This window comes from Stegostoma tigrinum, chromosome 26 (genome assembly GCF_030684315.1).
Source record: "Stegostoma tigrinum isolate sSteTig4 chromosome 26, sSteTig4.hap1, whole genome shotgun sequence".
NCBI lineage: Eukaryota > Metazoa > Chordata > Chondrichthyes > Orectolobiformes > Stegostomatidae > Stegostoma > Stegostoma tigrinum.
Window position 1 is genome coordinate 29,801,254 of NC_081379.1, and position 288,358 is coordinate 30,089,611.

The window sequence follows — 288,358 nt, forward strand, 5'->3', positions numbered from 1 at the left end:
GGGTGGATGTTCGCAGGTGAAGGGATGGCTAGAAAATGGAAAGCAGTCAAAAAATGGGATAATGAGAGTCCAGAGACAGTATGTTCCAGTTAGGTTGAAGGACAAGGCTGGTAGTTGTAGGGAATGCTGGATGGCTGGAGAAGCTGAGGCTTTGGTCAAGAAAAAGAAGGAAGCATATGAGCAGCAGGGATCGGATGAATCCTGAGAAGAGTGTAAAGGCAGTAGGAATATATTTAAGAGGGAAATCAGGAGGGCAGAAAGTGGAAATGAAATAGCTTTGGCAAAAAGTGTTAAGAATCCAGAAGGATTTTGTAAATATATAAAGGACAAAAGGGTAACTAGGTAGAAAATAGAGCCCCTTAAAGATCAACAAGGCCACCTGTGTGTGGACCCACAGGAGATCAGTGAGATACTAAATGAGTATTTTGCATCAGTGTTAACTGTGGAGAAGGATATGGAAGATGTAGAACGTGGGAAATAAATAATGACGCCTTAAAAGTGTCCATATTATAGAGGAGGAGGAGGTGCTAGATGTCTTAAAGTGCAGAAAGGTGGATAAATCCAGAGGACCTGATCAGGTGTGCCCTAGGACTCTGAGGAAAGTGGGGGAAGAGATTGCTGTCCTTGCAAATTTTTGAGAAGATTTGTAGCTCTGCTTACGGCCAAGGTTGTAGACGTGCTCGCTTAGCCAGTGGGTTTGGTTGAAACGTCATTGCACTGACGATGTTACCGAGCAGGGTGACAAACCATTTGCAACCAAACCCACTGGCTTGGCGAGCAACCTTTTAACTCAGAGGATTGTGTATGTATGGAATAAGCTGCCAGAGGAAGTGGTGGAGGCTGGTACGATTAAAGCATTTAAAAGACATTTGGATTGGTGTTTGAATACGAAAGGTTTAGAGGGATATGGGCCAAATGCTGGCAAATGGGACTAGATTTATATAGAATATCTGGTCAGCATGGATGAGTTGGACTGAAGGGTCTGTTTTCATGCTGTATATCTTTAAGACTCTCTGACTGCCAATTCTACATCCAAGATAAAGCAGTATTGAGCTGATATTAGTATTGATACCTTCTCCATCATTAAGTGAGTACCAGGAACTTGTCTGCCATCAAATCTGATAAGGGACTTTTCAGAAAGTACTTAGCACAGGCCATATTGAGCTGCAAAATTTACAGGGCAGTGTGATCAATATGGTACCATTAATCTGACAGACAGCCATACTCTTGTTCTGGAAGGTCTATGTTCTATGAAATACACAAACTTAATGATTGACATAAAATCAAAAAATACTGGAAATATTTCAGAGGTCAGGCAGCATCTGTGGAAACTTAGTTCGTGTTTGAGGTCAACAACTTTTCATCGCAACTGAAGAAAGAAACAGCGTTTTTAAGATGATTGAAGTGATGAAGGGATAGGAAGAACAAAAGGCAAGCTCAGTGATATAGTTTCAGGCAATTAGATTAACTGACAAAGAATTTGATCATGCAAAACGCAATGACTGTGGTAATGGGTATTGTAAAGAAACAAATGTGGCATCTGAATGAGACATGAACGCTATCTAAGGACAGCATGAAGGGATAAAGAAAAACACCATCAAAAATACAAAACATGTAGAACAAGAGGGAGGCCCAGGTGAAAGATGAGCTGCAGTTCCTCGAGCTTTTTATTGAGTTGCACTGGAACATTGAAATTAACCACTGACAGGAAAGTTAGATTAGAAGCAAGGTAGAAAATTAACCCGAGAGGTGACAGGAAGCTTGGGATCATGATTGTGAACTGAACGGAGATGTACCACAAAGCAGTCACCAAGTCTACCTTTGATCTCCCCATTGTCAAGGGGACCTCAGTGTGAAGAGAGATTATAGCACATTAAACCGAATAAGTGTATTGTTGTTTCACTTGGAGAGAGGGTAATGGATGATGAGAACAAAGTAAGTAAGGCTCACGTATAGCAACTCCTGCAAATTGCAATAGGAGGGGTATGAGAATGGCTGAAGAGTGGACCTGGGCCATCTTGGATGGAACACTACTTTAAGAACGATGATAGGGGAGGGGAAGATGTGCTTGGCAATATCACACCAAAACTGGGGAAAGCAGGAAGATGATTTGATGAATATGGAGGTTGGTTGGGTAAAGGTGAGCACAGGCGAAACTGGTTCTGGGAGTGACAGCAGAAAAGCATGAAATGGACTGGACACGGTGGAGACCCTGTCCACCAGGCTGCCTGGGAATCCTCAGCTGCAGGAAAAGGAAGACACATCTAACAGGGAGGCAATTGCCTAGTAGTATTATCAACTGTTAATCAAAACCCAAACATTCCGGGTTTGAATCCCACCATGGCAGATAGAATTTGAATTCGATAAAAATTATCTGGAATTAGGAGTCTAGTGATGACTGTGAATCCATTGTCAATTGTCAGAAAAACCGACCTGGTTCACTAATGTCCTTTAGGGAAGGAAACTGCTATCCTTACCTGGTCTGGCCTGCATGTGACTCCAGACCCTCAGCAATGTGTTTGACGCTCTAGGCAATTAGGGATGGTCAATAAATGCTGTCTAAAAGGTGCCTTCATCTGTGAATGATTAAAGAAGGAAAGAAAAGGGCTCATGTGGAAGATTACATAATCGGAACAGATGAGACTAAGATAGAGAAACAAAGAATGGAACAGAGCCCTGACTTGAAGTAAGGTGTGAGGAGGTCTTGTCAACTTAGCTGCACAAGCCTGTCAGTATGTAGTGATATTGTTTATCTCCAGAAATGGAGACGGAGAAGACAAGAAAGGGAAGAGCCAACTTTGGGCCAGGTAGAAGTACAAAAATCCGATGAAGTTTTCCATTTTGCAATAGGAGCAGGAATCAGCAATGTAAAAGAAAAAGAGATGGGGGTGAGGGCCCAAGTAGGACTGGAATAATGAATTTTCCATGCATCTCATGAACTGGCAAGCATACTTCAGACCCATGGCAACGTTTTACATAGAGCAAGTGAATGAAGTTGAAGGAGAAGTTGTTCAGACTGAGAACAAGCTTAGCCAAGTCGAGAGTGCGATGATGGATGGATGGGGATTATATTGATGTATTGTACTGGCTTACTAAAAATCTTCATAGTTCCCCATTGAAGAAACATGTACGTGAAAAACATTAATGTCTAGTTGTTATTTCATGGTAACATACCAGTGGTTATAATAACATATAAATATTGTTGACACTCTTGCTCAGACAATTTAATGAAACATCTAGTGCCCCTGTGCCCTATAGAATATCTAAGACAAGCCCTTACTTGTGAATTCACATCAGCCTCAGGCACCAAATTGATTTTAGTGGCATTTGCTGTGCCTTTAAGTGGTCTGGCAAGTCGTCATTTTTAAACAGAAGTTGACTACCCTGTACCTAACAATAACAAAACTAATGAGTCTAACGTAGGTAACAAGGTGTGGCTCTGGATGAACACAGCAGGCCTAAGATGCTGCTTAACCTGTTGCGTTCATCCAGCTCCATACCTTGTTATCTTGGATTCTCCAGCTTCTGCAGTTCCTATTATCTCTAATGAGTCTAACATAATTGATAGTGATCTGGTAGACAAAATACACAGAATACTAACTGTGACTGAACAATCGATTCAATAACTATTCCGATACCAATATGAGGGCAATTCTTACCTAAGCTAGGAAAGTAAAATTACTCAATGATGTATACTTCTGAAAAATGCAGAGATTGTTTCAAAGATTATGATAAGAAAATTCAGTGGACTCAACATTTTAACTCTTCTTTCTCTCCACAGTTGCTGCCAGACCCGCTGAATTTTTCCAGCAATTTCTGTTTTTGTCTCCAAGACTATTTTGGTCTTGCAATTGTTTTGCTCGTCTTACTCCTTTCACACATTTATCTGACTATATGCAGTGGGAGCCGGTAAAATTTTGACCCCCATAAATGAGTGATTTGGGAATGGTGAAAGGGTAAAAATAATTAAATCTCTAAATCCCACCATCACAAATGTTAAATTTAAAATGACAAAGTTAAGGGGAGCCAAGCAATCAACCTGCACTCACGAGACAGATTTCTAACCATTAACATGCTTAGAGAGATTGCATACCTTTTTTTTAGCAACAGATTTATTTTGAAATTCATGGCAGCTCGAAATCTGGGATTCCCGGCTCTAGGGTGGTGCGGTGACTCAGTGGTTAGCACAGCTACTTCACAGTGCCAGGGACTGGGATTCAAGTCTACCCAGCAACTGGCTGTGTTCAGTTTGCACATTCTCCTCATGTCTGCATGTGGTTCCTCCCACTTTCCAAAGATGTGCAGACTTGGTGGATTAGCCAGGGGAACTGTAGGGTTACAGGGCTGGGGTGGATTTGGAGGTGGGATACTCTTCAGAGAGTTGGTGTGGACTCGATAGGCTAAATGAGCAGCCTATGATATGAAGCTGATCTTTTTCCAGTCAGTAATTACAGCAACTGGGACATGGGAAAGAGTCTCAGTAAAATGAGGGAAATGTTTAGAAACATTGAAAATAGGTGCGGGAGTAGGCTATTCAGCACTTCATATCTGCACCACCGCTCAATAGGATCATTGTTGATCATGCAATTTCAGTATCCTACTCCCGCTTTCTCTCCATACCCCCTGATCCCTTTAGCCACAAGAGCCATGTCCAACCCCCTCTTAAATGTACCTAACAAATTGGCCCCAACAGCTTCCAGTGGGACAGAATTCCATAGTTGCAATAAGATGACATTAAGGGTATGAGGGCCCCTGGGGGATGGGTATATGGCGAGGCAGTGTGATGGGTGACAGCCTGAGAGCCTAAAATCTTCTAAACTTACTGGGACTAAGTCTCAGAGAGCTGAGGCAGGCTTTTATACAACCTGTCTTAACTCCTGGCTGATTCCATGTGTTCCTAGCATTGCTTCTGGGACTGCCAAACCTAATTTCATCCTAAATTTTCACAACAGAAGTGACCCACCTCAGTAACCAAATTCCACCTCTGGACATTTCCATTCTGCATCTTGTACTTCAAAATGTGAGCATTGGGTACACTGTTAGAATGGAGGGGATTTTATTCACATACATTGTTTTCATACTGCAAAATCATAATCCTGGCATTACTATGTACAGGATGTTTCTATTACAGAGGATTACTCAGAACCCCCCTTGTTGTAACTGAGACTGGGCTGTAGAATTATATTTAAAATCACACAAAGATTATGCCAAATAATAAATTGCATGGATTAATGTATTAGGAAATAAAAAGAAGCAAAAAAAAATGTAGATCCCTCTGTGAACTTAGAAACCCCAAATGAATTACCTTCTGTTGCTTTTGAAACTCAATCTGTCACTCATAATGAATAGCTCTTAGGGAATTGTCAAACCCTAACTCGACTAAAGGTGCTGCACCAATGCTATACCACCTGGCCTGTAAATCACAATTACAGTCATTTCTAACAAGTTAAAAAGTTGAGGGTTTTGAGAAATTTTAGGTTGCATTAGTTATCCAGACCTTACTCACCTTTCAAGAGTACTTAAAGCTATTCTGTAAAATTCACAATTCCCACAGTAAAGGTTAAGACTCTTGCAACAGACAAAGTGGAGTCTGTTTGAATTCAATATTATGTTCAAATGGCCGTCCTGTGTAAGTCACACCCAGCCCCCTTTCCCCTACCATCAAAAACTGGATCTGTCAAAAATGCGGGTGGGCTTACTGATTATGGATCCATGAAAATCCAGCACTGTGTGACTTTTTAATTGCCAATTAAGATTGCCAGTTTAGACTACTTGTACCAGTGAACTATCAACCTATCGAGATAACAAGCTGTGGAACTGGATGAACATAGCAGGCCAAGCAGCATCTTTGGAGCAGGAAAGCTGACGTCTCGGGCCTAGACTGGGGTTCCAGTCATCTGCAGTTCCTATTATCTCTGATACCATATCAACCTATCAAATTGTATGGCACTCAGTTCATAGTAGCTGTATTGTAAACATTGAAAATTGTAATTTAAAAAAATGTGTTTCTTCATCATAGTAAATGGAAATGTTTAAAGCTGCTCATATCAGAATGTTGCATTGTTACTTCGATTCCTAAAAGAATCAACAGTATGTTATTGTATAGCTCACTGGTCTGGATTCTGCTGCTGGTGGTGATGCAATACTGCTGAATGCTAACTGAAAGAAAAGGTGACCAGAAGAATGGAGCAATCTCTGCTTTTCTTTGCTCCTTTGCAACAGTTTAAATCAGACACCAGGTCAAGCATATTATGGCAGCAAGTAGAAAATTACACTGAAGAATTCCCAAACAGCAAAACTGGCACTTAATATCCTTGACACTTTTTCATTTACTTTTTTACAAAGCTTACTGTAGGATTATGATTGGATTGAGATAGAAACAAAGATAACAAAATTAACCTGTTTTTAATCAAGAAAACATTGTTTAAACAGTGGATTTTTTTAATTTGTGGAGAAATTTAACATTCTTCAAATATAAAATTAGCTCACCAGGGCTGGTAAGGGTATTAAGCAATAAGTATGATTATGTAGGCAGTATTTATAAATTGTTTTTGAATGTAAGTTAATGTTTAGGAAGTACGCTAGAGTTTTACAAAAGCCAAAACGTTGTTTAGAACAGTACTGTAGTCTCACTTTTTAAAAATCACTTAATGGATATAAGCAGTGCTCATAATATCAACATTTATGTCCCATCCCTAACTTACCTTCAGCAAGTCACTCAGCTGAGCCATTTCAGAGGGCAGTTAAGAGTCAGCCACATTGCTGTGGGTCTGAAATCAAATGTAGGCCAAACCAGGTAAGGATAGTTGGTTTCCTTCCCTATGGAACATTAGTGAACCAGATATTGTATGTCAATCTGTAGCGATTACATGGTCATTTTTAGGCTAGTGTTTAATTTCAGACTTCTATTGAATTCAAATTTCACCATCTGAACCTGTATTCCCAGATTAATAGCCTGGAATGCCAGATTACTAGTGAAATAACAGTGCCACCACACCACCATTTATGAATCTTTATAGTACTGTCACACAAACATGTTAGTAAAATCTAACAGTCAATATATCTTATTTGCTGATACAGACTGCAAATAAATGTGGTAGAACACTTCAGGAAAGCATGCCTCCAATCAATTTTGTGGGCCCTGTGCATGGCAATGTAAGCAAAAAGAACAAATTATGAAAATTGTTTCTTTTACATGAGATCAGTTCAGAATTCACTTTAGATGGCTGGGAGAAGGAAATTAGCCACTTGGTTAATTACAGTCGAAGAGGTCCACCTCCATGTCAGATGGCCAAAAGCTCAGGTCATCTAGACTTTAGTGGAAGAGCAGTAGCAAATGCATTTATGTAGCATTGCTCAAGATTCCTGCTTCAGGACTTAAATCTGAGGCCATGATAAATAAGGAAGATATTAGACCAAACTTTAGATATTGAGTTTGGCTTGAGCAGTGACTCAAAAAAGGAGAGCAAGATCGAGGTGGAGAGTGTTGAGTGTTGCCTTATTCCACAGTGTTATAAATGCCAAATTTTAGATGAGAAGTTCTAAATGAGGCTGAGTCAGCCTTTTTAGTTAGACTTAAAAGGTCTCAATAAACTACTTGTAGCAGAGGAGGACAATTCTCCCAGTGCCTTGGTTGACATTTATTACTCAGACAGCACCATTACAGACTGATGAACCTGTCTCTCAGGTCATTGTTAATCCAGAAACAATGCTGTGCACAAATGAAATATTGTATTTGTGTAAATCAACAAGTAACTACACTACAAGATAAAATTCTGAACAGTGAAGAGATTTTGGACATAGAAATCATGAAAGGCACCATTTCAATGCAAGTTCTTTCATCTGATTTGCAGAAAAAAAACATAAAATTAAATCATAGCAGCATATTAAACTGATTAACTGAAGGCTGTGGAACGTAGGGGTTATATATTGTAGAGATGAGCAGTTGTTTCTCTGACTGGATTGAAGTAAATATTGGTGGCATCAAGGCCTGATCATATGGTTACATGTTTTAATATATGTCCAAATGTCTGGAGCTCAAGAACAGGTTTGTAATTTCAGATTGTTTAGATAATACTCAACTTGGAATTAGAGTAAACAGTGAGGAATACAGTAGCAATCTTCAGAAAAACAGACAGATTGGTGAAGTGGGTAGACCCATGGGGTAATTTAGAAGAGAGATGTCAAGTGATTCATTTTGACAGGATGAATGACGAGAAGTTGTGTAAGAGAAATGGTATAACTTTAAAGGGAATGCACATGAAGAACCAAAGAAACCTGGGGGCTTACAGTGGACAAATCATTGACAACAACAGGACATATGATAAGATAAAACCCACACGATCCACAGCTTTAGAAAAAGATAAGGTTCGGAGCTGGATGAACGCAGCCGGCCAGGCAGCATCAAAGAAGCAGAAAAGCTGACATTTCAGGCCTGGACGCTTCTTCTTCAAAAGAATTGTCCACATGCTGCGCAATAGCTGTTGTGTAGCAAGTCTAGAGAAGCTGCTCACAATTATGAGAGTTTCTGACATAACTAATGAGGGAGAACTATTTCAATTGACAGGATGGTTGTTACCCAGAAGAGATATTAGGATAATAAGGGAAAGAATTGGGTGTTTGGCAGTGGGATGCGTAGAATCTGTTTACATGATGAGTTGTGATATTTGAATGTATTGTAGAAAAGGATTCAAAAGCAACTTGCAAAAAGGTTAATAATGAAGTCTGCCATAACAGCCACTCATTACGATGATGTCATATCAACTTGTGGGCAGAACAGCTCAGGATCCTTAAGGAGTGAGGCCTGATATACGTTCTTATTCCAAGGGTGGTCCAAGGGTGGTCAAGCAACAATGGGCCCAAAATTGCACATTCTAAGTGGACTCATAGCCAGACAAATTGGGTTTGACAGAAAATTCTTCAAACTAAACTAAACAGCAGCCAGCACCTTTTGGCTACAGAGAACGGTGAAAACCAAGATCGAAGAGGTCACAAAGGTTCAGGGGATCTAGCTACAACCAGCCCCAGAGCTGTGTATTGAAGAAGTAGTGATCAGACTCTCTGGCACCTTAACTTCCAGCCAGTGCCTGAGGATATGCATTTTACAACCCCTCCCCCCCCACCACACCCCCCTGCCCCCGGCACAGCAACACTGAAAGGTGTTGGTGTAACCCCATTGGATGCTTTGAACCCCACTCATGACCCCATTGGCCAAAGACCACAGAACATTTGGGAAGGTCCGGGGCAAGGGGAATAAAAACATACACCTGGAAGACACTATCTCAGTGAGGATTCTCAGCAAAGACTCACAGAAAAACTTATAGTAGAAAACTGTGAGGCAACCCAAGAAGACCCAGGAGGCTTGGGGACCGCTTTGCAGAACACCTCCGCTCAGTTCGCAACAAACAACTGCACCTCCCAGTCGCAAACCATTTCCACTCCCCCTCCCATTCTCTTGATGACATGTCCATCATGGGCCTCCTGCACTGCCACAATGATGCCACCCGAAGGTTGCAGGAACAGCAACTCATATTCCGCCTGGGAACCCTGCAGCCATATGGTATCAATGTGGACTTCACCAGTTTCAAAATCTCCCCTTCCCCCACTGCATCCCTCAACCAGCCCAGTTCATCCCCTCCCCCCACTGCACCACACAACCAGCCCAGCTCTTCCCCTCTACCCACTGCATCCCAAAACCAGTCCAACCTGTCTCTGCCTCCCTAACCGGTTCTTCCTCTCACCCATCCCTTCCTCCCACCCCAAGCCGCACCCCCAGCTACCTACTAACCTCATCCCACCTCCTTGACCTGTCCGTCTTCCCTGGACTGACCTATCCCCTCCCTACCTCCCCACCTACACCCTCTCCACCTATCTTCTTTACTCTCCATCTTCGGTCCGCCTCCCCCTCTCTCCCTATTTATTCCAGTTCCCTCCCCCCATCCCCCTCTCTGATGAAGGGTCTAGGCCCGAAACGTCAGCTTTTGTGCTCCTGAGATGCTGCTTGGCCTGCTGTGTTCATCCAGCCTCACATTTTATTATCTAAGACCCAGGAGAAGTTCTGCCCTGATCTGTGAGTCCCATCTTTGTGGAAGAGGTCCCCACCTACCTCAGAGGAGAAGAAGGTTCTAACAGCCCTGTTCAAGCAAGTAGATCATTGAGGGCAATATCCTTTCTCAGATTGATAGAACTCGATAAATATTCTGGGAATTTGAGAAGTGTTCACATGGTGTTTTCAATAAGGAATTGTTTGTTAATAAAAGCAAGTTGAATCGCAAATCAATTTTTTTGTCCCTTTGTCCATCTCATCTACAGCTAAAGTGTTTTTAATACATAAACTGATCAAGTGTCCAAAGCATTGGCAACACGAGTCTCTGTAACAATGTAACAATCATAACAATGTAGCTAGTTACTAACTTGCAATAAATTATGTTTCTTAATAACAACAAAAAACCCTTCTAGTTTGATCAGGTAGTCATTTCCCTCGACCAAACTAGGCAAAGCAGGTCCTTAAAGAGGATAGTGACAGAAGCCTTCATTATACAACGTTGAGAGCTGGCATACCCGTATAACAGATATGAACTGGAAAAGGAAAACTTCATAGGGCTGTGGGATCTGTCTTCCAAAACTTACTTTTGCGTGATGCACAGAATGAACTCCATATATGTGTTATGATAGTATTTGGTTAGGCCACTCCCACCCTCACCAGCTTCTCAGGCAAGTCTCGAGAATATCTGGCATCAGATTTTTAATTGCACTCATGTTGAGATTTAAAACTGAAGTGAGGGCATCTGAAAGATGTCTGTTTAACTCCTGTGTAACATTATTCTTTTACTCACCCTTCCAACTGACCCATAAATAAGCACACTGTGTTTGACTAAGATCATTTTTAAAAATTACGTATGAAACAGGAATCCCTCAACTCTATAGCCTTTGGAAGTTTCGCAAAAAAAATGGTTAAACTCATGATCTTCCATTGAGCAGTAAAACATGACCACCAATGAACCCGGATACATTTTCAATACTGCAATCATGTTTGAATGGTTTGGTATATTTTCCTGGATTTATTTATCTTATATCATTGTTGGCAGAGTGAAGCTAATTAAAATACATATGTTATGAGGAAATAATTTCAGGTGAATGTTTTCATGTGTGATTACCCACAGCTTAATTTCAGGCAAAAGAAATTTAATATGAGCTCTCTAATGCTGCTGATTAGCATTTTAATGATTTTACATTCAGCATATGTACTTCAAAAGTATATTGGATTGTTTCATTTAGAAAATTTAGTAAGAGTGACTATGAAGACATCAGCGTTTCAGGTTTAGTTGTTAACCCACATGATAAGTGATGAGTATGTTATTCCTGCTGAACAACAAGTAGACTTCTTTTTGACGAGCCTTTCAAACCCATGTATTGGATGGGTATTTCTGACCTGAGGCAACAAGGCAGGTTTTATTAAATGTATTAACATATTTAGAATGATGTGCCAGTGATGTGCCACACAAAGTCTTCTTTGTCCTTTCCCTCCCACCACACTTGGTGCACTACACACTGAGCAACAACTGTTATGTAGAAAGTCTAGAAAGCTGCTCACAATTACGAGAGTTTCTGACAAAGTTAATAAGGGAGAACTATTTCAATTGACAGGATGGTTAGTAACCAGAAGAGACAGTAAGGATAATGAGAGAAAGACCTGTGTGGTTGGGCGTGGGATGAGTAGAATGTGTTTATATGATGGGTTGTGATATTTTGTGTGTACTGTAGAAAGGGACTCAAAAGCAACTTTCAAAAGTGCATTTTTTATATTGTTATGTATGGGTCTGAAAGGGTTAACAATGAGGTCTTCCATAAACATCATCCATTATGATGATGTCATATCAATTTGCCCCAGTAGCTATAACTGGGGCAGAGGGACCTTGCCCCACAGTGGAAGATGTTGACTTTGGAGTTTTGACGTCAGATACATTTCTGGCTGTAGGGCCCTGACATGCTGAGTTCTGCATTGATGCTGGTTCACCTTCCTTGCCACAAACTCCTTGTTGGTGGCAAACAGGGTGAAAGATGAAGGCCCTCTGTGATGCCCAGGCAGGAGAGCTCCAAGAGCCCTGTATGTATCTGATGGGGTGCTGCTGGCTCCACCCAGTCTCCGTATGAGGAATGGACACCTTCAGGGTCCTTCATCTCCCAGGCACCTTGCCATCAGTCTCCAGAGTGATGGAGTCTGGATCTCGTGTGCATGTCCTGCAGTCACTGAGTATGCTCAACTTGGTTCTCTATGCCAGCTGCCTTAGAAATGAGGCCATACCCTTGCATGCCAAAGGCAGCAGGGCATAAATAATGTTGCTCGACTCCGTCAACCTCTGGGTCAGTTTCTCCAGTGCCAGCAAACCAGCCTGCTCTTCCTGCATTTGCCTGTGCATTTGAATGAAGTTATAAATGGCCAACACAGTGGGATCTGTGCGTGACTGGGACTGAGCAAATGCCTGGTCTCTGAGCAGTTCTCTGAGTGCCTACAACCTGGTGTGTTTCTATTTGACCAGCCATGAGGATGATATCATGTGTGGCCACTCTCCGCATGGTAGAGACTGTGTGGTTGCTCCTGGTTGCTGCAGGACATAAAGGTAGAATAGGTGTGAAATAGGGATAGACGTTTGGGCACGTTACAAATACATTCACAGTGATGGGAATGGAAAAGCAGCATGATACCAGACAATAAACCTTCTTTGGTTGCAGGAACATGGAGGTCATCATTGATATCACCACATGGGCAGTCTCTATCTTTGCCCACTTCGCTCCTCATGAGGAATGAGGAGACGAATGTTGGGCATCTTAACTTCCTGATTGTGGGCTGCTTTCTCCTGGAATGAAACAAAGGGAGAGAATGAGTAGGATGAAGATGGCTGGCACACCTGGTGATGCTGATGCAGATAGGGAAAATGTAGTAAGGGGTCCTAATAAGTGAGCAGGCTGCACAGAGGCATGCAAGATTAAGACTTGGGGATTGGGGGTGTGGTTAATGTGGTGAGAACATGGGTGGAAAGATGCTGCATACAATAGTGAGAGTGGTAGACACTGAGCCCTGGGGAGAGATGGGTGCAGTAGCAGAGTTAGAATGAGTACGTTTTAACAGAGAGAAGATTAACCCCACAGAATGCAAAGGGTCATTAAACTTCATGTGGCATTGTAGCCATTCCTCCAGATAGGGCAAAAATACTGCTGTAAATGTTGCACAAAGCTGATAGGGTCTCATGATGTGATCTCCTTTGGTGCCTCTGCATAAAGAGTATGGCCCTCATCTCCACCACTCAGTCCAACAGGACCTCCAGATCCCTATCTGGAAAGCAGCGTATTGACTTCCCTTTCTCAGCCATTTCTGAGGCAATTCCTCAAAAGACATAAACAATGAAGTCTTCAGACATAGGAACTATGATGTTTAAAATACATGGAAATAATGCTCTCTTCACACACAGAAACAGTTCACTCTTCAAAACAGGAACAGTGTACTCTTCGCACACAGAAACAGTGCACTCTTCATACACAGGAACAGTGCAGGCTTCATACACAGAAACAGTGTACTCTTCACACAGAAACAGTGCACTGTTCACTCATGCAAACAGTAAAATCTTCATTCACCAAAAAAGTGCACTCTTCACATGCAAGAACAGTGTACACTTCACAAACAAGAACAATGTTGTCTTAATACACAGGAACAGTGTACTAATCAAACACAGGAACAGTGCACTCTTCACACATAGAAACAGTGCACTGTTCATACACAGAAACAATGCAATCTTTACACACAAAAAACAGTACACTCTTCACACTCAGAAACATTATGCTCTTCACATACAGGAACAGGGCAGTCTTGACACACTGGAAAATGGCAGTCTTCACACACAGGAACAGTGTACTCTTCACACACCGAAAGAGTGTAAGCTTCGCAAACAGAAACAGTGTGCTCTTCACAAACAGAAACACTGTACACCCCACACAGAGGAACAGTGCTCTCTTCACACACAGGAACAGTGCTCGCTTCACACTCAGGTACAGTGCAGCCTTCACACACAGGAACAGTGGAGTCTTCTAACACAGAAAGAGTTCTCATTACACACAGAAATAGTCCAATCTTCACACACAGTAACAATGTAATCTTCACACACAGGAGCAGTATAATCTTCACACACAGGAACAGTGGAGTCTTCTAACACAGAAAGAGTTCTCATTACACACAGAAAGTGTCCAATCTTCACACACAGGAGCAGTATAATCTTCACACACAGGAACAGTGCACTCTTCACACACAGGAACATTGCAGTCATCAGAGACAGAAACAATGCAGTCTTCACACACAGAAACATTGGACTCTTCACACACAGAAACAGTGCACTCTTCACACACAGGAACATTGCAATCATCACAGACAGAAGCAGTGCAGTCTTCACACACAGAAACAATAAAATCTTCACACTCAGAAACATGCACTCTTCACACATATGAACAGTGTACACTTCATAAAGAGGAAGAGTGTACTCTTAACACATGGGAACAGTGTACTCATCACACACAGGAGCAGTATACTCTTCACAACCAAAAAGAGATCACTCTTCATATCATAAGCATTGTACTCCTCACACACAGAAAGTGTGTAATCTTCACAAACAGAATCAGTGTATACTTCACCCAGAGGAACAGTGCTCTCTTCACACTCAGACATAGTACATGCTTCACACTCAGAAGCACTGCACTCCTCACACACAGGAACAGCGCTCGCTTATTACACCTAAGTAGTGCAAACCTCATACACAGAAACAGTACACACTTCACACACAGGAACAGTGCAGTCTTCACACACATAAACAGTGCACTCTTCACATGCACAAACAGTAAAATTTTCACTCACAGAAACAGTGCATTCTTCACATACAAGAACAGTATACACGTCACAAACAGGAACAGTGTACTCATCAAACACAGGAATGGTGCATTCTTCACACACAGGAGCAGTGTACTCTTCACACCCAAGAAGAGTGCACACTTCACTCTCATAAACATTGTACTCTTCACACGCAGGAACAGTGCACACTTCACACGCAGGAACAGTGCAGTCCTCGGACACAGAAACAGTGCACACTTCACACGCAGGAACAGTGCAGTCCTCGGACACAGAAACAGTGCACACTTCACACACAGGAACAGTGAAGTCATCCCAGACAGAAACTGCATTCCTTGGACACAGAAACAGTATATATTCACAACTCCTCACACAAAGTAACAATGCTTTCTTCACTTACAGGAATAGTGTACACTTCACACACAGGAACAGTGAACTCTTCACACACGGGAACATTGCACTCTTCACACACAGGAACAGTGCAGTCTTCGCACTGAGAAACAGTGCACTCATCACACTCAGAAAAAGTACACTCTTCACACACAGAAATAGTGCATTTTTCACACACAGAAACAGTGCACTCTTCACACACAGGAACAAGGCACTCTTCACACACAGAAACACTGCACTCTTCACACACAGAAACAGTGCACTCTTCACACACAGAAACACTGCACTCATCACACACAGAAGCACTGCACTCTTCACACACAGGAACAGTGCAGTCTTCAACATATGGGAATGGTGCACTCTTCAAAAAGGTGGAATCGTGAAGTCTTCAGGAAGAGGTATCATGAAGTCTTCATTTCACAATAATTATGAAATCTTCAAACACAGAAAACGTGAAAGCAGCTCTTGACCTGGTAAGTTATGATGCTTCTCTGGGTATCCTATGTGTCCTGTCCATAGTGAGTACTTCCACCATTGCTGAGTGCACAAGAATGTACCACAGATGTGCAGTGCATATAAAATCAGATACACTGCATAGAATGGTGTGTGGAAACTGTCCCAAGCTCATAGTTAATAAAAAGTCTCCTTGAAATTCTCTGAAATTGACCTTTAGCCAATTTCTAGTAAAATTCAGACTATATGTGTTCCATTGTCTGGAGAAAGGGAAAGAAAAACTGCAAATATTGAGTAACTCAGATAAATAGAAAATACTGGAAGCGTAGAGTTTAGACTCTGATGAAATGTTTTGTTTTTTCCCTTTCACAGCTGATACCAATCTTTCCCAACATGTGTACATTTTCACATTTATGTCTGTTGCACATGAAAAAGCATAATTTAATTCCTTTGGTCTGATATTTTCTAGGTAATTGCAGGTTTCTTAGAAGTGGATTCCAGAAGCAGTCTTCAAAGATTAAGGCTGGAATGGATGAGAAATGCAGATTAAAAATGAGCTGCAACAAATAACACAAATTACCAGAGAACTGGTAATAACCATTATCCTGAATAAGATCATAAGACAGGCAGTTGATAGTCCCTCAGAATGACATGCTAACTTTTGAGATCCAGAAGGAACTTGACAAGTGATATGACTCTTTACTCCCAGTCTGGTTTTTTGAAAGTTCAGGGATTAGATGAAATACCTGTTCATGTGCTGTGCCGGTTTCTTTGCGTTTCATTAGTACCTAGCAATAAACTACCTCCAAACTGGAAACCATTCCAGGGGTAGTTTAGGTCAAGTCAAGATGAAAAGGCCAGATAGATTCAAGATGAAAGCAAAAGGGAGCCCTCTTGTGGCACAGCAGTAGTGTCCCTACCCCTGGATTAGGAGGTCTAGGTTCAAATCCCACCTGCTCCTGACGTGTATAATAACATCTCTGAGCAGGTTGATAAGAAAAATAGGTTGGAAAAAAAATGAAAGAAGGATTGTAATGCCATGCTTCACATATCTTAAGCATCCTGTAAGAAATTATTACTTCCACCTATGCAGAGGGCTACCAGCAGTAGGCATAATGTTACAGCTACAGCTTAATAATCAAGGCTATTAGAATGATATTTACTTTATTGTCAATACAAGGACTGCAAACCATCACTAACACAATGATCATTTGTGGATGTGAGTTTGCTCGCTGAGCTGGAAGATTAGTTTTCAGATGTTTCGTCCCCATTCTAGGTAACATCATCAGTGACCCTCCGGTGAAGCACTGGTGTTATGTCCCGCTTTCTATTTATCTGTTTAGGTTTCCTTGGGTTGGTAATGTCATTTCCTGCATTGGTAATGTCATTTCCTGTTCTTTTTCTCAGTCGATGGTAGATGGGCTCCAAATCAATGTGTTTGTTGATGGAGTTCCGGTTGGAATGCCATGCTTCTAGGAATTCTCGTGCGTGTCTCTGTTTGGCTTGTCCTAGGATGGATGTGTTGTCCCAATCAAAGTGGTGTCCTTCCTCATCTGTATGTGAGGATACAAGTGATAGTGGGTCATGTCGTTTTGTGGCTAGTTGATGTTCATGTATCCTGGTGGCTAGCTTTCTGCGTGTTTGTCCAATGTAGTGTTTGTCACAGTTCTTGCAAGGTATTTTGTAGATGACATTTGTTTTGTTTGTTGTCTGTATAGGGTCTTTTTGACAACAAACAGACAACAAACAAAACAAATATCATCTACAAAATACCTTGCAAGAACTGTGACAAACACTACATTGGACAAACTGGCAGAAAGCTAGCCACCAGGATACATGAACATCAACTAGCCACAAAACGACATGACCCACTATCACTCGTATCCTCACATACAGATGAGGAAGGACACCACTTTGATTGGGACAACACATCCATCCTAGGACAAGCCAAACAGAGACACACATGAGAATTCCTAGAAGCATGGCATTCCAACCGGAACTCCATCAACAAACACATTGATTTGGAGCCCATCTACCATTGTCTGAGAAAAAGAACAGGAAATGACATCACCAACACAGGAAATGACATTACCAACCCAAGGAAACCTAACCAGACAAATAGAAAGCAGGACATAACACCAGCGCTTCATCGGAGGCTCACTGATGATGTTACCTAGAATGGGGACGAAACGTCTGAAAACTAACCTTCCAGATCAGCGAGCAAACTCACATTCAGAAACTCAACCTGAGCTACAAATCTTCTCAAAACTCGCTAACAATGATCATTAATCTTTCAAACAGTGCAGACTGGTTTGAAGTTTTTTTTTAATTTATTCATTTGTGGGATGTGGGCAACACTGGCTGGCCAGCATTTATTGCGCATCCATAACTGCCCTTCAGAAGGTGGTGGTCAGCTTCCTTCTTGAGCCATTGCAGTCCACCTGCTGTGAGTTGACCCATAATGCCTTTAGGGAGGGAATTCCAGGATCTGGACCCAGTAACTGTGAAGGAACAGCGATTATAGTTGCAAGTCAGGACGGTGAGTGGCTTGGAATGGAGCTTGAAAGTGGTGGTGTTCCCATGTATCTGCTGCTCTTGTTCGTCTAAGTAGGCACCCAGTGTTGTGTCTGGAGGAATGTGCAGCAATGCCATAACACAAAGGGAGGGTCTGAGTTTAATGGAAGTGGAGAGAAGAGCAGTTATTGATGGTGTAGGGGAGGTGGTGTGATGTTCCCAGTGAGTGACCGGGAAGCGCAGACGGGCAGCAAGTTTCTGGTTTCCCCCCGGTATGATAATTGGATGCTCTGGTTGCTCTATCACCTGCCTGCAATGTAAGCCACAATCAAAATCAGCAGCAAAGACATTTACAGAACCATAAGGACCACTTTGATACATCTGAGCAGCACTGAAGTTCCAGAGCAGAATACCCTTTTTATTATTTCAAAGTACTTCTGTCAATTCCTTCCTGAAATGACTTATTAACCTCAGTCACCCAGTGGTTTACTCCACACATTCTCTATCCTCTGCATAAATTAATCACATGGGTTTCTAAACCCACCTTTCCCCCTCTTTTGATCTTCAACCCATGTCTCCCCTCATTCTCCAAGTCTTGGTGCAATGTTTAAATACCCAATGGATATTTGAGGATTGTATCTGTTGACATTCCTGGCCTAACTAACTCTTTCATTCTCAAGTCAAACACATTCATCCTCTGAGGAAGGGTCACCGGACCCGTGACGTTCACTCGGATTTCTCTCAACAGATGCTGCCAGATCTGCTGAGTTTTTCTAGAAAACTCTCTTTATGTTTGATCTTCTCTAATGTTAAAAGCATAGTTTCCGGCTTTGTGCCAAGTACTTGTTTTGCCCAGCAATTCCTAATTTCCAAAGCTCAACTCTCTCTAAGAATTAAATATTTCAGGGCATTAAACTTCTGTGGATGTGGTGGTTTAGTTTCATACAATCTTGGCAGAACCACATAGCAATGATGGCTGAAAGGGTCAACATAGGGGAAAAAAAACACTGTTTTGCCTATTTACTAAACAATAATTTATCAAAGAAGGAGATAATTTATGGAATGATTTTTATTGTCACGTGCGCTTTAAAGTGAGAAAAACAGTAAAACATACTGAAATGCTTTTCCATTGTTGCCATGATCTGGCACCATTTTGAATGTATTTAAGGGAAGACCCAAAAAAAATGCAGTTTAAGGAGTGTCCATCAATCCTGCACCAGCTCATCAGCAATAATACTGCCAACCCTCCTGCACCAGCTTGCTGCCATCTACATTGGACCAAACCCATGTTAAAGTCGCCAGTCTTCAGACTCCATCTTTCTCAGCTAGGCTGATTCTTATATTTCAAAATATTTTAGCATATAAAGTAATTTCTTGGAAAATGATGGTATTTCAAATATATTTTTGATATAAGTTTCATGAGTGACAGTGAAGCTCTAATGCAGTGCAGTACAGTATATCTTATGGGGATTCACTATACATGTTGCAGCATCAGTGAGATATTGCAAATAAATAGTAGAATTTGCTCAAACTAAGTAATGTAAACTTTACAAGATGGTGCCTGCACCAGGGATTTACGTCATAATTGTTGTATAGTTTTAACGAGCTAAGCCTTAAAACTTCACCCCAAGGTTATTACTCTTTAATGCTTTGACTGACTGCCACCTTGTGGTCATTGCTGATGGCTTGAAGAAAACAATGCCAGCCTTTCCAAATTTGTACTGAAATTGTTTTAATTGAAAGAAGAGAATTTAAAACCGAAACTGCACGAAAATGCAGTTTTCTTTTTACATGAAAACCCATTAAAAAATTGCATAAATAAAATAAAAATAAAAGGATAATAAAGAAAGCAAATCAAGCACATAGATTTATTTCTGAATAGATAAAATTGAAAGGTGGAGAATTCTACAAGCTGGAATGGAGATTTCTGGTTGCTGTATTATAAAAAACATTTGGATACGTTGGAGAGAGCACAAAAAAGAGAGATAAGGATGATATCTGAAGTCAAAGTTTATACCTGTTGGATAGGTATGAGCAGGCTAGAAAAGAGAAGGCAGAAGAATGATCTGGAAGAGGCCTTTAAAAATCTGAAAGTTTTGACAGTGGTCAGAGAGAGTGTTTCCACTTCTGACAAAGAGGAAAACTAGAGGTCTTCAAAGCATTACATCACCAGGAAATCAAATATGAACTTCAGAAGCAAACAGAGGGGGAATGCTGGAGAAACTAAGCAGGTGTGGCAGTATCTGTGAATCGTGAAACAGAATTCTGTTTCGAGCCTAATATGCCCATTCAGAACCATAAGATGTTGGAAAACAGGTTTTTTTATACTTTTGACAGAGACAAAGGAGAAGCAGGAGGGAAGATAATGGCTTGAAGGCACTGTGCTGAAGACAAAGGGTGGAGAAAAAAAGAGATGCAAAAAGTGTATAAATTTAAGTGTGAAAGGGAGAAAATTTAACAAACTGTGAAGTCAACCACACACAAACGCAATACTGCTGTGGGGAGAGGGGGGCTTAGAGAGACTATTGAGAAGAAATATAGAACAGACATAAAGTGGTCAGTTTCTGAAGTTACTGAATTCAATGTTGAGATCTTGAAGCTGTAAAATGACTTAGTGGAAAATGAGATATTCTTCCTTTAGCTTGTGCTGTACTTTGTTGGAAGATTGCAACAAGTCCAGGGTAGAAATATGAGCAAGGCAGTTTATTGAAATGGCAAGCAATAGGAAGGTCAGGCTCATGTCCTGCAAAGTGGCTACCTAGTCATTCAATAATTCACAAGAAATATTTTGATACAGAAGGTGGTGAGAATGTGCATCTTTCTTCCAAGGATGATTAAATGAAGTTTGATGAGAGTAAAGTGCCAGCATGGACGAGGTGGGAGCAAATGGCTGGTCTCTGATCTATATATTTTATGTAATTCCTTCCTCAAATTAATTGGAATGCATTGTTTTCTCTTTTAGAAGATCATTAGTCTGTGAAATTCTCTTGCTTAAACAGCAGGATGGCAGGGTCACTGAATGCTTTGAAGGCTAAGTTAGATAGAATTTTGATTGATGACTGAGTCAACATGTATAGAGGGCGCATTCAGGAAAGTGAAGTTGAAGTACAATCAGATCAGCCATGATCATATCAAACAGCAGAGGACATTCAAGGGGCCAAGTGGCCTACACATGATCCTTATTCATTTGTCCTTATGCATGTTCATAATTAATTCTTATGCTGAACCGTACAGCACACGGCCCTTACTGAATATCACATAAACAACAGCAAGCACTGAATTGTGGAAGAGCACAACCAGACAGAGTGACCGCTTTTATAAATTAAACATAAACAATCTCGGTTGTACCGAAATCGAATTTCAGTATTACTTAGTGAAAACGTGTTTAATGTCCTGAACAGATGGATTGAGATCATTTTTTTCAACCTCCAATGATTTAAAAGAGAAATGTCATTCATATGGACTGAATGCTACCAAAAACAATGAATTAAAAATTGGATCACTGGTTGCCACTGATTTTGAAAGCAGTCAACTGTACCATTTACTAGTCCATTCTATTTCTGCTAGTGTTGGGGATTCAGAGAAGTGCTGACAGACATTTTGTCCTGCCCTGTAATATTGCTCCCTTAATTTCACATCCTGTAGCACAAATCACCAACAAACTATCTAACTAGACACAGACATATTTAAAACAATCAATAAGAATTAGAAGTTCCAATGATGAGCATATTTTGTAGAAACTCAAATCAATTTCAGAGTTTTGAAGCTAAATCAACAACAAATGTTAGTCAAAGTAGTCCCAAATTGCAGGCAGTGCCCAATACTTTTACAAACTTTGCATGTATTTAGTTTGCAAACTAATTCAGAAGACTGTCTTCACCTAGTTTGCAACATAAATTTGAATCCACTCTCACTCTCGCCACAAAGTTTTAACTATTTATTTTCCCCTTTTCGCTTCTCTTGCCTGTTGAAATCATTAGGTCTGTGCTGAAGTGTAGGTGGGTAGTGTGAAGTGTGCAGTGAAGTATACTTCCACTGGTGCCTATTAACTCAGATGATTCCCGGATTGGAGGGATTGTCTTACGAGTAAAGGTTAAACAGAATGGGACTCCAGTCACTGGAGTTTAGAAGAATGAGAAGTGATCTCATTTGGACAAATCAGATTCATAAAGGGCTTGCCAGGTAAATGCTGAGAGGATGTTTCCCCTCTTGGGAGAGTCTAGGACCAGAGAGTGTAGTCTCAGAATGAAGAGGTGCCAATTTAAATCTGAGTTGAGGATGAATTTCTTCTTTCAGAAATTTGTGAGTCTTTGGATCTCATTGCCAGAGAGAGCTATGGGGGCCAGGTCCTTCTGTATATTTCAGGCTGAGATGGATAGATTGCAAATCAATAGGGGAATCAAGGGTTCTGGGAAAAACACAGGAAAGTGGACATGAGGAGAGCCATATGAGTCACCATCATCTTCAATGATGGTGCAGGCTCGAAGGGCCGAATTACCTGCCCCTGTTCCTATTCCTTATGGTCTATGAAACAAAATAGTCCATTGCTGGTTCCTCACCAGTATGGACATGGCAGTGAATGCAATCTATCCTATCTGATATATACACCCTCTAGATAATCAACAACCTGTTCTGGAGATTCCTATTCATAACCTGGGATCCTGGATGACCTTACCCCTCTTGCCACTATTTTGGACAGGATGAGCTAGTAAGTCAATTCCAGCCTTGGGCAACTGTCTGGAGTTTGTACACTTCCCCCATGCTGTGCAGGTTTTATCTGAGTACTCCGGTTTCCTCCCATAGTCCAAAGATGAGCAGATTAAGTGGATTGGCCATGCTAAATTGCCAAATGTGTCCAGGGAAATGCAAGCTAGTGGGTTAATCATGGGAAGTGCAAGGTTGCAGGAATAGGGTAGGGGCTGGGTGGGATGCATTTTGGAGGGTCAGTATGGACTCAATGGGCCATATGGCCTGCTTCCAGACTGGATGGATTCTATGGTTCTACTAAGATGTGTTTGCGTCTAGAGTTGAATATAGACTGTCCTGCTTTATCGCTTCATATGGCTCAACTACTCATCAGCTGCTGAGGGATTTCCAGAGGTAAATTTCCATTCCTGAGTGATCTAACCCTAATTCTCAGGGATATTGCTGCTTCCTGAAATTTTCCTGTTACTTTCCACATGTTTACCAAGTACAATAAGAATATGTGCATTCCATGAATTAAAATTATTAAGTTGAATGAGTTAAATAAGTGAAAAAGGAATTCACTTAAGTATTTGGACCCTGCTTCTGTTAACCCACTGCATTTAGTTAGTTTGAGAGAAAAATAATTTACATTAAGTGCTGATTATTCACAGGAGCATTTATATTACTAAAAGCAACACATGAAACTATTTGAAACCAAGCATCAAGTAAGTATATTACTCTGCTAATTCACTAGTTATTTTGATAGTCAACATTGTTCCCTACTTCATAGCAAATACTATTCATTTACAAGAATGCAAACAAAATCCCATTTTTATGCAGAACAGCAAAGTACCGCTGATGCTGGAAATCTAAAATCGAAACAGGAAATGCTGGAAATACTCAGGTCAGGCAGGAGCTGTGGAGAGAGAAACAAGGATAAACATTGCAGTACAATTAACTGTCATTAGAATTGGGAAAACTTAGAAATCTAACACAGTAAGCAAGTGAAATACAGGAGATAAAATGAACAAAAGGAAAGACCTTCAATAGAGAGGAAAACAGGAGAAATTAAGTAACAGATTTTGTTCTTCCCAATCTCCAACCTCTATTAACCACCACTTCCCTACAGCATCTCTTCTGTATAAATCTATGACTCTATGATTCTATGATAACAACAGAGTTGACAATACAGGGCAGAAGGAGTGACAATGGAATTTAAAGGAAATGAAGGTGTATTCAGAGCAAGTCAGATTAGAAAAATGATAAAACATTGCTGTCTGAAAGCAAGAAAATAAAAGGACCTACCAAAAGAGTGACATCAAAACCAGCCCAAGGACAGGAAACAATTAGAGGATGAACAACATACAAGGACCACTGGTGTTGTTCTATCTAATAAAAGTCCTCAAGTTCTTATGTGGCACAATGCTCTCACAGACCACCATCATCTATCCCTTAACCTTGATGCAGATTCCAGTTTCTGGAGCAGAGATTCTGCAGGTCTTGCAGCATTCTGTGTCGGGATTGTATGGGTACAAAGTCCCAGAAATGACCTGCATGGAAACCCAATGCCCCTATGTCCCTTGTTAGTCCCAGTGGTGGGAGGAGTTTCACTGCAGCCTCCAAGGATGGACTTAGAGACAATCACTATCTGCGGAGCTGTACAAAACGGAAATGTAGAGAAATGAATAGTGAATTGGTCTTATCAGACACCCATTCTGACTTTCATGTCAAGAATTCTCTCTGGTGGGTGGGAGAATGTGAAATTGCACATCAATGAGGTGAGATTAGATACTAATGGAATACTAATGTATTGTAAATACATATTGTAATGTAATGTATTTGTAAATAGCCCTGTGATCACTCACTAAAGAGAATCTTGAGTCACTATTCCAAATTTAGTTGCAGAAGCAAATATCTTTTCCGGGCAGCAAAGAAATCATTTCTGCCAATGTCAGCACATTTTGCCAATTGATTTGCAATTGTCAATGTCATTCAGAGGTTTGGAAGATAATGCTCAAATTTTTTTTCCAAATAACTGACAGACACTTCTATGCAATAAAATCCATCAACTTGACCACAATTCCGTAGAGGCATAGAGACATACAGCACAGAAACAGACCCTGTGGCCCAACTCGTCCATGCTGACCACGGTCCCCAAACTAAACTAAGTCCATTTATCTATGTTTGGCCCAAATCCCTCTAAAACTTTCCTATCCAAGCACCTGTCCTAATGTCTTTTAAAGGTTGTAATTGTATTTGCCTCTATCACATCCTCTGGCAGCTCATTCCATATATGCACCATCCTCTACATGAAGAGTTGCCCCACAGGTCCCTTTTAAATCTTTCCCCTCTCACCTTAAACCCTCTAGTTTTAATAGACTTGTAAGGTCATAGCTAATGTGCTGCCCTCCCATTTGTACAAAAATGGAGCATTTTAACTGGGCAGATTATTACATATTCAAACTCAATCCTCGATTTAACTTAAGTAATTGACACATTGTTCATTGCAATAGCAAAGTGCCTGATCATATGCATCACCAAGCTAAAGATTTCACATTCATTTTCAAGGGATTCATTACCTCAGTAATTTCAAGATACTTTTACCTCCTAATTATCTGAGTATTTCTTTGTGGACAGGTTTAAATCTGTTTTCTCACATTTGCAGCCAATTTTTCATCATTTTCATATTCTCAGCTTCCTTCTCTACATCCGTGCACTTGCAGCCCCTTCCTACATTCCCTGTGGCCACTACTTCCCTCTCCTTGCAAAACCCTCCTTAAGCACCCCTTCTTGCTTTTCTTGCATACCCGTTTCCAATTTTCTTTGCAGTTCCTTCTTCTGTCTCTCCCACTCTGCCCTAACACTGAATGTATTTGGCACACAGATCTTCCCCACCACCCCCTACACATGGCACACCCTCCCTCCACCCGACACTTGCTGTGACTGAAGAAGCAAGAAAAAGACAGAAACTGTGATTGGAGGAGCAGCTCTTTAATACAAAATGACATTGATTTTTACAATGTAAGTTTCTATGGCAAGCCCCCTCTCCCGCTCATAATCTCCAAAAGGACAACCCCAAATATTAACTAGATATTTACAGGAAAGAAGAATAAGATTCTGTTTTACCCCTTCAAGTTATAATAAAGTTCACCACTCAGTAGCTTGTTGAAGAACTTGTTATATAAACTGGATCATTTTGAGGTTATATTGCAGCACTGACCTGAGAAAAATGAACAGTTGACACAATTAACTCTTGTAAAGATAGTTCATCATCTGTACTTTGCGTGGCAATAATGGCAATAATAACTCAATCTGAAATGCATAATCTGCATCTCAAAGGTAAATATTTAATGTTTCAGAGCACAGAAGAAAGATATAGATAACAGAAGTCTCAAAACATGAATAAGATTTGGTTATAAATTGATAAAGAATCCAGAAGATCCAACAGATCCCATGAGCAACTCTTAAACCCAGCTTCACTTGACATTACAGTATTCCACCATTTTCATACTGGTGGGTTTTAGTGCATTCCTCAGTCACAGTGGGATCATGTTCCAGAATTGTGTGTTAATTTACAACCAGAATCACAGTGCTGCATCATGAAGTTAGGCAATCCTAGGATTTGGGTTTAAGCTTGGCTGGCTTAGCGTTTCTCTCAGTTATTCATGCAAAACTGAATCATAACTGAATCAGCTCATCTGAAATGTATAACACAGATTCTTGAGATTGTTGTGTTACCTATCAAATGCTTTCCTGTCTTCTCATTTCGATGATACATGGACAACATTCAGTAAATTATTCAAATTCGAGCAGGCCAAACATTTTTAAGAAGCAAACTAACTTGATTTGTATTAGCTACATCAGCAGATTTTGTGTACTTTCTTACAAATTTTCAACCAGGATATACCAATTTCATGTAAATGCAAATTGGCTTTCAAGCTTTTGGAACACACTAACTGAATATCTTGCCAATATTATAATATTAAGAATGTAATGCATTAGCTATAAATGTGGGAAATGCTTTTTTCTTTAAACATTGCACAATATTTACACAATGAAACATAAGGAGTTCAATGCTATCATGGTTTCAAATAGAATGTATTTATTATAACATCAATGATGTTTAAAATAAATCACACAAATCAAACGCATAACACAGGTCGCGGTAACCCAGCCAATGATCCCCAGGGAACTTTATAATGCTTTAATTGTTTATTCTCTGGTTTACCTTGTTTTGAAACAACTATTCTGCTCACTACTGCTGCGTTAGTAGGCAAATCCTTGATCAGAATTCACTGCTGGTACTTACAGCTGTAAGTAAATATTAATTAACAGGAACATTGAGTGAAAACTTTGTGGCGCTGAATTTTCCAGATCCTGATTACACCCAAATTTGCAGTGGCTTTCCCTAGTTAACCTGTTCACAGGTGCAATTACACATCTCTGGAGCACAAAGGACTTGAACCAGAGCCTCCAAACTCAGGGGCAGGGGCACTACCAATGCTCCACAAAAGCTGTCAAATTTGCAGTGACTTCTACAAGGTCTTGTCAAAGAGAATATAGGCCCAAAATTCCTGCCCAACAGCAAAGGACAAAAGTTGAGAAGATCAAGTATAAATTAGGCATAATGGCAAATGAGCATCTGTCCTCTGTCATTGGATCTCACTTTAAGCCTCTGCTGTTCCAGTTCCATTAATAAAGAGAACAGCTTGCAAAACCAATTCAAAAAGCCATTCCAGCTATTTAATCCCTTGAAACACATGGAACATGGTTCACGAGTCCAAATAACATTGGGTGCATGAAGACTCAGAGCAGTTACATTAAATATGCATGGGTCTCAGTAAGACCCCAAAATCATTTTGATCCTTTCTTCAAAAAGTTAACATACAAATGTTTCCAAACACTAAAAATTGACCATGGACGACATGTATTTCCTTGTAGTGAAATAATGCCCAATTTCATGGCAGTGCAAAACAGGACAAAATCAGGTCAACCCAAACCACAGGATTGAAATTACAATACAACAATATCTATTACTGTTCCTCTGTTGGCAATGAAACAAATCTAATAAAAAGCAGCAAAATTCTCTCAAACTAAGCAATATCACAAACTGGTATTGCTGTTATTGTTGCACTTCCAACAAAGAAAGTTGCAGTGTCTGAAAATGTCTCAGAAACATTGCAAACGTGAGTTGCCAGGCCCTGTACTGATGGGCATAAGACTTTCTCTTTCCCTCACCATCCACAAATAAAAGACAAAACTCGGAAATCATTCCCAATTTCTGTTGGATCCTAAGATGTTCCTTCATAATTTGGCTAAATCACCACATTTTTCTCCACAGTGATGCCACAGCTCCTCCCCAAATTCGCATTATTCCACTAGAGCTACTACAATGCTTTTACTTGGTGCCACAAAAGCCGTTAACATCCCTGAGGCATATTAAAGCCAAGGACTAATGTGGTTCTACCAAAATGCAATACATCCTTCCCTGTAACAAAATCTTATTCTCCACATCTAGTATTATTAATTACTAAAATGCAAAATTTTGTCTCAATTGTGTCATTTTTCAGCACAATTTGTCCATATGCACTACAATGTATCACAATTAGCTCAACTCCAGTTTCTGCAATATTTAGCACCAGTTTTAAAAACATTGCTGTAAAGGCAGTTCTTGTACAGAAATCTGCTAACAGCCTCAGGGTGGGTTTTCAGAAATGTCATTCACAGGATATTGACATTGCTACTTTCTTTGCCTAAATCAGTAGCTCCCAAAACTGCACCCATCATGACCCCATTTTCATGCTCAAGGGTTGACATGACCCCATCCCTGTGACAGCAGGTGAGGGAGGGGGAGTGAGACCTGTAAAGTAGCAGGGAAGAAACCTGCGAGAGTTTTAATATAAAAATCTTCCCATTTCAGGCCAGGATTTGGGCCATTAGGCTGCAATAATTTGTGATTTAAAAAGGTCTCACAACTTTTAGCATTTGGTTGAAGTTCCATGACAGCTGTTGCTGGTTTGAAGATCGTGATCCCAAACATTTGGCTGATGACCTCACTAGGAGGTCACCCCCCCCCCACCTCCAGTTTATGAAGCCCTGCCTTAAATGTACCTGAACATGTGTTAGTGGGCCATTTTCTCCATCAGTTGCTTTTCAGACATTGAAGGGACTCCTCTAGTGCTGTTAAGAACACAAAGAATTTTGACAGCGGCAATAACCATATATTTCTATGTCAGTGTAGTGTGTTCCTCAGACAGGAAATTAACAGTGGTTCTTTGCTGGCTGTAAACTCTCTAACCAAAGAAAACATCAGACACCCTGCTCTCAAAGATCCACCAGTTATTAGTGTGTTGCAAGTTATCCAGAAGATACCATCATGCTGCATGAGGAGCAGTGGGGAGAAGAGCTACTTGGTTCCTCCCCATGACTTCCAAAATCCACGAAGGCACCAATCTTCACTCACCAACTTTCCAAGGCAACACGGTTGACAACACTCTTGCCCATGTATCAGAGTAGAAATTCCCGATAAAATTCCATTTCTTAAATTTTTTCAAGTTTTTTTTAGAGCCATTACAACCTTAAATTATCAATATTCTGCATGTTGTGTTTTGCTCAGTTGAATTGAAAGTTATGTTTTGAGGAAAACCTGTGGTAGTTAGAAAATCGTGGGCTCCACGGTTCAACAACGCTGCAAGCCAGCACCTTCCTGAAGACAGATAGGGATGGGCAACAATGCTGGCCTTGCCAGTGATGCCCACATCCCACAAAAGAATAAGAAAAATGTGCATTTCCGATCAACCCACACTCATTGTTAGACTTGGCCTTAGATTATTCCAAAATTAATCCTGTTGTTCACAGAAAGAAAACAGAGATAGTTCAGGAACTTTGAGGTAGTAAGAACTGCTGATGCTGGAGTCGGAGATAACATGGTGTGGAGCTGTGGAACACAGCAGGCCCCTGGCAGCATCAAAGGAGCAAGAAAGTTGATGTTTCGGGTCAGGGCCCTTCGTTGGAAATGGGGGAGCAGAAGGGGATTCTCAAATAAATTGGGAGATGGGGGGAGGTGGATAGAAGATGGATAAAGGATAAGACAGGGTGAGAGGAGATAGACAGGACAAAGAGGCGGGGCTAGAGCCAGTGAAGATGAATGTAGGTGGGGAGGGAGGGATATGTCAGTTCAGGGAGGAAGGGCAGGTCAGGGGGGCAGAATGAGGTTAGTGGTTAGGGGATGGGGGTGGGGCTTGAGGTGGGAGGAATGGTTAGGGAGGCGGGGACTAGCTGTGATGGTTTTGGCATGTGGTCGGGGGAGGGGAGATTTTGAAGCTTGTGAAGTCCACATTGAGACCATTGGGCTGCAGGATTCCCAAGCGGGGAATTATTATTATTCTGCTCATTATTATTAACCACACTCGGTCCTGAAGACAGTTTAATAAAAGAAATCCAAAGGGCACCCAAAAACTGTTCATTTCAATTTGAAATAGCAAGGGGTAGAGCTGGATGAACACAGCAGGCAGGTAGCATCAGAGGAGCAGGAAATCTTACGTTTCAGGTGTGGACCCTTCTTCAGAAATGGGGCAGGGGAAGGGGGCTCTGAAATAAATAGAGGGGGTGGTTTGGTGATAGCAGGTAGATAGTGGTGGGTGCAACTGCAGATGCTGGAGAATCCAAGTGTGAAGCTGGATGAACTCAGCAGGCCAAGCAGCATCTCAGGAGCACAAAAGCTGACGTTTCGGGGTGGGGATTGGTCAGTGAGAAGGGAAGAGCAGACAGGTGGGAGAGAAAACAGACAGATCAAGGAGGTGGGCATGAGGCTAGTAAAGATGGTTGCACATAGGTGGTGGTGGGTGTTGAACTTTGCGGTGGAAACAAAGAATGAAACTAAAAGAAATATTCAACTTAATGGTTATTGACCTCTGGAAAGTTTGTTAGTTTAGTTATACAATGCAATCTCAATATGAATGCTTGACTGAGCTCCAACTCCCCCACTAATGTACTAAGCTCAGTGTTGTTTCTACAGCTGTGAAGAGGACTGTGAGCTTTGGTTGATGGTTTTATGTGCGGTTAAAAACATTAAAGTGTTTTGAAGAGGTTTTTTTTAGTGGCTGTTTGTTTATTTCAAAGATTTTGGAGCACTTAAGAAGGACTTTCCGGGAAGTTTGAGTAGCTGTATAATTAAAAGATGGTGTATTGAATTTTTAGGGTGGGTAATTCTTTTCAAGTGAAGTTGGCCTGTCATTATTTGATTGCTCACGAGTTCTATCCATAATGAATACTGGGTGAGTACAGATTGGAATTAACAAGAGTCATTTGATGGACATGAACGTTATGGGAGAGTATGAGGTCACGGAAGGCACATGGGAGTTTCGATGGGGCTTTGGGGGAACATGAGTGAGGAACAGGGGTTCCATACACTCAATTATTGATTTAACCTCTGTTCTAGTGAATAAATGTGGGTCTTTTCACCTCTGACCTTTGGCACCTACCTGTCTCTATTCCCATTTCAGGCATGTTTGCCGAGGTGGTGGCTCTGACTCTAGTTTGTTCGTTGTCATCTTCCCATAAAAATGGTCAGAAATCACACAACATCAGGTGATAGTCTAACAGGTTTATTGGAAAACACAAGCTTTCGGAGCCTCGCTCCTTCTTCAGGTGTTACTGCGAGAGGTAGCATTAGACACAGAATTTATAAGTAAAAGATCAAAGGGTCACATGCTGATGAGGATGGACTAAGCAAACCTAAGATGTTGTTAAATCTTTAATTGGTTAGAAGGTTTTAACTGATGAATATGGACATGTAAATCTCTGAATTTCTTTCAAGTCACTGCCTTGAAAGAACTAAAGGTTTTATCAGCATAACAAAGAGTGACGTTTTAGGTCAGACAACCCATGTTAGGTGTGCGGCCTTGTTTAGATTCTGTTTGTGTCTTGGTTTGGAATCAAACTGGTTTTATTTCTAAAGTAGGAAAACTATAAATGCACATACACTCACTCTCTCTCTTGCCCCTCTCTCACACACACGCTCTCTGCCTCTCCTCCCCCACAAATCTTTTTCTCTCTCTCTCTCTCCCTCTCCCATACACACGTAAATCTGTGGGGTGAATTTGTATTCGCAGATACATTCTATGTTGCTCACAATTTATAGACAGTCAGTCAATGTGGCACGTTATATATTCCTACTTGACAAATATAACCAATCTGACTTCAAACCAAAACATAAACAGATTCTAAACATGACCTCACACCTAACAAGCATTGTCTGACCTAAAATGTCAACCTCTTCTTCACACTGATAAAACCTGATCACAACAAAATGTCCTAAATCAGAATTGTTTGCTCGTTATCTAAATTCAGTGTGTCAATCGCACAAAAGTAATGGTAAGCCATATTATCTTCACTGACAGTTCTTTGGAAAAACAAAATTTGAACATTGCTGTAAAAATATGCATTTTGTGAAGTTTTTCATCTTAATAATTTGGCAGAATACCAATTCATGGGGAAAGCCTTATGATTGTACTACACGCGGGATCAATGGTGGTTAGTTGGTAAGTGGATTTTAACTGGTGGAAGCTTCGCCCCTGAATTGGTACTCTTGCAAACTGTCCTGACGAGCTGGGAAAAATGCTTTAACAAAGTTAATTTGTCCATTTTCAGTATAAAAAAGAAACCAACCGAAAGAAGGAGATATTTATTTTTATCCACAAAATGAGTGCAGAAAAAACATTTCAAATATATTTTACTCACATAATCATGGGCTTTTAATAAAAATAAACAAATTTGTGGTGAAAATGTTATTTTCACAGCTTCATTGCAGTCAGACCCCACTGCACAGTTTGACCACTTTTTGTCAAACACTGCAAGGATAGATATTGAACACAATTAGACTGGAACACGACCAGTGCATTTTCCATTTCCTGCCTATGTGCACTGATGTGGGCGCTCACGTTCCCTGCTGTACGACATTCGCCGAGAGGACTTTGGCAGACCTTGGAAGAAAAACGCACACAAACGCCGACCTTTCTAACCAGAGAGAGAGAGAGAAAACAAGAAGATGGCGGCGATGTGGCCTGCTCGGGTGTGGAAATCTCCGGGGCTGTTAGCACGAAGTTCGGTGGCACTGACTTTCAGCAGGTAATGCGGGGCTTTGTAAGCAGTACCTCTCTGTCCCTGTGCTCCACAATGTTACTGAGCTCCCAGTGCTGACAGGAATGATCTTTCTCTGTGAGGGATGGCTATCGCGTGTTTAATAGATATCTCATTCAAAGACAACACCACGATTCTCTTTCAAAATGCTGCCTAATTGAATTCCCTGATGATTTACACAGATGCCATGGCCCTGACTCCAACATTACTCAACATTTTGTTTTTAGCCCACGAATAATAACTTCAGTGTGTATTGGAGTATTTGAATTATACACCCCTCACTCTTCTAAATAAATGTTTCCAAATGAGTGGGATTCCTTACTTATTTTAATTTTAGTTCAGAACCAGATTTTAACTAAATTCATACGTGCAATTTTTTTTTGTTAAAATTGTGGTGAACAAACCATGAAAAATTGACCCCTTTCTGGTGAGATGTTCAAAACAAAATGTTTTCTGTTCAAGGAGCTTGATCATTTTGTCTCTCACTGAGGGAGCATTCATGCTGTAACTGTGGTATTTGTGTGTAAGGTTTGCTTCACAGTGCCATCAATTGTAGTGTAAATGCAAATTAAAACTGAAAGAACTGTAAATGATGTAAATCAGAGACAAAAACAAAAATTGCTGGAAAAGCTCAGCAGGTCTGGCAGCATCTGTGGAGAGAAATCAGAGTTAATGTTTCAGGTCCGGTGACCCTTCCTATGTAGTGTAAATGTGACCTGAATCCAAAAGCATGGCTCAAACTAACACAGGAACAATTATAGAGTCAGAATCCATAGCTAAAGCAGGTGAACTAGTTTGGGCCATGACCCAGTTTTATATTTAGGGGAACCTGTTTTCAAATTCACACTGACATCACAGGCTGGAGGAAATGGAAAATAAATATACTATTAAAGTGTATGGTAGTGGATGAATGTCAAAGGACAGACACTTCAACTGATTTCTGAAGAAGGGTCCCAACCCGAAATGTCAACTTTCCTGCTCCTCTGATGCTATCTGGCCTGCCGTGCTTCTCCAGCTCCACACTGTTATCTCTACTTTGCCTTGGGTATGAGATCCTGACCTGACACCTAAGTACAGCCCAGTCAAGGGAAAAATAGAGTTAATGTTTCGGGTCCAGTGACTCTTTTTTTCCTTCACAGATGCTGCCAGACCTGCTGAGCTTCTCCAGTGACTTTGTTTTTGTTCCTGATTTACAGCATCCGCAGTTTTTTTCGGTTTTTACAATCTAGTCAAGTAGTGTAAGGTTTCTGAAAGATTCGGAAACTGACTGAATAATAAGTCAGTCCAGTGCAAAGCTGCATATTAAATGTCCTCAACGAATCCATTAAACTATGTTATATGTTGGGCTTCTTCAGATGCTTCAATTGAAACAAGATCTTGTGTGAAGAGTGATCCAGGATTGCATAGCCATTTACTTTTGAGGCAACACATAGGGTTTAATCATTTCTATTTGAATCATTTAATATGAGGTGAAGTGAGAGACAGCACTTGATAGTTGCATTGAGAATCAGTGGGAATTGAGGGGAAACTTACTGCTGGTTGGCGTCATATGTTCAACTAAGAAGGATTGTTGTGGTTTTGGAGCCCTGTCATCCCAGTGCCAGGACGTTGCTGCAGGAGTCCCTCAGGGCAGTGTCTTAGGCCGAACCATCTTCAGCTGCTCCATCAATGGCCTTCCCTCCATTACACGATCTTGGCTAATGACTGCAAAACGGTCAGCGCCACGCCTCAGATACTGAAACAGTCCATATACAGTAAGACATGGACAATGTTCTGGTTTTGGGTTATAAGTAGCAAGTGATATTTGTGTCATATAAATAGCAGGCAAAGATCATCTCAAGCATAAGTGGATCGAATCAGGTTCCCTTGATAACCAGTGGCATTCCATCTGTCAAGATCCTGGGGTTACAAATGACCAGAAACCAAACTGACAAACCATATAAATACCAGTGGATACAAGAACAGTTCAGATGCTGGGAATTCTGAAATGAGCAACACATCTCCTGATTCCCCAAAGACAGTCTACCATCTATAAGGCACAAACCAGGAGTGTGACGGAATACTTCCTACATGGGTGTGCAGTCATAATAATACTCAAGAAGCTTGACACCATCTAAGACAAAATAGTCAACTTGATCAGCTCTCCATTGTCTTTAGCTGTCCAGGATAATGTTGATTCAGGGTTGAAAGTTTCTACCTTGGGCTTCATGTAATTCACTAGCCGATTTTTTTTCAGACTTGTAGTCGCATGAGGTACTAAAATCCAGAGTGTATTTGTTTTTTTCTGTTTTCTTTACCATGGCTGTGCATCACTATTAAGGCATTGTGACACAAAGTGTGGTGCAGTTTGGTGGGTAAGTTGTTGCCATTTTGAATGATTGATAGCAAGCCCCACCCAGTCATTAATGTCAAAGCTGCTGCATTTAAAGGAGAGCCTCAGATTTTCTTTGAAACATTTTCTTTGTCTTCTCCCGGAATGGTGGCCAACTGAGAGTTGAGAAAATAGGACATGGTGGAAAGAGACATTTTTTCAGCCTTCTGGGCACAGTGTCTAGTACATCATTGTTGATGTTTGCAAGAGATTGACCCGAATGCTTGTGGAGTTGGCTTCAGACAGGACACCAATGTTTGTTTGATTGTTTTTCTGATAGAGTGCATCCTAGGATCCTAATGCATTGGTTGTAATTTTACCTGGATTCTGTAGATATACCATACGACTAGAATACTGTAAGTGTGACAGTTTTCAAAGATGGAGGGAGGCAAAAAGCCGCATAACATTTATTGTTTTAAAATATATTAGAATCAAACATTGTGCAAGTAATAGCAGAACATTAGATAAGGCTTTACAAATCAATCAGTCACCTTGGCTATATGAAGGAGAAGTTGTGTCTTTTTAAGGATATTTTTAAGGAAGTTTCAAGTGGATAGAGGGGAACCAGTAGAGCTGATCTATTTGGATTATGGAAAGCATTTGAAAATTACTCCACAAAAGGCAGAATCATAAGTCAAGAGCCCATCGTGTTGGAGGTAGTATTTTGGCATTAATAGGCATGAAATGGTAAGTGGGGGTTAGGAGTTCTTTTTTCAGGTTGGCCACTTATGACCATTTTGGAGAGGAGAACTAAGGAACAGTGACATTTAAATGGAGAAAAGCTGCAACACAAAGGGACTTCGAATTACATGTGCACACAACACAAAAAGCTGTCATGCTGGTGCAGCAGGTAATCAGAAAGGGCCATTGGCCCTTACTTCAAGTGGATTGGAGTATGAGATCGTACTGCAACTTTATAAGGTGTTATTGAGACCACATCTGAAGTACTGTCAGCAGTTTTGGTCCCCTTATCGAAGAAAAATTATTTCATTGGAAACTGCTCACAGAAGGTTCACTCAGATGATCCCTGGTATGGAGGGATTGTTTTATGAGCAAAGGTTAAACAGGTTGGGATTCTACTCATTGGAATTTAGAGGAATGGGAGGTGATCTCCTTGAATGAAGAAAGAAATGCTTCACTCATGGAATGAGGGTGTCTTTGGGTAGGCATCGTTTATTGCCTGTCCCTTACTGCCCAGAGGACAGTTCAGAGTCAGCCACACATTGCTATGGATCTGGAGTTATATGTAGGTCAGACTAGGTAGGCAGTTTCCTTCCCGAAAGGACGTTAGTGAACCAGGTGGGTTTTTCTGTCAATCCACGATGGATTCACAGTTATCATTAGATTCTTAATTATAGGTACTTATTGAATTCAAGTTCCACTATCTGCCGTGGCAGGATTCAAACCTGGGTCCCCGGAATGTTACCTGGGTGTTTGGATTAACAGTAAATCTTTAGAACATAAATGAATCTGCTTCAAATTCTTAATTTTTATGAGTAAATATAACCCAAGTATTGGGATTTGGAATTTGGATAGAATAAGCGAAAAATGGTCAGTGAATACCATTTGTGATTTTTTTAAAATAATTTGAATGAAGGAGTGGAAGGGTGGATTAGTAAGTTCGCGGACAATACGAAGGTGGGTCGAGTTGTGGATAGTGCAGAGGGCTGTTCTAGGTTACAAAGGGACATTGATAGGATGCAGAGCTGGGCTGAGAAGTGGCAAATGGAGTTTAACCCTGAAAAGTGTGAGGTGATTCATTTTGGAAGGACAAACTTGAAAGCAGAATACAGGGTTAATGGAAAGATTATTGGCAGTGTGGAGGAGCAGAGGGACCTTGAGGTTCATGTCCACAGTTCCCTGAAAGCTGCCACCCTGGTGGATAGAGTTGTTAAGAAGATGTATGGTGTGTCAGCTTTCATTAATAGAGGGATTGAGTTCAAGAGCCGTGAAGTTATGCGCCAGCTGTACAAAAGCCTAGTTCGGTCACATCTAGAGTATTGTGTCCTGTTCTGGTCACCTCATTACAGGAAAGATATGGAAATGTTGGAAAAGGTGCAGAGGAAATTTACCAGGATGTTGCCTAGAATGGAGGGGCGGTCTTACGAGGAAAGGTTCAGAGAGCTGGGGCTTTTCTCTTTAGAATGATGAAGGATGAGAGGGACTTGATAGAGATGTACAAAATGATCAGAGGTATAGATAGAATAGACAGCCAAAGACTTTTTCCTAGGGTGGAGGTAGCTATCAGGAGGGGGCATTGTTTTAAAGTGAGTGGAGGTAGATATAGTAGAGATGTCAGAGGTAGATTCTTTACTCCGAGAGTGGTCGGGATGTGGAATGCATTGCCAGAGAGGGTAGTGGAGTCAGCCTTGTTAGGGGCATAATGGATGATAGTATAAGGTAGAGGTGGAGGTTAGGTAGACCTTAGGATTAGGGTAAAAGTTCGGCACGACATTGTGGGCTGAAGGGCCTGTACTGTGCTGTACTGTTCTATGTTCTATGTTTCACACCCCCCCCCCCCGCGCCAGCAAGTGGATCCGGATACTCAGCCCAGGTCTCAATACAGTGCAGGCATATGGTGACAATAAGTCATCCGTGCCTAGGACTCCTGTTGACTTGTTGTCATACAGTCTTTTATTGTCAGACAGTGATTGTTATTTTGTGGAAGGTTGAGTTGAAACAGAACTGCAGTTGGATCTCTTCGATATGGTGGCCTTTTGCAAGAGCTAACTGCCCAGATATTTGAAACGTTCAATATATTCCAGAGTCTGTCCTTCAGTGTATATGGGAGGTACAATATCTGACAGACTGGTTTGGATGTATGAGTATTTTGGCAAAGTTCAAGCACAGTTCAAATTCCTTGTAAGCAGAGTAGAAGAGATCATTTGTAACTTGCAAACCTTTTGCAGAGAGAACAGTGACACTGCATCACCAGCCTACTGTAAGTCACATATGTCTATGGTGGCCAGTTTAATTTTGGCACAGAAGCAACTGAGGTAAAACAGTCTTCTATTTAGGCTGTATTTAATACTCACATCAGAGGCACTTTATCTCTTAGGTGAATACCATTGTCAGGTAGATTGTAAATAGTACGGGGGCTCTCACACGACCTTGCTTGATGGTGGTCTGAATTTTGAAGCCATTTGTTTCAATTCTTCCACAAGATAGCTTCAGTGATGTCATTGCTAAGGCAATGTATGATTGTGACAGAGTTTCTTGGACATCCAGATCTCTGGACCATGATCCACAGAGCCTTATGATTTATAAAATTAAATGCTTTGGTCAGGTCAACAAATCCGATGAAGTGTTCTTGATATTCTCTTGACTTTTTCTTCTGGATTAGTCTGGAAACAAAGGCCATGTCAAAGGTTCCTACTGATAGGCTAAAGCCACATGTGTCTCTGGCAGGATTTCTTCAGCTACAGGAAGCAGGCAATTCAGAAGTATGTGATAGGATTTCTCTACCTATTGACAACAGGGAAATATCTTGAAAGTATCCACACTGTCATTTATTTCCTTTTCCGGAGGTAGTTCCAATTGTCACATTCCTGAAGACAGGGGAAGGCTTTGTCCTCTCAAATCTGCAGGATGAGTGCATCAAGATTGGCAGCCCATGTCAAGTCTCCTTAGATGGCACCTTCCCAAACTGCAATTTCCACCACCTCGAAATACAAGGGCAGTAGATGCACGGGAAGAACATGATCTCTAAGTTCGCCTCCAAGCACTCAATTGATAACATCAGTGAGTGTCCTCATCTTATTAAGAAGGCAACTCATTACCACAATCACCTTTTTAATTAGGGGTTGGCAGCAAATACTGGCCCAGGTAGCAACACCAACATTCCATGAAAGAATTTTTTAAATATTCAGAGGATGGTTAATATCGGTTGCATCAATGACTTCCATGACAGACTAAGCTGATAAACATGTAGATCATTTACAGCAGTAAACAATGCTTAAGAATTTTGTGTTTGGGAAATTCAGTTCATGTAAGACTTAAATGATCAACTTTCTAGTTTAGCTTTTTTCAGTGACAATCCTTTGAAGATATTTCAGAAAAATAATAGTCCTTCTGCTTACAGCTTTGAAATTATATAGCGGCTCCTGTCTACAGTGTTCATTCAATCAACATAAAAACATTACTAGCTAGTTTATTGAAAATGTGTAATCGTTATACCCTTCAAGCCATTTTAAATACAGGGCTGAATCTTAACTTCCAAAAATGAGCATAATGGGTTCATGTCAGTCGTCAAAATGTAGAAAGTCTGGAACGGGAAACGAACCCATCCTGAAGCTGCCTCCTTCAAATATTGATGGAAGTGAGACAAGAGTTTGACAACCAGTTTGTGTATCAGAACTGCGTGGTCTTTTAATGATTATAATAAAGTAGTCTGAAATAATGGGAACTGCAGATGCTGGAGATCAGAGATAATGGGAACTGCAGATGTTAGAGCCTGCTGTGTTCATCCAGCTTCACACTTTGTTATCTATAATAAAGTAGTCTGTTCATTTTAACAGCCATTCTATTCTTTAACAGGCATTGGTGAAGTCCTCAACTTAAAGGAGATTAGAAGGGCTGATGTAATAGCCATTATAGAGACACGGTTGCAATGTGACCAAGGCTAACTAAGTAGACAAGGGTATTTGATATATCAGATGAACAGGGAGAAAGACAAAGGATGCAAGGTAACTCTGTTACTAAATTATGAGATCGTATAGTCATGAGAAATCATCTTTACTAAAATGAGCAAGAGTAGAATAAGTATGGATGGAAGTAGGAGATAAGAAATAACTAGAGGAAGAAGTCAACATGGGAGTAGTTTATGGGCCCCTTAACAACAGCTACACTACAAGACGAGTATATTTGAAGAAATAGTAGGTTTTGTAAGAAACAAACTGCAATAATTGTGAGCAGTTCTGTTCTTCATAGGTAACGTCCTCTTCATTTTGAGGGATATCAGGAGGAGAAGCAGAAGAAAAATCTTTATGTAGCTTAGACAAATAAAATTGGCAAAGATAGCCTGGAGGATGAATCCAGAGAGTGTATTTAGGCTAGGGTCTCAAAACAATCTTGATACACTGGAACCCACCAGTGAACAGTCTGTTTTAGCCCTGGTCTTATGCAATTAGAGATTAATTAATGATCACATAGCAAAGGGTCCTCTAGTTAAGTGATCATAACACAACAATGAGAAGTCTGAGTCTAAAACTAGTGGCTTAAGCTGATATAAAAGCAATTAGATGGGGATGACAACCAAGTTAGTTGAAGTAGAATAGGTTAAATGATATGACAGTGGAGAAGCAGAGGCAAGCATTTAAGGAGATATTCCACAAATCTGAACAAAAGTCTATTCAACTGAGAACAACTTGTGGCTAACTAAGGAAGATAAAAAAAAAATCAAAAATGTAAAATTGTGTGAAGAATAGTGGCGCCCCAGAGATTGGAAAACATTTGAAACTGCCAAAGGATAGTTTAAAAAAAAATTAGAATGAGAAAAAAATTCTTAGCAGTACATATAGAAACGGGCTACTAAAGTTTTTACAAGTATTTAAAAAGATGATATAAACTTTAATTTCTTAGGGGATGAGACTTTAAAATTATTAATGCCATACAAGGAACTAGCGGAAACTTGAAACAAGTATTCTGTATCTGTATTTTACAAGGTACAAAAATCATCTAAGAATTTTATAAAATCAGTGGAGTAAAAGGGAGGGAGGAACTTAAAATAATCACTAAAACTAAGAAAAAGTATAGGGTAGACTCTGGGCTGGCAAGGCCCCTGGATCTGCTGGCCTGCATCTGAGGGTCTTAAACAAAGTGGCTGTGGAGATAGAGAATGCTTTCATTGTTGCCAAATGACATTCCCAAAATTCTGGAAATGTCCCTATTAATTGGAAAACCACAAGTGTAACATCACCATTTAAGAATAGAGGGAGCAGGAAGGTAGAAACTTTGGCCAGTTAATCCAAATGCTAAAACTGACTGTTAAGGAATAGTTGCTAGATGTTGACAAATCATCATCCAGTCAAGCAGTGGCACCATGGTTTTATGAAAGGGAATTGGTGTTTTCCTAAATTATTAGAACTCTTTGAGGCTGTAACAGATGAGATGCATACAAGAATCCAGTAGGTGTAGCGTATTTCTAAAAAAAAATTCCATAAGGTGCCACGTAAAGGGTTTTTGTTCACAAGATTAAAAATTCAGGTATTGGGAGTAATAGATTAGGATCAACAGAGAATTGGTTAACTAAGGGAAACAGAGAGTTGCATAATGGCAAATTAAAACTAGTGGGTGCCACATGGATCAGTGCTGGACCTCAACTATTTACAAGCTATATTAATTATTTGTTGAGGGAACCACGCATAATGAAACCAATTTGTTGACGATACAGAGATAGGAAGGAAACCAAATTGTGAAAAATACACGAAAAGGATAGATAGGTTAAGTGAGGATATTAACATTTAGCAGCTAAAGTATAATGTGGAGAGATGTGCGGTTGTCCGTTTTGGCAGAAAGAATATGAAAATAGAATACTATTTAAATGGAGAGACACCGTAGAATGTTGTGTTCAGAGGGATGAAAGTGTGTTTGTAGATGAATAACAGTAAGTTCCCCGCAGTCAATAATTGGGAAGGAGAATAGAATGTTGGCCTTTATTGCAGAGGGTGTAGTGTAAAAGGTGCGAACTCTTGCTGCAACTGTACAGGCTATTGGTGAGATCACACCTGGAATCCTACATGCAGTTTTGGCTTGATTTATGAAGATAAACACATGCATTGGAAGCAGTTCAGAGAATGTTCACAAAGCAGCCAAAGTAATTGTTGCAAGTAGGAAAATGGTGTTAAAATTGGATCAGTTGTTGCAAAGGAAGGACCTCTCTTGAGCCTGTTGGGGTAGAGTAAGGAAGGGTTTTATTCAAGCATAGGCAAGGGAAAAGGTCTCAGTTACCGAAGAGCTTTAGCAACTGTATAATGTTTGCAGCACGTATCATTAATACTGTTACTCCCCTGCAAAATAATTTCACATTTTCATGACTCATCAGCCAGCTTGCATCACTTGACAGCTTTGTTTAACATCTCTGTGCTGCGTCCAACAAAAATATATAACCCCTATTAACCCATAAACACGAATGATCTGATTGAATAGTCGGTTGATTTTTGACAAGAGCCTCTGATGAAGCTACACTGGTTGAATTAGCTTGTGGCCTATTGACATAACGTAATTGTTTCTATAATTTGGGCAACTTTGGACCGATTTCTGGTAGTAATCAACTATTAGCTATTTCTTTCTGACCTTCACTAAGTAAAGCTGCATGAGAAGAAGGCAGTTTCTGATCATGCTGTAAGTAGTTTTGAGGGAGGTATCTTAAAATCCCATGCTTTTAAAGCTGTTAAATATAGCCCAAAGACAAGCAACCACTAATTTTTGCCAAAAGGATAGTCTACTGTTGCTAAAATAACTGTTTGTAATGTAAGGATAAAGCAAATGCTTTTATCTTAATTTCCTAACATTAATTTAACTCTCAGAAGAACACAGTACTGAATGTATTTCAGAGCACACATGTTGTTTGTCCGTCAGTCGACGGACTAATGATTCCTCTAACTGTGCGTAACGTTTGGCAGAGATTAATGTTAGATTAGTAACTGAAGTATAAATTCAGCGTTACTTAAGCCAAAGTTCCAAAAAATTTATGTACCTTTCATTGCATTTATCATTGTATTCATTGCATTTATTGCAAATACACTCTTTGAACTCATCCTCCAGGCTATCTTTGCCAATTTCATTTGTCTAATCTACAAAAAGATTCTTCTTGTTTCTCCCCCGATATTGCATTATCTGAATAGATTTTTAAGAAAACTCAATTGAGGCAAATCTGTGGAGACTTTGCACTGCATTGTGAACTGTTCCAACATTTTCACCAGAGGATAGGTACAATGAGAATGCCTTTGGATCACTGAGTTTAGATGCATCACACCAAGGATATTAATCAACCTTTAATCAGTTTAACTGCACTATCTTATTCAAACTGGACAACTAACCTCCAAGTCGCAATTTATTTGTTCTCATCTCTCCAAGTATTTACTTTGATTGCAATCCTGATATTGTTGAGATTTCTGAAAAGAGCAATGCAGAATTTAGTTCACTTTGAATTTTGTCAAGGAAAATGTGGTTAAAAAGAGTGCCGTTTTTGTTTAATTCAACCAAAGTAATGTTGCACAATCAACTGAATAAATAGTATGTGAATGCTGCTGCACTGACCCTTCCTATCCTGATCCTGGCCACCACATGTAAAAGTGAGCGAGGTGGAGAGAAGATTGAATCTGTCTGATCTTTTACTTGCTGTTTGTATGCATGTAATTTTCCGGGGGCCTGAACAAACACAGTCAGTTAAGATCACATGTCAAGAATGGAACAATGAGCTCCCTGAAATTGTGAAAACAAATTTAACTTTCATCCAAGATAACAAAGTGTGGAGCTGGATGAACACAGCAGGCCAAGCAGCATCTCAGGAGTGCAAAAACTGATGTTTCGGGCCTAGACCCTTCATCAGAGAGGGCATAGACCCTTCATCAACATCTCTGATGAAGGGTCTAGGCCCGAAACATCAGCTTTTGTGCTCCTGAGATGCTGCTTGGCCTGCTGTGTTCATCCAGCTCCACACTTTGTTATCTTGGATTCTACAGCATCTGCAGTTCCCATTATCACTTAACTTACATCCAAGATTTTAATGGCCAGAAGACAATCATACAGCTAACTTGTGAGAGCCCTATTTGCATGCATTAATGTCTTGTTATTACTTATTCTGAGTGATTCCAAAGCCAATGGATTAGATTTAAATTCTGCAGTGATGCTACAACCAATTCCAAATGGTGGTGGGATTAAACCATTTACTTTAGTATCTCCTTCCTCATTGATGGAGGAGCCCAACACATCAGTGCCAAAGGTATGGCTGAAGCATTTACAGCAATCTTTAGCCAGCAGTGCTAAGCGGATGATCCTTTTCTGACTCCTCCAGTGGTTTCCAGCATCATCAGTTTTCAAACAATTCCATTCACTCCATGTAGTATCAAGAAATGGTTGGAGGCACTGGATACTGCAAAAGGCAGTATCGGTAACCCTGACAACATTTCGGTAAACGTATTGATGACGTGCTTCCAAACTTGCAGTTCCTATAACCAGGCTGTTTCAGTACAACTACAACAATGGCATCTATCCAACAATGTGAAAAATTGCACAGGTATAGCCTGTACACTAAAAGCAAGACAAATCCAAATCACCACCACATCAGTCTACTCTCGATCATCAGTAAAGTGATGGAAGGTGTCATCAACATTCTCTCAAACAACACCTTGGAATCATACCTGGCACATAGAAGGATGGTTGTGTTTGTTGAAGGATAGTCATCACAGCTCCAGGATATTTCTGCAGGAGTTCCTCAGAGTAGTGTCCGAGGCCCAACAGTCTTCAGCTACTTCATCAACAACGTTACAACCATCCTCAGTACAGAAGCAGGAATGTTCGGCGATGATTGCACAATGTTTGCGACTCCTCAGATACTGAGGCAGTCCATGTTCAAATGCAACAAGATCTGGACAATATCCAAACTTGTGCCAACAAGTGGCAAGTAACTTTCATGCTACCAGGCAATGATTGTCTCTAATTGGAAATGATCTAATCACTACCCCTTGACATTCAGTGGCATTACCATCACTGAATTTCCCCACTGTCAACATCCTTGGGGTTAGCATTGACTAGAAACTGAACTGGAATTGCCACATAAAAACAGTGGCTACAAGAGCAGGTCAGAAGCTAGGAATCCTGCGGCAAGTCACTCATCTCCTAACTTGCCAAAGCCAGGCCATCATCTACAATACTGGAATACTCCCCACTTGCCTGGATGGGTGCAGCACCAACAACACTCAAGAAGATTGACACCACCCAAGACAAAGCAACCTGCTTGATTGGCACCACACCCACAAACAATGACTCCTTCCATCACTGACGCTCAGTAGCAGCAGTGTGTATAATCTACAAGGTGCGCTGTAGAAATTCACCAAAAATCCTTAGCCGACTACTTTCAAACGTCCAACTACTTCCATCTAGAAGGCCAAGGGCAGCAGATACATGGGAACACCACTACCTGCAAGTTCCACTCCAAGCCGCTCACCACTTGGAGATACATTGCTAGTCTGTCAGTGACAAGGGGTTAAAATCCCAGAGCTCGCTACAGTATTGAGTGTTGCTACACCTACTGGATATCAGCAGTTCAAGCAAGCAGCTCACTGCCACCTTCTCAAGGGCAACAAACGCTGCCCTGGCCGTCAAAGCCCAGCCCCTCTTAATGCATTTAAAAAAAACTCACCTCATTCACATACGGTTTGCTATTTTCCAAGACAGTGGAGAGAAACTAGATAGTGACAATTCCTAACATAAAAGCCTGAGCAGGTACCTGGTGGCTGCAGCTCGCCAGTGCCATCGTCCACATTGGTCAGCATTCCCTAACACCTCAGGGCACACTCCATGGGTTGCAACCGCCCTCACCCTCTACGTGGAGGTAAGCATTGGCAAAGGATAAGCTTCACCTCATAATCACGGCACACTTGGGACTCAATTATAGTATAGTTCAGCCCTTCACTATTGCGCTTTGGAGCTCATGGGCATCCTACATTACAGTGCTGCTGGTTTGTTTTCAGGCACAGGTTCCCTCCCCTCCCTGTCATGCACCACACCAGGGTGTATCTCAGGGCTCCTGACTTGCTTTCTTTGTGATCCCTTTGCACTCAATTGGACGCTCTCAGTCTCGGTCAGGACAAGTATTGAGGTGTCCCGAATGAGCGAATGAGTTGGAAGTGCAAAGGGCAGGTAAGGGTTGGGGGCAGAACCATTGAGACAGTGAGAACTGTTGAAGGAAGGAGCTATGCACAGTAGTGAGAGTGATAGACCATAAGACTTGATGGGAAGTGGGAGTGATGGCAGAGTTAGAGTCAGTGTTAGGTAGCAGAAGGTCATTAACCTGCTTGAGGCATTGCAGCATTTTCCTTTGGACCACAAACATTGGCTACTTCACACCAGGCTGGCAGCATTTGAAATGATATGCAGCTGGGATTTAAAGATGATGCCAATTTTTGGGAAAAGTCAGACCTTTCTTTCTACAGCTGAACACTAGAAATGATTCTATCACCCTGTAGTGTTGGGAGCAGCATGCTTTTTGTCTGAAGTATTTTCCACTTCAGTGCAGGGCAGAAGTAACCATTAATTATTCTTCTCTGTTTCCATTATAAACACACATGAACTTCTCTGTGCTTTCTTTCAGAGCAAATAGCAAAGGAGAGGAACAGGACAAAGGATGGTTTAGGTCGTTATTTGTTCACAAAGTTAATCAGAGAAAAGATGCTCACTCCAATCTACTTTCCAAAAAGGAGACCAGCAGCTTGTATAAAATGCAGTGTAAGTGCAAACCACTCAGACCAGAACTTTGTCACTACATTAAAAGTCAGCTAATTGTCTAACTCAAACTGAATTTTTTTTTTAAATGTTTGTCTTAGTTCATAATGTGAAGCCAGAATGTCTGGACGCGTACAACAATTTATCGTAAGTTCTTTACATCTTAACAGTCACGTGATTGTATTTATACAGTGGCTCTGGTCTCTAAAGCAAGTATAATGCAATATTTTGTGTGTTACTCAGATGAATTCCTCCATACCACCTCGTTTCCTAGGGTTGCTGATTTTCTTATTTTTATCAGATTAGAACTTTAAACGTAAAGTCCATTTTTTTTTGTCAAGTAATACTTCCAACATCTTTGGAGTACATAAAAAAACCTCAGAAATAGTTAAAAGAAAGATCCCTAATGCTGGAGCTTGTTATGATCAGATGATAAATTGCCACTGACCAGATCCAGTTATTCGCATGTAAATTCATTTACCTTATTCTACTCGCAGAATCTCGAATCCAGTTCTTTGTCATGTAGAGAAGCTGAATTCAGTAAGGTAATAGATTGTCAAATACCTCTAATCTGATTTATATTAATAGAGTCATGCAGCACAGAGGCAGACCCTTCAGTCCAACTAATCTGTGCCGACCAGACAATCTGACTCAAGGGGAGGCGATGACCTAGTGGTATTATCGCTGCACTGTTAATCCAAAAACCCAGATCACATTTTGGGGACCTGGGTTCAAATCTCGCCATGGCAGATGGTGGAACTTAAATTCAATAAAATATCTGGAATTAAGAATCTAATGATGACCATGAATCTGTTGTCCATTGTTGAAAAAACCCGTCTGGTTCAGTAATGTCCTTTAGGGAAGGAAACTGCCATCCTTACCTGGTCTGACCTACACGTGACTCCAGACCCACAGCAATATGGTTGACTCTGAACTGCCCTCTGGGAAATTAGGAATGGGCAACGAATGCTGCCTAGCCAGCGACACCCTCATCCCGTGAAAGAATAAAAAAAAACTTTGGTTCATATCCCTTGAAACTTTTCCAATTTATATACCCATCCAGATGCCTTTTAAATGATGTAATCATACCTACATCCACTATCTTCTCTGGAAGCTCATTCCGTACATGCACCATCTTTTGCATAAAAATTTTACCTCTCAGAACTCTTCCAAATCTTTCCACTCTCTCCTTAAACCTATGCCTTCCAGTTTTGGACTCCCCCACTCTAAGAAAAAGACCTTGGCTATTCACCCTATCTATGCCCTTCAAGATTTTATAAACCTCTATAAAGCCACCCCTCAGCCTCCGACAGGAATAAAAACCCCGGCCTATTAGGCCTACAGTTCAAATCTTTCAGTCCCCTGACAGCATCCTTTAAATAGGCATTCGATTAGAAACAAAATTACAACAGTTATCCAACTATAAGGGCCCAATCTGGATATGGCACTTAACAGAAAAAGGAAGTACATCTTTTTATTTAAATTTCAGTAATACTATTCATTGTGATATTCATAAAGTAGAAAGATAAATAAAGCCTTCAATCAGTCAAATATAGTTTAATATCAACTTGTCATGTGTATGCATGTGGTTAGTTCTATTTGTTTTTTAAATGTAATATCTTGTATTTTAGACTCCCGTTATAGGAATGTTTACATATAACTACTAATTGTGTTCCACTTATAAAAATACTTAAAATATTTTATGCCCCACCAACACATTTCCACCTTATCCCTGTCCCATTAACATGTGTTTGGTTTTTTTTGTATGCTGTCACTGCAGATATTTTGTAGTTGATCTCCAAATGCAAATCATGACGACGAAACCATATTTCATGCCCACGTATAGTTGTTTTTCTGAGCCATTGAAGTCCTTGTAATGATGTCGATGCCACAATCACAGGTAGTAGGGAACTCTGAGGACTTCATCCAGTGAAGATGAAGCAAAGATCTAGTATAAAGTGTGGGCCGTTTTCTTTTGCCCACAGTACTTTTTTAACAACTGAAACAAGTTGCTGGAAAAGCTTAGCAGGTCTAGCATCATCTGTGAAGGAAAAGCAGAGTTAATATTTCAGATCCAGTGATTATTTAGTACTTTTTTAACAGCTGTTTTATAGTATTTATAGTCGCTTTTGAAACTGCTACAGGGGTCTTTAAGAATCACTCACATATTGTGAAACTGAGGACACATGTTGTAGTGGTAAGTAAAGAACATTAGAAAAGCAGTTGGAACTTTACCACGTTTTTAGAAGATAGCCCACAAATGATTAATTTACACAACCTGTTTTGCTGGGAATTACCCAATCATTGGGTTGCTAGGCTATTGTCCCAGCAGTTCCCAGTGACCTTTGCCTTTCCTCTGTGTGCTTGGGGTGTGCACATTTTGTCTAATTTCTTTTACTGGAATCATTCCAGCAGGTTCACACAGGTAAATTTTTGTGGCTTCTTCGGAGTGATTAGCAGAGAAAGGAATACCAGTGTTCTGTAGAAACTCACTGTGCACCGGACACGATCATCTTGAGGATTTTTTTATGAGTAGTATACATGATTCAGCAAAGAAAGGCATTATAAATCGTGTGGAGGCTTGTCTGTTTGCAGTTGCATAAGTTACCTTGATGTCAGCTTCTTGTGCTTCAGGATGTGCTTACTTATGTCAAAGAAACTTTACCATGTACCTTACCAAACTTCAGTAACTTGATCTGTTGCTTCACGCAAAATAAAATGTAGTATGATTTCTTCACAGTCATGTGCTCTGAACTTTGTGCACAGAGCACCTAAGTCATAACACCCTGGCAAATTATTTATGAATAAATCTTTGCATTAAAAGCTTGCCAGCGTTCACTTGGTTTCATTTTCTCCTCAACTTTTGGGCAATCATATAGGGTGCTGTCCCTGTTTCAGTACTTTCCCAACACTGTGTCATTTTGAAATTTGGAAATTGTCGCAACCTCTCAATGAGAAGTGTGGGAGCAGGAGCCTGTTTGAATGGGAATACAACTGCTCTAACGTGCTCAGGACTCCACCTTAGCCATTGCTACCCCAGTAGTTAACTCATAATCCTACTTGGGGTCCTGAGGTCCACTTTATGAAGTCCTGCTCTATTTTTGCAACTGTCAGACTGATTGATGATAGAACCGGAGCCTTATCCATTTTGAAACAAGCATATGGGATTACATACTGTTTAGAACTAACGTTGTCATTTTTGTAAAAGGCTAAAATATTAGGTTGTTGCTGTTTGTGTTTGGTTCCACTCAAGGATCCATTTGATGTGTCTAGATCTAGATTGTTTGTCTTTTGATGAAAAAAACGCCTTTGTTAATGACCACAGGGAACAAATATTGCAAAAGCTACACAATGATCCTGACTACCCGTGTGAGATCGTAGGGAGCTGGAATACTTTGTATGGTGAACAAGATCAAGCAGGTAAGTCCATCATTTAGCCCTAAATCGAATTGTTCTGTATTTAATATTTCCTCATCTTTCCCTCTGACTTTTAATAGCTCCAACTATTTATTGTCTTTCTTCAGTTGTTATCACTCTTGGCCTCACTGTGGTAGATCCATTCAAGCCTGAGCCTGCCTTTGTGAAATAGATGCCAGTTACAGCAACCGACCAATTTCCATTTCAGCTGAAGTTAAAGACATGTTGGTGTGGAGTCAGTGTTTCCACTCACCTCCAACAAACAACCTTCCTTCTCTGTCACCGTATTTTTACATTTCTTTACCTTGTTGAAAATTTTGCTCATTGTTCCCTGAAACGTTCCTGTTTGCCCTGTTTTCTTTTTATCTTCAGACTAAATAAGACTTTTAAAACTTCAGAAATACCTGAGCTGTGAGTCTACAGTGGGTCATTAACTTTCATGTGCTGTTAGTAAGTGCTGAACAGCGCTGTGAGGTATGTACACCGCATGGACTGTAGACATTCAAGAAGGCAACTTACCTCCACCTTCTTGAGTCTAATAGGGAAGGGCAACAAAAGTTATTGATGATGTACGTAACCTGTGAAAGGATAAATGACATGTCATCAGATAATAAATTACCAGTTGCCAACTGTAATTGAAATTGTATTGGCATGATAAACTGCTAAAAATTGCATTATATGAATTAGAAACTTAAAATGCTGGAAATATTCAGCAGGTTAGATTGAGCGAAGTAGTGTTAACCCAAATACTCAAAACATTTGCCTGAATTTTCCTGCTCTGTTTGGAAGGGATGGGGCCAAGAAAATAAGGGGGAGTCACAGTGAGATGTTCAGGAGCATTCCCTTGGGAAATGGGTTAGCTGCTTGCTCCAAGGAGACGGACAGCTAGTTGGCAAGGTTAAGATCACAGTCAGCGGACATTTTGCAATATCACCACCATTGTGCCAACTGGGAGGCCAGCAATCCCAATGAAGCAGGCCAGAGGGCATCTGAGCTGAAGGCTATATGCTATGAAGAGAGGACTGCATTAACAAAATACTCCAATCCCAGCAGATCGCCTCCATTCTAAATTACCTGTCAATAACTACCCTGGCATTTTAATTAATCATGTGCACGCCAGCAAAAGCTTTCCCTGAGGTCCCCAGACAGTGCCCTCATTTCCCTGACCGGCATTTCAGGATTGGGTGCTGCTGGCAATGTGACCCCCATCGCCTGCTTTGATGAGATAACTGGTCAGAATGACTGGCCTGGAGCCTGTAAAGGACCCAATCAATGGCCCATGGACTCTAAAAGGGGCCAATAACTGGACCAGAGAGACCATGCTGAGGGCATGGAGAGACAGCGTTGAGGGGGGGTGTGTGCTGTGCTCGATTCGGCGTGGGGTTGGGGGTGACTGGGACCAATAACTGCTTCTGAGGAGCCTCCTATGATTCCAACACCAGCGTGCCAAAGCCCATGGGAAACTTCTATCTGTTAATGCTGTGGACCTGTCTGCATGGATGCTGCCTAACCAACTAGCATTTTCTGAGCATATTTCAAATTTTCAGCACTATTTTTGCCTTTTATAATATATTTTTATTCCTGGCAGGCATTTTTTGTCAATTCCCAATTGCCTTTGAGAAGGTACTGATGAGCAGCTTGAAATGCTTCAGTGTGTCTGGTAGTACCCATGATGCTGTTAGGGAGGGAGCTCGAGAACTTGGATGCTGAAGGAATAGCAATCTATTTCTAAGTCAGGGTGGGGAACAGCTTGCAAGTGGTGGGGTGGCCAAACTTCTACTCCCCTTTCCTCTTCATACTGGTAATTGTTGGTTTGGAAGGCACCTTGGTGAGTAGCCGCAGTGCATCTTGTAGATGTGGACTGGTGGTGAAGGGAGTGAAGGTATAAGGTGGTGGATGTGGTACCACTCAAGCGGGCGGCTTTGTCCAAGATGGTATCAAACTTCTAGGGTGCTGCTTGAGCTTCTTTCATCCAGGCAAGTGGGGAGCATTCCATTACACTTCTGATTTTTATGCCTAGTATGTAATTACTAGACTTTGGAGAGTCAGGAGTTGTTACTCATTGGAGGATTCCCAGGCTTTGAGCTTCTCTTGTGGCCACAATATTGATAAGGCTTGTGCAGTTACATTTTTGGTTTATGGTGGCTTCCAGGCTGTTGATAGTGAGGGAATAACTAATGCTAATGCTGTTGAACGTCAATAGGAGATGTTTACACTATCCTTTGGTGACGATCACTACCTGGCACTTTGTTGGATTGAATTTTACTTGTCACTGTTAGCCAAGTTACGTGTTGTCTCTGTCTTGCTTTGTGCTGATGCAGCTTGCGTCATTATCTCAAAAGATGCAATTGGTGCTGAACATTACTCAGTCATTGGCAGGCACCCCTCACTTCTGACATTATGATGGAGAGAATATCATTGATAAAACAACTGACAATAGTTGAATCTAGAGCATTGCTGTGAGGAACTCCTGCAATAATGGCTTCTGTTCCTGACGTGGTCTCCTGCACTCATTGAACCAGAGTTGGCCCGCTAATGGAAATGGCAGACTGAGGAAAATGTTGAGCTATGAGATTACATTCAGATTGCATTCAGTTCTGCTGTTGGTTATGACCTGCAGTGTCTAAAAGATGCCCAGTTTTGAACTGCCAGATCAGTGTTGTATATATCACACTTAGTGCAAAGGTGCTGTCATGCAATATGATGGCATCCTCAGTGTGAAGCTTCTGCAAGGTCTCTGCTTACTAGATTAATACCAAGAATGAATGGATTGCCTTATGAGGGAAGGCTGGACAGGCTCGGCCTGTATACACTAGAGTTCAGAAGTGTCAGAGGAGACTTAATTGAAACACATAAGGTTCTAACAGGACTTGACTGAGAGGATGTCTAAAAGATGTTTCCTCTTTTGGGAGAATCATTTATGACAGAGTTGATGGAAAAATATCTATCAGAGTGTATCAGTTTTTGGAGTTCCCTTCCTGAATATTTTCAAGGCAGAGGCAGATAGATTCTTAACTACTCAGAGGTGACAGATTATGAGCAATAAACAGGAATATACAGTTGGATCATCCATGATCTTGTAAAATCGTAGAGCAGGATAAAAGGGCTGAGTGGCTTACTCTTGTTCCTTGTTCATATGTGCGCTGGTTACTACCTCCAATACTGACATAGTATTCTGCATCAGCAACAGAGATGTTGCAGAGGACAAATTTCATTAGATATTCCTCTTTCACAGGCTGTGTCTCCGAGTGCCACGGGCCCTATCTGTAAATCTGTCCTTCAGGACACATTCAGTAGTTGTGCTACTGAGTTGCAATTGGTGATGGGACATGAAGTTCATGCCCTTGCCATCCGTACAGTTTCTTTGAAATGGTGCTCAACATAGAGGAGTACTGATTCATCAGTTGAGGAAGGATTTAGCTGAGAATTCATAGGCGGTTTCATCACCACTGTTTTACCTAATACCACAAGATATCAGGTGAGTAGTCAATGTAGAGGACTCCCAAGGTCATTCCCTCCAGGCTGTATAACGGGGTGCTCCCGCCTCCAGTCAATCTGTCCTGCTGATGAGGTAGGACATTCTTATTAGGGGTGGAGATCCAGGCTAGTGTGATATTAGTTCTAAGGTATGATGTGGTCAGCAAGACTGTGTCAGGCTGCTCCTCGACTAGACTGTCATAAAAGGCATGGTGAACCAGTTTTTTATGACATTCTGGTCACTTTATGATACCCATTATGAATATAAATTGTTTTATTCTGACTGCATTTAATTAACTGAATTTAAATTCTCCAGTTGCCATGGTGGGATTTGAACTCAGTTTTTCACATTGGTAGTCCAGACCTCTGGATTACTAGTTCAGTGACATGAGCAGTTTGCTACTGTTCCTTAGCAAAGATTCATTGTTGTGAAGGAAGTCCTCAAAATGCCCGTGGCATATAATTTATTACTGAGTATTACCAATTCTTTTCTTTCGTACTGTAACACCTTTTTTTTGTGTACACGGCAAATTTGTCATTTTTATTTTGCACAGTGCATTTGTGGCGGTTTTCTGGTGGTTATCCTGCTTTGACAGATGCTATGGAGAAGCTATTACAGAATAAGGTAATAGATAAAAGCCAATCCCTAAGTCATCCAGCCTCACACAGTTAAATTTAGTTTCATTTTAGACAGCCAACATTACTCTGTACACGTGCTTATATTTTTCTAATCAGTGGTGTATAATGAGCAACTGGGTATTTGGAAAAAGGTTGGGTTCAGACAAAAGTACTTATGCTAATTTGACCTGTGTTTTGTGTGTTTTCACTGACTGTAAGATATGCTAATGTAAAGGTTTAAAAATTACTGCCATTTTTAAACCAATTTCAGACGACCAGTTATCCTACTGCTAAGGACAGCTTTGTCCTCCTGCACTCACTACATCAATTGATACGAGTAAGAATTCCTTCGTCCTCCAGCATTTCACCTTCACGAGTGTGCTCAGCTTGCTTCCTGGTGCCCTGTCCTAATGTAGCAGGCACATCTGCTTCTGGTCTACAATGGCTTCTCCTCAGGCACGTCCCATGTTTCGCCATTGGCCACATCTCCTCCTTTGCATAGTGTCCCATTTGCGATGACATCCATTAGGTATAGGTTCAGTCACCGTTTGTATATTGACACATATTTCTGTATTGCTATCCACCACTGTTTCGTCCAACTGCTTGTAGCATGGATGAACATTCCATAGCTAAATACCAACAAGATTGGAGGTCATTTAAGAAGACCACACACTCGGGTCTTTGACTGCTCACTCAGACTTCATTATTGATGCCTGTTTCATTCTTACCTGAACTTCAAATTCCATATCTCAGCCACCAAAATGTATTGATTACTATCTTCTCATCGCCAACCACCACACTTTCCCCCCTCTCCCTGCCCCCTACCCTGCCACCACCCTCTCCTCAGCTACTATTCATCACTAAGATTCTCATCTATAAAATCATCTCTGTTGGGCTTAACCATTCCAGTGCTTCCCCAGTAAATCTTGGTCTCCTTGTGTACACTTGTCCTTTTCAACTTTCATTTGATTGCCCCAACATTCAAATCCACTCCCTCATTCAGGTTTCTCGTCAGCGGCCTTATCTTGCACCATCCTCTGGAATCCTGCTTTAAGTGCCAGCACAAGTCTGTTGATTACCTGAATCGCTGATCTGGATTCTACAGGAGCCCCATCTTACCGCCTACCTCACCAGCCCTCCTCAAACCCTGACTGCTATCATGCAGTGATTTAATGCAGGATGCAGTATTAATTGATTTTGAGGCGAGTCTTGCACCTCTGTCTCACAAGGAAGTCCTGCCTGAGAACACTGCCTGCCCCATTTGGAGTGGTCGACAGCCCTATAGTCACAGCATCGCCAATAGGGAGCAGTGGCCTCTACTGGGGGTACAGGCAGTCCCACCTCTGCAGGGTCCAGACAACCTGCAGTTTGACTTGCTGTCACAGCCTGCCCTGCCTGCCCCACCATCCCCATTGTGGCGAAAATTCCCTACAGGTAATAAGATGAGGCTTTTAAATGGCAGTGAATGCACTACTAGGGGCCTCAATGGGTCCAAAGGTAAGTGAGCCTCCCGGCACCTTCCCCACACCCCATGAGATGTCGGGCAGTTCAGGTTAGGTGGTAGAAAGGTCACCTGTGTGCATTGTCAAACCTGCCAGTGCACTGGTGTGTAATCTATTCTATTGTCCTATTACAGCCACTCTGGCCACTAACACCACGGTACGTTCCCTAAAACTCACTGTCTTGTTACCTCTTCCAAAATTCTGTGGTTACCCCATCCTCCAATCAGCTTTCATAACTTGATTACTAGCCACCCACTATCCCAGAGGACTGCACTCACATGTGAGCGAGATGGCCAGCAGTGGAAGGTCACCACACTTCAGATGAGGAGTGAGGTTGACAATGTGGTACCTGCATGGTAACCTCAGCCAGTGCAGGAATTGAATCCACACTATTGGTAACACACTGCATCACAAACCAGTTATCCAGCCAACTGAGCTAACAGCCCCCAGCTACTAGCACCACTTAGTGTCTCAATTCACTTTGCTGAACTGCTTTGGGATGTTTTATTAAGTTGGAATTGGTACACAAATAAAAACAAGATGCTGTTATGTAAGGCTACTTTTTTTTAATCAATTTACTGGAAAAGTTGAGATTGTCTCTCAGATAATTCCCATTTGAAAATCTGATTGTTAGTGGCCAATATTATGAGTTTGGATGATTGTTTTCCATATGTTTCAGGAATATTTGGAATATCGAAAGGAGAGGAGCAAGATGTTGCTGTCTCGTAAAAACCAGCTACTGTTGGAGTTCAGTTTTTGGAATGAACCAGTACCAAGACCAGGACCTAATATTTATGAACTTAGGACATATTTTTTAAAGGTACATCACTCTAAGGGGGGATGTACTGTTCAGTATCTCATTAATAGTAGCACTATATTTAAAGCATAGGAAATGGATAGCTGCTGCAGAGAATTGTCATATGTCTGTCATGTTCTGTGCCTGTGAATTTCCTGAATGCCTGGCCACCAACTGAATATCACAAACTGCCTGAAAATGAACCTGTATCCTTCGACTGAAATTTTACGCAAATAACACATTGTGGAGCAATTTATGTGACATTCCAATTTTGTTAGAGGTACACTATTAAATTGCAAGTTTGAGATGGAATTTCAGTCTGGTTATGGGGCTAAGTTGGTTGCTTCCTTGTAAAGCAATGTTTGCTTTCTCCATCACAGTCTGTATCTAATAACACAGACATCTGAATGTTAGTCTCTGCTTGTCTCACTATGTATTACACTGACTTGAGGTGACTCATGCCTTTTTCTTTTGTCTCCTTTCTGTTTGAGAAGTAGCTCTGCACTCAGTTTCTCCTACTGAAAGAAATCAGTATGTGGGGAACTTGGAAACAGTTTCTCCTGACTACTGTCTCATGTCAGAGGCTTTAAAAGGCAAATCGGAGATGCTGCTGTGTATTGCCAAGAAATATTGCCAAGAAATATTAGTGTTAGGGCTTAGAAGGAGGGTGAGGGGCAATTCTTCTTTGACAACAAATCATTACCTCATTTTGAAATTGCAAGTAGAATAATGTATGATACATGCTTGATACCCTTGTGTACTTTGATCATTGATACACTTTGTATACACAAAGCAGACCATCAAACTGGCAAAAAAAATCAGTGCATTTATTAGAGGTTTGACAAGTGGAATGTACATGCTGTTTCTTGACTGTAAGTTACAGTGTACCTTTTTAATTATGGGGATGGAGGTGGAACTCAGAACATTAGTTGCTTAAAGTGATTTAAGTCATTTGTTTTAATTCAGCAATAATCAGTTGTTAAATGAATCTAACACTAACTGTGATTTATTTTCTCCTCGCTTTTAGCCGGGCACCATGATTGAATGGGGAAACAACTGGTAAGTAACTGTTTATAGATTTACTAAACTTGAATGGATTCTAAGTGTTATTTGACATTACTGGAATATGGGAGGCATGAGTGAAATTTGAAAAATCTAGTTGCAACACCAGCAAAACTAATGCAAACGTCAGTCTTAGGCCTGAACAATCAGTTTGGTGACATTAAAAAATTGAACAATTTTTCTGTTCATCAAAGTGATTTTTAAACAAGTCATCTTTGAAGATTGGTAAAATTAAATCTTGAAATGATGGCATCACTGCAAAGGCTAACATTTCTCATCTATCCCTTATTATCTTTGAGAAAGTGTTGGTGAGCCATCTTCTGGAACAGCTGCCATCACTAGTGATACAGATATGCTGCTGTTAAGTAAGGTGTTCCAGGATTTTGATCCAGCAACAACGAAGGAATGACAACAGAATTCAGGATAGTGTGTGACTTGACGTGGATTTTATAATATTCCCATGCACCTGCTGCCATTCCCATTCTAGGTGGTGGAGGTTATAGGTTTGGAAGGAGCAGTCAAAGATGTCTTGGTGAGTCGCTACCTTTTATCTTGAATACGATACACATTTTTCCACACTGGTGTGAATAATTAAATTGGAGGACATAAAAAATGGTAGACACCAGAATCTAAATAAGAAAAAAAAAGGAAGGGAAAGCTCAGTAAGGTTAAGTGATATTCTATCAGATGAAATAGAATCTCCTTTCTGGACGAAATGAGTTTAGATTAATGGTCACTGACCTGAAAGGTTAATCCTTGCTTCTCTCCACAAATACTGCCCGATCCACAAAATATTAATGCAATTCTTGTTCTAAGTTATAAGGCACCAGTCAATCTGGCTAGTTTATCGTGGTTAGTGTTGAGCTTCTTGGGTTCTGTCTGAAATGCACTGAACCACACGAGTAGGAAGTACCCAAGAATACACCAGTCTTGTGCTTTTTCAGACGGTAGAAAGGCTTTGGAGTATCAGGGAGTGAGTTACTTGCTGCAAAATTCCCAGCCTTTCACCTACTCAGGCCAAAGTATTTATGGAGCTGGTCCAGTTAAGTTCCCAGTCAATGGTAACAGTGGAGCACAATATTCATGTTCAGTGGATTCAACAATAGTAATGCTGTTGGATATTACTATCTGGGTGGTTAGACTCGCTTGTGTTTGGAGGTGGTCATTGCCTGCCACTTGTGCGGTGCAAATGTTAGTTGTCGGCTAATCAGCCCAAATCTGAATGTGGTTCACATCTGTCTGCATGTGAGTGTGGGTTATGACATAATCACAAAAAGAACATTGTGCGCTCAAGAGCTAGCATTTCCATTAATGATGGTGGGAAGATTTCTAATGAAGCACCCAAAGACGGTTGGACTCTAAGATGCTATCCTGAGGAACTCTGCATTCTGGAGCAGGGAAGATTAGCCACCAGCAACCCCAGATTCAACGGACAATGGCAGACAATGGAGAGCGTTCCCCAAGATTCCCACTGATTTCAGTTTTACTACAGCTGTTTACCACACTGGGCCAAATGCTGCATTGATGTTAAGGACTTGCAGCCTACCTCCAAAATTCAACATTTTCATCAATGTCTTCAGCCAAGCAGTGATGTCATCTGGAACTGGTGAAACCCAAACAGAATGTGAGTGAGTTATTACATCTTGGTAACAATTTGATGACACCAAGCATAATTTTTGCTGATGATTAAGAGGAGGGGCTGATGGGGCAGTAATAGCTTGGCTGAATTTCTTCTGCTTTTTGTCAATAGAGCACATATGGACAATTTACCTCATTGTCAGGGGAGTGCCAGTGTTGTAGATGCACTGGAGTAGCTTGGCTAGGGTGCACCCAGTTTTGAAATACAAGTCTTCAATATTACAACTAGAATGTTGTCAAACCTACAGCTTTTGCTGAATCATGTGCCTTCAGTCATTATTTGATATCACGTGGAGTGACTTGAATTGACTGAAAGTTGGTATCTGCATTGCATTGCTTCTAGATGAAGATGTTTCAAGCAAGTATTCAAACACAGTTCAATTTTAAGTGAATATGCAAACACAATTGTCTTGCCTTCTAAACGCATGCTTTGAGCAATGCCATCATTGAGGTTAGGAATAGTTGTGGAGCCTCTTCCTCCAATTAGTTGTTTGATTGTTCACAACCATTCTCCTCAGGATGAGCAAGGACTGCCAAGATTTGGTTTGATTCATTATTTGGGATTACTTAGGATTTATACATAGTTGGGGCGGCACGGTAGCTCAGTGGTTAGCACTGCAGACTCGCAGCGGCAAGGACCCGGGTTCGATTCCAGCCTCGGGTGACTGTCTGTGTGGAGTTTGCATATTCTCCCCGTGTCTGCATGGGCTTCCTCCGGGTGCTCTGGTTTCCTCCCACAGTCCAAAGATGTGCGGGCTAGGTGGATTGGCCATGCTAAATTGCCCGTAGTGTTCAGGGGTATGTGGGTTATTGAGGGATGGGATGGGTCTGGGTGGGATGCTTCAAAGGGTGGTGTGGACTTGTTGGGCCGAAGGGCCTGTTTCCACACTGTAGGGAATCTTTTAAAAAAAAAACCAGTGCTAATGTTGCAGCCCTGATTTGTAGCTTCACCAAACTGTTGCTTCATTATTAAATATCCCTGATGCTGCAATTGCCATGCTCTTCTAATCTCCTCATTATGTTAAAGTTGGTCCTCTGGCTTAAGAGTAGTCATAGAATGAGGACTATGCCAGGTTTTGAGGTTGTAGATTGTGTGGAATACAGTTCTTCTGATGGTCTGTAGTACCTTTATATTTATTTCACTTAGTGTTGTGGTACTGTTACACAAGAAGTTGATTAGCTCAGTTGGCTGAATAACTGGTTTGCGATGTTGAGTGATGCCACCAGCTTGTATCTAATCCCGACACTGGTTGAGGTTACCATGAAGACTCTCCTCCTCAACCTCGTTCCTTTCCCAAGATATGGTAACCCTCGGGTTAAACTGCCACCAGTTATCTTTCTCCAATGAAGTAGCAGCCTTATGCTCTGTTAGGACTATGGTTACTCTACAGTTACACAGTGCAATGTGTGTTATGTTCAGCGTAAAGATTTCCACAAAGATTGTGCGCTGGACCATTATTTTCAATAATGTCACAGATGGATGCTTTCGGACCAGATAGATTGGTAAAGATGATGTTAAGCAGGACTTGCCCTCATTTTGGTTCTCTCATCACATCTAGTAGGCCCATTCTGGCATTCTGAGCCTGTGCTTGGAGTTTAGAAGGTTTGGGGAAATCTCATTGAAACTTACAGAATAGTGAGAGGCCTGGATAGAGTGGACGTGGAGAACATGTTCCTGCTTATAGGAGAGTGTAGGACTCGGGAGCACCGGCTCAGAGTGAAGGGACGACCCTTAGAACTGAGATAAGGAAGAATTTCTTCAGACATGATAAATCTGTGGAAATCGTTACCATAGAGGGCTGTGGAAGCCAAGTTATTGAGTGTATTTAAGACAGAGATAGATGGGTTCTTGATTACGAAGAGGGAGAAGGCAGATGAATGGGGTTGAGAAACATATCAGCCATGATCAAACAGTAGAGCAGACCCGATGGGCTGAATGGCCTAAGTCTATTCCAATATCGATGGTCTTGTATGTCCTCCAGGTAAATTAGAATAGTGTTGTTACTGAGCTACTCTTGATTATTAATATTCAAGTTCACCAACCAGAGGACATTTAGTGCTCAATAGTGTTCAAAATGGATGAGCTCTGATTCATCAGCTGAATGAAGGGTTTCCTTGCCCATGAGTCATCGTAGGCTGTAGAGTCAATGTTGAAGCCAACCAGGGTCAATCCTTCTTGGTGATAGACCATTGTGCCAACGTTAGTGCAAAAGAACATTGCCAGGGATATGTGGTAGAGGAATTAGGCTTCTGTCTGAAATATGACTGTGAAAGTATGACCATGTCAGACTATTCCTTGATCAGTTTGTGGCACAGCCCACCTATGCCCCAAACCCCCAGCTGTCATTGAGATGGATATTGTAGTACTGAGTGGGAGTGTTGGAAATATGCTTGGGTCAAGACCAGTTGTTCTGTTCATTGTTTGTTTTTAATCAAACTGAAAGTGTTATGATATACCTTCGAGGCAGTTGGGACTCAAACTCAGCTCTTCTGACCCAGAGGTAGGGACACTAGCACTGCATCCCAACAGTCCCGTTCAGCTTTATTCTTCTTAGACTTTCTGCGATTGTTTTATACGATAGATTGATACGCTCAGATATTTCAGAGGCGAGTTAAGGGTTATCTGCATCGCACTTGATGCGGAGTCATGTGTAGACCAGACTAGATGGGGATGACAGTCTTTCTTCCCTGAAGGACGTGAGGGAACCATGTGATATTTTATGATAATCCATCAGGCTCATGGTCACGAAACTGAAACTTGTCAAGGTGATGAGGGTCTGCACTGCCAGCAGGATAGCTTGCAAGAGCTCCATGCTGCAGTTTTGTCAGTCAGACACTTCTCAGTGGTTGGCTCTTCCCAGTGTGACGGGCAGGGGTGTATGTCTCCCTGCCATGAGTTCCATTAAACAGCAGGATGGACAAGGAGCTGGTGACTGTGGCAGGTACAGCAGCAACCCAAATCCTAGGATCACCTCTAGATCCTAGGCTAGAGGTGAGTGGTAATAGGAGGCATGGGGAGGTTGATAGCAAGGCTAGGTAGATCTCAGTAAAACCTCTTCCTGATACCAGGCCTTTCAATCAGTTATTGAACCTGAATGTTGAGACCCCCTGCTCACCCTGGGTTAATAACAGCGGTAGCAAGATGGAGCTGATAATCAGGCCCTAATTATCACTTTTAAGGCCTCAATTGGCAGTAGGCCTGTGAGACGATCAAGGGGTCTCCATGCCCAGGAATTAATTGGAAGTGGGATGGTAGGGGAATCCGTACCCACCCCTTCCTGCCACCAAAACTATCTCAGGGCACAAAATTTCACCCACAACTATGGACATTAGCATTTATTTCAGATTTAATTGTTAACCCATTTAAGTTATGATTTCCAGCTGCCCTGTTGGAATTGGAATTCAAGTTTCCTAATCATTGACCATACCCCACGTTTCTCTGCTAGCAACATAACCACTATTCCTGGGGTTGTCTGCAGGTAATCCCCCCAGTGTATCCATCAATTCTCAATGTTCATCAAATTTCAAGCTGCTTTCAGTCAGTGTCACTCAGTTTATACAGTTGTTTGAACTTACACTACTGCACTACAATTCTTAAATCAGTTTTTTAAAAATGTCCACAAACACTGGGAGAGGAAACATTTTTAGGTTCTTGAAGGAAAAGGAAACTTTGTATGTTTTCACTTCAGTTTTAGAATGATGAAATCTCTGATCTTAAATTGAGGTTGTAGACATACTCGCCGAGCCGGTGGGTTCGGTTGCAAATGTTTCATCACCCTGCTATGTAACGTTGTCAGTGCGCCTCCGGTGAAGCATTGATGTTCTGTCCTGCCTGTTATTTATATGCCTCGGTTTATTGGGGTGTTTGGTACCACTTCCAGTTCTGTTTCTCAGTAGTTTGTACACCGGGTCGAATTCAATGTGTTTGTGGATGGACTTTTGGTTAGGCTACCAGGCCTCCAGGAATTCCTTTGCATGTCACTGTTTGGTTTGTGCAATTATTGAAGTGTTGTCCCTTTTGAATTCGTGTCCCGCTTTGTCTGTGTATAGGGAGACAAGTGAAAATTGGTTGTGTCTCTTGGTGAATAGTTGGCATTCATGTATCCACACAGCCAATTTTCTTCTGGTTTGGCCTATGTGCCTATGTGGTGTTTCTCTCAGTCCTTGCATTGTGTTTTGTATATTACCTCAGTTTTGCTGGTTTTGGGTATAGGATCCTTTACCCTCATCAGTAGCTGTTGAAGGGTGGCTGTTGGATTGTGGGCTACCCTGACACCTAGGGTAGGGGTCTAAGTAGTCTTATTGTCATCTGTGAAATGCCCTTGATGTACAGTAGGGTGATCAGAGAGTCTGATCGTGTTGTGTTTTCCTGTTGTGGTAACTACAGATTGTGCTTTTCAGGTAGACTCCGCTTAGGAGCTCCTGTTCTGCTTAGTCTGGGTTGCTGCAATGTGTTGTGGCTCGTTTTAATAGTTCCCTGATGCAGCTTCGTTTCTTGGCATTGGAGTGGTTGCTTGTGTATTTGAGTATTTGGTCTGTATGTGTGGTCTTTCTATACACGCTAGTCTGGAGTTCCCTGTTGTTTTTGTGTTCTACCATTGTGCCTAGGAAGGGTAGTCATTGTTCTCTTCTTCTTTTGTAAACTTCATCCCAGTGGGGATGTTGCTTATAGAAGAACACCACCGACACATAAACAACATCCACAAGCCGAGTTACAAATCTTCTCAAACTCTGATCTTACATTTATACACGTAACTGTGTGTATAATAATATAAATTTTTATTATCCCACTGTAACCTATTGCAAAATGTATAAACTCATTTAATAAATCTATTTTTACATCTCCATAAGGTCTGTTCTGCCATTCAGTGAGTTCATGGCTGATCTGAAACCTTCAACTTTGCTTTCCTGCCTTTCCCCGTATTCCTTGATTCCCTTATTGATTAAAAATCTGTTTATCTCAGCCTGGAATACACTTAAAAATCCATCCCAGACAGCCGTCTGTAGTAAAGAATTCCACTGATTCATCCCTACCTCTGTCTTACATGTGAGAGCCCTTCTTCTCAGATCATGCCCTTTGGTCCCACACTGTCCATGAGGGGAAAACGACCTGTCTGCATCAACCTTGTCCCTGCCCCTAAGAATCCTGAATGTTTTACTTGTCATTCTTCTAAATTCCAATGAGTACAGGCCTGACCTACTCAATCCCTCCTCATAAGACAGTCCCTCCTGCGAAAAGAATGTGTTGCTTCATGTCCTATAACTCTATGGATCATTTATGGATGTGAGTTTGCACGCTGAGCTGGAAGGTTCGTTTTCAGACGTTTCGTCACCATTCTAGGTAACATCATCAGTGAGCCTCCGACGAAGCGCTGGTGTTATGTCCCGCTTCATGGTTCATTTATATATTTATATACACAGAGCTTTTGTTTGTTGATTAAACACAGCATGTGTTGTATGGCTGTAATGAAAGAAAATTGAACCACACCATGCAAGTATATTTTCAGAGAACTTGGGGAGTAACCAAGCTCGGAACACACAATACCTCTTCAGCCAATATTTCATGAAACATGTTGAGGCTGGAAATCTTTCAAATAATCTTTTGTATCTCTTCTCAAAACCAATCATTGTTCTTTTTCTAGAATTAGAGGATTTCCAATGGTGTTGATCATCGATTCAGTATTTGTCAATTACAATAAATCTCTGTCCCTCAGCCACACCAAGTAAATAAATAGTTTCTTTTTGTTGTGCACTCATCCCTGTGATGTATTTGCAGAGTCTGTGTAGTATAATAATTGTCAATTGAAATTGCTATATTGGCTCACTAGGAGGTAGAGTTAAGTTAGTGGACACAATGAAAATAGCCTTTTGCATTATATCCTTGCAGAGTCTGATTTGAAACAGTGGGGCTGAAGATCCAGAAGGAATTCCATCAGTTTCCTGCCAGAGTTCCAGCCAGATCTGGTGTTTTTCTTAAGGAGCATGCCATGTTTTTGCTGCTGGGCAAATAGACAAATAATCCCCATGGTATTCACAATTTCTGCAAAGTACTTCCTCTGGGGATGATAGCTGTTCAATAGAAAAATGCAACTTTTGGGACAAGAAAGTAAGTAGTAGTCACAAAGAAAATCATACTGGAAAAGAAATAGTACAGGAGTTGAGAGCGACAAAGGTAGACAAACAGGAGGCTGGAAGAACACAACAAGCTAGGCAGCGTCTGAAGGAAAGTAGAAGAGGGTATCACCTGGAACATTGAATTCCCCTTTCCTCCAGATGCTGTCTAGCTTGTTGCTGGAGAAACTCAGCTGGTCTGGCAGCATCTTTGGACAGAAAGCAGAGTCAACTGAGTTCAGAGGAAAGGTCACTGGTCTCGGAATGTTAACTGTTTTCTCTCCACAGATTCTGCCAGACATGCCAAGTTTCTCCAGCAATTTCTGATTTTTGTTTTGAGAACAATAAAGTGACTGATCTGACTCTGTTGAAAATGAAGAAATCAAATTAACTCAAAACTGAAGTTAATACTCAGCCCTTAAAGCAGCACTTTAACAAAAAGCACATCTTAAAGAAAGTTGAAATGACAATGTCATTGCCAAGGTTAATGATGTATGCCGGCCGTTGTGGGCCCATTGATCACAGAGTGTTCCCTCTAAGCTTTGTGGCCTTGCAGCCCCTCCGAGTTTCTGCACTCGCTGTCTGAGATGGCCAATGTGCTGATGTATTGATTGTTGGTTTCAGAAGACAATTCAGTACATGGATCTCCAACATCTGCACATAACAGTGGTCACTACGCCGTCCTTTTCCTTCTGAGACACCTGAATGTAGATACAACCACAGAAACCAGGCAGGTAGTCAGTCAGGTAAAGAAACCACCCACTGCCTGGAGCTGTTTGTGGCCACCATTGGCAGGCCTAGAACCAGATTCACGGGCAGCTCGGCCATTTTGCACCAGTTGGCCATAGATTAGGAGGGTGAGGCTGAATTCCAGGCAAAAACTGAGGAGGAGCCCCTTCCATATGGTTAAAAAGGGACTGTACTACAGCACACGCCAGGCAAACATGCAACATGGACATCTGAAGGCCACAAAAAGTACATACAGCCTGGAAGTCCACTTGAACTGTCTATGGCACAGGAATTCTGTGTGTGACACCCTCCACATCAGTCAAGTCCTGAAAGGTCAAGGGGAGGGCTCCTGCATAGAGAGCTCTTGCTGGGGGTCCCCTACCATCTCCAGACATAAGGATATGACATCAGTGAAGGGTATACAGCTCCAGCCTGTACAGGAAACCCTTCCATACGATGTGAGGTAACACAGAACACAGCCCTGTTTATCTTGAAGGGGGTGATGCTGACCTACTCAGTACTAAAAACAAGAAGTATACATTCTTGCAGTTCATTAACATGATATGAAACAATATTACACTTGTAGGTCAAAAAGAAGGAAATTAAAGTTTTTAAAAAGGTCCGATTTTATTGCAATGTCTAGTCTGTGCAGCACTGATGAAATTAAAACAAAGAAACCCTTTGTTGGTTCGGTGACTCATTGTTGCCGCACAGCACCAGGGACCCAGGTTCGATTCTGAGTATATAAAGTTTGCACATTCTCCCCATGTCTGTGTGGGTTTCCATCAAGTGCTCTGGTTTCCTCCCACAGTCCAGACATGTATAGGTTAGGTGGATTTTCCATGGGAAATGCAGGACTGCAGAGATAGGGTGGTCTGGCCAAAACGCTCTTCAGAGGGTCAGTGTAAACTTGATGGGCCAAATGGCTTCCACAGTGCAGGAATTCTATGATATTCAAAATTCTCTCATTGCCAAAAGTGGAACAAATAGTCTGTTAATTTGAAAATCTGTGCTGTTTGTGTGTTATTTTTCAACAGGCAGAGATTTGCTGATTGCCAGGCTCCCATCAGCTGATTTATTGAACAAATCAGAGCATCAGCTGAGTCAGTGGCCTTCTCTAAGCTGGCTTGTGTGTCTGTTTAAAGTTTCAAGTCACGCCACAAAGTCACACACGTACCGTCTCCAGACCCATTTGCCAGCTTTCCGGACCAAGTGCAGGAGTGGAAGGGAAAGGGAGGAATGAGTGACAGCAAAGCAGCTGGAACTGAATGTAACATGTCAAGCAGCTGGCTAGATAGTGGAGCTCAGACAGTTTTTTTTCTACGTGCATGGTGCTGCAGAGACTGAGCTGGGCCAAAGTACAGTCCTGCCGGGAAAGGTCACTTGAGAGTGTCTTTAAAGTTCTCTGTGAAGTTTAAATTCCTGCGAGTGTTTATGAGTGAGTCAGCTGCCAAAATGATGGAAACAAAAGCCACAAAAATTCTAAACCTGTCTGGCCTGCCTGTAGTCATGATCCTCCACAGCCATTGGAACAATCATGCCAGGCAAGGCCTTGGCAACAACCAATGAGGTGGTGCAAACAATTCTGTATAGTCATGTGACCAAAACTAGCCAATGAGTTTGTGTAACTGTAATATTTGTACAGCCATGTGATCAATGTTGATCAAAGAGATTTCCAGAAAAAAGGACATACCCTAATCACATTGGTTTGATAATATTCAAAAGTTCTCCGGTGACACTGTTGGGTAGTTCAGTGTGATATGGTTCTCCCACTCATTAGCGTGTTCTCAATCTCCAAGTGTCTCTCATACAGTGAATTATTTGGTGTACTCCATTAAGAGTACCACATGTTCAGGCTTATGTGAAATTAAAGATCTCTGTCTAAGAATAGCAGCAAACTTCTGTAAGCCCTCCTTCCTCTCATCGCCTTCAAAATCTGCCTTAAAACCTACTTCTTAGGTGGCATTTCTATGTCTCCAAAATTCCTTTGACTCGCTCCACCCCAGTTGTGGAACAATTGGCAGCATACTTGTGCTAATTCTGAAGAAGGGTACTGGATTCAAAATGTTGACTATTTCTCTCTCCACAGGTACTACTAGAGATGCTGACTTTATCCAGTGGTTTCTGTTTTTGTTTGAGATTTCCAGCATCTGCAGTTCTTTGATTTTATATTGTATTAAATGTCTGGATGAGTGCCACAATCAGGAAGCTCAACACTTTCCATTCAAATCAGCTTGCTAGATTGACACCTTTCCACTATCATAAAACATTCACTCTTCATGTGTCATGACGGCACTGCCTGTTAGATGTACTGCTGCGACTCACTGTGATTGCACAGTAAAGTACCTTTATTATCAAGAAGGACAAGGACCACAGACAAGTGGAAACAGCTCCACCTGCAGGTTACCCTCCAAGTCACGGTACCCTGATTTGGAGTTACAGCGCCGTTCCTTCATTGTCATGGGATCAGAATTCCAAAACGTCTTGCCATCAGTGCTGTGGGAATACTGGACCACATGGACTGCAGCAGTTCAAGAAGGCTGGTCCTTACCACATCCTGAAGAGAGCTACTAGGGATGTCCACCAATGACTTTCACGTCCTGTGAATGAATATTATTGAAATTACATTGAAAATGTTCAATCACGTATAATTTATTGAGCAGAGAATTTTGATTCCCATCTTCCTTCCTCAACCAAAACCAGAGCATCCACAAGCCAATCTTCAACAACTTAAAAATAAAGCACGAGAAAGATGCATCAGTGCAACAGCCTTTGTTTTAATAATATCAGTCTCCTATTTCAGCATCCTCTTTGAATCTCCACCATGATTTTGCATCTCTGTAACAATAGTCCAGAATAAAGATTTTATTGTGTTTTTTTTTTCCAGTTAAATTTATGTTCACGAACTTTCCTTCTCCAGTTTAGCTTGAAATACTCCTTTTTTAACCCAGTGTGCCACCCTGTGGAGTCCTATTGGAAACAGCCTTCAGTCACAAATACACCCATTGTCCATAATGCCCTGTTTACTGGCACTAGTCAATTTTGGATTTAACATGCCCCTTTCCCCTGGATCTCAATAACCTGTCATTCTAGTCTGCCATATGAGATATTGTTAAAATCCTTGCAGACTATGTGGTTTGATCTTCTCTCATGTTTCATCCCAGCCCATCCTTTATGCATTTGGCATTACTGTTTGTTTCTGTACTTTTTCCAATATTTTTGTGATTTTTGCTTCAAGGTGCCCAACTTTTAATACTACTGCAAATGTAGTTTTACCAATGCATATACTTCATTAGCACAATCTCTGGAAACTTTGTTCTCTACTGTCTGGCTTTATATTTAGTTGTACATTAACTACCTTACGACTTTGTCCAGACATTTGAAATGATTCATTTGCAATTCCTGTCTAAATCACAATATTTTGCACTGGAGCAGGAAGAGAGAATACATAGTAAGTGTTATGTAAAACATTGTGAATAAAGATTAATTGAAAACAAGTAATAAGAAACATCATCCCCTTTTCTTCACAATTAGAAATGCCAATAAATAGCCCATAGAAAATAGGATGGGAAGTAGGCTATTCAGCCCTTTGTGTCTGCTGAGCCATTCAGTATGATTATGATTGATCCTTCATCTCAGTGCCATGTTCCCACTTTCTACCCCTGCCCGTTAATCCCATTAGCCCCAAGAACTATATCTAACCTCTTCTTGAAAATATTCAATTTCTTGGCCTCAACAAGTTTGCCACTCTCTTTCACTTTCTCCTCCTCTCAGCCCTAAATGCTTTATTCTGTACCCTTAGATGGTGACCCCTGGTTCTAGACTCCACCACCATCGGGAATGTCCTTCCTGCATTTACTTCGTCTAGTACGTAGCCCGGACAATAGGTATTGCAACTTTAGTGTGTGTTAAAACTATTTAAATCTTCTGAATGTCCTTAGGGCGCGAGCCATTCGATTCCGTCAAGAAAACAACGAAGCTGTTGGAGGATTCTTTTCACTGGTTGGTGACCTATACGTGGTGCATCACCTTTGGGGTAGGTTGAATAAAATGATGTTTCCCAAAAATCTTTGAGAGTTCAGGGTAAATTTTAAATCTGCCACCCAAGCGTGGAGCTGGAGTTGTGAATCAGTTGAAAAAGCATCAAATTCTTTTAAGACCTCAGCAATAAATTGAAAACTATCCATCCTTATGGATTGTTCATGCTCTGATTGAACCAAATGTTTAATTTCTCAACATCCTTTCCATCAAATGAATCTGGCCCTAATTAGTGCAATTAATGATTTTGACTGTTTGGATTGTGGAGAATTATATTTGTCACACAAACTGACTTAAATGATTAAAATATTACAAGATTTATAGACATGATAGGATGCATGGTGCTTTATTTGTTCATTGCAAAACCTTGGAATATTGTAATAAATTCATTGAATGATCTTCTTCAATGCTACATCATTTATCATATCATGTCTTTCCTTCTTGAGAATACATCCAATTCCCTTTTGAAAGTTAGTAGTGAACCTGCTTCCAACACCATTTTAGTTGGTGCATTTCATATTTTAAGAATTTGCCTTGTTAAAACAAAAACTCTCCTTATCTCCCTCCAGTTCTTCTGGCTATTACCTTCAACCTGTATCTGCTGGTTGCCAACAGTTGATGAAAACAGTTTGTCCTTCCTCAGCCAACTAAAACCCATCATAATTGACACGTAATAAAAATACTTAATCTGATTTTTCTGTTTATGTCCCCAATCAACTCTAGCTTACAAAGACCTTGCATCCAGACAGGAAACACGGGATGCAGCCTGGCAAAAGCCTGGATGGGATGAGTGTGTCTATTATACAGGTAACCTAGAGTCTATCGACTAAGCATTGAGAACTTCCACAATAAATGCAAAAACAATTGAAAGTCTCAATAAAGTGGCAGCAGAGCTTTCTAACAACATGAAGATGAAATAGCGAGAATAAAAGAAATCCATTGAGATATCATAGTTAAAATAGCCAAAAGCCTGCTTTCAATTAAGCACCTTGTATTTAAAAAAGTATTCCCACAGCATACAGTTACTGTTAAACACATATGTAAATCTGTCAACTAGAACCAGAAATACATATGCAATTTTTTTTTGAGAAGGTGACTACACAGGTAGATGAGAGTAAACCGGTTGATGTGGTGTATATGGATTTCAGCAAGGGGTTCAATAAGGTTCCCCACAGTAGGCTATTGTATAAAATGCAGAGGAATGGAATTGTGGGAGATATAGCAGTTTAGATCGGAAATTGACTTGCTGAAAGAAGACAGAGGGTGGTAGTTGATGGGAAATGTTCATCCTGGAGACCAGTTACTAGTGGTGTACCGCAAGGGTCGGTGTTGGGTCCACTGCTGTTTGTCATTTTTATAAATGACCTGGATGAGGGCGTAGAAGAATGGGTTAGTAAATTTGCAGACGACACTAAGGTCGGTGGAGTTGTGGATAGTGACGAAGGATGCTGTAGGTTGCAGAGAGACATAGATAAGCTGCAGAGCTGGGCTGAGAGGTGGCAAATGGAGTTTAATGCAGACAAGTGTGAGGTGATGCACTTTGGTAGGAGTAACCGGAAGGCAAAGTACTGGGCTATTGGTAAGATTCTTAGTAGTGTAGATGAGCAGAGAGACCTCGGTGTCCATGTACGCAGATCATTAAAAGTTGCCACCCAGGTTGACAGGGCTGTTAAGAAGGCATACAGTGTTTTAGCTTTTATTAATAGAGGGATCGAGTTCCGGAATCAAGAGGTTATGCTGCAGCTGTACAAAACTCTGGTGCGGCCGCACTTGGAATATTGCATACAGTTCTGGTCACCACATTATAAGAAGCGTGTGGAAGCTTTGGAAAGGGTGCAGAGGAGATTTACTAGGATGTTGCCTGATATGGACGGAAGGTCTTACGAGGAAAGGCTGAGGGACTGGAGGCCGTTTTCGTTAGAAGAAGGTTGAGATGTGACTTAATTGAAACATATAAAATAATCAGAGGGTTAGATAGGGTGGATAGGGAGAGCTTTTTTCCTAGGATGGTGATGGCGAGCACGAGGGGGCATAGCTTTAAATTGAGGGGTGAAAGATATAGGACAGATGTCAGAGGTAGATTGTTTACTCAGAGAGTAGTATGGGAATGGAACGCTTTGCCTGCAACGGTTGTAGATTTGCCAACTTTAGGTACATTTAAGTCGTCATTGGATGAGCATATGGACGTACATGGAATAGTGTAGGTTAGATGGGCTTCAGATCGGTATGACAGATCGGCACAACATAGAGGGCCGAAGGGCCTGTACTGTGCTGTAATGTTCTATGTTCTACGTTTCTAGCTATGCTGCTGTATGTTATTGCCCTGTACAATCTGGTGCAGTACTTTCAAATAGAACAAGCCGTTTTTTCTTGTAAGATTGCCTGGATGGAGGAGGAATAATTGCTGCAATTCTGCAGAGTTTCTGTTCTAACGGTGCTTCATTCCATTTGAATAATACACTGAGCAATGATGGACAACAGTTCTGCTCCAACCTAAATGTGCAGTAAAGTTATTCTTGAATAAAGGTGTCATCAAAGTTCGTCTAAATAACTGTCATGATTCATGTTTTTGACCTCAGTTACATTTAATCCACATATAAAACAACAACTAGAAAGAAAAGATTTTGAATTCATAGAACCTACTGTGTGGAAACAGGCCCTTCGGCCCAACAAGTCCACACCAATCCTGAGAGCATCCCACCCAGATCTATCCCCCTATAACCCACCTAATCTACACATTCCTGAACACTCTGGGCAATATAGCATGGCCAATCCACCTAGCCTGCACATCTTTGGCCTGTGGGAGGAAACTGGAGCAAACCCGGGGAGAACATGCAAATTCCACACAGTCACCCGAGGGTGGAATCGAACCGAGGTTCCTGGTGCTGAGAGACAGCAGTGCTAACCACTGCGCCATTGTGCAATTGTCAGTAAACATCACCTCTTCTGACATTTTTGATTGAGAGAACCTCATTCACGAAGCCACTGACTGTAATTGGGCCTAGGACACTAATTTGACCACCTCAGAGGACAGAGATAATTGATCTCCACAACCATAACCGTCATGCTTTGTTTCTTGTTTGACTCTAAACAACTGTTTTCCTCCCAGTTTCAGTTTTACTGATCCTTATCCCCTATCCCATATGAAGTCTTGCTGACATATTACTAACCATCAAGATCATGTTCCACAAATCTACCATTTTCATCTTTCTGTCTAAGGCCTTCTTTGAGATGCCTGCAGTGATTGCATTATGTCCCATAGTTCCAGCCTTGAACTTCTTCCTTTGACTCCATTCTCTTGTGCCTGTCCTTCTTCCTTCAGCATACTCTTCCTTTGTCTAGGCCTCATATTCTGGAATTCGCTCTACTTCCATTTACTTTAAGGTCCTGGAAGAAAACAACATATTTGTAAATAAGGGAGATAACAAAGGTGTAGAGCTGGATGAACACAGGCCAAGCAGCAGCAGCAGAGGAGCAGGAAGGCTGACATTTCGGGCCTAGACCCAGGCCCGAAATGTCAGCTTTCCTGCTCCTCTGTTGCTGCTTAGCCTGCTGTGTTCATCCAGCTCTTCACCTCACTATCTCTCAGATTCTCCAGTATTTGCAGTTCTAACTATCTCTGAAACATATGTATTAAGGCAGGTATATTTACAATCCATTTAAAAGGCATCTGGATGGCTATACGAAGAGGATGGGTTTAGAGGAATATCGGTTAAATGCTGACTAGGGACTAGGTCAGATTGGGAATGTCTGGTCGGCACTGATGATTCAGACTGAAGGGGTCTGTTTCCATGCTGTATGACCTATGACCGTATATATCTTGACAATATTCTGAGGCTCCTTACAAGAGTTTAATCCGACAGGTGATTGATGCCAGGCCATAGGATGGAGTATTAGAAGGGTTGACTGATAACTTGTCTACGATTTCAGATTTAATGAAGAGGGTCTTAAAGGAGGAGAATGTTAGGGCAGGAATTCCAGACGACTGAAGACAAAGGGAGTTTTGAGGAGAAGGCTAAGACTTCAGACTTCTTCTGTTGGAAGAAGATACAGACAAAGGGAATAGAGAGGGCATGGAGGAATGTGAATTGAGGATGGTCACTTTTTAAATTTGAGTTTTTGCTGCACCCTAACCAAAATTTATCCTCTTGTTTGGTCACCATCTTTTGGTTGCATCTTGTCCTTCGGTTCATTATTTAATCTGCTTCCTTACTGCCCTTTGAAGGACATCTGGGTGATTTTCTACGTTAAGAGATCAATATAAATGCAAGTTATTGATGTTATATCTGATGTGTTTTGCGATGACAAGCCAAGTAAACCTCATTTATCTGTGATTAAAGCCTTAACGCAAATTATACAAGAGTTTATTTCATTTAACATGGTCCAATTACATTGAATGACAAAAAATAAGTGACATATTGACTATTTTATAAATAGTTAATGCCATTCCTGTGTCTCACTTTTTACAGTTCCCTTGATCCGCTACATGGAATCTAGGATTATGATGCCACTCAAAATCTCCACTTTACAATGATGATCTCAGTGGTTTTCTTGGATATATTCGAATTGGACAAGAATCCTCCACAGATTGAATATAATCCTCAGTGTTTTTCTCAAATGTTAGCCTTCAACTAAAATGTAACCATCCTCATGGAAATATTGGTGTTTTCTAGATGTATAGTAGCAGGCTGCACTTTAACCATCATTTACAGAATCAAAAAATAGTTTGTCATTTGAGAATATTCCAATTCTGTTGTCAGTAATTATAATGCCGGATTAATTCCACTTTTTCTAACATTCTGATGTGTCAATTTTCAGGTGCTTATATTGATACAAAGATAGACCACCGCTCAGTCAAAGCACAAATGATATTTTCTGTTCACGTTTTGCAATATGCGGCCATTTATCACTTTAAATGGGACAATATTGCTGTTTTATACATGCCTGTAGATTCTGTTAATGCTTAATAACAGGGAAGCTGGTTCACTTGAAAGCTACTGAATGATATTAAAATAATTTAAAATGTTCCAGTAACTCAACATGGGTATGTTTGGAATACATTGTAGTTTGTGTTGTCAAGTATCTACAACAAGTAACTCTCACTTTCGCTAATTCCTTGAAATGTTCCCTTTTTTAGTGGATGTTTTATATAAGTTGTATTTCCCATTAGATAAAATGATAATTAATGACTAATCAATATAAATTGTCATAAGTTGACCAATGAAAATTAAGGGCACAAATCGGCTGATGTTAAAAACAAGATTTGGTGCTGCAATAAAATTGAGACTTATTTTTAAAGAAAATTACATTTCAATGGAAGCTGCTTATGTGATGCTGTATTCTGCATATTTTATAATCCAGACTGGGAGATGATTTACTGCATCAGATGCTCAGTAGATCATGAATTACTTCATAATCCGTTTACAGTTGAGGTCTTGACAATGTGGTGTTGATTTTTTTGTGATTGATGTTTGTGATGTATTTTTAAAGAAAGTGTACAAATTTTAATTCTAAAACTTATTAAAATTTACATTTTTGAGATCTTTTGTAATCTTGAACTTGTTTGAATTATGGATAAATCACTTTTATTTGGAAAAAGTGGGAGACAATTCCGTTTCTTTGCAAATTTTCCAACCATTTTGTAATATGTAAAACATGCACTACATTGTAATGGTAGACAAAAGCTTGGAGTCTGAATGCCAGTTTCAGCTAATTTTTACACCACACTTACTTCAGTAAACATTTCTGTCCATTACAGCATATTTTACAATACAGAAGTAGGGCATTTATTCCAAAAGGTTACTTCTATTGTTTGTGCTCCACTTATGTCTTTTCCTATCTTATGACCTCTAATCTAATCAACATGTCCTTCTATTCCTTTGTTCCACCTTATGCCTACCCAGCTTTTAAGTGTATCCATGTTATTTACTTCATCACTCATGCAGCAGCAGTTCCACATTCTCACTACTCTCAGGACAGACACAGAATTTCTTACTGGGTTTATTAGGGAGTGTTATACACTTAAGACCAGCAGTTTTAGAGTCGACCCTGATCCCTACAAATAGAAACATTTTCTCCACCTTTACCCAATTGAACCTGTACAGAATTTTAGACATCACTAAAGAGACGCTGTCTGGTCAGTCTTTTATAAGTAGATGGCACATTTGTTTTTATGCACTTTAAAATGAATTTGATTCTCATAATTTTACAGAATATTGGCTCTGGAGAATAGAAAACTCTCCATTTCCAACTCCCAGCAAATATTTCTGGATCAGGACCAGTGAAATTAGATCAAGACTAGCGTTCGTCTTCTGTGTCACAGGCCCAACCTCAGAATAGCATCTTTCACTTGTGTGGTATTTTTCCATTTCCAATTTTGCTGCATTGTTACATTTCTGTCACTTGCCACTTCTCCTAAAATTCTTAATTCTCCCTTACATGAAAACTGGCAGCATTTTAATTTTTCACCAAAATCAAGAATGGGGGGGCATTCTAATTGCATTCAGTGCTATCTTGACTTGATATTAAAAAATGCACATTTTTAGCAGGAGATTAGTGTTTCTGTCATTGATCCAGAGGTGCTAAAAGTGATTCCTGTAACCGGAAAAGTTGCCCAGTTGAGATTAGCTGCTCAACACAGAACGGGTACCCAAAACTGGAACTTTTTGTTTTTGTGTTACTAGGTGACCTCTGCAATCTAACAGCTCAGAACAAAATAGTGCCTAATATTGTCCACGTATGGTGATGTACTGTCTATTCTGGAGATGATGCAAGCTGTTAGTCTTTTATTTTCAAGATATTTCTGGCTTGTTTCACTTGTTTCTTTTTAATTCATTGATTTTGTTTCCTTCTTTCTAGTTAATTATGTGAACTCACTGCTGGGATGAACACATTAAAATGCCATTGAGCAAATCACACGGACGTTTAAGCAATGCTTTGGTTGCAGGAAACTGTACCTGCATCGACCACTTTCTCTGGAGATTTGTTTTACAAACAAACCACTCTCTCTGTAAAAACAAAGTTGCCCCTCATGTCCTTTTTAAATCTTTCTCCTTTCACAGTAAAAATATGCCCCCAGTCTTAAAGTCCTCCATCCTAGGGAAAAGACACTTGCCAACCACCTTCTCTATACTCCTTGTGATTTCAAAAACCTCTATAAGGTCACCCCTCAATGTCCTATGCCCGAACGAAAAAGTTCAAGTCCAGTCAGCCTCTTACTATAACATAAAAACTCCATTCCTGGATGACAGAAGTTGCTGGATTCCAGCTTTGCAGGACGGTCCCACACAGCCCTGACCTTAGAAGGCCTGGTTTTGGACTGCACCATGAGCAAGGGCAGGAGCAGACTGAATGGGCTGCTTGCTGGGCAGAAACAAGCTGTCTGATAGAGTGATACTGCTGGGTGGATGAATAAGGACATCTCTGCAGAGGTCAGCAGGGACTTGCAGCACAGAGCCACTGTCACTCCATTGGGACAATACTGCAGAAATCTTAGCAATCTGCTGAAGCACAAATTGCCAAGGTGCCATGAGAGTCTGCAAGCTCCTTTGAACACCGGTATCTGCAGCCATCAGGACAGCAGCTACTGTTTGTGGCAACAAGCTGTGTCTGTAGGACTTAATTCTGAAATTCCAATGCAGCCAATTCAGTCATTGGTTGGCTTGTGCATATGCTGACTAGAAACTGTGACGTCAGATATTGCATGACACTCGGCTCCATGAGAATTGTAATGGCGTTATGCACCAATTCCATGCTGGAAAAGAGAGGCTGTAAGATCTGCACACAGTCCTGTGCCAAGTTAGTGCCAAATTCCTCCATGTCCCTCAACTGCAAAGCAGATTCGCCTGTTAACGTAACAAATTTCTACATGCTTGCCTATTGGCCACATGCTATATCCTACTCCAAAGTTCTGATGCGAGTTCTCTGCAGCAGAATACACCTGAACTCCTCCAGTGATGAATTAGGTGCCTTCTATGTCTGCAGGCCACTCGTGCTCGGGGTGCAGATAGATGAACAGCCATCATCTATTTGAAAAGCAGGGCAGGTTCATTGAGCCAAATGATCTATTCCCACTCCGAACCAGCAACACCCACATCCCATTACTGAATAAATGAAAAAAAGACTTGGGCCTGTGATTTGACCCAGTCCTAGTAATGGACAGTGCAGCAATGACGCAAGTCCTACATGCCAGCAACCATATTAGTGACTTGCAGCAGCAACAGGCTGGGAAACAGCAGGAGGAAGGAAAACACACTCAAAACCCACTCAGAGTGCACAGGTAGGCAATGGATGGTTACATTGGAAAACAGTATCAGTCTTCCAATCAGGAGCCACCAGGCCTCTTCCCATTCTGGAAAGATCAATTTTTTTTTGTTGTGAAAGTGTAGTATTCAACTATTTACCCAGGAAAGGTAAAAGTGTTCACATTAACAATCACAGCCAAGTCCAGTACATCAGAAAACCCTGGCATAATTTCAAGCAAGTTGCTTTAACAGACCACTGATAAGTCTTATGTATAAATGCACAAATAATTTAGTTCTATAATGTAGTTGGAGGCTGGTGAAAACCAGTATAAAAATGGTAATACTTGGAAAATGAAAATACTGGTCATACCGTAGCACTGTTGCGATGTATACAAGTTAGATGTTGCAAGTTTGGCTGGTTTTTCCTTCTGGGCGGAGGGTGATTACTGATTGATTTGAAAACAAGTTCTTCAACCAAAAAAACTTTGAGAATTCCGCCTACACTTCATCCACCCTGGTGAGCCAAGTTTCCCTGACCCCATGGTGGTGTGCTGCAGGATGAGAAAAAAGAATAGACCCGAGCCAGGATGGGTCTCCACACATTTCTGTCTTGGAGTGCAGTCTTTCCCAGGCTGATTACGAAGTGGGCCCAATGTGTTTACTTTGTTAAGGCCCGATTCGGGATGACCTTGAGGCCTCTCCGTCAATATGCTGGCAGGACAGTGCTAGAACTATGCCAAAAGATGGATCATTGGAGATACATAGAAACACAGAAAATGGGACTAGGAGTAGGTGCTATCAGCCTCTTCCACTATTCAAAATGATCATGGCCGATCACCAACTTAATACCCTGTTCTCACTTACTCCGCAGACCTTCTAATCCCTTTAGCCCTAAAAACTATATCTCACTCTTCCTTGAGAAAATTCAATGTTTTGGCCTCAACTCTTTCCTGTGGCAGAGAATTCCACAGGCTCCTGACTGACTGGGTGAAAAAATTTCTCCTTATCTCACTCTTAGAAGGCCTACCCAATATCTTTAAAGTGTGAACCCTGGTTCTAGACTATCTGCTCATCAGGAACATGCTTCCTGCATTTACCCTTTCTCGCCCTGTTCAAATTTTATGTTTCTATGAGATCCCTTCTCATTTTTTGTAAATGCCAGTGAATATAGTCCTGACCTATTCTGTCTCTCTTCATATGTCAGTCCTACTGTCACAGGAATCAGGCCAGTAAACCTTTGTTGTACTCTCTCCACAACCAGTGCATCCTTAGGGAATGGAGCCAGTGTGACTAAGCATCCAGAATTTTATGGAACGTCCTAAAATTCCATCTGTTGTCATAAACTATTTCCTCCCAGATGTCATTCATCCCATCTTCTGTGAAAGTAGTCTCCTCCCAGAAAGTGAAACCAAACAAAAACACTAATAAATGGAAATGACTGGACTGGTTATACCAAAAGGTCCATTTTGAAGGCTGTAAAATGAGCAGTATTTGCAAATCTTGCTGTTTTTATATTCTTTAACTTCTGTAGTGTGGCGCCACCAGCCTGGAACACACACAAACATCATCACAGCCAGTACCGACCTGGGGGATGGGTTTATCCAGCGCTCCAACTCACTATATTCCTGATTTTATAATTGGCTATTGATGTACAGGCCAGCAGCAGAAAGAGGTGCCCTTACCATTCACCTGTCTCAGCAACATTACCTTCCACTCCTCCCCCGAGAAGATCCAAAGCTGCTGCCTCATCTTGACGAGGTCCTGAAGCAGCTGCTCACTCAACTCGCAAGTGAATGTAAAATTCACAGTCATGTAAATGCATGCATGTTTATATATAACAGATAGGAGGCCAGGTCCAGCAACATAACAGCGTCAATCTAGCTGGTAGCAGAAGTGCAAGCTCGGGACTTGTATTTAGTCTGAGTGTTGCCAGGAGAGAAAAAAATCGTTTTTAGAAAATGAACCAACTGGTCCTTAATTTTGAAGTTTACGTCCCATTTGCCAATTTTACTACTTGATCCTTCTGGCAGGGTCTGAAATTGAGTTCTTAATTTTCACCCATTAACTCTGTCAAGACCCTTAATAGGCGTCAGCTGCAATGCTGTGTACAATTCTGGGCGCCACTATAGGTTGGGTGTGAACACATTAGAGGGAGCAGAGAAGATTTACAAGAATCGTTCTAGGGACAGTAGCGTCCATTATGAGGATAGATTAACCAAATTGGAAGCGTTCATCTTGGTGAGAAAAAGGCTAAGAAGAAATCTGATACAGATTTCCTAAATCATGTATAGGCTTGATAGAGTAAATAGGGAGAAACCGTTCCCTGTTGCAGAAGGATAAAGAACCAGAAGGCATAGATTTAAAATAACTTGCAAAAAGAGTAAATGTGATGAGGGAAAAAAACGTTTCAGCGAGTGGTGAAATGCACTGCTTGAAAGTGTGGTGGACGCAGATTCAGCCGATGCATTCAACAGGCTCTTGGAAGATTATTCAGACAGAGATAACGTTCTAGAGTGTGGAAAAAAAACCAGGAAATTGGCAATATGTAATGACGTCCATTTGAAGAGCTGGTACAGAATCGATGGATCGAATGGTTTCCTTTCACACAGTGGCTCTTTTGTTCCTAATCAGATGCTATCTGCACTGGGACTGTTGCCTGTATCTCCTCATTTTTATGTAAAATTTGCAGTTCCCCGCAGTGTTTAACTATTCAGAAATGCTTTTCCATTCTAAACTGGAACAAAGGCAGGGAAGAGCAAAGTTCCAGGTCCAAGGGTCTATACCGTACCGATCAGCTTCCTAGGGTACATTTGCAGCGTCCACTTTAAGAACATTGGGTGAACTGTTTGGCAGGTTTGCTGCTGATTGAGTTGGACAGGGATTGATATGATATGGTTACGCAACGCACAACTGGGTCTTGAACTGCAAGCAGCACTTTACTTGTTGACCGCATAGTTGCATTAAGCGATACCTTTGTTCACGAGAGAGCGTTTCGGAAGTGGGTCATGTTGCCCAAGTAACAAGGTTTCCTATCCCTATGGTTACCTGGTCCCGGGCTGAAACAGACACAACATTCCCGGTATCTGGGCTCGTGGTTTGATTTCCGCCTCTGCAGAATATCATTCTTCTTTCACGTTTTTACATAGCCCATTAAACGAAATGGCACATTCTTTCGGAGACTATTACAGTAACATGCTCAAAGACAAACTGATGTAAGTCAAACGGGATTTTATTTCTTTGGAGGAAAGTTGTTGAAGAGGTTCCTTTACGATTAAGAAGTCGAGGTAGAATACTGCGTCATTTTGGATTTGCAACATTTTTTTATCCTCACCTATTGTGTCTGTGAATTGCAGCAGAAATGTATAACGGCAGGAGAATTCTAGTACTGTGTCATTGGCGATAGAAGGCAGCTAGAATGGTCAATTGCAGCAGGTCTTAGCAAACTGGATAAAACATGCAGGTACCTTTCAATGAGAAGGAAGTATAGGACTTCAGTTATGTTGTAAGTCTGTATAAACTGAGGTGGTTCTCAGAGCAGAGATGGAATTTTTTAGCAGAGTTGCCCAAATCATAAAGGGTTTTGTAAAGTAACGATCACCTGTTTTCACAGTAGAAGGGTGAGGAGAGGGATTTCAGGTCCTTTGTAACTGCTGTGATCTGAAATACACGGCATTGTCTGACAGTACGGTGGAAGCAGATAAAATAATCACTTTCAAAAGGAATGCAATAATAATTGAGGGGTGGAATCTTTGGATTTTAGGGAATAGAGACTGAACAGAGAGCTTTCAAAGAGCTGCCATGGATATGATCGGGTGGAATGGCCTCCTATATTGTATGGTCGTAAGATTCTCTAAAACGTTGGGTCTGATTTTGTGCTTATTTTTGACCTATTTTCCATCTTCTGTATCTTTCCCTGTATCTGGTAATTTTAACATTTAGGGGAATTTGATAAATATGTACAATTTATGATTCAGTGTTTAAGCTGTAGCCTAGAATTGAATTTTACAGGTTGGTTAGCTCTGTTGGATGAACAGCTGGTTTGCAACACTGAGTTGGATACCAACAGTATGAGTTTGATTCATGCACTGGCTGAGGCCCACGAAAGACTCTCCTTCTCAACTTGTCCTTCCCCTGAGGTGTAGTGACCCTCGGGTCAAACCATCATTGCCCGTAATGTTCAGGGATGTGTAGATTAGGTGGGTTATAGGCGGATGGATCTGGGTGGGATGCGCTGAGGGTCGGTTTGGGCTTGTTGGGCCGAATGGCCTGTTTCCACACTGAAGGGATTCTATGACTCTATGAACTTCTACGAACTTTAATGAGATAACAGCCTGATGGTTTGGCAGGAACAATAGTAACTTCACTTTTATACAGAATTGTAAATGTTTTGAATGATTTACCCACTGAAACATTATTTACTGATAAGGATTAATAGATTGAACTGCGGTGGTTTTACTGAATGTACCTTGTTGTTTCATCATTATTCATTCAAGAAATGTGTGTATTACCGGCAAGACCAGCACTTATCACCCATTACTAACTGCCCTCAAGAAGATGTTGCTGTGCTGCCTTCTTGGACCACTGGAGTCTAATCTGGTGCAAGTACAGCAACAGTGCCCATAGAGGAAGTTCCAGCATTTGAACCAGTGATTAATGTTTTTTAAAGTTAATGGAACTGATTTTTTTTCTGCTTACCTGCTAGTTCTGAAAATGGGAGCTGATTCCATTTTAATGGATGTGAGGACCCAGGCTGACACTGCTAGTTTAAGAATCTACCAATTAAGGACACTTCTAAGGACTGTCAGCCCAATAAAACGGCTGGTAGCTTAGCAGCCCCACCACTAGCAGTGGCCAGGGAGGCCATGGTGTCAGGCTGAGGATTCCCTAGTGGAGTGATGCCGTTTGAAGAGAGAATTGTTAGGCATTAGTGTTGTTGTGGGGGTGACTATTATCACACTGGCTGTTTGGGGCTGCAGGGGTAGGTGGTCATGTTGGGAGAGGGGAGGTGATGTTCTTTTGTGGACTCCTCAAGGAACCTTCTCCATGAGTGTGTCAGGAGGCCCTTATGTTGATGTACCTGTCTCCCAATCAATGGCAGGTCCTTCCAATCTGGCCTTAGTTTGTGTAGAGATAAGTGTGCAAAGCACCCCCTCCCTCATCATCCTTCCAGTTCTCTCAACTGCCTCATTGGCAATAAGATGAGAACACCAAGTTGGCTGTACTGTCTGTGCATAAACCAGGTAAATAGCCAAGAGATCTGTGGCTGAAGAAATGTTGTTGGTAACGCTACCCACAAAGGTAGTATGTATTATACCCTATCAACATGCACATACAAAAGGTTGATCATGAATTCTAGAAAACCCGAAAATGCTTTTACCTGTTTGAGGTAACTTTGATTGATGTGGTGTCAATGGGTGTTGTCTCATTGTTGTTCTCCAATGTGGTCATCAGAGGGTAACAATGAAAGTAATTTTCTCACTGGTCTGTCTATGCCTGACTAAGGTAATGCTTTGTGAAAACAAAGTGGAGACTGTGTACACAATATTTTTTACTGAACATTGTTTCAAGTGAAAATTACAGCTAGGCGAATGACAGTACAAGAACGATGACAACATTAAATTGGCTAGCTGATTACTCAAACCCTACAGGATGCATTTAACCAACGTCATTAGACAATGATGATCCAGCCTTTAAATCCTCATTAAACAGGCCAATATTCTTGTCCTTACTTTAATCTTCAAAAATTCCTGTCAAAACTATCTGTAGCTCTGCTTGATCTTAAGGGACAGTATTGTATAAGTTCACTTTTTGTTGGTTGATTATGATGATGAGTTACTGAAGCTGGATTGTTTTTTTTCAATTGAACCCATCTGGCTCACTAATATCCTTCAGGGAAGAAATTTGCCATCTTCACCTGGCCTGGCTGAGATGTGACTCCAGACCCACAACACTGGTCGTCCCTCAGCTGCCCTCTGAAATGGCCTCGCAAGCCACTCAGTTGTATCAATCACGGTAAAGTCTCAACAAAGAAATGAAACTAGATGGACCACATGGCATGAACCCAGGCACTGGATAAGACAACGCAATAAACAGCTCTGTCAACCCTTGAAAGCCCTCCTTACTAACATGTGGGAACTTGTACTACAATTTGGAGAGCTGCCTGACAGACTGGTTAAGCAACAGCCTGACATAGTTATACTCACTGCATGATACCTTACAGACAATGTCTCCGATACCACCATCACCATCCCTGGATATGTCCTGCGCCACTGGCAGGACAGACCCAGCAGAGCTGGTGGCACAGTGGTATACAGTCAGGATAGAGATGTCCTGCAAGTCGTCAGCATTGTCTCCAGATCCTGTAAAGTCATATAGCATCAGGTGAAACATGGTCGAGGAAACCTCCTGCTGATTACCTACCAATTTCCCTCTGCTGATGAATTGGCACTCCTCCATGTTGAACGACACTTGGAAAAAGCACTGAGGACGGCAAGGGCACAAAATGTACTCTGGGTGGGGAATTTCAGTGTCCATCACCAAGAGTGGCTTGGTAGCAGCATCGCTGATTGAGCTGGTGGGGTCCTAAAGGACATAGCCGCTAGACTGAGTCTATACTAGACCTCATCTTTACCAATCAATTGGCTACAGATGCATCTGACCATGACAGTATTGGTAAGAGTGACCATCGGACAGTCCTTGTGAGACAAAGTCCTGCCTTCATATTGAGAATACCCTCCATTGTGTTGTCTGTCCCTGTGTGAAATGGAACAGACTTCAAACAGACCTAGCAAGCCAAGACTCGCCTTTCATGAGGTGCTGTGGGCCAACAACAACAGCAGAATTGTACCCTGGCACAATCTGCAACATCATGGCCCAGCATATCCCCCACTCAACCATTACCGTCAAGCCAGGGGATCCATCCTGGCAGGGTGCAGGAGGGCATCCAGGAGCAGCACCATGCATACCTGAAGATGAGGTATCAACCTGGTGATGCCACCAAACAGATTACCTTTGTGCCAAACAGCATAAGCAGCAAGTGATAGTCAGAGCTAAACAAGCCCATAACCAATGGATCAAATCTAAGCTCTGCGGTTTCATCACATCCAGTTGTGAATGGTGTTGGGCAAGTAAACAACTCATTGAAGGAGGAAGCTCCACAAATATCCCTATCCTCAATGATGGAAGAGCCTAACGCATCAGTGCAAAAGACCAGGCCGAAGCATTTGCAGCAATCTGATCCATCTCGGCTTCCTCTGGTGATCCCCCAGCATTACAGTTACCAGTCTTCAGTCAAGCCGATTCAGTCCACATGATGTCAAAAAATGGTTGGAGACACTGGGTACTGCAGAGGCTATGGACCCTGACAATATTCCAGCAATAGTACAGAAGACTTATGCTCCAGAACCTGCTGCTCCCCTAATCAAGCTGTTCCAGTACAGTTACAACACTGGTATCTATCCAACAATGTGGAAAATTACCCAGATGTGTCCTGTACACAAAACAAATCCAGCTCAGCCAATTACCACCCCATCAGTCTAGTCACACCCATCAGTAGAACAATGGAAGGTGTCATGAGTAGTGCTTTCAAGCAGCACCTGCTCAGTCATGTCCAGTTTGGGTTCCACTAGGGTCACTCAGCTCCTGACTTCACTACAGCTTCAGTACAAACATGGACATAAGAATTGAATTCCAGAGGTGAACTGAGAGTGACAGTCCTTGACATCAAGGCTGCATTCAGCTGGTGTAGTCATACTTGGCACAGATACAACTTGCAGAAGCTCCTCAGCAGTGTCCAAGTCCCAACCACCTTCAACTGCTTCATCAATGACCTTCTGTCCAACACAAGGTCAGAAGTGGGGATGTTCACTGATCGCACTGTGTTCAGCAACACCTCAGTTACTGAAGCAGTCCATGTTCAATGCAACAAGATCTGGAAATTTCCAGGCTTGGGAAGAAAAGTGGCGAGCAACATTCTCGCCACAAAAATATAGGCATTGGCTGTCTCTGTCTCTTATCAGAGACAATCTAACTACTGGCCTTCAACATGTGTTACCTTGCTGAATCCCATGGTATCAACATCCTTGGGGTTACCAATGACCAGAAACTGAATGGGACGTACCACATAAACACTGGCGACAAGAGCAGGACTGAGGCTAGAAATACTGTGATAACTCAACTCACCTGACTCCCCAAAGCTTTTGCATTATCTACGAGACACAAGTCAGGAGCATGATGGAATGTTCCCCACTTGTCTAGATAGATGCAGCTCCAATATCACCCAAGAAGTGTGACACCATTCAAGCAAAGCAGCTCACTTTATTGGCAGCACATCAACAAGCAGTGACTGTGTCCACCACCAATGCTCAGTAGCAACAGTGTACTAGCTACAAGATGCACTGCAGAAATTCACCAAAAATCCTTAGACTACACCTTCTAAATGCATAACCATTTCCATTGGAAGGACAAGGGCAGCAGATGCATTGGAACACCACCAACTGCAAATTCCCACAAAACCTCCAACATGGAATCATATTGCCATTCCTTTCACTGTTGCTGGATCAAAATCCTGGAATTCAAGTGGCATTGTAGGTCTACCCACAGACCATGGACTGCAGCACTCCAAGGAGATAACTCACCATTACCTGCTCAAGGGCAAATAGAGATGGGAAGTAAATGGTGGCCAGCAGTGATACCAACAATCCATGAGTGAAATAACAAAATATTAATGATGCAGCTTGCAGGTCAGCCACGTTACCATGCGGAGGCAGCATATTGCCCTATTGATATTATCTGAAAAACTTAAGACCATCTGGCAAAGGAGCAGGCGTTGGTCATTTTGTCCATCAGGTCTGTATGACCATTCAGTAAGTTCTTGGCTGATCTGATAATCTTCAACTTTATTTTCCCACATTTTCCCGATCGCCTTTGATTGCGTTACCAATGAAAAGTCTGCTGCCTCAGCCTTGTATATACTTAATGACCTAGCCCCCCTCACCCACTGTGGTTAAGAATACCACAGGTTCACAGCCCTTTGAGAAAAGAAATTTCTCCTCGTGTGTCCTAACTAGGTGACTTCTTTCTCTGAGATTCTGACCAGTGATTCTACACAAGGGGAAACAAGCTGTCTTCGTGTCATCTCGCCACTTGCCTTTCCAACTGTTTTGTGTCTTCTGCAAACTTGGTGAATGTGCATTCAGTTCCCACATCTAAGTAATTAACATATTATGACCAGAATTTAAGATTTCCAGAATTTAAAGTTTCTTGTAAGTTTATTAACTGTGCATCTCCTTTCTCTGTAGCTACTTCCCTTTAATGCCATTTGAATGGAGCCCATTAGTTCTAAAGGCTTATCAGCTTTTAAACCCGTTAGTTTCCCTCGCGGTTGTTTTCTAATAGTTGTTACATTTGTTTCCTTCCCCCTTTTCCCATTGGCTATTTCTTTTTTTTTCAAATGTCTGTTTCGAATGTGCCTTCTACTGTGAGGAATGATGCAAAATATTTATCAGCTCCCCTGCAATTTACTGCTTCCCCATTATTGTTTCCTAGCCTCATTTGCTAAGGGTCCTGTGTTCTTTTTTTTCCTTTTTATATATTTAGAGAAACCGATGGTTTTGATAACTTCGGGCTCACAATTTCACCCTGTACTGGGTAGTTAGCTCTTCATTCCCACAATAATCAACTTGTTGAGTTTGCTGTTTATTACAAATTATTTGCACTTGTGCTGAGGCTCTACATTTATTATTACTGGGCTCGTATACTCAAAATTATTTCACTTGCAATCCGTGCATATAGCCAAAAACGAGCTTTACATCACAACAACTCAGACCACATTAAAACTCAAATATGAGGAACAGCTACGTCATCTTCTGAAACATTAACTTAAAATAACTTCATCAAATACTTTGGAAATATCTGTATTTGAACACATTTATGGTAGTTGCACATGTCTGAATCATCACAGAATCCCTAGAGCATGGGAACAGACCCTTCAGCCCAAGTCCACACCAGCCCTCAGAACATTCCACCGAGACCCGTTCCCCCTATGACCCACCTAATCTAGGCATCCCTGAACACTACGGGCAATTTAGCATGGCCAATCCACCTAACCTGCAGATTTTTGGACAGTGGGAGGAAACCCACACAGACACAGGGAGAATGTGCAAAGTCCACACAGACAGTCACCCGAGGGTGGAATTGAACACATCCCGAGTGCTGTGAGGCAGCAGTGCTGACCACTGAGCCACAGTGCTACCCTCAGTTTTTTTTAAAAACTATTTCTGCTGATAGACATAGCATTATAAAAGATGGTTTGTCTGCTTTCTTGGAAGCTGTATCTGCACATGACTTTTGAGGGCTGCTCTAAGTTATTTTTTGGGTTTGGTTAAATATGACTTACCATTGCAGTTGCAAAGTTCTGTCAGTCCATAAGGATAGCCTTTTTGAAAGAAGATGAGAAGCTTTTCAAAGCAGAGGATGGACACCAAGAAAGGCAATGTTGTTTTGAGAAACAGGATTTTATGCAGGCAGTCATGCAGAAAAATTCCTCAAAAAGAGAAGATTTAATCCATGCACTGTCAAACAGAATACAGAGCGCTGTTCTGTTTAATGTGATCTGACTACCCATTGATTTGGATAGCATTGCCTGTTCTTTATTTAGTATTGTTACATGACTATAGTTTAGACTAAGTGACAGTTCTTATTGCTGTATGCATTTCATCTTAATATAGCAGCTCATGGTTTGAATGAAACTTCATCTCATCTGTTGTTAACCTTGGCTGATTTTTGAGAGATTGAAGAAACATATGTGTAAAATGACTGAATATCTGATCCTGATTGTATTGGAATAGCGTTGTTAAATCCCCAGGTTACTATTATTTCAGTGTTGTACTAATGAACCAGTATGTATGGACTAAAAGTAAGAAAATCAGGCTGCTCACAACAGTGATTAATACTACTGCGCTCTCAAAGATATCAATGTTGTTCACAACTGAATCTGTGATAGTTCTGTAAATCCAGCAGGCCTGTGACCAGTGCAAGGTTTTACTAGAACCATGGCAGTATCTATTTAATTCTATGCAAATTATCTCTCCATTGCCAGATAGAACTATTTTCACCAGTCCTCTGTCCAATTTGTTGATATTTTTAGTAACTTGATAGGTGTGGAGCAGGTTTATCTGGTAGTAGTGTCATTCTAATTCTGTTCAAATAAAAATCTCATGCCTTATTTTTAAATGTGCTGTTTGCAAGTTACTTCAGAAGGTTGTTGGAATTAGTATATATCAATGTTTATGAATCTGCATGGAAGCCCAAGTCTTATTCATTAAAGGATAATTTCAATAAAGAATTTACTGTACATATTAAATGCAGGACATTTATTTACTTGCTTATTAGTGGGATGGCATGGTGGCTCAGTGGATAGCACTGCTGCCTTACAGCACCAGGGACTGGGGTTTAGTTCCAGCACGGGGGCAACTGTCTGTGTGGAGTTTGCACATTCTCCCCATGTCTGCATGGGCTTGCTCTGGTTTCCTCCCACAGTCCAAACATGTGCAGGTTAGATGGATTAACTATGCTAAATTGCCTATAGCATCCAGGAATGTGCAGGCTAAGTGGATTAACCATGGAAAATGCAGGTTACAGGGATAGGATAGGGGCTTGGGGGTGCTGTTTGGAGGATCAGTGTGTCCTTGATGGGCCGAACAGCCTGCTTCTACACTAGTGGAGATTCTAAGTCATAAAGTTGAAGAATAATACAATAGATATCCTAAACGCAAAGGAAGTTGAATGTAGATTTCATAGAGGTATACAAGGTCATGCAGGTTTGCAATAAGGTAGACAAAGAAAAGCTGGTCCTATTAGCTGATGGTATATGGATAAGGGAACACTGAGATAAGGTTATGGGCAAAAGATAACTGAGGATGAGAAGGTGAAATTTACCTGTGGACGGTAATGGCCTGAAACTTACTGCCTATGATGGTGGTGATCAGTGATTTCAAAAGGAAACTATATAGGTACTTGAGAGACATTAGTTTGCAGGGCCACTGGGTCAAAATAAATGACTGAAACTAACAAGATTGCTGTACAGAGATCCAGCAAGGCCACAGTGGACCAAATTGGTGACCTTGGTACTGCAGTGACTCTGTAACCGATTCAGGAGAGAACAAATGCATAGCAATCTCCAAGATAGTCATAGAAACTGTCATGCCAGGAAACAAGTGAATTTTAGGCCAAAAATTTTAGAAAGGGGGTTGTCAAGTCTTATTAAATAAATTGAATGCAAAGAAGTGGTTTGACAGGTGCGTGATTGTGCCACCATGAATATGAGATTGGCTAAATTTGAAAATATTGTGCTGCCTCTGTCATTTATGGAAAACATGGTACCATTTCCATATTCTTGCTGCAAGTAGTCAAGTAAAAAGCATATCTGAAGGGTGATGGTTTAATACAGCAAAATAAATCAAATATTCTATTGATTACTTTGAAATTTCTCCATGTTGTGTATAATTCTGTAAAGTGAAGTTGAGGATGGGAAGAGTAATGATATATACAAACTGAGTAGTTACTTCTCTTGTTTTATCAAAGCCAAATGCCGATCCAAGACGAGGTCCCCTTAAACAGTACCGTGGTGTTACTGGACAAAAGACGAGAACTAGCGGAGGTGGAAGCAGCTCTTGCTGCTCAAAAGGAGGTAAAAGAAACTGACAAGGCAAAGACTAAACCAGTGTTTAGAATCTAAAAGAATATGCAGAGACATGATATTAAAAATCTCCTTTCACTTCAATTTTAACCCCAAAATACCTGCCTCTCTTTAAATTGAATTCCTTTACAAATTAGTAAATGCTGCTCAATACTTGTAGTTATTTCTCCAATATTTGCGATCTGAAATCTATTTTAATACAGCATCTTTCACTTAGCTGCAATGTCATTTTCACTGTTAGAGGTTATCTTCCAATCTACTCCATTTGGAAATTAAACCTTTGAACATTTAGAGTTTATGATAACCTGAGCACTTAGAATTAAATTGAGTTTAATTTCTAACAGCAGATTGTGAAGCTGATTTCTGAACAGCTACATATTCATTTTTGGATGGTACCAATTTCTCTTGTTTACCTAGAATCAACATCATTCAACAGAAGTTAAAGACACTAGTGTTTCGAGATTGGAGTTAAAATAACATAATTTAGACAAGAATATATTTCCAGGATTATAGTTATAGATTCATAGAAATATCAAGAAAGCAACTAAAACTGGTGCAAGGAAGCATGAACAGAACAGAAGCAATTGTCTTGAAGTTAAATGGCAAATTTAGGAGGCAGAATAACACTTGTAGCATCCAAAGGAAAGGAAATGTAATTATTGGATTTTTGAAAACAATTGTCCTTGTGATGTGAGCATTACCAACAAGGCCAATGTTTAACAGCCATCCCTGATTCTCCTTGAGATGCTAGTAGTGATTCACCTTCTTGAACCACTGCAACCCAATTAATTAATTCGGTGAGCATGACACTGTCAGAGTGTTGCTTGTGGGACAAGTCTATCACTGTTTGTCCACGCGTTCAGATGTTAATGAGGAAGACTTTACAATGTTGATTGCACAAATTGTAATGTGATTCGAACAATATGGCTCAAATCACACATTTCTCTTTTTAAAGTTTAAACATTTTTCTCCCTTTCTCCAAAGTCATCCTTTCTTAACAAACGTGACTGAAGGTCCTTAGGTCACTTGTGTATTTTCCTTTTGTTTTAGTAGTGTTGGTTGAGAGAGAAATATTGAACTGTAAATCTTGTAGCACTCCTACATTTCTTTCACATCTGTTTGAATGATAGAAGTATTGCAGTAGCCATGCAGTTAACTTATTGCTTCACTAAAAAGGTCAGCAACTGTAATATTGTGTAATTCTTTGCACCCAACACCTCATTTTCACCATGGACGTCCAGTCCCTGTACACCTGTATTCCTCATGCAGATGGCCTCAAGGCCCTCCGCTTCTTCCTGTCCCGCAGGCCCGACCAGTCCCCCTCTACCGACACCGTCATCCGCCTAGCCGAGCTCGTCCTCACCCTCAACAACTTCTCTTTCGATTCCTCCCACTTCCTACAGACCAAGGGGGTGGCCATGGGCACCCGCATGGGCCCCAGCTATGCCTGCCTGTTTGTAGGTTACATGAAACAGTCCCTCTTCCGCACCTACACAGGCCCCAAACCCCACCTCTTCCTCCGTTACATTGACTGTATCGGCGCCGCCTCTTGCTCCCCAGAGGAACTCGAACAGTTCATCCACTTCACCAACACCTTCCACCCCAACCTCAAGTTCACCTGGGCCATCTCCAGCACATCCCTCACCTTCCTAGACTCCTCAGTCCCCATCTCAGGCAACCAGCTAGTAACTGATGTCCATTTCAAGCCCACCGACTCCCACAGCTACCTAGAATACTCCTCCCACCCACCCTCCTGCAAAAATTCCATCCCCTATTCCCAATTCCTCCGGCCCCGCCGCATCTGATCCCAGGATGAGGCATTCCACTCCCGCACATCCCAGATGTCCAAGTTCTTCAAGGACTCCAACTTTCCCCCCGCAGTGGTCGAGAACGCCCTTGACTGCGTCTCCCGCAACACATCCCTCACACCCCGCCCCCGCCACAACCGCCCTAAGAGGATCCCCCTCGTTCTCACACACCACCCCACCAACCTCCGGATACAACGCATCATCCTCCGACACTTCCGCCATTTACAATCCGACCCCACCACCCAAGACATTTTTCCATCCCTACCCTTGTCTGCCTTCTGGAAAGACCACTCTGTCCGTGACTCCCTTGTTCGCTCCAACGAACTCCAACTTCCCCTGCAACCGCAGGAAATGCCACACGTGCCCCCACACCACCTCCCTCACCCCTATCCCAGGCCCCAAGATGACTTTCCACATTAAGCAGAGGTTCACCTGCACATCTGCCAATGTGGTATACTGTATCCATTGTACCCGCTGTGGCTTCCTCTACATTGGGGAAACCAAGCGGAGGCTTGGGGACTGCTTTGCAGAACACCTCCGCTCGGTTCGCCATAAACAACTGCACCTCCCAGTCACGAACCGTTTTAACTCCCCCTCCCATTCTTCAGACGACATGTCCATCATGGGCCTCCTGCAGTGCCACAAGGATGCCACCCAAAGGTTGCAGGAACAGCAACTCCTATTCCGCTTGGGAACCCTGCAGCCCAATGGTATCAATGTGGACTTCACCAACTTCAAAATCTCCCCTTCCCCCACCGCATCCCAAAACCAGCCCAGTTCGTCCCCTCCCCCCACTGCATCGCACAACCAGCCCAGCCTGTCTCTGCCTCCCTAACCTGTTCTTCCTTTCACCCATCCCTTCCTCCCACCTCGAGCCGCACCTCCATTTCCTACCTACTAACCTCATCCCACCTCCTTGACCTGTCCGTCTTCCCTGGACTGACCTATCCCCTCCCTACCTCCCCACCTATACTCTCCTCTCCACCTATCTTTTTTTCTCTCCATCTTCGGTCCACCTCCCCCTCTCTCCCTATTCATTCCAGAACCCTCTCCCCATCCCCCTCTCTGATGAAGGGTCTAGGCCCGAAACGTCAGCTTTTGTGCTCCTGAGATGCTGCTTGGCCTGCTGTGTTCATCCAGCTCCACACTCTCCAGCACCTGCAGTTCCCATTATCTCTATAGCCAAGCTATGCATTCATCCTCCTGATGGCCTCCAACCTTGGCTTATTTGCCTGATCATACTCCTGTGAAGTAATATTTTCCTACCTTAAACTTTTTATATAGATGCAAGTAGTTGTTATTGTAATTTCAGTGACTAACTGCCTCACACTTCAAGTACTTCCCCCCACTTTAATATTCTTTAAAGATTAGGCTTTCCGTATTTTGTAATCATAAATCTTATAGATCCTGATTTGGTCAGGCTGTGATACCTGGAATTGCTATGTCAACTCATGGCACCCAGGTGGAATGATTACCAATGACTACGTGTGATGTGTTTCCCCAGTGAGATGCCAATTTGGACCCTATGGTCACGGACAAAGGTTTAGCTAAAGTCAAGCAATTATCCATAGTTGGGATTGAAGTGAGAATGTCAGTGAACATACTTTGTACCAACTGTTGAGTGAATTACTAGCACAATACACTTGCACTGTAATTTGAACATAGCTAATAGAAACGGTAATACGTAGTTTGAGTAAAAGGGAAATTTGTAATTCCTGAAGTAATCGGAACTTAACTAGTCACAACTTTCAGTAACATCTGATGATCTGTAAGAAACTTCTACATTTTTTTAAGATAATATTTCTCTTGGCAGGAGTCCAAAGTGAAAATGAAACTGATCGAGCAGAGAAGAGAGGAATTAAACAAAAAGGAAGAAGAACTGAAAAAATCATTTGCAAAATTTGATAAGTTCTTGAGGGTAAACATGAAGCATAGATTATCCTGTTGGCTGATTCTGAAAGTCAAATGGAAAAATGTCCATATATTGAATACTAGTTCTTATTCTGTAACTCTTCTCACTTATTCAGGTTTAACTCTTCAGCTGTGTTAAGGGACTGGCCTGCTCCAAGTATAATAGAGCCCAGTATTTAGATAAATCATCTAGAAATTGTGTGGTGTCTAAAGTAGCAGCATTTCATTCTGTATGTGTTGCAGTCAACGGGATGTTGAAGAAGAGGCTGCAATGTACTCTGTGCTTCTGGGGCTAAGGATAAAGGCTGCAAAGTTGATGGCATGAATGCTAACCACAACACCAAGATGCATGAAACTGTCTAAAGAGAGGGAGTGGCAGGTAGAAAGATTGTAGGCAGAGGGGATTTCATATTTATAAGGCCGAGTGGCATCTTCTGCAGTCGCACTTCGGAATTCAGAAGGTTTTAATGTCTACTTGGAGCAATGGTACGGAGTGTCTCACAGCAACTGGGAAGAGCTTGGAAAAGAAGTGGGGTGAAAGGAATGGTTGTGGGTGATTCAGTTATCATGTGTCCATTGTTAGGACCAATGACACACAAACGAACAAGAAGAAGTGGCACAGTGGCTCAGCGATTAGCACTGCTGCCTCAAAGGGCCAGGAACCCAGGTTCAATTCCACCCTTGGGTGACTGTGTGTGGAGTTTTCACATTCTCTCTGTGTCTACATGGGTTTCCTCTGGGTGCTGTGGTTTCCTCCCACAGTCCAAAGATGAGCCGGCTAGGTGGATTGACTATGCTAAATTTCTCATAGTGTTCAGGGATGTGTAGGTTAGGCGGATGGGTCTGGGTGGGATGCTCTGAGGGTTTGGTGTGGGCCTGTTAGAACATAGGGATTCAATGATCTAAGAAAGCATTAGTAAAGGATTATGAGCAGGTACAAAATAGCGAATTAGGTTCCCATTGATGGTAATCTCTGGATTACTACTTCAGCCATTTGCTGATTGGCAGAGAAATTACTAGATCAGGAAGGAGCATGTTACATGGGATGAAATGAATAATTTCAAAAATAGAAATGGTGAAATGGCACAAATATTGACTTTACCTCTGCATTTACTGGGAAGATAACTGGTTACAGTATTAGAAAAATAGATTTCAAAATACTTAAGGTAGAAAGGCGAGAACCTTTACGGATTAGGAAGGATAAAATTTCTTATCTAAACAAGCACGTTAAAAGAAATAAGGGAGGTGACTGTATATGCACTATTAAGTATTTACAAAACTTCCATTAGAAAATGAAAAGGTTTGGAGGACTGATAGATGGTTAATGTTATTGTAATTAAAAAGGAAAATGTCACATGTCCAAGAACCATAGATCAGTTGGCTCACCATTGGTGGTAGAAAAGATACTGGAGTTTAAACTCAAAGATGTAATAGGAAAACACCTGCAAACCCAAAACATTAGGGCAAGATCACGCTTAATTATCTTTGTCCAACTCTTTGAAGAAATAGCATTTAAAATAAGGGTAGTGTAATGTTTTTGGATTTTCAAAGCGTCTTCCAAGAAGCAATATGAGTAGACCTCATGATGGTCAAATCATATGGAGTCCAGGATACGGAGCAGTATCCTTATTAAACTGTCCACAAAAATGAAAACAGCTGTGATCAAATTGCTTTGCAGACTGGTAGGAGGTAGAAAGGAGTGTTCCATTGGGATTGACTAATAGGATGACTGTTTTCAAATATTTATGGAAAGAGGAAACAGGAATTCAGAAATACAACTTCCAAAAATGTGCTGGTAATGTCAAATTTGGAGATATTCTTAATACCAAGAAAGGCTGTGTCAAATGCAAAAAATATTAAATTTTACAGACTCAAGAGTGCAGTTAGAAAATTAATTTACACAGAAATAAATGTGAGATGGTACATTTTGGGAAGAGAAATGGGAGGCAACATAATCAATGAAAATAAAGAGATCCAGGGATACCGATAAACAAATCATTAAATTCAGCAACACAAGTTAAAGGCATTTTTAAAAAAAATCAAACTGTATGGATCAATACGGAGATGGCTTGAAAACTTTGCACAGTTTTGGTCTACCTATTTCAAAAAAGATATACAAACACAGGTAAAGGGGCAAACTATAATAATATTGACCAGAACCAAAAGACTATAACTCTCAGGAAGAACTGAACAGTCCATCTCGTGCACCTCTAGAGAAGTGACGTTTGAGAATAACATTACAGTTGTCTTCATAATTATGAAGGGGGTTGATCTGTGTGGATGCAGAATACCTTTCCACTTTCTCAACAATCCAAAACAAAAAGCATCACTAACAAAATCATTAAAAAAAACCCTCCAATTTCATTCAGACTGTGGATAGAATGTGGAACTTGCTACTTCCCAGAGTCATTGACATGTAGAACATAGATGCATTTAAGGGCAAGCTCAACAACGTGTGACAAACAAAGGAAGATTAGTCTGTCATAAAGGGCCTCCCAAGCTCTATGACAAAAGATCTGAGTTTCAAAGACAATGCAATATGTGTTTTTGGTGAGACTGTCATGAGACATTTCTGAGTCAAAGGTCTGACTGCATTTGTGAATATGGTGTACTTAATTTTCATGTGTCCACTTTCATTTTGCAAGCGATATGTTGCTCTGATAAAACTGTCTGCGAACATGCAGTTAGACCATCAAGGGGATTTTAAAAAAAAACTTATTTTCTCATTTTAATTGAAGGAGTAATGTAGAAATGATTCCAACAAGGGCTAAGACCAGGAGTCAAAATTATTTTTCTTTATCAGTGGATCCTCTTGAGATTTTCTCAAGGGCTGGTTTTTGGGGGCTACTTCTTTATCTGTAGTAACTTGCTAATTAATTAGTTGAAGCTGTCACATAATAAAATTAACTTCTGTATTTGTGTTGACATTACACATGTACAGAATTGGAATAATTCATTGATATCCTCAGTTATCAACCCCATTAATGTAGGAGCCATTACTCGCAAGCTCACTCTTCACCCACCATCATGAATCCTCCAATGCAGCCACCTTCTACCCCTCAACCGCACTTGCAGCCTCCTTCTCCCTGCCCCAAGTCTCTTGTAGCCTCTTTCACCTCAGATATCCTTCCACTGCTCTCTTCCCCTCGCCAATCCCAGCAACCCTGAAATTCTGGCGATATGCCTTGCATATCAGCCAAAGGCAGCTTCCCTGTTCCTGGACCCAGCCCTCACCCAAAAATCCCAGTCCCAGCCCCAGCTTGCTCATCCCCAGACCTTGGCCATTGGCTCCCGGGGTGTCTTCCCCAGTGAATCCTCAAAGCTGGCGTTGACATGCCCAACAGCTCACTGCTCCTCCAATCATAGGCTGGCTCTCACCCAGGTTTGTTGCTGATAGGTTCATTGAACCTATAGGGAGCAAGCGAGAGACAGAGCCAGTCTGTGAATGAAGGAGTGCTCTTTGCATATCCTCCAATTCAATATAAAGGGGTGTCTTTTCTTTGTGATCTCTGTCAGTGGATTTTTATGGCTGGTTTAGATATTTTTAGTGGCGGATCTGCTTGCTGCCTCTGAGTATTTAGAACTTTGGTCAATTCCAATCCTGGACTATTCATTAGATTTGAATTAGAGATGCAATTTAAAGAGTTTGCAGGAAAAGATGAGCTATTCAAAATAAATACACTGATTGTAATGAGGTCAGCCAGGTGGACCTAATAAGAGTGTGAGTTCCCTGATTGGACCAGATTAACAGCCCCAATCAGGGAGCTCTGGTGACAGATTAAAAACAAGAGTGTCAAAGGTTCTGCAGGCTCTGAGGGAGCTGGACTAGTGTCAAGTGTAAATAAGGGGGTGACTTGGTAATGGGACACTGGCCTCTGTAGAGTTATTTCAGTAGTAATTTGTGTGGTACTTATTTTTTTCTCTTCTTCCTCCAAAGGAAAATGATGCCAAGCAAAGTAGAGCAAGGAGTAAAATAAGTATCGAAACTGAACTAACAAAGCAAAAAGAGAAGGATATTAGTCGATTAAATAATGAACTAGATGACCTTATCATTAAGAGAAACAGACTCAAAAAGAAAGTGGAGTCATATGCTGTTTATCCAAAATTCTTGGAGAAAGTAATCAAAATGTCAAAGGAGGTAATTGTGACAAGTATATATTGTTTAAACTTTGTTTATGTAAATGCATATGTGACACGAGTAAACTATTTTGACAAGGTACCTAATATATATGACAATAACTTGCACTTTTTTTTGTACATGTAATGAATTAAAACATCCCAAAATGCTTGACAGAGGCAAAAATAATCATATGTAGTAGTTCTGCGAGTAGGTTCAAACATGGACAAAGGAGCAGAATTCCACACGTGAGTTGAGAATGACAGCCCTCGATATCAAGGCTGCATTCAAACAAGTGTGGCATCAAGGAACCCTAGCAAAACTGGAATCGATGCGTATCGGGGGTTAAACGCTCCAGTGGTTGGAGTCGTACCTGACACGCAGGAAGATGGTTGTGGTTGTGGGAAGTCAATCATCTCAGATCAATATAACTTTTCATTTAAGTTTTCTCAAACTGTTTGTAACTGAACCAATTGTTTCTGATTGTGTGCTCCTGTTTAAGTTTCAGGATATCAGAATGGTGAACATTCGTTTTGAAACATTGTTTGTTACACATAATCTTCTACTTACAAAGTACCACGAAGATCAAGAAATCATTAAGACACTTAAATCGAATCATAATAACATCATGAAGGAAAAGGAGAATGAAATTATGATGTATCACAATGCCCTCGCTGCATTAACACATCAATTAGAAGCAGCCAAAGCTAAAACTATAAAAGGGGTAGGTGTTTTCTAGCTGGCAACAGCCAATTGCCCAGACTCAGCATTTTAAACATGATTCAATTTTCTCATAGACATTCTCTGGTTTAGACAACTTGGCTCAATAAGATTTCAAAAACCTGATTAGCTAAAGCAAGACAGACGCATGCAGATCTTCAGTCTCTTATTAGAAGAGATTGCATTGTTTTAATTCTAATTAGCATAGCATCATAGAAAATAGGAGTAAACCATTTGGACCATCAATCTGGCTCTGCCATTCAGCATGAATCATGTCTGTTCCTGTGTCTCCACACCAGACTCCCTTGACACCTTTAGCCCATATAAATCTGTTTCTTGAATATATTCAGTGACCTGCTCTCCACAGCTTTCTATTACGGAGAATTCAACAGGTTCACCATACTCTCCATGAAGAAATTTTTCATCATCTTAGTCCAAAATAGCACGTCATGTATCTGGAAATGGTGATCCATTGTTCTGGACCCCTATACCCCACCCCGATCTAGACAAACATTATCCCTGCACCCAGTCTATCCAGCCGTCCTCAGTTTTTTTTACATTTTTAATGAGATCACCAATGAGAATGGGCCCAGCTGACCCGGTGTCTCCTCAGCTTTAAACTTACCATCCTAGGAACTGCCAGTGAACCTCTGTTCCACTTCTTCGATGGAAAGTTTTTTTTTTGGGTAGGATGAAATTTTGACACAGTACTCCAGGTGTGAAAGCTCACATTATATGTGGGTAAATGTGAGAATAATGAATGGTGAGGCATGTTTATTTGCAGGTTACTGCACAATTTGGATCAATATTATTTCAAAGGTATTTAGCCAGAATAACATTTTAAATAACCAATAACTTTTTCTTGGAATCATAATTAACCCCCACAGTGATTTTAAAAAAATTAAGTAATTTAGTTGTCTAATTTTACAGGAATCTGTATGGGCACATATTCAAAACACAGCAGCCAAAAGAACTCTTGTCTTGGGTATGACAAAAATGGCAATTTTTAACCTTTATATGCATGTAAGAAAAGCAGAAATGAAACTTGGCACTTTAGCGGAGGACACAGATATTCAGCTTCAGGCGGTAAGTTCACACACACATTGTATTTATCTATTCAATTTCAGACTTTTCTCCATAATATTTTGGAAGACAAAACTATTTGATTTTTCTCTCCAGTTTTTGTTTGCCCTCTTGCATGTGATGCTGATTTATGCTGTTGTAGAATTCTGTCCTTGTTGTCAATACTGGGGTATCTTAGTTAAGTCAATCAACATCCTTTGTTTCAGAGTATTCTGTCTCTCAACAGGTTATATTTACTCCTCGGGCCCAACCAAGTAGGTGCATAACAATGAAGATTTTGTGGTGTAATGGTAGTGTCCCGCTTCTGGGTCAGAGGGGCCAAGTTCAAGTCTCACCTGCCCTGGTATTGTTTTAAGACACACCCAAAGAGATTAATTAAAATAACTAGAAAGGGGGGAAAAAGTAGACACTTTTGATGTGATCTGGTGGCACAGTAGTAGTGTCCCTATTTCTCACCCAAGAGGCCTGGGTTCAAGTCAGTTGTGACCAAGTAGGGTTACTGACCCCACACTTGTTCGGAGTCAAACCAGTGGAGCAGTGTGGGAAAGATGCAGCTTCCAAATGGACCATCTCAACTTGGCATCCTCTTGAAGTTCCTGGCCCAACCCGGAGGGTTTTTACTTACAGAGCATTGGCAGATGCATGAAAATAAGTGGATGCTGCTGGGGCAGGTAGGAGACCTCAAGGGCACCACCGACACCTTAAAACTGATTTGAGACACAGGCTGGCTTTTTGTTTGCCTGTAAGATCGGAGTTGAAATCCATCTGGATGTGCATTTAGGGCCGTGAAAGTAACCTTTTTGAAGAATCCTATAGTTGTAACTATACAAACAAAAAAATTATTTTGGGAATTATACTACAAGTTTTAAAAATAAAATCACTCACTATTTGAATAAGTAAATGCTTTCTTCTTGAGCATAAAAATTATTTGGCTGATTAAACAATAACCAAATATGTATCCATTTATCTCAATATTGGAACAAAAGGCCTGCTGTACATAATTAGAACATAGAACATTACAGCACAGTACAGGCCCTTTGTTGGTCAGACTCAACAGGCTACCAAATTATACTTTAGATCTTACAGTAATGTCATTTTTGGTCAATTAAATATAACTCTACATAAAAAAGTGAGAAGGATAAAATTATATATTTTGAGATCCTATCATTACAAAAAGTGGGGAGAAAGGGATGAAAGAGAATAAAAGCATACCTAATAACACATTTTAAAAATCGAGTATTATGATTTTGCCCAGTGACCCATAAATACTGACTCTCCCCCCCCCCCCCCCCCCTCCCTTACCAAGGAGTATCTGTGCTAATTTAAGGTCACTTCATTTAGATGCAAAGAGCCAATTTAAATCATCAGAAATTTGAAGGGTTCAACATAGTATATGTGCATTGGGTGGTTCAGGAATACATGTGACAGTTAGAGATCACCTAGGAGTTGACACACTGGTTAAGTTCTGAGCAGGGATGTGTAACTTTTTGGACCTGTGGGACTGGATCCATGTTACAACTACTGTGTAAATCCCACATTGCAAAGAATGTTAATCACAGTTTTGGTTTTAAAAAAAAACAAATCCTTTTGCATAGAGTTGCAAATTTTTCACTTAGCCTGAACTACTCCAGCACTACTTTACTCTCTTCTGCTGTTTCAGTTGCACTGGCTGCCAAATTTTAGTCACCCTGTTTCACCCTTTTAAAAAACTTTCCTAAACAAGAGCTGCTAATTGATTGGTTGAGAAACGCTGCGACTTTCATGTTTGAAACAGACAAATCAGAAACATTCTTTCCCCAAGAAGAGCAGAAGGAACACCAGGGCCAAGTCTGTTTAGATCAGTTTTTTTTTAAAAAAGACATCTACTGTCTTTGCAGTTAATAGTCAGCCAGAATTCCCACTCATTAACCAGTGTGCTATGGTAGAACACACGTCTGTCAGGTATGTAGGTATAGAGATAGAGACGGTGTAATAATGTGTAGATTTGAGACATAGAAGTTTAATTACATGTGGATTTGATCAGTTGTCATTTTTCATATTTTGAATTGATGATTAAATTAATTTTCAAATGATTGGAAGACATTTATTCTCTTGCAGGTTCAACAAAACATCCTCGAATTGCGTGATACTGTAAATGAACTGAAGAAAGGTTTAGAGATTAGTTAGCTCATCTTCAGTTGTAATAACAAATGGAGGAATGTAACATTTTATGGTTACATTGCTTAGTATAGAAGTACTACAGAATTAATTAATCAGAAGTTTTACACTTGTTCTGTTGTGATAATAAATGTATACATATGTATTTGGCATATAGATACAAGTCAAACTATTGCTGAAGTACTTCTGAAATTCAAATTTACATTAGATCCGCTACCTGTGCTAACTGTGCAAAAATTACATTTGGGGAATCTCCTGAACAGTTTGCAGAAGAGGGAATAGCATATTCACTGTTAATAGATGTGCTAGGTCTCATTAGAAAACATGGATAAAGAAAAACATATTAGATCTCAATATTGGGGATTTGATACTGAAGTCTTGAATCCCACTAAGAATATGGCCCTGTTGCTAATGCCCAGCATTCAATATTGACCTTTTTGAGGTTTCATTTCCTATCAGTCTGAAACCCAAAGTGGAAGATATTTTCTGGTTCTGTAAGTAAGTGAGTCATTCATCTTTGTAAAGAAAGGCTTTTGCATTTGTATCACTCAACTAAAAACAACTTTCATTGCTCTTTTGACTGCTCAGTATGAATCCTGTAAGCTCTCAAACATCACAGTGTATCATTAATTGGTTGGATACAAATACACTTAGGCTGCAGTTTTTCCATAGTGAATCTACCAGTTAAGCACAACATTATGGTAATGGGGACCACAGGGAAGCTACCTGACAACAGCTTTAAAGAAGGCAAAGCAGTTCAGTTCATCTGGCTTGCTTTCAATTAGTCCTTTTAAACAAGTTACACATTCTTGATATAATAACAGAAAATACTGGAAATACTCAGCAAATCAGGTAGCATTTGTAGGAGAAAAATCTAATTAACATTTCAAGTCAATGCCTTTTCATTAGAACTCAAACGCAGCACAAATTCAAGTTCTGAAGAAAGGTCATTGACCTCAAATGTTAATTCATCCCTCTGTACCGATTCTGCCAGACCTGCTAAGTATTTCCAGTAGAATTTTTTTTTCATTTTAACAGCAACTGCAATATTTTGTTTTTGTACATATTCTTGATGTTGGAACCTTCTGCAAAAATTGTAAAGAAAATGGTTAACTTTCTATGTTTTGTATATAATTGCTTGTATTAATTGCGATCTAAACAATTTGAAAACTGACATTTATGCAGTATGACAATTAGTTTAAACAATAACCAGTGATAGATCTAGGGATTACCTGGGTTACCCAGCTCGTCCAAATTTGTATCATTGATTAATGTTTATCTGGTCCTGAAATTCAAATGTATAAATGTAAGATGTGTATGAAAAAGTATTCCTTCTCTCATTTCCAAATAGAAAGTCTGGGTCTAGAATTCAATGAGTTAGAGTCCTATACTTCTATAGGTCTATTTCAAATTTGCAACACACCAGTGTTTCACTTGCGATTTGTAAAATTGGCACAACACAACATGGAGCTAACAGGCAAAGAGTTCCATGTTTGCCTGAACGTGAAGCTGGGAGGAACAAAAGTGCTTCTCCCAGATCATCAAACCACCACCCCAAGGAAATCCACATGCTCATCACTCATGCCAGTTTGGATTTGATGTCCCTTGCAAAGTCTGATCTTTTCACCAATGAGGCATTTACTTATTCAAGCTGCAGCAGGATAATCTTGCTAGACACAGCATGGCTTCATATTAATAAGATCCAAGGCTGAGGGCTACAGGAACCTCTCCATTCTGACAGTGATTGTACTTTGCCTTTTCTCAATGATCCAAAATAGCTACTCTTAAATTTTGGACTTTTTGTTGTTGTCAAAATGGCCTGGATTTTGCAATAGTAATTATAATGAAATCAATTGTTCATCGTCATTACTTCCCTGAAACTGCCAGCAATTTCAAGAGCCTGCACATATGCAGTTTAAGTTGCTGCACTTCATCATAAGCGAAGCTGTTCAACTTCTTACAGGCTGCAATTAGTTAGAAGTCACTAAACATTGCTATTTTACTACCCGATTTGTGGTCTGAGGGATTTCTTCAATATGATTGGCTGTTTACCTTACTTTACAATCACTATTTCTAGATACAACAGCTCAAAATTAACGCCAAGAAAGGCGAAATCAATTCCACAAAAATGACGACTTTTATGGATAGCTTCCTTCAAGGTAGTGTTAAGCACAATTGCAATTGGCAAAATCTGGGTCATTATGTTACAAAGGTTTTTAATGTGATTTGTTCTGTAAATTGAATATGCAGTTTGTTTATTTTTAATAAATTTTATCACCTGTTAACATTCCATGTACAGTAAAATCTTACTGCTGAGTATTTGCTATTTTTCAGTTTGCTTACCTGACCAAAAAAAAACTTATTCTACATTTTTTCACCCTCTGCAGGTCCAATTTTTGCTAATCCATTAAGTGAAAGAAAAATTATTAAAACAAAAAACTTACATCCTGCAGCAGAAAATGCATACTGCAGTGTCATGTTCACTACTGGCAAAATATACCATTTGAGGAATGTAACCTCTGCAAACAGCAGGATTTTACTGTAATTAAAACTGAAATTGTTAGAAAAACTTGGCAGATCCGGCAGCATCTGTGGAGAGAAAACGGGGTTAACATTTGGAGTCCTGTAATCTTTCTTCAGAACAGGATCACTGGACTCTATGTTCACTCAGTTTTATCTCCACTGCAGCCAGAACTGCTAAGTTTCTCCAACAATTTGGTTTTGTTTGTTTCAGATCTTCAGAGTCTGCATTTCATTGTGTTCCTTTACTGAAACTACTTTTGAACACTGCATAGGGCAATTAATACTGCTGGGTTAATGTTATGCAAAGATAATGGATGTACAAGTTAAAAGCATCACACAGACTGCCTAAGAATTGAAGTTTAAAAAGCCACAAAAATAAAGTTCTATATATTTAATAAAGAAACCAATTTCAGTATTGTAATATTGGATTGATTATTTGGAAATAAATTGAACTCTTCATAAAATTATACAGTACAAAGGATTCAGTTTATTTAAAATTTTGTTTCTAAAATAGTGGCAGGGTGGGTAATTTTACTTTGTGCAAGTAAAATTTCAATTTCAATTTTTTTTTAATCTTGCCACTTTCTCTAATAGCTCACCTATGATAAATGAATTCACATCTGAAGCAGTTTACACATTCCAGATACCGGAAAACATTGTGGCAGCCTTTCCACATAGCTTGAACTGACGAAAAAAAATTAGATTAATCACAACTTAGTTATTACACTGAACAACAGAATTGAACTAAACTATCAGTAAAGATTTTCGTGCCCGGTGTTCATTTTAATTGTTCTAAATATCACTGAGACAGCAATTAGAGGCAAATGAAAAATCAACTGCATTTGACGTAAGCCCCACTTCTACAACCCTGACCATACAAGGATGCCAAGTTCCCTTCTGAAAAAAGTGTGAAGCAGTTGGGTTAACATCTTCAATCGACCTTAAGTGAGTTAGTCCAGCCCTTTCAATAAAGAGTGCAGCAATATAACGAAAGCACAAAACGTACCCATTCTTATTCACATTATCCACCAACCATGGTCTTGATCTTAAAAACTTGAGACTTTTCAACCTATTTCTAAAAATGAAGGGGACAGTCTTTCAACGTACTAATAGGAGGTGCACATTGTAAAAACAAGTGATGTGATAATTTGACTCAAGCTGTCTGCTCTGTCCACTTAGATCTCTTTTCAGCTGACCACTGCAACTACCATCCAAATTGCAAATTACCCAAAAAAGATCAAATTATGTTACATAAGCAGTACATACATAATATTTGCTTTCCTCCAATTCTGGCCTTTTCAGCATCCCAATTTTGATTGCTCTGCCTTTCATGGTTGTGCCATCAGACCTATGGGGCCTTGTCAACTAGAGCTTCCTTTTCCTTTCCTCCATTAATCCAAATGTGTTGCATACCTGATTTTCATATTACTGGATGCAGAGATTAGGTGGGAAAAAGTTCTGAATCCCAGTTAAATGTAAGCATTGAATTTAAGTAAAGTGTTATTCACATATATAACCATCAGCATCATTTCAGTTAAACATTATGGGTTCAAGCTTCAATATCAAAAAAGAAAGGTACAAAATAAAAATAAGGCTGAAGCAGCAGTAGAAGCACCACATTTGCCGCAAGGTGCCAGTGTTTGAAGAAGTAAGTAAAAACTTTAACTGCCTGGTCAGACTGATGTAAAAGATTGCAATACTCAGAATTTTACATTTTAACTTACTTTTACTTAAAAGGATCTCAATCATCAAATTTACCTACTGCTTCAATTTCTAGCTATAATTGCCTGTACACCAGTGGCCACTTATAACAAAGGAGTAATAAATGGTACATAAATGCAACAGTTCACCTATGGAATTTAATATCATTTGCCAGAATGATACCTTTAAATAGACATTGGCTTTAATGGCTCATGTAAACTCATCTGTACCATTGAGAACTTGCTGAATACTAAAATATGTATTAGTACTTAAAAGGAGTTTGCTAAATTTTTGGTAACTGTAGAGGAGAGATTTAAAACTAACTTCCAACTAATTTAAAAGAAAATTCAGTTTACAAAATCTACAACTTTGTAATGTCACCCTAAGGACATCATGACGAGATCACAAAAAAAACCCAAAGCTAATTTAGTTCAGGAACTGAATAAGTATTTAGATAATCTACTCTTTGGAAAATTAATAAACACTCATATAAGAAAAAAGTCAGTCAGATACTTACATTGAAAGTTGATAGACATATGCAAGAATTAGATTGAATGACTAGACTTCTTGGATGGTAACTAATTTACTTGTACCATACTACATTAGTTATATGTTATTGCACTGTTAATTATATAATTGGATACTGTTCATAGTAAATCATTCCTCCCATAGCAGTTCTTCATATTATACTGTTCTCAATGCTCTTAACTGTGCCAGGAAACTTCAAATTAATTACAGTTTTGTACGGCTACAAAATTTTAATAAAATATTTGTGCAATACACAGCAGGAATTTATTTTCAGTGTGGTTTATGATAGATAATGAGCATTCTAAATACTAAATAAGACCATTTTAATTTTAATGATGAAATGTTTAAAATAAATTCACTCCTCATTCAAAGGATTATATAGTATTGACAAAGTATAAATTTTACACAAATAGATTTTAAAATATTACACTTGAACTAGGTTTTTAAAAAATTAATTTCCTCGGTCTTTAGCATATGGTTTTTATCTGGAATATTTCAGTGATGACAGTGATCTTCAAGATATTATTGTACAAAACTTAAGTTTAATTACAATTACAAATGAACCTCAATGTTCTGGCACATACAATCCAACAAAAATCAATATGTTCAAGGCACTGTTACCTCACCTTTCTTCCTGAATAAATATTCATTCAACGGTCTGCATAAGTAACAACAAATGAAAAGTATCATTAAGTAACGTTAGCCTGCAGCAGGTCACTGTGTAGTCCAATGCTGTAGGTGACTATTTGGCATTATGAATTACATTTTTTTCCGCATTTTCCCCTTGCCTCTACCAAAGGCCATGCTCTTCATTTCTCTTACACGTTGGCGATTCTTAAGCTTCAGTTTCTTCATTCCTCCCCGTTGTAGGAACTGCAATTTTTCATTTTTCTTCCTATTTTTAAGGATTTCAGCTTTGGTTTTCAGCTCTGAACGCACTCCGTGCTGTTGCCCTTGTTTTCTTGGGAAGTAACGAGAGTTTCCTCGTCCACCTGTAATGTTGCATATATCATTTCTTAATCAGATACAATCAGTAGGTTACATTACAGAAACAGGCGATCTGATCTATCATGTTTCTGCTGGTATTTTTCTGGAGGAGCTACCAACTCTAAAATCACTTCCACTTGCTACCCAGAACATGTTAATACAGTATTTTTTTCAAAAACTTATTTAACGCATTAAAAATAATTTATGCAATACCCAGAATTTTATATTTTAACTTACTTTTCTACTTCTATTTTAAGTTTGTGATGATTTAGATTATTGCATCAGCCATCAAAACAATAAAACTACCCAAACTGAGTAACTATTCATATTTACATACTTTAAAATCTTAGCTTCTACCAGGACTCTCCCAACTCCTTGTAGGGAATTTTTTTTCCCTCTCTTCGTATCTGAAACTCCTCATCCATGCTAGGTTGCAACCTCCTGTATCACCTTATAATTTGTAGAATCCTATAACTTTGTGTTATCAGCAAATTTCAGTTTTAGCCCTGGTCACATCTAATTTATTTTTGTACATGGAAGGAACAATATTACGTCAGAACTTTCCTACACATGCAAGCAGAGAAAATCTTTCCAGTCTAACTAACCTCCTTCCACCCTGCAATCATCTCTTGATTCACACAGCTATATTCCTAATTCTGTGCCATTTTCTTTGCTCAAAGACTTGTATGAAGTAGCTTACAAAATGTTTTTTGAAAATGCACATAAACCACACCAACCGCATTTCCCTTCTCAAAAAAGATTGGTGTACAATAGACTCTGCCACATTGACAAAATTAATTTTTGTTCTGCTTATAAATTCCTGACTGGAAATAAGCTCCGAAGGAGAAACATTCAGAACAGATGTCATTTTGTATCACATCACCACTTTAAGGCCAGTCCTTGCATTCCTGAAGGTCCTGTAATATATAAAAGTTTTGTATGCTCTTTCCTACAAAATCTGTAATGCGACATTTCTCAAATCTCATCTATTGTGCTACTCCTACTACCATGCTACCTCTACTTTCCTTACACATCATCCTCATTCTAATCTGATTGCTGCAATTTTCTCTTCAACACTTACTGTTCTTTTGCTTGTTCTTTTCTGTATACTTTCCTTCTAATTTGTCCCTGTTGTGTGCTGTTCTCTACCCAAAACTCAACATTGTAAACACTGCAATAGAACCTAGCCTATCCATGAGAAATGCAATGGGAGATGGGCTACCAAATATATTTACTGAAAAAAAATTCATATGTAATATGATGAAAATATTGCTGGAAATGCAGACTTCATACATATGTGTTATGTACTTAATCCATTAAAAGGTATAATTAAAATGTACACTTCCTTTTCCACCTGTGCTTCCCAAACATTTTTTTTATTTCTGTAGTTACAGGAATAGAAGAGAACAAATCAGAGATTAAGTAATATATCTGATTGGTACAAGAGGTCTCTCTGATCACTCGTCATCAAATTCTAATTGCGTATCAAATTTTAATAGTTTTTGCCTCTACTGTCTTTTTCAGCAAGTCTATTCCACTCCATGCATTCTCAACTATCTCTAGGTCCCCACTTCTAGAGTTTGGAACACTTTAGCATTCAAACTTGATTTAGCATTTCTATTTTTTTCAGATATTATTTCCATCCAGAATTTTAAAAATGTAATTTATAAATTCAGAATGAAACTGAACTGAATGCAAAGAAAGTTAAACAGACGTAATTTTTTTTGACAAAAATGCTGAACTGCTGAAACAGAGCAACACTTTGAAATTGAGTACTACCACGGACTTGCAAATTAATGGACTGTAGCAAATTGTGCACAAAGCAACAGACATTCAACTGCAAAGCTCCTGCTCTTAAAGTACATGTTCATTTTTAAAAATTGCATTTAAAATACATTTAGTGACTGTTATGATTAGTACAATGTATTTTGCTTTTGATTAATACTTTGGCATGAAGATAACAATAGTTAATTGGTTTGTTCACTGCAATATTATGGACCGTTGTGTAACCTTTGCTAAAATAAGCCCTTGTAAATAAAGTAGTCTTACCGTGGCCACCTTTCTTCCTGTAATTTCTTTGCTCATTTTCAGCTTCATCATCAGATACTCTTTCATCAATCTTGTTCTTCTTCTTCCATTCCTCATAGCTAAATATTGGTGGTCATGGAAATTGAACCATTTTGGATTTTTTTTTGTGTTTTTAACCATCTGAAGCTAAAAAAAATCTTAAATATGTACTGGTACAATAAACAGGTAAATTTTAAAGAAAAAATGTCACACTGACTATAGTTAGATAATTATGCTGTGCAGTTGAGTTCAAACAATTTCTGAAGCCCCAGGACACCATTCAACTGAATTCAAGATTACAGAAAAAGATGTGTGTAGCACTTGTCGATGTTCGACCATTTTCTCCTTCAACTATCATTTTAAAAGTTACCAATTTGGTTTTCAATAGTTATAATCATCAAATCTGGCTGCCAGTGGACAGAATGGTACATCTAATAAGTGTCCAAAACAAACATATTTGAATCCCATAGAAATATACAGAATAGAGGGAGGCTTCTCAGATCATTATGCTCATGTCTAATTTTTAGTACAGTTATTGAGCTAATCCTACACCTCTATGAACCATGTAATTTCCTTTCCTTCATGAATTTGTGCAATCCTCTTTGGAATATTACTGTTTTCAGTAACTTTTCAAACAGTACATTCTCGATCACAACTTGCTTTGTAAAAATCTCATTCCTCATATTGTTTCAGTTTCTTTTACTAATCAAGTTAAATTTGTGCCAGCTGGCTACCAAATTTTCTCCTTACTCTATCAAAACTCTAAGATTGGGAAGATCTCGATCAAACCTCCTCAAATGTCTTTGCTTAAAGAACAACAACCAAAGCTTCTCCAAATTTTCAAAGATCTGAACTCTTTCTGCCCTGGCACGATTCCACTAAATCTCTTCTGCACACTTGGTATTTTATTACTTTGACAACCTTTCAAAAATATGACATCTAGATTGAATAGAATACTCCATCGTGGCCAGTGTTTTGCGAAGATTTAGCATGGCTACCTTATTGTTTCACTCTATTCTTCCATTAACAAAATCCAGGAATTCTTATGCTTTTTGAACAAACTTTGAAAATAGCCTGCAACATCCAAAGATTTGTGTACATATGCCCAAGATCTATTTCTGAATTTGCTTAGATCAGAATTTTTATCCAATATGATGTTATAGTTAGGTTATTTTCAGTCTCTGAGTCCAAACTGAACTAGATAATAGAATGATTATATCACATAGCAGATTTTAAATTTAAATTCAATTCTTTAGAAGTAAAAATGATGACCGTGAATGCAATGTAGACCTGTAAATGTAGAAACAGGGAGGGCAAGGAAAATGCTAAGGATGTTTGCCTTCGGTACAACTCAGATCTTTCAATGCAGGACATTAACCTTTTCATGCTTTTCTTGCATCCTAGATAATTCCAGACCATTATTTAAGGCAGACCTTCAGTTCAGCCTGTCTTGGTTCTTCCAATCAAAATTACACCAACCATCTTCCCCACATTACAATATACAAAAGGTTCCAAAATCATTCTGGACTTATGATACTATAAAGTAATTTGGAAAATATTCTATGTATTGATCACTGTTCGTAAAGGAAACAAGTTTGGATTTCAGTACATTTGCCACCTAGTTATGACAACATTTCCCTATTCCTATTCTTGAAATTTAAGCAAAGTTTACTTGCACCTGCATCATTTGCATACTGTTCACTAGCTTGTGTACTTCTACAAAATCACCTCTATTTTACAGTCAAGTCGTTCAAGCTTCTCCCATCTTTAACAACATTTGAACAGGATTGCCTTGACATCTTGACCCACTAAAAAATCTATTAGGTACTAAACTCCAAATTCCTATTTGCCATTTTGTGAAAAGTGGTCCAGATTCCATTCTTAAATGCTTAGTCTAACTGTAAATTTAACATATCCCCTCATTCTAGATTATTACCTCTGAATCTACTGTTTTACATGCTTAGATTAAATCATCCCTCACTTTTTAACACTTTTGGGAATATAAGTCAAGTCTTTGTCAACTGCCCTCAATTTAACCACTTTACATTGAAATAGTAGCCAATGTTTTTTTTCTGATACTGCTTCCAAGGTCAAGATTTCTTTTCTGTTGTTTGGCGCCCTACATTGAATTCAGCATTCCAGATGAGATCTGACCAATTCGTTGTTCAACTAGTGCATCACTTCCTGATCCGAGAATTGTACATGGGCACTTCTGCTAGATAAGAATCTCAATGTAATGCATGGCAACTTATTTGATCTATTTCATTTTTAGGTTAATACATGATCTAACAAAAAGCAAAGATGCAACAGTAAGTGAAATGAAACGCAATTTTAAAAAAAAGATACATGTTTTTCTTGTAAGAAGCACTGATATATCTTCCACTTTCAATCTTTATTTTCTTATTTTCCTGGCTCGTGTCTCTGATAAATCGCTTCTTTTTACGGTCCCTGCACAAAATTTCAATAATTTCTTTTTATATTAGCACCTACCAAATGTTTAAAACATACTAAATTAAACTTTAAAAATAAATTAAAACATTAAAAACCTATTCAAAACTTCATTTTGGTTTAAAGGATGTTGGAATAATAAGTTTTCCCCATAGACAACATTCATTTTTAAATGCAGTAAATGGGAAAACTTCTTATTCCAATGTGTGTGATTAAAAACAAAAATCAGAAAGACAATTATCATGATGAGAAAGGGATTGGGAAGTTTCTGTTGGTTTGCAGCACATGTATTTTTAATGAAATATTAGGAATGGTTTCAAAAGATTTGTGAAAATATAAACTATGCAGTAAGGTACAACAAAAGAACAGTGGATGCTGAAGATCTGAAACTCAATTTGCTAGGGAAATTCAGCAAGTCTGGCTGCATCTGTGGACATAAAGAGGAATTAAATCCTGTGACCTTTCTTCAGAAACAGTAATTTTGATTGCCTGTAAATTAGACAAAGTGAGATATAAGTATTTTACATTTAAAGTACGTTCTAACAGTGGGATTGGCAAATTAACATCACCCTCATAGCATTTCCATCACTTCCACTTTAAAGCAGTTACTAAGCGGTCAGCCATTTATTACAAAAGAAAACAGCCTTGTCTCTCCCGCTTTTTCAACCCTCCAGCATCACCTCACCATCTCGCCGAGCTTCTTACTCACTTGCTTTCCATACTGTCAACCCTCTGACTAGCTTCTCCCTTGTTGTTTTCCAATTGCTTTCCAGCCCATATTCTCCCACTTTTCATTTTGGTATCAAGCCAAGTTCAGTACTCCAGTGAGGCTCAATGCAAGCTGAAAGAACAGCACTTTATTTTCCACCTGCGGACTGCAGCCTTCAGGACTCAATACAAAGTTCAATAATTTTAGAGGTTTAACACTTTCTGCTGTATCCTTTACCCACCCCTGCACCTCTGTCATGACATGAGCTAGGTTCAGCACCGTCAACCTACTTTCACCTACTTGCAATTCCCATTATCAGCTTTTCTTTCGCCCTGGTATATTACCATTCATACCTTTGACTGCCTAATGTCATTGAGTTTTTGGGCTCCAACTCTACCCATCTACTCACTCACTCTTCTTTTCCAACTCCACCATTCCCTGCACACTCCCCACCAAACATTTTCAGCATATATACCACATTTTCCTAGCTACCATCAGTTCTGAAGACAGGTCACTAGACTGGCAATGTTAACCCTGCTTTCTCTCTACAACTGCTGCCAGACCTGCTGAGTTTTTCTAGCAATTTCTGTTTTTGTTTCAGATTTCCAGCATTCATAGGTTCTTTGTTTTATTTTAGAAGAACATCAGGATTATCACACACAATTTATCCAAAATATGTTTGGAAATTTCAAGAGGCTCCACATCTCCATTGATGGGGCATCAAATGCAACGGTCAATGCAAATACTTTTACTTGATATTTCTGTTCACACACAGAAATGGCAAGAATATTGGTGATGAAAACACTCGTGATCATCTGATAAGGCAGTCACTATATGCCAGTCTTCAGTAGTGAAGGTTTTTGTGATTTCAACGTTGTACATTATTCATATACTATGGTATAGCACATTCCTATTAGTAAATGGTTCTAGCAGTTTGACAAAAGATTCTATTTATATTAGCACATGGAAGTAAAAGGCAGAGAGTACCATTTAAATAGTAATATATTGAAAAATGTGAAAGTACAAAGGATTCTCAGTGTCCTTCCACACCAGTCAATGAAGTAAATAGGCAGGCACAGCAAGTAATTAGGAAGGCAAATTGTATGTTCATCTTCATTGCAAGATGATTTGAGTTCAGAAGTAGGGACGTCTTACTACAGTTATTCAGGGACCATGGTGAGACCATACCTGGAGTATTGTGTGCAGTTTTGGGCTTGCTACGTAAGGAAGGATACACTTTCCATAGAGGGTGTGCAGCAGAAATCCACTAAGTTCATACCAATATTGTATGCCAATCCTATGAGTAGAGATGAGTTCAACTGGGCCTATATTAACTGGTGTTCAGAAGGATGAGAGCAGATCTAATTGAAATGTATGAAATTCAAACAGAGATAGATACGTTGGAATCAGGGAGGATGTTTTCTCTGGTTGGGAAGTCAAGAATCAGCAATCACAATGTCAGGATACAAGGCAGGCCACTTTGACTGACAGGTAGCACCATTTCTGCACCCAAATCAGTGGTGAAACTATGCAGGCCAAATAACTGAACATATTCAAGACAGAGACTTAGAAATGTTTAGATATTAAAGGCATCAAGGAATACAAGGGTAAAGTAAAAATACGGCACTGAGAGAATAAGCTATGAGCGTACCGAACGGTGCAGACTTGAATGGCCAAATGGCCTCCTCCAGCTCCTGGTTTCTAAATTTCTATACATATCCAGTTAAATTCTATCCACTCAAGATCTACTTTGAAAATACCCAGTAGTGAATACCCATCAAATAAACTCCTAAGTTATGAAGTAAAAGCTCTTTCTGAATAATACATACCATTTTAGCATTTGTTTCTTCTTTTGCATATCTTGTGTTTCATCACCCATCAAATCTAAAACAGCTCCAGATGCCTGCTGTTCAAAGGATGTACCTTCCCCACTTAAACTTAATCTAGGTTCAAAAAGTAGTAAAAGCATGGATTTAAAATAAAAGATAAAACTTCAATGAACTACACATCTGAAATCACTGGTTTGAAAAGCAGAGTAATAAAGAAGGGTCACCGCTACTGTGGATTTCATTTCCGGATAAACAGCTATTATACATATATTCAGGTTAAACTGTCATACAGGGTCATTTAAACAATGGATTCTTGCACCATCCGAAATAGGAACTAAAAATGAACTGCACAAAAACAAGCAATTTGTCCTAACTGACACATGCTGTAATTACTACACCTTGGGCAGTCTGTCAAACCAGTAAGCTTCACATGGTCAGGAAGGAGAGATAATATCCAGAGTGAGGCACAGCACAAGTGCTCATCTATTTCTCGAATTTTGCACGAGAATTTGCAGAGAGGAGGAGGTGCTTTTTGCTTGCATTTTTGGTTCATGGTTTAGAAGGCCTCTTAACAGGATAATGAAGTCCAGGATCACTAGGTCAGCACAGCAGAAAGGGAGTAACATCACATGAAAACCATAAATTCACCAGTTAGCAATAGCTGATAATTTGGCTCTTAAGTTACTTTTGGATACAAAATTAAACACAAAATATTTCACAGATAAAAAACTAAAAGAACAATAAGTTAATTTGTTTATTTCAAATTTCCAAGTTAATAAGAGAGAGATGCAGGGTCAGGTGATGTGTTGTACCTCTGTGACAAGGGAGCCAGTGAGCTCCACTGTACTTCATAGTAACCTCATTTGTAGCAAATGCTGGTTGCTTAAGAAGCTGTGGTTCATAGTTAATGAGCTGGAGTCTCAGCTTTGAACACTTGACACATCAAGATGGGGAAGAGTTACCTGAATGTTGTTTTCCAGGTGGTGTCACATCCCTTAGATTAACTACTTTGGTTGGTGATCAGGGACAGAGTGGTGTGACTACAAGCAAGGCAGGAAGAGGGATCCAGGAGCTCACACTGCAGAAGCCTCAACCCTTCAGCTTGTCTAATAGGTTTGAGATTTTGCTTCATGTTTTGTCGAGTGCAGAGCTATAGGGAGGATGAGCGTGCTGCAGGGAGCCATTTATCAACTGGGAGGGAAATGTAGTTGTGACTGGGGATAGTTTAGTCAAGGGAAGACACTGTTGTCTGTGGCCAGGATCAAGACTCCAGAAGGCTGTGAAGGGTTTAAAACTGATAAGGTTGCGTTATTAGATAGACACCATCTCTATCTGAAGTTGATATGGTGCCAAGATCAGATGAGAACGTATCCAAGAATACTGAAGCTCGTGAGTAAAAACGTGGAGGCACTAGCCAATTTTTTTTTATACTTAGGACTGATGCCCAAGAACTGCAAACGTTACACCCTTAATCAAATTCTGTGTCAAGATAAGCCCAGTAACTGCAGGCCAGTCAATTTAAGATAGTTGTATGGTTTCAAAAAAAAACACCATAAAATAGAGTACAAAATTACAACTCACTTCATAAAAGCAGGTTAATTAAGGAAAGCCAGTACAGATTTGATAACAGCAAATTGTGCCTAACTTGAGGTTTTTTAAAAATTGCATTAACAGACAACATTGATGAGGGTAATGCAACCAATGTGCTGGCGGTCCAAAAGGTATTTGATAGAGAACGCCACACTACAGGCATGTGTGCAAAGATAAGAGTTAATGAGAAAGGAACTGTAGCAACATGGATACAACAGTGGTTGGGTGATGGAAAAGAAACAGCAGTGGTTGCTACTTTATTAGATTGAAGGAAGGTTTATAGTGGAGTACCCCAAGGGTCAATGTTATGATTTCTGCCCTTCCTGATGAATAAAAAATGGCTGTGACTTCTGTTTTATTGTCAGCAGAATTAGACACATACGAAACACGGTAAACTGGCATGTCATAAAAAGTGATGCAATCCAACTGATAAAACTTCTGAGTTAAAGAGTAAAGAGGTTACGTAGTTACCCTCTCTCAGAATTGAAATCTTTAGGTCGGTGGGGGATATAAAATTCCTCATCCCGCTCACATTCTTTCTTCTTTTTGGGAAAATTATCTGTTGGTTGTTTACTTTTCCTTTTTCTCCCCATAACTTCAGAGAAGACAGTCTGTCAATACAAAATACAATTGACAGTGAAGGATAATATGTTAATTTATCAGAGAAGAAAGATTTGTAGATTGCCCGATAAAATAGACACTGCATATTCCTTCTCTGATGTGAAAGGTGACATACTTCACCTTTGACACAACTGCCAAAACTAGTTTGAGCTGTAGGTTTACCTAACCACACAGATTAGAAGCTTCAAGGGAATACCTCATTTGTTTCAACTGCCCCTGAGAAGACACTGGTCAAGAAATGCTGGCTATGCCAACGACACACACACAACTATTAGAAAATATACATTCTGAGCTGCCGTTCTTCATACCAAAACATTTCGTAGAGATTTAAGAATGAAACCATGCAAAAAAAAAAGCTCATATCAGATCTATTTCCACATATAAGGCTTCAATTCTAAATGTGAAATGAAAGATGTCGCTGCAGCTCATTTTAATGAAGGTTTTCAAAGTTCTTGAGGGCAAACAGTTTCTTAAAAACTCAAAGTCTTCAATGCTTTGAAACAAAATGGTGAAATAGCTTTGGTCTTTTCAGGTCAAATGCAAAACAGCACTCTAGTCCATATCAGGAGAAAATATTCTGTCTGGAGTTTTCTGTAAACAGCATGGTAAAGATGATACTTTGGATCTTAAGATATTAAACATCTTAGGAGATATGCCTAGGGTAAGCACAAGTTCTTGACCTTACTGTTCAACCTAGCCATAGCCAAGCCAATCACAAATTAACTCCTCCCCATTCTTTTACCGTGTCCCCAGAATATTCTCTGTTAAAGCGTATAAATGAGGACAAAAATTAAGCTAGACTGTGATAGTCCCAACTATGAACAAGCTCTTTGTTAACTGTTGCCCATCTCTTAAAACTGAAATGAATAAATTGTCAGCTCACTGCATCCATAAAAAAAACTAACCTCAATGCTTTCTTCATCAGGGAGATCTGCTTCCATCCGGTTTGGCATATTCTTAGATGCAGCTGCTTGCTTTTCATCCTTTAATTGTTGAAATTTGTTTATAACCTGTCTCTGCTTATTTCGCGTCACCCTCATGATCTCACTTGCAGTTGTTTTATTTGTAGAATTGACTTCAAAAATGGTCTGTAAAATTTGTAAAGAAACTATACTACTTAGCTTAAAATCACTGACATGAGATGGACTAAAAACAATAATAAAACAAAAGTGTTCACTTACAGATTTTGCTCTGTAGTTTTTGATACTGTCAATAAGTTTTAATCTTTGAAGTTCTGCATCTTTTATGTTCACACCTTAAAAATAAGAAAATATACAAGCTTCAAGTTTTATTAGGTCAAAATTTCAGTATGGAAATTTTACCTAAAACACCAATATTGACAAAACAGAAAAATAATAAAATGTTACAGTCTATCTCCAAGGAAGCTGTCTGTTGAGGGTAAGCTCAAAAGCACTGCAGACATGGTTCTACAGCGGTAAGCATTTGTTTAGTATGGATCAACCATTCTTCTCTTTTTCACGGTTGATGTCGAGGCATAGAAGACCTAAAAAATGTGTTTTTAAGTGTTGATCTTTGTAGCAACAGTTTGAAACCTCTTTCTTGCTGTATGTCTTTTCGAATACAAGTGTCATAAAAAGAACAAATGTTTGACATTAGCAGTTCATCAATATGACAATTATTCCCACAAACTGACTACCTAGCATTTTTACAAGTTAAGTATACTTAACATACCAAATAATGGATGAATCCCCAGTGTTGAAAAGTCCATTTCTCGAACCCTTTTAATTGATTCTGGAGAAGGATTTGGTCGTGACTTCAGGTACTGCATGTAAGCGTTCTCAGACACTCTTTTTAGGTTCTGAAGATCTAGTGAAGCCTTATGGTCTGCTATAAGTAGTGATTCCTCATCATCAATGGTATTCTGGGGTACCGTGCCATATATTCCACTTGTTTCTGAATAAAGAGATAAAGATAGAGATTTAAAAATTCAGCCGATGGCAGAATAAGACACAAAGCTCAGCAGCAGTTCACAGTGACTCCTACTGTAAAAATAATGTCATAATTCCTTCCGTCCATTGACTACAGTACTACCTCATTCAGACTCAGACACCAGAACATTAGTATCTATGACACTCAATCTTTTTTGTCAGCCTGGGTTCCTAGGTTGGACCAGGTTAACAGCCCCAATCAAGGAACTCATTCTAGCAGGTCCAGCTGGCTGATCTCTCGACAATCATGACTGTAAAAGAAAATATCACAACTTTTATGAAGTTGGAACTATTGGTTCAATTTTTTTTAGCTTCATAACATGTATTAAGTTCTGTATAGTGTTTTAGACAGGAGAATGCTGTAAGATTAATGACTCAATGTCACACGGCTCCATATTTTACCGAATCCAGAATTGAGATTTTTACAAGAATTAGATTAGCCAAATCAGTACCTGGAAGACTAAATGTGAATTTTATAATGCAAATAAAATTGCTTATTGCTACCTTCCTAAATTGCAGTTGAAATAACAGTAGAATAAATAAGTATAAACTTCAGTTTCTCCAAAAGTAATAAGTATACCGTTTTGGATACTGCTGGGGGGGTTGACCTACCAGAGGAAAGCCATAGTAGTCAGTTCTCTGGCACTGAACCTGACACTGTGGCAAAGAAGGGAAGGGGGCAGAATAGAAAAGTACTCGTGGTAGGGGACTCGATAGTTAGGGGAATCGACAGGAGATTTTGTGGGCAAGATCGGGATTCCCGGAAGGTATGTTGCCTCCCTGGTGCCAGGGTCCGGGACGTCTCCGATCGGGTGTATAAAGTTCTGAAAGGGGAGGGTGAACAGCCAGAAATCGTGTTACATATTGGCACAAATGATATAGCCAGAAATAGGTTTGAGGATATAAAAAGTGATTTCAGGGAGTTAGGATGGAAGCTGCAGAGCAGGACGAACAGAGTAGTGTTCTCTGGTTTACTACCGGTGCCACGAGATAGCGAGGTGAGGAACAGGGAGCGGGCGCAGCTGAACACGTGGCTACGCAGCTGGTGTAGGAGGGAGGGCTTCAGATATGTTGATAATTGGGATGCCTTCTGGGGAAGGTGGGACCTGTACAAGAAGGACGGGTTGCATCTGAACTGGAAGGGGACCAATGTCCTGGGTGGAAGGTTTGCTCGAGTAGTTCGAGAGGGTCTAAACTAGTATGGCAGGGGGGTGGGAACCTGAGCTGTATACCAGAGGTGAGCGTTGATGCAGGTGAGGCAGTAGCAAGAGGTAGACCAGCTAGTGGGAAGGATTTTCCTGGGAAGGAACCAAGGGATCGGTTAAAGTGTGTTTGCTTTAATGCAAGGAGTATCAGGAATAAAAGTGATGAACTTAGAGCATGGATCAGTACCTGGTGCTATGATGTTGTGGCCATAACAGAGACATGGGTTTCTCATGGGCAGGAATGGTTGCTGGATGTTCCAGGGTTTAGAACATTTAAAAAGAATAGGGAGGGGGGAAAAAGAGGAGGGGGTGTAGCACTACTAATCAGAGAGGGTATCACAGCTACAGAAGCTTCCATTGTCGAGGAAGATCTGCCTACTGAGTCAGTATGGGTGGAAATTAGGAACAGCAAGGGAGTAGTCACCTCGTTAGGGGTTTACTACAGGCCCCCCAATAGCAGCAGGGAGATTGTAGAAAGCATAGGTCGACAGATTTTGGAAAAGTGTGGACGCAGTAGGGTTGTTGTAATGGGTGACTTTAACTTTCCTAATATTGATTGGAACCTCCTTCGAGCAGAAGATTTGAATGGAGCTGTTTTTGTAAGGTGTGTTCAGGAGGGTTTCCTAACGCAGTACGTTGACAGGCCGACGAGGGGAGAGGCCATTCTAGACTTGGTGCTCGGAAACGAGCCGGGGCAGGTATCAGATCTTGTGGTGGGAGAGCATTTTGGTGATAGTGACCATAACACTCTCTCATTCTACATAGCTATGGAGAAGGAGAGGATTAGGCAGAATGGGAGGATATTTAATTGGGGAAGAGGAAACTATGATGCGATTAGACACGAGTTAGGAAGCATGGACTGGGAGCAGTTGTTCCATGGTAAGGGAACTATAGACATGTGGAGATGGTTTAAGGAACAGTTGTTGGGAGTGATGAGTAAATATGTCCCTCTGAGACAGGCAAGAAGGGGTAAGATAAAGGAACCTTGGATGACGAGAGCGGTGGAGCTTCTAGTGAAAAGGAAGAAGGTAGCTTACATAAGGTGGAGGAAGCTAGGGTCAAGTTCAGCTAGAGAGGATTACATGCAGGCAAGGAAGGAGCTCAAAAATGGTCTGAGGAGAGCCAGGAGGGGGCACGAGAAAGGCTTGGCAGAAGGAATCCGGGAAAACACAAAGGCATTTTACACTTACGTGAGGAATAAGAGAATGGTCAAAGAAAGAGTAGGGCCGATCAGGGATAGCATAGGGAACTTGTGTGTGGAGCCTGAGGAGGTAGGGGAAGCCCTAAATGAGTTTTTTGCTTCTGTCTTTACGAAAGAAACGAACTGTGTAGTGAATGAAACCTTTGAAGAGCAGGTGTGCATGCTGGAATGGATAGAGATAGAGGAAGCTGATGTACTGAAAATTTTGTCAAACATTAAGATTGACAAGTCGCCAGGCCCGGATCAGATTTGTCCTCGGCTGCTTTGGGAAGCGAGAAATGCAATTGCTTCGCCACTTGCGAAGATCTTTGCATCCTCGCTCTCCACTGGAGTCGTACCTGAGGACTGGAGAGAGGCAAATGTAATTCCTCTCTTCAAGAAAGGAAATAGGGAAATCCCCGGCAATTATAGACCGGTAAGTCTCACGTCTGTCGTCTGCAAGGTGTTAGAAAGGATTCTGAGGGATAAGATTTATGACCATCTGGAAGAGCATGGCTTGATCAAATACAGTCAACACGGCTTTGTGAGGGGTAGGTCATGCCTTACAAACCTTATCGAGTTTTTTGAGGATGTGACTAGTAAGGTTGATGAGGGTCGAGCTGTGGATGTGGTGTATATGGACTTCAGTAAGGCATTTGATAAGGTTCCCCATGGAAGGCTCATTCAGAAGGTCAGGAGGAATGGGATACAGGGGAACTTAGCTGCTTGGATACAGAATTGGCTGGCCAACAGAAGACAGCGTGTGGTAGTAGAAGGAAAATATTCTGCCTGGAAGTCAGTGGTGAGTGGGGTTCCACAGGGCTCTGTCCTTGGGCCTCTACTGTTTGTAATTTTTATTAATGACTTGGACGAGGGAATTGAAGGATGGGTCAGCAAGTTTGCAGACGACACAAAGGTCGGAGGTGTCGTTGACAGTGTAGAGGGCTGTTGTAGGCTGCAGCGGGACATTGACAGGATGCAGAGATGGGCTGAGAGGTGGCAGATGGAGTTCAACCTGGATAAATGCGAGGTGATGCATTTTGGAAGGTCGAATTTGAAAGCTGAGTACAGGATTAAGGATAGGATTCTTGGCAGCGTGGAGGAACAGAGGGATCTTGGTGTGCAGATACATAGATCCCTTAAAATGGCCACCCAAGTGGACAGGGTTGTTAAGAAAGCATATGGTGTTTTGGCTTTCATTAACAGGGGGATTGAGTTTAAGAGTCGTGAGATCTTGTTGCAGCTCTATAAAACTTTGGTTAGACCGCACTTGGAATACTGCGTCCAGTTCTGGGCGCCTATTATAGGAAAGATGTGGATGCTTTGGAGAGGGTTCAGAGGAGGTTTACCAGGATGCTGCCTGGACTGGAGGGCTTATCTTATGAAGAGAGGTTGACTGAGCTCGGTCTCTTTTCATTGGAGAAAAGGAGGAGGAGAGGGGACCTAATTGAGGTATACAAGATAATGAGAGGCATAGATAGAGTCGATAGCCAGAGACTATTTCCCAGGGCAGAAATGGCTAGCACGAGGGGTCATAGTTTTAAGCTGGTTGGTGGAAAGTATAGAGGGGATGTCAGAGGCAGGTTCTTTACGCAGAGAGTTGTGAGAGCATGGAATGCGTTGCCAGCAGCAGATGTGGAAGCAAGGTCATTGGGGTCATTTAAGAGACTGCTGGACATGCATATGGTCACAGAAATTTGAGGGTGCATCCATGAGGATCAATGGTCGGCACAACATTGTGGGCTGAAGGGCCTGTTCTGTGCTGTACTGTTCTATGTTCTATGTTCTATGTTCTAAAAGCCATGCACTATAAATTCACTAGACTAGTATTTAGTAAAACATAACGTATTTAATTAAAAACCAAAAGAAAACTTTCATTAGCTACCCAACATGCAGAATTACCTTCAGAATCCTCAGCTTGGCTTGCAAATTTGAGGGGTCGCCCAAGAAACAAATGTAAATCGTAAACATATGGAATTTCATCCAGGGCTACCAATGAATAAGCTGTGCCACTTCTCCCAGCTCTGGCTACTCGACCTGATCCACAGATAACAATTTTATATATCTGTTGTTTGTTTAAAACAATATTGCTATGTTATCTTAAAATACGTTCCAATAAATAGAAAATTTAGTCCACAATATAAAACTAGAATAATCTACACAAAAAAACCTGCATGTTTATCAATAATTAGTGATTCTACAATATGTTGAATTCTTTAAAATGAGAAATATCTTTTTAACTACAACTTAATGAGGTACATATAATTTAAGTGTTCTAATTCCATCACAACTGTACATGCTTTTTTTTGTACTTAACAAACGAGTACTGTAAGCACTATTTTTGGTAAATGGATACAGTATATGAATTTAAGATATTCGCAATATTCCTTAGAGTTGCTTCAATTTGTTTTATCACGGCTTTGAGCATGGGCATTTGCTGCAACTTGAGAGAATCACTACTTGAAAAATCACAATATTTTAAAACCAAAGAACATTTGAAACACTGTAGACATGATTACTTAACATTCCATAAGGTCCAAGATAAAAATCAAAGGTAAAATGGATTCAAATCATAAAAGAACTACACGTTTGAGGCAGTTTTCTTAAAATATTCAATGTAATTTTTGGTAGTTATGAAGCATCCTGCCTATTAATGTGGATTGATATCCAGAGAGTTTTTCCTCAGATTTAATCAGAACAAAAGATTACTTCATGAAAAAGAACAGAAATAGAACACCCCATCTTTCAAATTGGTCCTAATATGCAGGGTGTAAACAACTCACTGCGTGAAACCAATTTTGGCCTCCCTTCACTCCAGATTAATTTAAATTCTTCCAGATTTGCAAATTTTAAATTTACTTACCTACTCTATGCAAGAAAAGCTTTGCTTTGGATGGAAAGTTGTAGTTTATAACATTGTCTAACATGGGAATATCAATACCACGCGCTGCAACGTCAGTGACGATCATCACCATACACTTTCTGTGGACAAATTTCCCAATGTTGATTTTTCTTGCTGTTTGGTCGAGAGCACTGTAGCTGTATGAACAGTCAATACCCTGTCTGGTGATGATCTGGGAGAACAAAAAAGTAGTAAATAAATAGTCATAATACTCATGAAGATAGGATAACACTTATCTACAACAAAAAAATTACAAACTGGAATTAAACAAAATAAGCAGTGCAAATAAAAGTCTGCAGCATCTATGAAGGAAAAAAAAGTTAACATTTGGAGTGTAGTAGCTCTTCATCACAACTGATAGATGGGAAAGCATACCTTCATCTTCACAACAAATGTACTAAACGAAGTTATCAGTAAATTGATACTTCTGTGTCAAAATAAAGTTATATTATAATTCAGGTGAAAGGTCCCATCAGACAGCCAAAGAAACTAAAACCAAGTGATGAAAGCAACATGCAAGGGGACATTTCATAGCATTTGGAAACTGAACTCATCCAATGTGATGACAACTTTTAAAAAACATTTTTGCAATCCAATGAACACCTGGATAATTTATACACACAACAGAAAAGGACCTTGTCTGAACTGCAGCTAGGGACAAACTCAGATATAATCATAATATTATCAGCACACTTCGCATTATGTTGCCACCAGCTCAAACTGGTCAAACTTCTTTTTTTAAAATTCACTCACAGGATATAGACGTTGCTGGTTAGGCCGACATTTATTCTCCAACCCAAAGTGCCCTTTAAAAGGTGGCAAGCAATCTTCTCGAACTACTACCATCCATTTGGTACGGGTACACCTACATGCCATTTGGGAGGAGTTCCAAGATTTTGACCCAGAACATTGAAGGAATGACAACAGATTTACAAGTCAAGATGGTGAGTGGCTTAGAAGGTAATATTCCCATTTATCTGCTACCCTTTTCCTTCCAAATGGTAGTAACTGTGGACTCTATATTCTACAACTACAGCCTAAAACTCAAGGTACATGATCAGTCAACTGCAAAGCAGGTTTCTCAATGAGTGGTTAGTGAGGGATCATGTGAGGCAGGCATATTCAATCAAGGATTTCAAAAGGGAACTGGCAGTTATTTAAAATGGAGTAACATGCAGGGTTATGTAGGGAAGACAGGAAAATGGCACTGTGACTGTCTCAATGGGAGAACTGGTACAGAAGCAACAAGCTGAATAAACTCCTTTTGCAATAGAATAATTCTGTTATTCTGGTGAAAACTAACTCAAAATAACACCTTATTTACTCTTTGATACCACTACAAGCATAGATTACAATGGGCCTAAAAATAGCCAAGAGATTTTGATCTGAGAATGCACAAATTTAAGAAAATATATTAATAACCAGTACTAAGGAAGAGAGATTAAACAATTGCGCTGAGTAATTGTGCAGGAAATACTTGAAGCCACAGAATGTTATCAGACATTCATTTCACTATTCATATAATCAACATCACAATATCTGCAGCTAGTGATTCAGATCTATTCTGGATGTACATTGAGGAAAGGGGATGCAACTTAAGATTGTCCAATTTGAAATTTAACAGTATTTCAGTACTCAAATTTCTGCTTTGAAGTTAAGTACTGTCAAGTATGGAAATCATTAAGAAATGTAGAAATGCTTCTGATTTTTGGCAATGCTGAACTTTTATTTGAACAGTTTTGTGCAACCTCCTTTTCACACAAACCTCTTTTAAATATTCCACATGATGTTTGGTAGCAACAAATATAACAGTCTGCTCTTGAGGTTTTATTATATTTCTCATCAAGTGAAGTAGAACAGCAGCTTTATCATCAGACCGTACATGGAAAAATGCCATCTGTAAAATAACAAATACAATTTTTCAGTATAAATCTGTGTTTACTGCTTGTTATTCCAAAATAATTATCGAATATTAGACCTTAATCAGAAGGAATGGTACATAAATAATGTTAATTCTTAATATCATCCAACAGAAACACCATGATTAGCTTATACCCATTTACCAATACTTCTTAATCAACTAATTCCAACAACAGATGAAGCTTTCACTAGCACAAGTTCCACATAGATGTGAACAAATGGAATCTTTAAAGCAATCTGTATCTGTAAGCATCTTCCAATTCCAAACATTTCTGACTTGTTAGATACTTAATTTATCAGAAAATGCTGACTATTTCAACTTTAGCACTGTCATAAACTGAAACCAAATGGTAGCAGGTAACCATAAGACTGTAAAACACAAGCAGAAGCAGGCCATTTGGCTCAATGAGTAAGTTCTGCCAGTAAATGGGATCATGGCTGATTTGATAACCCTCAACCTTACATTCTTGACTTTTCTCCATAACTTCATCCTCTTACTGATTAAAAATCTCTCCACCCCAACTCTCTGTAGTAAAAAAAATTCCACAGATTTACTACCCTCAGAAGAAATTCCTCTTCATATCCATGTTAAATAGGCACCGCTTTACTCTGAGATTATATCGTCTGGTTCTGGACTCTTGCACAAAGGAAAACAACCTCTCCGCATCTAAGAATATTGTGTGTTTCAATGAGGTCACCTCTAGAGTCCAAATAGTATAGGCCAAACCTATTCAATTTCTCCTAAGAAAATCCTTCCATACACAGGATCAATCTCATAAAACTTCTCTAGACTTCTTCCAATTCCAATATATCTTTCTTAGATAGGGAACCAAAACTATTCATTGTACTCTTGGTGATCCATCTACTACAAAAACAAAGTTGCTGGAAAAGATCAGCAGGTCTGGCAGCATCTGTGGAGGAGAAAACAGAGTGAACGTTTCGGGTCTGGTGACCCTTCGTCAGAACCATCTAGTACCTTGTATAGTTTTAGCAAGGCATCCCTATTTTACATTCTTGTTTAAAAAAAAGGCCAACTGTCCATTTTTCTTCCCGACTACCTGAACTTGCAAGTTGCTTTCTTTTGATACATACAGGAGAAATCTCAAATCCCTCTGTGGTGTAGACAGTTACAGTAATAATATTTTTCAGACAAGTAAATGACATAATAGTCTGGAATCAGTTGGTCTTTAGATTGTAGGAGACAAGGCATACTCTGAAGAAGCCTACTGAGACCCTGTCGAAGTCCTGGCACATTCAGCTATATGGGAATTGCTTAGGAACTTCTGACATGCTGGGACCATCTGCATTCACCACATCCTCACCACTCAACCCCTGTCCCCACAGAAAGGCCTGATTACCCTCTGACCAGACATGTCGTGCCAAACAGGCACAAGAACATCATAAATTGACAAAAACCGTGCTCTCTTTTCAAAGTAGATATTTTCAGCCTATTAAAATGGCCGCCCAGTTGAACTAGGTTTTGAAATTGTGTGGACCTAGCTCCTGGAGCCTTGTAGAAGTGGATTACAAGATGTGTCTGAACAACCTTCCTACTGATTTCCACATGTGCCACCATCAGGATCCACTTTGAAGAACATCAATAAGCCCAAATCTCTAGTCTCTGAAACAGGTTTAGTGGCAAAAGAAACCTATCGAAGTTCATACCCGAAGAACCTTCCACTGTACCTTCAACAGTTTGACCTTGCTGGTGGATACTGTGTCATTAACACAAACAAACTACTGAATGCTTTCTACTGCATATCAATGGTCAGTTATCACACAATCACAGATGTCTGAATGTTGGAAGATATTTTGTTATAACAAGCTTGTTTGCTTTTGAAGATCTGTAAGAAGTAACATCAGAAAGAACAATGGCAGGAACTGCAGAACAACTACAACAGTAGCTTTTTGTCAAGTCTCAAGGTTTGAAGTTTTAAATCCTTCTTGAAACCTGTTTCCAAAGGCTCCTCAACGCACCTGGAAAAACACATGGGTCCAGTGGGTCGAAGTATTATTCAGGCTGTTTATTCAATTTGTTGAACATGTCTTATTCTGAAAAAAAATCCCATCTTCAGCAGTATGAACGTTTCTGGATCCCTCTCACTGCACTCTCATGATATGTGAAAAGTAACCACTCTGTTTGGTCTTACTACTTGTAAAAGTGCATTTAGTTTTCCTGCGTTATGTCTGTGAAGTAGTTATCAACATTTCTGGGTAAAAAAGTATGCAAGAATAAATTATACTAGGGGCAGAATCTCACCAGGGTCAGAGTGACATGGACTGTGGTGAGATAAGTGTTAAAATTGGGTGAGTTGATCCTCTCAATATCAAGACCATCTCACCGCAACTTCCTCGCTTTGATCAAGTGGCACAGCAAAATTTGTGCCAAGGAGTGACAAGTTCCTGACTAACAGTCTTTATTGCTTGCTAAACACTGGTTAAGTCCAACATATTACAGGTTGTGATCTTAAACCATACATTCTAGCCGTCTAAAAACTTTACTTGGAAACCAGAGTGAATTCAACTCATTGCTCACTTCAATAGACTTGCACATTAGACATCGGGCACCATCTCAGGCATAATCCATGGGCAATGGCCACAGCACCTTGAGTCCACACACTGGCATTCCACGCATGCTAGCCTCTATGAATATTGATGGCACATCTCCAATCCAGTTAGAGGACGCTTCTGCACTTTAATGCTTCATCTTGGGTTGTACAAACAACTATCATTGCAATGCTGCAGAAAAGACACTTTGTGCTCAGGGACATGCAGCCAGCTGATGGACACTTCCCTAGCTGTAATAGTGCTCCATTACTGTGCCTGCATGGTATTTCCAGAATTTCTGCTTTGCCCTTTTACACTTTGCCCTCCCAGCCAGAGATATCCAGCTCATATGCCTACTGTTTTGTTATGACAAAGCCAGGAACCATGCCACAGTTATCAGCAGGCCTTAGTCTAGTCACAGGGGACAGCCTTCGCTCAGGGGATCCCGGCACAGAGGGCCTGCTCAGGAAGTCATAGTCATCTGCTCGTAAGGCAAGGAGTCGAATGATAGGCAATGCACCCCCTGCCTTGACTGTCTTGTTGAGGGCTGTTTTCCTCGAGGAATGAGAGTAAAGCCGATATTCTGGAAAAGAGAAGTGGGTTGGTACTGCTGTTTCTGTTGGTATATGTGTGAGGGTTTTCCAAGCCAGCGAGAAGGCAGTGCAGAGAATGAGTGATACTGCAATTTGGGGTGGAGAATGTTAAGTAGAGGTGCTGTGTGCATTAGCAAGGTTCGTAGAGCAACAGCAAAGACACAGCAATGACCATGGTAAATGTTGGGAACTTTTCACGGAAGCACCAAACTGACAGTGCTTGTCCAGACGCGCAATGGCCTTTTAGATATGACACTGGAATCCGAAATGCTGGTCAATTCTGGGATCTGTATTGGGTGTCAAATTGTTCCAGTAAAATGCACCTTGTAAGATTCGGTGCAAATTGTATGCGATTCTTGCTACTAAGGCTCTAACAGCAATTAGAGTAACAAGTCTGATAATGAACTCGTCCTCACAGCAAAATTTGCTCCATCAAATTCAATGTGACTCAGACTTAAGATAGATGATAAAATTGTGCCCAGCATGCTTACAAGTCCATGAAAATTGGCTAATGGCAGCTTTGGAAAAATCTGACTTCACAAATTGGGGAATTTGGGAAGACAATTCAACTTTATCATAATTAAACAATCCACCTGATTCATGGACAGAATGGGAGGAAGAATTGGGTGCTTTCAATCTAGACTCATCATACACCATATCTACCCTGCCTCATCAAACTATTCACCCTCTCCACTTAGTACTCCTACCCCACCCTCCTCACCCATCTGTTAATCCCCACCCACTTACTCTCTCACCATTCTATCTATTCACTCTTGCGCCCACTCATTAATTCACAAATATTCAAATAGTCATTTAAAACACCATATGGCAGCTGTTAATGCTTGTAAAAGGGGTAGTGTACACCCTTTCGTCCCAACTCAGCCTCTACTTTGACAGACTTCCTCAATCGATACTGCACTCTGCGTTTCTGGTAAGACCAGGCATAGAAAATTTGGAAGAAATGTGGAACATTTTGAGACTGGAGGGAATTTTTCAGCAGAGCAGATATCAAATGACGACTGATGTTCCTTGGAAGACCTGGGCCAATACAGATGTACTCCCTGCAATTATCCACAATATAAAGATGTACAAAATACAACATTGAGTGAACTTTTTTTAAAATATCTGAACATGGCATAGCATTAGAAAAAGTTTTTTTTTTACCTGCAACTGATCATTCAGCTTAGTGTCCACATCCAATCGAATGAGAACTGGCTCTGTCAAACCTGGAAGATGTTTTAGAAAACTATTAATTTTATCAAATAGCGTTACAACTTCGAAGAAAAAGACATTGCCACTGAATCTGGCACACTCCCATCAATCAAAATGTGTATATTTTCAAGCACAGATAGTGGGACAGCAATCAGAAAATTACCCAGGTTGATTCTCTGCTCCCTAATCTAACATACATTAGTGTTGCACAATGCGAATTGGGGATTGAAACCAGCATCTTCCTGTTTCTTTATGTCTTAATTACCCAGTGTCCTAACTACCTGAACCAGAGGTTAGTTTGCAATCAACAAAGTGTTCTACCGTTTCAAATATAATTCTGTTTTATCAGTAAACTACTGAACCTGCGTGAAGGACATCAAGAGAATTCTCAAAGTTCTAAACTAAACTACTTAAAACAAGATTAATTTTGTTTTACCAGCACGTGCAAACTCCACTAATTGCTTAGGCAGTGTGGCTGAAAACAGCAATGTCTGTCTCGAGTCTGGCAGCCTTCGGATAATCTCTTGCAAGTGCTCTGCAAATCCCATCTCAAATAATCTAGCACAAAAGAAAAACGTATAGCAGAATTCAGTGGCATTTCATCAGCAAACATTTCTCCTCTCTACTTGTCCTTGTAGGATAGGAACAAAGGAGCATCAATATGCCATTTAGCCCAACAAGCCTGCAGCATCATTTTGGATCATGACTGATCATCTACACAACACCATATTCCCTTACTATCATCCACAACAGGTTATTAAGTATGTATAATATGAAAATTGTACTGAACATTGTTGTGTATCTCCGAAATGAACTAATTACCCAAGCAAACAAACAAAAGATTGTTCATTTATTTTGACCTACCACATTAAAAAATACAATCTTACTCAAAACAGTTTTAAACCACAAGCACTGTGTGCGTGATTGGGTGACCTGAAATGCCAGAATGTGGAACGTAGCTCCTTATATAAGATTGTTGTCAATCCAGATGGAAACTTACATGCTTATATTTTTCAACTGGACAGCTAATTTGAAAGTTATTAATTGTCCCCAAACTTCTACAGGATACTTGACTACACAAGTCAAACACACAAAAACTGAACTTTTGTACATGAAAAACTTGAATATTCAAGGTAAAAATATATAAAACAAAGAAAGGCAATTTATAATAAGATTGTAACAACCCATATTTTGAAGGATGATAAGTGAAAATAACAAAATTACTCAACCTGAAAATGTTATCACTCTTCACACCATATACCAAATTCTGACAGCTTAGTATTTACCTTTGAGATCTGAACTCTACTTAATCCCATAATCTCTAGACTGAAATTTCAATTCAGTGCTGTGAATGTTCCACTGTTGAAAATTTCACTTTTCTAATAAAATGTTAAATCAAAGCCAAATCTGTCTTCTCAGGGGAGAACAAAATAACTTCATGATATGTTGCAAGGAAATCAGGAAGAGTTCGGTGTTCTCCCAATATTTAATTGCTCAAACAATGTCTACTAGATGAGTTTATTATTTATCTTACTGCAGTTTGTAGAACATTGCAGCATGTAAATGGCTGTCATAGATCCTGTATTACAGCAATGACTATATTTCAGAAGTATTGATTGCAATGGTCTTAGGGTATTCTGATGCTATGATAAACGTTATAAGTAATGTGTTATTTCTTTGTCAACAAAGCACAAGTCAGGAATTTGAGAGAATACTCTCTACTTGTCTGAATGGGAGCAAATCCAACAATAATACAGATGGCCGACACCATTGAGAACAAAGCAGCTGGCATGTTTGCCATCCCATCTATCACCTTCAAAATTCACTCCCTTGACCACTGTGGCAGCAGCATGTACCAGCAACAGGATGCATTACAGCAAAACACCTAGGTTCCTCTGATAGCACCTGTGTCTTCTACTATTTAGATGGACAAGGTCAGCAAACGAAAGGAAACATGATCACTGTCGAGCCAGGCATCACCCTGAACTGAAACTAGATCCCCACTCCTTCACTGAGGCAAGATCTCCCTTCCTAACAACATGGTCGGTGCATCTACAATCCAATAACTGCTGTGATTCAAAAGGAAGATCACCATCACCTTCTCAAAGGCAGTTAGGAATAGACAATATATGCTGACCTAGCCAGCAAAGCCCACATCCCAAAAACGATTTGAAAGAAATTGACACTACTGTAACAAATACATTTAAAATAATTAAACAATAATACTGGGACATGATATTGCTTCCACTTTATCCATTTTACCTGTCTGCTTCGTCAAAGACGACATATTCAACGTTTTGCAGCTTTAAGTTCATTTCCACAACTACATGCATTAAACGGCCCGGTGTGCCAATTATTCTGTAAGATGAACAGACAGGACAGAAGTAGTGCAGTTTATACAACTATATTAAATCATTCTTGATATATACAAATTTGTAAGGTGCTCATTCATTCAATGCTTGCATATTTAGCGATCAATGGCAACTTCTTGTTAAAAATAGTGACCAAACTCTCAGCAGAGAGTCCTGGAGGCAATTAGTCTACTGTTTACATAAGCCGGCTGTGTTAAAAGGTACTTTCATAGTTCAGGATCAGTATATGAAATGATTTTACTGTCCCATCCCTGCATTCAAAAACTAGAAGACTTTAAAAAAAGATCTACCCGCCACTCAGGTAGGTGTAAAAACAATTATGGAATTATTTTAAAGAAGAGCAAGGGAGGTATCCCCGAAACATTACCAAATATTCATTCTTCAATCGACATCACCTGCCCATAGCAAAAACAGATTATCTGGTCATTGTCAGATTATTTCTGAGAGCTTCCAGCAGGAAAGATAATTGCTGCATTTCCTACACTGCAACACTGGCTACACTCCAAAAAGGATTAAAGAGCTTTAAAAATGGAAGAATTTTGTCCAAGGATTATGCATTAAGTACATCCGACCGTACTAGTTGCTTTCAAAGCAACATTATATTGGAGCTTTACATGATTTTCTACTGAAGCAAGGAAACTGACTTTGTAGTAGTTGATGTTTACCAGTCACAGGATAGAAGTGATGCAGACAACCTAGAAATAGATCACTTCATCTATGCAACTCTCAAAGACTTGCTTTTCATTGTTCTGTTTAAATAATTCCTAAAGTTCAAAATTATTTTTGTTGGTCAGGTTGTCAAGACTGCAGAAGGACTAGAGACCACCATGCATAATCTTCCACCGCATATGAAAAAAAAAGCCTGCCCAGTAAACAATGAGGCACAGACATAAATCAAGCCTGAGCACATGTGCTCCAACATACAGGACCATTAAGCTGTCTTGAGTTATCAAAAAAAGACAAATTCTATGACTGAGCTCCCCCATCCACCCAAAAGAAACTGGAAACGACAGCATTATTAATGCAGTATTTCTGCCGGCCGTTTCTCCGAAAACAACAATGTTAAATGGATTTTTTTTGAAGTAATGGTTTATTTCTTTTAAAAATGATGATATATTTTTAAGATTATCTCAGTGGCTTTCTGGGAGAATATTTTAAATGGAATTTCAAGCAGCTGAACACCTTCACAATACACCAAACAAAGCAATGCTACATCACATTATTTTGACACAAAGTTCTGAATGAATTTTTAAAAAATTAACCAAAGTCAAGGAAGCGTTCAAGTGGTTTGTTGTTATCAAATAATGCTTAAATAAAAAGTTAACTTACATGTCAGGGTTTTCGTGCAGTGCTTCAAACTGAACCTCCATTCTGAAAAAAAAAGTACCACACATCCATTACATTCTTAGCCTGTCTTGGTTCAATAAACATACACTATAAAGACTACTAATTATCACCCCAAAATGTACTCACTTGTCTCCACCCAAGATTAAAGCTGTTCTGAAGCCACAAAACCTTCCAAGCTGCAAATTAAGGTAACAGAACAGAAAATTATGCACTGTACGGTTTTGTATGGATGGTATTGTTTTTAAAGTTTACTATAATGTTACGTTGAAATACAAAATGGAATATTAATTGAATCAGTCGCATAACTACACTTATTCTTTAGAATTATCAGCTATAATTAACATTAAAAAGGAACTCATTATGTATCAAGGTAAACTGTCCTGAAGTGAGGAAACATAAATCAGTAAGATAACTTTACCCATATCTTGTCCATTACTTTTATAATACTTTATTTTATTACATTTGAAACAGTGATTGCAATTTAAAGTATATAATCAACTGCTTGTGAAGCAGTTTGGAATAGTTGAGAGTTGTGATAAGACGTGGTATAAATAGTTATTTTTTCTCTCCTTGACAAATATTTCCTAAATTACAACAGGAATGCCATTGGCTGTTAGGCACTTTGAGAAAACGTGCTCATGAAATTTCGATACAAAAGCAAGCAAGTTTTTTTCTACGTGATTAAAACACATTTGAGACACTTGTCTTTTAATCTGTTAAACACTATAATAAGCATGCTTTTCCTAATGCTCAAAGTCTTATTGGCTTGCCTTGTGATGCAGCTAGACAGAACAATCATATCCACAGCAAAATATAAAGTACAACTATCACTGTGCTCAAGTTTTATCCATTACTTACCTAATAATAATTACGCAGTGCTAGTAAGAATGCAAAAGTATACTGGAACCAAAAGAATTTCAAGACTATTCAGAAAAAATGCAAGAAAAATTCATATGGTCTTTCATTGTGGTGACAGGAATGCAACAATTTATTTCAGAACTAATTAAGGTGGTTCTATACTTGCATCATTTTAATGTAAAACTACATTTCTTGAAAACAAGCCATAAGGCAACATTTTACCTCTTTTGTGAACTTCATGGTTTGTAACGCCAGTTCTCTGGTTGGAGTAAGGATTAAAGCTCTTGCTCCTGACTGAGCATTGCGCACCTTCAGTCGTTCAAACAATGGAATAAGAAATGCTGCCGTCTTACCACTACCTGTGCGTGCCATTGCAACGACATCCCTACCATCCAATATTACGGGGATAGTCTAAAACCAAGAACAGACATTTAATAGCTAAAAGGATTCTGATGTGATTCCTCAAAGTACACTTTCAAGCTATGATCATGAACGGGTCCTTTCCATAATATAAACATGTTTATCTATTCCTTAAGAATCCTTTGGTTGAAATTAAACTACTCTTGTTTCTCAAACTGGACTATTACTGACCTAGACGTTTAGCTGCTAATTATGGCTGGGCTGTCAGTGAAGATGCAGTGAAGTATGGAGAAAGATTTTGGTACAATATTTATTTAATATGTCTGAAAATTATTAGGAGAGTTGGTCATGACTGCTATTATACAACTATTTGTGCTCAGTTCAAGATCGGCAACAGTGAGGGTCTCAGGACAGACCTGTTACTTGCTATCTCTGTTGATGGTAAAGAACTATGCAAGTTAAGAATTTATAATTACATTAATCTGACTGACATGCAAGACTTGATTGAGAAACTGAGGGTGTACTTAGAAATATATAATTGAGTACTGAAATTGTTTCAATAAAGTCTCAAAAGTGCATTAACAGACATTTAAGATGTTGACCATAATTTTCTTTATTTATTTTGTGCATGTAAACGTCAGTGGCAACTTCAACATTCATTACCAACTTCTCAAAGGTAGTTGAGGAAGTTAAGAGCGGTATCTTTTTGAATCACTCGATTCCAATCATTGTGGTACATCAAATATTGATTTTTCTGTAGTGGGCTTGATACAACTAGAACAGGCCATTTCAGATGACATTTAAGAATCACCTATGCTAATAGACTTGCATTTGGTCAGACAGTTAGAAGTAGCAAACTTATTTCACTCAACTGCAGATGAATTCTTCTAAAATAAACTAAGATTGATGATCATCATTAATGAGATTTATTCATGACTTGAATTTAAAGAGCAGGATATTATTTAAAAGAAGGCAGAGTGTAGAAAGTTGCAGCACAAGAGGGATTTAAGGGTATAGAAATTTCTGTCTGCAAAAAAAAAATCCTGTGCTTCAATCGCCTGCCACTTCAAACACCACTGCTGCCTGGCCAACATTCAGGACTCTGGGTTCAATAACTTTACGGCTTGAGCTCTCCCATGCCCTTATCCCAATCTCCACATATCAGCTGGCTACTACAAACAACCCATTATTAGCCACTAACAGTCCCCATTGATAGCTATTCATCCTTCTAACCAGATCGTTATCCAGTTATAGAGTCAGAGGGACGTACAAACGGAAACAGACCCTTCGGTCCAGCTTGTCCATGTTAACCAGCTATCCTACATAAATCTAGTGAAATTTGTCAGCATTTGGCCCATATCCCTGTAAACCCTTCCCATTCAAATACCCATCCAGATGTCTTTCAAATGTTGTAAATATACCAGCCGCTACCTCTTCCTCTGGCAGCTCATTCCACACATACATCACCTTCTGCATGAAAATGTTGCATCTTAGGTCCCTTTTAAATTATTAAATTAAATTATTAATCTCAATTTAAACGTATGCCCTGTGGTTTTGGGCTCCCCCCACCACAGGGAAAAGACCCTGTCTATTTAACCTATCCATGCCCCTCATGATTTTCTAAGCATCCTATACTCCAAGGAAAACAGCCCCAGTCTATTCAGCCTTTCCCCACAGCTCAAACCCTCCAGCCCAGGCAACATTCTTGTGAATCTTTTTTGAACTCTTTCAAGTTTCACAACATCCTTCCCGTAGCAAGGAGAGCTGAACAGCATGCAGTATACCGACAGTAGCCTAACCAAGGTCCTGTACAGCCAAGACATGACCTCCCTACTCCAATACTCAATGCAATGACCTATAAAAGGCAAGCATGCCAAATGCCTTCTTCACTATCTTCTCTATCTGTGACTCCACTGTCAAGGATCCAAGAACCTGCACTCCAAGGTCTCTTTGTTCAGCAAAACTCCCCAGGATCTTACCATTTAGTGTATAAGTATTGCCCTGATTTGACTTTCCAAACTGCAGTAATTATCTAAATTAAAGTCCACCTGCCACTCCTCCACCCACTTGCCCACCTGATCAGGATCCCGTTGTACTCTGAAGTAAACTCATTCTACACCTCCAATTTTAGTGTCATCTGCAAACTTACTAATCATACCTACTGTGTTCACATACAAATCACTTAAATAAATGATGAAGAGTCCTTTGTCTGTTCAACTGTTATCCTGTCTCTTTGGGCTCTATTCCCACTTATCATTTACTCTTTACCCCTCTTCCCTCACCCTATCTTCTGCATGTAAATTGACATTTTCCAAGCTATCAGTTCTGAGGAAGGGTCACTCGACCCAAAATGTTAACTTTGATTTCTCTCCACAGATGCTGCCAGACCTGTTGAGTTTTTCTAGCAATTTCTGTTTTTGTTTCTGATGTACATCATCTGCTGGTTTTTACTAGAGATTCGAGGGCCCTTGTACATAAGGCAGGCAACCAAGTTCAACAGATAACAGCGAATGGTGGCCTTTATTTTATAGGGGATGGAGGATAAAAATAGGGAAGTCTTCCTTAATCATAAAAGGCATTGGTCAGACCACCTGGAATACTGTGAAAACTTTCAATCTCTTTATGTAAGAAAAAGATGCCCTGGCATTGAGGATAGTCTGGAGAAGGTGCACTAGGGCAATCCCAAGCATGGAAAGATTTTTGAAGTTACACAAGTTGGGCATGCACTCATTGGAGTTTAGAAAGAGGAGTGGAGATTTTGTTGAAACATGCAAGATTCCTAGGGGAGCTTGATGGGTAGAGACAGAGATTATTTCTCCTTGTGGAAGAGACTATAAACAGAGGGCATAATCTCAGAGAAATTAAGACAGGAGTGAGGAAGTATTTCTTCTCTCAGAGGAGCCAATTGAGGACTATTGAGGTTGAGTTACTTATATATATATATGAGGCTGAGACAAATTTTTAATGGGCAGGTGAATCAAGGGTTATGGGGTAAAAGGTAGGAGGGCAGAGTTAAGGATTGTTACATCCATCATGATTCTGTTGACTGGAGATACAGATTCGATGGGCCAAATGGCCCTTCAGGTACTGTCTTATGCCCTAGTTACCACTGTGGGAATTGAACACCTGTTCATTTGAAGCATGTGTCCAGGCCTCTGTAACATAACTATGATGCTAGTTTCACAAATTTCTTGTTTCCTTTTTATTTGGGAACACTTGTAATTTTCTGTAAATGTAAAATTATTGAATGTACTATTCTGATCTAGTAACATTTTTATGACAGCCTTTTATATTAATTGTTCCTTAAATCATCAAAATATGTTTATGCTAACAGGACAGCATAAACACACTTTTTTTCCTATTCATGATAATGGTTTTTCCACATGCGCTAATTTATAATGGAAATCAGTGATGCAACAATTTTTGTTTTAATATTAGCACTACTATAAAAGTTACCTTTCTCTGAATTGGCGTTGGTACTTTGTATCCTTTCTTCATTATGCCTTTAAAAACAGGAAAGCTTAAACCTGTGGTAAAACAAACGTTAATTTTGTTAGAATCATTTTGCATCAATATTAAAAATCAACATATAATTTCTGCATAGCATCTTTATTCAGTGCTGGCAGACAAAACTTTGGTGTTTCATCCATACATTCAGCTACTAGAATATCTTTATGGTGAATCCACCACCATAACAGCATGAGAGAAGTCAGATGACAATGTCCAAAGTCAGGTTTTTAAAAACACTTAAAATGGTATATTCCGGAATGTTAAAAAATCAAGTGCATTACACCAAACAGCAAATAAAAGGATACGTAAATGAAGAAATCAAGTTATGAAAATTAAGCCTAGCTTCACACCACATGTTTGTATTCAGGTGTTGAGGATACATATGCAACTCTTGTCCATAGTATATTACTTATGTTGTCACAGCTTTGCACAAACACCTAAACTTACATTCAAAATGGAAACCAAATTAAAATCAAAATTGTGTAATTACACCCAAATGTAAGTCTGTTGCACCTCAAATGCACATTTCTATTCTTCAGTTTTAGTGGTGCAGAAACTTCTATGTTTTGAAAGGTATGAACAAGAGTTAAGCAACATCAATTAGTTAAAGGTTAAAAAATGACAAACAGTTCAAGTTAGGAGTCAGAACTGAAAGATCACAGATGTCCAGAAGCAGGATAAGGATGGTGATAGCAAGGCCACAGTCAGAAGAGAGAAGGAAGGCTTGGGTGAATAGAAATGACACCTCATGCACAAACTATGGGAAATAAGTGACATCTGTTGAACATATGATTATAAATTGATTAGATAAAACTTGAATACATTACATTCAGTGTATAAAAGCTGGAAACTTGTGGGTCTTTGCAATGTTTAGTGTTAGGCTGCTAAGGCAGACAATCCTTGCATTCATTTGAATAAACTATTGTAACTTGTACCGGAATCTCCTGATGGGTATGTCAAGTTGAACAATTACAGTTCTAAACTAAGCGAATTCTTTATTTCCCAAATTGTCACAAATCCTGTTATTTCTCACTAATAGCACAACATCAAAGCACTGCACAAGAATTATGAGAAAACGTATGATTTTGAATCAGGAATCGAATTACATGTGCATGCCTTACTCTAAATATACTCAACCCTACAAAACCATTTAAGTTAAATACTACATATTTGCTAGGATTGCAGCAATTAGTAACAATTTTGTTTTTGTTTTCAATCTAGAATAGCTCCTTATTTTGCATCCAATTTTAAACTAGATGAATATACACTTGTCTCTAAACCAAGGAGCTAGAACATATAGAATATATCAAGATGATGCAGTGATTTGCAATAAAGAAATTACTTTTGCTGGGAAAAGATATTATTTTATGTTCATGCTGATGGTATATATAGTTCAGTGGAGAAAACTTTAAGATGTATTTATGGTGTGAAGCCTACATATGAAAAACCAGCATGACTTTTAATAAGTGCTCCACATAAACTGAAGATGGTATTCTACAGTATCCAAAATATATTTCAAAAGGGAAAAGAGCACAGGGTCAGGTTGCAAAATTTAGAAACAAACTGCACCTGGATTATCAAGGATTACATAAATTAACTTGTTATGGCTGTGCCTCAAATAATTAAAAGTAATTCAAATTATTGAAAATTGTTGGGCATACCCATGGACTGAAAGCCTCCTGACTTCTTCTTTCTATTCTGCTGCCGGACCAATTCTCTGGTGTCTGGTTCTATGTCTGATGGACAATCACCTGAAGGAAAGCTCGGTAAACATCTTGCGTTGTGCTGCAGAAGTAATCAAAACCATTTCATTATTATTTGAATATAAATACATACACTTTCTTGAGATACCAATAAATTCTACTTAGTATTCATTTGGGACAGGGAATTCTGTCCAAAATAGCTTAATTTACAACTATTAAATCCTGATAAAATCCACCAGTAGTAAATATTCAAATCAAAAGTAGACTTTTTGTGCAAATCCTCACAGCTGATTTTGATTTTTTTTATCTGACAAGTCTTTGTTGGACACTAAAAGCAATGAAAAATATCTAAACTGACACTAGTTTTGACCAGCAGGTAACACAACTTTATCACAAAACATAATGTGTTTCAAATCTAACCATAGAGATGATTCTTGAAGGGCAAGCTTTCCAATAAGCATGAATTTAGAGTCAGTGATACAATGCAGTCAGTTCATTAAAAGCAGCCACCAACTCAGCAGAATCACAAAATACACTCAAGATTTTAATTCACGGGTTTTAAAAAAAAGCAGGAAAGCCCTACATAGGAACAGGAGTTAAAAGGTATCCATCAAAATTATAAATTGCATTGCAAAGGAACTTTGTCATTCTTAAACAAAGTTTAAAATCAAAATTTTGTCACTTTTGCAAGCTCGAATCTTGAAACCATGAAGAAGTTCTTCAAAAGCTGGGTACTTTTCTTTAAAAAGAAAAGACTGAAGAGCTACCTGAGTCAGGTATTTAGGACTGTGGGACAGATTGATAGAATGTGGAGAAAGCCTGTAATAAATCCAATATTCCCCGAATATTATGAGTAATGAGTAATCAAGGCAAATGGCATAAATGCATTTAAAGGGAAGCTTAATTAATGTATGAAAGGAAAGAAAGTAGGTTATGCTGATAAGATCAGACAACATGAGGCAATAGGAAGCTCATAAGGTAAGGAAACCAGTACGGATGAATAGAATGACAACACACAGGTCAAATGGAGAAGGTCATTTGGCCGCTCAAACCTGCTTGGCAATTCAAAAGTATCATGGCTGATCCAGTTGTGGGCACAATTCCACATTTTGATTCATCCTGGTAACACTTAACTCCTTTGTTTACTAAGAATCAATTTATCTCAAAAATATTCTGTAGCCTTGCTCCATCCTTCTCCCAAGAAGAGAGTTCTAGAGATCCACCATGTTTTTACAGAAAAACACCTACTCTGCTTTAAATAGACCTTATTTTTAAACCGTGTCCCATAGCTCTTGCCCCCTTCCCCAGCTCGACAAAAGAAAACACATTTTTAACATTCATCCTGCCTAGTGGCATCAGGATCTTACACATTTCTGTTGAATTGCCCCTCATTCTTCTACATTCCAATGGATATAGGCTCAATGTGTCCAAGCTTTCCTTGTAAGATAATCCCCACGCCATTCCTATTGGAGATGTCAGTCAGGCGAACATTCCCTGACCTATTTCAAACATATTTATACCTTTTGACCATAAGTTAAGCATGGTCAGGAAAGAGAGATCAAATCTAACTCAGGAAATTGGGAGGCAACGTGGGAATTTGGTGCAGAGGGGAAGAGGTGATTTTTGCTTGCCTTTTTTTGCTCATAATTTTTAAGGTCTTTTAAAAGGGTAAATTGAAGCCCATGATCACGTGCTCAGTGCAAAAAAAATGACATCACAGGAAAAACACTAGTTCACTGTTTGGTAATACCAGCTAATTTAGCTATACAGGTTACTTTCAAATTGAAGGTAAATAGGGGAAATATTTACAAGTTACAAACTAAAAGACCAGTAAATTATTTTTAAAATCTAATTACGAACTGAGTAAACAAAATAGAGATGCAGGGCCAGGTGATGTGTTGCACCTGCATGATATGGGAGCTGGTGGAGCCCATTGTGGTTTGTAGTGATCATGTCTGGAGCAAGCACTGGTTGCTTGAAAAACTCTGGCTCACAGTTGATGAACTAGAGTCTGAACTTCGAACAATGTGACTCAAGGAGGTGGTGTGCTGATCTGGATACTTTTTCAAGATGCAGTCCCAACTCTTAGATTAACCATCTCAAATTTCATCCATCGTCAGGGACAGGAAAGTGTGACTATGAGTGAAACAGGTAGAGCTGAAGAAGACTCAGTCTTTGAGCTTATCTAATAAGTTCGAGATTCTTGCTCTTGTGCATTTGAGAGAAGGGACTGTAGGGAGGATGAGCAAACTGGTCACAGTGCTGTGGTATATGCAGGGACCCATTCAACTGCTGGGAGGAAACAGAAATGTAGTTATAATCGGAAATAGTACAGTCAAGGGAATAGACATTCGCTCTACGTGGCCAGGATCAAAAGACTCCTAAAGGCTATGTTAATCGCCTGGTTCCCAGTTCAGGATCTCTCATGCAGGTGCAACACATCACCTGGCCCTGCATCTCTATTTTGTTTACTCAGTTCGTAATTAGATTTTAAATTAGATATAGGGGCCAGAGAAACTTGGGGAACAAGAAAAATTCAGTTGTGATCCATGTAATTACTAATGATATACACAGAGAGAAGAGGTTCTGCTCAGACAATATGAGCAGTTAAGGGCTGCATTAAAAAGCGGGACAGTGGTTCAGTGGTTAGCACTGCAGCCTGACAGCGCCAGGGACCTGGGTTCGATTCCAGGATCGGGTAACTATCTGTGTGGAGTTTGCACATTCTCCCCGTGTCTGCGTGGGTTTCCTCCGGGTGCTCTGGTTTCCTCCCACAGTCCGAAGATGTGCGGGCTAGGTGGATTGGCCATGCTAAATTGCCCGTAGTGTTCAGGGGTGTGAGGGCTATAGGGGGATGGGTCTGGGTGGGATGTTCCAGGGGACGGTGTGGACTTGTTGAGCTGAAGGGTCTGTTTCCAAAATATAGGGAATCTAATCAGAACCAAACAGGTAATAATTTCCAGACTACTACCAGAACCATGGGCTAACTGGCCAATGATCAAGAAGGTAAACATATGGCTCAAAGACTAGTGTGGGAAAAACGGGTTTAAATTCATGGTACATTGGCACTGGTACTGGGAAAAACAGGATCTGTTCAAATGGAATGGGCTTCACCTTCATCAAGCCATGACCAGAGTCCTAGCATATCGCATAACTACAGCCGTGAGTAGGATTTTAAACTAAATAGTGGCGGGTTGGGTTCAGTTGCTTGGAAATTTATGGAAAAATTTAAAACGTGGGGGGATGGCTCAAAGATTGCAAAATTTCTGGAGCAAGTATTAGGAAAGGCTCGGTGATCTAACTTCAGACACAGCAGATAAGGGGGCAACTGTGAAAAAGGGAAGAGTCATTGCAGGGCTGAGAATGTTGTACTTAAATGCAACGTATGAAACAAGGTAAATGAGATGTATAGCATAGATTGAAATTGGCGGGTACGATGTCGGGGGTATCACAAAGACATGGCTGCAAGGGCATCATGGCTGAGACCCAAATATCTAAGGATATGCTACAGATAATAGGAACTGCACATGCTGCAGAATCCGAGCTAACAAGGTGTGGAGCTGGATGAACACAGCAGGCCAAGCAGCATCTTAGGAGCAGGAAAGCTGACGCTTCGGGCCTAGACCCTTTGTCAGAAATGCTTTTTTTTTTAAAAGTTGTTGAGGGAGAGTACGAGTTCGGCTAAGTGGATGACAGTGTCAGTAGAGGGGGACTGGTCAGGCCTGCGGGACAGAAAGAAGGAGACGGCCTTTAGGCCATCTGCATGGGGAATGCAGGTGTATAGGGACTGGACATCCATAGTAAAAATGAGGTGCTGGGGACCGGGCAATTGGAAGTTCTGGAGGAGGTGGAGGGTGTGGGTCGTGTCACAGACGTAGGTAGGGAGTTCCTCGACCAAGGAGGAGAAAATGGAGTCCAGATAGGTGGAGATAAGTTTAGTCGGGCAGGAGCAGGTGGAGACAATGAGTCGACCAGGGCAGGCAGGTTTGTGGATTTTAGATCTAGGCCCAAAACATCAACTTTCCTGCTTCTCAGATGCTGCTGGGCCTGCTGTGTTCATCCAGTTCCACACCTTGTTATCCAAGGATATGTGTCTTATCGAAAGGACAGGCAGATGGGCACGGGGGAAGCGTTGCTTTGTTTGTGAGAAATGAAAATAAATTGATAGGGAGATGCAATAAAGAGTTGGAAGTCATAGAGACTCTGTGGAAAAACTGAGGTATCACAAAACAAAAAAAGACCCTAGTGGAAGTCATGTACAAGCCTCCCAGTAGTAATCAGGATGCTGGGAAGAAAAGAAATCAGGAAATAGAAAAGGCATGTAAGAAAGGCACATTACAGTAATGATGGAGAACTTCAATAGACAGGTGAACTGGGAAAATCAGGTAGTGGATTCCAAGAAAACAAATTTATGGAAAATCCAACAAAATTTTTTTTGGAGCAGTTTGTGGCAGAACCCACAAGGGAACAGGCAATTCTGGATTTCAAGTAATGAGGCAGACCCGATTAGTGAGCTTAATGTGAAGGAGCCCATAGTGACTACAATATGATAAGAGTTCATAATATGATAGAGAAGCTTGAATCAGATGTTAACAGTATAACAATTGAGTAAGGGAACTACAAACACATGAGGGAGGAGCTGGCCAGAACTGACTGGAAGGGGAGTCCAGCAGGGAAGATGATGGAGCAACAAAGGCAGAAGATTCTCAGGGTGTTTCGGGGGGGGGGGGGGGGGGGGGGGGGCACTGCAGAAATTCATCCCAAAGAGGAAGAAACAATCTAATTGGAGGATGAGAAAATCATAGCTGACAAGGGATGTCGGGGTCAGCATAAAAGCAAGAGAAAAAGCATAAAAACATGGTGAAGTTTAGTGGGAAGCCAAAGGATTGGAAAGCATTTAAAAACTAGTAAAGGGTAAATAAAACAGCAATGGGGTTGTGTGTGTGTGACGGAGCGAGGGAGCGACTGAGTAAGGGAGTGTGAGAGAGACGAAACATGAGAATAGGCTAGCTAGTAAAATGAAAGATTGCAAGAGTATTTTTACATAAATAAAAAGAGAGGCAACAATGCTCATTGAACTGCTGGAAAGTGTGGCTGGAGAAGCAGTAATGGAGCAAAAGCAAATGGCGGAGGAACTGAATCAGTACTTTACATCGGTCTTCACGTGGAAGAGAGCACATACCAGAGTTTCGCGTAGAGATGTGTGAGTGTAGTGCTCAACACTAAGGAGAAGGTGCTGGGGAAGCTGAATTGATCTGAAGGTGAATGGACTACATCACAGAGTTTTGAAGGAGATAGCTGAGGAGATTGTAGATGTATTGGTGGTGATCTTTCAGGAATTCCTGAAGTCAAAGAGGGCTGAAAACGGCTGATGTAAACACCCTTGTTTAAGTAGGGAGGCAGGCAAAGGCAGGAAATTATAAACTGGTTAGCCTGACCTCTACATTACTAAGATTTTAGAGTCTATCATTAAGAATCAAATTGCAGAGTCCGTGGAGATACTGAGTCGGCACAGCTTCATGAAGGAGAGGTCATGCCTGACAAATCTGTTAGAATTCTTTGCGGAGGTAACAAGCAAATTGGACAACAGAGAGCCAGTGGACATAATCTATTCAGATTTCCAGAAGGTCTCTGACAAGATGCTGCACAAGAGGCTCTTATATAAGTTGAGCCCATTGCGTTAGAAGCAAGGTACTTACATGGAGAGAGTATTAGCTGTGCTAGTGCCACAACTTTCTGTTGCATATTAATGATCTGGGGAAAAGAACTGAGGACATTGTAGCGAAGTTTACGAATGACACACAGGTATTGTTGAGTAAGCGGGGAGGCTGCAGATGGACTTGGGTAGGCTAGGCAAAGAAGTGGCAGACGGAATACAATGAGGGATAGTGAGAGTTTTTGCACTTCAGTAGAACAAACAGAGGTGCAGGATGTTTTCTAAATGGAAAGAAAGGTTTAGGAAATCTGAAGCACAAAGGGATTTGGGAGTCCTATTTCAGAATTCTCTTATGGTTAACCTCCAGGTTCAGTTGGCAGTTTAGAAGGCAAATGCAACATTTCAAGAAGGCTAGAACACAAGAACCAAGGGTGTACAAGGCCCTGGTTAGATCCCATTTGGAATACTGAGAGCAGTTTTGGGCCTTGTACATAAGGATGGATGAGTTGGCCTTGGAGGGGGTCCAGTGGAGGTTTACAAGAACTTTCGTGGGGATGAAGTATTTGTCATATGAGGAGTAGTTGAGGGCTCTGGATTTGTACTGGACGGAGTTTAGAGGAGGAGGGAAGATCTGATTGAAACTTACAGAATACTGAGAAGCTTGGACAGAGTTGGCATGAAGATATTTCCGCTAACAGTACAGACCAGGACCAAGGAACAACTCTTTGGAAATGAGATGGGAAGGAATTTTTTCAGCCAGAGGGTGGCAAATCTGTGGAACTCATTGCTGTTGAGGGAAAGTTAAGTCATTGAGTGTATTTAAGACAGAGATAGATGGGTTCTTGATTAGTAAGAGGACCAAGCATTATGGGGAGAAGGCAGGTGAATGGGGTTGAGAAACATCAGCCATGACTGAATGGTTAAGCAGACTCAATCGGTCAAATGGCCTAATTCTACTCCTATATCTTATGTCTTTCTTAAATAATCAATGTCCTGTTCAAGTACAGCAAAACATCCTTATATTTATGTTTATGTGCTCCTGAAAATAAATAAAAATCACTTGCTGTAAGTGTAAATCAATGGTTTGTGATTTATGGTACCAGGATACTTAGATCCCTCTGTACTTTAGAGTCCTGTGATCTCTCTCCGTTTAATTTTTTTTTCGCATTTTTCTTACCAAAGTAAATAAATAAACTTTTTTCCCCCACAATGCACGCGCGTCCTTAATCTTTCTATATCTGTGTGCAGACTCATACCCTATCCCCAACTTCTATCTTATCTATCTCCATGTCATCAAACTTAGCAACTAGACATATGGTTCCTTCATCCAAATCAGGGCTTAACTGCAAATAAGCGAGGGCCCAGCACTGATCCCTATCGCATTCTGCTCATACCAACCTGAAAATAGCTTGAGCTTACACTCCAATTGGCTAACCAATCCCTTATCCATCCTAATCTGTTACCCTCTGCACCATGAGTACTTACAGCACAGTAACCTTTAATGCGGCATCTTGTTAATGCCTTCTGGAAATCTAAATACAGCATTTCCACAAGTTGACATGTTGCTTGTTACTTACTCAAAGAAGTCCAAACATTAGTTGAACATGATTTCCCTTTCATAAATTCATAGAGTCTACCTGAGTGCATTTAGATTTTCTAAATGCCCAACTTTACTCTTAAAAATAAGATTCCAGGATTTTCCACATGACAGATATTATGCTGACTGTCCTGTAGTTTCTCACTTTCTTTCCTTTCCTTCTTCAATGGAATCATATTTGCTGTTTTCCAAACTAAAATGACCATTCCAGAATGTGAGGAGTTTTAGAAAATTAAAACCTATATACCTACTATCACTGTAGCCACTTCTTTTAAGACCCTGGGCTTAAACTGATCAGGGTCTGGGGACCTGTCAACTTTTAATTCTAATAATTGTCTGAACATCCATGCCCTAGTGCGGTGACTGTTTGAGTTCTGCAACTTTGATTTACAATTATTCCTGGAATGTTATCTTGTGTCTTGTACAATGAAGGCAGATGCAAAATGAACTGAATGATCTTGGTTGTGTACCATACATTCCATGTGAGTATTTTCACCACATTCACGTAGGTCTTAATGACAGCATTATGAACGCTGGCATTTTCTAGTCGCTGAGGAGGGATGGGAAAGATAATAGTATCACTCAGCACTTTTTAACTGAGATCCTAAGAACTGTGCTAAAATATCTGTATTCACAGATTATACAGGTGGCACACTCAAGTCACAAACTGGGGCCTATTTATGGCATATCTGTCCTATCAAGGGGAGGCAATTGCCTAATGGTTTTATTGCGAGGCTGTTAATCCAGAGACCAAGATAACATTCTGGGGACCCAGGTCTGAATCCTACCGTGGCAAATGGTGGAATCTGAATTCAATAAAATATCTGGAATTAAGGATCTAATGATGACCATGAATCTATTGTCGATTGTCAGAAAATCCCATCTGGTTCACCGAAGTCCTTTTGAGGGTGACACGATGGCTGAGTAGTTAGCACTGCTGCCTCACAGCACCAGGGACCCGGGTTTGATTCCACCCTCGGGCAACTGTCTGTGTGAAGTTTGAACCCCGTGTCTGCATGTGTTTCCTCCGGGTGCTCCGGCTTTCTCCCACAATCCAAAGATGGGCAGGCTAGGTGGATTGGCTATGCTAAAATTGCTTGTCGTATTCAGGGATGTGTAGATTAGGTGGGGTTATAGAGGGATGGGTCTGGGTGGGATGCTCTGAGGATCTGTGTGGACTTGTTGGGCCAAAGGGTCTGTAGGGATTCTATAAAAAGAAAACAACCTGTCAGCTTTACCTGTGACCTACATGTGACTCCAGATCCCCAGTAATGTGGTTGACGCTTAACTACCCTCTAGGCAATTAGGTACAGGCAATAAATACCTAGCTAGTGACACCCTCATCCCATTAATGAATAAAGAAAATAAAAACCAAGATCATTTTCCCAGTACCTTGGTGTGTGTCCAGTTACTGGTTAGATATCACCAGTTTTTTTTATGTACATACATCACTACTTCTTTCACTTTGTCAAGATGCTCTAAATAGGAAGGAGGCCTATGAAACTAATTGAATTTGGCATTTCATGGTCTTCTGTACTTAAGAGTTTATCAATTTCAGATCAGAGCTTCATCACCCACTCCTTATCTTTTCTCAATTTAGATCACCTCTACACCCATGTTATGTTTTTTCCTTTGTTCCTGAACAACTTGTTTCTCCACACACTATCATCCTTTTTCATTATTTAATTTCTCCTGCCTTCTGTCCCGTCAGACACCTCTTTCAGTCTCTCCATGTACCCTGCCCCACCGTGTACTTGCTTAAAATCTAAAACCTAATTATTCTTTCAATGTAATGAAATGTCAGAAACACGAAACGTTAACCCCCGCCTATGAAGAGCAAAATGTTGTGAATGCTGGAAATTTGAAATAAAATTAGAAGCTAAGAGATTCAGCATGCCTGGTAGCATCAGTGGAGAGAAAAAGGCCATATTTCGAATCTAGGATGACTTCTAAAAGGCTCTGGAGAACTCTCACTCTGCTACCGAAGAAGTTCTAGATTTTCTCCCCTACAGCATTCACTCTTCCGATAGATAATGCCCAACCTACTGTTTATGTCCAACTGATTATGGATTTCCAGCATGCCACACTATTTGGTATTGAGGAAAGCTCAGTGGATCTGAAATGTTAACTCCAATTTCTCTTTACGGATGCTGCGAGACCTGCCGAGTTTTTCTAGCAATTTCTGTTTTTGTTTCTGATTTACAGCCTCCGCAGTTCTTTCGGTTTTTACTTGGTTTTGAACGGCCCATCGGCCTCGCCGACTCTACACCGGTAGAGAGCGAGCCGCTCACTCGCCGGGCCCCGGCTACCAACCTTGGCCACGCTGTCATCCTCCTCGGTTAAAGGGACCAACTGGAACTCGCCACCGTCACTCTCCACATCGACATCCACGTCGCGATGGCGGGGCTGATTGCGGACCCGGGGTTTCCGGCGTCTGTCCGGCCGCTGCTTCTTCTTCAGCACCATGTCTTCTGACAAAATTCAAAGCGACCATTCAACGACCAAACAACACGCGCGGGGCCCAACCGAACTGCGCAGTCTCCTGACAAGGTCAGAGATCAATGGGGACGTCCACTCGCCAATATCAACAGAGGGGGGGACTGCGGAAATGCGTTTTGACTGGTTGGAACAACACTCACAAATATGCTTTTTACATAAATTTATCAATATTGTTACTACATATCTAAAAGTATTTTTAATAGTTCCTGATAATTTGCCCTGTGTCATGTCGGATTTTGTGTAATACAATTGTGTGTGACCCCTCACCCCACGATGCTGGACGGGGTGGGGTTGCTCTGATACCTTGGTGTTTGCTGCTATCACAACGTGAGAAGTGGTTGCAAGTAGAGGTGAGGCAAGTGGATGGTTCCTCCGTGTGTTAACGATTCACCTGGACAGACAGTGCACTGGCTGTATTACGGACTGGCTGCATCAAGTCCGTGGAGCAAATGCTTACTTGTTTTGGTGGCCGATTTTGTTTTGCCTCTCCGGACGAGATCAGTGCACGCCGCTAGATTTGTTACCCGTGTGTTTTTATGCAGGCGAATGGAGCATATTGCGGAGAAATGTGAAATTATCCACTTCGGAACGAGAATGGAAAAGTAGATTCAATATTTTTAAAAGACGAACAGCTAGTGAATGTTGGTTATGCACAGGGGACTCGAGCTTCCTTGTGGCTGATTAACATAACTGCTTGCAATCTTTTAGGATTGTACTTTTGCTTTTTTTACAAAAGTGTTGGAACGTAAGAGTAAAAGAACGGGGTTACTGGTCTTGAGGCGTTAACTCTGTTTTCTTTCAAAAGATGCTGCCAGACCTGCTGAGTTTCACCAGCAATTTCTGTTCTTGTTTTGTGTCAGATCTTCAGCATCCACAGTTCTTCGTTTTATTTCAGAGTAAAGACGTATTACGGGAATAAGGTTTTGATAAGACCACACTGCAGTATTGTGTTTCATGCTGTGCTTCTCATTTAAAGAGTGATATATTTACCTTGGAAGGGAATGCAATGGTTCATTGGATTGATTTATAGAATGAGAGGATTAGAAACATCGAGGTTTAGAACAGGGAAAGAGGCTTTTTGGCCCATTATTTCTGTGTCAGTCATGAAGAGCCTCTCAGGCTCTAGACCTAATTTCCAGCACTTGGCCTATAGCCTTATAATTACTTTTAATCAACCTGTTCAAATGTTATGACACACCTCTGGGGTAGTTGGGACTTGGACACAGATCTCCTGGCTCAGTCGTATGGATACTACCACAAGGGCCTTTTATAGCCTTGTGTACTGAGGTGCTTCAAGTATTCGTTGAAATATTCATTGCAATGGTTTCTGCCTCTACCACCCTTTCAGGAAGAGAGTTCCAAATACCTACCACCTTCAGGGTGTAAAGAAACTTTCTTAAATCCCTTCGAACTTCTCCTGTTCCTTAAGTCTACAAGGAAATCATCTGTGCCTCTTTTACCCCAATCTCCTGGCGTACTATTTCCTCCAGCTTTGTTTGTGGATGCATTTTTGCCCTCAGTACTTTAGCCAGATTTTCTCAGGTATGGCAATTGCATTAAGATTTCCACTCCACTTTTTTTTTAAATGTCAAGAAAAGTTCTGCATTTCTGACAAAAGATTCCAATCAGTGGTCCTTTAGAAATGTAGAGTCATACTTTAAATCTGAAAGGGCTCTCAATGCAGGATAGTCAGGAAAAAGGAAACCACACCTCCTTTACATAGCAGTCAGTTACCATATTCCGTGATTTAAAGGTCTAGCATCACAGGCAGCTACTTTGACAGCTCATGTTTAAAGATAAGTCCGTAAGATAGGTGAGAAATTAGGGTGCCAGGCAATATTCCCTGTAAGTTGTGCACATATCACACATCAGACAAAAAATCCTGTGCACACAAAATGATCTTACACACCATCTGCAAAGCCCAGGATTTTTGAACCATTCAGGTCTGAACCTGGAATGTTATCCCTGACTTCTCTTCAAAGGTGCTGCCAGACCTGCTGAGCTTTTCCAACAACTTCTATATTGGTTTCTGATTTTCAGCATCCGTAGTTCTTTCGGTTTTTATTTCTGAACCATTGGTTGGCACTCATTCAATCTCACCCTCACTGCAATTCAAAGAGGATCATTGAAACCATAATGATATGTTCAACACACAAACAGGAGGTAGGAATGGGTGATTTGCACTTACTGAGAAATTGACAATGACCTATGCATTATTTGCGCTGAGGCAAATGCCAGAGGTGAGTTCAGCGTTGGCAAAATGTGATACAAATGGAAATTGGAGATTTGAACCAAAGACTGAACATGAATTCCGCAACTAGTTTATTAAAACACAACAAAAGTGGAATGTTTGAAATAATTACTGGAATAACAGGGAGTCGTGAAATTAGGCTAGAGCATACAGTGCACAAAGACTAATTCCAACATGATGAAAGGTCGAATTGATAATGTCATTCTTGCAATAAAGGTGAATGTGTCCATGCTTTCTATGAAAGACATTCATGATCATATGCTGAAGTATGCAAATTATACAGTAATTACTGAAACAGCAAGAAATATGCCTTTGAATTTGTGGAGTACATTAACTTTGTTACACAAGTTGCAGTTCTTGGATGAGTTGTGAAGGTCGTATTTTTCACTCATTGATAGTGGACATAAGCGGAGATTTTTGTACAAAAAATGTGGATTTTGTATATCAAGTTTTGACCAGAATCCGAAGTTGTTTACAAGACTGTCTTTGCAGGAATTTTGTAACTGACTGCTTGCAACAAATTCTTCATTGTAACACCATTGTAATTTTCTGTGAGCATGAGATGTGATGCATACATCAGATGCGCGGCTTTAATGCTTAAAAGAATGGAGAAGCTCAATATTGTGTCAAACTGCATTGAAAACAATTTTTTTTGGAACAGCATTGTATTGCTCACAGAGAAGATCTTGCAATAGATAATGCTTAGAAACCGGTCTGAATTATTCATGATATCGAAACATTTCTAAGAAGTATATAACAGTGTTCAGCAGTCAGCTGTGAAGAAAGGATGCTTCAAACAATTTGCCAAAGTTGTAAAGTATGAAGCAGTGACATATCAGTCTCAGAATGAAGTGACGTAGTTGTAGATACACTTTGCAAGTAAGTGTACCAGTGCGATATCACAACATCTTGATTGATTACTGCACAAAGTAAGTAAATAAGCACAACTATACAACAAACAAATGTTGCATGTAAATGCTCACAAAGCCACAAAATTGGATCACATTTACAGCTTTAAGTGATGTTCAATGTGAAGTGGCATCACGGTGCAAAGTACCCCATAAGAAACTGGAACAGAAGTATACTGTTCTATCCCTCGAGCCTACTCTGCCATTCAATTGGTTCAAGCTGATCTGACATTCCTTCATTTAGAGAAGTTGACAACAGTTTGAAGTTGACAAAACTATGCAGTTTTCAAAGGCCAAGATTAACGAACTGAACATTCCGTACCTAGGTGAATGCTTTGTTGGAGTGATGAAGTTAAGATGGTTATGGTTACTTGTGTGACCATCTGTATAGCAGAAGAGTAATGAGTGGAGTAGCACTCTTGCTAAGGCTGTAATTGCCAAGACAGTCAATTATTAATTAGGAAAAGACAGTGTGAAATGACTGATCACAAAATATCCCACTCATACTAAATTATATGAAAGTGTGGTCATATGTCTTTGTGGCCAATAGTACAATTCAAGATCAGTGGTTGTGGAAAATGCCAGCATGAGTTCCATTCTGCAATTTTGTGATTTGGTAAACTATGCTGAAACATTGACCAGCTTCAAAAAATGCCCATTATTCTGGACATGTGTGTAACATTTCAGGTATGGCGTGCTAACTGTGAGCATTCATTTAGATCTGTTGTAATATTGCAGCTGAAGTCCAGAAACATGAAATTGGATCCCAGACTGAAACTTGACTTGATAGATCATTTTTAAAATTTTGTTTTAATTTTAATAAGCACACAATGTTGCAGGTTTTGTTTTAACAATAAAACAGAAGATTACTAAATAAAAATATCTAGTTACTTATAACACAAACTCAAGAGTTTTAAACACAGTAAATGTATATTTCCATTAATCCCAGAACACTCCTTTACATGTTCCCAAAAATGTCCCTCGTAAAGTGCACTGAATCACCGTTTTATATGGTATTGATACCAGAGCAAATTCTTTTCCAAATACCTCAGTAGGCTTAAGGTAAAGATGACTTTAAATCCTAGACTGGAAACACTGTTTGCCTTTTCTTGGAGCTATCTATCATGGACTTGAGCTTAAATATCCTCAGTTTCAAGCCCACATTGGTGTTTTATCCTAATACTTATGGAAAAATGGAAGACAAAAATTTAAAGAAAATTGCATTCTTGGTTTTAGGTTAATCTGAAGTATAATCGACCAAATATGGCTTTTGCTTATAACTGTACACTTATAATCTTTCATTAATAAATAATTCATAATTTCATAAATAATCTTTCATTATTTAAACTGATGAGACATGAATTTACTACCAAAAGTCTATTTGTAAATTTAGAATTTCTCTCTCTTGCAAATTATGCAAGATTTAAATATTGGAGCTGTGGTTTCGCAATTGAACTTACGCTTTAGACAAACAATCAATTTTAATTTTTTTTCAAATCACTGCTCCATTGGTTTGTTATTAACAATGAAATAAATCTAACAGGAGTTTTCAGTTATATTTAAAGGATATAAGGTCAAGATCATACTTCCTACCTTAGTCTACACTTTGGTCATAATTATATTTTTGGCATATATATCTCATTCTTTGACTATCTCTAACTTACATGTGGTGCAGGTAGAGCCACAATAGGAATGTTTCCATTATCAGGCTGCGGATTGTAGCTGCATGCTCCTCCTATGAAATGCAGCTCCAAATGTTCATTAAAAAAAAAATTATAACCGGAAGTCAAGATCACCTGAGGTTTTGATATCAGAATTAGAGATTTGGGAAAATAATTGCACCTGAACGGTAGAAGGGATGTAGGGATAAAGGGAGAGAACAAGTCAAGGAAGGGGAAGTACATGAGAGAAAAGGTTCAAGAGGAGGGAATTGGGAATATTTGCCTGAAAAGTGTGAAGGAAGAGGAAGCTATTTTACATGCCAAACTGCTGGTTGGACTAAGAAACTGAGGTTAGCTAACAACTGTTGCTCTGCTTTTTGGAGGGCAATAAAATTCAGTGAGAAAACTAAAGTGTCTGAACTAATGCTACATGGTGGATCTTTGTGCTCCTCAGGAATTGGGAAACATGAGAAGTATGGTTGATGGACTTAATTGGAAGTGTTTGTCAAGTCTAAGGTGATACTTATTTTGTGTGGTCTGTCATATTGGCTCTATTGCTGATGCATGGAAGAGTGACAGAGATGGTGATCTATTTGCAGAATGGTGGTAGGAGTAGCTGAGGTACTACTCAATGCTGAGGTGTTAGGAGAGGTCAAGTACACTCAATAGAAGTGTGGTTGGTCCTGTTCAAGATGTAGCTTGAGTTTTAGTTTTGTGTTTTTGGGGTTTGGGTTGTGTGCTGACAGAAACTTTGAAGAATTATAGGAGGTGTGAAATGCTTGATTTTGTGTAATAGGTTTTTCATCTACCACGGGATACTGTTCCAGGAGACACCATTGGGTGCAAAGTGATCTCTTCAGCTCCCAGTTCTCAAGCCTATCATAGTTTATTAAAAGGAAACTTTAAAACGTTTTCTTCAACTGTTTTGTTTTGCTCTTAGATTTTTCAGACGTCTCTGGTACTGTCATCTTTACATGATTTGGTTCAGTTGTGTTGGGAAGCAATTCTGCATATTTTAGTTTAAAAACTCATTTAACAAATAAAATTAAATATAAACCAAGTGCTTGGAAAACTCAGTAGGTTTGGCAGCGTATGTAGAGGGACAAACAGTTAATGTTTCAAATCCAGAATGACTTCTTCATAACTGATGAGGAGAAGAAATGTAATGAGTTTTATGGTGTTAGTAAAGGAGTGTGAAGTAGACCACAAGGGAAAGTTAGGGATTAGTTTGGAGGGTCAGAGAAATGAAACAGCACATGTCTTGGAAAGAAAACAAAAGTAATAGTCATTGTAAAGAAATAGCATTGAGCTAGAGTAAATACTAATTGCTGAATAAAGGATAGTCTTGAAAGAAAAACTGAAAATAAGATGCAGATTGACACTTGGCAAAACAAAATCAAAATGGAGGACTAAGTTCATGTTCTAAAGGTGTTGAAGTCAAAGTTGAATGCAGATGTAAGATGAGGTGCTATTCCTCAAGCTTGTGTTGGACTTCCCTGGAACATTGCAGCAGCATCGGGATGGAAATATGAGCATGGGAGCAATGTGGTGAATCAAAATGTCAAGCAACTGGAAGGTAGGGGTCTCGCTTGCAGTGTGTGTGAAGACACGAATAGTCACTCCAGTGTACTGCAGTGACTATGGTTTACAAAGTTGGAAGAAGTACGGGTTAATTGCCACTTCATATGGCAGTAGTGTTTGGTGTTTGGGTAGTGAGGAGACAGGAGTTAAAAGGGCCAGTGTTATATCTCTGCCAATTGCATGGGGATAGAACAGCAAGTGTTGGGAGTGGACATAGTATTGAAATGTTGCTTCCTTTAATATCACATACAGTGTTTTATTTGGTGGGGTTTTGATTTTGTAAATATTAATTGAGCTACCATGTAATGTTACATGGCACCTCAGTTATTTTCAACCTGCCATGAATTATTACCCTGACAGCACAATCTACAGTATCTAGTATAGCATTTTTAACTGCTGAGACTTCACTATTTTTATGATTAGTACGCTGTGAATTTTTCTGATCTATGTGTTAAAAATAGTTGAGATTTACCCAAAGGTTTATTGGGTTGAATAAGTAAATTGTAGCCCACAAGAATTGATAAGTCCCTTATTGTGATTGTTGGTCCCTGTTGAATTAACTGATCTCAACATGGGGGTTCGTACAGAAGTTATAATTTGAAATAATGATATGTTTTAATTTTCAGAGTATCATAATGAATTAATGTATGCAATTACTGAAGGTATAAAACTCCCTTCATTTTTCTTGTCTTTAGATTGACTTCATACTTGAAAAATCCAAATCAGTGCGCCGGAATCCATTTTCAGAAATAGGCATGTCAGCTGACAAAACAGCCAATGCTGTTCAACACGGTCATAAAGGATTCAGACATTATAGAGTTATAGGAAAGACTTCCTATGTGGATGAAACCTTGTTTGGAAATTCTAATGGGCTTCGGAGTTCAGTCGCTGAATTTGAACCACCATGGGGTTCCACTTCTCAAACTGGTTCACAACAATCTTCATCATGGAGTTCAAGTTCCCAAGTAAAGCCTACTGCAAATGGAGAAATTAGACTAGTTCCAAATGCACACAAATGTGATGGCACACCAATAAAAAAGAACAAATACAGGTAATGACAGACAATAGTTCAATGTTTCAACATAGGTGTAATATTTAAAAGTGCCATAATGGCATACATGAGAATAAGAAATAAATTTTCCTGACATGAAAATTATAAATATTTGGCTGAATAGCACAGACTGAGAAAGCAGGCGATTTACATTCCCTACAGTGTGGAAACAGGCCCTTTGGCCCAACAAGCCCACACTGCTCCTTGAAGCATCCCACCCAGACCCATCCCCCTATAACCCATACACCCCTGAACACTAAGGGCAATTTAGCATGGCTGATCCACCTAGCCTGCACATCTTTGGACTGTGGGAGGAAGCCCACGCAGACACGGGAAACAATGTACAAACTCCACACAGACAGTCGCCTGAGGCTGGAATGGAACCTGGGTCCCTGGTGCTGTGAGGCTGCAGTGCTAACCACTGAGCTACAGTGCCACCTGAATTACTGCAGGCATAAGGAGTTAAAAGGGCCAGTGTTATATCTCCTCAGTGATGCCTGCAGTAAACCCAACTCAATGCTTTCTGGATTGGAGGAAGTTATTACAAATGGTAAAACTGAATTGTGGAGTTTCGTTCACATATCAACTGAACCATGAAGTCTATAGCTTTTTCTTCCAGCATGAGGGATTAATCAAATCCCACCTTGATAGTGTTCCATAACTTATTTTTGTTAATGTAAGACTTAATGGACTCTGGTTGAATACTGTTTTGAGGCAGAGAATTCCACACTCAGGGCACTTAGAGTAAATAAATTTATGCTAAACTCTTTCATTCTTTTGGTGGTCTTATTATTGACCAGTGGAAGGAATCAACCATCACCAACCTTTTATGGTCATCTTGAAGAGTTGGCCTGGTTAGCTCAGTTAACTGTATAGCTAGCATTGTGAATCAAATTAGTAGCGAAGGTAAGAGGTTCAATCCTTTCTGGGGCTGGGGTAAATTCAGATTCTATGTCCTTACCCTATCTCTAGTAAAAGAAGGCCCAATTAATTAGGACTGATTGATGAAAAGGAAATCGGCAATGACCTGTTTTCAGGCAGAGCACTTGAGGAAAAAGACCTTGAAGACTTCTAACAAGTCTGTAGTGAAGAAGTCATATATAACTGCATCTTTACCTATGCTCCATTTTGTCATTCCTTTCATATATTTCTTTTAATGGGGGGCTACCCCAAATTAAATACACTTCTACCATTTAAAGCCAAATAACTATCTTGTATCATTCAAGATTGCTTTCTTATGTTTGAATTGTGTCTTTAGATACAAAATCAGGAAATTTTTGGTTAACCTAATTGCATTGCTACCTTTAGTAATGTGTGCTTTTGTAAATTAAGCATATAGTCCTGATTTTCTCCTGGCTGACAGATAAAAACAGGAGTGTCAGACATCTTATTCATTCTGTGAGTTGGCTCAGTGTCAAGGACTCTCCACATGAAAATAAAGGGCAACTTGGTGATGGGATACCAGCCTATCCGGAGTAAATTCACAGTGAACAACACAGATAGTGCTAGCATTTGGTAAAATTTAATATATACCATACTCCTGTTCAAGTCATATTCCCATAGTTGTATCTCTACTTCCTTCAAAATTTGGATATGATCCATGTTTTTACAACTTTTTGTAAAGACAAATTGTTAAACAGTTTGTGCCACGTTTAATTTATCAGATGCTTTTACATTAAGCATTGCAAAAGTCAAGGCCATGTAGTATGATGACTTCTGAATCGTATAATGAATTCCAGTTTAAAGAGATATTTTTATTGATTATACTGCAGAAATAGTGATTCATAACTTGTAATCATTTAATGACTCGTTTACTTTGAACAGTCTTGCCAAGTTGCATGTTCTGTTAGTTTACCATCTTAATTGTGCAAGCAAATTTTTGGATGATCTGAAGGAAAATTTTCAAGAAACCTTCTGTTTCACCCAGAAATTCTGAATCACAAACAGAAATTACTGGAAGAGCTCAGCAGATCTAGCAGCATCTGTAGAGAGAACAGAGAATTAACATTTCTGGCAGAGAGTTGGGATAAAAGGCTCTTTTTTTGGAATGGCAACTGGTGACAAGTGGTGTCCCGCAGGGTTCAGTGTTGGGGCTGCAGCTGTTCACTTTAATATATTAATGATCTGGATGAAGGGACTGGGGGCATTCTGGCGAAGTTTGCCAATGATATGAAGATAGCTGGACAGGCAAGTAGTACTGAGGAGGTGGAGAGGCTGTAGAAAGATTTAGACAGTTTAGGAGAGTGGTCCAGGAAATGGCTGATGAAATTCAATGTGAGTAAATGCGAAGTTTTGCACTTTGGAAAAAAGAATACAGGCATGGACTATTTTCTAAACGGTGAGAAAATGTTTAAAGCAGAAGTACAAAGGGATCTGGGAGTTTTGGTCTAGGATTCTCTAAAGGTTAACTTGCAGGTAGAGTCCGTGAGTAAGAAAGCGAATGTAATGTTGTCATTTATCTCAAGAGGGTTGGAATGTAAAAGCAGTGATGTGCTTCTGAGACTTTATAAAGCTCTAGTTAGGCCCCACTGAGAATACTGTGTCCAATTTTGGGCCCCACACCTCAGGAAGGACATACTGGTGCTGGAGCGTGTCCAGCGGAGATTCACACGGATGATCCTTGGAATGGTAGGTTTAACGTACGATGAACGGCTAAGGATCCTGGGATTGTATTCATTAGAGTTTAGAAGGTTGAGGGGAGATCTAATAGAAACTTACAAGATAATGTATGGCTTAGAAAGGGTGGACACTGGGAAGTTGTTTCTGTTAGGCGGGGAGGCTAGGACCCAGAGGCACAGCCTTAGAGTTAGAGGGGGTAAATTTAAAACGTAAATGAGGAGACATTTCTTCAGCCAGAGAGTGATGGGCCTGTGGAATTCATTGCCACGGAGTGCAATGGAGGCTGGGATGTTAAATGCCTTCAAGGCGGAGATCGATAAATTCTTGATCTCACAATGAATCAAGGGCTACGGGGAGAGTGCAGGGAAGTGGAGTTGAAATGCCCATTAGCCATGATTTTAATAGCGGAGTGGACTCAATGGGCCAAATGCCCCTACTTCCACTCCTAGGTCTTATGGTCTTATGGATCTGACTTTGCAGCGATTTCTGTTTTTTCCGATATTGGCTAAAAAATTTGATGATCGTTAGAAAATTGCAGTTGTCCAAGGCACCCCAATAAAAAGAGTACAAGAAGAGTTACTTTATCCAGAATGTTAAAAAAATGTAATTGCCATCTTGAGCATTTATTGAATATTATGTCAATTTTTATTTTCTTCTTTAACCAAGGTTAAAAGGCCATGTGCCTAGCTACTGTGATGAGTCACTTTTTGGCACAAAACAAGAGGATCCAGACTGGGAGGCACCATGGACTGCACAAGCAGATAAAATAAAGATTCGTCCACTCCTGTGGACTCCCTCAGTCCATAAAATTAGTTCAAATGCATTTTGTGCGTGTAGCTGTCAGTTCTCATCTGCCAAAGGAAATCCAGTGAAATCACTTTATTCAGTCACAAGAGAATCTTGTACTGATCCAATTACAGAAAAAAGAGGTAAATCAGATTATTGGAAGAGGCCAAAGAGTGATAAAGACTCTGTTAATGGCACCACTATTCAAGAACAATCAAAGTCTTTAACTAGGATACCCAGCCCTTGGAAAAGAATTGTGAAAGCAGATTCCCCACTGAATACTACAAGGAACACAGAGCAGTTGCAATGTAGACCAATTTCACCATTTACTAGATTATCAGGACCAAAGCATTGCAATAAACAGAGACCTGATAACCTGTCAGATTCTGTTTCATATAGCCAACCCAAGATAACAGGTTCTGTCACATCAAGTCCTCCCTGGAAATACTAGGGTATAATTGAGATTGAGGTATTTCTGAAGCCAGTTTGAAATAGGGATGTAGCTACATTTTCAGTTACCAACAATGATCTTATTTTAAAAAAAACAGCCAAGCTCAACAAATGAGGGAACTGTGGGAAGTGAGGTGAATGTCACCGAGAAGATATTGAACTTGTTGATTACGCGGAACTGATCAAATTCAGATCATTCGAGATGGCCCTCAAGAGGAACAACACTGATCTTTTAGAGTCACAGACATGTACAGCATGGAATCAAACCCTTCGGTCCAATTGGTCCATGTTAACCAGATATCCTAAATTAATCTAGTCCCATTTGCCAGCATTTGGCCCCTATCCCTCTCACCCCTTTCTATTCATATATCCATCCAAATGCCTTTTAAATGTTATAATTATACCAGCTTCCACCACCACCTCTTGCAGCTCATTCCACACATGCACCACAGTCTGTGTGAAAATGTTGCCCCTTAAGTCCCTTTAAATCTTTACCCTCTCACCTTCAGCCTATGCCTTCTAGTTTTTGGCTCCCCTACCCTGGGGAAGAGATCTTGGCTATTCACCCTATCCATGCCCCTCACGATTGATGGTTTAAAATCCTATTAATTACAGATTTCTATCAAAGATCATGTTTGTTTCAATAAGTAGATAAAACTGGCAAACTAAGCTCAGTTTTCAGAAATGTGAGGTTATCCACTTTGGTTTCCAGAAAGATAAATTGGAACATTTTCCTAAATGTTGCCCCTCAGGTCACTTTTAAATCTCTCCCCTCTCACATTAAACCTTCACTTTTGGACTCTTTTACCCTGGAAAAATGACTTTGGCTATTATCTATGCCCCTTATGGTTTTATAAATCAAACTCAAAACACACTGTGCAAACTCAACACAGACAGTCACCTAAGACTGGATTTGAACCGAGGTCTCCGGCAGTGTGTTTGTCTTCATGCAGTGGAAGAATGAGCAACAGATGATACAATAACTGAGCATGCCTTTAGTTTTCAGAAAGTGTGTGTTTAAGTAGAACTCTTAAAACAACATAAAACTGTTCTTCCCCTTTTGAGGTTTTGTCAGAGATTAGGGGCTATGATCAAGGCTGCCCAGCCTCAAGGTTATTGGAGCAGTTTTATCCAAATCGCCTGTTGCCATGTTAACAAAGAGTACATTTTTATCTTCTGCATACCAGTACTATAGGGTTTCTTGGATAATAAGCCCTAAATTAATTTTCTTAGACTTGCTTTATTGTAATTAGCTGGCATGTTTGAAAGCAGATACGTCTCATAAAATACAGATAAAATGCATTCTCACTTCCCTAGCCTAGCAGCTCAAAATTACCATAAAAACGAATAAAAATAATTAATTATTTAAAATATAGAACTCGCATCAGTACTATTGGAAATCCATTTTAAGTTATACAAGACCAATTTAGAGAAAAAATTACTGGTACCTTTTGGAGAAACAGAGTTAATGTTTCAAATCCAAAGTGACATTTCTTCAGAAATGAAAGATGTTGGAAAAAGTACTTTCTAAATTTTTGACAGATGCAGGGACGGAGGGAACAGATAGTTAAGAGGCCTAGTGCAAAAGATAAAGAGTTGTTAATGGTGGTGAAAGAAAAATAAATGTAAAATGGGTATAAATTAATTCTTGAAGGAATGGGTCCTCTCTACTGAGCAAACTCAAGGGTGTGGAGCAGGTTGGAGACAAAGTAAGAAGAATGGAGAACAGCCATTATATGCAGTCAGTTCCTGAAGTTTGGGAATCCAACATTCAGCACTTGAGGCTGTAAAGTACTTAAGCAGAAGATGAGGTATTGTTCCTCGAGCTTGTGCTGTGCTTTGCCGACCATCGCAGCAGGCTCAAGAAAGAAATATTAATATAAGACCAAGAGTCAATGCAGTGTGGAGCTGGAGGAACATAGCAGGTCAGGCAGCATCAGAGGAGCAGTAGAGTCAATGTTTCAGGCCTAGACCCTCCATCAGACCTGCACTGTATTGACTTTGACTCTACCATCTTCAGTTCTTGCTATCTCCTAGTATAACAGCAAGATGTTTATTGAAATTGCAAGCAACTGAAAGTTTGGAGTTATTCATGCAGACACTGCGGAAGTGCCCCACAAAGAGAACACCAGTCTGTGTTTGGTCTCATCAATGTGAAGAAGGCATTGTGAGCAGTGAATACAGGAGACTAAATTGAAAGAAGTACAAGTGAAATGCTGCTTCACCTTGAAGGTGTGTCCGGTGCCTTAACATTGAAGAGAGAGGCAGTGAATGAGCAAGTGTTACACGTTCTGCAATTGCTTGTGAAGGTGTCACAGGGAAGTGAGGAAGTCTCAGGTGTGATAGAGAAGTGGCTAGGGTGTCACAGAGAGAATAGTCCTTGCAGAATGCTGACAGTGGAGGGGAGAGGAACATATTTTTGGTGGTATTGTCTTGCTGGAAGTGGTGGAACTGGCAGAGGATGATCTTTAGAATGTAGAGACTAGAAAGGGAAATATCATTCCAGGAAAGAGGGAAAGGAGTAAGGGCAGAGTGCAGGAGATGGGTCTGACTTAGCTGAAAGCCTTGTCAAGGGTGGTGGTAGGGTGGGGGGGGGGGGGGGGGAGAGGACCTTGGTTCAGCATAAAGTAAGTCATGTTGGAGACACCCCAGTGAAAGCTGGCATCATTGGAATAAATACAATGAAAATGGAGAAACTGGGAGAACATAACAGATTCTGGCAGGAAGAAGGTTCTGAGGAGATGTAGTCAAAGTAACTGAGAATCAGTGGGGAAGTGATTGATAGCTGATTCCCAGACGTGGAAATATTGAACTCACTGCAACTGTTTGTGTGTTGTGTAATATGCTTATAACTTGCCATATTTGCCCATAATTCATTGCCTATAAATTACTTGAGACATCCTAACAGTATGAAAGATGCCATACAAATGCAAAAGCTGTCTTTTCCTTATGTCCATGATAAATAGTAATTTTATAATTTACAAGTTTCCAGTATACAGGCTGACTTTTTTTGTTCCACTATATCTAGTAGTTTGAAGTGTCTCTCCATTTTGTAATGCCCAGCAAGTGTAGCTTTAGAAATTATAGTGCAAATCATGTTTGAATAATCGGCACAAATATATATTCCAACAAATTGTTATTAAACTAAATAAATTGAGTGACTGTGGAGTTTTATTTCTCTTTTATCACATCACTATTTTTATAAATGATTTATTTTACATGAAAGATTCAGTGCATGTACAGAATGGAACATTTTATCAGATTTCCAAATATACCAGCAAATCTCCCACAACAGGCTGAGAAAATCACCTGTGCAGAACAGCCTGGTATGGATGTGAGACCAAGGCTTGGCATGAGGCTGGTTACATAATCGAGGTGGGGTGATTGTCAAGCAGATCGAAGGTGGGCTCATTACCATGTCAGAATAAAAATTTAAAACTAGGGGTCAAGCCAGCTGGGCACAGAGTGAAGCATGAAGTTTTAGGCTTATGGAGACTTTGCTTTTCTAAGTGAGTGTGCTAAAGATGAAGCAATTTTTTTCCATTTTATTTCTCACTGCAGTTGTTAATCTGCTCACTTGGAATTAAATAACGTTTTGAGTAACACAGCTATGTTAAAATGTATAGTATAATTATTCTATGTTGGAAAATAATTTTTGCTACAATGTTACTGAGTAGATTATTGGCAAAATTTTATTTTTAAATTCCTTCATTGGATGCAAGCCTTGCTGGCTGCGCCAGCATTTATTGTCAATCCTTTATTGCTCTTGAGGTGACAGTTAAAGAGGGTAAATAATTGAAAGTAGAAAATTTCAAAAAAAGGAGCACAATTTAATCATTGACTGAGGTAGATATCAGATTTGCTGCTACACACACAAGAAGAATTGAATAATTAATTTTCGGAGGCTACAGCTTGCATTAATAGAAATAAGACATTCCAATAGCATTCAAAAAAGAGAGGATATGCACTTTTATATTTCTGCATCTTTCTCTCACTCTGCTGTCGAATTTCCCCCTTGTCTTCATTTTTTCTTCTTGCCTTTTCCCTTTTTCTTTTTCTTCAATGCTTTCATTAATTGGCGGACTTTGTAACCTTTCCAGAAAGACTGGATTGTGATAGCTGCTTTTCCCATTAGGAATGTTTGATGTTCTTTGGCCTTTTTCTTCTCTTCCTTAATTTTTCTTTCTTCCACGATTTGAGTATATTCTGGTTCAAGCGTACCAATCTTTTGTTCTAATTCAAATAGCAGGACCGTTTCGTCATTGTATTTTTTAAAGAGGTTTTCATATTCATCCTAGAACACACATTTTACTGCATTTTAGTAATTCCTTGGCAGTAACATTGTGTGAAGCACTTAACAATTATGAACACTAACCAACTTAACTGTTTTTAATGGATTTTAAAGCAAATCCAGTGACAAATGGATTCATTTAAACATCATATTAAATTGACTTTGTAATTTCTTTTCTATGACAATATATTTCAATCAAGAACAAGAAACATCTCATCAGATGTGACACTGGTTGAATATTTTTGACTTGAGATGATTTGTCTTTACTCTTCAATTGTAGTTTTCTAAATTCACTTAGATTGGACAGATTTTTCTGCCAATCCCTCTGCTAGACTGTAGTTAGATTGTATGAAACCTTGGATTGTTCTGGTCTTCGCTAGTGAAGAACTTTATCAGCATTAGCATCTTTGTATTTATATTTCAGAGACAAAATTTAGCTGATTATCTAAAATTTGCTGATGTATTTTTACAGGGAAAACTTGCCTGGTTTCTATTATAGTACAAGCTCTTGCAAGATCAAATGTATCTTGGGAAAATTCATACTAGCAATTCAGTAAAAGTACTCTTACAATGCTGTATCATTCAGTTACCTGGTTCGATGCCAGTATTAACTATTGAGAAATATTCATCAATGTATTAATTAGATCTTTAATATAACATCTATTACCCATGCTTTATGTGTCACAAGTTGCATCTTACTACAAGAACAATAAGGAAAAATAATTTAATAGTTATTGTATAAAAAAATGAATAAAAAATGAAAACTTCCTTTGAGAGCTCATGATTCTTTGCAACAAAACATACCTGTTTTTCTTGTAGGTCAGCATCATACTTCTGGATCCAGTTTTCAATCTCTGTTTCAATTTTGTATTTTCGCTAAAGTAAGTCATAAATATAGGATGTCAAATTGAAGCAACAAAAAATTTAACCAGATAACAAGAAAACCATCTCTTAACCTTCTTCTGAACTCTGTGTTTTAGTCTTGCTGCATGTAGGCACTGCCTACTTTGGTATCTGAAGAGTTGTAATTTTTAATGAATCTGCAATCATCAGCAAACATTCATTTCCCGACCTTATGGTGGAAGGAAACAAATTGATGAAGCAACTGAAGTGGGTGAGCCTAGGATACTATAGTGGTGGTGTTCGGATCTCTGGCCCTGAAGACCTGAGTTCCAGTCCCACTTGTTCAGAGATGTGTGATAATGTCTAAACGTTTGATTCAAAGTATCTAACTTGAGGACAAGCTATCACCATTATTCACATGTACCTGCAAAAGACACTTGATATTTCGACATTGGGACAGAATGCCAAATATATACACAAGTTTAAGCAATGTAAGTTCATATTTTCATTTACACTGTTTACAATGATTCTTACACGTTAAATGAATAGGCAGTGCTATGGAAATGCATTTTAATGTAGGCAAATGTAAGATTATCCACTTTGGACCTAAAAAGACAGAAAAGTTAAATGATTAAAAGCTAGAATCAAATGGAGGTCCAAAGTGAACTGGAGGCCAGGCACATGGACCATAAAGATATCATGTGTAAGTACAAAAAAAACTAAGGCGGCTAATAAAATGCATGTATATAAAATGCTAAAAAATGTAGGTAACAGATTGGGAAAATATCCAAGATAACAAAGTGTGGAGCTGGATGAACACAGCAGGCCAAGCAGCATCTCAGTAGCACAAAAGCTGACATTTCAGGCCTAGACCCTCCATCCAGCTCCACACTTTGTTATCTTGGATTCTCCAGCATCTGCAGTTCCCATTATCTCAGGAAAGTATCCAGTCTGGCATGAAACATTTATGCCGTCCAAGTGCCAGCCAAAGGCCATCTCTAACAAGACAGAATCTAAACACCTTCCTTTGAATTTCAGTGGCATTAATGTTATCAATATCCTGGAGATTACCATTGACCAGATGCAGAGTAGATCAGATGCAAGAAATTCTGTGAAAAATAACTACCATCAAGCTCCCAGTGCCTATCCAGTTTTTGCAAGGCCCAAATCAGGAGTGCGATAGATTACGTTCCACCTGGATGAATGCAGCTCCAATAACAATCAAGAAGCTCAATGCCTTTCAGGACAAAGCAGTATGCTTGATTGCCACACAATCTACTAGCCTAAACATTCAATCCCTCCAAAACCAACACATCATGGCAGAAATGTACACCAGCTACAGCATGCACTGCAGCATGCCATCATGGCTCCTTCAACAGCACCCTCCAAATCCAAAACCTCTACCACTAAGAAGGTCAAAGGCAGCAGATGCTCGGAAGCAAACACCATTCTGACTTGGAAATGTATCGCTGTTCCTTCACCACTGCTAAGCCAAAATCCTGAAACTCTCTAACAGTGCTGTATGTGTACCTGTGCTCCGTAGACTGCAGCAGTTCAAAAAGATGGTTGACTACCACATTCTTGAGGCAATTAGAGATGGAAAATAAATGCTAGCCTTGCCAGTGACATGTACACTGGATGCAAGAATAAAAAATACCTTCTGAAAAAAGCTGTTAATAAGTACAGAGTTCAGTCACAAGTCAGCCATGATCTCAGTAAATAATTAAACTGACCCCGGGTATTAAATTATCTAATTTGGCTCCCATAAATTTGGATTTTATTCAAAAGCTTAGCAATAACCTGGCCACTAGAAATAATTATATATTTCTCATAAAACTTGCAGTTCACATTATGTTGTTGTATTGATAATGTTGTTATTACAGCACGACACTGTACCTTTCTTAAAGCTACTTCAGATGCTCTGTGTTCTGTAATCAGGTTATTCAACTGAGTTCGAAGCTGAGCTATTTCTTCGTGGTATTTAGCAATTTTTCCTTCTGAATCTTTCTGATCATTTAGCTGTTGTTTCTCTGCATCTTGTTTAATTTGACGAATGTAATCTTGTGAGAACAAGTCAAGTTGAAGTAAGTTGTTTTTGAGTTTCCGAATTATCTCATTCTTCTTCAACATCTGGTCATACAATTTAAGGTATACATGATGTTAAAGATGCAGCTATTTAAATTTTTTTTATTGCATTACAACAGAAATACTTAAAACAAAATGCTGATTAAATATATCACAGAATATAATTTTTCATTCCCTTGGTAATATGTAGTCCTCCAATTTCTCTCTGACAAAAATACCAACATCTGTTGATATAGCTGCAGTACATACATAGAAAAACAATTTGAGTAGGCATAATAATAGGAAACAGAGTGGGTAAAAATGGGTGAATTTTCTAGTTGGTAGGATACAAGTGGTGTGCCACAAGAATTGGTGCTGGGCCCTCAATTGTTTACTATTTATATAAATGATGTGGATGACAGGACTGAAGTACAGTTGCCAAGTTTCCTGATAACTTATTTTGTGTTATAAAAGAGGACATAAAGATGCTGTAAAATTATATAAATTGTTTAAGTAAATTGGCCACGATTTAGCAAATGGGGTATAATATGGAACAGTGCAAAATTGTCTCTTTTGGTGGGAAGAAATAGTAAAAGCATATTATCTAAGCAGTGAGAGATTCCAGAGCTCCAAAATGCAGGGGGATTTGTGTGTCCTTGTGCATGAGCTATAAAAAGTTAGTATTCAGGTACAGCAAGTAATTAGGAAACCTAATAGAATGTTATTGTTTAGCGTGGTTGTGCTTCAGTTAGATAAGGTGTTGGTGAGACCACATCTGAAGTGCTGAGTACAGTATTGGTTATTTTTGTAAATGCATTGGATGCAGTTCAGAAAAGGTGAACAATACCTGGAATAGATAGGTTGTTTTAAGAAGACAGACTAGGGAATATGAAAGAGTAAGAGGCCATCTGACTCAATTGTACAAGATCGTGAGCTGTCCTGACAGGCTCTATGTAGAAAAAAATGTTTCCAGTTTTGGGAGAACTAGAATTAGTGGCCAATATTTAAAAGTCAAGGGTCACCCATTTAAGGCAGGGATAAAGAGAAATTATTTCTCACACTGAGTCATGACTATTTAGAACTCTGTTCCTTAGAAGTGGCAAGAGTCTTTGAATATTTTTAAGGCTAACAAGAACTTGCACTTTCACTCTTTTTCGATGTGGAAAGATGTCTGAAGATGTTTAAGGAGCATTATTGAGGGGGGGGGCACGAAGGGAATCGAGACTAAGTCAAAGAACGAGAAATTAGGGAGGCAGAGTTTTGGATTACCAATAGCTTAGTCAAAGAGGTGGCTTTTAAGGGGAAGAAAGGAGGAAAGGGAAAACAAGAGAATGCATTAGGTTATGTCCTAAGAGGTTAAATTCATAGTCACCATTCTTGGTAAATGGAAGGAGATACTCGAGAGTCTCATACGAATAAGTTTGGGGTCATAGGTTATAATCCTGGAGAACGTGGAACTAACGTGCTACTAGAGACTTAAATTTTGCAAAGAGATTAATTCTTCCTTCAGACTAGTTGACAGTTTTACGTTGACCGTAAAGGTGACTTATAACATGCTAGAATGTTAATTAAGGCAAACATGCACTTTTGGTGCAATTTGTGAACTATGTGTTATGCGTTCAACTCCCTTGGTGCGTAATAATATCTCTGAACAGGTTGATCAGAAAACTCTTAGCTCAGAGTGAGACCTTGGTTTTCCCAGTTAGCTCAATAACTAGTGCATGTTTCAGAATAATGCCATCAGCACAACAGACGTATATTTGGAACCTACCTCTTTGCTGTGCCCTGTGAGTGGAAGACAATAGCAAACCACCATCATGAAAAAACTGCCAAGAAAATGTTCAAGATGACGCATGTGCAGATAATAAATTAAGCATCTACTTTTGAGTTTAAAACACAGCATGATAGTACAGAGATTTTCAAATAAAATAATGGGATGACAGACCATTTCCTGCAATTTCTGCATCTTGTGGGAACTCTAGAACACTTCATGTGTCCTTAAAAAGATACTCTGAGCTTGATTAGTAGCTCAAGTCACGACAAAATAAAAAGAAAATTGGGAATTTCCTGTTATGTACATTCCAAAGAAGTTCACCGCAGCCACTTTCTGGGAGGTAAGTAAGTGGATAGTTGTCAGGCAGGTAGGAACAGACAAGTACTGCAGGAATCCTCTGGACGTGAGGAGTATTCAAACTAATTTTCAGTGTTGAATATCTATGAAGTGCATGACAGCTATGAGAGGAAAGCATGCAAATTGAAGCACATTCACCAGAGCATTACGCAAACATCTAGACAGGGCTTGAGTGAAATTTAGACATGCAGTGGTCATACAGGATTTCTTAGAGGAATTGACAGGTGTGTCTGCAGCCTTTGATCTAAACAGACTATCCTGCTTTCATTAATTTGGTCATTCTTCAGAAAAATGACAGCACATATGCTTAAGATGCAGCCCAGACCAGAAAACACTTTCACTGCTGTACTCCTGAATCACAATTCTGTACTGGAACTCAATTTCCACAAAAATAAACATGAATGGAGATCATATAAAGAAGTGACTGAAATCACATATGGTATTCCTATACTTAAAAAAACCCATGTTTATAAACATTATTCTTTATAGTCTGTTTCCTCAAATTTCTCACCTTCACGGAGGGATCAATGATCAGCTGTTATAGATTTAAGGTAATGGTAGAAGGCTGAGAGGGGATGTGAGGCATTTTATTTTTACTCAAAGGGTGGTCAGAATCTGGAATTTACATAGCATGGGAGAGGCCAAAATCCATATAATATTTAAGAAGTATTTAGATGTAAACTTGTGATGCCAAGACGTACAAATCTATGGGCCAAAAGCTGGAAAATAGGGTTGGAATAGTTGGTTGTTTCTGACTGGTGCAGACTCAATGGGCCAAAGGGCCTTTTCCCATGCTGTAGACCTCTGCGACTCCATAATTATACACTTCCCACCCCTTCCTATTAACAATTTGGATTCATACTGTAACATTTCATGGGACTGATAAAATGTGCTTTCAGTACCTTCCAACTCCCAGGATCAGATCTGCCCTGTTTACCACTATTTACCTTTGTAACTTGTGTAATGGTTAAAAAAAATAAAGATTATCTGAAAGCTGACACAACAACATGTATACAAAATGCAGCATGTTAAACAAGTCTATTTATTTTCATACATGCACTGGAATCTATAGAATCTGAGCTAAAAAGTACCTGTGATAGGGTTAGGGTTAGAAGATATAAGAAATTTCAGAGATAGTAGGAACTGCAGATGCTGGAGAATCCAAAATAACAAGGTGTAGAGCTGGATGAACACAGCAAGCCAAGCAGCATCATAGGAGCAGGAAAGCTGATTTTTCGGGCTGACACCCTTTTGCTGACTTTTGATGACATTGTGCAAGCCGTAATCACAATATTAAAACTTATTTTAAAATTCAATATATAACTTAATGCATATTTTCAATGGTCTTTAAATTTAGGGTGTGAATTATACAACTTATGGCATTTATTGCTACAGCAACATGGACATTAGATTTAGAGCATATGTTTACCTCATTTTCTTTGTTTTGGATGGCTTGTGTCAGTTCGGCTTCCAAAGTGGCTGTAATTTCTGTGTTTTGCTTATCTCGTTTAATGATTTTTTGGACATATTCAAACTTTTCTTTAGCCTCATTGGGGGGTATCAGAAGTCTCTCAAACACAAAGTCTCTCAGTTCCATTAGCACCAGGATGAGATCTACACAGGTGCGACTTCGGGCATGACATTCTGATTGGATTATTTGACAGGCTGAGGGATTCCCCTTAAAAAGCCGAAGGATGTTTTTAACTGAAGTACCAAAGGCCTGTTGAAGGATTTGAATATCTTGCTTTTTCTCTTCCATTTTTATTTTGTGTATTGAATTCTCACTTGCCTCTGCAGGAATGTTTACATTGAACAGTCTGCTAAAAGCAAAATCCAGATGTTTCTCTAGTCTGTCATGTTCTCTGAGAGCACACGTCAGCTCTAAACCAAGACCAACGCTGAACCTATCAAGATTGTTTATTATATAGGGAATCAAAGTGACTATTTCTATTTTATCAATAGTCTTTTCAATTACAGAAATAATCCGTTCTGCTTCAATTGATGCAAGTTTTTGCCTAACTGGTTCCAAGATTTGTAGTGCATCCATGTTGGGTGCCATATTTTGCACAGATACATCATATATATTTGAGGATTTACTGATGTTCTCTTCAGCATTGTATTCTAATTGTTGATGCTGTACAATGATTTCACTTGCCATTGTTTTATTCTTTGTAGATTTTCCTCATATCTTTAAATCCACAGTGGGCTGTATTGCTGAAACATAAAACAGTATATTTTCTAATAGTGCTGTTTTAAAAGTATTTCTTTGGAATCATACATGTACTAGACAGAGGGAGACCAATCGACTGTAATGTCTACCCTATCTGCTAATCAAAATTAAACATGATGTGTTCTTTCCTTCTATCATATATTTAGGAGAAACAATAGGTCAACTTTTTTTCTCCTTTAGACTTTAAAGACTTCAAGCATTGAACACCATTTTCACTTAAGACATCAGATGCTGGTAGTATTGACTAGCTATACAAGAACCTCACTGATTAAAGGAGATCCAGTAATAGATGGTGCTTCAGGCAGGGATTCCCCCATCAGAACAGTATCAGCCACATGGCCGTCAGCCCTGAGATCAAAGTCTGAAGAAAGATGTAGTGGTTTTTGTTGAAGTTCATCCTGAGCAGCTCTGTGACACAGGACCACGTGCTCTAAGGTCTGTTCTCCAGGACGTACACCATGACTGCACTTGGAGGACCATCAAATTGGTGAAAAATGCTGTTTGTTCTGCTCAAAACTTGTTGGTCTTCTAGAACAAAGAGTTGACCTCAACTGAGTGTTGCAGACGGGCACATTTCAAGGTCTGGGACTATGTAGTGAGGGATGCACTAAAGTTTGGGGCAGCTGTTGCCAAGGCACAGTGGGAAAGACCACTGTCTGAGGTCCAAATGCCAAAGTTAAATTGGGGTCAGTTCAGTTATTGGACCCTCCTAGTGCCTCAAATGCTTCTATGGTTAATCATTAATATAAACAATAAACAGGATTTTAAATTAGCAATGTTGGTTAAGTGGTAAACATTAGGTAGTTAAACCACCCCAGTTCTTCTTCATATCAATGCCATGGGTTTTTCCTTTGTTAACATGACTGAGTAGATAGACCTCAGTTCAGCAATGTATATGAAAGACAGTACCTTTGGCAATGCAATGCAGTACTATATTAGATGGCAATTTTAGATTACATGCTTAAATCTCAAGTGGGACTTGAACCCACAATTTCTGACTTTGAGACGAGTATTACCAATATACCGCATTTAAATTGCAACATTGGCAGAAGAGACTTGATCTATAAATTTTATAAAATTATGTTAAAAAAAATCAGAGGATGCACTGCATGAGGTTGATGTGGATAACATATATTGATAGCATTTATTAAGATTTTATATTAATATGTAGGAGTGATACATTAGTATACTTCAAAAACAGAGGTAGTTTATAATAAAGTGAACTGTAATAAATCATATCAGTTCACATTATTAAAATAGTTTAGAATATATAGTAACACACTTCTGATTTTTGTTTAAACAGTTTTTCCTCTTTACACCCTCCATAAACTTGAGTTCATTCAAAACATCCTTGTCCTAACTTGCACGAAGTCCTGTTCATGTATCATTCCTGTGCTCACACATGCACATTGGTTCCTGGACCAGAAATGCTTCAATTTGAAGTCTCGTTCAACAACAAACACAGAGAATGCTGGAGAAACTCAGCACGTCTGGCAGCAAATGTGACATTCTCTGTATTTGCTTCAGATTCCCAGCAATTTTGCCTTTATTTAAGTGAAAATTCTCATTCTTGTGTTCAATCCCATCACTACTGCATTGCATTCTTTAGCCTTACAACCCTTTAATATTTCTGTACTCCTATAGTTCTGGTCTCTTGCACAGGCATGATATTCATCGCTCAACAAATGGTGCTTTTGCCTTTAGCCATGACTTTCCTCCCTCCTTGCCTGTCTCTTTCCTCCTTTTAATTAGATCCTTAATACCATTTGTCCCAGCATCTCCTTGTGTGGCTCAGTGTCAAATCTGTCTGATTGCTTTCCTGAAAAACACATTCCAAAGCTAAGCACTAACCTCCTCATTTGCTGAGTTTAGGGTGATAAGGCTGCCACTTAGTTTGTAAAGTTGACACTTGTCAGTAATGTGCAGGTTTATTTATATCTTTGTCAAATGTACTATCATATATAAATGTAAATTATATTTTTTTCATAAATGCTTAATTTCACAGAAACATTCTCCCACTGAAGTACATTAAACACCCATAAGTTGATTTCCACAAAGAATTATGATCACAGTTGCTATTTGAAAAATGATCAAAAAATCAGGAGGATAAGGGTTTTTAATACTTGAGCGAGGTATTTAGTGTTGATTTTCAGATCAAAACAATATATTATGTTCAATTTTCTAGCTGTAGCACATGGGTTGCAGCAGTTCAAGAAAGCAGTTCACCACCACCTTCCTGAAATCAACAAGAGAGAGGCAATAAATACTGGTCCAGCCAGTGATGTCCATATTTCACGAATTAATTTAAAAGTTACTTTACAATCACTAACTATAAAAAAGAATATATGCTGTGGATGGCTACCTGGAACTGAGTCAGAAGTCTCTCAGACCTAGTGCAGTCAACTTGATAAGTCATAATTAATGCCCTGGTGTTACGTTGATATGGGCTGCCTCAGATGACAGACTGAAGGGACAATAAGGATCCAAGGATCAAGAGGATACCTTGGAGTTTACTGATTCCCGAGACCATAAGGCCTAGCTCTCTAACAGGATGGACGAAAACTGTGGGTGGCTACTAATCTTCTCCAGGAATTCACAACAGCTCAAAAACATACCAATTCGGAGCCATTGGGCCCTTCAAACCTATCGCTGTTCTATAATGATCTGATTTGTTTATGTTTTGAATTCTACAGTTCCTTTTACTCGGATTACATTTGGATCCCTTGCCTAACAGGAATCGTAGTGATAGAGATTTTAACAGCGCAAAAAGGGCTCTTCGGTCCATCTTATCCGCGTCAGTCATCAAACATCCATCTATTCGGATTCCATTTTCCATCACTTGGCCAGTAAGTATTAAGGATTCCTGACTCTAGAAACCTGTCGGGCAGTGAGCTCCGGATACTTTCTGATTTCTCAAATATTCTGCCTGAGAATATTCAACCTCGTCCTGAGGCACAGAGACCGTTCGTCAGCTCGTTTTAACGGGATCCCCCCCGCCACCGCCGACCCCGGTGCTTTCGGGTTAAAGGGTTCCTCTGCCGCGAACGGACGCACTCACCTATCTCCGCCCTTCTGTTTGCCAGCGACGGTTACTCCGTTGCTAAGAGACGGACGACCTTTTCCCTCTGACTCGCTGGCCGCGCCGTCCACGTGGGAGGAGGCGGGTTTCACGCGAACCTGTTGGACGCCGCGCTTTTGATTGACGTTTCCTCTCGAGTGAGCCCGCCGGACCGACCGTCGGCCTGGACCAATCACCGACAAGGTGTGGATCAGGGTCCCGCCCTCTGCTCGCTCGTCCTTCCCGCCTCCCGCACACTCCCAGCGTCGTTCTTCGGCGGCGGCGACAGTTTGGGGTGTGGGGGTATACCGGACGATGGCGGTGACGCTGCCTGTCGACGATGATGTCCCTTTAATCTTGACAGACGACAGCACGGGGATCAGTGCCGACCCAGACAGAGAGGAAATCCCCAACGAAAGTAGGCAATATGATCGGTTATACTTTTCCATGTCAGAGCTTTCGGGTATGCAACTTTCTTGACCCCTGGTGGCTGTTAGCGCCACGATCTGCGTCTTTTTTTATTTGTCCGTTTATTCAGATCAAGTTGTCGGAGATTCTGCTCCGCGTGTTGATCACCTCAAAGAGGGCGAAAACTCACCGGAATCTGCTTTAGCGCCCCGGCAACCGACTGGCTTAGTTGTCAAACAGCAAATTAAAAACGTCTTTCTGGTTGCACTTGACAGTTCAGGTAGCATCTGCGGTGGACTGGTTACCCTTTGAGCACCATCAGCTTTCGACAGAGCTAATGTTGAAAGAAGATGAATACCTCAACAAAGTTAACCATTCTTTGCCATTGAATTAGATTATTGAAAAGAAGGTCCATTTGGACCTTTTGGCCCATCTTGCTTGTGCTGGCTCTTTGAAAGCCTTGCAAAATCTGGCCCTTCAAGTCTGAAAGCCATAATTAAATCTGTTTCCTCTGCTTTGCAATGCGTTCCAGATCATGACTTAGTTTTCCAGAATGTTACTTTCTTCAGTGCTGAATTAAATAATAAGAATGAGACTACTGCAGTTTCTGTTACTTTGCAGCTGTTTCAGCGTCGTTTGTGTTGTTAGGCTTTGTAATTTAACGGGCTAGAGAGGACAGCTCTCTCTTTTATTTAGTAATAAAATCAGATTACAACTCTGACTTTGATCTTCCAGTGCTTATTTGCAAACCCTATACTTTTACCTATATAAAACCAATTGCTATCAATCATTAGCTATCCTTGGGGCAAAGGGATTTCAGAATCCTGAAGGATATTGAGGCCAATTGTATTTTTTTCCAATGAAGTCGTATTCCTTTCTTAGTGTATGCCTGGCAGAGCTTCACTGGAAATATTCTTGGTGTTGCAATTTCTTCCTCATAGCTGTGAATCTGATTTTTCTGCTTTTAATAACTTGAGTGTCCTTTCTCTCGGTGCCATGGTGGTTAGAGTACAAAGTTTTGTAGAAATTTATGATTGTATTTTATAAATAGGAGAAAAGTATAACATTCTCAAATGCAGGTTGATAAAGAAATTGCAACAACAACTGCATTTTTACTTTTTTTTCATGAGATATGGACATTGCTAGCTAGGGTAGCATTTATGTCTCCCTCAATTCCCTTGCAAAGGTGTTGACTGCCTTCTTGATATGCTGCACTCTGTGTGGCGCACTCCATGTGGTGTAGGTACACTCACAATGTGGGATTTTGACACAGTGACAGTGAAGAAATGTCAATATAATTCCAAGTCAGAAACATCACACCTTTAATGCAATAAAACCTCTCAAGGCACTGCATAGGAGGAATTATACATGTTATCCCTGCGGTTCAACCTTGAGAAGTTTGCTGTCTGTTCATCTGTATCCTCACTATCTAAACATTAAATGTAAACTCTCAACTTTGATTTCCATTCAAATATGTACAGCTTTACGATTAGTCATATTAATTTACATGTGCTACCTATTTGCCCACTCCATGAATAAGTTTTTTTTTGTCTTTCTGAACAACAGCATTTCACAACTTCTTCGTGTTCTTAATCTAAAAAATATCACCAGCCTGTTCACAGAAGGATAATAAGACAAACACTAACACTAAATCAGCAGATGTGTGACTAAAATGCTTGGTCAAAGAGATACCTTAATTTTGAAGAGGAACTAATACATTTAGGAATTTAATACCATAGTATTCAGCCTAGACACCAGATGGTGCAGTTACCAGTGTTGGGGCAAAGGGATTTCAGAATCCTGAAGGATATTGAGGTGAAGAGATACAGTCCTCTTTAGAGGGCTTTATAATTACAGGAGGCAAGAGAAATATGAAAAAAAGTCAGGGAAGGATTTAATCACAAGGGTAGGAATGTTGAGTTTGAAACATTTGAGGTACCAGAAGCCAATATAAGTAAGAGAGCACAGAGATGCTATGTGAATGGGGTTTGGAGCAAACTGGAATATGGGCAGAATACTTGCAGTTCTTGCTAAATTTGTTTGACATCTGCATATTTGGAAACCTTTCTTGTTGCTGAGTGTAAAGAATTAATATGTACTGAGAACAAAAGTGGACCTAACATGCACTCCAGGCTATAGTACTTCCAACTATTTTATCCAAGCAACAGCTAATTACTCCAACTCATTACTTATTGTTCTTAATCCATCATTCTGTTTATATTGTTTCACTTTTTAAACCATTTACCTGGCAGTTCTTGCACACAATGGTAGTATCTCTATCTCTGTGCCAGAATCTCCAGGTTGCAGTCCACCTCCAGATTTGATGACCATGAAAGTTTTGTCTTACATGGTCAAACAGGTAAATTATCAATCTGCAAAGCCTTCTGATATGTTCTGGCATGGAGAAAAAGTGGGAGAGTTTCATGGTCAGCAAACATTGTATGGTAGGTCCAATGCAATGTTCCCCCATGTTAAAAGAGTCCATGCTCAGGTTTTTGCCATGAGCAAGTATTAATCGTGTTATGAGTGACTGCGCACAAACACACGTGCTTTACATCCGAATCTTTCTAGCATTCTTTCTTAAAACCTCTGAAATTCCGTATTTATACATCTATGGCATTCCTTTTTCCCTATCCAGTCTGTAACCACTTTGAAAAGACTGTATGAAATACATTTGTCAAAGATTATTTGCCTTCAAATCATTTTTAATGGTCAGTAGTTTTATTTCAAATTATCGATTTGTCTGTTTTTTTTATGCATGATGTTGCCCTTATGCTTCTGCCCTGTAGTTGTCTCTTTCTTCTGTCTTAAACAACATTCTTTTCCACATCAGAATTTGTCTTCTAAAGAATTGGAAAAGTTATAATTGTAGTCTCTAAATCCTGCTCAGAACAGTTCCAGCAATCTAGGGTGAATGCCATTTGATCCTGATGTCTTATCCATTTTGAGTCTTGGTTTTCCTTTCCATTTTTTGTGCCCCTGTGATGAATTTGTCCTCAGTTCCATCATTTTGGTAAAATAAAATCGATTCAATATACTTATTTAATGGCCCACAATTTTCCAGAGTGTAGCATCTAATGGCAGGCCCCCTTTGGTTAGACGTTTTCCCAGACTTTTAATTTTGAAAAATACTTAGATATAAATTGCTGTAAGAGTGGAATGACAAAGGCAACAGGGGCATTAATTGAACAACGGAACTAACAACAAAAACAGAATTTGCTAGCAAAGCTTCGCAGGTCAGGCAGCATTTGTGAAGAAAAAATCGAGTTGATGTTTCAGGTCCATTGACCCTTCCTCAGAACCAACAGTCTATTTCCATAAGCCATAAGACTTAATGATTGAGAAAGAAACAGCATTAAAGAAAGAAAGTAGTATTAATTAAACTTGCATTGGATATAGAAATAGAAATGAAGAGAAAAGATAGAAAGGAAGCAGAAAAGAAAAAACTTTTAAAAATCTTTAGCACTAATTTACCATCTGCAAAAGTGAGACTGTACAGTTTAGTTTTCCCTGTCTTATTGTATAGTTCAGTGCAGGATCATATATCTCATCATTGAAAAAGTAGATATTCTGTTACTTCCTGACCAAATATCTTGCAGCAAATTTCTTTGGCAATTAATGTCAAATTCCACAAGTTTTCAGATTTTTGAGATTAGCCCTTCAGAAAACTGTGATATCTCTTATTGAATTCTTTGAAGAGGTGACCAAACACGTGGATGAAGGTAGGGCAGTGGAGGCAGTATACACAGATTTAAGTAAGGCGTTAGATAAGGTTCCCCATGTAGGCTCATGCAGTAAGTATGGAGGCATGGGATAGGGAGAAAAGTAGCAGATTGGATTCGGAATTGGCTGACTCTTAGAAGACAAAGGGTGGTAGTGGATGGAAAATATTCAACGTGGTGCTCAGTTATGAGTGGTGTACCACAAGGATCCGTTCTAGGTCCTCTTCTATTTGTGATTTGTAAATGATTGGATGTAGGAGTGTAAGGGTGGATTAGTAAGTTTGCAGACAGTATGAAGGTGGATCGAGTCATGGATAGTGCGGAGGGCTGTTCTAGGTTGCAAAGGGACATTGATACGATGCAGACCAAGCAGCATCTTAGGAGCACACTTTCTTCCACCCACCTTCCTGCAAAAATTTCATCCTCTATTCCCAATTCCCTCGCCTCCGCCGTATCTGCTCCCAGGATGAGGCATTCCACTCCCATACATCCCAGATGTCCTTGTTCTTCCAGGACCGCAACTTCCCCACCCCTGCAGTGGTTGAGAGCGCCCTCAAACGTGTCTCCTGCATTTTCCGCAACTCATCCCCCACACCCTATCCCCAGAATAACCGCCAAAAGAGAATCCCCCTCGTCCTCACATACCACCCCACCAACCTCCGGATCCAACGCAAGATCCTCCGACACTTCTGCCATCTGCAATCGGACCCCACCACCAAGGACATTTTTCCATCCCCACCCTTGTCTGCTTTCCGGAGGGACGATTCTCTCCATGACTCCCTTGTCCACTCCACACTCCCCTCCAACCCCACCACACCCGGCACTTTTCCCTGCAACCGCAGGAAGTGCTAAACTTGCCCCCATACCTCCTCCCTCACCCCCATCCCAGGCCCCAAGAAGACTTTCCACATCAAGCAGATGTCCACCTGCACATCTGCCAGTGTGGTTACTGCATCTGCTGTACCCGTTGTGGCCTCCTCTACATCAGGGAAACCAAGCGGAGGCTTGGGGATCGCTTTGCAGGACACCTACGCTCGGTTCGCAAGAAACAACTGCACCTCCCAGTCGCGAACCATTTCAACTCCCCCTCCCATTCTTTAGATGACATGTCCATCCTGGGCCTCCTGCAGTGCCACAACGATGCCACCCGAAGGTTGCAGGAACAGCACCTCATATTTCGCTTGGCAGCCCTGAAGTCCAATGGTGTGAATGTGGACTTCACAAGCTTCAAAATCTCCCCTTCCTCCGCTGCATCCCAGCACCAGCCCAGCTCGTCCCTGCCTCCCTAACCTGTTCTTCCTCTTACCTATCCCCTCCTCCTACCTCAAGCCACACCTCCATTCCCTACCTACTAACCTCATCCCACCTCCTTGACCTGTCCGTCCTCCCCTGACTGACCTATCCTCTCCCTACCTTGTCACCTACACTCACGTCTACTGGCTCCATCCCTGCCCCTTTAACTTGTCTGTCTCCTCTCCACCTATCTTCTCCTCTGTCCATCTTCGATCAGCCTTGCCCCTTCTCCCTATTTATTTCAGAACCCTCCCCCCACCCTTTCCGATGAAGGGTCTAGGCCTGAAACATAAGCTTTTGTGCTCCAAAGATGCTGCTTGGCCTGCTGTGTTCATCCAGCTCCACACTTTGTTGTCTTGGATTCTCCAGGATCTACAGTTCCCATTATCTTTGATAGGATGCAGAGCTGGGCTGAGAAGTGGCAGATGGAGTTTAACCCTTGAAAGTGTGAGGTGTTTCATTTTGGAAGGACAAATTTGAAAGCAGAATACAGGGCTAATGGAAAGATTCTTGGCAGTGTGGAGGAGCAGAGGCATCTCGGGGTTCATGTCCACAGTTCCCTGAAAGCTGCCACTCAGGTGGAGTTATTAAGAAGCTGTATGGTGTGTTAGTTCTCATTAATAGAGGGATTGAGTTCAAGAGCCATGAAGTTATACTGCAGCTATACAAAAGCCTGGTTCGGCTTTTTCCTAGGGTGAAGGTAGCTAATACGAGGGGGCATAGTTTTAAAGTGAGTGGAGGTAGATATAGGGGAGATGTCAGAGGTAGGTTCTTCACTCAGAGAGTGGTAAGGGTGTGGAATGCATTGCCGAAGAGGGCAGTGGATTCGGTAGGGGCATTTAGGCGGCTATTAGATAGGCATATGGTGATAGTATAAGGTAGGGGTGGAGGTCTGATAGACCTTAGGATTAGGGTAAAAGTTCAGCACAGCATTGTGGGCAGAAGGGCCTGCACTGTGCTGTACAGTTCTATGTTATAAATTCCATGTTCTATCTCAAAATTCACTTCATGGCCATCATTTGCTAGATAATTTACTCAATAATAACATTGTGTGCATTAAATATATTTTTAATTTGGCAGCACATTTCTGTGTCAATAAATCTACTATATCTAATTTCTCCATATCTCAACTCTTGGTTGCATCCATGAATCGGAGGCTATGGAGACAGGAATTGACACAGGAAAGAATAATTTTAAAATGCAAATCTTGTGTTTGGGTGTTAAACTAAAGACAAATGATAAAATTGATTGGGTTAGGAAATTCATTTTCTTTAAATACATTTCTTTAGAACGGCATTGTATTAACATATTATCCTTTCAGGCAACCTTGACATAAATATGAAGGGTGTTACATTTTGCAGAAAATGGAACACAAATCACCACCAAATTTACAGAGATTAAAGTAATGTGTAAATTAAATCAAGTGAAAATGCAGGTAGTTTGGTCATATCCTTGTAATTATTGTCACTTCTCAAATCTGCCCTTCTTTCCCAGAAATCCATATTTGACTCTTTTTTAAATAGGATACCTCCCGCACTTCAGACCTGAAACAGTATCAAAGCGACATTAGAAACAGAGAACTGATCATAGTTGATCATCCAAGTCAGTACTCTGTTCACTTTTCACCTCACATGTTCGTGGGCTTCATCCCTACGAACTACAACGAGCTCTTTCTTGAAAACATTCGATGTTTTGGTCTAACTGCCTTCTGTGGTGGATAATTCCACAGGCTCACCACTCTCTGAGTGATACAATTTCTCATTATCTCAGTCCTAAATGACCTACCCCATATCCTTAGACTACGACCCCTGGCCCTGGTTTCCCCAGTCATTGGAAACATCTTCCATGTTTACTTGGTCTAGTCCCGTTAGAATTGTAAACATTTCTGTGAAATTCCAACACACCCTCCCGTTCTTCTAAATGCCATTGAATAAAGTCCTAAATAATTCACTCTGTCTTCATACATCTGTGCTGTCATTGCCAGGAGTTTATTTGGTAAACCTTCGTTACACTCCCTCCTTAGCGGAAATGTCCTTCCTCAGAGAAAGAGATCCAATCTACACACCAAGGCCGTGTACAATTGTACTCGACATTCCTGTTCTTGTACTCAAACTCTTTCACAGTGAAGGCCAACAAAGCATCTGCCTTCCTCACTGCCTGCTGTATCTACACGCTTACTTTCAGTTGCTGGTGTGCAAAGAAACCAGGTCTTGTTGAACCTCTCCCTTTCTCATCTATTGCCTTTAAAATAGTCTGCCTCCCTGTTTTTTTTTGCTACAAAATCAATCAAATCAAATCAAAAACAAATGATGTGATCAAATCAATTTGATCTGGACCAAATGCTGGCGAAGGGACCAGGTCAGATCGGGATGTCTGATTGGTGCAGATGAGTTGAACCAAAGGGTCTGTTTCTGTGCTGTATGATTCTATGACTTCATAAATCAAATCAATTATACTTCATAATATCACGCAGTACATTGTATGATTTCCTATGTGAATATGTCTTATAGGAAATATCTCTCCAAATCCCTCTCAACATTTCTGCAGCCTTTGAAGTGATTGACTACACCCCATCCTCCTCCAGTGCCCTGCTGCCAACTTCTACCTGGGTGAAGTTTCACTCACAAAAATCCCAATTCTTTGATATCTAACTGAGCTTATTGATTGTGCATGACTGCATCCCCTTTTCCAATTATTTGAAAAATCTTTTGTTGTGCTTTCAATTGCACTTCAGCCCTGTGCATCTGATCTTTGGGCATCCAGTGCAGAGGGATGTGGTCAAGCCAGAGACCTCCCATGGGTCTGCCCCAAGACCTGGCCAAATCGGCTATTAACAGGTCCAGGCAGTGGACTGTGGAGGGAGTCGTAACTGCTGGCTGTCTGTTCCTCCTCCATGTCCCCAGGTGTACTTGGAGAGGGAGCCTGTGATATCCACCAATACTCTCATTGCCTTTATTGACACTGTAGGATAGACTTTATCTCCTGTTCCAACTCCATGTTGATTTAGCAGCTCCCACCATCTCCCTAACCTTTGATGGTTTGCATTGTCCTTAATGGACTTTGCAGGTAAATTATTCAGTTGGAAACTCAGGTGATTTACTAGTAGTGTTTAATAGATGAAAAAAAACAGCTGATTTGGTAATGGGAAAATAAAACATTCTACTGTGTATAAGATCACTTCTGGATATAGAGAAAATAAAAAAAATTGCAGCCAGAGTTTCACCTGCCATGGTTTCTCTACCTGCTCTCAAGAGTTTCTTTATTGTCTCCTAAGGGTCTTTCTTTGGCCTTCTCCCATTCTTAACACATCACTTACTGCTTGATGATCAGTTTTCACACATAGAGTAGCAACATTCTTTTGAACCTCACCACCACTTCCCAACTGTTCCAGATTCCAAATTATCAGACAGCTTGTCTGACATGCAATACAGGATGTGCCTTCAGCTGCCAAGGAATTCCATTTTTAAACTTTTTAAGACCATAAGAAACAGGAGCAGAAGTAAGCCGTTCAGTCTCTCAAGCCTGCTTTGCTATTCACTAGGAATATGGCTGATCTGACATTCCTTGTGGCCATTTTCCTGCCTGTTCCCAATAGCCTGTGATTCCCCTCCTGATCAAGAATCTATCTAAAACAGCCTTAAACATGCACAAGGACACTGCCCCACATCTCGGCAGATTCCACCTCATGTCAGTTTAAACCCCTTTATTCTGAGACTGTGCCCTGTGGTGCTAAACTCTCCCATGAGGGCAAACATCTGTCAACATTTTCGCTGACAAACCCCTTAAAAATCCAATGTGCTTCAATGAGATTGCCTCTCATTCTTTTAAATTCTCTCGGGTACTCCATGAAACCTGCCTTTTTGACAAACGTTTTGGTCATCTACCATCAACTTGCCTTGTTTGGACTCAATGGCAAACTTAATGCTGGAAAGACGAATTTTGAGAAATTTTATTACATTAAACGGGTGTCATAAATTTCAGTTGTTTTTGGATCTATATTATGTTTCTATAAAAACAAAACATAGCAACAAGAAGTCTGCACTGTTTAATTTTGTCTCAGTAGACCTAAAAGGAAATTGCAGATGTCCCTATATTTAGGATCTGCAACTAAGATCTTTTACGTCATCCTCTCTAAAGACTTGATCCAACGTGCAGTGAATCTGTTGTATTGCATTCCATCAGGGAAGATGTACAGTGTACAGTCAACTCTCTGTGATGGTTTGGTTCCAAGGTTGCTTGGGGGCAAATGCACCATCTTTGCCAATTCTTTCCAAAACCAACTAAGCTTTTTCTGCTGTTTATTCAATTTGACACTTTTAGTAGTGCTTTATTGTATTTTCAGCACTAATCTGCTCAAGTTTGATGCAGTTATCATGATTTCTTGCATTTTTAAATTTACTAACATTGCTGTTAAGCCTTTCGTTGATTCTATTAAATGGAAATTTTGTTCAATACTGCATGTTGTTGTCCTGCTGCCAAGTTTTGCCAAAATGAAATTAGAACTGGCCAATTAGAGGCATAGGACATCTGCTGAGTGGCAGTTCTCTTTCTTGTTCCACAATTTTCACCATCTTTAGTTTAAAAAAGAGACAGTTATATCTATCCTAAATAACTGGAGTTTGAATTTTATTTCAAAACACATTATTGAGAATTAACTAATGAATGATACTGTTCAAACTTAGCTAGATAATTAGATATATAACATTTACTAATCTGTACCTTTTTGACCTTCAATAAATAACTCAGTGCATTTGTTTTTGTTTGTAAAATTAGGTTTTGTGGCTAAGAATCTTGAGTTAACCAAAAAGTTTATTTCAGTCTCTAATTATGCTATGAGGAATCCATTTTGTGCTTATTGTGTCAAGTCTTTCTTATTCAACTGGAGAATCATTCTGCAGCAAATTTTTATCATTCTCTCCTTGAAATGTACATGTTAAATCATAGGCCTGGAGTACTTTGATACTGCAATTGCATAGCTTCCTGAAGAAATTATGCCACAGAAACAGGTCATTCTATTTAATCCAACCAGTCCATGTTGGAATGAAGGCTAATATTTATTGTTTTCAAGTAGCTAGTGTCCTACATTGTGACAGCGTTTCCACCTCTATCCATTAATCTGGAGCTCCGATTATGCATTCCATTGCCTCATAGGCCTTTGTGTGGAATTTTCTTTTGCTGTTGCTCATCATGCCTTTTATATGGTTGCTGGATGTAGTTCTTTTTAACATTAGCAGACTCTTTTGTTATTTTAAACATGTCTATCAAATCAACTAATAATTTCCTCTGTGCCAACAATTGTAGCCACAATTTTTCAGATTATTTTCCCCCATGTTTATATTGCTTTACAAACTTAAAAATGTTCAAAGTAGGAGCAGGGGTGGACCACTGCACGTCCATTCTGTAAGACTATGGTGGATCTGATTAGCCCACATTCCTGCAAATCCCCCAGTTAACTTTCATCCTTGGAATATCAAGAACCTACCTATCTCTCCTTTAAAAATATTCAAAGACATTGTTTCCACTGAGATTTGAGGAAGCAATTCCCAGATACTTATTAAAAAAAATTCTACTCAAATGAATAGGCAACCTTTTGTTTTGAAGTGGTGATCCCTAGTCCTCTGTTATTCTACAACTAGAACATCCTTTCCACATCCACCCACTGAGAACCCTCAAGATCTTGAACTTTTCAATAAATGCTGACAGATACAAGCCTATCCTGTTGGAGCTTTCTGTACAAGACAAGCTACCCATTTTTGGTATTCTAGTAAACCTCCTCAACTGTATCTAAACCACTTGCATCTTTCCTGAGATAAAGACATAAATACCCTACACAGTACTTCAGACGTACTCATTGGGGCAACATTCTAGGGAAGCTCCAGTGTAAATTCGGTATTGCCTCAACATCCTTCCTGTAGCATATTGTGCAAAATTGCACGTAGTTGGTCCTATCTGTTGTTATATATATCCACCATTGATATCTGCTATTATATTCTAAAGCCTGCAACATAAACCAGTACTTTTCTAGCATTTTCTTAATTATTTTCTCCACTTGATGTGCTTGTATAGTATCTTGAAAACCAGAACACCCAAATTTCCTTGGCTTATTTACATCACACAGTTTTAGTCCATTCAATTACTTTAACCAAAATGCCCACTACAAATGTATTGATACTCTCTATCTTTGACTTTCTCTTGTCTTTAACAGTAGCAGCTTATTTAGGTCATCAGAATTCTTTACCATACCTCCTATTTTAGGAGTGCATGTTTTTGCTTCTGCAATAATCTTTGTTCCAATTCATTCCTTCAGCATTTTCAATTTTTAACATCTATGAATGTCTTAGAAACATCTTTTGCTTCTCCTTTGTAGGTATATAAACTAATCTTTCAACGTATTCTATTTTGCTGGGATAATTTAATTTTATCATGTAATTATTTACAAGATATTGAATTCACTGGATCATTTGGGTACAAAATCTGTAACTTGAACATTATAATCTAAACTGGTCTCTCATAGATATTATCATAATTTTACCTGATGAAGCTCAAAAATATTTCCTGTATTAAATAACTAAACAAGATATAGTAAGTGTACTACAACTGATTTGAATATCGCTTTTATAGCATGGCTAACCTAAGTGATTTTTTCTGTTTGAGCTCTGTGGTTAGCTTTACTAATGGAACGGCTAATATCCTTCACATAAGTGAAATCTATTACCCATGCTGTGACAGCTGACAAACATTTTTTTAATACTGGCCCTCTGAAACCCTGTATTGCTCAGAATGTTTAATATCTTAAAGCAAGGACATGCTGATGTTGTAAATTATGTTGATTACAATGGTGAGGTCAAAACAATTGCCAGTTAACTTTAATCTGCTGCACGAAATTGTGGGAGAGGACAATAGTAAGTACATTGTAAAATTAATACATATGTCTAACATACCATTACATATTGTAAAAAGCAGCTTTCTGACCTTTATATGTTTACTAATGCCATAATATGTTTCTTCCCAGTCCCTTTTCCTGCTATATTTTCCCTTCAGTCTTCCTCTCATTCTCTTTTTATCCTGTACCTACATCATTCAGTAATCTGCCAAAATATTTGCACTCAGGCCCAAAATTTTCTCTCCTGAGTTAGGTAGCTAAAGTTGGCAAATTTCCTAGAATGGCGCGATCTTCATTCTAGGAGGACAAATGCAAGATAGAGTTAAATCTGCCATTCCAGTAAACAGGTGCAGAGGCTGCTAACTGCCAAGATGGGCTACTTAAAAGGCCCACATTGATTTCTGGTACTTTTGTCTCAGTTGTTTTGTTAGCTTTTATGCCTCTAGCCCTAAACTCTCAGACCTTATCACAGTCCACCCACTCCCACGTCACCTTTATGTTCCTCTTTCAACTTAATGTGAACGTGTGCTAACCAGTCCTATATCTACCATGGGTAGATGAAATAAAATGAAATAAAGATCAAAATATCAGTTGTAGCCTTCACTATATTTATAAAAAGATTCACATTCATTTATAAAAGTATTCATATTCACAAAAACCTATTAAAATTTTTAAGTTTCCTCAAGTGCTAATCTCTTATAGAGGCAAATAAACTTATATTGATAGCCTTACATAAAGTTGGTGAGCCCTTTAGTAACCTCTGTGAGCTGTTCATCCAGCTGTGAATTTAGGATACCTTGCGTAAATTAAAATTTTAATACCCAGCCTCCACTGTTTTCTGTGGAAGAGAATTCCCCATCTATCTTCTGAGGGAGGAAAAGGTTTCTTTATCTCCTCATCTTAAAAAAGAAACCAACCACTTCAACTGTACCTCATCATTCCAGTATTCCTCATATCAGCAAACATCCTCCAAGAATAACCTCTATCACGTCCCCGCAGGATCTTGTATGTTTTTCAAGATAATTTCTCATTCATTTTTGTATTTTTAATTGTGGAGTGAAATGAGAAAAAAAGTTTTAAAAATTAAGGATGGGTAGAGGATTACAGCATGTTTGAAAGCAAGTAATCTGACATTCATTGCAAGCATAATTTATACAGTTTCTTGTGAACCAGTAATTGAAGTGTAGCTTGTAAATGAGATGGAGCCAATGGATTGTACACATGTGGAGGTTAGGTTGGCCACAAGAAGCTGATTGGTCCATGGACTAGTGACCGAATATCAATAACAAAGACCTTCTCCCTACCAACAACAATGTGGTTTGTTTTCAGGCGCTGAACAGCTCAGGGCTGTGAGCAACATACAGGGAAACCTTCAAAACACTAACAGTTTATGGGCTGTCTGTTCTCTGCAGTAAGCCATTTTGGCCCTGAAGAAAATCGGATCCTCTTTCCTTTAGCAGTTGCTTTAATTGATAATTGATAACAGATGTTTTCTCAGTGAACCAACAACTTGTGCCGCACACAAACCAGCAGAAGCAGCGTTCTGAGCTGTGCACGAATCATAAATATCATCTTAGCTACCCTGTAAACAATGATCATTGAACTGCTTTCCCAGTGTTCCCACTGTTAAGAACACTCATTTTTCCCTGAGTATACGTGTAAACGGGAGTTTACCTGTATCTAGAGAATAATTAATTGTAATAAACACAGGTTTAGTCTGATCTGTGCTTTCTGTCAACCTGGGCCCAGAAAACAGGTAAGTTAGGAAATCTGTGTGTAATTTTTAAAAAATCTTTATCATTTATGACAGCTTTAAGAATAGTGTGGCTTGATTTCCAGCATGCTACCCTGATGAGTCTTGATACTCTCACCCAAACCCTCACAGAGAAAATGAATTTGTCGTAAGGGTGGGACTTCCCATGTCCAGATCCACCTGCCATTATTAAATGTCAGTGAAAAAGTCTTTTTAATCTGAGCTCAGTAGTTATTTTGTAACAGTTGTGTTTTTTTTTCCCTTAAATGTATTAGTTAAAGCTGAGGAGCTCTGGGTTATTTTAGTGTTTTTCTAGTTGGTGCTGGATGTAAGTCTTCTCCATGATGAGCTGACCATATCCAAACATGGATCAAAACAGATGGATTCCCCCCCCCATTCCATATGCATTAAGCTTTTCAAGTCTATTTAACATAGAGCTTACCTGGCACCTGTTGGAAAAACTCTTGACCCTCCTAAAGTTGTTATTTGCCATTCTAATCATTTAGTTCTTGACAACATTATGTGCCCTTGCCCCACGTTTTCCCTTCCACCCTGCCTTCTCTCCTTCCTTATTAATGCTACATAAAGATCCTGTTTAACATCGATTAATTTACATTGCTTCATTTTACCTGTTATGAAAGTAATGTCGATATTTCTGTTCACTGGTGCCAGTTTCACTTTAATATTGCTTGGTACAGATTTCCTATTCTATGCCTTGATTACACACATAACCTTTTTAATGCCACTTTCACTATTGCTGCCAGTACTTCACCCCAGCTTTGCCTCCTGGTCTTACTTCCCCCTTGTCATAGTCTCCCCCCTTTCTCCTTTTGCACTGTTACTCACCTAAGTCTTTTTGTGTTCCTGCCCTTGAAGCTTCAACTCCTGCCCTCTGTTATTTTATTCCTTAGGATCATTTCTTCCCCCACTCCTGCGCTCCTCTCCTGAACCTGCACTGAACTCATGGGTTCCTAATGGCAGAAGTTTATCAGTGCAAAGTCATCCTCTGATGAAGGGTCTAGGCCCGAAACGTCAGCTTTTGTGCTCCTGAGATGCTGCTTGGCCTGCTGTGTTCATCCAGCCTCACATTTTATTATCTCGGGCACTAGCTGCTGTCTGCACTGTCCAATATCTGCCACTAGATGGGGGCCAGTCAATCCAGAAGTGCCACTGGTGAGTGTATTTTTACAAATAGTGTATTATATTATAATTATTGAAATATTTTGCTTTGCAAGTTATTTCAGCAAGGAAAGCACAATGTTGCACATGCAAGGTACAGTATTTCAACTTTAGCTGCTTTACCTGGGGAGAAATGTCCAAAGAAACCTAACTCTAGTTTGAATATTGGTTCTTATGAGAACCTCTGATTTGCTTGAAGTTCTTCCACTTATATTCATAATTTTTAGAAGTGTAACCACTACTTCATGTGATAAATGACTTTTTAAATTGTGTTTAATTATATGCAGGGATGGGTGAAATAACTCCACAGAGGCTAGTATTTCATCACCAAGTCACCCACAGATCCAGCTTTCAGAGTGAGTAGGGTGTCTGATATTCCTGTTCTTATCTGTAGACAGGACTCCCTGATTGAATCAGATTAACAACCGCAGTCAGCACACTCATATTCTATAAGGTCCACGTGGCTGACCTTGTTACAATCACTCCCCCTCTGAGTCCGAGGACATAGGCTGTTTTTTTGTAGCTCCTCCTGGGTTGTTTAGGCATCAGGTCAGATTCCTCCAGCTCGGTCTCTGATATGAATGGCATGTAATGCACAGCAGCTTGCCTTTTGCACTTGGAGTGTCTCGGAAGAAATTCATTATCTACTTCAGGCAACAATGGCATTGAGTTGGCGACATCTGCTGTGTCCAGTACATATTCTGAGCTATCTTCAATATTTGTTGGAGAGGGAGAATCCACGGGTTCCGGAACAAAGAAAGGCTGTTGAGGAGCTGGGCATGTTTTGCTTTCACACCGTTTCTGAGTTTGCAGCTCTCATATGGTCCACATCCTTGTTCAAGACTGTTGTGCCTACCAAAACTTCCTTACGTCACTAGACCTGACCTTGTGCCAATCATGTCTCTGAGCCATACAGGGCCATTCCCATGGCTCCAACACCAAATGTGGGCTCTTGTATCCAGCATGAGCACTCCTAATGCAATTCATCCTCCCTACCAGATCCAGAAAGACCACATTTGAGCTGGTACTGTGTCTCCTTCCCATTAGCAACTCTGCTGGAGCTATCCTTATATTTGAATGAGGGGTCATCCACAATCAAACAGGTACCGGGTCAGTTTGGCATCTAGTGAAGCTAAAAGCTTTTTCTTTAAGCCTGTCTTCAAAGTTTGGACTGCTCTTGCTGCTAGACCATTGGATGATGGATGCTTTTAAATGTTGAATACCATTCAACTTTAGAAAATACTCAAGTTCCCTGCCAGTAAATGATAGCTTATTGTCTGTAACCAACACTTCTGGGAGTCCACGTATTGCAAATGACACGCGCAGTTTTCTTATCGTCATCCCTGTGTTTGACGAGCGAACTCCATGCGCACTTTGAGTGGACATCCACAACGACTAAGAACACTAAGTCCATGAAAGGGCCACCGTAATTGATGTTGAACTGAATCCAGGGTTTACCCTGACTATTCTCACAAATGTACGGCAACTGCTGGTGGTAATTTGTGTCCTTGTTGGCACTATGGGCACTGTCCTATCAATGTGGCTAGGTCTGCATCCAATCCTGTCCACCAGACATAACTTCTCACTAACATCTACATTTTGGAAACCCCTGAACGACCCTGGTGGAGTTCAGCCAGTATCTGGCAGTGACCTTTGCTTGGGACAATCACTCCTGTTTCCCATAATTATATGTTGTCCTCTACAGTGATCTGGTTTCTCTGGGTCCAAAGACGATTCAGTTATCGTTGTGACGGCACTTTGGTTTCACCAATCACCACCAACAGTTTCAGTTTTGCTAGGACTAGATCTTTCTGCGTCTAAAGTCTGATATTGTCAGCTGTGACTGGAAGCACCTCCTGAACATTTAAAAATATTACAGACTCTTCCAGTGGTGGTACCACCAGTGGTGAATCTGCCAGTCAGTGGCAGATCAATGCATCTGCATTTGCTACTTGGCCTCCGATATGGTGTTCCCACTGTAATTAAACGTGCTTTTTATTAAAACCCACTGCTGAATTTAGCCTGAAGCTATGGACGGCACTGCTTCGTTGACCAGTCTTGTCAATTCCGTACCTGAAATTGGTTACTTGAGGTGCCTGGAACACAACATTTTTCCCTTCTAAGGAATATACCCACTTGGGGAAAAAAATAAGGATGATGACCATGTTCTCTAAGTGATCCCTGTTGGTCTTCCCTATTATTAAACATCATCTAGATAAAATGTTCTCCATCATCTACTGAAAAATTGCACAGGCTGACGATACCCCAAATGACAGTCTCATATATTGGCACAAACCCTTGTGGGTATTAATTGTAGCATACTTCTGGGAGTCCTCATCTAACCCCAATTGAAAGTATGCATGGCTCATGTCCAGCTTCATGAAGCACAGTTCCACTGCCAGCTTTGTGTGTAAACCCTATACGCGAGGGATTGGGCATTTAAAAATCAGCTGTGAAAATCAGTTTACCATTTGTTTAAAATCCCCCCAAAGGCAAACTGACCTGTCGGGCTTCACAATTGGTACAAATGGTGCTGCCCATTCCTCAAACTGGACTGGTTTGATGATTTCTTCACTTTTCAGCATTCTGATTTCTCCACTGCTTTTGCCCGTAAAGTAAGTGGACCCGGGCAGGCCTTGCAGAATCGTGGAAGTCCTTACTAGTCAACATGCATGGTGGAACAAAAACAAATTTGCTGGAAAAGCTCAGCAGGCCTGGCAGCATCTGTGAAGGAAAAATCAGAGTTAATGCTTAAGTGACCCTTAAAAGAATCTTCCTGAAAAATGTCTGGGTATTTAATTAGGACTTCGCTCAGGCAGCCATTTTCTAATCAAAGATTTTTGAGCCAATCGAGGTGAATCTTTCCCAACCAATTTCGCCCCATCAAGCTGGGGCTCGAGCCTTTTACTACAATCAGAGGTAACTAAACTAGATGCTTCTCGTAGGAGCTGGATCCAAAATTGAACTTAATCTATGAAGGTTCCCCAGCATAGACTCTCAATCTTGCCAAAATCTTGTGCAAAGTTAAGGGTTAGAGCCCATAACAAATTTTGTTAAAGACAAGTTCTGTGATCACGGAAACAGGTATCGACCTCCATTAGAACTGGGTGACCATTTAACGAGGTGTTTGTTTTGATTGGTTCTGATTTGGATGTTTGGATGTCTGGACTATTCACAATTATGTTTTAGTTTATGTTTTTATTTTTCTACACAATGACACACTAAGCATTGCAACATTAAACAGCAATTTAGATACTTATCATCTTAAATTTAAAAATTTAATTTCAAACCACAGCACATATTGGAAGCTAAATGCAACAACTCCTTCCCTATCGGCATTAAATCCCCATCCTCATTAAATTCCAATTTTTGGGCTCTGTTTACATACAGCCTTTTTTGCAACCATTCTGCATCAGCAAATGCTATTTACTATTATGGACCTATTTGAGACATGACCAAGCTTCTTACTCTTGATAATTAGCAACTATTCAGGTAAACACTGACAGCTTGTTAACAGTTAACTGCCAATAATGGGAAGTTTTTGTTAGCCAACTTGCAAGTTTTGTTTCACAATTTTTGACATTCTAATTTCAATCCACCCTAAAAATTAGTTTTATGTTTGAGGGATGATAACTAGTATCTTCCAGTAAATTTCCATTTTCACCAAATTCCAGTTTCTACGTTCTGTTTATACTACACTCCTTTCAGAACCTTAGAGAAGCAGATTGAATTGATGGCCATGGAATTGATTGTGAGTGCCATTTACATTTGATAAACTGAAAAAATTTTCAACATAAAATGTGTCTTAAACTGGATGGTTAAATGAAAGTATTTGGCCCAAAAGATAACGTTTTAAATTTGCATGTGCATGGTGGTCATAACTGACCATAATTTGGTCAGTATGGATAATGATAGCTACTATCCAAACATACTGGCAACCATGTATAATCCTTGAATAAAATAATTACAGATTTCAGTCATTACTTTTAAATAAGTTTCTGCTTCTCTCCCTATTTCTTCACAGTTCAAATTAAATCTGTTTGAGTCTTTGAAGTACAGAGTGCTATATAGCAAGTGTTATATTTGTTACGGCTCATATTCAATTTTGAATAACATGCAAATTGCAGAATAAGTCTTGAATTCTGACAGATTCAGTCATTATTAAGGCAATAGTTGCTCTAAAATTGGAGTGTGTACATGAAAGCAGGTAATTACCTGTTATTATTTTATCAAGTATCTGTAAACAGGCTATACTTGCTCTCCTTGGTGGTAAACGAGGTGGATTGTAAATTTACAAATTTAAAAACTATTCCCAACTGTGTATAAATCTACTTTTGCCTCATTAAAAAAAGTATCCGCAACGACATGGAAATGTTTTCTTGATTTAGTAAAATAGTAATTCTTCCAAAGCATGTAGTTCACCCACGTTTTATTTATTTTCATGTGACTTGTGTTGTTCTTGTCAAGAATTTCAATGTCAGTTATGGCATAAGTTGATGCAGAAAAGCTTCCTGTACTTAAATCCAACCTTGGAAAGCACATTTTGTTTCCAATTTGCCAACCAAACTGTGCCTCCTGAACGGAAATTGAAAATTGATTTCAGCTTTAACCCTTCCGTTCTAGGAACTGGATAACAACTAATCAGATTTATTTTGCACATGAACATTACTGCTGATAGAGATGGCATTTGTTCTACAAGTACAAGTTCCAATGCTGTAGGACCATTACATCACTTCTAGAATATACTGTTTCTTCTGTTACTAGTTTATAGTGTAATGTACAAAGAGCAAATGGGCAGAACCTTTCAATACAAAATTTAAAATAGTGAAATACATTGTCTAATCAGTGAATTCTGACAGAAGCATCATGTTGAAACAATATAGTTTCTCTGATCAAATGCTTTGTTACAGTGGTTTTGGCTAGCAAGATGAAGAGGAAATTTAACAGCCCCTAGATAAATTTGGAGATGGGCTGTGAGGCTTTTTATCAGAGCATTGAATTATGAAGATAAGTTAAAGTCAAGACGAGTGAGCCTTGCAAGTGAATGAGGAGGTAACTTGTCAGAATTTGTTTTTTAGTCATGTGACACAGAAAAGTGAAGTCTGGAGCAAAGTTTTAAGACAGACCTAACTTGGAGTACAAGGATTAGGCATAATTAAACAGTGTATCATAATTATAGTTAAAGAAAAGTTCTGGACTGATGAAGAATTTTTGCATGCAGAAGTAATAATAGAGTGAACCATTTCTGTTAAATGTGAAGGTTTATGTTTAACAGAAGCTTCAGTGAAGAGTTATTAAAGGCCTGCAACTTTTTATATGACAGCTTTTTTTGGATAGCTATAACTCATAAAGGAAACTGGCTTAGGGGTTGTAAATTGAAGGAAAGTTGGTGTTTATGACATGAGTTGGCAATATTAAAATGAGACAAGAAACAGCACAAGTGGGATAATGCTTTCAGAATTTTTACATGCCTGGAAGGCTTTAGCTTCACATCAAGTTGAGGAAATCTTCAATAACGTATCTGTGATAACAAGGTGTAGACCTGGATGAACATAGCAGGCCAAGCAGCATCTTAGGAACAGGAAAGCTGATGTTTCGGGCCTAGACCCTTCATCAGAAATGGGGGAGGGGAGAGGAGTTCTGAAATAAATGGGGAGAGAACGGGAGGTGGATTGAAGATGGATAAAGGAGAAGATAGGTGGAAAGGAGACAGACAAGAACATAGCAGGCCAAGCAGCATCAGAGGAGCAGGAAAGCTGACGTTTTGGTTTCACCACCTGCACTGTTCATAACCAATGTTTCTCATCCCTGGAAGTAGGTGAGGTACTGACGAAATGCGATTCTGAGGGGAATATGGCAATTTAGACAGAAATTCTCTGATTTAGCTGGAAATGTGCAAACGCAGGAGATTTCTGTCTTTAATAATGCTGAGCATCGTGATGCAAGTTAAGGATTAACACAAGTGTCAGTCTTACTCACAATACATTGCAGCTATCATTTAAAACTTGGAGAAAACGTTACAGAAGAGTGACTTTGTTTTGCAACGATATTAGCAATGTTTATGGATATGTAAGATAATGCCACAGTTGTTCATGTACATTCACCCATTGCTCTTTTTTAATCTCTGATGAGCATAATTTAAACTACAAGGATGAAAAAAACGTACAGGAACCAGCATGTCTTTTTTAGTGAACACATCTGTACACATATAAATAGCTAACCAATATTCATTTTAATGGCTGAAACATTTACTTTTTTAAAAATGATATTTATACATTCAGGCCTACCAAGATGGAAGACTGCTTAAGTGAAGTTCCAATTAAAAACCTGGGCATTTTTCAGATCAGCCTGGGGACTATCAAAAGAGCCAAAACTACCTTGTATGTTGACCAGGAAGCCTATGGTAAACACTGTGAGCTGTTACTTCTACAACAAAATCATACTATTGTTTAGTGGATGTGGTTTACACTGAGTACAAACACAAATGATACACAAGTTATATTGACCCTTGATAGAAGGCATCAAGGAAACCTTTAAGAAATTAAAGGACTTATCTGTATGCCTTTAATTTCTTAAAAGTTTCCTTGATACTGCAATATTACATCAGTACTTCACCTGCTTCCAGGGATGAGAAAGTTTGGTTATGAACTTTGCAGGTGGGGAACCATTGTTTCCACTAGTGGGGGCACAGACTTGATGTAATCGGTAAAGAAGCAAAACTTCTTGAGAAAAATATTTTTCACTCAGTACCTGGTTAAGTCTGGGCTTGGGATCGGGGATTAATTTAGCCCAGCTGGCTGGATGCCTGGTTTGTGATGCAGAGTGACACCAACAGAGTGTGTTCAATTTTCGCACCAGTTGAGGTTATTGTGAAGGATTATGAAATAACTCCACAGAGGGCAGTATACCATCACCAAGTCACCTTTTATTTACATGTGTAAATGACCTTGACCTTTACTGTATTTTTAAAATCTTTACAAAGGCAAACTCACAGGTCGGGTTTGATAATCGGTATGAGCAGTGCTGCCCATTCCGGACTGGCTTCATGATTTCTTCACTTTCCAGCCTTCTGATTTCTGTTTCTATTTTTGCCTGTAAGGCAAATAGCCCTTGCAGAATTGCTTCCTGGTCAACATGCAAGGTAGTTTTGGCTCCTTTGATAGTCGCCAGGCTGATCTGAAAAATGCCCAGGTTTTTAATTGGAACTTCACTTAAGCAGCCATTTTCTAAAGAAGAATGTTGAACCAAACTAGGTGAATCTTTCTCAACCAATTTCACCCTGTGAGATTGGCTCCTGGCCTTTTACTACAGTCAGTGGGAGCTGAATGAACTGCTTCCTATGAGAAACTGGAACAAAAGTTGTACCCTTAATCTGTTAAGGTTCCCCAGTATTGGTTCTCACTCTATTCAAGTTCTTGAGCAAACTTTAAAGGTGGGAGTCTGGAGCAAATTTTGTTTAAGACTGATTCTGCGATTATGAAACAGCTGCACCAGTACCACCTTCCAGCAGAATTGGATGACCATTTAACCAGAAATTTATTTTGGATGTTCCTAGGCAGTTTAACTGTTCTTAACCAGAAGTAGGTGGACTTTCCAGGGTGTGCAATCTACTAGATAGTAGATTGAGTTCTCTTATTCAATTAAGGCCTAGTGGGACTCTCTTGCTGTCTTGAGTCCGCATACTGGCAGCAACTAAAATGGCTTGCCGGCCCGCATTCTGAAGAAAATTTTAACCGTTTGGCTGAGGCTTTGCCTTGTTTTGTGTTTAGCTGTGGGTTGGCCTAGAATTGTTGTGTTCAGGATATGTCCTGAGTGAGGCTGTGCAATTGCCTTCGCTGAAGTGGTATTCCCCAAGCTCAGTTGGACTGGCGAGGGTGTCCATTCACTTTGGAATACCCTGCGACTCATGTTGCACTTGCTGCATTTTCCAATATTAAAGCCAATTGAAGTGCCTGTTTGAAGTCCAGTTGCATTTCAGCTACAAGGCCAGTACTCCACCACCAAGTCACCCTTTACTTACACATTGACACTGATCCAGCTTCCTCAAAGCTAGGTTCCAGAGTGAATATGAAGCCACTATGTTTTTACTTGTCACCCAGTGTTTCCTGATTGGACCAGATTAACAGCCCCAATCATGAAACTCATCTTCTATGAGATCTACCTGGCTGACCTCATTACGTTCACTACAGATTCTCCTTCTCAACTTCTGCTTTCACCTGAGGCAGAGTGACCTTCAGGTTCAACCACCACCAGTCATCTTTCTCTAATGAGAAAGTAGCCTATGATCTGCTAAGACTGTGACAACTTTACCTTGGAGGTCTGGAACATACTGCCTGAGCATATGGTTGAATCAAATTCAATTGAAACATTCAAAAGTTATTGAAACTGTTATCTGAAAAGGAAGAATGTGATAAGTTTGGGAGAGAAGGCAAAAGATGACTCTAACTCAATTGCTCATTTGGACAATTGGTGCTGACACAGTGGTTTAAATGTTCTCCTACTGTGTTGTTACAATTGTCAGAAGAGAAGCAGCATTTAAACACAAGGAACATCATGGAGTTACTATACTTTCACGATAAATACCCACTAAATCCACTAGAAAAAGTTCAGGTTTGTCCATCCTAGTGCAAGTTAATTTTGTTTTAATGGCAGAACAAACTTAGCTGCTAAACAAGTTCTCTGTAATGAAAATCATACTCATAAGCTTGAATTCCCATTCCTTCAAAATTTAATTATTATTTTTGATTTAACTTACTTCAAACTTTTTCCAACTTTTTATATGCTGTATTTCCATCATTCTTTCATATGTTTATTTTACTTTTTGTATTTCACTTGGTTAAGATTCTGCATTGCTTGTTTCAATTCTTCAACTCCTTTGGTTGAAAAGATACACTGCTAACATGGTTAGTTGACACACGTCCCATATCCCCTGTAGAGATGAAGTGTTTTGGCCATATAATACAGTAAATACCATTCATAGATTGTGGAATGAACAGTTGGTGACAGTCTTTTGCTGTTGAGAATATAGCCTAGCCCAGTGTCTTTTAGGGATAGTATTCTCTTTTGATGAATGAATGACATTTGGCTTTATGTTCAAGCTATCTGGAAGTCTGTACAATTTTAGGAGAAGGAAAAAACAATGAGTTAGTGAAAGCAGGAAAGGATTACCTTTGCATTGAACAAATTACATTAGTTGTCACACGAAAGTATTGTAATATTAATGAGCAAAATATAAAAGTTAAAATTTGACAGATGGGCATAACTGATATCAAGGACAGGCAAGACTGGGCAGCTATGTTTTGGACCTTCTTTGTCTGTTGTAGTGAGCAAGGTCATGTGGATTTGGTAGAAGTAACTTGAAAGGGTACCATTGTAAAATGTAGTTTCTTCTTAAGTCAGTGATGGATAGGTTATTGTTTGATCAGCACGGTGGCTCAGTGGTTAGCACTGCAGCCTCATAGTGCCAGGGACCCGGGTTCAATTCCAGCCTCGGGTAACTGTATGTGTGGAGTTTGCACATTCTCCCCGTGTCTGCATGGGTTTTCTCCGGGTGCTCCGGTTTCTTTCCACAGCCCAAAGATGCGCAGGCTAGGTGGATCAGCCATGCTAAATTGCCGGTAGTGTGCAGGGGTGTGAGGGCTATAGGGGGATGGGTCTGGGTGGGATGCTGCAAGGGGCAGTGTGGACTTGCTGGGCCGAAGGGCCTGTTTCCACACTATAGGGAATCTAATCATGTAAGCTGCCAAGTGTTTGATTAATTGGACATTGTTGTCATATTCAACCACTGTGCTTTCTTGATTATTTTCTACTACATTCTGGTTGTTCTGTTTTCTCAGCACCCGAAATGCTACAGCTCTCCAATTACTCCCACCCAGGAGTCAGAGGTAATTTGAAGAGCAAGTATGTAGAAAGATCTCAGATATATATGAGGGAAATCATGAGGGCAAAGAGGAGATATGAGCTAGCCTTGGCAGAGAGGTTAAGGATAATCCAAGGAGATTTTACCAATGCATTATGAGCAAAAGAGCAAGTAGAGAGAGAATAGGGTCCCTTAAAAATCAATTTCATAAGCTGGGAGAGATACTAAATGAATATTTCATGTTAGCTTTTACTGTAAAGAAAGTTATAGAGGATATAGAACTCTGTGGAATGAATATTAATGTTTTGAAAACAGTTCACATTTCAAAAGAGGAAGTGCTAGAAGTCTTAGAAAACACAACGGTATATAAATCTTCTGGATGTGATCAAGTGTATCCCCAGAGGATGTGGGAAGTTAGGGAAGAAATTGCTGGGTCTGTAGTGCAAATACTTGTATAATTTGTAACCATGGGCGAGGTGCCAGAGGACTGGAGGGTGGCTAATGTTGTACCTTTATTTAAGAAAGGCTGTGTGGAGATGTCTGCGATCTATTGACCTGGGAGCCTGACATTGGTGATGGGAAAGTTGTTGCAGGTGATTCTGAAAGATAGGGTTTACATGCATTTGGAGAGGCAAGACCTGATTAGGGATAGTCAGCATGATTTTGTGTGTCTCACAAACTTGTTTATATTTTTGAACAAGTAACCAAAAAGATGAGGGCAGTGTAGTAATGTTGTTTACATGGATTTTAGTAAATCCTTTGACATGGTTCCACAGGGTAGACTAATTAGTTAGATTACATGAGGTTCAGGGTGAACTTGCTAATTGGATACAAAATTGGCGTGACAGTAAGAGATCTAGAATGGTGGTGGAGGGTTTTTATTTTGGACTGGAGGTCTGTGCCCAGTGGTATTCCACAAGGATTGATTCTGGGTTCACTTTTGTCATTTTGCTAAAAGATTTGTATGAGAATCTAGGAGGCATCGTTAGTTCGTGGATGACACTAAAATTGGTGGTGTGGTGGACAGTGAGAAAGGGTATCTAAGATCACACAGAGGTCTTGTTCAGTTGAGGCAATGTGCTAAGGAGTGGCAGGAGAGGTTTAATTTGGATAAAGGCAAGATATTGCATTTTGGTAAAACAAATAAGGGAAAGACTTACATAATTAATGTTAGGACGCCTGTGTAGTGTTATGGAACACAGAGACCTAGGGATTCAAGTACATAATTCTTTGAAAGTTGCATCACAGGTAGACGGGTGATTAAGAATTCATTTAGCATGCTTGCCCTCATTGCTGAGACCTTTGAATATGGGAGTTCAGATGTCATTTTTGGGGTTGTATAAGATGTTGATGAAGCCTCTTCTGGAGTATTATGTGCAGTTTTGGTCACCCTTCTATAGGATGGATATTATTAAACTGGAGAGGTTTCAGAAAAGATTTACCAGGATGTTGCCAGAAATGGAAGGTTTGAGTTATAAATGGGATATGTTGGGACTTTTCACTTGAACATAAGAGGTTGAGAAGTGAATTTATTGAGGTTGGTAAAATCATGAGGGGCATAGATAAGGAGAATGACTAGGGTCTTTTCCCTGAGGTGGGGATGTTCAAAACTAGGGGCATATTTTTAATTTGAAAGGAGAAAGTTTTAAGAAGGACATGAGGAACACAGAGAGTGGTTTGTGTGTAGAATGAGCTGCCGGAGGAAGTGGTAGATGCAGGTACAGTTGCAACAATGAGAATATATATGGATAAGTACATGAATAGGAAAGGTTTGGAGAAAATAGGCCAAACACAGGCAAATGGGATAGTTTAGTTTGGGGACATGGTTGGCACGGATTAGTTGGACCAAAGGGTCCGTTTCTATTGACTCTACCTACCTTTGGTCTTTGAGCTACTAATTTGCCTTCTTGCAAAATCATGAGTCTAATGTGGTACCCATCTGTAGATACTGATGATAAGCTGTGTTTTCTTTTCAAAGATAAATTGAAGTTTGCACATTTTAGTCATATTACATGTCACTTCAAATTAGTTGTTGCACTTTTTCTTGTCAGCGGCATCTGTGAAGTGTTGATGGTTAATGAGTGTGAGAAAGTATGGAGTGTAGAATTGCCTTTTCACTAGACAGGAGAAAAAGCTTTCTGAAGAATGTCGATATCTGTGCAAATGTAATCTGTAGTTCAGCTTTTGATTTAAAATACTAAAAAAATGAAAAATACTACATTATACAAGCTGACACATTTTCATTTTCTAATTGTGATATTGATGTACCGTTTCATTTAATTAATTCATTTACAATATATCAAACAAATTGTTTATCACACAGAAATAACATTTTGTCAGTTACTAGCATGTGTAAAAATAACAATCTCACACGCTTTGATTTGAACGTGCTTTTCCGGAATTCATTCAATCTGTACCAGCATACCACTTTGAATGTTACAGTAGAAATCACGTAATGATGATCTTTTCCTGTTATTAGACTGACGTGGTGTAGATGGCCGTATGGATTGTCTGAACCATTTACCAGGTTAAGAGTTTTCACTCAAGGAGGCAAATTATCTGCATGTACAGATCAGTGAGTAAGGAATGTTCTATTCTTCAGTGTGATCACATGATTCCTGTACGTTCATTGTGGAATTAGATGACGAGGTTTGTAATCACAAATAGTGATTCTTCTTAAAAAAAGTACAGGCTACCTTGTTCTCACTTCTGCAAAAATGCAACATACAGATATAACTTGTGCCAGCTCGGATGAATTTAATTACAGCCCTTTCCAGAGATCTTCATTCATTTGGGAACTTGATACTAATGGTATGTGTTATCTTTGCACTTTGTCTTTGTCATAATTAGATTATTTTTATTTAGCTGAGGTTGTAGACTTTCTCACCAAGCCAGTGTGTTTGATCACAGACGTTTCATCACCCTGCTAGGTGACATCGTCTGTGTGCCTTTGTTGAAGCGTTGGTGTTCTGTCCTGCTTGTTATTTATATGCCTTGGTTTGCTGGGGTGGTTGGCATCACTTGAAAGTTGGACAGCAAGTAGGGCAGAATACTGAAACTTCATCAGAGGCCCACTGACAATGTTACCTAGCAGGGTGACGAAATGCCTGCAATCAAACACACCAGCTCAGTAAGCAAGTCTACAACCTGAGCTACAAATCTTCTCAAAAACTTTTATGTAGCTTTTAGTGAGGCATTGTATGTGTTAACGCAATGAGTACTGAATATTAGAGTTTTCTGAAGTTTTGTACATTTTGATAAATCTTGCCTTATAAAAAGTTATAAAGAATCAAATCCTAAGTTTGTAATAGTATTTGAAAGAAAAATACAATAGATGTTTCAATCCTGACAAAGGATTAAAGCAGTTCTTTTTAACATTTGTAGTTAGTGCAATAAATGATACTGATTGAACTGACTGAAGGAGATGAAAACCCAAACAGGGATCAAACTATGACTGTTATTCATAGAATCATAACAGTGTGGAAGCAGGCCATTTAGCCCATTGAGTCCATCCCAACTTCCAAAGAGCATCCCACCCAGATCCACCACTCCCACCCTATCCCTCTAATCCTGCATATCCTATGGCTAATCCACCTAGCCTGCACATCCCTGGACAGTATGGGCAATTTAGCATGGCCAATGCACCTAACCTGCACATCTTTGGACTGTGGGAGTAAACCCACGCAGACAAGGGGAGAATGTGCAAACTCACACAGCCACCCAAGGGTGGAATGAAACCCAGGACCCTGGTGCTGTGAGGCAGCAGTGCTAACCACTGAGCCACTGTGCCACCCTTATGGATTCATATAAATACAGTGGCTGCAAGAGCAGGTTGGAGGCTAGGGATACTGCAGCAAGTAACTCACCTCCTGACTCACCAAATCCTCTCCATCATCTACAAGGCACAAGTCAGGAGTGTGATGGAATACTCTACGCTTGCCTGGATAGGTGCAGCTCCAACAACTTTCACACTCCAACAAAAAGCTTGACAGCATCCAGAACAAAACAGCCCACTTTAATTGGCACCACATCCACAAGCACCTATTCCCTTCATCTACATGATGCACTAGAAAAATTCACAAAATATCCTTAGACAGCACCTTCTAAATCTATGACCACTCCATCTAGAAGGACAAGGGGAACAGATAAATGGGAATACCACCACTTTCAAGGTCCCCAACAAGCCGCTCATCATCCTGACTTGGAAATGTTCCTTCACTGTTGTTGGGTCAAAATTCTGGAATTCTACCTGCAGCACATGGATTGTGGCAGTTCAAGGAGGCAGCTCATCAGTGCATTCTCATAGGTAACCAGGGACAGGCAATAAATGCTGGCTAGCCAGTATTGTCCATGTCTCACGAGTGAATGAAATAAATTACTTATTCAAATAAAATGTGAATTATCCAATCATCTGAATTTAGTGAAATAATCACTACACAGCAGATTGAGAATTTAGTGGAAACAAATATTTCAGGAAATTTGAGTTAGAGCTTTGAATTAGAGGAGTTATATTTTAGATTATAAAAATAAATTCAGTCTGCTTTGTAATGTTCTGAATTAATGCCCAAAGCTTCTAATCTGGTGTTGGAACCAAGCAACTTAATTCTGTTCTTTCTGGTTGGCAAATCTGGATATTATTAAGGTAAGGCTCAGGAGAGACGGTTATTTAGAATTTCAAAAGATTAATGTAACTCAAAATATTAATGACCATATCATCACATAAAAGATTGGCAAAGGCAACAACTAAAAAGAAGATGGATTATGTTATCATTTTTAAAAATGCCAGGCATGAGTACAAGATAAATGTACATTCTTTCACTTTCTGGGTAGTTTAATGTCTCTTATGTTCTAGGACATAGGTGGGAATGAACACTTGAAATACACTGTTACAAATTGTCTGGCGACTGCATCTGAATAAGCCAGTTTAAATGATTGTTAAGACCAACAGACTCTAGAGTCTAGTTAAGTTACAGAGAAACAGGACAGGGCCATTCAGCCCTTTTGACTTATTCAAATAGATCATGACTGATCTTACAGCTCCGGTTATTTGCCTTTTCTCTATACCTTTATCTAACAAAAAATATTAATCTCAGTTCTAGTTTAATTTTATTTGTATCCTAAGTTCAAAATTCACCATGGCAATAGAGGAATTTTAGCTTTAATAATTTCAAACAATATTTTTATTAAGGTCTATCAATAATAGGAAAACCCATCTGGTTCACTAACATGCTTTATTCTCTCTGTGCTTATATATGAGATTTCAGACCAAAAGCAACGTGGTTTACTTGTAACCTATGGCTGAAATAGCTTAGGAGCTGCTTATTTGCTTTCAGGAAAGTGACTCCCCAACACCTTCTCAAGGGCATTTTTAAATGGGAAGTAATTTGTGGTGTTACCACCAATGCTGACAGTGCATGTTTTTTTTAAAATTCATGTTCTTTTGTGGAAGTGAGACCCAGATTGCTGCAACTCTTTTTAAAGAAGAATAAACTTCCTGATTTCACTTATTAACTGGGTTAATTCAATTTACAACCATGCCCTCTTGCTTTTGATTTCTTAGCAAAAGAAATTCCTTTATGAATTAAATATCTTATTTAGATTATCTCTCAGTCCTCTAAACTGAAGGGAATACAGGCCATATTTATACACCGTATTTCAAGCTTTTAGCCTCTAATGTTCCTTAAGTGAATCTATGCTTTTCCCCCTCTGAAACCAGTTATTTTTTCCTGAGATGGAAACCAAAGCTAAATATCTGATCAACTAAAGCATAAGTTGCTCACTTTTTCATCTTTTCATCATGTAAAAAAACCTTTCTGTCCTTTGTGTTGTACAGATTGCAGAAATAAATTATACAATACACAGATAAACCCAGAATTTTCCCATAACAGAAGTATATGAGCCATACAAGAGAGTGAATCTTCGTGTAAAACCTAGGGTAGCTGCAGTTCTTTGAGGGGAACAGCAAACCTCTAATGCAGTACTTCACAAACGTTTTTCCGTTGTGACCCAATTTTGAGGCTTGAAAACTGTTGCAACCGCTCAGGATGGAGTGAGAGAGAAGAAGAGGTTCGAGCAGGGGGAATCTCACTTGAGGTCCCACACTCTACTTCTGAAAATCTGGCTTTAATAGATGTGTATAGATTTGAAATCTACCTGTATTTCATGTATTGTACTTAACCCCATAATGGAAATCGTCCTCAAAACTTTTTATGCTCACTCAGCAAGTACATCAGCTGGCTTGACCTTGATCCAAACTGGCCTGACATTTTGCAGTTTGATACTTTAAAAATGTAGAATTAGCTGATTTCAACATGGGCAGCAGCAAAGGTATTTCTGTTGACCTGAGTGTCCATAGAGTCTGAGATGCAGTGAGACACACAGAGTAGTTTAATCAGAGTTTCTTACTACTGATTGTACCTGAACACTATACAGTAGTCATATTAGGAAAAGCACATCCTTGAAACTTGTGAGGATAGGGATAACAGTGATAATAGCTTATACAGACAGTGCTCAACTTCAACTGGAACATTGTGTCCTGTTCTGCCTTCTACATTTTAGGAAAAATCTGAAGGCAGTAGAGGGTGCATAGAAAATGAGAATAGTCCAAAGAACAAGGAACTTCATTTATGTGGAGATAACAAGGTGTAGAACTGGCTGAACACAGCAGGTCAAGCAACATCAGAGGAGCAGGAGAGCTGATGTTTCGGGTCTGGACCCTTCTTCAAAAAAATCATTTATGTAGATAGATTGGAAGAAGTACAATTGCTTTCCTTGGAAAAGAGAAGGCTAAGAGGAGGTTGTTAAGACCCATGATTATGAGTACTTCAAGCAATCTCGATAGAAAACAAACTATTCCCCTTGGAAGGATTGAGAACAAGAGGGCACAGTTTTAAAATAATGAGCGAAAGAAGCGACATTAAGGAAGATGTTTTTGAGCACTACGTAGTTAGGTTCTAGAATGCAGTTCCTAAACAAATGGTGAAGGGAAGTTCAATTGGAGGCATTCAAAAGGCAATTGCAATGTTAACAGAAAAGAGACAGTGTGCAGATTTTCAGGCTAAGGGCAAAAGAACAATGCTTGATAAATTACAATGTGGAGAGCTGGTACAATAGTGACAGGCTGAATGGCTTCCTTCTTTGTAATGTAATGATTTTGTGGGTCTGTGAAATAGAATGCTCACCATCCTGAGTCTCAAATGAAGAGGAGCTGCTGCTTCACCTGGAACCATGTTCTATTACAGATCTCCACTTTCAGGATTGAAAAAATTGCATATTGAAGAGAGAAAGAATCCTTGGTTCAGCAAAAAAAAACAAAAACTGCAAATTCTGGAAATCTGAAACAAATACAGAAATTGCTTTAGAAACTCAGCAAGTTTGGTAGCATCTATGGAGGGAAAGCAGAGTTAATATTCCGGGTCATCGAGCTAATGAGTCACATAGTACAGAATCAGACCCAACTCATCCATGCCAATCAGGTTTCTTAAACTGAATTAGTCCCATTTGCCTTTGCTTGGCCCATATCCCTCCTTAAATCTTTTCTATTCATGGACCCATCTAAAGTCTTCCAAATGTGGTAAATTTACCCATCTCCACCAACTCCCTGGCAGCTCGCTCCACACGTGCACAACCCATTGTGAAAAAGTTGCCCATCAGTTCCTTTTTAAATTTTTTCTCTCTCATCTTAAACCTATGCCCTCCAATATTAAACTCTCCTACCTTTGCCATTCACCCTATCAATGCTGTTCATGATTTTTTAGACCTCTACAAGATAAACCCTCAACTTCCCACACTTCAGAAAATGAAGTCCCAGCCTCTCCTCACAACTCCAACTCTCCAGTCCCAGTCCAGTGACCCTTCTTCTGAACAGACCCTTCTGCAAATAATGGTCCAGCAAACCTCTTGTGAGTTTTGTAACTACATTGTTACATGATTGTGCATAAAAGCTTAGTTGTAGGTATTTGAACTAAGAGAATGTTTGAGCATCGATTACAATGGATACTTCTGATGAACTTGATTGTGATATTTTAGGAAAGCTTTTCCTGTTGTGCTGCATGCTTTAGGCAAAAAGATTGAGGAGAGTAATGACCAATTCTTGGCTGACTGCGATTAAGTGGAATACCAGCTGAAATGGATCTTCTTTCCTCTTTTGTCGTCAAATTTCTTACCTCCTTTTCTCTTTTTAACACATAGCTAATTAATGCGTCTGAAGTGACTTATCATTTTTTTGTGTTTTTGCCAATGTGGCCTTTATGCATGGGTAATTCTGACAGGGTGGTAGTATTCATTCTGAGATCAAGTTGTTGTGCTTTTATATGTTTATTGTAGTCTGCAGCATGGCAAAAATGGTAAAGGCTCAACTGTTCTTTCCATCACATGGCTGACCATGGACCTCTTCCACTTTTACTGCCTGCCGTTGGAGTATATTGAGTGGATTTGCAGTTTAACACTCAACCTGTCTGGCCATGTTAGAATTCCATCTTTAGCCATAAAGCCCTGGGGTAGCATTTGACCCTAGAACTTCTGGGTTGGAGGGAGGGATGTTAACCATTGATCGCAGGACTTTCTCCTGACAATGCATTAGCTGACTTAGCTGGAGATAGCCAGTGAGACCTGACTACAACCAAAGTCCACTTGTATGCTTCCAGCAGGGTTTAATAAATGAATCAGAAGCAAATTCTTGTTGGGAATCCCATGGTATCACGGTCCCTGCTGAGATCAGCATCAAACCAGAGATACGTGCTCAGCTCTTTCTGGCCAATATTTCTTTAGTGACAGCCACCCAACCATGAGTTAAAATTAAATGTTCGTTTACTCTGTAACCCTTACATGGTCTTTCTGGCCTTGTGATGTAATGTTTGCCTGATAGAATAACAAAACTATTGGCAACAACTACATCTGACCTTGATGAAAATTACAGATGATAAAAGTCACTGCAGACAAGGAGAGTCAGCCTTGCCGCAGTGCAATGTTTTTACTTCACAAATCCCTTTTGCTGTACTTCTGGTGACCAGGCCTTCAGTCTCCTGATTATGCTTTCTAATTCCCTTCCAAACCTCTGTTTCCTTTACCTCCTTTTCCTTTAAGGCCTTCCTTAAAATGCATGTTTGTCTAAAGTTCACATAACCTCCTATTAAACCCTGTTCACATAATGATGTCTACATGGCTGTGCTTCTGTGAAGCACGCTAGAATGTGTTATTATATTAACACTTCAATATAAATAAAGCATAGTATTGCTAATGATTAAAATGAGAAGGAAACTAAGATTGAAATTAACTTTCAGTCTTCACAAAACCAAGCATGTTTTGTGAGAACATAATAATGTTCTGAATAATTAGTCATTATTCAGATGCTAAAATATTGAGTTCTTCCTCAATGTTATTTGATCAGTGAGATTCTTTTTCCCTTTTTTTCTATTTTCCTCTTCATTCCCAATTAGGAAGGCATCCACATTATATTTTATGTCAATCAGCTGGTTCTAGTTATTCTAAGACAAAGTAATAATGTTCCCTTTTTTGAATGCATTATGAATGAAATTTAAGTAGCAGTTGGAGGATCATGCCTGACCTGACTGGCCTGTTGCTATTTTGAACCATCCACTTTTTGTACCCTTAATAGATGGAGGAGGATATGACATTATCAATACTGAAGTGATTGCAACACCAGATGTTCGAGAGTACAGAGTGAGCTATGGTTCTTTGAAACAAATCTGGGAGATGAATTATCAGGAAGCTGCAATCTACTTACAGGTATGGAACCTTTTACAACTAATAATCCTGCTCCAGTTATGCTTTTAAAAATGAAGAGTATATCAGTATGAATGAAGTGTGTATAAGCAAGATAACATGGTATTGTTGCTGTTGCAAATTTGGTACTATAGCTTTTATTTAATGAAAGCAAAATTATTCAGCTTTAATTACAGATAACCTGGCCATAATGATCTTGCATCTGTTCTGGTCCTAACTGACCTCGGACATCTACTTCCATACCACATATTTTAAGTTTAGGCTTCTTAATATAGTTCATAATCTCTGCAGTACTGGTTTAATTTAGTGAAGGTGGTATTACATATATATTTTTCTCATTGATCATTATATTTTACTTATCAAAGTAAGTTATTTAAGTGCTGGAGAATAGAATTTTAAATTTGTTTCTTTATAAACCTGCAGTACTCCTAGTTGCACTTCTGATTGTTGCAAAGTAGTTAAAAGACAAATCAGGTGCAGAATGAGGCATCCACTTTTCATCCTCTATCAGCATGAGAATTTCAAATTGTAAAAGCTTAACTCTAAATATGAATCACCCTTTTCATTTGTCTCTGCAAAGTTCAGCAGTTTGCTCCGAATTAAAGATAACTTAATGCCATCACATTGCTAACACATTGTTACTACAAACTGGGTGTTGTCTGACTGGAACCTTCACAAATACAGAGAATGAGGTTTTGATCTTGGGGCTGAATTCAAAATCAAATCCCAAGGGTAAAAGGGTATTATAATCCACACCATCAAAGCAGTTTGTTTCTCCGGTATGTCTTTTTTAACAAAATTGAAAAGTTTAGTTTAAAATTTTTAAAAAAGTTTTTTCAGTCTTCAATAATCCACTTTATACTGTAATGGAACAAAAGATGGTAATTTAACAGGATTGATTTAATGCATTCTTGATATCATTGAAGTTAATGGAAAGCACTTCTGAAGAGGTTCTGGTTACAACAATGACATAAGTAGCCCCAAAACTGCATCTCAGTAGGAGATCATCTGTTTTTTTCCCAGAGAACTACCGACTAAATCACAATCTACAGATGATGAACAAAGTTACAATTTATTTATGTAAAAGAATGCATACTATTTATTTTACTTTATGAGAATACAATTGGCAAACATTTAGCAGTCTTCCATATAGATTTTAAGTAAACATGTTTTTCCTAAATTATAATTGAAGTGATCCAGCCAAATATCTTCTGTGCTACATCAGTAATCTGATGTAGTGCATACAATAAAATTGCATTTTAAAAAAAATTGTATTTTGTTGTCTGTTCACTGTTTAAATGGACTTTTAATTTTTCAAATAAAACAATTTGCTGTGAAAATTATTAACATTCAGAACATTTGTTCTGTTTAGAATGATGTGCTGTTCCATTAACCTTTAACTTTTATTTCAGTTATTGATTTCAAGATGACTTAATTACAGCAAGATGATGTGCTGATGTATCAAACATTCAATACATGAAGCTGTGCATAATGTGCAAATAAAATATTGGCAAATGTTTGGAGAATCTGTACATATTTTGTTTTAGAACTGTCTATGAAGCCAGGTTTCCTGTATAATTTTGTATTATGCAATTGCAATGCCAAGAAAACTAAGATTGCCAAGGTGTACAGAATATGTTATATAATCATTATTTTTGAAATTCAGCTCCTTGCTGTAAAAGTGACTAAATAACATTATTGAAAAAAAAAGCCCTGCAGTGTCTTTAAAACCAGATCAAAATGATTTAACCAATTTATTTAACCCTTTGTCTGCAGGTCTTGTTTTGTTGATGTTTTGGCACTAAGGAAAAATGAAGGACACATTTGATTATGATGACATTGCTAGGACGAAATCAGAAGTGTAACTTTATATTTTGGTTACTGTTTAAAGGTTAAATTTTTGAAGGACAAGTTTGCTTCTGTTGCTGTGCTGCAGATAGAAAGTGTCATAATTGATTACTCAGCAGTAAAAATAATAATGTTCAAGCTTTCTGTTTATTTTATCACTTGCAGGAGGGAGAAAATAATGACAAGTTCTTCACACATCCAAAAGATCAAAAAGCCCTTGCAGCCTACCTCTTTGTGCACAATCACATATTCTATGTGATGGAGCTGATTTCTGGAGTGCTGTTGCTGATACTCTCCTTATGTGAAGCTCCAGCTGTTCCCTCGCTCCGTCTCGACATTTATGTATGTTTTGTCTTCACATCTTTTGAGAATTTTTAGCTCAGAATGTTTCTGGTCCAAGTATTTGTTAATGTGTCACCCCTGAATTCATCCTTGTACAACTAAGGTTGTTGATAGGACTTTGAACTCATTACTGGGGTGAGGATTCAATTGAAGAGAAGCTTAGGAAAAAAACGAGAGAGCGGGTATGCATGATAGTGAAGAGGTAAATGATCGTCAGTGTCATGGGAAGAGATAGAATGTATAAGCAGAAGAGTAAAACAGTAATTATTTCCAGAACAAGTAATAATGATAAAATGTCAAAGCTTAAGGCTCTTTATCTGAATGCATGTTGCATTTGTAACAAGATAGGTGAGTTTATAGCACAATTAGATGAATTTGACTTGCTAGCTATTACAGAGACATGATTGTAGGGTAACTAAAAACTCAATATTGAAAATATTTGATATTCTGGAAGTATAGGTAAAGAGGAAAATGAAGGGGTATCATTGTTAATAAACAAAACTATTAGTGTGGTACTGAGTAGTGATATAGGTGCAACAAATTGCATTATGGAATTGGTTTGAGTGGAAATCAGGAATAACAATGGAAAGAAGTCACGAGTAGTAGAGATCAATAGGCTTCCAGAGAGTTGTTTCACTGTAAGACAAAGTATAAATCAGGAAATATTGGGGGAATGGAAGAAGGGGACTACAATTAACATGGGTCATTTTAATCTGCATATTGACTGGATAAATCAGATGGGGAAGGGTAACATGGAAAACGAATTTGAAGCGTGCTCAGAGATTGTTTCTTAGAGCAATATGTTTTAAAACCCACTTGGGAACAGTCTACCTTTAAACCTGGCAATGTGTAATGAGTAAGAACTAATTAAAGATCTCACAGTTAAGGATCCTCTAGGGGATAGAGATCCCAAGATGGTAGAATTTCTTGTTGTTTTCTTTTCAGGCATCAAGCCCTACAAGATGCCACAACTCAGAGAAATCCATGGCCGTTTGGAGCCTTCCTCCCCTGCCCGTCCCTCTGACTCCATCCCCTTACCCAACCAGCCCTCCTGTTGGGTATTCACCATCCCATCTAACCTTACGCTCTCTGATGCTGAACGTTCTGTACTTGGCAAAGTTCTCAGCTTTAACCCTCTGCATCCTCATTTTAACGAATTTCAAGCACATGATGTTGTACTTTGCTTCCGCTGTCTTCACCTCTGTGCCTGTTTCTTTGGACAAGAGTCCACTCCCCATCCCACAGACTCCCTCCAACACTCTTCCTCCGCCTGGACCTCTCCCTCTGGCCTTTTACCTCCACTCGATCTGTTCACTGAGAACTGTTGACATGACAATGGTCGCCTCAATTTCTCTGCCTTTCCCTCACTCAATCCAACTTATCTCTTTGTGAACTGACTGTATTCTGTGAGCTTAGATCCAACCCTGACTTTAGTATTAAGACTGCCAATAAGGGTGATGCTGTTGTAGTCTTGCATACTGACCTTGACATTGTTGAGGCTGCATGCCAGCTCTCAGATACCTTCTCTTATCTTTCCCTGGACCATGACCCCACCATGGCACATCAGGCCATTGTATCAGCTGCAGTAGCTGACCCCATTTTATCTGGTGACCTCCTCCCCACTGCCTCCAAGCTGATAGTCCCCAGAACCACACAGCTCTCTTCTATCTCCTTCCAAAAACCCACAAACAGGACTGTCCAGGCTGACCCATTGTTTCAGCCTGCTCCTGCCCGACAGGAGTCATCTCTTCCTACCTTGTCTCAGTCTTCTCTCCCCCGGTACAGTTCCTGCCCGTGTAATCCATGATTGCTTTTATGTTTTACGCCAGTTTCAAAATTTCCAGTTTGCAGGCTCCAGCTTCCTTCAGGAGCAGAGGCCTGAGTTGTCCCCACCCACCACCACTCTCCTCCACTTGGCCAAGCTTGTCCTCACCCTCAACAACTGTTTCAATTCTTCTCGTTTCCTTCAGGTCACAGGGTGGCCATGGGTACCTGGATGGGCCCCAGATATGCCTGTCTCTTTGTGGGGCACCGTGGAACATTCCTTGTTCCAGTTCTGTTCTGGTCCCCCTCCACAACTGTTTCTCCTATATATTGAATATATCATCGGTGCTGCTTCCCTCTCTTGTCCAGAATTGGAAATGCTCATTGATTTTGCTTCCAATTTCCACCCTGCCTCATTTTCACCTGGTTTATCCCTGACTCCTCCCTTCCCTTCCTCGACGTCTCTATTTCCATATCTGTTGATAGACTGGTCATTAATATTCACTATAAAACCCCAAGCTCCCACAGCTACCTGGATATACATCCTTGCACCCCACTTCCTATAAAGACTCCATTCCATTCTCTCAGTTCCTCTGTCTATGTTGCATATGTTCAGAAGATGCCAACTTTGACAAGGCAGCCTCTGAAATGTCCACCTTCTTCCTCAACTGCGGATTCCCCAGCACCATTGGCCACGAGGCCGTCAACCGGGTCTGATCCAACTTCCGTATTTCTGCCCTCACCTCCCCACGCAATAGCAAAAGGGCTCCCTTGCCCTTAACGACCATCATACCGGCATCCACATCCAGAAAATCATCAGAAGCCATTTCCGCCATCTCCAGTGAGATGCCGCCACCAGACACAAATTCCCCTCCCCCCCCACCACGTTGTTCACCTTCCACAGGTACTGTTCCCTCTGGGACATGCTGGTCCACTCTTGCTTCACTCCAAACACCTCCCTATGGCATGTTCCCCTGCAGCCACCGAAGGTGTAACATGTGCCCATTTACCTCCTCCCTCCCCAGCATCCAAGGGCTTCACCTACACTTTACAGAATCTAGTCTACTGCATTTGCTGCTCACACTGTGATTTCCTGTACTTTGGGGAAATGAAACGTACACTGGTGACTGCTTTGCAGAACATCTGCCACTGCCTGCAAAAAAGACCCTGAGGTTCCAATGGCCTGCCACCTTAACACATCACTGTGTTCCCCGGCCATCATCTCTGTATCAGGATTGCTGCAATGTTCAAAAGAAGCTCGGAGAAAGTTCGAAGAAAAATGCCTCATTTTCCGTTTGGGGACCCTGCATCCCTCCAGACTCAATATCGAGTTCACTAATTTTAGGGCCTAAATTCTCCCGTGTCCTAGCCTCCTACTCCACATTGTTATCATATAATAAATAAAAACCGAAAGAACTGCAAATTCTATAAATCAGGAACAAAAACAAAGTTGTTGGAAAAGTTCAGCAGGTCTAGCAGCATCTGTGAAGTTAAAAACAGAGTTAATGTTTCGCATCCGGTGACCCTTCCTCGTGGTTTGCCATTACAAACTACCCATTGTTAGTCACTAACAGTCTCCACTAACAGCTATTCACCCTCCTAGCCAGATTGTTATCAACTCCCTTGCCTATCCAACTGCACTCCTCTCTGTTTGGGCTATCATCATCTATTATTTACTCTTTACCTCCTCCTTGTCCTCCTCCTCCTCCACGTCCCCCCGGCAGCTTCTGCATATAAGCCAACATTTTAGCTACCATCAGTTTTGAGGAAGGGTCACCTGACGTGAAATGTTAACTCTGATTTTTCTTCACAGATGCGCCAGATCTGCTGAGCTTCTCCAGCAACTTCTGCTTTTGCTGTTGTATAATTTTAAATGCAGTTTGCGATTGAGCAGTTTGAGTCTCACACCAATGAAATCAAATAAAGGCAGTTACAGAAGCATAAAGAAGGAGTTGTCTGAACTCTTTCTGGGCTAGAAAAAGTGGCTAAGGGGAAGGTGAGTGGATGAGCAGTGGCAGACATTTATGCAAATATTTCATAATGCTGAACAAAAATTGATTCCAGTTGAAAAGAAGGACTTGATGAGAAGGATTAATCATACAGGGTTATAACAGGTTGTCAAGGAGGATGTCTCACAAAAAACTAAAGCATAAAAAGTGACAGAAGCTACGGTAAGCCAAATGATTGAGAATTTCTTAGGAATCAGCAGAAGATGACTAAAAAGCTAATAACAGGAGGAAATTGATGATGAAAGTAAATTGGCAAGAAAGAGAAAATAAACAGCAAGAGATTCTACACACATATTAAAAAAAAGTAGAGAATATGAATGTGGGAGTTTTGGAGGATGTGGGAATTGATAGCAGAGAAATAGCAGATAATTTCAACCGAGATAGTTTGTGAGTGCCTTAATGGTGAAGGGCACTATAAACATTCTAAAGATATCAAATAATCAAGGTGCTCATGGAAGGAAATACCTTGCAATAGTCTGAATTCTGGTGAATAAAGTGTTTGACAAGCTAATGGCACTAGACCCTGATAAGTTGCTAGGTTCTGATAGCTTGTACTCAATAGTTTTAAAGGAATTGGTGGCAGAGACACTGGAGGCAAATGTTCCTGAAATCACTGGATCCTGGAAGGGTTCCAGCAGATTCGAAAGCTGGTAAAATGATACCCCTGTTCAAGCAGGGAGGGAGAAAGAAAGCAGTAACCCATAGCCTGATTAGGCTACCTTCTGTCAATGGGAAAATACTAGAGTCAGTTATTAGAATCATAGAATCCCTCCCATGTGGAGACAGGCCATTCAGCCCAACAACTCTCCGGAGAGCATCCTGCTGAGACTCACCCCCCCCCTACTGTATTCCTGCATTTCCCATGGCTAATCCACCTAACACATCCCTAGACACTGTGGGCAAGTTAACATGGCGAATCCACCTAACCTGCACAACTTTGGACTGTGGGAGAAAACCCAACACAGCCATGGGGAGAACATGCAAACTGCACACAGGCTGGAATTGAACTCAGATCCTTGGTGCTGTGAGGCAGCAGTGGTAACTACTGAGCCTCTGAGGAAATTGCAGGACATTTAGAAAAGTTGAACTCAATAAAACAGAATCAACATACTTGTGAAAGGGAAATCATGTTTGTGAAATTAACTTGAGATTTTTAAGGCTATATAAGCAGAGTTGATAAAAGGGAACCAGTAGATGTAGTGCAATTTGATTTACAGAAGGCAATCAGGAAGCTGCCACAGAAAAGGTTATTGCACCAGATTGCACCTCATGGTATTAGGGGTAATGTATTAGCATGGATTGAGGATTGATTGACATACAGAAACTAGCGAGTCAAGGTTAATGGGTCTTTTTCTGATTGAAAGATGTAGGTAGTGAAGCCCTAGGAGCATAATTATTTGCTGTCTATATATATGATTTGAAGGAAGATGCTGGGTGTAATGTGTACAAATTTACTGACAATGTAAGAATAGGTGGGAGGGCATATTGCAATAAGGACTTAAAGAATCTGTAACAGGATGTAAATAGGTTGAGTGAGTAGTAAAGAACTTGACAGCTAGCATTTGATATTGGAAAGTGTAAAGAAAATTAAAAGGCAGAATATTATTTGAATACGGCACAAAGAGATCTGAGTGTTCTAGTACATGAAACACAAAATGTTAGCATGCGTGTATATAATGTAATTAATAAGGCAAATAGAATTTCAGGCATCATTGCTAGAGTGTTCGATTTCAAAAATAGAGAAGCCTTGTTACAACTGTATAAGTTACGGGGGAGGTCGCACTTTGAGCGCAGTCTACAGTTTTGATCTTTGTAATTTAGAAAGGATCTACTGGCATTGAGAGTAGTTCAAAAGAGGTTCATTAGACTGATCGCTTTGCTGAAAGAATTGCTAAGCTGGTTAAGCATTTATTCTTTAAGAGTTTAGAAGAGTGGTGGGGTGATCTTATTGAAACACACAATTCTGTGGGAGCCTGACAAGGGAGATGTTGAGAAGGTGTTTTTACTACTGACGGGAATCTCAAATAGGAGACATAGTTACAGAATAAGGAAACCCTCATTTAAAACTGAATCATGAGAGAATTTATTCTCTGAGGGTAGTGAATATCTAGAATTCTCTATTCTGGAGAGTTGTGAAAGTTAGGTCACTGAAAGTATATAAAGAAGAGATAGATAGATAGATTTTTGAAATTCAGGGCTATAAGGACCTGGCATGAAAGAGGAGTTGAGGTCTGGTTTGTAGAGTGGCAGGGCAGGCTTGAAGGGCTGTATCTGCTCCTACTTCTTATGTTCTTATGAATCGCTTTTTGAAATGGAAGTCTGCAGTGCTCTGGTTAATGTTTGTCAATTTATGCAAACAAATTTGATTCTCAATTTAGATAAAACTGTGGATTGTACTGTGATGATTGAGCCCAAATTTCTCACTGCTGCAATTTTTAAGGGAACTAATGAGAACCTGACTTTATTATGAAATGATGATCGGTATAACAAATTATATTGTTATCGCACAAAAAGGATGTAGCTGAAATGAGACATACTTAAGTATCATGTGCATGAAGCTACCTCTAACCACTTTATTCAAAGAAGACAGAAGTATATATACAGAAAGAGAAAAAAGAAAGCAAGTGAGATTACAGGAAGAAACAGAAGGAAAAGAGTGAAGTTTGGGGGAAATACTTAGTAGTTGGAAAGGAGTGCCAGAAGCAATGAACAGCCAGCAGCTATAGGACAAAAAAAAACTGAGAAACAAGGAGTAAATTGCCCAAACATTTTTATATTTAAAAAAATTAAAAGCCATTTTGATTATTTTTAGTAAATCTGCTTACTTATCCACCATTTCTCGTCTCTACATGGAAAAAAAGTTCTAATCAGTTGGGTTAACTAAAACTGGATGACTTCATACTTTCCCAAATTGAAAATTTATCTGTTTTGTACAGACTTTTTTTCACATGATTGTGTCTACGCAATTTACTTTGCCTTCTAAGTGTATGTACTCTGCAGAGTTGGATATAAAATTGTGCATTCCTTCATTCAGGGCAGGTGCTTGGGAGCAGGGAGGATCAGTGTGAGTGGTTAAGGAGTGAGATTTTTATTTAGCAGTTAGACCAGGTTTTAATTCTTCTAACTTTTCCTGCCAAATGACTGAGCTAATGTATCAGAACCCTCAAAAAAATCTCTGAAGTTAACACAGAGTTGGGGACCTTTCAAGAGACCCTTATATGCCAGGTAATTTTCAACTGAAGTTTAAACTTCTTGGATGATTGCCACGTCTTATTGCTTTGGGACTTTCAAGGGATGATTATCATGCAACTAATAGTGTATATCTGGTTTCTGACTATTCAGAGACAGAAGATCTACTCAAATGTATTCCTTCAATCAAATCAATCATATGTTGAGTCCCAGTTCTTTTTGAGGCCTTGTAACTGGAAATCCTCAATTTCACTCACTTTATGAAAAAAGCCCAAATTAGATACAGTATACCAAGCAAGGCCTGACTGGAGTCTTTTACAAGAACCAATATATGCCACGCCTTGGACTGAACTGTTTATGAACGTTTACGAAGACTCCATTTCTCAAAGTATAACTTTGCATCGTGGCTTTAAAACATATCTTTGGAAATACATGGATGAGAATGCGCAGTTCTTTTTCCCTCCACTTTCATGGAATCATAGAGTCATACAACATGGAAACAGACCCTTCGATCCAACTCATCCATGCTGACCAGGTTTCCCAAACTAAACCAGTCCCATTTGTCTACATTAGGCCCAATTTCCTCCAAACCTTTCCTAATCATGTATCCGTCCAAATGTCTTTTAAATGTTGTAACTGTACCTGCGTCTACTACTTCCTGTGGCAATTCATTCCATATATGAATGGCGCTCTGTTTGAAAAAGTTGCCTCTTTTAAATCTTTCCCCTCCCACCCTTACAATTATGCCCTCTAGTTTTGAACTTCCCTACCCAGTGGAAAAGACCATTGCGACTACCTTAGCTATGTCCCTCTTGATTTTGAAAGCTTCAACGAGGTCACCCCACAACCTCTTGCACTGCAGGGAAGAATGTCCTAACCTATCCAGCATCTCATTTTAACTCAAACCCTCCAGTCCTACATCCTTGTAACTATTTTCTGCACCTAATAAATCCTTGCTGTAGCGGGCGATCAGGACTGTACACAGAATGTTGCTTTTCCTGAAGGATGCATGAGGGTTTAAGAATTTTGCCCACATGTGTAACATTATCTTTGTTTAATTTTGACATCACTTGCCAGATGCAACTCAGCCTACCAAGCAGACAAGCATTGTATACAGTGTTAAAGCCCAGAATTTAATATGACCTGCAGATATGCAGTTCATTTCCCCAACGTACTAATATTCAGATGACCAATAAAATTAAGGGGTAATTGTCCCAAGACCTATTTTCTGTAGGTACTACTAGCATCAATCTCTAACACAGCCACATTCATTCAAATCATGAACTAATCCATCCATCTGGAAATATATTTTATCAATGTCCTGCCAGTCAACTGTTAATCCAGTTTACTATATTATCAATAATGCTACAGACACCAGCCTCCCAGGGAAGCCTGGTAGAAAAATTTTATCACAAACATTTTGGAACTCTAAGTAGGTAATGGCCCATAATTGGCGGTTGTAATGACAGCAAAACTATTAGTACCCACTGTTTCATTCCAGAAAGCTAGATGGTAAAGGATAGATGGCAATTATAATCTGTGCCTATATGTAGGAGGCTGAAATGCCCATCATCCAATTAATCACAATTAGCGATTAATATGTAAAACAGACAGGAACTTTTTGTATGCGCATACACACAGTTGAACGTAAAAATCCAAGATTGTCAGTTATATCCTGACCCTTCATGGAGTTCACTGTTGCAGTCTTTGCTGAGGCAATTAATATAGAATTTGTGGTTTGATGTGAAATGCAGGTTTCCATGGATTATTTTCACTGCCAAAATCATTGAAATAGTTCAGTTTTGCCAAATGACATGTAATTATTAGCAAATCATAATTAATGTTAAGCAATGTCTCTGATTCTGAAAAGTTGATAATACAAGTTGGGAGTGTAATTTCCTCATAACATCATTTTTAAAAATCTTCTAATTTTTAAAAAAAATTTTTTCAGCTTCTATCTTAATTGCATGTATGTGTTACAGTCTTTACTTCACTTTCTGTAAAATGATTAAAATGTAAATTTTAAATTTAATCCATGCGTTGTACTATTTGGTTTGCTATCTGAGACTTATTTAATCTGCTGATCAGCCTGTTTTATGACTTCATTGTTCCTAATGGACATTAACCTCTAGAACCTACAAGATGAGAGCCCTTACCACTCGCTGGAAGATATGAATCATTTTCTGCTAAACTTCTATCATCCATGAACTTTGGAAGTTCTTTATAAAATAAAGTTTGATTTATAAAGCATGATCTTTTTCTGAAATCATGTTGGATGCACCCAATATGTCCTTTTTTATCCAAGTAATCACATATTGTACCAGTCCTGACTCCCTTGAACACTCTCTTGTTGTCTGGGATGTCAAATAAGCGATTCATGCCATAGGGTATCCTGTAATTTTGTGTCTTTCATTTTTACTTTAAAGCAATAATGAGGGATCCTGTCAAATAGTTTCTCGATGCTTCCCTATCCTGTTGTTAGAATAGTCATGTTGTCCCATGTTTAGTGTAACAGTGTTTCTCTGGTGTTTGCATTTATCGGAAAGTACTTCCTGTATTTTGGATTGGCTGTACTTAGCAGCTTCTTTTGATTTTATGTGCATAACATCATGTTCAGCATGAGAATTTGCTGCAAAGTGAAATGGGAGTCCAGTTCCATACCAGAACACGAAAACACACCAAACTGCACAATTATAATAATATCTATTAGCGACCTGAAGTCTCCCCATTATGTTCTCTCTATTAAGAAATTGCTACTTGATTTTTAAACTGATATTGGTTTTATTTTAAACTTGTTTAGGTGCATGCCACACTGGAGTTGTTCGCACTTGTCACAGTGGTGTTTGAACTTGGTATGAAGATGAGGTGGTTGGGCTTTCAAACCTTTATTAGACACAAAAGAACAATGTTGAAAGTAAGTTTTTTTTTGTATTTTGTGGCTGTGAGAAATAAGGACAACATTATGTAATAAATTAGAGTAGTATAACGTATTCCTATGTAATTGCATTAAGACTTATATACCATTGTACTGAAACTCCTGGGTAGTAGAAACAAAGGAAAAACTGAAGCACAGAAGAAGGCCTTCAGTGTCTTGTGCAGGCCAAAAAAGAGCTCTGAAGTCTAATCTCACTTTTTAACACTTGGTCCATAGCCCTGTAAAGTTAATGCACCTCAACTGCATGTCCAGCTGTTTTTTTAAATGCAAGGATGGTTTCTGCTTTTACAAACCATTCAGGAAATGAATTCTGAACCCCATGCCCTCAGCGCAAGAGAAAAAGAAAATCTTCCTGAATTTCCCCTGATCATTCTACCAATTATTTTAAATATATGCCACCAGTTACTGATTTTTCTGCTAATAGATCCATTTTGTCCACATAACCTCCGCCTCTTCGAGTTTTATGATTACGGATCGGTTTGCCATGCAGTTCTCTGTTGTCACTCTCCTCTCTTGAAAACTGGGGTTATGTTGCCCTGTGCGGTACCAACCCTCTGCAAAAGCACCTCAGCTATTCCCATGTTTCTCACCTTTTCTTTGTAGTCCTTCAAACTTTTCCTTGCCATATATTTATAAATTACTGTTTTGAAAGCCATTATTGAATCTGTCTCCGTTACATTTTCAGATTGGAGATCCTAACCATTACATAATAAAGCTTTTTGTCATTTTTCTTTAGCGGTGTTCAGTTAGCCAGGTTGACTAGAAAGTCATTTCGCTGTATGTTAACATGCGGGGGGGGGGGGTTAAAAATACGGTGTTTGTGGGTGTAGTTAAATAAATACCATATTATTTATTATTTCTATCAAAAAAAAACACATCTTTGCCTGATAAAATGTTTGAATAGATGTTTCATACCTTCTGATAATTTTGAATAAACCATCCTGAAAACTTAGAGCCACAGTATTCTGTATGCAGAACTTTATGAATAAGTTAAAAGTCACTTTTACCCCCTAAACATGCTACATTTGGTGATTCATACACCTTTTCCCTAAAATGTTATATTCCAGAAATAAATCAGTCTAGTTTGTATTTGAATGAGTAACCATTGTTTGAATGTGGAACTTTTGTCCTGAAAATAATTGTTTTCCAATATGAGTAGGAGTGTGCATGTCAATAATGGAACAGAAAGACTTCCGAAACAGAATAGAATAAAACGTAATAGGAACCGTTCTCTACGTGCAGCAATGAAATGCCACAGTTTTGCTGGTCTGTTCATAGACCCCAAGTTCAAGGGTCATATGAGAGCCAAAAAGCATGTTTATGTCAAGACCCATCATGACGTTAAATGCTAAACAAAAGGAAGAGTCATTCGTAAAAATGAATAACGCTATCAACATCCCAAATGCTACTAAGTTCAGTGGAGAATGGGACATGATGTTGCATCAAAAATGAATGTTTATTGGCTCTGTCGTCCCTAACACCAGAAAGACACAAATCACTCAGCAATCTGTTTATCGCATATCATTTCTCTACAATTTGATGGGTTTTTATTTAGAAATTTGTTAATGGCATGCAACATTAAAATATCATTCACATGGTGCAATTAAGAAGCAACATCTGACCCTATGTCCCTGAATTTCTATCATGTTACTCCATTTTCCTATCATACCTTCAGAAGATGATTAGGTTTATTCACAAAGAAATTCAAGGCCTGCAGTTACAGGATAACCTCTCCTTAGCTCCTACATTTAATCCTTCCCTCAAAAGAATTCACTTCCAATGTATACTTTATCATGTATGTCACTACGTTCAAACTCTGGGAAATGGAGCTTGTTTTGTGAAGACATCATTTGTTCCATTTTAGATGAAGTTATTTACTAAGTAATTTTAACACACAAAGAAATTTAACCTGTTCCCTTTCTGGTATTTCTGCAGAGTGCAGTTTTGTTTGTCCAGTTTATAGAAGTTATTGTGGTATTAATCAGGCAAACCTCACACGTCCGGGTAACTCGAGCGTTGCGGCCAATCTTTCTGGTAGACTGCAGATATTGTGGAGCAGTGAGAAGGTAAATTTACAGCAATCAGATTTCTTTTTTGTCAAGAATTCCATAAATACCAGGCATGACAAAAACGCATCAATCAGCTAATTGATACTGAATACCAGCAAGAATTTAGAATGCAAGTCTTTAAACTGATAGTTTGAACACACAATTTCTAATGAGGTTTGTGTCATTCAATATCTTAACACTTCCTAAAAATTCTTACTGTTCAGGGTTCTGTTTCTTTTGATTTAATTAAATAAAAGTAATCACTTAATTTCACGTGGACATAATATTTTTAAATATTTAGATGAAATGTGCCTTTTTGCCATTACAGTTAAGAACAACAGAATTATAAGAATGTCAGTGGATCATGAATGTGCTTTATTCTAATGCCATTCCTTTCACTGTGTCTTCATATAATTGAGCATAATTTGTATTAGTCAACCTTTAGATGAGAGGAGATTAGAGGATGAGTGATAGGTGGACCAAGACACATAGACATAATTGAGCTCTCATTTTAAGTTCGTACATCTGTTCTCATCTATTTATTGACAAAACCACAGGATATAATTACAGTTTCAAATTGTGATTTTTACTTACATACGAATGAATTTTATGACAAAAGCAGATAGCAGTAAATGCATGCAAATAGAATGTCTATCTATATATGTGTAAAATCTTTACAGACCAAAGGACTTTGGTGAATTTATGTGCAGCTGTAGGCCAGTGAATCAGGTAGACCAAGATAAATTCACGTATTTTGTTCTATTTAGTCAAAGCTTTGGGCAGGCATTTTAAGTGGCTACTAACTGAGAGAACTCAACCTGTGGCTACCAAATAATTTGTTAAAAACTGATAGATAGATCATAGGTGAGTTTCTCAGCCTCAAGTTGCAGCTTCCGGCCACAGTTTCTCACAGGCCTTGACACTCATGTGCCAGGTCACCAGAAGATGCAAGCCAATCAGGATGGCAGTTTCTGGGTCAAAAAGAATGTTGATTGAGGTCTACCCCTTGGGAAGTCTAGCAGTAAGAAGGTAATTGTGTGTTATCATCTTTTCACATCATCGGGCTAAGTGGGAAATGAGAGTTGAATGCGAGGGAAGAGCATTGGCTTTTGAAAGCCACTTATTTGCCCAAAATCGGTGCTCCTTCCCTCCAACCCAGCATGCAAATTAGTTCAGATTTCTAGTCAATTCACCACCTTTCCAACCCATATGGAAGATGAAAGCGTGACAATTAAGATCCTTAACAGGCCATTGTTTAACCAGTCAAGGGCCTTAATTGGCTGTCAGTTGAGAAAGCCTCCATTGCACCTTCTTGCTCATAATTTACTTGGCATCAATGGGGCAAGGATCTCTTCAGGGCCAACTCACCAATTAGTTCTCCTCCTTGCCACCTTCAGTGAGGCAAAATTTCCATCCATGGTTCCATTTTGGGTTGTAGCTGTAGTTTGATAACTTCAGTTATTTTCAATTATTAATGTCAGAGTGAATTCAGGAAATGGCACTTGGATCTATTTAATAATGTTAGAATTATCTAAATCGCCGAAAGGGTATACCCCGAATCCCAGTGCGGTTTCAGGTCAGAACGCTCCACAATCGACATGATCTTCTCCCTCCGACAGCTACAAGAGAGATGCCGAGAGCAAAGACAACCACTCTGCTTCGCTTTCATTGACCTCACGAAGGCAGTGGACCTTGTGATCAGAGATGGCTTGTTCAAAATCCTCACCAGGATTGTTGTCCTCCAAGACTCCTCAGAATAGTCCAATCGTTTCACACGGATATGAAAGGCATCGTTCAATTTGATGGCTCTTCGGAGGCTTTCAACATCCACAGTAGTGTGAAGCAGGGCTGTGTGCTTGCCCCCACCCTGTTCGGCGTCTTCTTCACAGTCATGCTGAAACATGTGTTTGGAACATCAACTGATGGTGTCTACCTCCACACCAGATTGGATGGAAGGCTGTTTGGTCTGTCCCAGCTAAGGGCAAAATCCAGGGTTCGTGAAGTACTTACATGTTGTTTGCAGATGACGCAGCGTTGGCAGCACACTCTGAAGAGCAACTGCAGTGCCTTATGGACAACCTCTGAAGAGCCTGCCAGGAATTCAGCCTGACCATTAGCCTGAAGAAGACCAACATGCTGGGTCAAGGCATTGAGCACCTCCCTGTCATCACCATCAACAACTAAAAGCTGGAGGTAGTCCACGAATTCACATACCTCAGCTCCACCATCACAGACGGCCTCTCCCTGGACTCCGAGATCAACGGGCAGATCGGACGAGCAGCCTCCACATTCACCAGGCTGACCAAGAGAGCCTGGGAGAACAAAAAGCTGACTACGAACACCAAGATTGCAGTCTACACGGCGTGCGTCCTCAGCACACTGCTTTATGGCAGCGAGACCTGGAGCCCGTACTCCGGACCAGAGCGGCGTCTCAATGCTTTCCACCTTCGCAGCCTGAGACGCGTTCTGGACATCAAGTGGACCGACCAAGTCACCAACACCGAAGTGCTCACCCGCACCCAGGTACCCAGCCTCTTCACCCGACTCCCAACAACACCGCCTCCGCTGGTTGGGTCACGTACATCATATGCCGGACGGGAGGATCCTGAAAGATGTGCTGTACAGGGAATTGGCCATCGGCAAGAGAGCACGAGGACAACCTCATCTTCGTTTCAAAGATGTCTGCAAAAGGGACATGAAGTCAATGGACCTGGACGTCGAGAGATGGGAAGACGTCGCAAACAATCACTCACGCTGGAGACGGGAACTATGCAGAGGGCTGGAGCGAGGAGAGGCGAAACGGAGGCTTGCCGCTGAGGAAAAGCACGCTTGACAGAAAGACAGCAACACAGCAGCACTGAAGGAGAGTGTCTTCAAATGCAGTTGCTGCAACAGAGACTGTCACTCCCATGTGGGTCTGTACAGCCACAACAGGTGCTGCGCTATCATCAGCAGAATCAAAACTCTCCAGGCGCAGATCTTTGGTCTCTCAAGACTGACGGATGCCGCACACACAGTATCGAAAGCACACCATCTTTCCATTATGTTACTAAAACTTAGTAAACATAACAAGTAAGCAGCTTTGACCTAGTGTGAAGCCAAATTATTTTGTCAAAATTTTATTCTACATCTATTATTTATATGTTGCCTAAGTTCCAAAGTGGAAAATTATTAATTGACCATTAACTAGAATGATAATTAATTTATTTTTGTTTAAATAGCAGACTTCATCAGTGTAAATATTGTTTGACTCCAGAAAATACTGAAAATAATTGCCTTCTTCTTAAATGGAGTGAGAATCTAGAAGCCATATGGCTTTGTCAAATTAATAATTGTGAAATGATTGGCTGTGGCAGAAGGGGAGGTTTTAAATGGAAAGAATAATATTTTTTAAATGTTTGAATTCTCACTACAACAGTATTTTCCATCATCAATAAAAACTTTACATGATCCAATATGTTATCAACAAAAGCAATGTAAGGCCAAATCAAAACTTTTTAAAATTAGCTGGACCCTTCATTGGTTCTTAAGAAAATCCTCATTTAATATTAGTACATAATTACCAGAAAGTGCAAAATGTTAGTCCTAATTATGTTTTGTATTTTTGAATTCCCAGAAATTTGCGTCAGATTTTCCAGTCTCTCCCTCCTTTTATTGACATTTTATCGTTACTACTTTTCTTCATGGTCATTTTTGCCATCCTGGGTAAGCTCTCACCTACCTAGTCAATGATTTGTCTTTACATAGACCCTATCTAAATATACTCTGAATGTGTAATAAAGCAATGAATGTGAAACTAGTTTTCAGATTATACTAATTACAGTGCTAGCTCTCCATACAACCAAGGCACAAGAGGGCCACACCCGGCACCTGCCCCTGCAACCGCAGGAAGTGCTACACTTGCCCCCACACCTCCTCCCTCACCCCCAAGATGACTTTCCATATTAAGCAGAGGTTCACCTGCACATCTGCCAATGTGGTATACTGTATCCATTGTACCCGGTGTGGCTTCCTCTACATTGGGGAAACCAAGCAGAGCTTGGGGACCGCTTTGCAGAACACCTCCGCTCAGTTCGCAATAAACAACTGACATGTCCTTGCAGTTGTGCCATAATTTGCTCCCTGGAGGGCATGGCTGCAGATGAATCCTGCTGCAAAGGTCTCAGATGAGGTCTTCAAAGGGATGGTTACAGGCAGAGAGCTGATGAGCATGCACGTAAATGCTTGGTGCTCCTGTCACCATAAGAGATTGTGAAGTGGTGGCTAAATCTAGAATACATCCAGATCCAAATGTCACGCAGCACCTAATTGTCAGTGTCTTGGCTTCCGTTGTAGCACAGACAGAAGCTACGAGTCTCAGTGCTGCATTAAGTTCTCAAACTGAAATCATATGATCTCCATTAGTTGCCATGCAAGATCACCTCAGTGCCATGCAGATTTGCATTGTTGCCACTGTGGCTGGAGGTACCAGTGATTGAAGGGCTAAGCATCAGCAGTACAGAAATTTGTGCTCCAGATTATGCTCACCTGCATTGCCAGTTTGTCCATGGCATTGGAATCTGCTGTCCAGTACGACAGCATTCATACTGTTACCATTAGCGTGAAGTTTTGTGATGTCTTTTACTCCAGTATTATGTCTAGGAAGAAAATGTGATTCCCTATCACAGATGGGTGATGAGATGGGGAAGTGTTAAACAGCTGGGTTTTAAGGATATACTCATGGAAATCAAAAGCTGATTAAATGACCACAGATATTCCTTCAAAACTGTGGATATACCAGTTTCCTAGTTTACCCCTTCCTTTTCCTGAGATGGTTGTCAATGACCTGGTGAAGAGTATAACATTATCATCGTGACCAAGTTGTCAATGGGCAGACACAACTCAGACGCTCCTGGCATGTACACAAGGGACCCCCTTACCCAAGAATTTCAGGATGTCAATCATCTTCTCCATAAAGTCACCTAGTTACAGCAATGCTTATATTGTAAGAATACTGACCGTGTACGATAGGGCCACGGAAGTGAGCCATCAGCCATGTGTATAATCGATGGCTCTTTTTGCTGTGCAGTCACCCTCTGGTTTGACATGGTGGCCCAAAGACAGATGGATTTACTGACTGCCTCAAAATGAGAGCATCATCACTGCTGCCAGGCTAGTGGGCATTTTCAACATGATTTGGGCATGCATGCAGTTGATAGGTCCCTGGACTATGTAAATACTTTCCATCCTTGTAGAAAATGTTTCTTTCTGCTTAAAAGGGAAATCAGTGAACTCCCCATTCCTGATACACAGGACGTCCTGGATGCTGCAGTGCATGGTGAACTGCTATACGCTGCCAAGGTTACCTGCTCCAATCCATGAGGGTCTGCTGCTGGCAATTGTGGGTCACCTTGATGGCCACTGATAGTGCCATCCACACCTTGATTTGAGGCAATAGGTCATAGTCAGGGAAGGGGACACAATTCTGTGTCAACTTTCTTAGTGGAACACAATAATTAAATCCACTGTTCCAGCCCTAGTCGCGGAGAGGAGATGTGCTTCCTGAAGAGTTAAGACATCACTCCACATTACATAAATGATATCAGAATCTACTGCATGCATGGAGTACCCAAACTATTGCCCTCTAGGGCATAGTGTAGGGCCTACCAGCTACTGTAGTGGCAGAACTAAAGGTAACATTGACACAGTTCCAGATAACCATAAGGGTTGCTGTCCCATCAAAGAGAGATGACTGTTGTGGTTTACCATGATCACCATGCCTCAGGCTAGAGGAGGGGCTTTTCTGGTAGTCTGAGCTGGTGCCAAAATTGAACCCATGCTGTTGGCAAACCTCTGTATCACAGACCGGCCATCCAACCAATTGAGCTAAATTGTATGCCTGGCTGAACTACCAACAAAATGGAGCTCAATGTTGCAACCTTTGAAATGTCATTTCAAGATGCATGGAGGACACCAGGTAACACAGACTGGAGAGAGTGAAAATAGCTGTGCCACTTGCCTGTTACACGTGGTCAGTTCTAGAACAATTAAGTTGCAGTCTGTGTGCAGCTGCACTTAGAAAACAGAACTGGAAATAACAGTAATGAGGAAAGGAGTACATTTCAGGAAGTTTGAATAAACAAAGAGTGTGTATTTGTTCTTTTCTGAGGATGCTTCTAAAGCTGCGGGATTTGCCTTCTTCTATTATGTGATGCACTTTTTCATTATTTTTCTAGGATTTTATTTGTTTTCTGCCAATCCATTGGACCCAGTAAGTATTCACAATCTTTAGTTAAACATGTTTGTTGGTCATATATTTCATGGCTATATTTTTGTTTAATTACCATACATTGTATGTGTCTAGTTAATATTCCAGTAGAAATTTCTGCTTGTTAATGCACAGTAATGCTTGAGCTATAAAATGTTATGGCACAGAAAGAAACCCATCGTGTCTGCACTGACGAAATCAGCTAACTACCCTAGTCACACTGTCCAGCACCTGGTCCATACCCTTGCAGATTGTTTGCTTCAGGTGCAGATGACTCCATTGTGTAAATACAGGTAATATTTGACACCTCAACACAGCTTCATGAGGGACATCACTAGCACAACGTGTTAAATAGAGTGCACATTGTCACTGGTGGTAATTTTACCAGCCCTTTGGGGATGGATTAGCAAATGGGAGGGTTGATCAGATGGCATTGAAAGACATTGACAGAAGCCAAACTTTTCCTGCTGCCAGGAATATTCCTAACAGCAGCAATGATGACCAGAGGTAGGTGGCCAATTCAGTCAATTGTTGGCCAGTTTGACAACCAGGCAGAACTTACCTATGTCGAAAAGCCTTGCCTTCGTATGAAGAGCGCACAAAAGGTTTTGGAGATGCTGCAAGTGAGCAAAATATAGGAGATAGAATAAATTGTGAGGTTTCCACCTTGTAAGAAAAATAATACAATGTATTTCTTAAATGCTAAAAGGTTGGGAAGTGTTGAACTTAAAAGGGATTTAGCTGTAATTGAAACATTTAAAAAAAGCATGCGGGCACAGCAAGCAACTAAGAAGGTAGTTCAATACTGAAATCGATAGAAATCAGTTAAGAGCATCGAGGGAAATGGAAACAGTGCAGGAAAGTGGTGTTGAGTAGAGGATTAGTCATGATCTCATTGAATGGCAGAGCGGGCTCGAAGGCCTGAATGGCTACTTCTGCTGCTATTTCTTCGGTTCTTATGATTAGCTGAAAAATTTCAAAATATTATCACCCTAATCTTAACTGTAAATTCTTCATAATTTATCAGTTTCATACAATGCATAAATTGTAAGAAAAATACATAGCATGTAAAGATTTTCTTTTCATTTCGTGCTAATGATTATACGGTTGGTTTATTTTGACAATGCTTTCATTTTCTACTTGCAGTATTTTAGCACTCCGGAAGACAGTCTTGTCAGTTTGTTCGTTCTCCTAACTACAGCTAAGTAAGTGTACACAACATTCTAGTTAAAGATACAACAGCGTAGTCCTTTGAAGCAATGGTAACTTGCAGGAAAAGGGCTTTAAAAAGTGAAATGAGCTTTTTTTAGTATCAGTAGTTGGTACAATAACTTGTGTTTATGTAGCACATGGGAAAGTGACATATATCATTACAGCATTCTGTTTGATATTTAATACAATAGGATATTATGTTGAGACACCAGTAGCCTTTACTGTTGGGTTTGGTGAGGAAGGAGGCAATGTAGGATGTGCTTTATAACAGTGAAATAGTCCTGTCAAACTGACATAGCAGAATCTCACGTGAAGAGGAAGAAATTACATGAACAAGTATCCAAACATTTCTACAACCTATGTTTGGTTTAAGAAAATTGCTGTGCTTCTTCGGTTCATTGGCTAAATGCATAGCCTTGCAGAATCAAGCTAAACTGGAAAGGCCTCAATAACAAAACTAAGAACTGTAGATGCTGGAAATTTGAAACAAAAACAGAAATTGCTGGAGAAACTTAGCAGGCCTGGCAGCATCTGTGGAGAGAAAGCAAAATTATCACTTATAGTCCAGTGAGTCTTCTTCGGAACAGTTCTATGGAAAGGCCTCAGGTTAGATCACTGATTTGTGCTGATTAAACTAACCTCCACTATGAGGAATGCTGCAGTTAGATCTAGAAAGAAAACCTCAGGAGAGGTCCAGACATTTTTTTAACTAGGAAATAACTAGAAAATTACTAGGAAGTCAGGGGAATCAGACATGATTGCGATACTCTGTGGTGAAATGGTGTTCCAGCAGTCCAGAATGACACATCAAAATGGCTTCTTAGTGTCTCTGAGTAGTAACTGTTGGTTCCTTTAGAATTGAACTTTAACATGAGTCACTGCAGATGATGGAAGAGAAAAAGAGCAAACTGTGGTGGGGATGGGGATGACGGTCAAATTGAAGTAGGGATTTCCATTTTACTTTTCTTAGAAAAGATAATTCTATAGTTTTCCAGATGTGATGATGCCAGCTTATTCCAAAAATCGTTGGTCCTGTGTATTCTTCATTGTGTATTTATCCATTGAGCTCTACTTCATCATGAATCTGGTATGTTTTTGAATATTAATCAAAAATTTAGAAAAATATTTACCCAGTTTAAAAAATTATAATTTAATACATTGTGAATTTTATTTACAGATTTGCTTTGAGATTTTTAACTAGTATTTTGGTCACAATTTTTCAGCTTCTTGCCGTGGTGTTTGACACATTTAATGATGTTGAAAAGAAGAAGTTTAAATCACTGCTTTTACACAAACGATTAGCAATAGAACATGCCTTCCGCCTTCTGGTCAGTAAAAGGGTGAGTAATACACAAACGCTTCTGTAGGTTTTGTTGAGCAGTGTAGTTTTATGTTTAAAAATTTGTGATTTAATGATGATGTGTACTCTGTCTGAAATTTGCTGTATACTTTGTTCCTGCTAAAAATTAAGATGAATCATTGAAGTTTCTACAGAAGTATTTGGATTCTGATTTAACCAATTAGGATTGCATCCTATCAGAATTTTTGTAATGTGGAGGTTATTTTTAAAATCAGATTGTTTACATGGACTATTACACACCGCCAGAGCAGGCAGGATTTGAGCTCAGGCCTGTTTGGGGAGTTCAGAGCTAGGGACGCCAGCAGTGCACCATTAGAGCCCTTCCATGTAACGTGGAAGATGCTTAAACAAAATCATTCCACCGGTTTCACCCCAATAAGAATACTAAGACATCAGGACAGATGGTATTCACTAAATTCAATAACACAAGACCAACTTACAGGTCTCTTCCCTACCTTTCACTTTCATTTCAGATTGTATTTATGCAGACTGATGAAATGATCACCAAATCACAGAATTATTACATCAAACACAAATGTCATTTGGCCCACGATGTCTGTACCAACTATCTAAATGAGCATTTTGCTTCATGCCATTCTCCTACCTTCTCCTCATAACCCAGCACACTGTCCATTTTCAAATAACGATGTAATCTCCTTTCAAATACATCAATTGAATCTCCTTCTGCTACAATCTCAGGTCATGCATTCCAAACCCTAACTACTCGCTGCAGGAAAATGCTTCTTCTTACATTATTTTTGCCAACTACTTTAAATCAGTGTCCTCTTGTTCTCAGTCATTTCACAATTGAAACAGTTTTCCCTGTCTATTCTGTCACTTCATGACTCTGAAAACCTCAATTAAATCTCCACCCAGTCTTCTCCTAAGAAAATAGTCTCAACTTTTAAAATCTGCCTTTGAGAATTCAATCTACACTGGTATATACACCATGTCACAAGCTAAACATAGAAAATTGTGTAATGAAAGGTTAGTGCAAGTCCTTGTGACCCATTTGGTTTCCAGCTTGAAAAAGTATTAAGATAGATATGTTTCATTGGTTAGAAACAAAAGGTTCCAGTAAGATATTTTCTCTGTGTATATTTTGTTTTATTGAATAATGAATTTTACATAGTCCTCGGGATGTGAAATTCTTTCTGGGTTACAGTTTCTTGATTGGGTGCCCTCCTTTATTTCCTTAAGTGCCTGTCATTTTAGGGAACCTTGACCAAACCTTGCTTACTTCATGAAAATTTATATTTAAAGTAATTGCTTTTAAATCAGGGTATATGGATCACCATCAGGAGCTGATTACTTTTTAATAATAAGTCACAGAAACTGAAGCCATTTGTTGGTGCTTGTTGCTGTCCAATAGTAATTAACATGGAATTTCATGATCATTGAGACACAGGTTCTTGCAGAGAAACTCAACAAGCAATCAATATTTCACAGATGTTTAACCGTCTAATTGGTGACTACATGTGGTTTATTGCAGAGGCCTAATGGTATTTCCTTCAAACAGTTTGACGGCTTAATGAGGTTCTACTCTCCAAGAATGAATGCAAGAAATAAATATCTCGTCTTCAAAGCACTGAAGAAAGGCAATGCAGAGTTTCTTGGGTGAGGGATATTGAGATGTTTCATCTTAATTATCAGTTGTTTAAAAAACAATTCCTTTCCTTCACAATTATTTTTTCCCAGAATATCTTCTTTATAATCCTTGACTGCTAGGGTTATGTATGTGTGAATGATGTATGTACTTAAAAATCAATATCTGTCCCACAGAATAGAAGATTTTTACAACTTCTATGAAGTTGCTGGATTAAAATGGAAAGTAAGTAATGTGGAAGTTTTACATTTGTTTTCTGTTTATGTAAAGTGAATGATAACTGGGTTTTGGTAAATACTAAGCTTTGGATAGTGTAGTCTACCTACTTTATGCTATGTTTTATGCTGCACAACCACATATTTAAAGTTCAAATTAGGTGTAAAAATCAAGTATAGAATAAATGGTATGGAACTTTGAGTGGGCTGATATCTCAGTGTTTTTCCAAAATGGATTGTGTGTCAGTTCAAAAATAAAATATATTCAAGACACAAAGAAGATTATGGAAAAGATCTGTGACATTTAATAATTACTGTATTTAGAAGAAAGGTAAAGCATAAAAAGCCTTGCATAATTGAGTGGGAGAGAATCTAAGATGGTTTAATTCTGTGGATTTTCTTAATATAGTAAATTGCCCAGTGCTGTAGTTGAAAAGGAATGCAAGTCAGAGCTGAAACTAGACCAGTTCTTCAACCCATACTGTTTTTTTATGTGCAACCCCCTGTAGTGAACTTATCTTGTTAGTTATTCTTTGTATTGATCCCTTTACCAAACATTTCAGCATTTCTTTTGAACAAAGTAGAAACAACATCAATTACAATTAATTACATTTAGATGGTGTGTTTCACTCCCCCAGGCAAAAAGAAGTGGAGACTATTGGTTTTATGATCTTCCACACACTCCATTTCTTATATTTAAAGGTAAGTATTATTGTGGATTACATAATGAAACAACCAGGGGATCTTGTAGATGAATCAGTAAGTCTGTTTTAGTTTTACAAATTTATACATTGGCCTTAAAGGATCTGCAATGAATTTGTTTAAATAATACCCACCCCCAGTCAAACTGTTAATATTAGCTTTTTTTTAGTTTCTTTTATTGGATGAATCTATATCCATTGTAAATCAAAATTAGTTGTAAAGCTTAGTTTGATCTCAGAACTTGGGTAATAGTTGCTAATAGTTTTGGTTTTACAGCTAGTGACTTTTTTGACCCCAAGAATAAATGCAAAATTAATTTTGTGTTACATTTTAGTACAAATTCATCCTCTGGATATACATTTTTGGCAAGAGTCACAGTTATTGCCCATCCTTTGTTACCCTGAGAACCAGTGATGGGCTTTGCTTTCTACTTCAAGTGCTGGTGTTTGTGACAAAGCTGCACCCTCAATGTTGATAGGAAAGGAGTTATAGGATTATAATCTAGCAATGATGAAGGAATTTAGTGCATGTCCAGATCAAGATAATTTGCAACTTGAAATGAGATTTTGGAGTTGATGGTATTCTGATGCATCTTCTGTCCTTAGTATCCATCTCTGCACTTGTAGGGTTATCATTTCTAATATATTTAGAATAATTTCAATACTCAAAATTTCAGTCCAAAGCAAAGATGTGGTCTTCATAAATAGAAACTTTGAAATGTTGAGGAAGTGGTTATAATTTACTACAAGTTATAAATCTTCTAATTATTTTCTACTTTTGTAGGAATTAATATCCTTGTGAAGTCCAAAGCATTCCAGTATGCCATGTGTGAGTAGATGTGTTTCCTGATCAAATTGTCTTACTTAATTGTGCTGAAAATTTTACAATGGAAGGGGTCAGTAATTTGGATTGCAACAAAGCTTTGCTGTAATCAAGTTTTGGTTAATGATATTCCGCCTGTGGCCGCTAACGCGTTTAGTGCTGTATAGTGTGTGCAAAAATATCTGATCCAACTTAAATGTATAGCCTTAACATTTTGTTGCTTTCTCATATTACATTTGTTCTAACAGCAATAAAATTATTAAGACAATTTCTGGTATAAAAATGTTCACACAAACAAAATCTCCAATTGTTCGATTAAGTGAATAGTCTTCCTGCTGATCAAAATCTGATTGTTTGTGGCAAAAATATACTTGTTTTCCTGCTGTGTAACTTGCTAGTTATATAATCATAATGTGAATCTACAAACTATTAAACATTTATGGACATTGAGTCAGTGTTGTAAACTCCCTGAACACTACCAACTTTGGGCAATACTTGGGGCCAGACTTTTCAGTCATAAAAGTGGCATTCGTGTCAGTGAGTTTTGGAGTCTACCACATGTGCAGTCAGGCATAGAAATATTGAAGTACACCCTCCACAACTGACGCCGCCTCACTTTGCTCATCACAGCCAAGTAGAAACCTGTAAACTATGAGTTGTTCCCTTTTTTGCACAATTAGTGTTGCCATAAAAATCCTTCCAAGTTAAATAATATTGTTGAATCAAGTGTAATTCAGTTTTTGATGATGTAATAAATTCATGCTTACTGATGAAATCTAATTATATGTATGCAGAACATAGAATTTCTCCATTTCTGATTTTGAAGAAAAAGAAATTCCACCCTAATTTCTTTTTAAGATAAAACACGTTTTAGCTCCTACATTAATGCCATGGATACTCTAACTCCTTTAAAAATAATATTTGAAACATAAAGGACAATCAGTTGCAATTTACTTCCAGGTTTCAAATTTTGTGAGGATGTTTCAGTATGATAACCTGCTAATCTTGCAATACTTGCTAAACATCTAGAGAATTTTTGACTTAGTGCCAGATTCAAGATTCTTGATACCAAGAAGATAGCAATCTCAGTCACCCAGATTGCTAGGTCAACGTGGGTAGCTCTCTTTGAAATCAACAGTGAATGCTATCACTGCCATTAGCCAAGAAATCTAGGCCTTTTTAAAAAAAAATCATAGTTTTTGATTGTTTCAGTAATAAAAAAATAGAAAATACTGGAACCATCTGCGGCCAAAATCTGATGACAGCAGAAGGGTCTCAGGCATCGGCAAGGGGTCCGATGAGATCTGAATATAACCTCTGTGTTTGCACAGTGCATCACGTGTTCCTAGGCACTTACCAGACCAGATCCTTGAGGGTGTAGGCCCTACCCATTAGGAACTGCTTCCAAATTTGTACCTGTCTGAGGCTCAGTTTTTGACTGGAATCATGGGGAGCTGGTCAAGGAGGATGGAGTGGAGAGTTGGCAGGCAAGGAATGATGGGTGTCCTCAGCACGTTCCCTTCTTAATATTGGATCTCTTAATCAGGCACTGAGAACCCTTGAATAATGGACTCTTGCCAGCCTTCTGGGAGTCTGCAAGCAACTTTGAGAACTGGATTAAAAACAGTCTCAACAGCATATGGTTCTTAAGTGGGCATTAATTGGCAGCTTAAAGGGCTCCATTGCCGGGGGAAGGTTTGGGAGGCTATCCATAGGCATTTATGCCACAAAGTTAACTGGGATAAAGCCAGGGTCAGCTCCCACCTGACTCTGGCAGAAAATACCTCCAGTGAGTAAAACAGAATTGACAAGCAGAATCTAATGCTTTCCAGGTGTGTAAGGAAAGTTATGTTTAATTAATTTATTGGAGTTCTTTGAAAAAGTATATTTTATCGAAAAGTAGATAAATGGAGACCAGCAGATGTGTTGTTTTTTGATTTCCTGAAGGCATTTGATAAGGTGCCACATCAAACACTATTGAGGAAAATAAAAGTTCGTGTTGTAAAAGGCAACATATTGGCATGGAAAGATGATTGGCTGGCTCACAGAAAACAGACAGTGGGAGTGATGTCATGGTAGGATGTTGTGAGTGGTATGCCATAGGTTTTAGTGTGGGGGCCCCAACTCTTTGCAGTTTAAAGACATTATGTTTATGGAAGGATGTTAAAGCGTTGGAAGAGTACAGAGAAATTGTACTAGACTAATACCTAGAATGAAACGATTATGAGGAAAGAGGGCACAAAGAGCAGAAATAAAGAGAAGGCAATGGCCTAATGGTGTTATCAATGGATTGTTAACCCAGAGACTAAAGCAATGTTCTGGGGACCCAGATTCGAATCCTGTCACAGCAGATGGTGAAATTTGAAATCATTTTTTAAAAATCTGGAATTAAGAGCCTGAGTGATGACCATGAATCTATTGCTGATTGTCAAAAAAGCCCATCTGGTTCACTAATGCCCTTTATGAAAGGAAATCTGCTATCCTTATCTGCTCTGGTCGACAAGGGACTCCAGAGCCAGAGCCAACTGAGCAATAAAAGCTGGCTTAGCAACGATGCCTTCATCCCATGAAGGAGTACAAAAAAAGCCAAAACAAACCTCCCAATCTTCATTGAACCATCCTGTTATCCCCGCACAAAAAGGTGGATGACTCCCAATCTAGGCCTCCTTCCCCTCCCACCTCTGCCATTGTCCCTGCTGCAAGATTCTCAGCTTAATTAGCGAGATAAATGTAGCACATTCTGCACATTCACTGGCATAACTGCACAGGACACATGAGCACCATGAAGCCCGTCAGAGACCACTGGTCGCCCTATTATAGGAAAGGTGTGGATGCTTTGGAGAGGGTTCAGAGGAGGTTTACCAGGATGCTGCCTGGACTGGAGGGCTTATCTTATGAAGAGAGGTTGACTGAGCTCGGTCTCTTTTCATTGGAGAAAAGGAGGAGGAGAGGGGACCTAATTGAGGTATACAAGATAATGAGAGGCATAGATAGAGTTGATAGCCAGAGACTATTTTCCAGGGCAGAAATGGCTAGTATGAGGGGTCATAGTTTTAAGCTGGTTGGAGGAAAATATAGAGGGGATGTCAGAGGTGGGTTCTTTACACAGAGTTGAGAGAGCATGGAATGCGTTGCCAGCAGCAGTTATGGAAGCAAGGTCATTGGGGTCATTTAAGAGACTGCTAGACATGCATATGGTCACAGAAATTTGAGGGTGCATACATGAGGATCAATGGTCAGCACAACATTGTGGGCTGAAGGGCCTGTTCTGTGCTGTACTGTTCTATGTTCTATGACTGGCCCCATATGCACAGGAGCAAGGAGCCAGCAGACATTTTACAGACTGTTTCAGCATTCACCTAGTTGCTGCACTACTGTAAAGTGCCTAATGGGCAGGCCTTTTCAAAAGGAGGCAACCTGGGTGAAATAACACCAGAGGCCTGCATTCTGTCACCAAGTCACCCTTTATTTAGATTAGATTAGATTCCTTTCAGTGTGGAAACAGGCCCTTCGGCCCAACAAGTCCACACCGCCCTTTGAAGCATCCCACTCAGACCCATCCCCCCCATAACCCACACAGCCCTGAATACTAAGGGCAATTTAGCATGGCCGATCCACCTAGCCTGCACATCTTTGGACTGTGGGACAAAACCGGAGCATCCGGAGGAAACCCATGCAGACACGGGGAGAATGTGCAAACTCCACACAGACAGTCACCTGAGGTTGGAATCGAACCTGGTCCCTGGTGCTGTGAGGCTGCACTGCTAACCACTGAGCCACCGTGCTGCCCCAATGTTTTGATTTACATTTGGGGAGTCCTTACACAGAATGGTTCCAAAGTGGTGATAGTCTTGTCTTATAGCATTGATTAAATTACATCTGCTTCCTTAATGTGTTATTTGTGAAGAACTCTACATACATTGCTTAAGTTATTTACTAGTCATTACAGGGTGTGCAGCATTGGTTGCAGCCTCAGTGCTAAAATGGCATTTAAAATAGGGTTTCTGTCATGATTAGAAGATTTAACTTTGAGGTATTGATTTACTGTTTAATGTTACATAATTAATTTCCTTCTCTTGGATGAATATGTCAGGGCATGTTATTGACCATTATACTTGGATGTTTTGTTGAACTATCGAAATCTGAGGTAGTTTGAACAGACCCACAATATTGTTAAGGAATAAGGCGGACTGGGGGAAGACGTAAATTGTAACATTTCAGTTTCTGCAGGTGATGTATTATTGCACTCTATGCATAACTACTTTTCCTTTGGAATGTAATACTTGTTAAAATATACACTGTTTTGATTAGTCATTTTTCTCTAAGGTTAACTTCATAAAGAGATTTAAGAGTGTGGGGAGAAAGCGGGAAAAGTGTACTGAGTTGGATGATCAGCCATGAAGGGCTGAATAGCCTACTCCTGTTCCCACTTCCTATGCTTCAATGTAACTTGTTAAAACATGGTAAAAGGACCAGAAGGGAAGATAAGGAGGAATTATTTTATGCATCAAATTGACAAAATAAAACCAACCTATACATGAATCATGACTTTTGGATAATCACTGAATTTGGTTGTGAACCTGCAATTCTGTGTAACTTCTGAAAAAAAAAGAATTGTAGAATTGAACAATTATCTGACATGCATCAATCTTTCTATTTCAGATATTGTTATTGCTGTAAATGGAATTTGGATACTGGCTGACACGCTCATGATCAAAGGTGTCAAAACAAGCGACAAATTTTTTTTGTAAATCAGTTAAATTGCTTTAGATAAAATGTTGAATTTAGTGGATGTTCTTTACACAATTACATTATGTTTAAAGATCTCAATGAGAGACAACATGAAATTGATCAGAATATCCCAACACACCTGTTGTGTCCAATTTTTCTGCTGGTTTTCCTTTCATTCCTCATTTTCTGAAGCCATTGCTTCTAAGATTCCAGAGTCATTGGGGACAATTGCTGCCTTGTTTGATTGGCTATTCTTTATGTACATGCCTTGTTGCAAACAGATTTGAAGGCAGAATCGCATGGCAGAAAGATCAAAGAATCTATACCCCTGTAATACCAGTCAAGTGACTTTCTGCTTCATAATCCTGTTGCCTAGGATCTTAATGATGCTGGCAGGCTTGGGGAGTCAAATCATGAATTTTTTTTGCCCCTTCAGGATTTTTAGATAAACTCTGCTATGAGATAAACAATCTAGATTATATATCTAACTTCTATTATCAGAGGTATTGGGGATGATTTTTAAAATGCCATCTGAGCATAAAAGTTGCAAACAGACTTGAATTGAAATATAGATTGTGTGATTTCTGTGACTAACAGTAGATTAGTTGCATCAGCTTTATAGCCAAAAGGCAAAATAAATATCTAGCCCAACAATTCTTTCTAGAACTACAGATCTTCTTACATGACACAAATGTGTATCTGCCATCTTTTGTATATGACCCTGGGATTGAAATTTTACTTTTTTTTGGGATAATTGCATTATCCCTTCTGTAGATGGTGCCTTTTTCCTCCGGATTGTACCCTGGAGTTACATTGTATTTCTCACAAGTAAGTGCTACTGTGTTATTTTTGATTTTTCTTCTAACTTCTGTATAGTATCTGGCCATATTATTGGGTTAAATTAGAAATGTTTTATGGTGTTGTTTATTCAATATAAGGAACTGAAGTTTGTAAAGAATGAAGAATTTTAAACTGTAAGGGCGATTACTGATTTTGAAATTTGGGTTTGGGGAGAGAAGGAAGTTGATGAACTTTCACATCATGTTTCACCTCCCCTACACAGAGAAAGAATAGAAGGTAGGAACATTTTCTCACAAGAGAAGCTTAGGAAAAATAATTACTGAATGTAAAACTAGTTTTTTTTTGTTCCATTATAATTAAAGTTCTTAATTGAATGCTTTCCCATCACACCATTCTTCAAATGTAGGATGGGGTGATCTCTAGAGAATGATCGTCTTCACCCTATATGATTAAGAGATGGAGGCTGCATTTTATGTGGGCTATTAATACTGATGCAACATTTGTGCCTTTTTTTTGTCTTTGAATGTAAGTTTTTTTTTTAATTTCAGGCTCCTCAGATCTGTTTAATTTTGTGATGCCACTTACAAATCAATACACTTGTTCCCTAGTGATATTGATTTAAGGTTTGAAGGTGATTTATATGTGCAGCCAAATATTTTAATGCAAAATTTATATCAAATATTCACATAATCAGTCTGTAGAAATATGGAAGAAAGATATTTCACTGTAAAGATCCCTTATCCTGGGGGATGTTAATGGTCCTTGAAGTTTGTCCCATGTTTCAGCCAAAACTAATTTCCCTCAGGAGTCTGATATGTCTTTGGAACTGATCTAAATGGCTCTGGATCTAGGTCGTGTACATTGAGCCCAAAACAGTTTTGCTGAATTATATGGAACTTAGTTTACTATATGGGACTTTTCTTTTAAATACAGTTTATGCTTAGAAATGTTCAAGTTTTTGTAGCAGATTTTAAGCATTGGTGTTGTGTGTTCATAATGCTTGAGGAAACACACCATGCTTGCATCAGTGGAAATGTGTAAATGCAAACTGAAATTTCAATCTGATGTCATTGACTTGCTCGCCAAGGTGGCTTGTTTTGTTCAGTTGTTTTGTCACCTGGCATGGTGACAACATCAGTGGAGCCTCCGATGAAGCAATGTTATTCTACTCTGCTTGAGATTTATACTGTCTGGTCCATTACAGTGAATTAGTCTCATTTCTGGTTTTGATCTACATGGGTTTGCATATGAGGTCCAGTTCTATTTGTGTGTTGATAGCATTACGGGTAGAGAATCATGTCTCTAGGAATTCTTGTGCATGTCTATATGTGGCTTGCGTTACTGTGGTTACATTGTCTGAGTGCACTAATATTAAGGAGAGTTCATTGTGCCATTTTACTGCAAGTTGATGTTCATGTATTCTGATGGCTAGTTTCCTTCCTGTCTGTTTGAGGTAATGTTTGTGGCAGTCATTGCATGGTATTTTGTAAACCATGTTGGTTCTGCATGTTGTGGGAATGGGGTCTTTAATCCTTATAAGTGTTGGTCGTAGAGTGGCTGTGGGCTGTTGGGGTACCATGGTTTCTAGTTTCTACTGGTCACAGCTTTTATCCCACCAGTCGACATCCCACTAGCGAAAGAAAAAGACTGGTCACATTACTAGAGGATGCAATAACACAGACCAGCAGTTCCATCATCAATGACAATATACTTAAACTACTAGACCTCAGCCTCACCACGCATTTTGTCATTAATTGTCAACTATACAAATAAATCAATCAACGGTACCCCAATGGGGTCACCCATCTCAGGACTCATTGCAGAAGCAGTCATTCAAAGACTAGAACACAAAACCCTCCGCCCACATTCAACCTAAACTGTGGATCCAGTAGGTGGACGACACATTTGTCATTATTAATCACAGCAAATTAGAAGAGACCCACTACCTCATCAGCAGCATATTCGCAAGGATTAAATTCACAAGGGAAGAAGTAAACAATCGACGTTTGTTTCTGGATGTTAAAGTTGAACATATGACCAACGGGGAGTTCCAAACCTCACTATACAGAAAGCAACCCATACTGATCAAATCCTCAGCTTCCACAGCAACCACCCCAGCGTCCACAAACAAAGCTGCATCAGGACACACTGCAACACTCAAACAACGCAAGAAAGAGGAAGAGCACCTATACAAGCGGATATCCCCGCAACTTCATCTGCAGATGCCTACTAAACAGATGACAACTGAAGGACACAGTATCCCCTAACACACTGGCCACGCTGCCCTGCATCAAGAACAAATTGGAACTGACAAAATGAATCATGGTAGCCCACAATCCCACAGCCACTCTACAACAAACACTTACAAGGATTAAAGACCCCATTCCTACGACATGTGCAACCAAGGTGGTTTACAAAATACCATGCAATGACAACCACAAACATTACATCGGACAGACAGGAAGAAAAGTAGCCATCAGAATTCACATATGGGCAGCACAGTGGCTTAGTGGTTAGCACTGCTGCCTCACAGCGTCAGGGACCCAGGTTCAATTCCACCTTTGGGAGACTGTCTGTATGAAGTTTGCATGTTCTCCTCGTGTCTGTGCAGGTTTCCTCTGGGTGCTCTGGTTTCCTCCTACAGTCCAAAAGTGTGCAGGCTAAATGGATTGGCCATGCTAAATTTCCCGTAGTGTTCAGGGATGTGTAGATTTGGGGATGGGTCAGGGTGGGATGCTCCTAGTGTGGACCGAAGGGCCAGTTTCCACACTGTAGGGATTCAATGAAAAAAAAGTCAACTAGCAGCAAAACAGCATGATAACTTTTCTTAACATGGGTACACTCAGACAATAAAGACCATCAGTTTAACTGGGACAAAATAACTATAGTAGCCGAAGCCAAACATTGGCACACACAGGAATTTCGAGAGGCATGGTTCTCTACCCCTGTAGTGCTATCAACAAACATAGAACTGGACCCCAAATACAAACCCATACAGATCAAAACTGGAAATGCCAGTACTCACCATAATGGGCCAGACAGTATAAATTCCAAGCGGATTAGAATAACATCACTTCATCGGACCCTCCACTGATTATGCTAGATGACATCGTGATGAAACATCTGAATGAAAACAAGTCAGCTTGGCAAGCAAGTCAACAACCTCGACCACAACCCAAGCTACAGATCTTTACCAAAGCTTTGTGGGTTCAATCTACTTGCAGAGCTTCAAGTAGTGGGAAGTTCTCCATAGCAGTAAAAAGGATTTTTTTTTTCGTTCCTTTTTAGGACAATTGAAAAGCTTACTTGAATTTGTTAAAAAAACCAACTAATGACAGTAAAAATCATTTGATAGTGTAAGTGTACATAATGTTAAAACAGTCAGATTTCCTGCTTGATCAGTGCCAAAATGGGAAAAAAACTCATGCATGTTTCTGTACAGCTCACTTTGATTTAATAGTCTTTCCTATACTTCAAATCATGCATATAAAGTTTTGTGATGGATATTTACCCAGTAATAATTGTAATTCTATGTTTTGTATAGTTTACGGGGTAGAAATGTTATTGAAAATCACTGGGCTGGGACCATCTGAATACTTCACATCTGGCTGGAATCTGTGAGTATGGAACAACTTCAAAGTGGAGTACAGAATAAATAATTCATAATATTGGATTTTGTGGCAAGGGCATACTATATTCCAAATAATGCATTGATGAATTTGCTGCATTTATACAGTGGAACTTCTCTTAGAAGCAGTAGGCTAATGTTCCTCTTGAGGCAGTACAGGGCATTTGAATTAATGTAGTTAGAGGATAAATCTTTACAATTCCTCACTTGGATCATTTTCTGGATGCCTCAGCTATAAGGCTATAACCACCACTCTCCCCTTCCATTTGATGGAAAGCCCATCAGACTCCTTTTTCAAACACTGACCTGGATAAACTCTTCATGCTCTATCCTATGACTCATACAAAATTTTGCTGTCTTTATTTGTACTGTGCCAAATCCATTCACTCACTGTGCCTGTGCTTACCAACCTATTTTCATTCATGGATCTCTTGTGGCTCAGCCTGGACAGACCCCCCAGCTGTGCACTTAGATCCTGTGCAGACCAGCTGGCAGAGGTATTCGCTGACATCTTCAACCTCTCCTCCTACAAGCCGTAGCCCCCACCTGCTTCAAGAAGACCACTATCATTTCCAATACCAAAGACAGCACAGAAAATATGCTTTACTGACTATCCCCCAATGGCTGTGGTCTCCATAACCGTTAAGTGCTTCGACATTCTGGTCATGGTCAACATCAACTCTAGTTTCCCAACCTGCCTTATTCCTCTACAACTTGCCTGCTGATGTAACAGATCCACAGTGGATGCCATTTCCCTAGCCCTGCAATATCCCTGGAACATCTAGACAGCAAAGGCACCTACGTCAGACTCTTACTTATTGACTATTGATCCACCTTCAAAACCATGATCCCCTCCAGACTGATGTCAAAACTCCAAGACCTACGTCTCAGCTCTGTCCTATCCAACTGGATCCTCAGCTTTCTGACCCACAGACCACAATCAGTGAAGATAAACAACTGCACATCTTTCGTGATGACAGTCAACACTGGAGCCCCCCTCCGGGGATATGTTCTTAGCCCCCTACTGTACTCCCTGTACACTCACGACTGTGTGGCCAAACTCCAAACGAATGCCATCTACAAGTTTACTGACGACACCACCATAGGAGGTTGGATATTAAACAATGATGAGGCAGAGTACAGAAAGGAGGTAGAGGGCTTGGTGACGTAGTGCAATAATAACAACCTCTCCCTTCATGTCAGCAAAACTTAAAAAAACTGATCATTGACTTCAGAAAGAAAGGAGGAGAACGTGCCCTCATCCACATCAATGGAGCTGAGATTGAGAGGGTTGAGAACATCAAGTTCCAAGGAGTGACAATAACTGACAACCTGTTCTGGACTTGCCGTGTAGATGCAACAGCCAAGAAGACACAACAAAGCTTCCTCTTCTTCATACAGCTCAGGAAATTTGGCATGTTCACAAGGACCCTCAACAACTTTTACAGATGCACTATAGAAAGCATACTGTCTGGCTACATAATGATCTGGTACTGCAACTGCTCTGCTCAAGACCATAGGAAACTACAGAAGGTTGAGTGTACAGCGTAGACCATCATGGGAAGCCAACTTCCTATCCATGGATTCAATTTATACGTCTCATTGCTGCAAAAAGGCTGCCGACATCAAAGACTCATTGCATCCTGGCAGTGCTCTCCTACAACCTCTGTCAGGAAGATACAGAAGCTTGAACACACAAAATGGTAAATTCAATAGCAGCTTCTTCCCTGCCATTATTAGACAGATGAATGGACTCTCTAACTTCAAATAATGCTGATCCTGGTAATATTTATCTTGCCTAGCACAAACACCCTGTGCGATGTAACCTGTATGCCTCTGTTTTTTCACACTATGTCCTTGCTCACTGTGGCCTGCCTGTACTGCTCGTAAACAAAGCTTTTCACTGTGCATTGGTCACAAATAAATAAATAAATAAATAGATTATTGCATGCCTGAGGTAACAGAGTCACAACTAAATTGATGCAGTTCTGAAGTATTGTGTCATGTTGCCACGTGCCACTGACAAACCTGATTTGTTGCTTCTGTACCTGTTTGGGCATTTTTATGAAGTTATTAATTGCTGACCACATGAGCTCTTCTCCTGAAGGTGAAGGAGGCAGCCCTACCAGTGCTACCTCCGAGGGATCCATACTCCCTTCCTCAGAGGTGGAGGAGGGGTATACCTCGCAGGGCAGCCCTTTTGACTGCCCACTGTGGGCATCCTTTTGGTACCTGCAGGAAGCAAAGGGAAAATCTTGCAACAAATGGGTAGAAATTGACATCTCAATGTGAAATACACAGTGGACTCAATGGGAGTGTAGTACAACAGTGAACTGTGTGTCTGCCTTGGTTGCTGGGATGTGAGGTTTACACATCCCCACTGGTGGGGTCCTGGTATTCACTGGCTGGCGCCAAAGTCCTCTCCTCATAAACAACCAAATAATAGACACCCAGCTCCAGGCCTAGCCTTCTCAGCCCTCATTTGGGCTGTTTTTATTTCTGTAATGAAAGAAAGGATCAAGTGAAACGAAAGGGGTTGATGTAGCTGTTACTGCTGGTGCAGCTGCAGAAAAGGTATTAATGGGTCTTGAGAGAGTGAGGAAGCAAATGGCTTGCAAGGTTAGTAGGTTGTGGTGTTTTTGCGGTTTTTGAGAATAAGTGAGGGAAAATGTTGCATGTTGTAGTGAAAATGGTAGACCATGAGCCTTGATGGGAGGTTGGTGCAATAGCAGAAATAAAATGGTGGCAGTTAAGCTGACAGTTGGTTGAAATTCACCACCTCCCTGCACTGCTAGGCTTTTCTCTGGACCTTGAAGACTGTATCAGACTAAAAATGTGAGCGGAACAAGGTGGCTCCAGACCGCTAGCAATTAACTGGGTGTTCAAAAACTCTTCAATACTTCATTGGCAACAGGATGCCAGTATATGCCAGAGTATTCGGGAAATGATGAGTTCTTCTGGCTGTAGGGTATGGGAGAATCTTGCTAGCTTTAGATGAGAGAGGAGCCATAGGGGGTGTGATAGTTAATTAATGGGACGAGTTAGGGATGAAAGCCTAAGAAAGCTTGCTAGGCTTCAAGGAGGCAATGAAATTTGACAAGAATGACACTTGGCCAAAATATGGTAAGATTCAGCCCTGGGTTCCTGCAACTCCAGATTCTTGTGCAACCCCCCTCCCTTTCCCCAGTTGATTGTAATACAGGATTAGTCAGATTCCAGAGTGAGATCTGGCATGATGGCCAATATATTTTAGTTTTGCAATTTGCATACTATGTGGCCAGACACAACATTTTCACATGAATATGTGATGTACTTTTAGCAAAAGAATTTAAGTTGATAACACAAAAAAATGAAATAAAGCTGCTATATTGTATCACAAATTTGAAAGATCTTATCATAAACAGCAATATCCTCTATAAGCGCTCAAGCCTAGCAAAGTATCACTCCTGTCTCCACTGCAAAGTTTCTAGCTCAACTGCCATGGTTGCCAGCATTTCATTTTGGTGACATCCGATATGTTCGCCAGACGTGCTTCTCTTTGCCTATCCGCAAAACTTGCGGATCACAGGCTAACTGACTGACTTTTCTCACTGAATTCTAAAGACAGCCCAGCTTTGATGGCCTACACAGTTAAAACAACTTAATATTTTGTTCCAACTATGAAAGCCTTGAGTCTTGCACAAACTTAAAACTGTCCTTTTCCTGGAACGAATTTTTTCATCTGAACTGAACCTGCTTGTAGTCATAAGAACATAAAAACTAGGAGCAGGAGTAGGCCATCTTGCCCCTTGAACCTGCCCCACCATTTAATAAGATCATGGCTGATCTTTTTGAGACTCAGCTCCACTTACCCTCCCATTCACCATAACCTTTAATTCTTTTACTCTTCAAAAATTTTTTCTAGCCTTGCCTTAAAAACATTCAGCGAGGTAGCTTCAACTGCTTCACAGGGCAGGGAATTCCACAGATTCGCAACCCTTTGGGTGAAGAAGTTCCTCCTGACCTCAGTCCTACAAATGCTTCCCTTTGAGGTGATGCCTTCTAGTCCTAGTTTCACCTGCTAGTGGAAACAACCTCCCTGCCTCTACCTAATCTATTCCCTTCATAATCTTATATGTTTCTATAAGATCTCCCCTCATTCTTCTGAATTCCAATGAGCATAATCCCAGTCTACTCAGTCTCTCCTCATAATCCAACCCTCTCAACTCTGGAATCAACCGAGTGAATCTCCTCTGCACCCCCTCCAGTGTTAGTATATCTCTTCTCAAGTAAGGAAACCAAACCTGCACACAGTACTCCAGGTGTGGCTTCACCAGGACTTTTTATAGCTGCAGCATCGCCTCCCTGTTTTTAAACTCCATCCCTCTAGCAATGGCAGACAAAATTCCATTTGCCTTTTTAAATTACTCTCCACAGGAGTCGTACCAGAAGATTGGGGGGGTCGGGGGGGGGGGGGGAGAGGAAAATGTTGTTCTTCTTTTCAAGAAAGGGAATAGGGAAATCCCTGGAAATTACAGTCCAGTCAGTCTTACATCTGTGGTCAGCAAGGTTTTGGAAAGAATTCTGAGGGATAGGATTTATGACTATTTGGAAAAGCATAATGTGATTAAAGGGAGGCAGCATGGCTTTGTGAGGGGCAGGTCATGCCTTACAAATCTTATTGAGTTCTTTGAGGAAGTCACAAGACAGGTTGACGAGGGTCAAGCAGTGGATGTGGTGTACATGGACTTCAGCAAGGTATTTGATAAGGTTCCCCACGGCAGGCTCATACATAAAATCAGGAGATATGGGATACAGGGTGATTTGGCTGTCTGGATTCAGAATTGGTTGTCTGACAGGAGGCAGAGAGTGGTTGTAGATGGTAAGTATTCTACCTGGAGGTCAGTGCTGAGTGGTGTCCCGCAGGGCTCTGTTCTTGGGCATCTGCTCTTTGTAGTTTTTATAAGTGACTTGGATGAGGAGGTTGAGGGGTGGGTTAGTATGTTTGCTGATGACACAAAGGTTGGAGGTGCCATTGAAGTATCAAGGGCTATTGCAGGCTTCAGCGAGACATTGACAGAATGCAAGCTGGGCTGAGAAATGGCAGATGGAGTTCAACCTGGATAAATGCGAAGTGATGCATTTTGGAAGGTCGAACTTAAATGCTGAATATAGGATTAAAGGCAGGATTCTCGGCAGTGTGGAGGAACAGCGGGATCTTGGTGTTCAAGTGCATAGCTCCTTCAAAGTTGCCACCCAGGTGGATAAGGTTGTTAAGAAAGCATATGGTGTTTTGGCTTTCATTAACAGGGGGATCGAGTTTAAGAGCCGCGAGGTTATGCTGCAGCTCTACAAAACCCTGGTGAGACCACACTTGGAATATTGTGTCCAGTTCTGGTCGCCCTATTATAGGAAAGATGTGGAAGCTTTGGAGAGGGTGCAAAGGAGGTTTACCAGGATGCTGCCTGGACTGGAGGGCTTGTCTTACGAGGAGAGGTTGACTGAGCTCAGACTTTTCTCTCTGGAGAGAAGGAGGAAGAGAGGTGACCTGATCGAGGTGTACAAGGTAATGAGAGGCATGGATAGAGTCGATAGCCAGAGACTTTTCCCCAGGGCAGGATTGACTGCCACGAGGGGTCATAGTTTTAAAGGTGTTAGGAGGAAGGTATAGAGGAGACGTCAGAGGGAGGTTCTTCACCGAGAGTTGTGAGCGCATGGAATAGTTTACCAGTGGTAGTCGTGGAAGCAGAGTCATTAGTGACATTTAAGCGACTGCTGGACATGCACATGGACAGCAGTGAATTGAGGGGAATGTAGGTTAGGTTATTTTATTTTTGGATTAGGATTATTCCACGGCACAACATCGTGGGCTGAAGGGCCTGTACTTTTCTATGTTCTATAATTACCTGCCACACCTGCAATCCTACTTTTAGCGATTCATGCATAAGGACACCCAAGACCCTCTGCACAGCAACGTGCTACAACTTTTGACCATCTAAAACATAGCCCATTTTGCTGTTATTCCTACCAAAATGGATGATCTCACACTTATCAACATTGTACTCCATCAGCCAGACCTTTGCCCACTCACTAAGACTATCTGTATCCCTTTGCAGACTGTGTCATCTGCACACTTTGCTGTACCACTCGCCTTCTGAAAATTTTGACATACCACACTTAGTCCCCAGCTCCAAATCATCTGTGTAACTTGTAAACAATTGCGATCCAACGCTGATCCCTGAGGCACTTGCCATTGACCGTCAACCAGAAAAACACCCATTTACTCCTACTCATTGCGCCAATACATTACCTGTAATACTGAGGAACTTTATCTTATGTAGCAGCTTTTGGTGTGGCACCTTGTCAAATGCCTTCTGGCAATCCAGATACACCACATCCACAGGTTCTCCATTATCCACCATTCAAGTAATGTCCTCAAAAAATTCCACCAAATAAGTTAAACATGACCTACCCTTCATGAACCCAGCTGGGTGTTTCCAATGGGACAATTTATGTCCAGATGTCTTGCTATTTCTTCCTTAATGATAACTTCGGTAGTAGGGAAAATGCTTGAATCTAAGCTAACTGGCCTATTTTTGCTTTTTTGTCTACTTCCTTTTTTTAAAATACAGTGGCGTCACATTGGCTGTTTTCCAATCTGCAGGAACTACCTCCCTGGCCATCTGTCTCTATAGATCATAAAGTGTTTAAAGATTTACAAAGCTAACAACTATTTCCCTAGGGAACTTGTAGCTTAAATTACATGCTTTGTTGAAGGGCTGTTTTGAACTTACCATTCAAGAATGATTGCTGACCTTAAAAAGCCACCTTCTCAGAACCAAAACTGGAAATCCATTCTAAATCTACTTTTGAATTCCAATTCCCAAACAATAATATGTAAAAGGTTGTTGGCTTGCTCACTGAGCTGACTGGTCATCATACAGACGTTTCGTCACCATGCTAGGTAACATCATCAGTGCAGCCTCCAATGAATAGATGTCGTTCTACTCAGCTTGATATTTAAGTGACCCGGTCTATTAAGTTGGTTTCTGTCATTTCTGGTTCTGATCTGCATGGATTTGTATATGGGGCCTAGACCCACATGTTTCTTGATTGCATTATGGTTTAAAAACCAGGCTTCATGGATGCATGCCTGTGGTTGTCTTGTCCTAGGATAATCATGTTGTCCCAGTTAAATTGATGACATTCATTGATTTTATTTAACTGCTATAATTGCTGCAAATTGCCATCGTCTGACTTTTCTGGATCCTTTTGTTTGGCATATTCCATCAAGTTAAAACATACATTTCCATTGGATACAGGCAGTGTTTAGAAGATAAAAACTTATTTCAAAATGCCTTAAATCATACAAATCATATAATCTTTGCATACAAAAATGTCAGTAATATTATTCATTTAGAATATATAATTGTAATACATTTAAAAGCAGAGGTCCCCAGAAAACTTTAAGTTTGCATTTTTGTTCAAGTTTGCTGTTATAATTTTACTGTATTATGAAATTTTGTGTGTATGTACATCTGTATGTTTGATATACAAAATATATCCTGGTGTTCCTTGCTATCATTTATACTGCAAAAAAAAAACATGAAATACTTTTCTACTTTTAGGTTTGATTTCTTGGTCACCGTATTTGCATTTGTTGGAATTGTGGTCTTAGCTTTTGATATGGAGCCATTCTATTTCATAGTCATCTTGAGGCCACTTCAGCTGCTAAGGTTAGTAACCAATTTTTGGTTCAGCATGTATTACTTTCAGATTGGTGATTCTATTTTTTTAAAAATGTAAAAATGTCAACGTTTTGAAAATTTACTTCAATCCAAAGCAAATAGGCTCAATTTTTGTTTGTAACATTTACTTATTTAAATATTCTTTTTTGTTATGATCTTGTTTTGAATAGTTTTTTTAGGACCATTGGCACACATTCCCAGTTAAAACTGGAACAATGTTACCAACCAAAAAGAAATACCAACAAAATCAATATTCCCTTAAATCAATTTTCGATCAAAGCGAAAAACTCATTTATTTTTAAGATTGTTTCCTTCAAAAAATTAAGATTTTGTGTGATTAAGTGGTATAGAGATTCGGCATTCTCTCCTTTGAATTACTAGGCTAAAATTTTTAACTTGCTGCTATCGCAGAACTGGAATTACAGAATCAGCCCGTTACAGAAGTATTGGTGGTGAAATTGGAAGGTGCTGGCAAAGACACCCTAGTGAATTTTTGCAGCACATCTTGTAAATAATACACATTACCGATACTGAGCATTAGTAGTGGAGAGAATGAATGTTTATATGATTTGGTGCGAATAAGCTGGCTGTTCTCACCTAAATGATGTTAAGCTTCTTGAGTGTTGTTGGAGTTACAGGAATAATCCCTCAGGGGAGGTGATGGCCTAGTGGTATTATCACTGGACTGCTAGTTCAGAGACACAGTGTTCTGGGGACCCAGGTTTGAATTCCACCATGGAAGATGGTGGAATTTAAATTCAATAAATATCTGGAATTAAGAGTCTAATAATGACCGTGAATCCATTGTCAATTGTTGGAAAAAAATCTTGTTCACTAATGTCCTTTAGGGAAGGAAACTTCCATCCTTACCTGGTCTGGCCTACATGTGACTTGAGACCCACAGCAATTTGCTGACTCTTAACTGCCCTCTGGGTAATTAGGGATGGGCAGTAAATTCTGCCTAGCCAGCGACACCCTCATACCGTGCATGAATGAAAAAAACTTGCAGTTGTCAGCCCAAACCTGGATATTGTCTAAGTTTTGCTGCAGTTGGGCATGGACAGCTTCAGTATCTGAGGAGTCATAAAAAAATGCTGAACAGTATGCAATCTTCAGCAAACATCTCTAATTCTGACTGAATGATAGCAGAAAGATCATTGAAGCAGCCGATGGTGGTTAGGTCCAGGACACCACCCTGAGGGGTTCCTGCTGAATTATCCTGGAGCTCAGATGACTGACCTCCAACAACTGGTATGATTTTCCTTCGTGGCAAGTATGATTTCAACCAGTAGAGTTTTCTCCTGATTTCCATTGACTGTAGTTTTGATAGAATTCTTTACTACCATACTTATTGAAATGTGGCTTTGACGTCAAGTGCTGTCACTCACCTCATACCTGGAGTTCATCTCTTTTATGAAAGTTTGAACCAACGCTGTAATGAGATCAGGAACTGAGTGAACCTAGCAAACCTCAAACTGAGCGTCAATTAGCAGGTTATTGCTAAACAAGTTCTGTTTGATAGCACTGTTGTTGACAACTTCTGTCAGTTTTCTGATAATTGGAAGTAGAATGATGAGGTGCCAATTGACCATTTTGGACTTTCCCTGATGTTTGTGCATCAGGCCTAATTTGGAATTTTTTCCACAATGTTGGATAGATGTAAGTGTTGTATCTGTACTGGAACAGCTTGGCTAAGGGTGTGGCAAGTTCTGAAGCACGTCTTCTGTACTATCGCTGTCAGGTCCCATGTTCCTTTGTGGTATCTGTGATGCTGGGTATCCGAGGCACAATTTGAGATGGATGACTTACATGGTACATCTGGCTGAAGATTGTTCTAAATGCTTCAGCCTTATCTTTGGCACTGATCTGTTGGGCTCCCACATCACTGAGGATGAGGATATTTGTGGAGAATCCTCCTGTAGTGAGTTATTTTATTGACTACCACCATTTATGACAGGACTGTAAAAACTTAGATCTGACCCATTGGTTGTGAGTTGATTAACCTTGCTTATCATTTGATGCTTATGCTGTTTAGCATGTAACTAGTCTTGCTTTATTGCTCAACCAGGATGTTGTCTCATTTTAAAGGTATGCCTGGTGGTGCTTTCGACTTATCCTCTTGTACTTTTTATTGAGCCAGAGTTTATCTTCTGTCATGATGTTAGTGGGGGTGTGGGGATATGCATTACAGGTTGTGTTTGAATACAGTTCTTATGCTGCTGCTGTTTAACAGCACCTTATGGGTGCCTAATCTTGTTTTGAGAGATCTTTAGGAAATCTAACCCATTTAGTACAGTGTTAGTGCCACATGACACAATGGACAGTATCCTCAACATGAAGATGGGACTTCATCTGCGTAAGGACTGTGCAGTGGTCACCCTTACATACTGCCATGGACAGGTGCATCTGCAGCAGGCAGATCATTAGGATGAGGTCAAGTATGTTTTTAACCTCTCGTTGGTTCCCTTACCACCTGCCTCAGATTCAGTTTAGCAGCTGTGTCCATTAGGATTTAATAAGATCAGTGATAGTCTGCCAAGCCACACTTGGTGATGGCATTGGAGTCCCCCCACCCAGAGTATATTCTGTACCTTTGCACCCTCAGTGCTCCTTCATATCATGTTCAACACCAAAATGATTATTGAATAATATCAAAATGACCATGTTTAGCCTGAGCCATGACCCCTAAGGGTCCCAAAGTCCATGTTGAGGACTGCTGTGACAATGCTTGACAGGACATACCAAGGGATGGTGATTCGTTTTTCACTGGGACATTGTGTTTAAGTTATGTTTCCATGAGCATGACTGTATCAGTTTTGCTTAACTAATCTGGAAGAAAGCTTTCCAGTTTTGGCACTAGCCGTAGATGTTGATAAAGAGGACTTCACAGTTTGAAGCATCTAAGTTTGGTATTGTCATTTCTAGTGTCTTAGTTAATGTCAGTTCATCCACCTGATTTCATTCTTTTTTCTGAGACCTTTTAAGAGATGGTTAGTTCTGAATGGCTTACTTTGCTATTTCAGAGAGTATTTAAGAATCAGCTACATTTCTGTAGGTCTGGAGTCACATGTAGGCCAGACCGGGTAAGGACAGCTGCCCTCCTTTCCTTAGGGAAATCAGTGAACCAGATGGGATTTTACAACAATAGTTTTATAGTCATCATTAGCCTTCTAATTCCAGATTGAATAGAATTCAATTTCCACATTCGTGCCCTTGAGAGATTCCAAATTGGGTCTACAGGCCATTATCAGAAATTGCTGGCAAAACTCAGTAGGTCAAGCAGCATCTGTGAGGAGAAAGTGTTTCAGGTTGACTGAAGCAGTTCTGAAGAAGGGTCACTGGACCTGAAATGTTAATTCTGCTTTCTGTCCACACCATCATCTCCCCTTAATTTAATGCTCAACTGGCAATCAATTTAGGAAGTTGTGAATAAGATTATATTACCTGAAATTATTAAAGAATTTTATTTAACATAGACTCTTCATATGTGAAGGTGATAAGTTGCTAAATGGTATTAACTTTAATTTCCAGATTGTTTAAGATTAAACGGAGATACAGAGATGTTCTGGACACAATGTTTGAATTACTTCCCAGAATGGCAAGGTATGGGGTACATGCCTATATGTAATTTTTAAAAATTGTAGATATGCTCGCCGAGCTGGTGGGTTTGGCATGCAAATGTTTCGTCCCCAATCTAGGTAACATCATCAATGCGCCTCCAGTGAAGTGTCAGTGTTCTGCCCCATTTGGTATTTACATGCATCAGTTTGCTAGGGTGGTTGGTATTATTTCTTATTTTATTTCCTCAGTCGTTCACACACAGGATCTAATTCACTGTGTTTGTTTGTGGAGTTCCAGTTTCAATACCAGGCCTCCAGGAATTCCCTGAAGTGTCTGTTTGGCTTGTGTGATTATCGATGTGTTGCCTAGTCAAATTCATGTCCCTTGTTGTCCAAGTGTAATAAGACAAGTGAGAATTGGTCGTGTCTCTTGGTGGCTAGTTGGTGTTCATGTATTCAGTCAGTTTTCTTCCTGTTTGGCTTATGCAGGTGTTTCTCTCAGTCCTTGCATGGTATTTTGTACACTACCCTGGTTTTGGGTATGGGATCCTTTAATGTTTGTCAGTAGCTGTCATAGGGTAGTTGTCGCTTTGTAGGCTACCCTGATACCTAGGAGTCTGAGTAGTCTTGTGGTCATCTCTGACATGTCCTTGATGTAAGGTAGGGTGATAAGTGATTCCAATCATGTTGTGTCTTCCTGTTGCTTGTCTCGGAATAATAGCGGATTGTGCTTTTCAGATAGCCATTTCTTTTGAAGGCTTTGGATAAAAAAGTGTTCCTGTTCTGCTTTGTGTAGGTCCAGGTTGCTGCAATGTGTTTTGGCTCATTTAAATAGTGTCCTGATGCTGCTCCGTTTGTGGGTATTAGGTGGTTGCTACAGTAATTGAGTATTTGGTCCGTATGTGTTGTCTTTCTTTAGCTTTCATTAATAGCGGGATTGAGTTCAAAAGCTGTGAAGCTATGCTCCAGCTGTATAAAAGCCTGGTTCAGCTACATCTGCAGTATTGTGTCCAGTAGAGGAAAGATGTGGAAGCATTAGAATAAGTGCAGAGGAGATTTACCAGGATCTTGCCTCGAACTGAGGTAAGGTCTTATGAGGAAAGGTTGTGAGGGCTAGAGTTTTTCTCTTCAGAACAACGAAGGATGAGAAGTGACGTGATAGAGGTGTACAAAATGATCAGAGGTATAGATAGAGTGGACAGGCAGAGACTTTTTCCCCAAGGGTGGAAGTAGCTATTATGAGGGGGCATAGTTTTAAAGTGACTGTAGGTAGATATAGGGGAGACAGAGGTAGGTTGTCAACTCAGTAATCAGGGCATGGGATGCATTGCCAGAGAGGGTAGTGGGGGTGGCCTCATTAGGGGCATTTAAACGGCTATTAGATGGGTATATGGATGATAGTATGAAGTAGGGATGGAGGTTGGATAGATCTTAGGATTAGGGTAAAAGTTCGGTGCAACATCGTGGGCCGAAGGGCCTGTACTGTTCTATGTTCTATAGACTAGTCTGGAGTTCCCTGTTGTTTTTGCATTCTGCTAGTACATCCAGGAAGGGTAGTCAGTTGTTGTCTTCTTCCTTCATGAATTTTATCCAGGTGAGCATGTTGTTTGTGCTGGTAGGTTTCTTCTGGTTTAGAAGATTTAATAATCAAAAGGTGTCATCAAATATTGGACCCAAAGTTTGGGTTGTATAGTGGAAAGTGCTATCTGTTCTGACTTTTGCAATCACTCCTCATGTTGGGAATCACATTGGAGTTCCATTAATTTGTTTGGATATGTTGTTGTTAAAACTGAAATGAGCCACAACACATTGCATAGTTCTGGGTTGCTGCAAAGCAGAACAGGAACACTCATATCCATTTCTTTTGAAAACTTCATATCTGAAAGCACAATCCGACTGGGACAACATGTTGATAATCGCACAAGCCAAACAGACGCCAGGGAATTCTTGGAGGCCTAGTATTCCAGCCTGAACTCCATCAACAAACACATTGAATTAGACCCTGTTTATAAACCATGGAGAAACAAAACCAGAAATAATATCAAATCACCCAGCAAACCGAGGCATATAAATAACAAGCAGGACACAATACTGACACTTAACTGGTGGCACACTGGATGTTACCTGGCAGGTGATGAAACATTTGCAACCAAACCCACTGCTTGGCAAACATGTCTACAACCTCATCCACAACCAGAGCTACAAATCTTCAAAAACTTTAAGTGTAATTTTTAATTTAATTTTTTTTTCTTCAAAGAGTAATGTTTTTCCTATGCCTTCCAGCTTAGGGTTGACACTCATGATTTTCTACTACTCGTTTGCAATTGTGGGAATGGAGTTTTTTGGTGATGTTCTCTATCCTAACTGCTGCAAGTAAGTGCATCAATGGGATTAACATACTTAATTGTTACCTATATAGGTTCTGAGCAATAAAAAAAAAGTTAAAACTCTGATTCCTCTTGTTATAATCCCTGTAGAAATGAAAGGACTCCTTAAAAGAAAGGAACAAAAACACAACCAGAAAGAAAACTGGTGGGCAAAAGGTCATTTAAGAACTTGTACAGTAACAAATAAAACCAAGTGACCCAATTTAATTAACATGTAAGTGATCCATCAAATAATGAGGTAAATTTCACTTGAATGGTGAATACAGCAAAGGTACATCATACAAAACTACATGCACTCCTTCAGCATAAATGACAAGAAACACACGACATATTTCTCAGACCCACTCAATTACCAAGATGGAGATTGAGTTCCTTTACTTAATCAGGTGAGCCCAAAGTTTCTTCACATAACACACTCACCATTTATTTCCACAGGCATACCTCTCACAGCCTTAAATGTAGCTCTGAGAACACAACTTTCTGGTCTCCTTACCACAGCTTTAGCTGCCATACATCTACAGTATCACAATCTTTGTTCTATTCTGAAATACCTCTCCCTGTTTCTTCATCAGGATGTTTGTTTCCCACACTATGCTCTACTCTGTTGAACCCAAGCTATACTTCAAAGTACTTATTAATTGTCTGTAATTTAAGTAAAAGCAATTTACTGCAGATGCTGGAAAGCTGAAACAGACACAGAAAATACTAGAGAAATTCATCAGGTATGGTAGCATTTCAGTTCTGAAAAACTCTAACAGACTTGAAACATTAACTCTGTTTCTCAGTACAAAGGAGTAGTTGACCCCCCTCTGATAACTGAAACCAAAACATCCAGAGAAGCTCACCTCACCATCTGTTAAATGAAGTGTGAAATGTGGTATAATCTGCCTCACCTATCCCCCTACTATAAAAAGGAGAGGGTAAACAAAATGAACTCCTGATAGTAACTCTATAAATCAACAAGTAAAAGTTTATTTCTCTTAACTGTGGTCAAATTAAGAGAATTTCTAACAAGCCAAACAATTTCCCCCAACCACTAACCATTCCTAAATAAAAGGAAATTGTAATGGTATGCTATCCCAAAAGTCCCATTTATATAAAGCAAATTAATTTTTTTTAAAATGAAAGCTTAATTTCTCAAAATTAGCACCAGGATATGTCTTCTGGAACATTTTTTGCCTTTTCCACCTTCCACCATCAAATTCTTGAGTTAGGAATATTAGCTAAGAATGCCACAGGATCATTGTTTAGATGGTACTTACACTAAGCTCTTAGAGATCTCTGTGACAGTGCATGCCCACCCACTGGCTTTTGAGTCTGTTCTCTCACTCTGATTTTCAAATGCCCTATTCTTTTATACTCTTGATGACCTATTAATTTCTTAGAATAGGATTGGTCCAAGGTTGTCAAAACCATCAGATTTAAATTTAATTATATTAGTATCTAGGGCCTGTTTTAAATTAATTGGCTAAATTCAAAAAACCTGTTGTCTTGGTAAAAATGCTGCTTTCCCTACTAACTTTTATCTCAAGCTGATAAAACACACCTTTTAAAAGGACTACACATTCTTCCAAGCTATCATTTTACAAACAAATTCTAATATCCTGCCTCACAATCCAGAAGTACTATACCAACTTTGCAACTCCTCACCTCTTAAGAAAAAATGAACCATCATTAGGAAAAGATGGCTTTTTTTTTCTCTAAATCTTAATACCATTTTCACAAGATACATAGGTCATTAATCTAGAGTTACATGTTTTATACTAATTCTGTATACATATATATATCATAGACACAGTAGTATTCAATCTTATACACGTGTTTTCCTTTTTAAACCTGTGATAATGCATCTGCAGTAGCATTTTCACAACCCGCAATATGTACAATCTTAAATTAAGTGTTCGTAACATAAGACTCCAACAAAATAATCTGGTGTTCTTGTCACTAAACCTTTCCAAATATGTCAAAGGGTTGTGATCAGTGTACACAACCATATTTGTTATATTGTTTGCAGCATAAACATTAAAATGTTGTAAGGCCAGTACCAGGCTCTATAACTCCTTATTAGTGGTTGAATATTTTCTTTGGTGGATATTGAGTTACTTTGAAGAAGAACCGATTGGCTTTTTGATTCCAGAATCATGCTCCTGTAACAACACAGCTCCAACACCTACACTGCTTGCATTGATGGTGACTTCAAAGAAATTTGGCGTGGCTAAAACTAGTGCGGTGATTAACATTGCTTTTCAATTCTCAAATGCCTCCTGGCATGAGAGATAATGGGAACTGCAGATGCTGGAAAATCCGAGATAACAAAGTGTGGAGCTGGATGAACACAGCAGGCCAAGCAGCGTCTTGGAGCACCAAGGAGCACAAAAGCTGACGTTTCGGGCCTAGACCCTTCATCAGAAAATGCCTCCTGGCATGGTTCTATCCGCCAAAATTTTGTGTTTTTCTTCAACAAATCCACCAGTGGTGCCATCACACTACTAAAGTTTGGAACAAACTCCCGGTAGATTCCGCTCAGTCCCAAAAATCCTTCTTCAAGGATGATCTTGGAAATTCCTCGCTGGCCTTCGTCATCACCTTCCTTGGTGTCATCCTTCCATGTCTGATGTTGTGTCCTAAGAATGTCACTTCCACCTTCGTAAATTTTGTCTTTGCCAAATTTATGACCAATTTTGCCTTCCGTAGTCTCTCAAAGAGCTCTGCCTAATGCAGCATGCGATCTGTCCACAAATGGCTAAAGATCATTAAGTCATCTGAGTAGATGGCACAATTAGTCAATCCTGCTGCAACTCTGTTTGTAAGCCTTTGAAATGTGGCTGGTGCGTTCTTCATTCCAAAGAACATTTTCTTAAATTGATACAGCCCATTTGGGGTTTCAAATGCAGGAACTTCTTTTCGCTCTCCGACAAAAGTACTTGCCAGTAATCACAAAGTAAGTCCAACTTTGTGATGTAAGTGGCTTTTCCAACTTTTTCCACACAGTCCTCCAGCCTTGGAATTGGGTATGAGTCTAATTTAGTCCCAGCATTGATCTTCCAATAATCTGTGCAGAATTGTTGAGTACCGTCAGATTTGGGAACCAACACAATTGGCAAATTCCACTCGCTGTGATTTGGTTCTATGCTGTTTTCTTGGAGCATCGCTTCTCCTGCTATCTGTACCTGTGCTACTTTGAGAGGATTAGGCCTGTAAGGGTATTGTTTAATTAGACAGCATTCCCTATGTCAATCTCATGCACTATTGTAATCATCCTCCCCATTCTGTTTCTACATATGTCCTCACAGTGCTGCAACAAACCTTTCACTTCAGTTCTCTGTTCCTGAAACAGATAGCTTGCTTTCCTATTCCATTCTTTAAGGACTTACTCATTTAATTTATTCTGAGGCGCATCGAATCTGAATAATCTGGATTTGATTCTTCACTCTGAGTGGCAGTAACTAATGTGTTTCTCTGGTTCCCTTTCCCTGTCATAATAAGGTTTCAGCATGTTCACATGACATACTTGATCATTTTTTTTCTCTATCTGGCATCTTTGCTAGATAATTCACCTGGCTTAACTTCTCAGTTTGATAGGGACTGCTTAACCTTGCTTTGAAGCATTTTCCTACCACTGGTAACAACAAAAATACTTTACCTCCATGGACAAATCTACAAATTTTAGATTTCTTATCTGCTGCTTGCTTCATTAGATGCTGTGCCATCTTCAAACATTGTCTAGCTAATTCACCTTCTCTGTTTAATCTTTCTCTCACCTCAGATACATAATCCAATGTCAGATCTCTGACTTCGGACTTACCAACTTTTCCTTAATTCATGTCTGAATATCAGTTCAAATGCAGAAAACTGTGTTGATTCATTTGGAGCATCTCTAATAGCAAACAGTATAAATGGGATATCTTTACCCCAACCATTTGGATAATCCTGGCAATAAGCCCTTGGTCTTTAGGGTCTGATGCCACCTCTCCAGTGCTCCCTAGGATTCAGGATGGTATGCACTTGATTTAAAGTGTTTGATGCCTAAATTATTCATGACCACCTTAATTAATTTGGCAGTAAAATTGGACCCTTGGTCTGACTGAATCTCCCTGGGTAGTCCATAACGGGTAAAGAAAACAAGCAGCTCTTCCGCGATCTTTTTTGCCTTGATGTTCCATAATAGTGGAAATCTAGTAGCCACATCTGTCATGGAAATATTGGTTCCCAACTTTGGTTTTAGAGAGAGGACCTACACAACAATCGTAAACTACATGAAAGGTTCTTCTAATGTGGGAATTGTCATCAATGGCACTGGTTTCATTACTGCCTATGGCTTTCCTACCATCTGACAAGGATGGCAAAATTCGGCCACATTTTTATGTTATCCAAGCTAATAGAATTGCTTCTGTATCTTAACCTGAGTCTTCCTCACTCCTAGATGACCTCTTACAGGTAATGTGTATGCTATCTGCAATGCTTCCTGTCTGTCTGTTACCGGCAACACAATCTGGTCAACTTCTGCCCGTTTATCCTCTGTACTAATCTGCTGAGGTCTCCATATCTGCCTAAGGATTCTATCCTTAAGGTACTTATATTTATGAAAACATTCTGATTCCTTTTCCAAGTCAGGCTTGTGATGTAAATCTTTTAGTGTCTCCATTAGCCTTTCAGAACTAAACACCTCTGCCTGATCCTCTACCTGTTTACGTTTTGCCCTTACCGCATTTCATCACACAGAGTGGGACCTAACTGGGCCTCAATTCCTTTGTCTTTCACTTAGGTTAAAGCAAGAAGAGAAAACCAATGACTGTGGTATCTTGTCATCACACAGTCTAGAAACATTCCAGTGTATTTTTTTCTTTTAACTCCTCAGTTCCCTGGTTTTCCTTTGGCTTCCCCACTACAATGGGCATCACTGTCATCTTTACTCTGCTAGAGTGTTTCCAAGGACAAACAATATTCCTGTTCAAATAATTTCCACTGTCTCTTTCCTGTCTCGATTGGACTTTCTAGTCTTATCTTACACAGGGCAACACTAAACCTCTCTTCATTTATTCTACAGGTCATCATTCTTTCAGGTAACATTTCAGAAGGTGTGCAAATACTTTCATTTCTTACTATTAGAGACTGACCAGCTCTCAATATTTTAACTTCTTTACCTTCTCCCCCTGTTCTCCTCAGTAAAGCTTACCCATGGAGATGAAGTCTTTGCAGAAATTGGGCACTCTCTTACTACCTAGCCCATGACTAGGCTGTGTACTCTCCTGCAGCTCCTCAACTTTTCTTGGGGTTTCCTTGACTATTGCAACTAATCCCACTGGTTTAACCTCTTTTATCACATCCTTTTCCCCAGTGCCTCTCTCAGACCAGCAGCACTGTGACTTTTGAGATAACAAAAGTGTGGACCTGGATGATCACTGCAGGCCAAGCAGCATCTTAGGAGCACAAAAGCTGACGTTTCGGGCCTAGACCCTTCATCAGAAAAGGGGGATGGGGAGAGGATTCTGAAATAAATAGGGAGAGAGGGGGAGGCGGACCGAAGATGGATAGAGGAGAGTATAGGTGGCGAGGTACGGAGGGGATAGGTCAGTCCGGGGAGGACGGACAGGTCAAGGGTTGGGGTGGGGGGGGGGGGGGGGGGGTATGAGGTTAGTAGGTAGGAAATCGAGATGCAGCTTAAGTTGGGAGGAAGCGATAGGTGAGTGGAAGAACAGGTTAGGGAGATGGGGACGAGCTGGGCTGGTTTTGGGATGCAGTGGGGGGAGGGGAGATTTTGAAGCTTGTGAAATTCACATTGATACAATTGGGCTGCAGGGTTGCCAAGCGGAATATGAGTTGCTGTTCCTACCACCTTCGGGTGGCATCATTATGGCACTGCAGGAGGCCCAGGATGGACATGTCATCTAAGGAATGGGAGGTGGAGTTAAAATGGTTCGCGACTAGGAGGTGCAGTTGTTTATTGCAAACTGAGCATAGGTGTCCTGCAAAGTGGTCCCCAAGCCTCCGCTTGGTTTCCCCAATGTGGAGGGAGCCACAATGGGTACAGCGGATGCAGTATACCACATTGGCGGATGTCCAGGTGAACATCTGCTTGATGTGGAAAATCATCTTGGGGCCTGGGCTGGGGTTGAGGAGGAGGTGGGGGGCAGGTGTAGCACTTCCTGCGGTTGCAGGGGAAAGTGCCGGGTGTGGTGGGGTTGGAGGGAAGTGTGGAGCGGACAAGGGAGTCCCAGAGAGAGTGGTCTCGCCGGAAGGCAGACAAGGGAGGGGATGGAAAAATGTCTTTGGTGGTGGGGTCGGATTGTAGATGGCAGAAGTGTCAGAGGATCTTGCGTTGTATACGTGGGTTGGTGGTGTGGTATGTGAGGACGAGGGGGATTCTCTTTTGGCGGTTATTGCGGGGGCGGGGTGTGAGGGATGAGTTGCGGGAAATGCGGGAGACATGGTTGAGGGTGTTCTCAACCACTGTTGGGGGGAAGTTGTCGTCCTTGAAAAACGAGGACATATAGATGTACGGGAGTGGAATGCCTCATCCTGGGAGCAGATGCGGTGGAGGCGAAGGAATTGGGAATTGGGGATGGAATTTTTGCAGGAAGGTGGGTGGGAGGAGCTATATGCGAGGTAGCTGTGGGAGTCGGTGGGCTTGAAATGGACATCGATTTCTAAGTGGTTGCCTGAGATGGAGACTGAGAGGTCCAAGAAGGTGAGGGATGTGTTGGAGATGGTCCAGGTGAACTTGAGGTTGGGGTGGAAGGTGTTGGTGAAGTGGATGAATTGTTTGAGCTCCTCTTGGGAGCATGAGGCGGTGCCGATACAGTCATCAATGTAACGGAGGAAGAGCTGGGTTTGGGGCCAGTGTAGGTGCGGAAGAGGGACTGTTCCACGTAGCCTATAAAGAGGCAGGCATAGCTGGGCCCATGCGGGTACCCATGGCCATCCCCTTTGTCTGTAGGACGTGGGAGGAATCGAAAGAAGTTGTTGAGGGTGAGGACGAGTTTGGCTATGCATCCAGCACTGTGACTTTTGTCCTCCTCAGTGGAAACACCTGAGGCCTTTCACCTCTTTTCCACCCTCTTGAGTTTCTTTTTCCACATGTTGTAAACTGTTCCCAATGTGATCTACCTTTTGGTTTTCGTTGAAGGACCTCCCTTTCTCTCAATTTTTTTCTCTCACACAATGCTATGGGAAGCTAGATTTTGATTTTTGCACTAATGCGTATTTACTTGCAATCTCTACAGCTTATATCTTTGATGCTGTCACCCATCTGTCAAAGTTGCTATATTTAATTCTTTCGAACTCAATATGAGTCTGACCTAGTTCCTTTCTTATATTTCTGAACCATCTATATGCTTCTGGTACCAATTTGTAGGCACTCAAAATTGCCTATTTTACTTCTTCATATTCTCTTGACACCTCATCTGACAGCACTGCGAACATCTCATTAGCCATGTCTACCAACTTGCTTTGAATTAATACTACCCATATATCCTTTGGCCAGTTCATCTTTTTAGCAAATTTCTCAAAAAAATTGAAAAAGGCTTCTACATCTTTTCTGTCAAATTTTGGTAATGTTTTGACATATTTGTATATATGCAAATGGGTTTACTCATCATCACTCTCCTCCTAACCATGCCTATCTTCTTCCTTCATTTCCATCATTTTAAGTGGTTATCCTGTCTAATTTGCAACTTCTGAAGTTCAAACTCTCTTTCTTTCTCTCTTTCTTCTCTTTTTTCTTATTTCTTCTGCCCTGACTCTTTCCTTTCCTTTATCTTCTAACTCCGATTGTCTAATTTTCAGTTTATTTTTTTCTTACTCCACTGACATTTTTTTAATCTCCAAGCCTTAAAAAACACACTTTTTAAAGGGACCATGTGCTGTTGCCCCCGCCCATTATTTTACAAACAAGTTCTAACGTTCCTCCTTCCAATCTGCAAGTACTATACCAACTTCGCAATACTCTGTCCACAAATACGTCTAGGCCTGCTGCATTTCTCCAGCACTTTCTGTTGTTGGAATGTATAATTACGGTATGTCTCACCTTTACAGCAACCAAGATCACATGAGCACTTCTCAAACGTATAAACTCACTTGGCCAGATGTATCTCAGTTTCACTTTGGACATAAAGGACCTTCCCAAAAGAAAACATGGTTTGTTCCTTGAAGTACAGGGTTCCAGAACCTCTCTCCGGGTGCTTCTGAGGATAGTGTCTAAGTGTACAATTATCTTTAGCTGCCTAATCAATGACCTTGTCTCTATGATAACATCAGAAGTAGAGATAATTGTACAATTGTCAGCCTCATTTACAACTCATCAGAGTCTGAAGCAGTCCATGTCCAAAAGCAGCCAGACCTGGGACAATACTCAGGTTTGGGCTGACAAGTGAAAAGTAACACTGGTGCCAAACAAGTGCGAGGCAGTGACTATCTCTAACAAGAGAGAATCTGACCATTGCCCCGTGACAGTAGTATAACCAATGCAAATGCCCCCACTGTCACCATCCTAGGGGATATGACTGACCAGAAATGGAACTGGCTGAGCCATATAAATTCTGTGGCTACAAAATTAGGTCAGAGGCTAGGAATCCTGCAGCAAACAACTCACCTGCTGGCTTTCTAAAGTCTTTCCACCATGTAAAAGATACAAGTTAGGAGAGTGATGGAATACTCCATACCCGCCTGGATATGTGCAGCACCAACAATTTTTTTTATCTAAAAAAAATAGACTTTATTCATAGAATATACAAAAAAAAACACATTTATACACCTACCCCAACATGCTAGCTGCTCTGGATTACCCTGGGGGTACATACACCAACTAAAGGAAAAAGCAAAAAGAAAGGAAAACCCTGGTGATCGTCTCCCCGCACAGTCCCCGTTGGCCCCCTGACCAGTTGGGGAAGGCATCAGCTGGGCCCAGTTACCGAATAGGGCCCCTGTTACATTCCAGCCAAGGGGTCTCATACGGTGGTCTTTCCCCACCACGCCTTGGCGGTGGCTGCCCCAAGCTTTAGCGCGTCCCTCAGCAAGTAATCCTGGACCTTGCCAGTCTGCAACACTCGGTCAGGGTCAGTTCTTTCAGCTGGAAGACCAGCAAGTTGCGGGCAGACCAAAGAGCGTCTTTCACCGCATTGATGGTCCTCCAGGCGCAGTTGATGCTGGTCTCGGTGTGCGTCCCAGGAAACAGCCCGCAGAGCATGGAGTCCCATGTCACGGAGCTGTGCAGCACCAACAATACTTAAGAAGCTTGTCAGTACTCATGACTGAGCAGCCTGCTTAATTTGGCACCACACCCACTAACATTCACACCATCCACATTACTGCTGAGAAGCACTAATATGTACCACTTATAAGATGCAATGCTGAAATTTACCAAGGCTCCTTGGATAGCATCTTCCAAACTCGTAACCACTACCATCTAGAAGGACAAGGGCAGAGATATGGAACAACAGAACCTCCAAGTTTCCTTCCAACTAACTCACCATCCAGATTTGGAAATTGTCACTGTTTCTTCAGCGTCATTGGATGAAATTTCTGGAACTCCCTTGCTAATGACATTGTGGCATACCTACAGCAAATGACTGAAGTGGGTCAAGAATGGATCTCATCACAATGGCTCGAGGATGGCAACGATGGGCAACAAACACTAGCCAAGCTCATGTCTCATGAATTAATAAAAAGAAGTCACATCTTCCCCACACAGAAATGTATTTCTACAATATGGAATAGATTTGTTATTCTGCAAAAATGATCTGTCAGTGTTATTTCTTTGGAACATTTATTTGGAGCAATGCGTCATCGATTTATTTTCTAATTCAACACACTCAAAGTTTGTGAATTGCACGTGATCAGCATACTCCAGTAGTTTGTCTGATCTGTTCATGTCCCTGTTGCTTCTCATTCTGCAGCTCTCTGATGGTGATAGAATATTCCTTTTTATTTTCGTCATAAAAGCATTATGAGCTTATTTAGAAAATAAATTAAAGACAATATTGCTGGAACACACTTCCTGTGTGGCATTGCACAACCTATTGGTTAAAATTTATTTAATTTTAGGACTGAGGACATTGCTTGCAAGATTGATGTTTACTACCAGTCCTTAATTGCCTGAAAAGGTGCTGATGGGCCACCATCATGAACACTGCAGTAGATACTTACTGTAAAGATTTGGTGTAAAAGAATGGAGCAGACAAAGGCAAATTGGAGTCTTTTACACTCTGAGAAGGCATCATTTCATATTTTAATTGTTCCAAGTACATCGATTCAATTAGGACCTATAGTTAAATCACTATGCAGAAATGCATATTTGAGCACCTTGTCAAATGCATATGCATATATTTGATGGCAATACAGTTAGCTCACTTAAAGAGCTGACTTATTTGTCCATTTCTTCCATTGCCTTTTGAGATGAGAGTAGGTCTGCTTTCTGTAATCTAAATTTCATTTCAGTGTTTATTAATACCGTACATCTCATCGCTTCACCCTGCAGACAAAATGAAATTCTTTTGTGTTTGATTTCTTATGATTTTACTTGTTGCTCGTAGATGACGAAACATCCTGACATCAAGCTGTTTACTTGATACCTCCTGACAACAAGGACTGCCAAATTTCCAAATCTGTCTGAGGGGATCTCAAAGTTGATCATAGAATTTTTATGGGCTTGTCAGTGGAACCTTCTTGCCATTGGGTGCTACTGTGGCATCTGTGAATTGAGGAAGCACCAGGAAGAAATTTTAACAAATCAGTTTGCCTTCACCGAGTTATAGATTATTAAACACAATGTAACAAACAGGAAATATAAATTTCATTTTAATCATGTGAAAGAAGCTGCTTAAATAATTATATATAAGTTGACAGTGCAGTGCTGAATGAGGGAGTGCCGTGAAATTGGAGGTGTTGTCTTTCATCTGTTTAAGTTGGACATATTACAGCACATGTCACAAATAGATAGGAATCTCTTCAGGTATTCTGGCCATTTTCTACTCTTCAAAAAACATTGCTCAGATTACCTATTTATTGTTATTGTTCATATTAACTGTTGAGTTTCCTGACATTAGAGCAACATTACTTCAAAAGTACTTGTTGAAAGTGCTACACAATAAACAATGAGACAAGAAAAATCAAGCATACAGGCATGTAAAGGCTGAAAAATATTGAAACTGAGTCCTGTTGAAATGCTTATACATAAGGAACATATTTTAATTGAGTTCATAAAGGCAGGCACTCTACTACATCAAACACTTCAGTACTTTAGAAATCACCAAAATTGCAAGAACCATTCCTTCAAGTTGCAACATTGCTGCGAATGCAGAGCTTCAACCCCTTCCCCAATCTCAAAAGGTTCATTGAATCTGTATTTTAATAATATACTAAGTCATAAACACTGCTGCTAAATGGTTGCTCTACCACTGGAGCCTAATTTTTATGTTTGTGCAATGTTAATATTTTCCAGTATGGTAACAATTCCAGCATTTTATGCAAAATTTAATTTTATGATGTTTCAACATCCAATATAAATTTACAGAACTGGCATTTGCATCCTGGTTTGCCATCGGTGAGAATTCTTCAGTATGATGGCCTGAATACGCAACTTGATGATATTAGTGTTGCTGGGTACCTGGAGATCATCTTGATTTGAGCCCAGAGTGAAATTAATCCCAAGATAGATGCCGCAGAAATTGCAAGACCTTCATATATTTTTCTTTTCAAATCCATCAATGAGAACTGCCACTTTACTGCTTAGTACAAAATCCACTCTATTATTTTTATTCAGAAAGGAAATTATAATATTTTGCCTATATAGTATATATTATTGCTATATATTATGGTTTGCTTGATTTGATTTATTATTGTCACATGTTTCGAGATACAGTGACAAGAATTGTTTTGCATGCTATCCAGGCAAATCATATGATACATAAGTACATCAGGGTAATAGAATAGAATGCAGAATGTACTACTGTTACAGCTACAGAGAAGGTGCAAAGAAATATCAAATAGTAAATTGATGCCTGTGCCAGGTAACCTGCTAGTAACAGTGGGAAATAAACGGCTATTAAATAGAGAAACTCAAACTGACATTCAGAACAAAATTAATTCATAATTTTTTTTGTAATTGAATGAATACACGTGACAATAAATGATTCAAATGTAAAAATACAGTGAAAAGTGTGTACCTTTGCTGTACATATATGGCGCCATTCATATTAAGTTAGAATAAGATCATAAAAAAAACTTGAGAGTCTAACTTTCCTTCCCACTGCCACAGTCCCGCTCAGGGCTTGACAGCCCTCGCCATGCCTCTGCCAGAGTCCTGGTCCGGGCTTTCCAGCCCATGCTATGCTGCCACCAGCATCTCACTCTGGGCTGCCTCACCAGCTTGCTCTTGCCACCACTACCTCATCAGCCTGCTCTCGCTGACCCGTTCTTGATCAACTGCCGTCTCTCCTGCTCTGCTCAATTTGCCGTCACTGCAGGACACAACCTGTATGTTCAGCTCCTGCCACATGGTTCCCAGTGACAACCCAGCTCCTTCCCAACTCCTTAGGTTGGTAGGTAAAAGTGGTGAGGGGGGGGATACAATTACTTCAGAGAGAGAGAAAAAGGGAGAAAAGAAAGGAAGGATAAAGAAAAAAAAAGAACTGGCAAGCAGAGTGGAGTTCTGAATGGAGCAACTTACCCTGCTGCCATCTTGCCAGATGGACATATATCACAGTCCCTTCAGCATCAGTTGGTGATTAACTCCTAATGTAATAGCATTGTGAGAGGTAGGAAAAGTACTATTTCCTTTTTTTTAAAAACCAAAATATAGTTTAGCAGAAATAGTCAGAAATAAGACATTGTTCTTATTTCAGATTTTCAGAATCCACAGTATTTTTCTTTTGTATACAAATGGTTCATATTACTAATTTGCTATTGACTCTTAAGTTGTACATTAGAGGAATTGCTATCACCTTAACCAGTTGCGTTATCCAGTAATATCAAAGTGATTTTTGGAGTCCTTTACTTTATACCCAAGTTATTTTGCTTTTATGACCTACCAGCATGTAACCCAATTCTATGTTTATAGTAATAGCATGGTAGCAGATTTCTATCGCTGGGAAAATCGGACCATTGGTGTCAGAACTGTGATACAGGGATACTACTCTCTCAATAACTTCAATAACATCCTTAACAGTTTTGGTGAGTAACTTTTAAGCGTAATATAGTTAAGCAAGCAAAAAGATTATAAAAAATAATCATGTCTTTTTTTTCCTTTTTTACAGTAACATTGTTTGAGTTGACTGTTGTAAACAATTGGTATATAACTATGGTGAGTTTTTTTGAGATGAAGTGTCTTCGCCAAAGATAATGCCTATTCCTCTGAATTACTACTCAATTGCAAATGTGTCTTCTCCAAAGATAATGCCTATTCCTCTGAATTACTACTCAATTGCAAATGTACGTAAGAGAATCTAGCTGCAGCTCTCTTTCCACAGGAAGGTGTGGTATCTCAGACTACAAGCTGGAGTCGCATTTACTTTATGACTTTCTATATTGTAACTATGGTAAGTAAAGGTGTCTACCATTGTTTCAACCTTGCACAGTCTTTAGCTGTATAGCATTTAAAATTTGTCATTTTAAAACTGTTCGCTAATGAGCAGGAGGATGCGGTAGTTTAGTGGAATTGTCACCGCACTGGTAATCTAGAGGGCTAAGGCTGTGGGTACCCAAGTTCAAATCCCACCACAAACTGATGGAATTTAAATTCAATGAAGCTAGCCTCAATAAATGGTAACTGAAACTGTCACCAATTGTTTTAAAATCCCATCTGGTTCACTAATGAAGAGGTGATGACACTGTAATATACATCAGATGAAACACAGGCAAGGAAACCTCCTGTCAAATACCACCTCATTGTCCCTTTCATTGTCCCCCTCATTGATAAATCAATACTCTTCTATATTGAACTCTTATTGGAAGAAACACTGAGGCTGGCATGGGCACCGAATGTATTTCAAATTAGGGAATTTCAATATTCCTAACGAAGACTGGTTCACTCAAATCATTACCTTGAAGAATGATTACAGGGATGTCTTGGGAGATATTGAAGTGCTGAACATGCCATGGACAAAGTTCAGAGCAGGACCAGGGTGGAGAATTAAAACGGCATGCATCTGGAAGCCTGAACTGAACTGAACTGCACCACAAAGCAGTCACCCAAGTCTATGTTTTGACTCCTCATTGTAGAGGAGCTGATGGAGATGCACTGGGAAGCAAACAATGGTGTGAGAGATCCATTCACAGACTGGTGTAAAGGAACAACAAATCTGAAGTTCTGTCTGGTGTTGTGGCTTCAGCATGTGAGCACATACGTGCCTCCATGGACTGGGTGGTGGTCACTGTGGAGAACTAAGTGCAGGAGAACAGTCAATATCTGATAGGTATTGGCTTGGACCTTCATTCCATTATTCAAGCTGTGATAACTTTGACTCACTGGTTAGGTGAGAAGGGTACAAGAAAACCCATTCCAGCTGTCCAGTACCCTTAATGAGTGAGATAGACCATTGTGCACTGGTTTCACAGTCAGGTAAACCAAATCCTGAATCTTTGATAGACTGCTTCCTCTCCGTCCTTTGCTGCTGTCTATATGGCTGGTGCAAGGGCTGTGTCCTCCAAATAGTGAGGCTGTGTGAGATATTATGTGTATGGTTTGATACCCATTCTGACATGGGGAAAATGTGCAGATTCCACACAGATAGTCACCCAAGGTTGGAATTGAGCCCGGGTCCTTGGCACTGAGACAGCAGTGCTAACCACTGAGATACTGTGCTGCCCCCACTCCACTTCGGCTGATGAAGTGCTTCCTAACATCCTTGAATGGACTGGTTCTAATTGTGAGTTACTGTCACCCTGTTCTGGACACTCTGTTTCTTTCTGCTTCTTTTCCTTTTCTTTCTCACTCCCTCTCTCCTCCCCCCTTCCCATGCACTTTTTTTTGCTCTCTCTCTCTTTTCACTCCCTTTTTCTTTTCTCGCTCCCCATCCCCACCACAGGAAATGAGTTCTCTCACTTTACAACTTCAGTCATCCCAATTAGATTATCCTTTCATATTTTAAAGAAAACAAGCCAAGGTTTGATTCAAGGCACCCTATCTTCTCATTTTAGACCTTTCCAACCTTTTAGTCATTCTGTTGAATCCAGTCCCTGCAAAAGAAATTTCCTCCTGCGCACTGCATCCCGTCACTGAGGGGTTCTTCCCAGAAACCCGGTGTGGCTTCTGACTATCCTGGGACGCTGCAGACTTGGTCTTCATGGCTAGGCAAATCCAGGAAAAATTTCAGGATTTAAGTCTAGAGTTGTTTCTCCACTTCAGTGATCTGACCGCGGTGTTTGACAGTCCAAACCCTGAAGCTCTGTGGATTGAGATTTGATGCTCTGCTTTGATGTCCATTGAAGTTTGTCATTATCTGAGACCACTGTGTAACAATGTACATGCCACTGTGGATAGTCTAAAACTGAGACCTTTTACATCCACATTGGGATCAAAACACATTGTATGATTGTCCCTACCTGCGTACCCTTATTTACTTCATCTGAGAAAATCTACCACCTGGTGTTAGCATCCAGTATCAACTTTGGTTACTCCCAGGAAAACACAATACTCACCAACATGGATATTCGCAACCTTGAGTTTGCAGATAACTGACGCATGATGGTCACTCTGCCCAGGACAGGATAGAGACTTTCCCTGGATCAGTTCAGCATACCCTGTAACATCTATGCTGATGGGCTGGCTCTGGAGTTTGTGCAACACTTCCTCTCATGAGGAGCTACTATCAATGGAAAGGCTCAGCACAGAATCAATAGTCCCAGCGCTGCCTTTATCAAGCAGCAGCCACGTCTTTGATGACAGAAACCTGTGGAAGTCAGTAAAGATTCTGGTCTGTAATGTTGTTATGTTGATGAACTTCCTGTACTGCAGTGAAAACTGGATTGTATACCAACATCTCATTAAGATCCTTGAGAGCTTTTGCCAGTGGTATCTGCATCGAATCCTAGGGATAAAATGGGATGACATACCGGACCAATGTGGGTGTCCTGCATGAAACTGTCTACCAGCATCAAAGCCTTGCTCCTGAAGAACTAATTCCAGTGGATGGGCATTAGCATCCATGTGTCCAGAAACCTCTTACCTCCCTCTCCTCCCTGCTGTCCATTGGTCCCACTTTCAGCCTTAAAGCCTTTGATAAGGTTCTGCATGACAGACTAATTAGTAAAGTTAGATCATGTGGAATTCAAGGTGAGCTTTCCATTTGGACTAGAGGAGACAGAGAGTGGTGGTGGAGGGTTGTTTTTCGGAGTGGAGTCCTGTGACCAGCGGTATTTCACAGGGATTGATGCTGCGTATACTTTTGTTTGTCACTTATATAAATGATTTGGATGTGAATATAGGAGGCATGGTTAGTAAGTTTGCAGATGACATCAAAGTTGGTGGTATAGTGGATAGTGAAGTAGGGTATCTAAGATGACAAAGAGATCTTGCTTAGTTGGGTCAATGGGATGAGGAGTGGCAGATGGACTTTAATTTGGACAAGTGTTAGGTGTTGCATTTTAGCAAGACACACAAGGGCAGGACTTATACAATTAATGTTGAGTGCTGGGTATATTGTAGAACAGAGAACCCTACGGGTTCAGGTGCATAATTTTTTGAAATTTGCATCCCAACTAGACAGGGTGGTTAAGAAGGCATTTAGCACGCTTGCGTTCATTGACAGTCCTTTGAGTATAGGAGTTGGGATGTCATGTTGAGGTTGTTCAGGACATTGGTGAGGCCTGTTCTGAAGTACTGTGTGTAGTCTGGTCGCGCTGTTATAGAACATAGAACATAGAACAGTACAGCACAGAACAGGCCCTTCAGCCCACAAGGACATTGTGCTTGGTTGGATCGCTGAGCTGGTTTGTTGTTCCTTGTTCGTTGGAACAACGAACCAGCTTGGCGAGCTAACCAACCACAACATCCACAACCTGAACTACAAATCTACTCTAAAACCTGAGAAGGGACATTATTAAACTGAGAGTGTTCAGAAAAGATTTACCAGAATGTTACCAGAAATGGAGGGTTTGAGTTATAAGGGAGAGGCTAGATAGGCTGGGACATTTTTCAGTGGAATGTAGGAGATTGAGAGGTGACCTTATAGAGGTTTAAAAAATCATGAGGGGCATAGATAAGGTGACTAAGCAAAGGTCCTTTCCCCAGGGTGGGGATGTTCAAAACTAGGGAGTGTATCTTTAAGGTGAGAGGAGAAAGATTTGAAAAGAACATGATGGGCAACTTTATTACACACAGAGTGGTTAGTGTGTGGAATGAACTGCCAGAGGAAGTGATGAATGCAGGAATAGTTACAATGTTTAAAAGTCATTTGGATAAGCACATGAATAGTAAGTATTTGGATGGATATGGACTAAACATAGGCAGGTGGGATGAGTTTAGTTTGGTAACATGTCGACATGGACTAGTTGGAGAGACGGGTCCATTTCCTTGCTGTATGACTATGGCTGCTTCACACAGCAGTAGCATTGCATAAGCATGCCTAATGATCTGTTCATCTTACATAGTAACATATTGGAAACATCCCATCCATATGTGCATGGATTATGCACCAGTATTATGAACTGAGGTAATGGGAGAGGGTGATAGCTGTTGTCACCAGCAGTTGCCTTCTGGTATGTTATGGCGTCCCAAATGTACTCACACAGAGTAAAGGTAGCATGACCACTTCCAAGACAGCAAGTATTGACCTGAATAGTATACGCTGAGGGATTGGAACCCCTCACAGTTGCTGCACATCTCTAAATTTACGTCTGGTGTCCACAGTGCAATGTATATGTAATTAGTGGCACCCCGTGAGTCAGGAAAGCATGCTGAGCTGGCAAAGACAAATTGGTCACCTTCCTTCTCCCTTTGAGTAATGCTGCTGAGTTTTTCCTTCCTGTTGCTGAATGCATATTTAGTGTTGGCAAAGACTGGAGCTTGAGATTGAAAATGGCACCAAATCAGCATTTTGCACTGATTGTCATAACTTGCCTATCCTTCCTTATTTTCAATGGGCATTCCTAATGGCTTTGTGTAATTATTTCTTAATTAATCTAAATAGGATCTTTTGCATAACAATCAGATGTAACTTATCTAATTTTTTTAAATCTTATTTAGGTTGTACTGACTATTATTGTTGCCTTTATTTTGGATGCATTTCTGTTCCGCATGAACTACAGTAGAAAAAGTAAAGATGAGGGAGGTATGTGTCATCCATATGAATTTCCATTGCGGATATTTTCTTCTTGTTCCGTCCTTCAATGTTTTCTCTTTTAATTTAATGTTTCTTTGTCAAGTTTTTGTTCTTTTAATTATGATCAGTTATTGTTATTATGGATCATGTTCTGATTTTGTCATTTTTGTAACTGTTTTTATGTATTTTGTATTCTGATCTTTCACTGATAACAGATGAGAATGGAATTGTTTTTGAGACTGAGGTAGACAAAGATGAAATTGATAGACTTCTTGAGTTTAACAAACAGAATGGTTCTCCATCTTCTGAGATCTCTGGACTTTTCAAATTGTCATCCAGAATGGCGAGCAATGATGTAAGTGGTTATACATGAACAAGCCTCTCTTCGTATTCTGTTTAACTTGAGCTTTAATAATTTATTATTATTCTTTAATTTTTAAATGTAGGTAATGCCATTTCCACACCTCCATATCCCGTCTGGTTACGGGTGATATTTAGGCATTCAGAGATTTTTAGGTTTTAAGGTATCAGTGGTTTGGGGCATAGAGTGTTCCTTATTCTGATATTATTTCATGTCCTTGTCTCCGTAAGACAATCAAACAACCTGAAAATAACTGTATACTTTTCAGCCTGTGCATTCTCTCATGCACCTGACATGTGTAGCATCATACTTTGCATGTGTTAACTTTGAAATAATTAAGAGCTATCATTACAAATTGAGTATTCATGAAGTTAAGGATTTGAACAGATATATGGTGTCATAGTGGTCTAGTCTAGTGCACTAATTAAAGCCCTTCAATCCATCGAGTCTGTACTGGGCAAAACCGACTACCTAATTATTCAAATCCTATTTCCCAGTACTTGACCCACAGTGTTGTATGCCTCAGCATCGCAAGTGTATGTCTAAATACTGCAGTGGCTCAGTGGTTAGCACTGCAGCCTCACAGCGCCAGGGACCCAGGTTTAATTCCAGCCTCGGGTAACTGTCTGTGTGGAGTTTACACATTCTCCCCGTGTCTGTGTCGGTTTCCTCCGGGTGCTCCGGTTTCCTCCCACAGTCCAAAGATGTCCAGGTTAGGTGGATTGGTCGTGCTAAATTGCCCGTAGTGTTCAGGGGTGTGTGGGTTATAAGGGGATGGGCTTGGGTGGGATGCTCCAAGGGTCGGTGTGGACTTGTTGGGCCAAAGGGCCTGTTTCCACACTGTACGGAATCTAATCTAAGCTAATCACTTATATATTATGAAGGTTTCTGCCGCTACCACCCTTACAGGCAGCAAGTGCCAGATTCCTACCACCCTCCGGGAAAAATTTTTAACATGCTGTCTAAACCTGCCACTTAATTTAATTTATTCCCCCGGACATTAATCCCTCACTAGGGAGAAATATTTCTTCCTGCCTCCCCTGTCTATGCCTCTGTTAAGTTTATACATCTCAATCATTTCCCAACTCACTGTCCTCTGCTCCAAGGAAAATAACCCCCTTCTATCCAAAGTAAGACAAAGAACCGCAGATGCTAAAAATCTAAAACAAAATCAGAATTTGCGAGAGAAACTCACCACATCTGACAGCATCTGTGGAGAGAAAACAGAGTTAACATTTTGAGATAATAAAATGTGAGGCTGGATGAACACAGCAGGCCCAGCAGCATCTCAGGAGCACAAAAGCTGACGTTTCAGGCCTAGACCCTTCATCCTGAGATGCCGCTGGGCCTGCTGTGTTCATCCAGCCTCACATTTTATTATCTTGGATTCTCCAGCATCTGCAGTTCCCATTATCACTTAACATTTTGAGTTCAGTGACTCTTCTTCAGAACTAATAGTAGCTACAAGCAGCTGGTGTTTGTACTGATGACACACGGGTGCAGGTGTGGGAGTGAGTAGGTAGGTGGAGACAGAGCCCAGAGTGACAGAAGGACAGTTAGGCAATAAAAGGCGTGGACAATGATCAGCCAGGGAGAAAAGCTGAAATGAGGACCATAAATAGATGAAAATGGGTTAGCTGTGTTGAAAGCAGCCTATGTAATGACAGGCCTGGAGTGTGGGAGTGGATAAAAGGACAGTGAGGAAGGTGAACTCAGTATTGAGTCCTGAAGGCTGCGGGGTTCCTAAGTGAAAAATGAGATGCTGTTCCTTCCAGCTTATGCTGAGCTTTGCTGGAATGCTGCAACAAGCCCAATATAGAGATGACCATGATGACCATCTAAGGACCATGATGTGTTGAAGTGGCAGGCAACTGGAAGCTTGGGATCATTTTTGTGAACAGAACATAGGTGTTCCACAAAACTAGACCGAAATGGAGGTAAATTGCTGCTTCACTAGAAGGTGTGTCTGGAGCCTTGCATAGTGGTCAAGGCGTGGACAACTCAAGAATCAAAACTGACACCTTCCTATGCAATCTCAGAAGGTCCAACACTTAACCATTTACTTCCTCCCTCTTCATTATCCAAGGCTCCAGACACACCTTCCAGTTGAAGCAGTGATTCACCTGTATTTCACCCAATCTAGTCTACTGAATTGGCTGTTCACAATGTGGTCTCATCTACATTGCAGAGACAAAACACAGCCTGGACTGCTGCAACACAGAACCCGTACATTTTGTGCAAAAATGAAGCAACAGTCCTGAGCTTCCAGTTGCCTGCCACGTCAACACACCACAGTGTTCTTTGGCCAACACATTTGTCTTGAGTCTGGATAAACAGCATCTCATTTTCCACTTAGGAACCCTGCAGCCTTCAGGACTCAATATCGAGTTCAGTAATTTTACAGCCTACCTCTATTGTCCTTTAACTACCCCCCATACCCCTGACCCTGTCGTGGCATGGGCTGCTGTTGGTACAGCCAACCCATTTTCATTTGCTTGTGGTCCCCATTATGATCATGACTTACCATTATCTGTCCCTTTGCCTAACTGTCTTACTATCCCTCTGGCACTGTCTCTATCTATCCATGTACTACTTTACCCTCAACTCCCCTGTCATCTTCAACATTTATACCACCTTTTCTGAGTTACTATCAGTGCTAAAGAAGGGTCACTGGACTCAAAATGTTAGCCCAGCCTATCCAATCTCTCTTCCGAATTAAAACTCTCCAGCCCAGGCAACATCCTGGTAAATTTCCTCTGCACCCTCGAGTACAGTCACTTCCCTCCCAAAATGTGGATTCCAAAACTGCAGACAGTACTTGAGTTGAGGCCTAACCAACATTTCATACTATTTCAGCATTAAGTCATTGCTCTTAAACTCTGAATCTCAGCCAATAAAGACACGTATCCTTTATGCCGTCTTAACCACTTTATCAACCTGTTGTCATACTTTAAGGGACCAGTGTATATGCAAACCCAGATCCCTGCAATCCTCATTGCCTACCATTCATCATTAATTCCCTTGCCTTTACTGTTCTGCACAAGAACATCATCACACTTATATCTGGTTACCAGCAGGTGGCAGTTTTAGTACATGTTTTATACTCAGTTTGACACATGGCATAATCATGACCAGCTTTCATGGATTAACTATTGCATACGTTATTTTCAACTTTTGCAGTGTATCAATGACTGTGGAACTAGTTTAGTTTGGGAAACCTGGTCAGCATGGACCAGTTGGACTGAAAAGTCTGTTTCCGTGCTATACGATTGCATGACACCAAGTTCTACAGACACAGAGTCTCAAATTCAATCCTTTGTTTCTGATCACTTAGGCACTAGAGCACTTAACAGGTCATGGGTTAGAGGAATCAAAATAGAGTTTCTGCATGTGAACGTTATCTGGTGGTCTCTGCTGCAAGCATTGTGAGGAATGATGCATCGTACCCTATTCTGTCATTGTTGAATAGTTTGCTTCTACATACTGTGTTGGCTAACTCATGAATAATGGTCATTTTTGATGAGACAATGGCAGGTGACAAGTATTCTTGGAAGTGTAGAAATTTTCAGTGCAAGAGGAGGGAAAGGAAGGGAGAAATTTGTGGGAAAAAGCTTAAAATTCTTGAAAAGTATACAAATGTTGTATATTTAAAATCTCAAATCTTAATCCTAACAGATATAGAATTCAAAGAAAGTGAAATATAAGTATATTTTATGCATAATAGTTGTGTAGTTGATTGCTTCCCTTACAAATATTTTATGCAGGCTCTATGAGGGAAAAGATGTCAATGGCCCATACAGCCTTTTCTCATCCCATTCTACCTACTTATGACATTAGTTTGATTCTGTAGAAGTCCATAAGGTGAGCACTGGAATTAAGCCATTACTCAGTAAGGAACAGGCAATAAATCCTGGTCCGGCCAGCAATGCCCACATCCTTTAAATGAAACTTTAAAAAGAGGCAGAATGAAGGCCAAACAATGTTCTATTGGGTTATTTGTACAAGCAACTTACTATCCTCCATAGAATGGTATTTATGGGAGCTGATGTAAAACCAGTTGGACCCTTATGTTTGTGCTTATAATTAGATGTCTAGGGGTTAGTTAGCTCAGTTGGCTAAACACCTGTTTTGCAATGCAATTTGATGCCAACAGTGTGGGCTCAATTTCTGCATTAGCTGAGGTAACCGTGAAGGACACTCCTCCTCAACTTCTCCCCTCACCTGAGGTCTGGTAACCCATAGTTAAGTCACTTCTTTTTAATGAGAGAGTAGCCCTGTAGTCTGGTACAACTATGGCAACTTTACCTTTCAATTTTCCGTACCTCAAAGAGAAGGAGAAGGAGACAAATAATTACTAAGAACATTAAGCAGCATCTAACAATGCAGCTTCGTTTTGAAGGGAACTTTTAAACCACCAAAAATGGTGGATTTAAGTTAAGCAGTATATAAAATTGAAAAATAAAAATCTGTAATTTGAGCCCAAACTACCTACCTCCAATTTTACAGCAATGCAGGAGTTGGGTCATTCATTAAGATATAATAAACTGTATACCTCAAAATTAGCCATCTGTTAAATTTAACCCTTGTTGGCTAAGTTTCCTGGCCTTTGGACTACCCAAAGGCCAATGAAGCCCAAATACAGCTTCATTCAGGAAGATTTGCTTACCAAAAATAGAAATTGCTGGAGAAGCTCAGCAGGTGTGGCAGCATCTGTAGAGAGAAAGCAGAGTTAACGTTACAAGTCCATTGTCCTTTGTTCAGAAGTAGAACAGAAGGGTCACTGAACTCAAAACGTTAATCCTGCTTTCTCTCCACAGATGCTGCCAGGCCTGCTGAGTTGCTCCATGTGTTTCCGTTTTCATTTGTTTCAGATCAGCAGCTTACACCGTTCTTGGCTTCATATAAGATTCACTTATCTGCTGAACCTAGATGATGCAGCTAATCAAACATCACTCCCAACCCTGACACAGACCTCTACCACTGCCAATCCTTCTGATCTTGCCCCATCTGTCTGTCTGCAAGGCCTCTGATTACATCCACCACTCTTCCCATCAAAGGCCTTAGATTTTGTTCCCCCCATCTAATTTCCTCTTCAAAGCTTTAGTCACCAGTCACCTCCACCACCATGCCTTCTAATAAATCCAAAACTTCCCTAACTAACCATCCCTCCAAGTGTCCTGCTGTTTGCATATTCTCCAAGGTCTCTGATCTATTCCACCACCAATGTTTCTAATCTCCTATGACGTCTGATCATGAACGCTGAAGTCATTCCACATACATCCCTTTTCCAACCCCAGCATCCCAAGGCCTCTGATACACCCTGTCCTCCTCTACACTCTTGGCCATGACCTTGCATCAAAAACCTCATCTGGTTTTCCATCCTGACCAGGAAATCAAGGCAGCAAGTATTAACCAATTCCTTCAGTTAGAATTGTTAGGATCTGAGAGAAATGTATTGATACATATTTCCCAGACTCATTATACCCTTCCCACCTACCACACCACTTTCTCTTTGCCTCTGAGATAATATTGTAATATATGCAAGTCAAAAGCAACTTGTTTTTCAAGAGGACATTTAAGCTTCAGCTTCATGACATGAAAACTGTTTCTTGTTTTATTACAGCAGATTAAAATGGTTTTCATTGGCAGAAGATTAAGAACTAAAAGTGATCTAAGCATTAAAATGTATGAAGAGGAAATTCAGGTATGTAAGCCTTTACAATGATGTACATTCTTACGTTTACCAAATAGACAAATCCAATTAGAATGTATTCAGAGTCAAACACTTAGGCAGAATTGACTACAAAACATATTCCCGTAAAAAAATCTTCTTCATAAAGGGGTCAGGGATAGCAATACCATTGCTTCTATAAATGGAAGGTACTGACTAGATGTATTATCAACAAAGGAGGCATTCGTGAGTTAAGTTCTTAAGATTGTTTGTAGAGTGTAATTTGCACCTGAATTTGTTCTCATCCACGCTGAAATATATCAAAGGGTATGAACTAATAATTATGTTGCATATCTGAATACATTAAAGAAACAATTGTACTTAACACTTCAGTTAAATGATTTTTTTTGTTTGCTAATACTTGCCTCTCATTGTTCAGCAATAAACATGTCTCCCCTTCCAATAGGAATGGTTTGCAGAGCATGCCCGGGTAAACCGAATACAGCATGATCAACCACTTGAATGTATCTTGAACTCAAGCACTCACCTGCCTTCTACAGAACTGCGACAGCGATCACAGACTGTAACTTAGGAATATAACATACAAATCCACTATGCAATAATTATTCAGTGTTCCTATATATTTTGTGATTTGCACATATGCACTTGGAGATGTTTCGCCAGTTAAGAACTACTGTGTTGGCAGAATCCTGGCAAGGGCTAGAACAGTGAAAGATAGTGCCCATTTTATTGAGACATTTTATGATAACTTTTATCTGTGATAAGTTATCTGTAACATAGTAAGTCTTCTAATTGTATTTGTAAAATATGTCAGCATTATTTTAGATTTATTTCATTCTTAGCTTTTTTACAGCACTTTCATTTGATACCTGGCTCGCACAAGTGCTGTCTGGATAGCTACTGTCCAAACTTTAATATAATATCTATCCATTCGGCACTTTAATTATTTGTAGTAAATCAGTTCTCATTGTTTGAGTCTATTCATAAAATGTAATGTTCTTGTAAGAAGCACCGTCTCCTGCTTGACAAAATCCTGTTCCCAAGGTTATTTCTATTTGTAAGCCATAGTGTTAAATGCAGGGAGACAAGTGAAAGTATTAATGGAACATTAGCATGGTAATGTAATGATTTCAGATAGAGTCACCGATACACTTGGGAAATTAGACTAAAAATTCAATTCCTGCTGTTTTCCACTGGAAACTTAATGGTCTTGATACTAAGTTTACTTTTAACTACTGCATGCATCTCCTGGCTTAGGGTGCGTATATGTTATTTAAAATGCGTCCTCAAATTATGATGCTTCTCTGATTGGAGTAGGCCATGTTATTTGCTGAATTCTGAGCAGTACCAAACTTAATATTTGTTTCTTCTTCAGAGAGGCTTGATATCAGATCGGGCTGAGGCATGGTGACCCTCAGGTTAAACCATCTCCTGTTATCTCTCTAATGAGGGAGCTCATCTATTGTCGTCTGGTACTTTGCCGACTTTACTTTTTGTATATCTATCACCCCAAGATTCTTATTTTACATGTATAAAAAGTAATGCTTTCTTGAACATGCTGTATTTTAGTGAAACTGAAGATTCTACTGATGTAATGGTTTTATGGACAGGGTGCCATTTCAAGTTATCAAAGTGAGTGAGATATAACATGTATTAGTTACCTAGTGTTTGAGTGCTGTGAGACAAGGACCTGAATCTTCATCTTCAACGTGCGAATCATAAGTCACATCATCCCTAACCTTACTATTTCATATCTTGCCTAAGTTACCAATATGCCACCTCCCAAAACAGGCAGATCCTGAGGCAAGAGGTTTAGAAGAAACCTACTTGCAGTTTCTGGAGACATCTGTCCAATTAAATAGATGAGAGAGCCTTCTGGCACTCACTCCCTTTCCATTAAATTCATGCCCCTCCATGCCCACTATGTCCACCCACCCACCGCTATATATCCTCACCACATAAACCCATTTCATAATCTCCAAACCCACTCATCCAGTAATCACTATGTGCAGAACTCGAGCCCTTTAATAAAATAGGGATGTATTTGCAGTGCTCATAAAGCTGTCAAAAAATCTCTGCTTGACAGTTGTCTCAACAGCCCTACTGAGCTGAAGCTATTAACGTGGTTTGGAGCTCAGCCAAGTATTCATTATGACAAGCCATTGAAAATCTGTAAAATAAATTCTAAGGTTGAACATGTTAGAACTCGTACAGCTATTGAAAGTGCTTAATCATCTGTTCAGCCTTTGAAGTTGAGGAGCAGATGTCTAAGTTTTCAATCAGAAAGCTTGTGCTTCTGTACCTGCTTAAAGGCGCAGATATACTAATGATGAGTCAAAGGAGCCTAAGCATCTGCTCAACCTTAAAAGCATGGAAACAGATGTCTGTACATTTGGTTAATTAAACAATTAAATCACATTAGACCATTTGGACAGTCAGATCTGATTGTCAGTATTGCAAAGTGGAAAAGAGCACTTTATCCACAGCATCATGAACTCTAATGTATAGAACATAGAACATTACAGCACAGTACAGGCCCTTCGGCCCTCGATGTTGTGCCGACCTGTCATACCGATCTCAAGCCCATCTAACCTACACTATTCCATTTACGTCCATATGCTTATCCAATGACGCCTTAAATGTACCTAAAGTTGGCGAATCTACTACCGTTGCAGCAAAGTGTTCCATTCCCTTACTACTCTCCGAGTAAAGGAACTACCTCTGACA

General features: G+C 40.0%; 6 protein-coding genes across 10 annotated transcripts in view; 4 read left to right on the forward strand and 2 right to left on the reverse strand.

The window, feature by feature from the left end:
- Window positions 1-32,807: 32,807 nt before the first annotated feature.
- Window positions 32,808-75,770, forward strand: LOC125464356 (protein NipSnap homolog 1-like). The gene is made up of 10 exons (XM_048556681.2): window positions 32,808-33,061; window positions 46,759-46,892; window positions 46,991-47,036; window positions 50,215-50,309; window positions 54,338-54,408; window positions 56,583-56,723; window positions 57,727-57,758; window positions 70,181-70,275; window positions 71,001-71,084; window positions 74,747-75,770. The coding sequence occupies exons 1-10, from the start codon at window positions 32,982-32,984 to the stop codon at window positions 74,809-74,811; spliced, it is 843 nt and encodes a 280-aa protein (XP_048412638.1). The 5' UTR covers window positions 32,808-32,981; the 3' UTR covers window positions 74,812-75,770.
- Window positions 75,771-81,512: 5,742 nt separating this feature from the next.
- On the forward strand, window positions 81,513-108,095 carry cfap73 (cilia and flagella associated protein 73). 3 transcript variants are annotated; one of them, XM_048556674.1, is made up of 7 exons: window positions 81,513-81,732; window positions 91,103-91,208; window positions 94,839-94,943; window positions 98,874-99,074; window positions 99,556-99,777; window positions 100,704-100,859; window positions 102,954-108,095. In XM_048556674.1, the coding sequence occupies exons 1-7, from the start codon at window positions 81,680-81,682 to the stop codon at window positions 103,020-103,022; spliced, it is 912 nt and encodes a 303-aa protein (XP_048412631.1). In that variant the 5' UTR covers window positions 81,513-81,679; the 3' UTR covers window positions 103,023-108,095. The 3 variants fall into 3 exon arrangements, with proteins under 3 accessions (XP_048412631.1, XP_048412633.1, XP_048412632.1); XM_048556676.1 differs by lacking the exon at window positions 99,556-99,777; XM_048556675.1 differs by lacking the exon at window positions 94,839-94,943.
- Window positions 105,689-151,459, reverse strand: ddx54 (DEAD (Asp-Glu-Ala-Asp) box polypeptide 54). The gene is made up of 20 exons (XM_048556673.2): window positions 151,241-151,459; window positions 141,633-141,756; window positions 139,918-139,988; window positions 136,324-136,512; window positions 135,370-135,419; window positions 135,226-135,267; window positions 133,787-133,882; window positions 131,961-132,082; window positions 131,477-131,538; window positions 127,018-127,149; window positions 125,214-125,424; window positions 124,253-124,387; window positions 119,709-119,930; window positions 119,198-119,271; window positions 118,922-119,104; window positions 117,867-118,006; window positions 115,806-115,919; window positions 113,166-113,267; window positions 110,802-110,899; window positions 105,689-108,757 (listed from the first exon to the last, which is right to left on the reverse strand). Exons 1-20 carry the CDS (start codon window positions 151,391-151,393, stop codon window positions 108,525-108,527), a joined length of 2,553 nt encoding a protein of 850 aa, XP_048412630.2. The 5' UTR covers window positions 151,394-151,459; the 3' UTR covers window positions 105,689-108,524.
- LOC125464355 (RBPJ-interacting and tubulin-associated protein 1-like) lies at window positions 151,409-165,302 on the forward strand. Of its 2 annotated transcripts, none has more exons than XM_048556680.2 (3): window positions 151,409-151,477; window positions 158,523-158,878; window positions 162,164-165,302. In XM_048556680.2, the coding sequence occupies exons 2-3, from the start codon at window positions 158,583-158,585 to the stop codon at window positions 162,732-162,734; spliced, it is 867 nt and encodes a 288-aa protein (XP_048412637.1). In that variant the 5' UTR covers window positions 151,409-151,477; window positions 158,523-158,582; the 3' UTR covers window positions 162,735-165,302. The 2 variants fall into 2 exon arrangements, with proteins under 2 accessions (XP_048412637.1, XP_048412634.1); XM_048556677.2 differs by lacking the exon at window positions 151,409-151,477 and adding an exon at window positions 151,694-151,776.
- Window positions 165,303-165,882: 580 nt separating this feature from the next.
- iqcd (IQ motif containing D) lies at window positions 165,883-177,432 on the reverse strand. 2 transcript variants are annotated; one of them, XM_048556684.2, is made up of 5 exons: window positions 177,351-177,432; window positions 173,492-174,276; window positions 169,764-169,997; window positions 167,829-167,900; window positions 165,883-167,027 (listed from the first exon to the last, which is right to left on the reverse strand). In XM_048556684.2, exons 2-5 carry the CDS (start codon window positions 174,218-174,220, stop codon window positions 166,755-166,757), a joined length of 1,308 nt encoding a protein of 435 aa, XP_048412641.1. In that variant the 5' UTR covers window positions 174,221-174,276; window positions 177,351-177,432; the 3' UTR covers window positions 165,883-166,754. The 2 variants fall into 2 exon arrangements, with proteins under 2 accessions (XP_048412641.1, XP_059511062.1); XM_059655079.1 differs by lacking the exon at window positions 169,764-169,997.
- A 174-nt stretch (window positions 177,433-177,606) lies between these two features.
- Window positions 177,607-288,358, forward strand: part of tpcn1 (two pore segment channel 1) — a 111,188-nt gene continuing 436 nt past the window's right edge. The window contains exons 1-27 of the mRNA XM_048556682.2: window positions 177,607-177,768; window positions 212,064-212,194; window positions 214,205-214,381; window positions 224,144-224,257; window positions 226,214-226,344; window positions 229,943-230,031; window positions 232,542-232,576; window positions 233,720-233,778; window positions 234,773-234,872; window positions 235,009-235,125; window positions 236,638-236,762; window positions 236,928-236,976; window positions 237,605-237,668; window positions 238,452-238,496; window positions 243,153-243,209; window positions 243,996-244,049; window positions 247,567-247,639; window positions 255,258-255,365; window positions 258,909-258,980; window positions 261,221-261,310; window positions 274,379-274,491; window positions 274,575-274,621; window positions 274,788-274,856; window positions 279,503-279,587; window positions 279,794-279,933; window positions 285,563-285,643; window positions 286,077-288,358. The exon at window positions 286,077-288,358 is cut by the window's right edge and continues 436 nt beyond it. Of these exons, the coding sequence (XP_048412639.1) occupies window positions 177,666-177,768; window positions 212,064-212,194; window positions 214,205-214,381; window positions 224,144-224,257; window positions 226,214-226,344; window positions 229,943-230,031; window positions 232,542-232,576; window positions 233,720-233,778; window positions 234,773-234,872; window positions 235,009-235,125; window positions 236,638-236,762; window positions 236,928-236,976; window positions 237,605-237,668; window positions 238,452-238,496; window positions 243,153-243,209; window positions 243,996-244,049; window positions 247,567-247,639; window positions 255,258-255,365; window positions 258,909-258,980; window positions 261,221-261,310; window positions 274,379-274,491; window positions 274,575-274,621; window positions 274,788-274,856; window positions 279,503-279,587; window positions 279,794-279,933; window positions 285,563-285,643; window positions 286,077-286,202 (2,454 nt within the window). The 5' untranslated portion in view covers window positions 177,607-177,665 and the 3' untranslated portion in view covers window positions 286,203-288,358. The remainder of the gene's footprint in view (window positions 177,769-212,063; window positions 212,195-214,204; window positions 214,382-224,143; window positions 224,258-226,213; window positions 226,345-229,942; window positions 230,032-232,541; window positions 232,577-233,719; window positions 233,779-234,772; window positions 234,873-235,008; window positions 235,126-236,637; window positions 236,763-236,927; window positions 236,977-237,604; window positions 237,669-238,451; window positions 238,497-243,152; window positions 243,210-243,995; window positions 244,050-247,566; window positions 247,640-255,257; window positions 255,366-258,908; window positions 258,981-261,220; window positions 261,311-274,378; window positions 274,492-274,574; window positions 274,622-274,787; window positions 274,857-279,502; window positions 279,588-279,793; window positions 279,934-285,562; window positions 285,644-286,076) is intronic.

Coding starts and splice junctions, on each gene's coding strand:
- ddx54 (XM_048556673.2), bottom strand. CDS start 151,393: ATGGTGCTGAAGAAGAAGCAGCGGCCGGACAGACGCCGGAAACCCCGG. Junction 135,268..135,369: donor TTAATCTTGGGTGGAGACAA/GTGAGTACATTT, acceptor TTTTTTTTTCAG/AATGGAGGTTCAGTTTGAAG. Junction 127,150..131,476: donor AGCTGAATGATCAGTTGCAG/GTAAAAAAAAAA, acceptor GTTATTTTACAG/ATGGCATTTTTCCATGTACG.
- cfap73 (XM_048556674.1), top strand. CDS start 81,680: ATGGCACATTCTTTCGGAGACTATTACAGTAACATGCTCAAAGACAAA. Junction 94,944..98,873: donor AATTTGATAAGTTCTTGAGG/GTAAACATGAAG, acceptor CTTCCTCCAAAG/GAAAATGATGCCAAGCAAAG. Junction 100,860..102,953: donor CAGATATTCAGCTTCAGGCG/GTAAGTTCACAC, acceptor ATTCTCTTGCAG/GTTCAACAAAACATCCTCGA.
- iqcd (XM_048556684.2), bottom strand. CDS start 174,220: ATGGCAAGTGAAATCATTGTACAGCATCAACAATTAGAATACAATGCT. Junction 167,901..169,763: donor CTGAAGTAGCTTTAAGAAAG/GTACAGTGTCGT, acceptor GACTTACTTTAG/CGAAAATACAAAATTGAAAC. Junction 167,028..167,828: donor CTGACCTACAAGAAAAACAG/GTATGTTTTGTT, acceptor TGTGTGTTCTAG/GATGAATATGAAAACCTCTT.
- LOC125464355 (XM_048556680.2), top strand. CDS start 158,583: ATGTCAGCTGACAAAACAGCCAATGCTGTTCAACACGGTCATAAAGGA. Junction 158,879..162,163: donor ATAAAAAAGAACAAATACAG/GTAATGACAGAC, acceptor TCTTTAACCAAG/GTTAAAAGGCCATGTGCCTA.
- LOC125464356 (XM_048556681.2), top strand. CDS start 32,982: ATGGCGGCGATGTGGCCTGCTCGGGTGTGGAAATCTCCGGGGCTGTTA. Junction 47,037..50,214: donor GACGCGTACAACAATTTATC/GTAAGTTCTTTA, acceptor TAATGACCACAG/GGAACAAATATTGCAAAAGC. Junction 70,276..71,000: donor CGTGGTGCATCACCTTTGGG/GTAGGTTGAATA, acceptor AATCAACTCTAG/CTTACAAAGACCTTGCATCC.